The sequence below is a fragment of the Fonsecaea monophora genome (assembly GCF_001642475.1).
Source record: "Fonsecaea monophora strain CBS 269.37 chromosome Unknown Scaff49, whole genome shotgun sequence".
NCBI lineage: Eukaryota > Fungi > Ascomycota > Eurotiomycetes > Chaetothyriales > Herpotrichiellaceae > Fonsecaea > Fonsecaea monophora.
In genome coordinates, this window is record NW_019173980.1 from 1 (window position 1) to 243919 (window position 243919).

At 51.3% G+C, this 243919-nt stretch overlaps 72 protein-coding genes across 72 annotated transcripts; 31 read left to right on the forward strand and 41 right to left on the reverse strand.

Annotated features, from left to right (window-relative positions):
* Nucleotides 1-3258: 3258 nt before the first annotated feature.
* On the reverse strand, nt 3259-4357 carry AYO21_06793 (hypothetical protein; the record flags this gene model as incomplete). Its single annotated transcript, XM_022656752.1, has 4 exons — nt 3259-3844; nt 3902-4137; nt 4203-4277; nt 4328-4357. 4 exons carry the CDS (start codon nt 4355-4357, stop codon nt 3259-3261), a joined length of 927 nt encoding a protein of 308 aa, XP_022510867.1.
* A 732-nt stretch (nt 4358-5089) lies between these two features.
* On the reverse strand, nt 5090-5593 carry AYO21_06794 (hypothetical protein; the record flags this gene model as incomplete). Its single annotated transcript, XM_022656753.1, has 1 exon — nt 5090-5593. One exon carries the CDS (start codon nt 5591-5593, stop codon nt 5090-5092), a length of 504 nt encoding a protein of 167 aa, XP_022510868.1.
* A 461-nt stretch (nt 5594-6054) lies between these two features.
* Nucleotides 6055-7674, forward strand: AYO21_06795 (hypothetical protein; the record flags this gene model as incomplete). The annotated part of the gene is made up of 1 exon (XM_022656754.1): nt 6055-7674. The coding sequence occupies one exon, from the start codon at nt 6055-6057 to the stop codon at nt 7672-7674; it is 1620 nt and encodes a 539-aa protein (XP_022510869.1).
* A 489-nt stretch (nt 7675-8163) lies between these two features.
* Nucleotides 8164-13308, reverse strand: AYO21_06796 (hypothetical protein; the record flags this gene model as incomplete). The annotated part of the gene is made up of 1 exon (XM_022656755.1): nt 8164-13308. The coding sequence occupies one exon, from the start codon at nt 13306-13308 to the stop codon at nt 8164-8166; it is 5145 nt and encodes a 1714-aa protein (XP_022510870.1).
* Nucleotides 13309-13766: 458 nt separating this feature from the next.
* On the reverse strand, nt 13767-14678 carry AYO21_06797 (hypothetical protein; the record flags this gene model as incomplete). Its single annotated transcript, XM_022656756.1, has 1 exon — nt 13767-14678. The coding sequence occupies one exon, from the start codon at nt 14676-14678 to the stop codon at nt 13767-13769; it is 912 nt and encodes a 303-aa protein (XP_022510871.1).
* Nucleotides 14679-15646: 968 nt separating this feature from the next.
* Nucleotides 15647-17621, reverse strand: AYO21_06798 (hypothetical protein; the record flags this gene model as incomplete). The annotated part of the gene is made up of 4 exons (XM_022656757.1): nt 15647-16140; nt 16198-16936; nt 17000-17298; nt 17507-17621. 4 exons carry the CDS (start codon nt 17619-17621, stop codon nt 15647-15649), a joined length of 1647 nt encoding a protein of 548 aa, XP_022510872.1.
* A 656-nt stretch (nt 17622-18277) lies between these two features.
* On the reverse strand, nt 18278-21397 carry AYO21_06799 (hypothetical protein; the record flags this gene model as incomplete). The annotated part of the gene is made up of 1 exon (XM_022656758.1): nt 18278-21397. The coding sequence occupies one exon, from the start codon at nt 21395-21397 to the stop codon at nt 18278-18280; it is 3120 nt and encodes a 1039-aa protein (XP_022510873.1).
* Nucleotides 21398-22600: 1203 nt separating this feature from the next.
* On the reverse strand, nt 22601-23360 carry AYO21_06800 (hypothetical protein; the record flags this gene model as incomplete). The annotated part of the gene is made up of 2 exons (XM_022656759.1): nt 22601-23264; nt 23341-23360. The coding sequence occupies 2 exons, from the start codon at nt 23358-23360 to the stop codon at nt 22601-22603; spliced, it is 684 nt and encodes a 227-aa protein (XP_022510874.1).
* An 844-nt stretch (nt 23361-24204) lies between these two features.
* On the forward strand, nt 24205-24848 carry AYO21_06801 (hypothetical protein; the record flags this gene model as incomplete). Its single annotated transcript, XM_022656760.1, has 3 exons — nt 24205-24390; nt 24497-24700; nt 24756-24848. The coding sequence occupies 3 exons, from the start codon at nt 24205-24207 to the stop codon at nt 24846-24848; spliced, it is 483 nt and encodes a 160-aa protein (XP_022510875.1).
* A 158-nt stretch (nt 24849-25006) lies between these two features.
* On the reverse strand, nt 25007-25321 carry AYO21_06802 (hypothetical protein; the record flags this gene model as incomplete). Its single annotated transcript, XM_022656761.1, has 1 exon — nt 25007-25321. The coding sequence occupies one exon, from the start codon at nt 25319-25321 to the stop codon at nt 25007-25009; it is 315 nt and encodes a 104-aa protein (XP_022510876.1).
* A 1518-nt stretch (nt 25322-26839) lies between these two features.
* AYO21_06803 (hypothetical protein) lies at nt 26840-28903 on the forward strand (the record flags this gene model as incomplete). Its single annotated transcript, XM_022656762.1, has 4 exons — nt 26840-27076; nt 27126-28154; nt 28242-28765; nt 28837-28903. 4 exons carry the CDS (start codon nt 26840-26842, stop codon nt 28901-28903), a joined length of 1857 nt encoding a protein of 618 aa, XP_022510877.1.
* A 1913-nt stretch (nt 28904-30816) lies between these two features.
* Nucleotides 30817-33328, reverse strand: AYO21_06804 (elongation factor G, mitochondrial; the record flags this gene model as incomplete). Its single annotated transcript, XM_022656763.1, has 3 exons — nt 30817-32898; nt 32950-33061; nt 33111-33328. The coding sequence occupies 3 exons, from the start codon at nt 33326-33328 to the stop codon at nt 30817-30819; spliced, it is 2412 nt and encodes an 803-aa protein (XP_022510878.1).
* Nucleotides 33329-33612: 284 nt separating this feature from the next.
* AYO21_06805 (hypothetical protein) lies at nt 33613-35568 on the reverse strand (the record flags this gene model as incomplete). The annotated part of the gene is made up of 4 exons (XM_022656764.1): nt 33613-34256; nt 34307-34530; nt 34635-35467; nt 35545-35568. The coding sequence occupies 4 exons, from the start codon at nt 35566-35568 to the stop codon at nt 33613-33615; spliced, it is 1725 nt and encodes a 574-aa protein (XP_022510879.1).
* Nucleotides 35569-36669: 1101 nt separating this feature from the next.
* AYO21_06806 (hypothetical protein) lies at nt 36670-37380 on the forward strand (the record flags this gene model as incomplete). The annotated part of the gene is made up of 1 exon (XM_022656765.1): nt 36670-37380. The coding sequence occupies one exon, from the start codon at nt 36670-36672 to the stop codon at nt 37378-37380; it is 711 nt and encodes a 236-aa protein (XP_022510880.1).
* A 190-nt stretch (nt 37381-37570) lies between these two features.
* Nucleotides 37571-40151, reverse strand: AYO21_06807 (potassium uptake protein; the record flags this gene model as incomplete). The annotated part of the gene is made up of 2 exons (XM_022656766.1): nt 37571-39916; nt 39966-40151. 2 exons carry the CDS (start codon nt 40149-40151, stop codon nt 37571-37573), a joined length of 2532 nt encoding a protein of 843 aa, XP_022510881.1.
* Nucleotides 40152-41290: 1139 nt separating this feature from the next.
* On the reverse strand, nt 41291-43456 carry AYO21_06808 (hypothetical protein; the record flags this gene model as incomplete). Its single annotated transcript, XM_022656767.1, has 2 exons — nt 41291-42549; nt 42604-43456. The coding sequence occupies 2 exons, from the start codon at nt 43454-43456 to the stop codon at nt 41291-41293; spliced, it is 2112 nt and encodes a 703-aa protein (XP_022510882.1).
* Nucleotides 43457-43817: 361 nt separating this feature from the next.
* On the forward strand, nt 43818-44656 carry AYO21_06809 (GTP-binding protein ypt5; the record flags this gene model as incomplete). Its single annotated transcript, XM_022656768.1, has 4 exons — nt 43818-43890; nt 43942-43961; nt 44033-44251; nt 44309-44656. 4 exons carry the CDS (start codon nt 43818-43820, stop codon nt 44654-44656), a joined length of 660 nt encoding a protein of 219 aa, XP_022510883.1.
* Nucleotides 44657-45217: 561 nt separating this feature from the next.
* AYO21_06810 (hypothetical protein) lies at nt 45218-47234 on the reverse strand (the record flags this gene model as incomplete). The annotated part of the gene is made up of 2 exons (XM_022656769.1): nt 45218-47112; nt 47189-47234. The coding sequence occupies 2 exons, from the start codon at nt 47232-47234 to the stop codon at nt 45218-45220; spliced, it is 1941 nt and encodes a 646-aa protein (XP_022510884.1).
* Nucleotides 47235-47652: 418 nt separating this feature from the next.
* AYO21_06811 (hypothetical protein) lies at nt 47653-49301 on the forward strand (the record flags this gene model as incomplete). The annotated part of the gene is made up of 3 exons (XM_022656770.1): nt 47653-47670; nt 47725-47856; nt 47916-49301. 3 exons carry the CDS (start codon nt 47653-47655, stop codon nt 49299-49301), a joined length of 1536 nt encoding a protein of 511 aa, XP_022510885.1.
* Nucleotides 49302-49623: 322 nt separating this feature from the next.
* AYO21_06812 (hypothetical protein) lies at nt 49624-52288 on the reverse strand (the record flags this gene model as incomplete). Its single annotated transcript, XM_022656771.1, has 2 exons — nt 49624-51832; nt 51906-52288. 2 exons carry the CDS (start codon nt 52286-52288, stop codon nt 49624-49626), a joined length of 2592 nt encoding a protein of 863 aa, XP_022510886.1.
* A 1442-nt stretch (nt 52289-53730) lies between these two features.
* AYO21_06813 (hypothetical protein) lies at nt 53731-55930 on the forward strand (the record flags this gene model as incomplete). Its single annotated transcript, XM_022656772.1, has 3 exons — nt 53731-54009; nt 54064-54581; nt 54718-55930. 3 exons carry the CDS (start codon nt 53731-53733, stop codon nt 55928-55930), a joined length of 2010 nt encoding a protein of 669 aa, XP_022510887.1.
* A 637-nt stretch (nt 55931-56567) lies between these two features.
* On the reverse strand, nt 56568-57427 carry AYO21_06814 (hypothetical protein; the record flags this gene model as incomplete). The annotated part of the gene is made up of 2 exons (XM_022656773.1): nt 56568-57118; nt 57178-57427. The coding sequence occupies 2 exons, from the start codon at nt 57425-57427 to the stop codon at nt 56568-56570; spliced, it is 801 nt and encodes a 266-aa protein (XP_022510888.1).
* Nucleotides 57428-58709: 1282 nt separating this feature from the next.
* On the forward strand, nt 58710-59140 carry AYO21_06815 (hypothetical protein; the record flags this gene model as incomplete). Its single annotated transcript, XM_022656774.1, has 2 exons — nt 58710-58943; nt 59066-59140. The coding sequence occupies 2 exons, from the start codon at nt 58710-58712 to the stop codon at nt 59138-59140; spliced, it is 309 nt and encodes a 102-aa protein (XP_022510889.1).
* A 900-nt stretch (nt 59141-60040) lies between these two features.
* Nucleotides 60041-61772, reverse strand: AYO21_06816 (hypothetical protein; the record flags this gene model as incomplete). Its single annotated transcript, XM_022656775.1, has 2 exons — nt 60041-60238; nt 60324-61772. 2 exons carry the CDS (start codon nt 61770-61772, stop codon nt 60041-60043), a joined length of 1647 nt encoding a protein of 548 aa, XP_022510890.1.
* Nucleotides 61773-62539: 767 nt separating this feature from the next.
* Nucleotides 62540-63358, forward strand: AYO21_06817 (hypothetical protein; the record flags this gene model as incomplete). Its single annotated transcript, XM_022656776.1, has 1 exon — nt 62540-63358. The coding sequence occupies one exon, from the start codon at nt 62540-62542 to the stop codon at nt 63356-63358; it is 819 nt and encodes a 272-aa protein (XP_022510891.1).
* Nucleotides 63359-64386: 1028 nt separating this feature from the next.
* AYO21_06818 (hypothetical protein) lies at nt 64387-68457 on the reverse strand (the record flags this gene model as incomplete). Its single annotated transcript, XM_022656777.1, has 1 exon — nt 64387-68457. The coding sequence occupies one exon, from the start codon at nt 68455-68457 to the stop codon at nt 64387-64389; it is 4071 nt and encodes a 1356-aa protein (XP_022510892.1).
* A 527-nt stretch (nt 68458-68984) lies between these two features.
* On the reverse strand, nt 68985-71433 carry AYO21_06819 (hypothetical protein; the record flags this gene model as incomplete). Its single annotated transcript, XM_022656778.1, has 5 exons — nt 68985-69615; nt 69668-70760; nt 70815-71051; nt 71100-71140; nt 71330-71433. 5 exons carry the CDS (start codon nt 71431-71433, stop codon nt 68985-68987), a joined length of 2106 nt encoding a protein of 701 aa, XP_022510893.1.
* Nucleotides 71434-72639: 1206 nt separating this feature from the next.
* On the reverse strand, nt 72640-74398 carry AYO21_06820 (hypothetical protein; the record flags this gene model as incomplete). The annotated part of the gene is made up of 3 exons (XM_022656779.1): nt 72640-72669; nt 72726-72878; nt 72926-74398. The coding sequence occupies 3 exons, from the start codon at nt 74396-74398 to the stop codon at nt 72640-72642; spliced, it is 1656 nt and encodes a 551-aa protein (XP_022510894.1).
* Nucleotides 74399-75795: 1397 nt separating this feature from the next.
* Nucleotides 75796-76137, reverse strand: AYO21_06821 (hypothetical protein; the record flags this gene model as incomplete). Its single annotated transcript, XM_022656780.1, has 1 exon — nt 75796-76137. The coding sequence occupies one exon, from the start codon at nt 76135-76137 to the stop codon at nt 75796-75798; it is 342 nt and encodes a 113-aa protein (XP_022510895.1).
* A 590-nt stretch (nt 76138-76727) lies between these two features.
* Nucleotides 76728-78188, forward strand: AYO21_06822 (hypothetical protein; the record flags this gene model as incomplete). Its single annotated transcript, XM_022656781.1, has 4 exons — nt 76728-77531; nt 77583-77723; nt 77774-78021; nt 78089-78188. The coding sequence occupies 4 exons, from the start codon at nt 76728-76730 to the stop codon at nt 78186-78188; spliced, it is 1293 nt and encodes a 430-aa protein (XP_022510896.1).
* Nucleotides 78189-79386: 1198 nt separating this feature from the next.
* On the forward strand, nt 79387-83243 carry AYO21_06823 (hypothetical protein; the record flags this gene model as incomplete). The annotated part of the gene is made up of 2 exons (XM_022656782.1): nt 79387-83083; nt 83140-83243. 2 exons carry the CDS (start codon nt 79387-79389, stop codon nt 83241-83243), a joined length of 3801 nt encoding a protein of 1266 aa, XP_022510897.1.
* A 1159-nt stretch (nt 83244-84402) lies between these two features.
* Nucleotides 84403-84888, reverse strand: AYO21_06824 (hypothetical protein; the record flags this gene model as incomplete). The annotated part of the gene is made up of 1 exon (XM_022656783.1): nt 84403-84888. The coding sequence occupies one exon, from the start codon at nt 84886-84888 to the stop codon at nt 84403-84405; it is 486 nt and encodes a 161-aa protein (XP_022510898.1).
* A 2442-nt stretch (nt 84889-87330) lies between these two features.
* Nucleotides 87331-92721, forward strand: AYO21_06825 (hypothetical protein; the record flags this gene model as incomplete). The annotated part of the gene is made up of 5 exons (XM_022656784.1): nt 87331-88636; nt 88700-88903; nt 89277-89453; nt 92418-92625; nt 92685-92721. The coding sequence occupies 5 exons, from the start codon at nt 87331-87333 to the stop codon at nt 92719-92721; spliced, it is 1932 nt and encodes a 643-aa protein (XP_022510899.1).
* Nucleotides 92722-96050: 3329 nt separating this feature from the next.
* Nucleotides 96051-97121, forward strand: AYO21_06826 (hypothetical protein; the record flags this gene model as incomplete). The annotated part of the gene is made up of 4 exons (XM_022656785.1): nt 96051-96240; nt 96300-96510; nt 96564-96732; nt 96798-97121. The coding sequence occupies 4 exons, from the start codon at nt 96051-96053 to the stop codon at nt 97119-97121; spliced, it is 894 nt and encodes a 297-aa protein (XP_022510900.1).
* Nucleotides 97122-99584: 2463 nt separating this feature from the next.
* Nucleotides 99585-100718, reverse strand: AYO21_06827 (hypothetical protein; the record flags this gene model as incomplete). The annotated part of the gene is made up of 1 exon (XM_022656786.1): nt 99585-100718. The coding sequence occupies one exon, from the start codon at nt 100716-100718 to the stop codon at nt 99585-99587; it is 1134 nt and encodes a 377-aa protein (XP_022510901.1).
* A 566-nt stretch (nt 100719-101284) lies between these two features.
* On the forward strand, nt 101285-101896 carry AYO21_06828 (hypothetical protein; the record flags this gene model as incomplete). Its single annotated transcript, XM_022656787.1, has 1 exon — nt 101285-101896. The coding sequence occupies one exon, from the start codon at nt 101285-101287 to the stop codon at nt 101894-101896; it is 612 nt and encodes a 203-aa protein (XP_022510902.1).
* A 1334-nt stretch (nt 101897-103230) lies between these two features.
* Nucleotides 103231-104757, reverse strand: AYO21_06829 (hypothetical protein; the record flags this gene model as incomplete). Its single annotated transcript, XM_022656788.1, has 1 exon — nt 103231-104757. One exon carries the CDS (start codon nt 104755-104757, stop codon nt 103231-103233), a length of 1527 nt encoding a protein of 508 aa, XP_022510903.1.
* A 2176-nt stretch (nt 104758-106933) lies between these two features.
* Nucleotides 106934-107845, forward strand: AYO21_06830 (hypothetical protein; the record flags this gene model as incomplete). The annotated part of the gene is made up of 1 exon (XM_022656789.1): nt 106934-107845. The coding sequence occupies one exon, from the start codon at nt 106934-106936 to the stop codon at nt 107843-107845; it is 912 nt and encodes a 303-aa protein (XP_022510904.1).
* A 684-nt stretch (nt 107846-108529) lies between these two features.
* On the reverse strand, nt 108530-109054 carry AYO21_06831 (hypothetical protein; the record flags this gene model as incomplete). The annotated part of the gene is made up of 2 exons (XM_022656790.1): nt 108530-108698; nt 108813-109054. The coding sequence occupies 2 exons, from the start codon at nt 109052-109054 to the stop codon at nt 108530-108532; spliced, it is 411 nt and encodes a 136-aa protein (XP_022510905.1).
* Nucleotides 109055-110124: 1070 nt separating this feature from the next.
* AYO21_06832 (hypothetical protein) lies at nt 110125-110953 on the reverse strand (the record flags this gene model as incomplete). The annotated part of the gene is made up of 2 exons (XM_022656791.1): nt 110125-110295; nt 110354-110953. The coding sequence occupies 2 exons, from the start codon at nt 110951-110953 to the stop codon at nt 110125-110127; spliced, it is 771 nt and encodes a 256-aa protein (XP_022510906.1).
* An 855-nt stretch (nt 110954-111808) lies between these two features.
* On the reverse strand, nt 111809-112300 carry AYO21_06833 (hypothetical protein; the record flags this gene model as incomplete). The annotated part of the gene is made up of 1 exon (XM_022656792.1): nt 111809-112300. The coding sequence occupies one exon, from the start codon at nt 112298-112300 to the stop codon at nt 111809-111811; it is 492 nt and encodes a 163-aa protein (XP_022510907.1).
* Nucleotides 112301-113623: 1323 nt separating this feature from the next.
* On the forward strand, nt 113624-116632 carry AYO21_06834 (hypothetical protein; the record flags this gene model as incomplete). The annotated part of the gene is made up of 1 exon (XM_022656793.1): nt 113624-116632. The coding sequence occupies one exon, from the start codon at nt 113624-113626 to the stop codon at nt 116630-116632; it is 3009 nt and encodes a 1002-aa protein (XP_022510908.1).
* Nucleotides 116633-117341: 709 nt separating this feature from the next.
* Nucleotides 117342-120113, reverse strand: AYO21_06835 (hypothetical protein; the record flags this gene model as incomplete). Its single annotated transcript, XM_022656794.1, has 5 exons — nt 117342-117901; nt 118057-119439; nt 119551-119828; nt 119879-119907; nt 119958-120113. 5 exons carry the CDS (start codon nt 120111-120113, stop codon nt 117342-117344), a joined length of 2406 nt encoding a protein of 801 aa, XP_022510909.1.
* Nucleotides 120114-122756: 2643 nt separating this feature from the next.
* AYO21_06836 (hypothetical protein) lies at nt 122757-124391 on the forward strand (the record flags this gene model as incomplete). The annotated part of the gene is made up of 3 exons (XM_022656795.1): nt 122757-123406; nt 123462-123575; nt 123626-124391. 3 exons carry the CDS (start codon nt 122757-122759, stop codon nt 124389-124391), a joined length of 1530 nt encoding a protein of 509 aa, XP_022510910.1.
* A 2848-nt stretch (nt 124392-127239) lies between these two features.
* Nucleotides 127240-128273, reverse strand: AYO21_06837 (hypothetical protein; the record flags this gene model as incomplete). Its single annotated transcript, XM_022656796.1, has 4 exons — nt 127240-127691; nt 127769-127939; nt 127999-128169; nt 128228-128273. The coding sequence occupies 4 exons, from the start codon at nt 128271-128273 to the stop codon at nt 127240-127242; spliced, it is 840 nt and encodes a 279-aa protein (XP_022510911.1).
* Nucleotides 128274-129595: 1322 nt separating this feature from the next.
* Nucleotides 129596-131894, forward strand: AYO21_06838 (hypothetical protein; the record flags this gene model as incomplete). Its single annotated transcript, XM_022656797.1, has 2 exons — nt 129596-129829; nt 129891-131894. 2 exons carry the CDS (start codon nt 129596-129598, stop codon nt 131892-131894), a joined length of 2238 nt encoding a protein of 745 aa, XP_022510912.1.
* Nucleotides 131895-132946: 1052 nt separating this feature from the next.
* On the reverse strand, nt 132947-134238 carry AYO21_06839 (hypothetical protein; the record flags this gene model as incomplete). The annotated part of the gene is made up of 2 exons (XM_022656798.1): nt 132947-133963; nt 134017-134238. The coding sequence occupies 2 exons, from the start codon at nt 134236-134238 to the stop codon at nt 132947-132949; spliced, it is 1239 nt and encodes a 412-aa protein (XP_022510913.1).
* A 5441-nt stretch (nt 134239-139679) lies between these two features.
* AYO21_06840 (hypothetical protein) lies at nt 139680-141188 on the forward strand (the record flags this gene model as incomplete). The annotated part of the gene is made up of 1 exon (XM_022656799.1): nt 139680-141188. The coding sequence occupies one exon, from the start codon at nt 139680-139682 to the stop codon at nt 141186-141188; it is 1509 nt and encodes a 502-aa protein (XP_022510914.1).
* A 682-nt stretch (nt 141189-141870) lies between these two features.
* AYO21_06841 (hypothetical protein) lies at nt 141871-143982 on the reverse strand (the record flags this gene model as incomplete). The annotated part of the gene is made up of 6 exons (XM_022656800.1): nt 141871-142212; nt 142410-142547; nt 142664-143096; nt 143174-143621; nt 143687-143796; nt 143891-143982. The coding sequence occupies 6 exons, from the start codon at nt 143980-143982 to the stop codon at nt 141871-141873; spliced, it is 1563 nt and encodes a 520-aa protein (XP_022510915.1).
* Nucleotides 143983-144692: 710 nt separating this feature from the next.
* AYO21_06842 (hypothetical protein) lies at nt 144693-145685 on the forward strand (the record flags this gene model as incomplete). The annotated part of the gene is made up of 1 exon (XM_022656801.1): nt 144693-145685. The coding sequence occupies one exon, from the start codon at nt 144693-144695 to the stop codon at nt 145683-145685; it is 993 nt and encodes a 330-aa protein (XP_022510916.1).
* Nucleotides 145686-145834: 149 nt separating this feature from the next.
* AYO21_06843 (hypothetical protein) lies at nt 145835-148239 on the reverse strand (the record flags this gene model as incomplete). The annotated part of the gene is made up of 2 exons (XM_022656802.1): nt 145835-146112; nt 146172-148239. 2 exons carry the CDS (start codon nt 148237-148239, stop codon nt 145835-145837), a joined length of 2346 nt encoding a protein of 781 aa, XP_022510917.1.
* Nucleotides 148240-148580: 341 nt separating this feature from the next.
* On the forward strand, nt 148581-151072 carry AYO21_06844 (hypothetical protein; the record flags this gene model as incomplete). Its single annotated transcript, XM_022656803.1, has 3 exons — nt 148581-148586; nt 149155-149296; nt 149373-151072. The coding sequence occupies 3 exons, from the start codon at nt 148581-148583 to the stop codon at nt 151070-151072; spliced, it is 1848 nt and encodes a 615-aa protein (XP_022510918.1).
* Nucleotides 151073-151136: 64 nt separating this feature from the next.
* AYO21_06845 (hypothetical protein) lies at nt 151137-153538 on the reverse strand (the record flags this gene model as incomplete). Its single annotated transcript, XM_022656804.1, has 3 exons — nt 151137-152534; nt 152610-153328; nt 153496-153538. The coding sequence occupies 3 exons, from the start codon at nt 153536-153538 to the stop codon at nt 151137-151139; spliced, it is 2160 nt and encodes a 719-aa protein (XP_022510919.1).
* A 941-nt stretch (nt 153539-154479) lies between these two features.
* Nucleotides 154480-155424, reverse strand: AYO21_06846 (hypothetical protein; the record flags this gene model as incomplete). Its single annotated transcript, XM_022656805.1, has 1 exon — nt 154480-155424. The coding sequence occupies one exon, from the start codon at nt 155422-155424 to the stop codon at nt 154480-154482; it is 945 nt and encodes a 314-aa protein (XP_022510920.1).
* A 311-nt stretch (nt 155425-155735) lies between these two features.
* AYO21_06847 (hypothetical protein) lies at nt 155736-159959 on the reverse strand (the record flags this gene model as incomplete). The annotated part of the gene is made up of 3 exons (XM_022656806.1): nt 155736-157841; nt 159208-159873; nt 159927-159959. 3 exons carry the CDS (start codon nt 159957-159959, stop codon nt 155736-155738), a joined length of 2805 nt encoding a protein of 934 aa, XP_022510921.1.
* Nucleotides 159960-160720: 761 nt separating this feature from the next.
* Nucleotides 160721-164043, forward strand: AYO21_06848 (hypothetical protein; the record flags this gene model as incomplete). The annotated part of the gene is made up of 3 exons (XM_022656807.1): nt 160721-161852; nt 161903-163755; nt 163807-164043. The coding sequence occupies 3 exons, from the start codon at nt 160721-160723 to the stop codon at nt 164041-164043; spliced, it is 3222 nt and encodes a 1073-aa protein (XP_022510922.1).
* A 470-nt stretch (nt 164044-164513) lies between these two features.
* AYO21_06849 (hypothetical protein) lies at nt 164514-165638 on the forward strand (the record flags this gene model as incomplete). The annotated part of the gene is made up of 1 exon (XM_022656808.1): nt 164514-165638. One exon carries the CDS (start codon nt 164514-164516, stop codon nt 165636-165638), a length of 1125 nt encoding a protein of 374 aa, XP_022510923.1.
* A 946-nt stretch (nt 165639-166584) lies between these two features.
* On the forward strand, nt 166585-169116 carry AYO21_06850 (hypothetical protein; the record flags this gene model as incomplete). The annotated part of the gene is made up of 1 exon (XM_022656809.1): nt 166585-169116. One exon carries the CDS (start codon nt 166585-166587, stop codon nt 169114-169116), a length of 2532 nt encoding a protein of 843 aa, XP_022510924.1.
* A 703-nt stretch (nt 169117-169819) lies between these two features.
* Nucleotides 169820-171572, reverse strand: AYO21_06851 (hypothetical protein; the record flags this gene model as incomplete). Its single annotated transcript, XM_022656810.1, has 2 exons — nt 169820-171275; nt 171346-171572. The coding sequence occupies 2 exons, from the start codon at nt 171570-171572 to the stop codon at nt 169820-169822; spliced, it is 1683 nt and encodes a 560-aa protein (XP_022510925.1).
* A 1817-nt stretch (nt 171573-173389) lies between these two features.
* AYO21_06852 (hypothetical protein) lies at nt 173390-175039 on the forward strand (the record flags this gene model as incomplete). The annotated part of the gene is made up of 2 exons (XM_022656811.1): nt 173390-173402; nt 173463-175039. The coding sequence occupies 2 exons, from the start codon at nt 173390-173392 to the stop codon at nt 175037-175039; spliced, it is 1590 nt and encodes a 529-aa protein (XP_022510926.1).
* Nucleotides 175040-178176: 3137 nt separating this feature from the next.
* Nucleotides 178177-181718, forward strand: AYO21_06853 (hypothetical protein; the record flags this gene model as incomplete). Its single annotated transcript, XM_022656812.1, has 5 exons — nt 178177-178359; nt 178419-178641; nt 178698-178879; nt 178931-181440; nt 181511-181718. The coding sequence occupies 5 exons, from the start codon at nt 178177-178179 to the stop codon at nt 181716-181718; spliced, it is 3306 nt and encodes a 1101-aa protein (XP_022510927.1).
* Nucleotides 181719-183148: 1430 nt separating this feature from the next.
* Nucleotides 183149-186751, reverse strand: AYO21_06854 (hypothetical protein; the record flags this gene model as incomplete). The annotated part of the gene is made up of 1 exon (XM_022656813.1): nt 183149-186751. The coding sequence occupies one exon, from the start codon at nt 186749-186751 to the stop codon at nt 183149-183151; it is 3603 nt and encodes a 1200-aa protein (XP_022510928.1).
* A 698-nt stretch (nt 186752-187449) lies between these two features.
* Nucleotides 187450-188198, forward strand: AYO21_06855 (hypothetical protein; the record flags this gene model as incomplete). Its single annotated transcript, XM_022656814.1, has 2 exons — nt 187450-187474; nt 187531-188198. The coding sequence occupies 2 exons, from the start codon at nt 187450-187452 to the stop codon at nt 188196-188198; spliced, it is 693 nt and encodes a 230-aa protein (XP_022510929.1).
* Nucleotides 188199-190462: 2264 nt separating this feature from the next.
* Nucleotides 190463-192227, forward strand: AYO21_06856 (hypothetical protein; the record flags this gene model as incomplete). The annotated part of the gene is made up of 2 exons (XM_022656815.1): nt 190463-191869; nt 191949-192227. The coding sequence occupies 2 exons, from the start codon at nt 190463-190465 to the stop codon at nt 192225-192227; spliced, it is 1686 nt and encodes a 561-aa protein (XP_022510930.1).
* A 728-nt stretch (nt 192228-192955) lies between these two features.
* On the reverse strand, nt 192956-194733 carry AYO21_06857 (hypothetical protein; the record flags this gene model as incomplete). The annotated part of the gene is made up of 4 exons (XM_022656816.1): nt 192956-193394; nt 193449-193620; nt 193674-194492; nt 194556-194733. The coding sequence occupies 4 exons, from the start codon at nt 194731-194733 to the stop codon at nt 192956-192958; spliced, it is 1608 nt and encodes a 535-aa protein (XP_022510931.1).
* Nucleotides 194734-195250: 517 nt separating this feature from the next.
* On the reverse strand, nt 195251-196620 carry AYO21_06858 (hypothetical protein; the record flags this gene model as incomplete). The annotated part of the gene is made up of 2 exons (XM_022656817.1): nt 195251-196492; nt 196588-196620. 2 exons carry the CDS (start codon nt 196618-196620, stop codon nt 195251-195253), a joined length of 1275 nt encoding a protein of 424 aa, XP_022510932.1.
* Nucleotides 196621-197149: 529 nt separating this feature from the next.
* On the reverse strand, nt 197150-199070 carry AYO21_06859 (hypothetical protein; the record flags this gene model as incomplete). The annotated part of the gene is made up of 4 exons (XM_022656818.1): nt 197150-197585; nt 197651-198307; nt 198418-198505; nt 198596-199070. The coding sequence occupies 4 exons, from the start codon at nt 199068-199070 to the stop codon at nt 197150-197152; spliced, it is 1656 nt and encodes a 551-aa protein (XP_022510933.1).
* A 1437-nt stretch (nt 199071-200507) lies between these two features.
* AYO21_06860 (hypothetical protein) lies at nt 200508-201632 on the forward strand (the record flags this gene model as incomplete). The annotated part of the gene is made up of 1 exon (XM_022656819.1): nt 200508-201632. The coding sequence occupies one exon, from the start codon at nt 200508-200510 to the stop codon at nt 201630-201632; it is 1125 nt and encodes a 374-aa protein (XP_022510934.1).
* A 626-nt stretch (nt 201633-202258) lies between these two features.
* AYO21_06861 (hypothetical protein) lies at nt 202259-205909 on the reverse strand (the record flags this gene model as incomplete). Its single annotated transcript, XM_022656820.1, has 8 exons — nt 202259-202440; nt 202727-202754; nt 202806-203135; nt 203250-203653; nt 203985-204120; nt 205140-205547; nt 205603-205679; nt 205741-205909. 8 exons carry the CDS (start codon nt 205907-205909, stop codon nt 202259-202261), a joined length of 1734 nt encoding a protein of 577 aa, XP_022510935.1.
* A 1060-nt stretch (nt 205910-206969) lies between these two features.
* On the forward strand, nt 206970-207644 carry AYO21_06862 (hypothetical protein; the record flags this gene model as incomplete). The annotated part of the gene is made up of 1 exon (XM_022656821.1): nt 206970-207644. One exon carries the CDS (start codon nt 206970-206972, stop codon nt 207642-207644), a length of 675 nt encoding a protein of 224 aa, XP_022510936.1.
* Nucleotides 207645-208329: 685 nt separating this feature from the next.
* Nucleotides 208330-209008, reverse strand: AYO21_06863 (hypothetical protein; the record flags this gene model as incomplete). The annotated part of the gene is made up of 2 exons (XM_022656822.1): nt 208330-208760; nt 208888-209008. The coding sequence occupies 2 exons, from the start codon at nt 209006-209008 to the stop codon at nt 208330-208332; spliced, it is 552 nt and encodes a 183-aa protein (XP_022510937.1).
* A 704-nt stretch (nt 209009-209712) lies between these two features.
* AYO21_06864 (hypothetical protein) lies at nt 209713-211560 on the forward strand (the record flags this gene model as incomplete). Its single annotated transcript, XM_022656823.1, has 2 exons — nt 209713-210839; nt 210924-211560. 2 exons carry the CDS (start codon nt 209713-209715, stop codon nt 211558-211560), a joined length of 1764 nt encoding a protein of 587 aa, XP_022510938.1.
* Between the last annotated feature and the right edge of the window lie 32359 nt (nt 211561-243919).

A 243919-nucleotide genomic window follows, 5' to 3' on the forward strand; every position in this document is an offset into this window, starting at 1 on the left:
CACCACCCACCCACCACGAGAGGCAGGGGTAGGCGACATGCTAACGAGGACTCTGTACCGAGTAGACTCGGAGCGGTCTGGTCGTAGGGGAGCACATGATTGTGACTACCTCCCAATGGTGTCACTTTCTAGCCTTGTGGCTGTCCTAATACGACAACTCGGTTGACATTGACGTAGTGGGATACATATTGGTCTTGTGGTTTGACGAGCCCCGGGGATGAACTCTGCCACAGCCGCATTTCGCATTTGTGGTCGGTTATGCACAGCTGCTGTGGCTGCTGCAGCTGCACCTTCTGGCGTCATGCAGCACCAGACCAGACCAGACCAGGACTAAATCACCATCCAAAACGGCACCACCACCTTTCATGCATGCAGGTAAAGTGTGTGAAGGCACTACCAGCAACCCACCTTCTTCATGACTAACGAGTACTAGCCCAGATCAAGGTCATAAAAAGATCCCATTGGCAAGAGAGGAAGCCTCTACGAGCACTTTGGCCTCCTCGTGACTTTCCTTATCGTAGTATCTTGCATCTTGGGCGTGGGATGACGAGGCACGTTTTTGGGGGACATGATGTCGCCTTCCTGAAAGGAGCAAAAGAAAAGAAAACAATAATGAGGGCAAGTGCTGATCTTGGAGACCTGCAACGCCGTTGAGTTGACTTGTATTTGGAAAGCCAAGGAATTCGCCATCTGTCTTGGATACCCTCGTGTTTCTGCGTGAGTTGACAGGCCAAGTGCTATCTCTCCTTACCTCGATCAGCAATCCAACTTCCAGAGGCGGTATTTGCTTTTTTCTCACATACTTTTTGTTCTTTGTCACGTTCTACGGGTGGAATCTCCGAAAACCCTCGAGATGGTCTCTTAGTTGTCTTGGTGCCGCGACGCCAAAGATGGAGCTTGTGGTGGAAATAGCATTCCACCTCTTCCAAAGTAACAGGCAGGTCCCACAAAGCAGAGCTTATTTGTTGTTTGAGCTTTTGGTCCATTGGGATCACTAAGAAGTGGTCACTTGATACGATGCAAAAGCAGCAAAGCAGCCAAAGCCATCGGTGCTACCTGACCGCCTTTACTTGTACAAACTCCAGCGTGAAGCTTCTTTTTCTTCTGCGAGAGCGAGTGAGGTGTGGTGTGTGAGGGGTAGTTTAGCCCAAGCAAAGCCCCAAGTTGTCGTCCAAAAGAGGGTCCGTTCCAGCATGGCATGGGCCACGTGGGAAAAATGCCATCCCGCGCGCGCCCGGTGAGGCTAAACACCAAGGGACCCTGGCCATTGCCTAGTCTGGACTGGAGGCGTCAAGGGGGCGTTCAAAACACCCCCTGCAGCCGCCCACGCCGCTCTGCCTGGGCGTTGGGCTAGCTTGTCGATGGTCCGTTATTCCTGATGACGCCTGCCGAGCAAAAAAAGCCACCACCGGTACCGCTTATACCGCTCGACACTGGTTTCGTCACAGCCTTCGTCTCCTTGTTGCTCTTCTTTGGGAGTTGTGACCCCCGCTGTGGAATGGGAAGAGGCTGACTGGGAAGCAGGCAACAGGTTCATCAGGGGTCGACCCCTTCTCTTTCTGTACTACTTGTACCACCATTCCCCCCCCTTCCCCAGACGAGCAGAAACCTTCATAGAGTTTCCCAGTCCAAAAAAGGGGAAATTGGAGGATCCGTTTCACAGGGTCCAAGCTCGCCAGCCACGGCCTACACTTACCGGCGAGTCACCAAGTGCTTCAAAGCATGTCCCCTCACACCGTCACCATCACGTCTATTCCCGGGGCTGGGAAACTAAGCGAGAGTGTACGAGTAAGACAAGTTTCAATGCAGACCTTTGTTCGGATTTAATCTCTCTCTCCTGAGAAACCCAAGACCCAGACAACTGGCGAAAAGAGAAAGGCCCAACTCAACTACCTACATACGAGTCCTTGCTGCACGCAGCTTGATCCGGACCTTTGCAGAGGACAGACGGCAGAGGGTGCGCGCATCCTTGCCCTTTGGAACGGTACACTCGTAAAAAATCCAAGCTTGGCCCCTCCATCCCCCGAACGCCGTTGTGCGGCATATGACGAGCCGATGTCGACTTCTAAGCCTTTTTTGGCCGTTAGAGTCGCAAGCTAATCACGTCAATCCATCCACGGCGAACGGGGTGAGGTTCCAGTGCCGTGGGACGGGGATGGTGGTGGATGCAATTTGCGCAGGGAGGGGGGACTTTGTAACCACGGGTGCACGGTGAACAAAGCAGATGAGCCATGCCTGCGGATTACACAGCGTACTTGCACAGCGTAGTAGTGCTACGTACAAGCACAAAACGGCGGGAGGCAAGTAGATTGGCACAATCAAACCTTGATTTTCTAGCAAAGGGGGATTTTGTGTGTGTCTTGTAACGAGCACTCGGTACTGCTTGTACTTACCCGTCCCTACGAGTACTTGTACTTTGTACCAAGTACAAGCACAAGCAGCAGGTACCTAGCTAGCTACGAGTGCCGAGTAGCTACGTATGAATGTAGATAATGTAGCCCTCATTCAACTTTTTAGTAATACCCTCTAATACCCTCCTCGGGTTCCCCCCTTCCTAGGATCCTCTTGGATCCAAAAAACAACCTCGTCTAAGTGTTCGGTAAATAGCTATCTACCTATTTATGATCACCGACCGACCTTGTCCGAGACCCAGCCAGCGAGACTAGGCAGGGCAAGGCAGGGCGAGGCAAGGGTGGCTAGGCAGCCTTGTCGCAAGACCCCGGTCAGGTCAGCCCTGTCATCTACCTTGAAGAGATGAAAGGATCCTTGTCGGGATTTTATGATTTTATGAGACAATGACAGTCGGGGAAAAAGGTATCGAGTACCAGAGTACAGGGGTGAGAGCGGGCGAACAAACACCAAGGGATACAAAGGAGGCCAGGGAGACTAATTGTACAAGGTACTACTTGGTACTTTGGGGATGATTGACGTCGCTTTCCCCTTAGGTACCTTACCTTGCCTAGGCGGGTAGGTGCAGCCCTGTCTTCTCGAGAGTCTGGGAAACTACGAGGAACACAGTGCGAAGCGAGGAGGTATGTAATTAATTGCCCCAACCCCGTCATCTCTTTTTGCTCAACTGCTGGTTCTCATTGCCTTAACTCAACAGGGCAACTCTTCCCGTTTTTTGCTCCTAATGCGAGGTAATACCTAGACGAAATGGCCAGCCGAATCAAACCTTTAATCTCGCGTCTCGGTTCACTGTTGTTTTCTAGAAGACACAAACCCTTGCACACGAACAAAAAAACCAGGACTGGGGTCTTAGTCCAAGCGAGCCCTGTATTTGGGCATGCCCTCGACGCCGACGTCAACCCTGAACAAATTTCCGGCGAATTTGGCCGAATCCGGGTATTTGTCAGGCTGGGACTCGCGGGCGCTGGTGATGAACAGCGCCGTGCCCGCAAAGGTTGGGCAGGTGATGTTCCGGGTCGGGAGGTGGACGATTCCGGTGACGACGCCTTGGGGCGAGATCCGGATCACCTTGGAGCCGCCGTAGCAGGCGTGCCAGATGTTGCCCTCGACGTCCATGGCGTGGCCGTCCGGGTGCACGCCCTCTTCATCCAGGTGGAAGAAGATGCGTTTGTTGGATATGGCCCCTGTCCGCGCGTCGTAGTCGAACGCATACACGTTCTGCGGTGGCGAGTCCGTCAGGAACATGGTGCTGTCGCCGGCGTTCCAGGTGATGCCGTTGGGGATTTTCATCCCCTCGTGCATCGTCTGCAGCGTGCCGTCGTGGTCGAGCCGGAAAAGGCAACCTTCGTCCGTCACTTGCGATATCTCCGGGTCGACGAATGCTTCGACCCAGAACCGTCCCTGGGTGTCGACTGCGCCATCATTCGACCGCATTCTGAGTGCTGGTGTGAGTGACATATTCGTCAATTGACCCTGTTCTAGGAGCTCTTACCTCCTCGCCTTGTCCTCCGCGTCTGCTCCCTTCCAGTACTTGGCGACGTACTCATGCTCCCCAGTTTTCAGGTTAAACTTGGTGACACCGTCCTTTGCGCCGGCCAGGATGACTTCTGAGGAGTCAACACCCTCGATATTCGCCGTGACTCCAATCGGCTGCGACGTGTCGATGATCTTGACCGACTCGGGTCCTTTGGCGAGGTCGATGATGAAGAGCTTTTTATTATTGATGTCCTGGGTTAGACTCGTGGTCAGCTGGGGCAACAACGATGCAAGTGGTCAAGTCATTATCCACAAACCATGTATCGAAGCTCATTTCGCTCTTTGGTATAATACGGACCTTCACCCAAGCTGCATTTTGAGGGATAGTATGCCTGGCTCGAACCTCAGTAGAGTCCTCGAGGGGTTTTTGGGACCTACAAACCTCTGTGACGGTCCACTCTTGTATACCCATTGTGTTGCAGAGCGACTGATCTTGGGTGTTCTGAGAATGTACGAATGAAGTGTTCTCTGCTTGCAGGCAGTTCTCAATGGCGAGGGAGTCCGTCTGTCTTGATTAGATGCAAGATGTACGACTTTTACATCATCATGATATAGGATTGAGTGGTTTCGGGCTGCCAAGACCTTCAATTCAATCAACCGTAACAGTCGATTTAACAGCCTGCAAGATCTGAGCTACGGCTACATGCCATTGGCTTTGGATAAATTCAAGTGGTCCCAACAACAGAAGAACGGAGTATTTGCCGTCGACCGTCGAATGCTATCTCATCAATCAGCGCCGCTGTGCCGAAGATGACCCGAATCTCTGCCGGAGCATAGCCTGTAGTGCCTGTCTGCCCGTCTACAAAATGGCGGCTACTGAGAGGCGGCTTGTTCGAATCCTCCATCAGCTTTTGTTCGAGTCTCTATCATCCCTCCAAGTTGATCCTGGCTCTCGAAAACGATCACTATGCCCGCGTCGTACCATGCGTTGTTCCCCATAATTCTTGAGTAGTCGTACGGCATGCTGCGATAGGATCAGTGCACGGATTTACTTATCCTTTGCAGTTTACTACTCCTGACAGCCGGACTCGGGTGCATCTTCCCCCACGACTTTGGGTGTATCTGGACGGAGGACTTGAGTCGATCACGGTGCTGAGTCCAGGACCCTCCGTCCCAACAAGCCTGTAGCAACTCCAAAGAGTGCTCAAGCTCGAGCAGCAGGGATGATGAAGGCTTTGATCGCCAACGTAGCATTTCCGTCGTGCGAGCGTAACAGCTCGGTAGCCTTGGTCTTGGAAAGATCCAGTTCTTCGACCTGTGCCCACGTATCAGCGATTTTTTTGGACAGCCCGAAAAAGAATCCACGGCAATTGCGCACCAAAAGATTGACATCCTCGGCCGCGATTTTGACCTTCTTTTTCACCTCGACCTCCTTCTTCGCCTGCGTCTTGGTCGTGTCCTCCTTTTTCTTTCCCACGCCGCTGGCAATCTCCAGTCTCGACATGGCCTTTCCCAGCGCTTCTTGGTCGGCCGCGGAGGGCTGTCTCGTGCCACTCTCCCCGTTCTCGGTGGACATCTCGTTGGCATTGAGAGAATTGAGCGCCGCCGCGGCCTTGCGGTCCTCGGCGTTGTTGGGCAGGTTTTGGGACGTTTCGTCGTCTGCGGCGTCCGCGGCGGCGGTAGATGCCGATGGAATTGGTTCCGCCATCTTGACCGAGTTGACTGGCTGGTTTTGAGGGGGAGGCCACGAAGAAAATGGGTAATTGTGTCGTGCGATGCAAGAGGCAGTGTTTGAATCTCCCCAAGTCCCGCACTTCTGCAGGTCAACAGCCCACCGTTACAAGACGCTAGCCTGAAAAGGGATAGCGTCATATCAGGGCCTTTCAAGACACGAGGGAAGTCGAACTTCTGTTTTTCACCCACTTCCGGCGACAGGAAGCAGTCTAGTCTTTAATCTTTAGGGGAAATTTCATCCATTGAGTTGTGCTGAGAATCTAGAGAGTCTACATGTACCCTGGCTTACAGCCACGTCCCCACTCTTTCTACTAGCGGTGACTCATCCCTTGTATACCTCTCGCATATTGATTCTTTGGAAAACCACCTTCTAAACGTGCTTGCGAATCTGAGCGGTTGTTTCCGTTAGAGTCGACCTAGGGCGGTACGTACATCATGGAGACAAACGGCTCGGCCAGGCACGCCGCGACGGGTCTCTGGACGCCGTCGAGCTGGAAAGCCAAACCCATCGTGCAGTCCGTCCAGTACAGCGACGTCAAGTCCTTCGACGCCTCGGTCCAAAAACTAAACACCCTGCCACCGCTGGTCACGCCGCGGGAGATTGTCAAATTGAAGAACGAGCTCCGTGAGGTCGCGACGGGGAACGCCTTCCTCCTCCAGGGAGGCGACTGCGCCGAACTGTTCGACTACTGCACCCAAGACATGATCGAGGCCAAGGTCAAGCTCCTCCTCCAGATGTCGCTGGTGTTGATCTACGGCGCCAAGAAGAAGGTCGTCCGCGTGGCGCGCATGGCCGGCCAGTATGCGAAGCCGCGCTCCTCCCCGACCGAGGTCGTCAACGGCGTCCCCATGCCCAGTTTCCGCGGCGACATCCTGAACAGTTACGAGGCGGACCCGGCCTTGCGAGAACCGGACCCCAAGAGAATGGTCGACGCGTACTTTCACTCGGCCGCGACACAGAACTATCTCCGCGCGGCGCTGGCGAGCGGACTGGCCGATCTGCATGCGCCGCTGGACTGGAGTCTGGGCCACGTGCGCGATCCGACCGTGCGAGACAAATACCAGGTCATCGTGGAGCGGATCACGGACACGCTGGACATGATGCGCACCATCGGGCTGGACACGGGCGGCGGGCTGGAGACGGTCGACCTGTTCACGTCGCACGAAGGCCTCCTGCTCGAATACGAACAATCCCTCACCCGAAAATTCAAACATCCTCCCAACCACCACCAAGACCAAGCCGCCGCCGCCGCCGCCACCGCCCACCACCGCCCTTCCTCCCCGGCCACCACTCACAAAAACCTGTCCAAGACGCGCAAGACGTCCTTGCCGACACAGCTGCCCCCGCCCTTGCCCCCGACAAAGGGCTACTACGACACGTCGGCGCACATGCTCTGGATCGGCGACCGCACGCGGCAGCTCACGCACTCGCACGTCGAGTTCTTCCGGGGCATCGCCAACCCGATCGGCGTCAAGGTCGGTCCCAGCATGCCACCTGCGGATCTCGTCCCGCTCCTCGACATCCTCAACCCGGAGCACGAGGTGGGCAAGATCGTCCTCATCACCCGCTACGGCTGTGACAAGATCGCCGCGCACCTCCCGGCCCACATCCGCGCGGTGCAGCAGTCGCGACACCACGGCACCGTGGTGTGGCAGTGCGACCCGATGCACGGCAACGGGCGCAATGCCACCGTCAGTGTTCCTACCCCCAACTCATCATCATCGCCATCGTCCGCAGACGCAGCAGGAACACCCGGCGGCGCCACCACGACCATCAAGACGCGCCGCTTCTCCGACATCCTCAGCGAACTGCACCAGGCTCTCCAGATCCACCGCGCCCACGCCTCGTACCTGGGCGGCGTCCACCTCGAATTGACGGGCGAGGCCGTGACCGAGTGCATCGGCGGCGCCGAGGGCCTGACCGAGGAACACCTCAGTCTCAACTACGCCACCTTTTGCGACCCGCGCCTCAACGAGAAGCAGGCCCTCGAGCTGGCCTTTTTAGTCGCGGGGTTTTATCGCGATGCTTCTTCCTCCTCCGCTGCGGCGGCGTGATGTGCTGTGCTGTGCTGTGTTCTGGTGTAGGATGCAAAATTCATCAAGGAAGGACGAGAGGGGAGTACATACTTCTGATGGCGGCAAAACACTTGGCGCAGGAGATGGGATACCATCATATGAGAAAATGGACGGGACGAATCTAGGTTGACAACACGGAAACAACAACATCAATAGGTGTTTATGTTCGTGTTCGTGTTCATGGTCATTCTCAAGCTCAGGCTCAGTCTCAGTCTCAGTTTCAATCAATCTCAATCCTATCCACTCCACACTCCACGCGCCACTCCACTCCACTCAATTGACCTGATCAGCCTCTCCCAACCATTACTATCATCCCCTGTCCAAACCCTCAAGGCCTTTCGTGACCCAAAAACGCCAAACCCACAGTCCAAATTTCAGCTTCTGCCTCGCATGCATGTATATACAAAACGTCCAACTCCAGACTCCCAGTCAGTTTCTGTTTCATTCCTTGACCTCGTCGGTGCCACATCACTCCTTTCTCAAGGGACTTCCGAAACGAGGCTGAAATCCCATCCCGGCGACACCCACCCCCAGAGTCTTCCTCCTCGCGTCCAGCAACCCCTTAGCCGATTTGCCCTGCATCTTGACCTGAAACTTCTTGCCACCATTTGCTTGCCCTTTCTCTGGCGCAGCGCTGTCATCGTCTTCGTCACGATCAAAGAGGCTCTTGTTGATTTGTTTCGGAGGCGCACTCATTTGCCCCAACTCTCGTCCCTTGGCCACAAGGTAGGGAGTCAACGGCGTGGCTGCGGTGCGAGGATCGTAGTCCACCTCCAGGGAAACAGACTTTGGAGTCGACACGTTTGTGGTGAACTTTTTGGAAACGACTGATCCAGGCGTCTCCTTGTCCTGCTGGGCCATCAGAGCACCCACGTTGGCAGTATCACCACCTCCCCACATCGTCGCCGCAGTCGGAGAGTTGTATGTCGAACTAATCTCCGATTCATCTTCGACCTCGACGCCGTTTCCACGGTTCTCATCTCCTCTCACGGGAGTTTTGATCAAGTCCGTCTTCATCTCCCCAGTGAACCCCATGTACTCGGCAGAGACGCTCCGTCTTTGGTCCCTGCTAGTTGATAAAAGCCCATTGGCGTTGACGAGCATTCTGGGCTCCATGGACTTGCGTCTCCGGGATCCGCCCCGAGGCATGATACTTGCATCGACAGCGAATGCGGACTCGTCAAGCCACTTGCCTTCGCGCATGCAGTCGAGCACCCAACCGACTCCGACGCAGAGCACTTGGCCTTTGGCAGAGCGGACCTTTTCCAAGGTGCGTTTCCCACCGTCCTTGTAGACGACGTGCGTTATGCCAACGTTACCGATCGAGTCACCCGAATCGGTAGAGTCCTGGTTGGTGGGAGGGATGCTGGCTCTGGGATTCCACCTCCACTCTTTGACCACTCGCGCTCCCATAGATGTAAGCAGATCAATGTAGAAGGCCGAAGCGTCCATCCCTTCACTGGTGTGGATGTCGGTGTGGACAATTGCACCATGAAGAACACCATTTCCGACTGGTTTCAGAGGGTTCCGGCCGGTCTGTGGAGTCTTCGCGACAGACTTTGGCTTCACTGAGGTGCTCGGAGTTTTGGCTCGGGCGACAGTAGCAGGCGTCTTAGGCCCGGAAGCTCCTTTTAAGGGCGTGAATTTAGGGGTGGCATTGAGTCTGTTGGAGCTCGACTTTGTGCTCATTGCGTAGCGAGGTGTTGTAGCTGTTTTTGACTGCCCGGTAGAAGGGACAATGCTGCTTCTCTTCGACGCAGCGGCTGGCGTTCTGAACAAGGCAGAGCCAATGCTTAGGACACTCTCATCCTGTTCAGCGATTTCCGTCTCCTCAACATCATCAGACATCAATTCTTCCCCCGGCAAATCGATCCCATCAAGCGTACTGTCGCCAAAGTCGTCGGCGGTAAAGCTCATTTGACCAGGTGTCGTCAAGCCTGAGGCGAGTGAATTTGCTGGACTGGGTGCAGCACTGCGAATTCGTCTCTGAGGTGACATGGTCACATTCGCCCTCGGGGTTGCAAGAGGGTCCATGTTAAATGAGGGAGCCTTCAAGATGGGGCCTAAGCTACGTCGCTTGACCGCTTGTACATGCGAAGAAGATAGCGACCGCGGTCTTTTCCTCTGAACTTTGAGTGGCGATGAAGCAAGAGGAATCTCTCCTTCAGGGCGAAGCGGGACTTTGGACACCACAGTTTGAACATATCTCGGGAGGCCTGGATCCGGACGGACAGGAGTTACGTTGAAATCCATTTCCTGGATCACACTCTCGACATATGCAGGGGCGTGGTCGTTCTTGGGTGGGGAGGTCTCTATGCTGGCAGCAGTGACTTCATCCAGCTCGTCCTCTGTGTCAGATGTGGCGTTTATAGCATCCTCGTCTTGTTCTGCACCTTCAGGGACACTTTGATCGATATCGCTGTCCTCTTCTCGGGCTTCGTCAATCACTTTGGCGTGGCATTCCGCGCTCTCCTCGGTAGGTAACTCTTCCATTTCATCCGTCTCGGACTCATCTGCCAACGACTCAATGGGAGCTGTGTTTTCATCGCCATAGGATCCAGAAGAAGTGGAAACAGAAAGCATAGATTGCTCTTCATTTACCGTCTCGAGCAAAACAGTGGGAACTGTCACGTTAGCCTCCTGTTCGTTGAGAGCAGCTTCCGTATCGTGTCCATCTTGAGCCGCAAGATCTTCAGCTTCATTTGCCAGAGCCTTGAAATCGACCATGGCGGTATCGGATGCGTTGGTAAAGTTGATCAAGTCCGTCGTCAACTCTGCCGTTGTCTTGGCCGCCTCGTCTCCAGATGAGGCTTCAACCTCTCCGTCGAGTTCGTCAGGCGTATTTTGCTGTGAAACATCTTGTGCCATCAGGTTGTGAAGATCTTCGTCTTCCACAGCAGCAGCATCGTCTTCTACCTGATCTTGAAAGTCTCGCGCAGCCATCCCATCAGCGAAGAAGTTAGGCCCGGCGGGGCTTTCGGCAGTGGAAGCAGCCAGAGAAAGCCTGCTGGCTATTGACTTTCGTTTCGACGATTCCCGCCCTGGAGTATTAGGCCTACTCAGCTCCACAGCCCCAGTAACGTGCATCTGAGCAACAGGCGAAAACAGTCCCCGTGACCTGGAAAGAGCAGAGGCCCTCTTTTCAGGACTGGCAGCACGCCAACCTTGGACTTGGGCGGCCAGAGGAGTGAAACCCAGATTTTTAGATGCACTCTCTGGGGCAACTCCTGTCGAGAGACGAGACCCAATATCCACAGCGCCGATGCTGGGTCGAAAGCTTGGTCTGAGAGCTCGATTGTCTGGTGTCTGTTCTACAGCAAGTTCATCTTCAGAGTCGTCGTCGATGTGTCGAAGGCGGCTGAAGAGGGCGTCCGACATTCTGGGTTTCTTGACAGGACTTTCCACATCTTGGTGGGCATCTTCAGTAGCGTGAGCACCGACGTCTTCGACAATGTCCGAGATCTCCTCCTCGTCAGATGGCTCGTCAGCTTCAAACTCAGGATCCACGATAGTTTCGTCTGCATCGACTGCGGGATCTGGAGCTGTGTTGTCGGTGGCATCAACTTCCATGTATTCCTCATGATCGTTTTCCTCCGCAGCTGACTGAACATCATCCTCAACGGCCGGGTCCTCCAGAACCATTTCCTCGGCCAAAGTCTCCTCGACGGGCTTCGACTTGTCCACCTTGAGAGGACTTCTGATGTTCAGCACCGACTGGTCGAAATCGACGTCACCGTCCCGTTCCTCGGCCAGCTCATCCTCACTCAGCCTATACACCCTTGCCAAACGCTGTGGAGAGACTGACGATCTGAAATGCGAGGACACTACAACTTCTTCACTCTCTTCATTCTGTAGCACTGCCTCGTCGACTGACGAATCCGGTGATTCTTGCTCGGAAATCTTCCCAAACGATGGCGACACCTGAGCAGGCGTCCGCTGCTTTGAAGCCGAGAAGAGGCGTCGGGCAGGCGAAGACAACAAGGAGGTTTTGAGTGGAGTGGTTCGTAACTTTACAGCGGATGGCGGGAACACTAGTCTATCCGATAAGCCTCTCTTTGGGGATTGGTGAAGCATGGACTGGGTGTTGCAAGGGTCCAGGACCAGGGCTGCGGTGTTATGGATGTCTGGAACATTTGCCCGGAAGATCGTAACGCCCTCAGGCGCTCGTCGAGGGGATTCTTTCAACGAGTCCTTGGCTGGAGAAGCCTGCCGCCGCGGCGGGCTCAACATAGCCATAGCCTCAGATATATGGTTTTTCTGAGGTGATCCTAGGTGGAATGCGGGTGAAAAGTCAAGCTTCTTGATGGGCGACAACGGTCGTGTCGCCGAAGCCGCGAGTCCACGTTTGGGTGAGAGGCTCAGATCGCGAACCGGTGTTTTCGCGCCAGCAAGCTCATCTTCCTCCTCCTCGTCACTATCCATGGGCATTCCCTTTGCGACTTGTGTAATCTTTTTCGGGGTTAGTGCTCGAGCCTGGATCTTTTCTGTGACCTCGGTCTCTTTCTGAGGCTTGCATGCCACAGCTTTCGAGGGACCTGTTGCTCGAGTGGCTTTTGCCGTTCTAGTGGTGGCAGGCTTCCGAATCGGTTTCGCACGCATGCCGGTGGCTGTCGTCTCGGCCTTCTTTGAGGCAGCTGATGCCTTTGTGCTCTTGGACTTGGCCATGGTTCTGGGTCGTTTATTCTCTTTCTCGTCGTCATCCTCAGGGAGAGCTTCGAAGGTGACTTTCTTCTTCACGGGGACCACAACACTGACAGCAGGCTCTGCAGCGACAGATGAGTTCACGGACCCGGCCCTGGCTCGTGTCTGCCGAGTTGTGACAGGCGCAGGCTTAGGCTCTTCCACGGGCGGTAGAGGAATCTTCTCCTTCTTCGGCTTTCCACGAGACTTGGCTGCTGTCGACGTAGAGACCTGCGGAGGCTCTTCTTCCGGCCCCGGGTCGTTCTGCACAGTTCGACCCCGTCCTCGCTTTTTGGGTTCTGGGTTGGTGCCCGCGACATTTGCGTCCTTGTTTTGTTTCACAGCCGCAGATTCTTTCTTACTTCGTGATGTAGCTGGCTTCTTCTCTTCTGCCGAGGTGCTTTCCTTCTTTGCCTTTGCAGACGCCTTCTTCGCTACGGTGACTTTTTCTGAAGGCGCTGTAACGACTGGTTCAGGTTGAGAGTCATTCTGAGTCAATGGCGTGACCTTTACTCGACGTCGAGGCGCTGCCGCCAGACCAGCAGTCGCGGTAGGGGCGGAGGTGTTTGCAGTGGTTCGCGTCGAGGTCCTCGATGGCTTGACAGGCGGCTTGGTAACCGTGGCTTCCATCACTTCTTCATCGTCGTCTTGATCACTGGCATCCTCCTCTAGGACAGGCAGCACCTTGGCCGACCTCGTGTTTGCTCGTCCACCCTTTGTCCCTTTACTCGTCGTCGTCTTCTTAGTAACTCGGGATTTTGCCTCCAGGGCTTTCGCACCGCTTGTCGTGGGTATGGGCGCCGCTTTGGTGGTTCGTCGCTTGGAAGTTTCTTCGATTGGTGTCGTCGCGGTGGTGGTGGTGCCGGCATCAGCTGCTCGGGCGCGGGTGATGCGGCGAGGCTTCGCTGGGCTTACAGCTTTCCTCGGCGCCATTTCAGTGGTTCCAAAGTCCCAACACCGGATTGAAGGAAAATTGCAATGCTAGACGCTTTGGTATAGCACAATCGTCCAAGAAAACCTGTTGTTAGTAGTATTGAGAAAGAGGATGGGCGGATGCGGGGGAGAGAAAAGACTGAGACTCGATGCACAAGCCATTGTTTACAATCTGAGATGTTGACATAGCCCAATCCGGGTTAGCGCCCAGACTCACCTAACAAGCCCGTTGATTGGTTGTCTCGCTCGAGACGAGGCTGATCTGAAAACCCCTTCACTTCACTGGGCCAGATGTAAGTCAATGCAGCTTTTTCTCGTCATTGTTGACTATGTATATATCTTCATTATTGATCATTTTTCTATAGTTATTCGTACCCAATCACCCCAACTTTTCGCCCACTTTGATGTACCCTAATCTATTACGTATATTGACAACCGTTAATACCCAAACGTTATGCTTAGCAGCTCAGAGAGTACAGTGGCGTGGTTGGAGGAGGTGAGCCAGCGCCCACAAGTCCAAAACTTGGACTGGCACCAGTGTCCTGAAGAATGTACCACCAGGTGTTGACGCCTTCACCGAAGGCTGTGCATCCGACCTCGTCATAGTAAGTCTGCGCATTCTGGACCGAAGCAACAGCTTGTCCACTGGTGGGACCCGACACAGGCCAACCTGTTTCAGTGATCCAGACAGGCTTACCCTGAGCGGCAGCAACCGTCACGTCATAATCATCCCAAAAGGTAGCGTTGGCGTTGTCGATGCTGTTCGCTTTGGTCGTCTCATAATAAGGATACGCGTCCACACCAAGGAAGTCACAAGCTCCAATCAAGTCGTTTTGGCTGGAATTGGTCCAGACATTGTAAGTGTCGACGTGGCCAACGGGCTTTCCTGCGGCCGAGGTACCGGCGATGGCCGATCGAACCTGGTTGATATAGTTGATGATTGTGGCTGGACCGACACCGACACCAGAATTGTTCTCAATACCGATTGGGGTGATGCGGTAGATGTCTTCACTGCCCACACTGATGCCAGCAATCAAGTCGGTGAAAGCTGAGCCATATTGTGCGATGGCGGCATTCAGTGCGGCAACCTCGTTGGCGAATATGGCATCCCCTGCGGATGCCCACAAGCCGAGCAGGAGGGATGTGCCGGTGCTGATGGCTGCTGGGATGGCAGAGATGGGAGTGTTGGTGGTTCCGTCTTGAATCATGGTATACAGACGAGCAGAATCAAAGCCCAAAGCCTTGGCCGAATTGAATTGACCTTCAAAGGCAGACTGGTCGTTGCCCGCGGAACCATAATTGAAGCCCTTGTATGCAGCGAGAGTGGAAGGCAGGGCAGCCACAATGGCAAGAATCTGTGAGGCCCGCATATTGTAGATATTATAGATATGAGATGTATGCTAGATCCGGTAACGAGCGTAACGAATCGATAGATTTAAGAAAGGAACAAGTTATATGGTTACAAGGAAGATCGGGAATCTATTATAAGTAGCACACGGCAGGGCACGAATAAATGGAAAATGGCAAAGGGACGAATATGGTTGGGGCAAAGCTTGAACAAGTCGGGGAAGGTTCTACCTCGAATACTGACTTCAAGGTGGCGGCAAGATCGAGGCGCAGGAGAAACAGATGATGGTGGTGGTGGTGGTGGGTATTGCTGAGAGAAAAGTAGCCATTCGACAGGATGATCAGGGCAAAAAGAGGGTCGACATACTTGGTTTGTCGCTTACGACTCTGAGGCGACGCACAGACTAACACGCAGAAGCAGGCACTGGCAGCACCAGCAGGGCATTTGGCAGGGGAAGAAAAAGCCGTTGCCGAACGATGGGTACGAATAGAGAAAAATTCTGATGGGTCTTTGTGGGTGACAGCATCCAGTGGATTGGCGTAGCAAGGATGGTGGGGGTTGAGCAGGGGTTCATGATGATGGTGACGTATCTTCTCAAGGATGGTTTCGGAGGATTCCACTGGCAACTACAGGCACCAAGTACCGACACTCAGCTGCAACTGCAATTGCAACTGCACAATTGACAGTCGTACCTGCATCATACGAGTCCTTACGACCTACCCAAGTACCAACCAAAAAGTGGGCCAGTCAAAAACTTGCTCCGCGTGCTTCCATTGACTCTTCCGCCTGAAACTCATCCATTCAGAGTCTCCCTTGATGCCCTCACCTACTTGTAGTAGTTGTCAGCCCTGCTCCTTCACGGGTTGGTGTCGTGACTAGCAAGCCAAGCTCGCATCACCGGCCCAGGCAAAAGAATACACCCCAAGAAATGCAGTATTGTGTACTTGTATAACCACCTACTCCGTACAACCGCTGTGCATGCAAACAAAATCACAGCTTCATGCCCAGCGCCTTGTGCACCTTCAAGCTCTGTCGAATACTCAGATCCAGCATGATTTCCTCGCTGCCTCCTGGGATCTTGTATGCCAGAGTGTCACGGTACAACCGCTCAATCTTCCCACCCTGTCCACCGCGCGAATAAGCCAGGCCACCAAATACCTGAGCCGCCTCCTTGGCGCAGAACTCGAACGTCGTCGTAGCCTGAGCCTTGAGCCCTGCAATGGCACCGCCCAGCCGCAGCATGGCCTCCGTATCGCCCATTCGCTGGCACTGGTAGATGATGTTCTCCAGCCAGTTGTAGCTGGCCTCAATTTGGCGCGCCATGTGTGCGAGCTTCATGCGGATCACAGGGTGGTTGATGAGCTTCTGCCCAAACGTCTTTCTCTTGGACGCATACTTGACACATTCTTCGAAGCAGACGCGGGAGAAGCGCAGGCATTGAATGACGATGCCGATTCTTTCGTGGTTGAAGTTGGTCATGATCACTGTTGCGCAGTCCAATCAGCAGCTGGTACCTTCGACAGTGGTAGGCGTCTTCTTACCTTGGAAACCTTTGTTGACTTTGCCCAGAACATTTTCCACAGGCACCTTGACGTCCTCAAATGTAATGTAGGTAGTCCCGCTGCTCCAGACACCCTGACAGTCCATACGTCGAGTGCTCACCCCTTCGGTGCGCTCGATCAACAAGAGGCTGATGCCGCCCATTCCTGGACCACCGGTTCTCACGGCAGTCGTGAAATAGTCGCTCCAGATGCCGTTGGTAATCCACTTCTTCTCTCCGTTGACGATAAAATGCTTGCCGTCCTCCGACAGCTTGGCCTCGCATGTCAGATTGGCAACGTCGGAGCCGGCGTCAGGTTCGGTGATGGCCAGGCATATTCTCTTGTCTCCAGAGAGGATACCTGGGAGAATACGATTGAGGAGCTCCTTCTTGCCATATTTGACCAGCGGCGGACACCCGATCCCAAAGCCTCCGATCAGATTCCAAACCAGTCCACCAGAACCGGTTCGTGACAGCTCATCCGTCAGGAGCAACTCGTGAAACAAATCCCATTTCTCGGGCGGGACGGACTTGACGGGGTTCTTGACCAGATGCGCCGGGTACTTGACACCCAAAAGACCAGCCAAATAGCCCCGTTCGCCCATCTGCTTGTAAATCTCCTCAGGTACTCTCTTGGCCTCGTCCCACTCGGTCACGTAGGGCTCGAGCTCGGTGTCGACCCATTCCCGAACTTCGGCACGGAGGGCTGCGTGGGTCTCGTTGTAGTATGGCGAATGGTACTTTTGTATTCATTTGTCAGTCAGCGTCCCAATTGCGGTTGAAGGAAAGCAAGTCCAACTTACACCTTGATACCAGCTCGGATCACCAAAGGGAATCAGAGACCCAAAGGGATCCAAAGCCTCGACTTCTTCCGACGCAGCCGGACCCGGTGCAGGAGCAACGGTCCCAGGCTCTGCTTGCGGACGGACCTTTTCCGCCGGGGGCGGCGTCGCCGGAGGTGTGGGCGGTGCTGCTGCTGCTTCTACCTTTTTCGTGTCCAATGACCCGACCTGCAACTTTGCCTTGAATTTCTTGAGGATCCCCTCGTTGTGGTATTTCCAGAACTGCTTCGAGGCGTCTTTCCCGGCCACGCGTTGCAGGACTGTCCACAATCGAGCCGCGTTAGTCTTTTAAGAGGAGGGGGGCAGGCATTCGGGGGATTGGGGCTTTTTGGCTCGGGCAAGGGAGGGACGGGGGAGACTCACTCTTCTTCCCACCTATATAAATGCAGGACAACACGCCGGGTCAGTAAAAATGGCTTTCTTTTCACAAAATGCTGAGGGATGGAGGGACTGGAGCGGAAAACTAACCTGGATGCTCGTCTTGGAATTTGGTCAGGTCATAGACGTCCTCGTCGACGATGATGTAGAGGTTGTCGGCCTTGTTGTGCGACGCCACGTCGGCGGTCGAGAATCGTTTCGACATTGTGGCACGGACAAGTTTAGAATGGGATGATTGGCGGGTTTGCGAGTCACTGAAGGTGAGTAAGTACGTGGCAGGCGGTAGCACAAGCACTCAGAGGGTGTGTCTCTCTCCCAGGAATCAAAAAAACAAGATTCACTGGAAAGGTGGTCAAGGAGCGTAGAGAAGATCCAAGGAGAAAGGAGAAACAGAAGAAAAGGAAGAAAAGGAAGGGATGCAGTCCCTGTTTGTAAAGGTTGACATTGTGTGTTATTTTCACATGCCCCGGCATTCTGACACAAGGCAAGGGCATGGTCAGTAACCGCAAAGCCGCACGCCGTGCGCCGCATGTCGCACACATCATCCATCATCATCATCATCGCGGGTCACGCTCCTCCACAAAAAAGGGGATCGAGGTTAACTGGAAACCGGAGACTCCGATGATGATTTGGGTCCATTTACCCGGCGTCTGATTCGTTGTTGGGGTCGGTCAGATGATGTTTTGGCGGATCGCAGACACTTCCCTCCTTGTACACACCCCAAGGTGCCAAGTGCCGAGGCATTTGTACAGCCAATTTGACTACACCAACATCATCACATGTCATTGCTCCAGGGTAATGGACATCAGCACGTGCTTTTTTGTTGCCATCTTTCATCTACACAATTTCCCCCACAAGAGCCTATTCTCCGCCTGTACCTCCAGTATTTGCCCGTTCTCTCAATCGCCGCCCTTCCATTAGTCCTCGCAGACCCCGTTTCTGAAGCCCAATCACTGAGCTGAGATCGCCCGTCCATATTTCTTGCGATTCCCTCTCCCCATGTCCATTGTGCTCGGCGTTGTCGTCTTGCCCCGACGTCTCGGTGTCCGTTCGGGACATGTCAGTCGACGTTGACGCCGAAGTGGCCGTCGATGCTGAATCCATTGAACTAGACTTTCCATGCCCTCTTTTCTTGCTGGGCTCTTCGTAGTTTGTCGCCAGCTTGAGTCCCGCAGTCTTGTTCGTGAGACCCACAGTGGCTTCTGCAATGGTCGTGGCTTCGCTCTCTCGTCGACTCATGCCTACCAGGTTGCTGCCGGCAACACCCCGGAGGCCTCGGCCACCTCCTGCAGCCATCGCAGCCGCATTGAAGACTGCGGCAGAGTTTCGCCCGTCCAACACCTCATGCAGACGTTCGACTGTGGCTTCCAGCAGACCGTCGACCTGGTAGGGTCTGGCCATCTGCAACAGAGAGCACAGCGTGTGCGGTGTGCACAATGGTGATCCCACCGGCGGCAGCGAAGATGTGTAGAGGAAATGTAGCAACAGGTGGATCGTGGGAGCCATGTGAGGCAGGTACAAGGATCTCGGTCGACTTGAAGGTGGGATGTTGATGGTGTTCGGCAGCTCGACCAGTGTTCTGGTCGTGGATCGACTCAGTGATCTCTGGGGATCCAGGATGCCGTCACTTCCTGCCGTAGCCACTGCCAGGCCATTCGCTGCGGCTGGCGTGATCGTCAGCGTAGAGTTGCGGCTGGCCTGCGACCTCATACTTGGCTTCAACGTCGCCCCGTCCGATATGCTGACATTCTCGTGCGTTGACACAGACTCGGCCAGGAGCTGATTAAAGAACGGGCCCCAGCGTCGAGACAGGATGTATGAGTTGCACGGAATCTTTTCTCCGCCCAATGCCACAATCTCCATGTCAGAGAGCTCTGGCAGGCTCAAAGCTGCCTGACCGAGTTGTTCGGCGGTGCTGTTGTATGGTCTTCCGCCAGCGGCTTGACCTAGCAGACTCGATTGCATCGATGGAGGAATGTTCGGAGCAGATACCGAAACATAGCCCGAGGTCGGAGCCACCTTTCTAGGGTTGTCATAAAGGCCAAATGCTTCCAGCTCAACCATGCAAACGTGACTGAAATTGATCCGTCGATGGTTGTAATCGTCCACCAGGCTTCGCTTCCGGTTCCCAAGAATAACAAACGTATTTCTTCGGTTCCACAGCACACCCCGGTTCCAGCTCCCTTGGGAGAAGATCAAGCCATTCGTGTCAATGCGTGCCCACGTTAAAGTTTTGAGATCCAGCGCCCACAGTGCGTACTCGTGTTTCGACGAAGTCAGGTATGTCCCGCTGACTACAAAGTGGCCATCAATGATGCCACCATTGGGAAAGCGCAGCCCAGGCGGGGACACGGAGCCAGTTACAGGCTTCTCCATCAATGAACCGTCTGGTAACCGAACCTGCAGCTCCAGCTTGACGTCCAGGAAGTTGTAATTGGAGTATATCAGCATCGATGTCCCGGGACGCGAACTGGCTCTTTGGGCTTGTGGATCATTCAACGGAACTCCTCGACCAATCAGCTCCGCCGATAGTCCTGTCATGGGAGCAACCATGCTTTTATATGCTCCGCATTTGCGGTCCCAAGCTGTCGTGCCTGTCCACCTCAGACTGCGCAGGTTGAAGACGCTAAACTGTTCAATGTAACTGTTCGTGCTGTCTTGGCCTCCGGCGACAACCATTTCTGCGCCACCAGTTCCGTCCAGTTGTACTCCTAGCGTACCGGAATGAGGATCGGCAGACGGCGGGTTATGCTGGATGGCGGAGAAGGGAGCATTGGCGGATGTGAACACAGCAGACGATGCCAATATCGCCGCACAGTGGGCGTAACGGCCTTGGGGATTTTCAGGGGCCTGGATTAGAGTCCATTTTCGCGTAGGTACATCAAAGATGTGGATATCGGACATGACCACGACCTCTGGTTGGCCTTCTGGCTTGCCCGGTTGACCAGTTTGCGCAGGCCTGCTGCTGTGCGGTGCAGGTGACATGCCACCGTAGCAGACCAGCTTCGAGTCCCCGAGGGCACATACACTGTGGAAGTAGCGAGGTGGAGGTATATCTCCAAGTGCATCGACCTTGATCCAGTGCCGGCGGATGAGATCAAGCTCGTAGAGGTCCGAGGACAACTGTGGTTTCGTTCGAGAGTGTACCCTGCCCCCAAAAACATACAGCTTGTCCCCCAGTATTGTCGTCGTTGCGCCAACCAACCCCGGGGGCTCTTCACCTGTCGTCCTGTGCACATTGCAGACCAAACCCGACAAATTTGTCGGAGCTGAGGTATGCTGAGTAACCGAAGATGAGATGCCGATATTTCCTCCCGTACCATCCACGGGTTGGTTCGAGCCATTTGCGCCCTCATTGCTTGCCTCCGAAGCAACGAGGCTCACCTGGCTATTGTTCATTTCCGCAGGATTGATCGTGGAAACCGGGTCCCTTTCCTCCTCGCAGTTTCGTAGTTCCGCCGTGACAAACGGATCAGCTTCATCCAAATATCTCGCGGAGCGTGGATGGCTGTTTAATGTCGGGGTTGTTGGCGAGGAATTAGTGGTAGTCCGAAGATCTGGTTGCGACGTGGTAGAGTAAAGTTCTCTAGTAAATGATGGCTGTGCAAACTCGGGAATTATTATGGGTACATATCGTGGCAATCGTGTGGTACTGGAAGACTTCGTAGCCGGGTTTGGCACATAATCATGAACAGGTAATCTCGTCAATCGATATCTGGAAACCTCGCTCGGTGTCTGTGGCGAGGTTGCAGAGATATCAGGGCTCTCGTTTGTCACCGATGGCAAGGACGGACTCTGCCAGAGAGCGAAAACGCTAGACACCACCGATTTGGAGCGGTTGTCTGTGGTTAACGGCGGTATGGGCGGCCAGTGGTGTTCCTCCGGTGATGGTGGGTCAAGATGGGAGGTGAGGAACCGCGATTCCCTCAGCCGTGGGATAGAACCCTGTTTCCCAGGACTTTTACGTCGGAACCTAGCCATGACTGTCAGCTCTAGACCCAAGAGGCCAGAGGCGGAGGGCAAGCGAATAACGAGGAACACGGCAATGTGACAAATGAGCAGACAAGATAAACAAGTAGAAAGAACAACATTGACGATAGGACATGATGGACAAGTTCCCCTTTCTCGGATCTTTGTAGGCCATGGCGATAAAGGGTACAAGCACGCGTTCGTTTGTCCCGGCGGGCAACGCTGAGGCAAAGGCAGGCGGGATCGAAATCGGGTAGCAGAGGTGGCGCAAAGATCTCAACGACGTAGAGGGAGAAAAGATAGACCACTGACCGAGAGGACAAAGAACCTGTCTCGGGATGTCGCTTTTTTCGTGAAGGGTCGTTTTCTCTCCCGTGTCACTTTGGCTGATGTCAGAAGAAAAGGGGGGGAAGTTGGTGGTGAGAATGTCGGAAGAAGGAGAACCCGAACGCGATCAGAATTGAAGATGGGAGTGCTCGCAAACAGCAAAACATTCATGCAAGATTGAATCCAAGACGAAGTCGATGTCCAGATTTGTACAACTGGGTCTCTCTGTGGAGGACTCTAGGAGAATTATTAGGACGCTGGGGGTGAAATTTTGTGTAGCGGAAAAGTTGTTTCCATGTCAAGTCTAGATGGACCTACGTGCCTGCGCCTGTGCAGGGAGTCGCAGGGAGTTGGAGCTACTACTGGCACTGGCACTTGTCACTGGTGCGTTCAGGGCATGGGGGGCCGCAAAGACATGGGCGCTCTAGGCGATTGTAGGCGATTCAGGCGGTGCCGGCGGTACCAGTAGCAGTTAGTTAGGAGGGAGTTGCCGCTATGCCAAGCCGGTTATCAGCAGCCCTAACAGCTTGTGACAGCCAATTGTTCACGGGTGTCAAGTTCAGGGCAGGTTGATTACCTCAGTGACCAGGTTCAGGGGCTAAAAGGGCAATGGAACAAAGTACGGGGTACATACTGGGTGCATACTGCTGCTGTGGTTGATTGACGTGTATTCAGTGGTACCTGCATTGAGAGCAACAGACAAGACGCGTCGCAAACAATTTGAAATAACTTCTCTGCAATTTGTTGGGGTATGCACGTCGCAAAATGACCTTGAATTGGTATGGCACCAAGTCAAATCTGGTTTGTTCCACAGTATCTCTCGAGCTGCTACATTTTCGGTGGTATCAGAATTTACTTTCCCTTGCTTACTTTGCTTCCACCACTCCTCTAAGCAGCACTAGTCTTCTCCTTGGGAAGAGGTGTGGTTCGCAGGTAAGGCTTGATGATTTTCATCTCGGGGAAGATCTCCTTCGCCTGCTCGGTCTTGACGCTGGGATGGACAATCACGTCGTCACCTGGCACCCAGTTGATTGGGGTGGTGACCTTGTGCTTGTCACCGGTCTGCAGGGAGTCGACAATCCGCAGAACTTCGGCAGTATTGCGGCCGGTCGAGGCAGGGTAGGACAGGATGGTGCGGATGACCTTCTTGGGGTCAATGACGAAGACGGATCTGATGGTGAAGGCAATGCCCTTTTCATCCACATTGGTGGCATCCTGATGATCAATCATGTCATAGAGAAGCGCGATCTGTCTGTTCTTGTCTCCAATAATGGGGAAGCTCAAATTGCTGCCGCTGATCTCATTGATGTCCTTGATCCATTCTCCGTGACTGTCAATGGTGTTGGCCGAAAGCCCAATCAATTTGACGCCTCTTCTGTTGAACTCGGGTTCCAGCTTTGCAAAGGCACCCAACTCGGTCGTGCAGACGGGAGTGAAATCTTCCGGATGCGAGAAGAGAACGACCCAGTTGTCGCCGATGAACTCGTGGAAGTCAATGGGTCCTTTGGTGGTTTGGGCTTGGAAATTGGGGGCAATTGAGCCCAAGCGGAGACTGGAGGGCGCTGATCGTTAGTTATGCTCTTTCTGAAAGTCCACACAGCTTTGGAGAGGGGAAGGATGCCACGTACGGTTCAGGGCGGTCGGCCATTTTCTCTGACGGTGTGTATGGAGTGTTGCAAATGGATGTGTTCAGCAGGGAGCAGGCGTGAGGACAAAGGCTGCGATTGCGCAAGAATGCGATGGGAGGGGTAGGCGAGGAGTTTTATACTAGTCAACCAGAATGGCAGATTGGGGAAGAAAACTTGAGAACTCTTAGGCTCAAGCGGCGACGACAAATCTTTTTTTCCTGCTCTTCTCGAACAAGCCTCTGACCTCGAGGGACAAATCCCTGGCTCCAGCTAGTGGCATGATTGCTGATTGCTTGCCCCTCGTGCTCCCATGATGCGGGCGGGATCCATAATGGCATCAGCACTTAGCAGCAAGGCAAGTAGACAACCCAACCAAGGGCGGGAGCATGTCAGAGGTGGTAGAATGGTGTCCACTGCGTCGAAGCCAGACAATCAGCAACAGACCTGATCACGCAATCGGCATGGCGCTTGGCCTGTTTGACACTCGTGGCTCGGCATCCGCAGCCTTGCGTGTGCCCCTCCATTCACGTGCGAGGCTGGATCTTGGTGCTCCTCATTAACTTTTTGTCTGGACAAAGAGACGGGCAGGTCCGCATCTTCTTCCTAGGGCTCCCTGATGATTTTGTAGCCCGGGCTAACAAGGGAGCATGCCCCTGGCTAAACGTTGTCAACCTCCTCTTTGAGGTCTGTAGAATGTTGGAAACCAAACTAACTCGTCGACGTCATTCCGACGAATTGCCGATTACAACTCAATGTACTAGACCTCACAATGACAAAAGTCCAGAGTAGGCATATATATCAGCCATACTTCTCTCGAGGGTTGGTCTCCCCTGCTGTCAGAAATATATACAGACTCCTCAGACAATGGAGCCCGTCTCGCAGCCAGCACCGAGTGCCGATACCCAATCAGCCGAGCAGCTCCCGCCAGAAGCCGTGGCTCTAGCAGGAAGGTTCTTCGACGCCGCCCGGGCAGGTCAGACGGATCTATTCGAGCAAGCCTTGCCAAGGGGTCTACCTGCGAATCTGACCAACGACAAGGGCGACACATTGGTAAGTGCTTAGAAAGGATGGGGGAGCCAGTTTCAGGGGCCCTCTCAGTTATCGACTGCCCTGGGTTGCCCAGAGCGACTTCCGCCAGAATGACTAACTCCCTCAGCTGATGCTTGCCTCTTACCACGGTCATGCACCGCTGGCCTTGATGCTTGTGCAGCACGGCGCAGACCCCAATCGCCTGAACGATCGAGGGCAATCCATCCTAGCAGGAGCGGTCTTCAAGAACGAGACCGAAGTGATTGACATCCTCTTAGAAGCCGGGGCTGATCCTGAGGTCGGGCAGCCGAGCGCTCTGGAGGCAACAAGAGTATGAATGTCACGGTCTTGTCACGATCGCTATGTCTACGCTAACAATGAAAAAGGTCTTCAGACAAGAAGCATATGAACTAAAGTTCAAAGAGCAGGTGGAGAAACTGAACGCCGCCAAAGACAGAGCCATGGCCGGCAGTTCATGATGTACATTCATTGTCTCTACAACTTTCATTTCAATGCCATGTTATAGCAGAGAGAGGTCATGATTCATGATTCAATACTTCAAAACAAGATTTTTGTTTGTCCAAAACGCCCCAACACCATGCTAATATGCAGACAAGGATATTCGTTGGATGACGTTCTACTGGTATGCATGACCAGGCTCATTGCTCATTCTTGACTGTTGCAGTGCTTTCTGTGACGGGATTCTGATAGCGCTTGGAGCGGGCGGAGGCTTGGGATAGCAGCTTGCACACCAATCGTATTTTCGCTGTTGGATCAAGTGCATTTGATGGCACCATTCGGCCACTGGGGCGGTTGGCTGCAACGACGTGGCCGAGGAGGTTCGAGATGAAGTGGTCGAAGAAGGTGGGGATGTTTTGGGTCGTTCAGCAGCTTTCTCGAGCGCCCGTTCATAGTCAGAATAGTGTCGACTGGATGCTCTGGCGTGAGACATTGTGAACAAAGGGACGATGGGCCGACGGGAGTTTAACAGGAGGAACTCGGTCGACAGCTCTCGAGGGAAGGATGGGTCCTAATATGTTCGCTGGAGAGAAGTAGGTCCGGTATAGCAGGAACAAATGACGTGTAGTCTGAGGTGGGATGCGCTGAATAAGTGATCTTTGGGGAACAATGCATAAATCCGGAGCGCCGATGACCACCAAAATGAGGGTGTTGAGATGCCGAAGGACGTATCAAGGCGGAAAAGGTGGGATGATGACCGATAATCAAGACGGAACGCGTAGGAATGAGTGGATGAAGAAGGACAGCACAATTAGACAGGATGTAGGGAAAATGATCAGCAACTGGGGGAAAGGGACGGAAAGGTCTGAGATATACGTAGGACATGGACGTGGAACGACGTGGTGTTATCTAGTGTCGATTGTGCCATCTTGTTGTCTGTGGATAACAGTGCGTCTTGGAGCATGCGTGGCATGCAGGGTGAAACGAACAGCCCCGAAGTAAATCTGTCCACAGGCAATGGATCCCAACATTCTGAGCACATGTGTTGTGTGAGGACGAGACAAGCGAGAGGAGGGAGCCACTCGGTGGTGGTCGTAGAGGTTTCTCAGCAGAGAAAAGAGGTGAAAGGTAACAGCCGCTGACCATCCACCCACGACAAAAGGGCACCGAAAGACCAGAAATGGGTTCGGGAGCTCGGGTAGAAGAAGTTAAGTGTCGAAAAGGGAAATAGGGGGCAGTTGTTGACGGATAAACAGAGGAGAAAAAGCAAGAAAGAAAAAATTATGCATGTTTTGCATGTGAGAGTGAGGAGTGAGAAGTGAGACAGAGCCACGGAGGCCAATGTCACGCACGGTTCCCGCATCCCAATCCGTATCGGGTCCGCAGAAGCGACTGGCAAACTGCGGACTGTAACTGTGGCTGCGGCTGCGGCCACTTTGCCATCAATAATATCCATGACTTGGTTCTAGCCAGACGCCTCCCCTATTTTTGGCCCTGCCTGCAGAGCACCCACACTTGGTATAATGTGTTTACCCATCCGGCAGTCTTCATTCTCATCATCATGATCGTCTTCTGAGCTTGGTGGTGTCGTCCACGAGAGCATACTATGGTCCACGTCGTACCCCGGCTGCCGCGGCGGTTAGCCATATCCTCTAACCGGATCTTCGCCGTTGCCACAACCAACCCTTGGCTGAGTGATGTGCCATCCATGATTCCGAGATGATCATCCCGAACACAGATCTCGAATCTGATCCCTTCTCCTCTTTTCTTCGTCACCAAGTCCTCTCCAGAGTTCCAGCGATTGGCTGCACCCCGCAAAAGATGTTCCTCGGGCACCTCAGGTCCGCATGCGGGGGAAGCAGAAGGACGTGGCATTCCTGACCAGGTAGACGCATAGATAGGTGATGAGGTGTCTATGAAAAGCCCGTTTCGCTGTTCTGGCCATCGTAGCCATTGCATCTCCCGTTTCGCTCACTGAATCTACTGTACACGACTCTCTTCTCGAGCCACAATGTCCGCCACAAACGGCGTCAACGGCCATGTCAACGGCTCCTCGAGTGCCCTCTGCTCTGTTGATGAATTGGTGTCTCGCAAATATGACTTTGTTGTGGTTGGAGGAGGTACTGCTGGTCTAGTGGTTGCTGCTCGCCTCACCGAGGATCCAAATATTTCAGTCGCGGTCCTGGAAGCTGGAGAGAATCGAATGGACGATAAGGCCGTTTCCACGCCTTCACTCTATCCCACCATGGTGAGTAGGACGTTACATCTCCACGCGAGGCGCCTGACCCCCTCTGTAGATTGGCAGGAAAGAGTACGACTGGTGCATGACGAGCACACCACAACCCAATGCAGGCAACAAGGTCTACTCGATGCCTCGCGGAAAGGTGCTCGGCGGCAGCTCTGCTATCAACTATCTCATGTACGTGAGAGGGTCAAAGAATGATTACGAGGGGTGGAAATCAATGGGCAACCCTGGCTGGGGTTGGGAGGACATGCTTCCTTACTTCAAGAAACACCAAACATTAGACGACTCTGCCCGGCACAGTGATCCACAATTCATGCCTATCGCGGGAGGGGACAAGTACCACGGATCCAGTGGGCCTGTCCATACCAGCTTCAACGACTGGTATATGCCATTGGAGGTGGAATTTGCCGAAGCTGCCTATGCAGTTACCGGGACAAAGAAGACCATTAATGACGCGTGGAGCGGCGACCATCTGGGCTTCTATTCGAGTCTTGGGGCCGTGAACAGATCCGATGATCCTGGAAAGCGATCCTACGCTGCAACCGGATATCTTCGTCCGAATCTGAGACGACCAAACTTGAAAGTCCTGACGGAAGCGCAGGCCACCAAGATTATCTTGGATGGAGACACGGCCAAGGGCGTTGAATTCGTCCACAAGGGTCAGAAATACAGCGTCGACGCAACGCGCGAAGTCATTCTGTCTGCCGGCGTGATTCAAAGTCCTCAATTGCTCGAGCTCTCGGGAATCGGCGATCCCGAAGTTCTCAGGGCGGCTGGTGTCGAGTGCGTCGTTGAGAACAAGGGAGTGGGCGCCAATTTCCAGGACCATGTTCTCGGAGGACTCCTATTCGACCTCAAACCCGGCATTGATTCCATGGATGCTCTACACGGCGAAGAGTTCATGAAAGCACAGCAGGACGTCTATCAGAACAGTCAGAAAGGCCTGTATGCTAGCCCAGGCATGATGATGGGATTCGTGTCGTACGCGTCCCTGGTCACTCCTGACGAGCTCGACGCAACGATTAAAGAAATCAAAGAGAAGTCGCTTGCAAAGACGGACTTTGAGAAAGCTCAAGAAAAGGTAAGTGACTAACCGTCGTCGACAATAGACCACGTCCATAGTACTTCTTCCATTGACTGAACTGACACAACCCCATGCTGATGCTAGGTAATTGTCGATCAACTCCGCGACCCAACCTTTGCCAATCTCCAAACCTTCTGCATCCCATGCCGTCTTGATGTGGCCAAGGGCTCCGATCAGACGCAGTTCTTTGGCAAATCGCCCAACGGCAAACAGCAGCTCTCGTTGCTTATGTGCCTAGAACACCCTCTGTCAAGAGGCACAGTACACATCAAATCGTCGGACCCGCTGGCGCCACCCGAGATCGATCCGGGGTACTTCCGGAATGAGGTTGATGCCAAAATCCTCGCGGCCGGTATGAAGTGGATGGACAAAGTCGCCAGGCATCCCTTGCTGGCGAAATCACTCGCTGAGAGAGAACTGCCGCCCGAGAAGGAGAGTCTCGACAGCGAGGAGAAGAGGATCGAGTATGTCAAGAACCACATCAGCACACAGTACCACTTGATCGGGACGTGCGCGCTCGGCGAGGTTGTGGACACAGACTTGAAGGTCAAAGGGGTCAAGAACCTCAGGGTGGTGGATGCTTCAATCTTCCCTGGCCATGTATCTGGGTAAGTCCTGAATTCTGTCTTTTGGCTGACAGAGAGTGTCCATGGATCAATGCTGATTTTTGACGACACAGGAATATTATGGCCACCACTTATGCCGTGGCTGAGAAGGGCGCGGATCTGATCAAGAAGGATATTTAGCTGCATATGACTTTAGCAAAAATGGGACACTATTGAGAAAGGGAGTTGACAAAATAATGGTTTTCCTTTTTTTCCCTCCCCGGTCTGACTTGAGTTGTTTCGTATGTTTTTGTATGTCTGTCTAGATATACATGTAGAGGTACGCTGAAACTGGCCGGGTAAAAGTCCAGCAATGGCCCAACGTCAACATCGCTCAGAGTGTAGAGTAAAGTAGAGTGTTAAGTACATAAATAGGTAGTTTCAAGCGCAAAAACTTGCCCCTCGTCGTCGCCTTATGTTTAATCGCTCGTTCTCTTTGCTCACCCTTGCTCACCTTCTGCTTGCTGAGTGCTTCCGATTCTTGAGCGCTCCCTGGAGGGAAAAAGAAAAAAAAAAAGTGATCGACGCCTACAAGATTCGAACTTGTGCCTCCGAAGAGAACACCTCAACAACTTAAGAGTAGCAGGGTGTCTATGTATGGATTAGTAAGACTGCAGGTAAATGTATGGATGTAGTTGCACTCACCGCCTTAACCGCTCGGCCAAAGCGTCGCCAATTACTGGGATGAATTGGAAATGTATGTGTTAACTCCAATATATATACTGAGTAGACTAGAAAAACCGAGGTTCTGCCGTCTCGGCCACACTTGCCGGCTAATAGGCCGAATGCATCAAGAGAACCTTATGTTCTAGCCTGACAGCCTCGTCTCCTGACTGCCCTGTGTACCACACCTGATTGACCTGCCCTGCCTCACCCTCTCGTTTCGTGAGGGCAAGGTAGGGCATTTGGAAGAAGCTGTTCGTGACACTAGAGCCATTATCGAAGTCTCTAAAAGGTATGGAAGCATTCGAGGGCTCATTACGAACAGTAACCACAATACCACTTCATTGTTCTAGTCAGAGGATCATGGGAGTCGGTGAATCTCTCCGTCGGAATAGATGATACTGCTGGCGGCCAAATCTATCTCTTGATCAAGGAAAAAGAGGAGTCACGCGTCTCGTGGGATTTGGGCGTCGTTTCGAGAGGGATAGAATGGCCCCATGATGATCAGCTGGGTATGTACTGGGGGGCCGGCGGATTTGGGGAGAGGGCAAATCAGTCGGACTCATTGCTTTGGTTCGAAAGCAAAACGCAGCCTGTTACCTGAACTCTTCTGATAACATTTGTCCCTAACCCAACTAAATGAAGCATGCAAGATAACCCAATCCTTAACAGTCCTACAACATCTAACCCTCTAGGATCAAAATGTGTATGGCAATTGTGTTTTTCGTTCTCGAGTAATCTAGTTACACAAGTAAGTAAGTAGGGAGGTTGGTAATTGGTATGTAATAACACATGTATGCCCCGTGGCTCTCGAAAAATACCTAGTACCCGGTACCCGGTACCTGGTAACTAGTGTAGGTATCATGATGATAATGACATTATACATCGCCCGAATATTTTTTCCCCCCCAACTCCTACTTTTTGATGGTAACAGCAAACATGTCTGGCCAAACCCCTGGACAATAATCGTTGCAGATGCTGGGATTTCATACACCGACCAGGACTTGGTATTCGTGTCGAGATGAGGCGGGTGATGCGTGACTTGTGCACCCGCGGCCAGGTATCCATCAAGATGATCCGCGCGGTGACCTGTGTACTGCGACATTTTGGCTTTGGCAGGGTCGACGCACAATTGTCACTCGTTGCACTCCCAGTGGTTGGCAGGATGCTCTGGGCTTGGGAACTCCAAACGCCGTGCTCTGGTCGCTGGGCGGTGATGGTCTTCTCTCGCCCGGGATATTCGTTTGCACGGGCCGGCAAAAGCTGAACTCGGCCTGATTCCATACGGTCCACGTGGAGAGAAAGGTCAAGGTCGAGGGTCTGCGAACCTGCTTCGAGCGGTAATGCTGGCTGCAACGCCTGAACGAACCTCGTGCGCTGTTGGTCGTTGTTCATTTCTTGTTCCTCTCCGCCTGGGCCTTGAGGAACTCGGACTGGAGCTCCTTTTGCAGCTGCATCGGCGCACGCTCGTAGTGGCTGAACTCCATGCTGAACTCGCCCTTGCCCTGCGTCGCCGCGCGGAGGTTGCCGCTGAACCCAAACATGCCGTTAAGACTGGTGTCGGCCCAGACGGTGAATTCGTCCACGCCGACCTCGGTGTCGTTGATCACCGCATTCCGCTTCTGCAACAGCCCGACCACGTTGCCCTGAAACTCGGTCGGGGCCGTCACGACCGTCTTCATCATAGGCTCCAGCACCACTGGGTCGGCGTCCATGAATGCCTTGCGGAAGGCCTGCTGCGTTGCGTTTTTAAAGGCCATTTCGCTCGAATCGGTCATGTGGGTCGCACCGTCGTTGATGACCATGGTCGCGCCGAGCACTTTGTGGCCGACCAGAGGACCCTTTTCGCAAGACAGGTGGAAACCCTTTTCACAAGCGAACAAGAATTTCTCCGAGATGGCGCCACCAATAATGTGTTCTTCAAAGTGGTTGCCCTCGAGGTTACCCTTGGGCTCCATATAACCTGCAACACGTGCGTAATCACCTGCTCCGCCAGTCTGTTTCTTGAGCAAATGGTTGAAGTCGACGCGTTTGGTGATGGTCTCTCGGTAAGCAACCCGCGGGGGGCCGGTCTCGCACTCGACCTTGTATTCTCGGCGCATGCGCTCGACGTAGACCTCTAAGTGAAGTTCGCCCATGCCCGAGATGATCGTCTGCTCGCTTTCGGTGTCAAAGTGAACTCTAAAGGTCGGATCCTCGCGCTGGAACCGCGCGATGGCTTTGGAGAAGTTGGGCAAGTCTTTGTTGTTCTTTGGCTTGATGCTGAGGGAAATGACGGGTTCGGGCACGAACATGCTGGTCATGGTGTACCCCAATTGTCCGTCCGTGAACGTGTCACCCGATGCACATTCGATTCCAAACACCGCACAGATCTCTCCGGCGCCGATCTCGTTGACTTCTTCCATCTCGTTGGAGTGCATGCGGACGATACGGGGAATCTTGACCCGCTTGTCGGTCCGAGCATTGAACACGTTGAGGCCTTTTCGCAATTTGCCCTGATACACGCGGATATACGTGAGCTGCCCAAAGTTTGATTCTTCCAACTTGAATGCAAGACCGACAAAAGGCAACGAGTTATAAGGGACAAGCTTGACGGGGGCCTCCTTCTGTCTTCGGTCGAGAGCGGTGTTGGACACCTCGGAGGGGTTGGGAAGATAATCGCAGACACCGTCGAGCATCGGTTGGATAAATTTGTCGGCGAGGGCAGATCCCATAAAGACGGGAGTGAATTTGAGCGAGATGGTGGCCCTCCGGATGGCGGCCTTTAGCTGCTCGGTCGTAGGCTCCTGTTCATCCAGAAACAAGTTGGCAATCTCGTCATCGACGTCGGCAAGTGTTTCGATCAGCTGTGCCCTCTTCTCTTTGGCGAGCTGTTGGACCTCGGCCGGGATTTCATCCTTGGTGACAATGATCTCGCCACGTTCACCCTCAGCATAGTTTGTCTTCATGGTGATCAAGTCAACGACGCCGCGGAACTCGTCTTCGGCACCAATGGGCACCTGAACAGCCGCAGCGGCGATTTTGAGCTTCTTGTTGATCTGGTCGACGGCTTTCCACGGGTTTGCGCCCATTCTGTCCATTTTGTTGATGAAGCTGATTCGGGGCACGTTGTACCTCCGCATCTGCCGATCCACTGTGATGGTCTGACTTTGGACGCCGGACACCGCACACAGAATCATGACGGCACCATCCAGCACCCGCAGTGCACGCTCCACCTCGATGGTAAAGTCAATGTGTCCGGGCGTGTCAATCAAGTTGATGTGGTATTTTTCTTCCTTGCCGTTCTCCTTTTTGACCCAGTCACAGAAAGTGGCTGCGGATTGAATGGTGATGCCCTTTTCTCTCTCGAGTTCCATCGAGTCCATTTTCGCGCCAACGGCGTCTTTGCCGCGAACTTCGTGGATGGACTTGATCCGGCCCGTGTAGAATAGGACACGTTCCGTCGCCGTCGTTTTGCCAGAGTCAATATGTGCCTGTCGACGTCAACCAACTTGTACCTAAGCAAACCGAGGCCCGTGACTGACCGCAATACCAATGTTCCGCACTCTTGATAACCGGTGCGCTTCCTCGGGCGATAGGTTGTGAATAATGGTTTCTTGAGAGAGGGCGTCGGGGTCATCCTGGGCTTCTTCCAGCCTGTCACGTATTAGACGAGGGACAGGGGAAAGCAGTGAGAAGTGCTTACATTGCAGCTGCGGCGCCGGCGGCACCTCGCCGTTGCTGCCACCGTCGATCCAGCGGCCATTGTTTCGACTGCGACCGCAGGCTCGCGGACAAGGTCGGGAGAACTGCAGTGGAAGCACAGCGTCGGCCAAGCCAGTGTCGTGCGAGACTTGAGTTGTGCGAGCGTGTCAAATTGCCGAGAAGCCTCGAGGACCCTCCGATAGCACGCGAGGCACTCATCTTGACAGTTCGTTGATGCTGAGGCCACGAATGCTGGAACGCAGATCCTCGAACATTCAATGCTCGGATCGGTTGACGGGGAACTTTTTTTCTTGAAGCTCAACCCTGCGTCGCCAAGACAGACCCCGGTCGTCCACATCAGCCAATCATGTTGGTCTTTATTGAGCGAGTATCCCAAGGTTGAGAACCATGTTCGTTTCGACGCCCACGAGATAGGAAGAACATAACAATTGCTGTTGCGGTAAAGTTACGCTAGATTTCCTCTCATAACATGTTCCAACTGTTCATTCTTCAACCTGGCCTTCTGGGAAATACACAACATCACCAAACTGTCCGGGGTAGGAAAAATGGATTTGCGAAGAATCATGTCCAAAATCTTGGGGGTCACCAACCGCAGCATGAAACAAATCACCTGCAAGCAACGGTTCAAACAATGCATCGATACTCTGTTGATCAAGGCGACTTTCTTGAACCTGTGAAGTGCGCGGAGCGTATCCAACATCGACGTGCGAACCTGGAAGATTTCGGGGCAAGGTATGTAGAGCCGCGTCCACGCCAGCAGCAATATCGCTCGGAGATGCTTGATGTACGCTTCTCTCGATTGTCTCTAGAGAGGTACTGGCCAGCAGAGATGGTGCTTCGACGACATTCATCGATGGATCTAGATTTTGGGCACTGCTGCGGGTCCGTAATACCTCGGAGATGGGAGCTGGACGGCATAAGCGAGGCATGCATCTGTTAGCAATGTGTTGGAGATATCTCTGGCCTGCCTCCTGTTGAACTTCTCGAAGTAGTCGCTCTTGGCCGCCAGGGGTCAAATGTGTCAGAAGACCTGTTCGCTCCTGGACAGCTGGTATCAGTTGTCCTAAAGCTCTCTCTGAGAACAGAAGAAATTGGCGGAGATGCTCTGCCGCAGGTCCTTCGTAATCTGTTGAGATAATAAGCGACGGTCGTAAAGCTGCTTTCATTGTCACTTACATGGACTGACCGGACGATCCTTAGCAGCACCGGGGAAGAAAGTGTCATAAATCTTGTGCCAGTATGCAATCCTGTCCGTGCGCGGGGAGTTTTTGCGATCGAGCCCGAGCTCCTCGGCCAAGTCCTTACTGATCTTCTCCACAAAGAGCGGTGGTTCAAGGACGGGGCACATCGGGGTTTCGCGCAAATGGGCTGCGACCATGGCCTGCGAAGAGAAATCGCGCCTACAGCATCGACAGCAGTAATATCGAGGGGCATAATGATTTCGTTGAAGGTGTTGCCTAGCAGGAGTTAGCCGACTTCACGGATGCGACTTTAGAGACCTTACTTTAGACGTGCAATATTCATAAAGCTGGAAGTAGCACAGCAATGATATGCTTCGTCTGCCGATTCTGGCCCAAACAACACGTTGTCATACTTGTTGAAGGGGCACGCAAGTGGTCGGATATCATGCTCGTCTGCACATGTGGCATCTACTCGCTTGCGTTTTGCGCCTCTCTCCCCGTCTTCGTCGTCCAATTCGTCTTCGGAAGTATCTTGCCTTTTCTTTCCACTCGCTCGACTATTCCGAGATGATGACTTGTGTCCAAGGACATCTTTTGTGTGGTTTGGCCCGTCCCTGGGCTGCTGAGCAGACTCGGAAGGTGCTGTCACCAACTTCAGGAATGTCCAAAGCAAGGTATAGCACGACAGAGAAACGACCAGGTTCACGTCTCGCTCTCGGCCATCCTCGGTCCAGCCAGAGCTTGATGTTTCTGAGGTAGAAGAGTTGAGCGTCCTGCTAAGGCTTGGGGAGGCGAGACCCGCGACCTGTAACTCAGACTGTGACTGGGGCGATGGGTGCCTCGCACGACCGATGACTGGGAAATGCAAGGCTCTCGGTGCCATCGTAGTGATGTTGACATGTCGCGAGTCGGTCGTGGCAGACACAAGTGCATTGCTGAACTCAGGTGTGAAAGGATCTGATTCCTCCGCAAGTCCGACTGAGATTACTTGAACAGGGGTTTGTCTCTCCTGAACCTGGGATGCATTGCCGGGATTGTCGGTTGATTTATCTTCAGGCGGGGCTTGATCATGGGCTCCAGATCGTGTGTTGTTGACTTTACGGCCGGCCAAATAGACGGAGGGTCTAGCGAGACTTCCTGCCGTATCGGCAGCGGCCTTTCTGCAATTTCCAAGTGCCCCCTCTTCCTTTCGATGGCGTGAATAGGCTTCGGGTCCCGCAAATAACTGCTTACATCCACGGCAACGAACATATTCATGCTTCTCCAAAAGATGGATTCTGAGCAAAGAAATGTGTTTGAAAAGTCTACCGCAGTGTTCACAAGGATAGTCGTTGCTGGGTTGAGGCTCTTCATTTTCCCGTAAGTCAACCAGAGGCCAGCTTACGTCTTGGTCATCGCTTTCTTGCCCTGGCCCTTTTGATACTGGTCGCAGAAATCCCCCTACCAGCATGTCATGCTCAGATCTTCTTCTAGGGAAGCGGTCAAGAGCAAGTATAGTTCGAGTGTCAGCCATGGCATTTGTTCTGGGCGGAAGTTCCTAATCTGCAGGGGGGTTGCAGAACAGGTGTGAAGGTGTTAATCCCGTATACTACTTCTCTGACACGGTGGACCACTGAGGTTCTTCAAAAAAAAAAAAGCGTCTGGGTGTTGACGTCGATACAAGAATCAGGGCGCCATCTTGGAGAGGAGTGTGTCACTCAGGATGTCTCCGCAAGTGTCGTCTGGGAGAACTCAGATCGACAGACGCGGGAACAAGAAGAGTGAGGTGAGGTTTGGTGTCGACGTTGAGTCCCGCACTAGCGCCAGGGGAGGGTGTGCCTCTCATAAAAAAGGTGGTGGAGAGTGTGTGTTGTGCTCGAGTTCACAGCTGTGAATTGACTGATACATGTAATTGCTCGGCGTCGGTACAAGCAGGCATGTCGAGGCCCAACCACGGAGAAACTTTGATCCGAGACTACAGACTTTGCTTATTCGTCTGGCAGAGACTCGGTTCAATCTGGAATGGCTTGCCACGACCAACTCTTCTCCTCTCCGTGTCCATGCACATGTTCCGCGTCTCTCGCTCAGGTGTGTGAACGTTGCCTCTCCCATCGGCAACCAATCAACTAACATAAACCACTAACATACGCATGGTGTTGGTTCATTGGCCAATACTGCAGGCAGCCTGACAGCCTAATGCCTCCATATGGCCGACTCCTCGGCGAACTCGGCTCTATCGCTGATAGTCGCCATTACAACGGGCGATACAAATGGCTATATAAATGAACTGACTGTCGTCGTCTTCGAGAATGAAGAGCGAGATTAGAGTCTAACAAAGATTTGTTTTCGACTTAATCCACGAACCAGGATCTCTTCATCATGTCCCTCTACCAACGCGCTCAGAACATCGACGCTGTCGCAGAATCCTCCCTTCTCCCACAACCCAATACGGCTCTCTCCCAAGCTCTTTCTTATGCTCTTGAGAACTCCGCCGCCAACAGTCTTCCACCCATAACCATCTCCCCTTTACAAGGCCAATACCTGGCGATCCAAGCACAGCTGATCAACGCGAAGAACATCCTAGAAGTCGGCACGCTGGGAGGTTATTCGACACTCTGGTTCTTGAGTGCCGGCGCCCACGTCACTTCTCTCGAGATAAACCCTCATCACCGTGATGTGGCGATCCAAAACCTCAGACATGCGGGCTACGAAGAGGAGAAGGATTTTGAAATCATCCTCGGACCCGCGTTGGACAGCCTCCCCAAACTTCTTGTACAACAACAGAACGGCAAAAGGGCCAAGTTCGACTTGATCTTCATTGACGCCGACTGGGCCGAGCAATACGATTATTTCCAACACGCCGTGCGGCTTGCGCGCCCAAATGCCTGCATTTACATCGACAACGTCGTTCGTGAGATACTCGAGGGAACCGATAGTGAAGATCTGGAAGCTGGGCGGAAGGAGAGTCTGCCGGTCAAGGTAGGGAAAGACGACAGAGTAAAGGCCACACTAGTTAGTGTGGTCAGTAGCCACAAGGGACGCGAAAGCGAGACGTTTGATGGGTTTCTCTTGGCCATTGTCAAGGGTTAGGGAATCAGAAGCACTGGGATTGTTAGAGGTGCCTTTCTGCTGAAGACAAGAATTGAGCGAGTTGGTGACGCACCTGACCAAGTCGACATGCTTCAAAGATCAACGGCATTGTCCAATTCAAACTCTGGCCCATTTATCTTGACATCTTTGGCACCAAATTTCTCGGAAGTACTCTCACTCTACCACATGGTCATACCTCCTTCACGAAGCCCACCTCGACAACCTTCTCCACCGGCACGTTCAAGGCCTGGACTTTTGTTCGCGTATTCTCACGAAGCCACAAAAATATTTCCAATATGCCTCTGCGCATGATATACTTTGGAGAAAGTTTCCCCTCCTTCTTCACGCGCATTTGTTCTTTGCCCACGATGTAGACCACCTGGCTTTCGTACGCTCGTTGCAGTTCGGAGAGTCTATGAGTGAGCTCGAGATTTTCCAAGGAAGGGCGTCCGGACCCTGGTGTGGATGAAGCGATTTCGGCATAAGAGATGACAGGATCTCTTTCTTTTGCACCTTCAATGATCAAATCTGCGTCTCCTGCTGAGATGATGTCCACATATTCGCGGATGAGATAATTTCGGATCTGCTCGTACAGCATGCCTCCCAAATCATTTGACACGATTTCGTCGTTGTATCCATGCCGAATGATGACGCGATATGTATCAGGCATGATTCGCTTGCTGTCTCCATCTTCGTCCCCGATATAGCACCGCGACACCGCGTATCTCTCGTCGGGCGGCACAGTGGGAATCTGCAAGGGTCGCAAGTGGAACAAGACAATGACATCGTTCGCAGCATGGAATTTCTGCAAAAAGTGGATGAACACTGTCGGTGTACTGGAGGGTAGACCTGACTTGTCAAAGAAAATCCCCATGCCTTCAATACGCCTGACCTCTTGACCGCCAAACGCCGGCGAAAGCTTCAGCCTTCGAGTATAGATATTGCTGCTATCCGTGACAGGAGTCGCGATGGCCTGGATTAGATGACTTGGTGGGAAGCGATCTGATGCTTCAGCGCGCCATTGCTGTTCCTTGCCGTAGCGCCAGAGGAGGAAGGTGGACGAAAGAGCAACTGCCAGGACCAGAGTGAACCATGCGCCTTCCGGTACCTTTGTCACGGCCGAGGAGAGGAAGGTGCCATCAAAGAGAGCGAAGATGAGCCAAACGGGTAGCACAATAACAGCTGGGACACGCCAGACAATCAAGGCTACTACGGCGACCATACAGGTTGTCAGCATGGTCACCAAGATCTGTGGAGCGAGGATGATCAGTTCAACCGCTCTTGGAAGATGATGAATGACAATGCAGAGTCGACCACGTACCACGCAGACACCATAGGCATGACCCAATTTCGTAGTATTGGTATAGACTCCGGTCACGACGACGGCACCAATCATCAGAAGCCAGTTCGCAATGGGAATGTAGACTTGGCCGTAGAAGATCTTCGATGTATGCACGACCTTTATTTGTGGAAAGTAGCTTAGTTTCATGATTTGGGTGAGTAGCTGAAAGACTGCTGTGATGATTGCTTGACTCGCAACGACAGCTGCCAAAATCGCGACGATCAGCGACGGCCAGAAACATCCCGGTGGAACTGTATTGTAGAACGGATTCGACCATGCAGACGGGTCGTCAGAAATATATGCTGCTTGGCCGATGTAACCGAGCAATAGACAAGGGAAGGCGAACGTGAGCCAGGAGAGCTGGATGGCGCGTTGAGTAAATGCCCCCAGGTCGGCGAAGAGGGCTTCACAACCAGTAAATGCTAGAAGAATACCTCCCAGGCTTTTCCAACCATCCGCCTTATTCCGGACCAAGTAGGCTCCAGCGAAGTAAGGTGAAAACGCTTTGACCACCGACGAGTCATGTCGAGCTAGATTGTATATGCCGAATGTAGCGTTGAGGAGGAGCCAGACAATAACAATCGGGGCAAACGTGTTGGCCAATTTCGTCACACCAAAAGGTTGAACCAAGAAAAGGACGATAAGAATAGCGCATGACGATCCGATGACTATACTCTGTGATATAGTAGGGTGGACCACCTCTATACCTTGGATAGCACCGAGCACCGATTGTGCAGGTGTAAGGACGCCGTCAGACATGACGAGAGCGACGCCAAACACTCCAAAGACTTTTAGTAGCCATTGTGTCGTCTGTGACCGTTCCATAAGACCTCGAGCCTTTTGCGCTGGTCTTCCTAGATCACTAGCAGTATAGCGTTCTATTTTGACCAACTGCTCTTCGCGAGGATCACGTCTGACAATATTTGCGTACCTCGACAGGAGGGAGAAGAGGGCGAATGTTCCTCCCTCGCCTTCGTCGTCCGCAGAAAGAACAATCAGGCAGTATTTGATGCTCACCATGATAGTGAGTGACCAGATGATCAAAGACAAAGCTCCAAGAAGGTCATCATAAGAAGGGTCGTGCGTAAAAGTCGACGAGTAGACATAGAGAGGACTTGTGCCGATATCGCCGTAGATGACCCCGGTGGACTGGTATGCCAGCCATAGCAGCTTGATGCCTGTGAAGGTCTGCCTCTGATCAGTGTCGTTGTGCAGCGGCGGAGACAGACAGCCTGCCATTTACCTGTTTCCTCTTGAGGTCCCGGTCCTGGATTTTGAAGGACTCTGTATCGTCCTCACTTCTCATATGTCTTCTCGAGTTCTGAGCACGAATGCTTCCAACCCCCGCCACTTCTCTGCTTCTTAAAGTGTAGAAGTGTGATGCTACAGGTTGGATAGCATCACCAGATTGAGCGCTAGGGCGGGCCATTCGGTCAAGGCTTTGTCAAGTCGCACAGCCTCAGTGGGAAATCTCGAGACTTGTCAATTTCGCCGAGACCTCAGTCACATCAACAGACTCTCAAAGGACGCTGGAAGAAGGACAGGAGCCGAGGGAAGAAGACGCCCAGCTTGTGGGATGCCGGCATGAAATACATCTTGTGGGCGGGAGCAACATAGGCGCGTGATAAGCCCGTTTCTGCTGGAGCGTCGAGACGTGCGTGGACAGCGCACGACTCTTGGGAGGCAGAAGTGACCGGGAGACATGTGGGATCGTATGCTGCATGGATCTGCATCGCCACAATGCCATGAGCCCGCATACCCCACCGCCCAGACGAAACCAAGCGCATTATTGCAGAGGCAGACAGAGGGTGAGAGAGTCTGATTCTGCGCCTGATCTGGTAACGGGAGGGAATACAAATGACAAAGGAAATTTGTCAGAAGCTTTAGAGCGCAGGGAAGGAACTCCTGGAAATACATAGACAACCACTGCTCGCTCGGTACAGCATCTCAGGTGCTTTTCTTCCACGAATCAATGGAGAGACGATGGATGAGATAACGAGCAGTTGCAACTAGCTGCATTCCATCTTCGAGGCATGAACAACGACAACCGAGCGAGAAGCGTACATAGGATGCATGGTGCACCCAAAAATGCCTCATGTAAGAAAAAAGACGATGCGATGAGGTTCGAGGTACGCAGTTTACGAGGCGGGCAGGCCATGAAGTGGAGGCAACAAGGTAGAGAAGCCGCACGCTTGAGGCCCTCTAGTGTCGGCACATGGTGCACGGACCAGTAGAAGATGGTCTCACCCGTTCAGCTGCTGTTCCGTCCATCCGGCATGTGAAGTTGTGGCATGGGGTTTCCTGTCGGTCCTGTTGGACCAGTTCAAGTTGTCACTTCCACAAACATACCCATCAGTAAGTAGCCAGGGTGGGTAGACAGACATAGGGCTCGTAGAAGGAGCATGTCTTGCGCTTTTCGGGTACTTCTCCTGGGGACTTGTCGAGATTGACGTGATATATGGCATATTCGAACCAGGCCTCTCCAGTATTCCCTTTGTAACCACTCGGGCCACCAAAGAGGTCGATTGAAACGCAAAAACAAATTGCCGCAGCCGTGGGTTCCCTCTATTACTCTATTCTCTTCTTGCCCTCTTCCATATATCCCATATTTGCCGCGCTCGCGTTCCTCAGTCTTCTATCCTTGCCGCCTGCCGAGGCGATGATCGGTCCAACGATCTTGTCCTTGTGGGCTCGTGATAAAGCCTCTGAATACCCTTCACTCGCGAATGATGGTGTGTTGAGCTTCGGCCAATTCACATAGAGCAGTCCATGTGCATAGATGAACTGGAACGCCCACCCTGCCACAACCAGACACAAAATAACAAAGATACGCAGCGGCCAGATTGCTGCATCTGGAGGTCGGCGAGTAAGAAGAGACACGAAAACGATAAACAATGACGCTGCCAACACATAGGGCACAGCTTGAATGATGAGTGGTCTTCGGTCGGCAAACATCAAAGAAGATCCAACACCATAGGTGGACGGCAGATAGGTTCCCAAGAAGAGGTCGAAGCTGTCCTGTCGAGGGCCATCAAGAAAGTTGTTGCGGATATAGCGCGTGGCTGAGTTGTTGAAATCCTGCACAGCCCCAGCTCTCGTGCGTTTTCCGGTGCGAGTAAAGTCCGTCTTCAGTGCACCGGTTCCCGAATATGAATTCGACACCACGTCGGCGTTGTCAGCCCATACATTGCGGAATAGGAACTCGAAGGCTCTGTCGTCTTGTGCCCTCTCGCCGGGTTGCAGGATGCCGGCATCTTGGAACTGCTGAGTCAAGGCCCATCTGCCCAACATGCTTTGAACCACATTTGTCCGATCTAGGCAGTCCATACAATTGGTGCGCACCACTGCGGTCTGCCGACATCGAACTTCGAGTGCTCCAGATGGATCTCCGGGCATTTCGACGCCCCGGAAATACTGTCCTTTCCTCAAACCATCCAGTAACTCGTCCAGCAAGAGTTCAGCACGGTGCCATTTGTACCCTTTGGTCTCGCTGTGGAAATCAAAGTAGATGTAGTGCAGTTTGTCCATCCTCTGACGGCTGGTCTGCGGCTCAATATCTCGGAACTTTTCATCCGTTCGCGGATCGGCTTCGACGGACTCATCTGGAGAGCTGACGAGGATGCGGACCATCTGTTCATAAGCCTTCTTCACCCGTTCCTCCCTGCCGCGCTGATTGACCAGGTTGACCAGGTAGTTCTCGCCATATATTCTGATCTGCTCGTCAAAGTGCTTCCGCGCAGCATCGACTGCAGACTCGACCCCTCGAATTTGCAGCTTCGGTGTGTAGCGGAGATCATTGATTTCAGCCCAGAAGACAGGGACACTGCCTATTCATGACAATGTTAATATTGGAAACGACTAAAAAGAATGGCTCTGCTTACCGCGCGTCTGGACGTATGACATGACTTGGGTTTCCGCGGTCTGCCCTCCGGCAATTCCGTTCTGCATACGTTGTCCACCGGAGTAGCCCACGGGGCCCGACGCATCGTTGAGCAAAGCAATCTGCTCCGTCTCGTTGAAGTTTGCTACATGCCCGTCCTCATCAACGCCCCGAGAGAAGTATCTTGTCCCACCGCGAAATCTAGATCTTCTAGTGATAAGGGCGAAAGTGAATGGAGTGTTCTTGATCTTGGCCGGTGTGATACGCAACATGCCATGCATGACCGGGAGAATATATGGATCGGCCCCAGGTTGTTGTTGTCCTCGCAACCCTCCCAGTCTGAAGTCGATGAGGTCTGTCTGAACGAATCTGTTCCAAAAGAAGCGATCATCTGCTCTCTTCCACATCGGCTGCGAGAGATCCGACTCGGACTGGCGCTGGAAGCTGGACGTGATATCAATCGAGTAGGAAAAGTACATGGGACTCGAGCTAAGCAACGCCTTAAGGTAGGAGAGGTAGGTATCTTCATCGGGGTCTCGGACGGGTCGTTCCCGCAAAGGGAGAAATTCTGTAGCGACCACCTTATAGACCATATGGCCACGCAGTCTGCCCATGGGTTGTGCTTTGGTGATGATAATGATATATTTGTCCAGCTTCAGTTTGATGATGCCCAAAATCCCAGCGACACTCGTCACTCGTTTTGCCCCCAGGAGAGATCCATCGTTCAGTCGAATGTCCCCCGACGGCCTCTCCACCACCAGGGTGGGCGCAGAGGAGTTGGAAGGGGAGGTGAATGCATAGTGGCTGGTGGAAGCGTGGACATTGATGTCTCGAAAGGGCAGCAAGTTAGCCATTGCGAAAAGGCTCGAGGGAGGTCGCGAAAAGGCCTTGTGGGATCCTTGTTATCGTATCATGATTCGACAGTAGGATAAGAGTTGAGAGATCGAGAAATCGTGAAAGAGGGAGAGGCTGCGTAACCGTTGCCCGCGCTGTTTGTGGCGGTGATTTGGCTGCCTTCCGTCATCTTCTTGGCCCAGAATCTCTCAGGATCTCCCCAACTGTCCCGAACTTTCGAACTGCAAGGTAACGACACCACCAGCCAGACAATCATCAAACGTACCAAATTCTTCTTCAATCCTTACCCTAGTCCGAGGCCGACCTTTTGAGGCCTGTTGTACACGCGACCGCTAGGCAAATATCAACCACAGCCCGATCATGGCCGCTCGAGCTCCCGCAGGCCGACCAGGCGCAGGCGGCAGATTCGCCCAATTCAAGCTCGTCCTTCTCGGTATGTTGAGGACAGCCCTGCACTCGCGAGCGACTAATTAATGCCATACAGGTGAATCGGCAGTAGGAAAGGTACTTTGCCAACCAACTCCGGCGTTTCCCTTGCGAACCATTTCCATCCTAACAGATCCTCCTTTCCGCAGAGCTCGTTAGTCCTCCGGTTCGTCAAAGACCAGTTCGACGACTACCGCGAATCCACCATCGGCGCCGCATTCCTCACGCAGACGATATCTTTAGACGAGAACACGACGGTCAAATTCGAGATATGGGATACCGCCGGCCAAGAGCGATACAAATCCCTGGCGCCGATGTACTACAGGAATGCAAACTGCGCCGTGGTCGTTTACGATATTACCCAGGCTGTACATGCTCCCTGCTGTCCTCGAAACGATTGAACGCCTACTAATCGTGCTTGACAGTCATCTCTAGATAAGGCCAAGTCATGGGTCAAGGAACTCCAGAGACAGGCCAACGAAAACATCATCATCGCCCTTGCTGGGAACAAACTCGACATCGTTGACGAGTACCCTGATAAGCGGGCCATTCAGACCGCCGACGCCGAAGCATATGCCAAAGAAGCCGGCCTGCTCTTTTTTGAAACATCCGCAAAGACGTCCACAAACGTCAAGGAGTTATTCACCGCCATCGCAAAGAAACTGCCCCTTGACCAGGCGGGGCCCAGGAATCTGAGGGCGACTCCCCGACCAGGTGTGGATTTGAGGCCGGAATCGACTGGGACGCAGGGCGCTGGGAATTGCCAGTGTTGATTGCCCAAGCAGCCGCCAAGTGGCCGTTCTCTTGAGATTATTTTGTGTCCGTCTTCCAAAGGTTTTAATCTAGCAGGCGCAAGACAGGAAAGTATCGCGTGGGGGCCCAATTTAGGGCGCGGATGCTGGATGGAGAGGAATCTGGATTTTGCAAATGCTAGCCTAGTCGAGACCAACCATCTCACAGCACATTCGACACTGGGGGTTTTTGCTACCGACAGGTCAGATTCCAACAGGACTAATTCGATGAGGCTGTGTGGACAAAGGCGTCCCGTGAGAAACCCTTTCCCCCGACTCGAAGACCATCCGCCGACTTCCATCATCGCGATATACTTTGCCAGGCAGTGCCCACAGGCGTTTCTGGGAACACAGGTTGTCGGTGATCAAGGGGTGTGTGTGGCGTTTTGCTTTTATCAAGCACAGTGCTCTAATGGCCTAGAGATACAGTTTTGTTTCGAGACCCTTTGTCCAGCCCGCGCAACTCCATCCTTTTCCATTACTTTTTCGCGTGTGTGTCCCCTGTCGTGCCCATGGATACAGCCATTCTCATCCTTCATCCTTTTACACAGATCCGCCGCTCCTGTTCCCAGCCTTGTCCCCGACCAGGCCGGCCATCTCCAACAGGGCCCTCGCGCCGTCCTTGTCCCCTCCAAAGTTGACCCCCCTGCGGCGCGCGGCTTCGGCCTCCTCCCACGCGAGCCGTTTCCTCTGCTTGGCCACCTCGTCGTCTTCCCCCGCGTTGTCCGAGAGCGAGCCCGTGCGGGCCAGCGGGAAGGAGATCCCCCACACCTCGAGCGTGTCGAGGTCAAACTCGGCCCTTTTGGGCTGCGTGGTTTCGGGATGGTGTTTCTGCGCCGTCTCCAGGCCCGGGTCCGTCATGAACGCCCCGGCCCCGCCGTCCCCGTCGTGCTGGAACGTGCACGTCGACATGTCGCTGTCGATCAGGACGCTGACCGGTCCCAAGATCGGCGGCAGGGGCGGGCCCGTCCGAGACTGCTGTGGCGGGATGACGCAGCCTAGCGCGATGCCCGTTTTCGCGTTGAAATATGAAAAGGGGATGCTGCGGTTGTACTGGTTCGCGAGGAAGACGCAGTGCCGCGGCAGGAGCTGGAAGAGGCAGGACGCCCTGGACGGGCTGTCACTAGAGGTGGAGGAGGATGACGGGGGTGCTGGCTTCTCGCGCCACGGTTCGGGGAGGTATGCCCCGATGATGATGGGGTTGTTTGTGTCGGGGAGCGTGCCGGATATCAGGACCAGCGTCGAAGACTGCCACGAGTGGACTTGGCGGGAGAAGGAGGACAGGGACGTGCCGTGGGACGAGGTCGCATAGAGCTGGTTGAAGCGGGCGTTGGAGGCGAAGATGTTCTTGAGGGAGGAGCTCGACGAGACAGACGTGGATACTTGGAGGGACATGGACAACTGGGCGAGGAGGGTGTCGGTGAAGATGGTGCTGAAGGTGGTGTCTTCGGGAGATTTGTAGATGGGTGATGACGGTATGGCCTCGACCGTGTCAACGGCTGCTGGCGCAGGGTCACGGTGTTTGTTGAGGTTGAAGTTCTTGCTGAACAGAAAATGCTCGAACAGGGCATTGAGAGGCTCGAATAGATCGGGCAACGTCGTGGTGACGGTCTTGACGAAGTTGGAGTACCGGATTCCTCTGCTCTGAGGCTCGGGGTCGAAGGCCGCCACGATGGCATCCGCTGACGTGTTTAAGGCCTGCAGACGCTCTGCGTCCAGGCGTTCGCCGTAGGTGGCCAGTGTGGTCAAGGGTGTGACGCCGGCAACGAGCAGCAAGAAAGTGATGAGTTTCTTGAGGTTCTCCACAGGAATCATCGCGTGGTTGATCTTGCGGTTGGTCTTCTGGTCATGCTTGAACACTTCGATGGCGTCGAGCGAGTCGAGCGCAGCCAGCGCAAGGTCGTCATCGTCTTCCTCCTCATCGTCATTCACGGGCTCGTCAATGGCGAACCCGCCGACGTGGGAGCTCACACCCCTCTCGACTTCGCGCTCCCTCAACATGTCCTCGGGAAGCTGCTCTATCACAATCTCGTCCATATCCGGCCTCTCCTTCGGCGAGGTCACGCTGTGGCGCCGGTCGAAAACGGCCAGGCTGCGAAACAACAGTTTGATCTTGTCCTGGTCGCCTCGTCTCAGGACCTTCTTGTACCTACCCGTCATGATGGTGATGACCTTCAGCATGGCCTCTCTGGTCAATATGCACGGCGCTAGACTGGGGAATGGAAATGCCCCAAGATATGTACACATGTGATACAACACGGGCCCAGCCTTGAGAGGCTCCGGCAGGGCGAGGAAGCCGCATAACGTGTCTTCCTTCCAGTACTCGACGTCTTCCTGGTGATCTGCCAAGGTCTTGAAGTTGTCCTTGTAGTGCGCTATCTCCAGATGGGTGTAGCATTTGGAGGCAAAGCGGAGGGCCAACTCATGGCTCAATTGCTCTGGACGAAGTGAGTCTACAACTGACAGAACCCGGAGAAAAGGGTCGTTGTCGCTGGTTAGATTGGTTTCACTCACCGACTGGGATCTCTCTCGGCGGTGGCGAGGAATGTGATTGACCCATTATTGTGACTTGCTATTGTCTCGATCTATATCGTCATTGGGAGAAGCGATATAGAAACCCTCGATAAAAGTCATCACTGAGCGTCTTGAGATAACGGGTGTGTCAGGCCGTATCTGCCCAGGCACCACCAGGACCGCCGCCAGGTTGCATGGCCTATTATTACATACGTTGCTTGACAAACAAAGTCTCTTCATTAGGGAACCATAATGCTCCGCCATACACCAGCTTACGGGGCTCCAGGACGGACATTGACGCAAAATGCTTGTTTCGGCTCCCGCCAGAGAATATTTCCACTTCGGGTCGGTCGCAGGAACCGCTGACGCTCGTTCACGCCTGTTCTAGGATGAGGAGATGGATCCTCAAGTCTTCCACGCCTCTCCGTCTCATTGTTCGCAGCTCTGCGACCAAGTCTTCCGTCATGGCACGGACATACGCTGTGAGTTGTCACGAGCAGCAATGCATTTCACGCACACAACTGACCACTCGACAGGATGCCGTGACCTCGCTGAACACCCTTCAGTCGAATTTTGCGATTGTCGACGCCGTCCGCAAGTCCGGAGGCAGGCTGAATGAGCTGTCGATCCCGGAAATGGTGGAATGGTGCCGCAAGATTGGATACGAAGTACGCGACGACCAGAGCTTGCCAGAACTGCCCAACTAACTAACCCTCGCTTGCCTTAGCCCTCAGACTTCAATGCGTTAAAGGTCATACACATCGCCGGAACCAAGGGCAAAGGGTCGACGGCCGCCTTCACCTCGTCCATCCTCACTCAATTCGTCGGAGGGAAAGAACCCAAGTCGTTGTCAAAAGTAGGCTTGTACACATCTCCGCATCTTCGGTTTGTTCGGGAACGCATACAGATCAATGGGGAGCCGCTGTCAGAGCGCCAATTCGCGCAATATTTCTTCGAGGTCTGGGACAGGCTGGAGAATGTCGCAAAAGAAGCAGGACAGGACCCTCACTCTCCGGAATCGAAACCCGTCTATTTCAGATACCTCACCTTGATGGCCTTCCATGCCTATATGCGGGAAAAGGTTGATGTTGCGGTGATCGAATGTGGCATTGGTGGCACTTATGACAGCACAAACGTCTTCGAAGCTCCAGCCGTCACTTGCGTCACGAGCCTCGGGATAGATCATGTCGGCATGCTTGGTTCTACAATCGGCGAGATTGCCTGGCATAAAGCTGGAATCATGAAGAGCGGCGTCAAGTGTTTCACCCCGAGCACCCAGCCTGCGGAAGCGAAAGCGGTCATGGAGCACGTCGCAAGCGAGAAAGGGAGTATGCTTCAGTACGTGGACGTTGATCCGGCTATCGCCAGCGGCGACATCAAGCTCGGTCTCCAAGCAGACTTTCAAAAGATGAACGCTAGTCTTGCTGTGGCTCTAGCAGAAACGTGGCTGGGCCAGCAAGGGCTCGCGCATGACCCCGACTACAAGCAAAAAATCACACAGGGATTGGAAAACGTTCGGTGGCCCGGCAGATGTGAGACACGGTTCGAGACCGGAATCAAATGGTGCATTGACGGTGGCCACACCCTGGAAAGCATTGAGCTGGCAGGCAAGTGGTTCGCTTCTCAGCTTATGCCCGACCAAGGCGCTTCAGCTCCTCTTCCCCCTCAGCCTCGTTTCTTGATTTTCAATCAACAGACACGCGACGCCGCTTCCCTTGCGATGGCACTATTCAACACACTGTCCAAGGCGCTCAATGAACCACATCCGTTCACCCACGCTATTTTTTGCACCAACACGACATTCAAGGACAGCGGTTTCAAGCCCGACCTCATTTCGGTCAATGTCAATGCGTCAGACGTCGATTCACTGAAGGTTCAGAACAATCTCGCCGAGACTTGGAAAGGTGTCGATTCCTCAGCTCGGGTTGAAGTCGTGAGGACAATCGAAGAGGCCGTCGGTATCGTCCGCAACTTTGCCAATGCCTACCGACAGAATGCAACCGAAACAGATGGCGAGAAACAGGTGGCAGCGCTGGTCACAGGCAGTCTGCACCTCGTTGGGGGATTCTTGGAGGTTCTGGAGAGTACGAGCAGCTCGGAGCAAGGGATATGAACCAAGACTCATCAACTGATGCTAGGATTTGACGAAGAAAATGCCATGATGGCCTCATCGCCAGCTGATTTACAACATAGAAATGATACCCATGTAGACATGTATATATGTATGAATATATAACACATTGTGACTCTCAGTCAATCACGCGAAACAAACCCAGCAGAACGTCGCTCATTCCTCGTCGAATTCCCAAATATTAAGCCGGAGCGCAGGTGACCCCTTTTTTTCTGTACATTGCTCTAGAGGGGCCGCTCTTTCCGGGGTCGTGAACTGATCGTCGTTTTCTCATCGTTACTTTTTTGGGGCTGTCGTTGCCGTTTTAGTGCTTCCAGTTTCTCCCCACCGTCGGACTCACGGGGCTGATCGTCCCAAACAGACTCCTCCTGCGGTCCTCGTCCTGCGGCAGGGACCCTCCTCCTCCTTCGCCTGCTGCGCGCGTGGGACTCGGCAGCGTCCCGATCCCGCTGCTCGCGCTCTCGTTGCCGTGCCGGTACTGGTTCCAGTGCGCATCGTCCTTGTCGTTGTCCACGGGCAGTTCGTGGGCGACGCTCTCGCGGCGCGAGCCTGGCTCTTCCTGCTCGTCCTCCTCGATGATGGGCTGCACGGAACTGCTCTCGCTGCTGCGCTCGCGGTCGAAGGGGAACCGCGTCGCGTTCGTGTTGCGCGGCGTCCGGCCGGTACCGCCTCCCCGCCAGTTGTTCTGGGTCGCGGGGAACGGCCAGGCCAGCGTCTCGGCCGTGCCCGTCGACGAGTAGTTCGACGAGCTCGAGTTCTCTTGGCTGGGGCTGGAGATCTCGGATGTGCCGCCTGGTGGGGGGAAGCGCACGCTGCGGAGGGGTGATGCGGTGGCCCCGGCTGTGGCGGTGTTGCCGTTGCCGTGGTTGTTGCTGCTGGGTGCGGGAGTGGTGCCGTTGAGGCTGTTGCTTAGTGGAGACGGGCGGTAGACTTCGTCGGACGATGTCGACTGTGAGTTCGAGTTCGAGTTGGAGTGCGTGTGGCCGAAATTAGCATTGTATGCGTAGTCGACGATCCCCGAGTGACGCGGGTGGCCGAGATTGTTGTACGGCGTGGCCAGCTCGTAAGGGGGCTTGGGCCGTTCGGTGTTGTTGGCCATTTCATGCCGCACGGGTTGTAGTGGCGGAGTCGGCTCTTCAGACAACGAGGAATACCCGACTTGCTGAACCTCTGGCGGTGTGGTTTGGGAGGATTGACGGATCTGGTGGGGTGGGCGTTTCGGACTCACACCGGCGCATGAAGCCCCGTTCAACCATCGCGTGATCCGGCTGTTGCTCGAGTGCGACGACTTTTCGGAGGAGCCGCTGTTGATGATCCGACGGCGCCGGACAAGGAGGAAGATGAGGATGAGGAGGAGGACGAAGAGGACGGCGGCGGCGACGCTGACGCCGATGATGGTGCCTTTGCTCACCCCTGAGTGCTCGCTGTCTGACGAACCGGTCGACGAGCCATTGACAGGGTATGGGTAGTAGTGTGTGATCTGTCTCGAGTACGATTTGGCAAAGATACCGGCCAGAGCACCGTCTGACCAAGCCGCGGTTTTTGTCGAGCCTCCTTGGGCGTCGCCTCCTATGGCTTTGGTGACGACCGCGGGCACCTCGTAGTCCGACCAGGTCTCGGGGTCGTAGGCGTCCTGGAACTCGAGTTTGTTGAGGTTGAAGATCTGGATGATGCCCCCCTCGACGCAGTTGGCCTGATTTTGATGGACCCCGCCGACGACAAACATCTGATCGGGGTACGGACTGACGCACTGGTGTCCGGAGCGGCCGTGACCCTTGTTCCCGCTGTACGCCTTGATCCACTGAAATGACGGGATCGACAGGATCCAGACGTCGTCTGAGGGTTCGTCGGCGGCGTTGAGCCCGTCGTAGCCGCCGTAGATGTAGACGTTGAACGACGACGAGTCCTTGGCCGTGGCGACGACGGCGCAAAACTGGGTGAGCTGGCCCGGGGCTTGGCCGGTGGTGTTTTGCAGGTACCAGGTGCTGGAGGCGATGTCGTAGACGGGCAGCGTGGTCATGAACCCGGGACTCTGCGCCTCGCTCTCGGAAGTCTGTGAGTCGTTCAGTCCCGACGCCCAGATCTCCTCGGGCGCGGACACGCCGCCGATGGCGACCAGCACGCCCTTGTCCGAGACGGGCAGCCACACCAGTTCGGCGTTTGCACGCGGCTGGATCTCGGCCGGCAGCGTCGTGTTTGTCCACTTCTCGCTCCTCATGACCGACATGTCTACCTCGATCAACGTGTCCGCCGTCACGTTGGCCGACGAGTCTTCGTAGTAGATCGGGCCCCATGTCGGCGACCGCATGCCGCTGAAGTAGTAGCCCAGGTTCTCACCGGGCACGGACACGCCCGCGCCGTTGGTGATGTACCTCGTCACGCCGTCCGGCAGGTTTCCCTGGTAGAAGCCGGGACTCCAGCTTGCTCGGTCCGGACCGTATTGGTAGGCTTCGTATCCCAGGACGGTTTCGGCGCTCTGTGGCGAAGCGGAGTCGGTGAGACGGGGGAGGCCACTGTCATCGAGAGAACACCATGTCAGCTATCATGATACACAAGGCGATAAAATAAGGAGAAGGGGAGGCGTACCCGTAGAGATACAGTTCGCCGTCATTGGTGAACATGGTCCCGTCGACATAGTTCGGGGCGATGTTGTTTCCTGCGCCGCCGGCTTTCGCCATGCGGTCAAACAAGCCTGACACGTTCGTTTTCGTGGTATCAAACGGCGTCGAGAAGTTCAGAACGAACATGTCCCCCTCGACGTTACCGTCACTGCTCACGACCGGCGCGGTGCCATCTGCAAACGCCGTTTGCCACCAGAGCAAACCACCGTCCAGGTACAACGCATCACGAATGACTCCAGCTCTCAGACGAGCCCAGTTGCATATCGTGTAGTTCTCCTGGACCGATATGCCGTGCGCAACTCCAAGCAATAACGCCCCGAGCACCGCAGACTTGGGAAAGTGTTTCATAACGAGTTATGTTGCGGGATTGCCGGTGTCATCTCTGTTCATCAGTTCATAGACACTGAATGCGAGCCTCCCAAACAAAGCATTAAACAGATTTACCTTGGGTGTGGGATTTCTAAAGCGTCGATATTCGGTCGAGGAAAAATCCATGTGCACGCTCCGAGTGAGACATACCTCGTATTGATACTTTGCGATCATCGCCAGAAGCAAAATTTGCCACCAAGGGGACAATCACTACATCAGTCGTTGAAGCAGCTTTTCGCACCTGTACCGGTATTCGCGATGCTCGATCCCTACTGCATTTCAGGGTCTTTATCGCCATCACGGACTGGTTGCGGAGTGGTCGTCTGTCACTTTGTCTGCTAGGGTCGATGCGTCATAGTCACCTAGGCGAATGGTCTCAATGTTTGGCTGGGTCTCGGCTGGACTGCGCCCTCTGATATCAGACCCTAGCGGCGGGCAGGAGAGACAAGTGGGCGAGGATCAGGGACAATCGTGCCTGGAACCGGGCATGGCTAACCGCTACCGTTGGGATTCCCTGGAAAAGGATGAGAAAGCACGCGCTGTGAGTTGTCAATGGCACCCTTGTGGTGCTTGGGTAGAGACAAACGTTCGAGGCTAGATCAACCCGTGCCGTGCGCTTATGCTGTCTGGCAAACGACAAACCGGTTTTGAAGACACATCAGAGCCGAAGTGGGAATAGTGGGAAGTGGTGGGGCTGGTGGGACCAGCGGGAAACCTGGGCAAAGGCTTGGGACGAGGCTCCACCGCCGGCGGGAACTTTCTCCAGCTTTTTCAACGTCCTCTTTCTCACTCTGTCACTTCTCAATTCTCCCATTCTTCCTTGGATCGCCCATCCCCATTGACCCTGCCTGCCTGCCCACTTTTCAAGAGACTAGACAACACGGGGCAAAGTCCCCGAACGCGAGCTTCCTTTGAAAAAAAGGGCTGATTCGACCATTGATTGGCACGTCACTGTCCGCTTCTGGCAGGGCAATTGCAGATGTAAATCCAGGAACGTCACCAAACGTGCATTACCCGGCCAATCCTCCAGCTCCCCAGCCCCCAATGGCAGAGTTGTCAAGGAAAAGCCCGATGCCATGTGGCGTGTTCAAGTCCACCATCCCAGGGTAGTTGTTTATCAATGTCCCCCAAGGACTTGCTCCAATGATGACGGCAAGTCTTTTCTCGAAGCGATTCGCATTCTTGCCCCCCGTGCATGTTACCTTTGACCGCTGAGTTGTGGCAGCTCTTGGAAACTTTCATTATTCTTTTTACCTGTCGTTCGCTTCGAACCCGCGCTCTCATTTCCAAAATCCATTCGCTTTTTCAGCTCCGCGCTGTGTGGTTGGCTGCGTCATGAATGTGCTGTGAAGAGGAGGAAATAGTTGTCGTTCTCGTTGTCGTCGTCTTCTAAAAGCTTTGAAAGAGAAACACCGTCAAAGATGCATCCATCGCTCGGCCGCCTGGCCAGTCTGTCATTCGCAATCAGCGCTGTTTTCGCTCAGTTGACGAGCGCCTCCGTCGACACTCCGCCGGCTTCCACTCTTACGCCGTTAGAGCCTTGGGAATACACATGCCCGCCGCCGTCGACGGTTTTCGTTAGTGTGACTCAAACTGAATATGTGCCGCTCACTACCACCACCACGGCGTCCTACCACGACACAACCACCCTCCCCATCACCATATTCCAGACCATCATCTCAACCACGATATTGACCACGGTAGGGGGTGCCCTTTTGTCAAGTGGAGTGGCTGGACACGCTGACTGTTTGCAGACCGAGGTCGTGACAGAAACCACCGTCTCGATTACCCCGACCACGGCGACATTGATTGAAACTTCGACAACGCTCTCGATCAGTCCGACCACTGACACGCTGACAGAAACGTCTATCACGGTGTCGGTCAGCCCGACCACAGACACACTGACGGAAACATCGACCACGGTCGCCATCAGCCCTACGACTGCCACTGAGACACTGACCGAGACGTCCATCACGGTGTCGATTAGCCCTACGACTGCCACTGACACCCTCACGGAAACATCCGTTACTGTCTCGATCAGTCCTACCACCGCCACCGAAACGTCCGTCACCGTCTCCATCAGCCCTACCACCGCCACGGCCACGCTGACGGAAACATCGACCACGGTCTCGACAACTCCCACCACCGAGACAGCCACTGAAATCATCTCGCTGTACGAGGTCACCTCCCAGGCGACGAGCATCACAGTGTGTCCGACTCGAGTCGCCAACCCAACCTATACCGCTCTCGGACCGTACCCCACCGACTGGACGTAAGTTTGCCCCCCTAGTGGTCACTAACCAGGTCCATCGTCGCCAGTCTCAGCGCTGGAGCTTGCCGGTCTTTCCTAGTCCTGTGTTGTCTTTCTGTCCTTGGTGGACTCGTTGCTAATGTTACCCCGAATTTAGATGGGGATGTCCTCCCGGCTGGCTCTGCAAACCTCTGCAACAGAACTGCAACTTCGAGGCCGGAATTCCCGACCGAAATTTCTACTGCAGCCCGAACGAGTGCGTCCCGGCCAACGCGTTGCCGTCGCCGCTGCCGACATGGGACCTGGACATCTACGGGAACGTCACCCCGGCCACGGACCCGGCACTCCACATCAACGCCATCCAGGACTACTTCAACATGAACCCGACCGACTTTGGGCTGACGTACGAGATCTTTGTCGTCAACGAGGTCCTGACCCTCACCACGACGATCCTTCTGCCGCCGAGCCCCACCGTCGCGGCGCGGCAGGCACAGACGAGCGTCCCGGGCGCTTGCTACCCCTGGTGCAACAACTGTCTGCTCGAGGCCCAGGCGAACGGGAAGACGTCGGCGCTCTGCGTCCCCGGCTCCGCGTTCGACGTGTCCCTCGTGCAGTGCGAGCAGTGCATCGACTACCACAAGTCGGACGATAGCGCCAGTTTCGTGCAGATCGCGCCCCAGTTCCAGCAGTTCCTCGACTACTGCGACCAGTTCTCGACCGTGGTCGTCTCGACCTCGGTCGTGGCCACCACGACCAACGCCGCCGGGTCGAGCTTCAGCACCCTGACCGGGACGCTCTCGACGACCGTGGTGCCCACGAGTTCGCCGCCGCCGCCGTCGTCGCAGACCACACAGCCCACCTCGGTCGTGACGGTCGTGCCCTCCACCGCGACCTCGACTCCACCAACCTCGACGGCCGCTCCCACCACGTCAGCTCCTGCGACATCGGCATCCCAGTCCTACACCACGACAGCCACAGTCCTGACCACGTCTTATTCGCACGTGACGGTGTCCGGCCCCGCGTGGTCGCAGGTGACCATCATCTTGCCCGTGAGCGACAACAGCACCACGACGCTTTTCGGGACCGACCTGACGAGCGGTGGGGCCACTCTCGTCCTGCCCACCTCGCCAACGACGTCCACGTACACCACGACGCTGACGGTCGCGCCCGGCGAGTCGGTCTCGGCTGGCTCCGTGGTTGCCGCCTCAACCTCCTCGGGCGCGTCGGGCGCGTCGGGGACGACGACCGGATCCCCCTCGGCCTTCTCCGGCGCCGCGGCCGCATCGAGACTCTCGCCGCCGGATCTGCAGCTCCGGTCGCCAGGGCTGGGACTGGTCGTCTGCCTGGCATTCACGTTCGTCCTGCTGTGAGACAGACGCCCTGGATTTGGGACCTTGGGCTCGATCGTTCGTTGCTCGAAACCTCCAGTGCCACAAAGAAGCGAAAGTGGAACAGCTACTCTTTCGAGGTGTTCCTGTTCCTTTCTTCTGTCCCGATTCCAAAAAAAAAAAGAAATGGCATCCATGCTCAACAGAACACGGATCAACTCTCCCCACCTTACTATAGAACTCCCGCCCCTGCACTTTTTCTCTCTCACAATGTGTCCCGAGCAATACTTGCACGGCAAAAAGAGGAAAGGGGGAGTGAGGGGTGTCGCACGGGAATCTTTTTGTACATGAAAACGCTTTTAACGAATGGAATGGAATGAAATGGCCCTCGTTTTTAGTAATAACCCGTTAATAATGATGATGATCACGTTGAATCATGAGGGTGAGGAAGAGGAACAGTTGGGTTGGAAAATAGGGAGATACCTAGCTAGGTATGTAGGTAGTAAATAGATACCAAGTATTAACTCAAGTACCAAGCACCAAGTACCCAAGTACCAAGTTGCGAAGGAGGGTGATAGAAGTCTTCTATATATGTAGTACGTACCGAACACGTATGTCGATTCGAGTTGGGTTCATGGAAAGGTTCCTAAATTAGACATTAATGACCGGTTCCATCCCTCTATGCGAATGTGCTCTTGATGATCTCAATCGCCCTCTCAGTGGCTTCGAGCATGTGCCAATGTCCCACACTCTCGAGGACCGTCTGCTTCGCATTCGACCCGAGATTCTTGGTGGTCGTCTCACCAGCCGCGACGGTCGAGACCTTGTCTTCCTTGCCCGACACCACCGCAACTGGCATCTTGATGCGATCCCAAGGAGCAGGCGTGCTCTTGGCCAATGCCTCACAAGCGAGAGCGTACCCTTCAGGATCTTGTCTCGTCAACATCTCGCGAGCCAGGGCCACTTCGCCCTTCTTGGACTTGTACGACTCGGGAGCAAAAGCGTTGCCGACGACGGTATCAGCGATGCCCACGATACCATTCTCCCTAACAGCTTTGGCACGGCCTCCCAGTGCTTGCTGGCCTGCTTCGGGAGGTGGATTGACGGGGCCGAACAAGACCAGGCTTTTGACCTGCTCAGGGACTTTGGCAGCAAGGTGTAGAGCAATCAAGCCGCCTAACGAATGACCGACGACATTGACGTCCTTTAATTTCAACTCTTCCATCGCAGCTGAGATGGAAGAGTCAGTCACCATTTTCTCGCCGTACAAAACGAAGTTTCCGACGTACCAAGACAATCTCCCACGTAAGAGTCGATGCTAGTAGTGGTTGGGGTAGAACTGCGGCCATGGCCAGACCAGTCAAAGCGTACAATGTTATAGTCTTGAAGCTCGGGGACAAGAGGCTGGAAAGCATTCGTTGTACCACCTAAGCCGTGAATGAACAAGATCGAGGGACCGCTGGGGTTTCCCTCGGTCTCATAGAACAACTTGCTTTCGTTTGACGAGACATAACCGTGGGCGGACAGTTTGGATGCCATTGTGGTGGTGGCTCTTGGTCGATGAGAGTGAAGCAAGAAGTTTGTGATTGCATATGTCGACTGGCTTCATGAATCAAACGACTTTTGAATGCTTGGATGAGCGCCATGGTCAACGGATGGATACTGTCCACATGCGGATAGATGCCGCACTTGGCCGCATTAAGTCATACACACTCGCTCCACTGTGATGATCCATCCCTCGCTTCTCCGCGATTCTCCGCCGAGTTAGAACAGGTGTAGACCTCGATGACGAGAACCACGGAGAAGGACTGAAGAACGAATCCTTTCGGCTTCCTCTCCGTCAACAGGTCGTCTCAACCATTTTTGGAGACCACTGACAAATTCCGACAACAATTCAAATATCGGAAACTGGTCGTTCAATAGGAAACATTGCTTTTGCCAGGTGGACATCCATTATCCTCCCACATGTGTGGGTTGTCCGTATTGCCTTGCTGGCATGCTAAAAAGGGATGCCTAGCTGCTCGACTGTATGTTCGAGTAAACAGGTACATGGGAGGGAATCAATCAACCCCGCATGTCCCCGCTTGCTTTCGACGTTGTAACGAGGCTGAAGCCCCTAAACTCTCAACAGCGGGCCATGACTAGATCAGTCACATCAGCCTAACCTTTGGGAGCAGCTCGGAGCTATTTCGACTCAGTAGCAGGAACCAGAATCGGGGATTGTGAGGCTACATCTCCCAATTCCCTCGTTTGATGATAAAGTCCATATCACCACCGGATCTGTAGCTAGCACACCGCTGTCTTCGTTCCGAGCATGGGAAGGACCCATGCAAGACTAGCAAGCCAACGGCTCGAGAAAGAAGCAGCGTGCGCGAGAAACACGGAGATACGGACGCGCCCGCTTTAATTGTAGAAGGAAGAAGAAATAGTTAAATGGAGCCACGCTGGCGTGCGATATAAGTGCGCCCGATCTCGAGAGACGTGGATACATCGCCACTCAAGACCCATATGGACGCACAGAGTGAATCTGCGTGACTACTCCCCTCAACGAGCATGTGATATGGCAACAGGCGAGGAGTGCCGGTGTTGTGATAGTCCAAGAAGAGACACAAGAAGATGGTCGAGGCACGCCGCCAATCGTAGCGTCAGGAATTCGCTAAAGGCGCAAGCGCAGCACCCAACAACTACGGCGGACCAGACAAAGCAAAAAGCAGTTTCCGCAACTGCATCTTCAATCAAATCTTCCATCTTCATTTGCATGAACACCCGAGCTCATTGCCTCACACCGACAGCATCCATTGTTACAGTACAACCCATCAAGATGCTCGCCCAACTATCTGCCCGTCTCCGTCTGCTCCAGCCTATCCTTGCCGGTCTTCCTCTTTTCAGATCTTCCGCGTCCAACGTCACATCGAGAACATACTTCACTGCCCTCTCCCGAAGCTCGGAATCTCCTTTGCGAGTCTCACAATTCCAGCTACCTCTAAGCACACAAATCCAGGTGCGGGGCATGAAGACGCGCTCGTCGGTGAAGAGGTTATGTGATGGCTGCAAGGTACGCTGTCCCCTGTTGAGCTCGAGACCGGTCGTGCACATTCGCACCCATTGGACCTCTTGTCTCCGGCACCCCGAGGTGGCTCTGTGAGCTCCGCTGACATTTCCTGCTACGTTTGACAGGCCGTCCGCCGCAAGAACCGCGTCTTCATCATCTGCGACAAGAACCCTAAGCACAAACAACGACAGGGCAAATGAACATGGTCAAATACGCGTATAGTTCCTGTTGAGGAGTCGTCTAAGCGACACCATCGGGGACGTGAGTCCCGGCAGACCAGCGAGCCTTTTTTTGTCCTTCTCGAGGTCGATCGGACCGAGCAGGCTCCCTTCGCATAAGACGGGCTGTGGCTGCTGCAGTGGGAAGAAAAAGAGGAGCTAAAGGTCCATGGACATCGAAATCTACTACAATCCCCCCTCAAACGCAAGCCATACTGGAATTACTCTGTCCAAGCGCACCTTGACGCCAACAAGAGCAGGTTCTGTTCAGGCCGAGGAAATACGTGACCTGGAATACCCTGTCCTCGTGTGGCTTCAGTGCACTGCCATGTCTACAAGAGAAGCATGAATCTCAAGAGGGCCAGCACTCGGAAGAACGTGTTCGAGCGTCAAAATAACAATTCTATGATGGTGCAAGGGCACCAATTCAATAGGCGGAAGTCGCCTTATATTTGTAAGAGCGCCGAAATTGACGGTGATATGGAAAAGGAATGAGCCTGTAATATATGCGGTCCGAGTATAGGTGAACAAAACCTCGCTACCTAGGTAGGCAGAACTAGATCATCGGGTTATTCGAGTATTGTCGAAGCAAACTGTTGCAGTTTTTCGACTGTCAAATCATGTTTATCCTACTTGTCGTTTGGAGCCGCCAGCCTATTGTACCTAAGGTACGGTATATAGGAGAAACGTCCGTAACATCGTATATCATTGCCGCACGTCGCACGTCGCACGTCGCACTTCGCACTACAGCACCGATGAACGCTTGTTCTCGAAAACAGCATCTCTTCTAGCCTTTCTGCCCTCTTGCCTCGTGTATCTGCACCTCACCCTCGCCCTCGCCCTCGCCCTCGCCCTCGCGCTGTCTGTCGTGCACCAGCCAGTCTACAGAAGCACAATGCCGATGCCGCCCCTCTTGCTCTCGTCGGGAATATTATTCGCGTCGATGCCGCCGTTGATGGGCTTGGTGCGCCAGTTGTACAGGTAGTGGTGCAGCTGGCCGTCGCCGGCGCCGAACTTCAACTGTTCCAGGAACAGGGGGTTGTCGTGCAGCGTGAGGGCGTTGAAGACGTCGAATTTCGCCTGACCACGCAGTTAGTATTAACTATACTGGGGGAAAAAGGGTGGGTCTGTGAAAGCAGAGAGTGTGAGGGAGCGACAAACGTACCTTCTTCCCCTCAATCAGCAGGTCTTGGCCCAGCTGCAACAGTCTCTCCTTCAACCCTTCCTCCTTGGGATTGAACGCCTGGTCGGTCGCGTAGTAGTAGAGATAGGCCGCTCGGATTTTGTCGTGCTTCTTGCTCATCTCGCCAATAACGCTGCTTTCCAGGCAGTAGAAGCTCCCAAAGTCGGTGATCTTGCCGTCCTTGCCTTCCACCACAAACGACCACACGACCTGATTCTCCGGCTTCTCTCGATTGAGGAACCAATGGACTATCTCGGCCCTCGAGAATACCTGGGCGAGCTCGAACCGTTCGAGGTACCGTGACAGCAAGTCGTGGACGGCGTCGACGTCTTTCTCCTCCATCTTCCGCCACCCTGGCGTGCTGGTGGTGGTGGGTAATTGGTTTCGGGCAATCATCTTCGCTTGTGTCATCTTGGGCGGCAGAGGCGAGAAACCGACTTCGTACAGCTTCAACCAGTCGAGGCTTCTGTGGAAGTACCTGCAGCTCCCTACTGGTGTAGGCAAGACGACGCCGCCGGTGTAGATTGCCTGGTAAACGCCCTCCAAGTGACAGCGGCGCGTGACTTCTTTGATGAGCACGGGCGCCAGTCTTCTCGATCTCAGCTTCTTGTGGACACACATGAAGTTGATTTCCACCACGTCGAGGACATTTTGCCGTATGCGCAACTTGATCGGGATGCCAAAGATGGTCGCGACCAGAAGTCGGCTTGGACCCTTTGCTCGGACGCCCACGTGCCAACTCTTCTTCCAGTCAGGCGACTTCAGAGCCCAATCTAGAAAGACGGCGGAATAGTTGAAGCGAAACATGGCATGGTCGTCCTCGACGTAGTGTAACGAAAGAAGCTTGTAGACCTCTTTGATTTCCTCGTCGTTGGTCAAGTCGAGTTCCACCCACTCGTACCCTTCGGGCAGAGGTGCGGCTGTCTTGGGCACCAGTTCCGGGATAACCTCTTTGATCGGGCCGTCTGGTTTATCCTCCTCTGCCTTTTCGTCGAAGCGCGGTACCGGTTGAGTCGCCCAGAATTTGTAAGACGCCATGTCCTTTTGATTTTTCCCCGTCAACGCAAGTCCACTCAGTAGTTGTGAGACGTCCATCTTCTTGAGCAGTTCGTTTGCTTTCTCTGGAGAAAGCCCCGCGAGCTCGCCTTTGAGGGCAGGGTTCATGTCAAGCAGATTCTGTAGCGAGTCGCCGGCCAGACTGGAGGCAGGTTTGGAGGGGTCTGTAGGTTCTTCGGGGGACTTTTTGCCGGTGATGGCAGAGACGAGTTTGCTTTTCTTGGACCTCTTCTTTTTCTTCTTCGCCTTTCCAGAGGACTTTTCCGTTGCATCGTGAGTGCCTTCTGTGGCTCCGTCCTGGTGCTGTTCTTCCGCGTCGGACTCTGACTCCAGTTGCTCCTCGAGCGGAGCACCCACCGGGTGAGATTCGGCCATCGAAGCGGTGGTCAAGAGAGAATCGTTGGGAGACGGGATCGAAGTATAGCACAGGTTATGGGGGTTGGCTGACAGGAGATAAAACAGCGACAATCTCAAAACTCTGAGATGTCACGACAAGTCACCAGAACTGCAGAAGTGCAAGGCACACGAACATCCTTTCGAACCCAACTCCGCAGGTCGCGCCAACTTTTGAGTTGCCCGATGCAGCTTGGCACTCAGCCTTGTAAGGTCGGCCGCAGCACCAGGTAATAACACAATGGGGGGGCAGCACATTACGCGAGGCCAGCTGGCACCTACAAGAGCAAGAGGGGTTCTTTAAGATGGGACTTGGTAGCACCCTAACCAGCAATGGACAGACTCGTACTCGTAGACTCTTGTTTCAGTTTTGGGCATTGGTGTCGTGTTCGAGAGCCAGTAATGGTCCGCATGCATCGGGCATCAAACATTAGGTACATACCTACTCGTATGTAGGCGTCAGGTACCGGGAACTTGCTAACGAGCGTCCAGGCTGTTGATAGGCGAGCCATGCTGTTCTCCTCTCCAAGTGCTTTGGTTCACCGCCCAGCCGCCCGCCTGCCCCGCCCGACAGCCTGGGTGCCTAGCCGTTTCCCCAAGGCCTCTTCCCCAGATTCTTTCTTGGCCTTATCAAACGTTCTCATCTCGCCGCCTCTGGCCCGTTTCTCGAGTTTGCAAAGGGCTTACAAGATCAAACATCAAAGTAGAGTCGTTCACTTCGAAATTTTCCGCGCCCTCAGTCCTTGTCCATGTCCATGGATTCAGAAATAGCAGATGCCGCACCACAATATGCCCAGCCTACGCCATGCATTTCCGGCTCCGAGCACATCCTCGAGCCGCCCCCTTCCTTGACGACACCTCACCGTTCGATCTTTGGGTCGGGGTTCCGGACACGACGTCAGATTCTGACGGACCAGAAAGCCGCGGCCGACAGAGAATTCGACGACTGGTGTCGGCAGGAGGAAGCCGCGGGGCCCCGACCGTCCCAACCGGACCCTTACGATCCGTTCTTCATCCCAGACTCGATCCTGCTGTACGGGCCCGTCTCTCCGCAGAGGAAGAGCAGACTCCTCCAGCTCCCGCACGAGCTCCTCACCGACATCTTCAAGAGGGTCAAGATCCCTCACTTCCAGGTCTCGCTCGCCCTGACGTGCAAGACCATGGCGCGCGTGGCCGCCGAGCCGGGCATCTTCTCCCCCTGGCGCGGCTACCGCGACAAAGACGGCCTCTTCCGTCTCCTCGAGCGGAGGAACAACTTCATCCCCCCGCACCTGAAGCTGTGTCGCGCCTGTTTCCGCTTCTTGCCGTGGAGTGGCGGCGAGTACTGGGACAGGCAGATGTCGTCGGGCATCTTTGACCGGTCCAACCTCAACTGGTACGACATCCTCATGTGGTTTTATAATCGCGTCGCCTTTCAGTATCGATGTCCATGGTGTTGCGTGTTCCAGTACACGAGCTACGCCAGTCAGGGCCTCTATGAACGGCGCAGGGTGAATGGGCCACTCGGCCTCCTCGACACCCGCGAACGCGTTTGTCCCGACTTGAACAGGCGGATGGATAAACCGTGACGTTCGAACTCACCTCCCACATTTAACCCACATTGTACGTGCGAAAAGCCGACATACAGTGCCACACACAACGCTAGAGCAAAAAAGGAAAATGGATACACGCCCTTTTCTCCCCGAAAAGCACGAGCCCAGTCATTTGCTCGAACTCGACACTTGTGTATAGAGTTTGAATACAAGGTCGACCGCGGACCCACTGAACGCACCAAGACAACAAGACTCGAACGACGGCAGCGGAAACAGCAATAACCAGAAATACTCTCACCAACCTTCGCCCCGTTTGTTGCCGGAATGGTTTGAGTCCTTCTCCCGCACCGACCACACAACGACGTCAAAAGAACACCCCGCAACACCACTTCCCAGCTTCTAAAATCTAGCGAGACTCTGGGGCCAAACGAAGCGTTACACAGGACGAGAGAATGTGCTTCCCAAAGACTGATCATGTCAGAGACACATCGCTGTGTTGTCATGGAAACCCCATCAATTGAACTCTGAGAAGCAATGGTAGTGGGAAGACACTGTCACTGTCCCCCTGCGTGCCCTGTCACCTCGTCACGGCTAAGAAAGAAAAAAAGGCGAGGGCAAGGCCACTCAGGCACATCTGGCGAACATACCTCCAAGCATGTTAATCTTTTCAAAAATGATACATACCTACCTCATCGGGCTAGCTAGGAAAGGGCCCGGTGCGAGTGGATTTTACGAACCTGATGGAGAGGCATACAAGTACATACAAGACATCGTCGCACTCGACTGGAGGTTACACTTACACACGCAGTGATGAGAAATGACCTTGACGAGTATTCAACAGGAAGAAGAATTTTAAAACCTTGTAGCTCGTTCTCATTCTGGGACGCTCCTCAGCGTTCGGAATGTTTCATTCATATTTTCATCTAGATCGTGGATCGCGTAAAACATACTGTGCAAAGCCAATTATCCTTCTACGCACCCATCGACAGACACGAGATGGATGGATGTATGTGTTCAGCTCAAATGAGGCGGATGCAGGACGCAAGCGGGCATATAAAAGCTCCTTATTCCCCATCTTCCCCTACTCTCTTCCTCGAGCCCTTCTTACTCGCCTTTGATCGTGGCCTTGTGACATCTTGTGATGTTCCCTTGGTCTTTGATTTGGATCTCGACTTCGAGGCCGCAGGGCGCTTCGTCGAGGCTTCATCACCCGCAAACTCTCCGTCATCGTCGATATCTCCACCCATAACCAGGTTGGGCGAGGAGTCAGCAGTATTGTCGTTCGTGCTAGGCTGGTGTTCGACTTCCTCGATACCTTGGATCTCGCCGAGTCCGTCAAGAACCTCAATCTCATCCTCATTTTCGCTCGGTTCTTCGTCCTCATCCCCTTCGTCAGCCCGTCGTTTCCGCCGTTTCTCTGCCTCTCCCCTGAGCCTTTTATACGCATTTCTCATCCGGCCGGATTCCTTGCCCGTACGATTTCTGGGCGCCATCGCTTCCGCTTGCGCTCGAGCCTGCCCAACACCCTCGCCACCGACAGCAAGTGCCTTGCCATGTGTTCCTGGGTTTCCATTGATGCCCCGTCCGCCGACACCAACCGTTCCCGAGAAAAATCGGGTGATGTTGCTCTGCGTGCCCTCCACTTCTCGCCGATTCATATCCCGAATGACCGGGACTAGAACCTCATCGGTCCTCTCCTGCGACCACCCGATCGTCGCCATCAGGAAGCTTCGTAATTTGTCCAAATCCGGCACTCCCCATTGAAATGGTTCCGGGTTTGAGTCGACCTCCGGATTGAGGTATGCGTCATCCACCCTTAAGTCGGGGAATCCCGTTGGCAGAAACAGACGTTTCTGTACCGTCTTGCGGAATTTCCGTCGAAAAGGGGTAGTGAGTTGGTTTTCCAGATCCTGGGGTCTGCCAAGTTGGATCTTCTCACACCACGCCTTGAATTCTTCTAGATTCTCGAAATCGGTGAGAATCTCTAGCGCAGTCACAGGTCCAACTCCAGGGACTCCCTCGGTGTAATCACTGCCCAATAGATGCGCGAACCTGATCAATCTCCGTCTGTCCAGCAAGAATTCCTTTTCAAGATCTGAGGAGAGATAGCACTCGACGTATTTCGCCGCGTTGAACATGTTCTTGTATATCCTGGTTCCTCCAAAGAGAAAGATATCTGAGTCGTCTGTGACAATTCCATCCACCAGGCCCAAGCGGACAAGTTCGGCACACTGCGCTTCAGCCTCCATTGGGGCGGTGATGTACGGCAGGCCAAACAATCTCAGCAGTGCTTGACATTCTTGGATCATAGTCTGCGTGACTTCGTCGGCATCTCGACGGTCGCGTTTCTGTTGGGACCGCAAGGCTTTGAGTTCGGCATCGAAATCGCGCATGGCTTGTTCGGTCGAGGGTCCTTTGGAATGATTGAGGGCGGATGTGAACCGGGTGTGTTCTTCAGCCTCTTCGGCCAGTTGGCGCATCAACTCTTCCTCCGAGGCAGAGAGATAATCGAATTCTTCTTCTTCGATTTGCGCCACGTCTGGAATTTCCGTGATGCCCGGTTCTGCAACGGGTTGTTCGCTCAGTCCTGAAAGCCGCACTGGGAAATCATTTGTCGACATTTGCCCTCGATTTGATGCAACTGCAGGCTCCATTTCGACATCCTCAAATTCCTCACCTTCGTCTTCATCTTGGGCAGCAGTTGCGGTGTCGTGTTGGCGCGGGGAAGGCTCCTCTTCGACAGTACCGAGCGATCCTGGACTCGCTGGTTGTACAGGCTGCTCATTGTCCGACTCACTCCATTCGACTTCCTCAAAATCACTTTCATTGGCCGCGACATGTTCAGTACCAGCCGGCTCAGGCAAATACTGAGGAACAGCAGACGGTTGAGGCGGTGATGCTTGTATCTCTTCAGCGATCTCGCCCATCGTCGGTGGTGGCTCTTCCTCGGGTTGGTTTTCGGCTGCAATTTGTCGTCCAAGCTCGTATCGCTTCTCGCGCTCTTCGTCTCTTTTCCGTCTTTCGAGATCTTCAACCTCTTGAATCATAGCAATTTCAGGTTCGCTGGGAGGGACAAGCTCGTCGACAGGTTCCTCAGATGGCTGGGTCAACAGTGGAGCTTCCTCCTGAACCGTTTCCTCTTCAAGATCAATTGGCTGTTGACTTCTGCCTTTGTCATCTTCAGCCTCTAGGTCTATCACTTCACTGGTGTCGTGGCGTCGTATGGTGTCCCATAGATCCGCATTTTCCTCTCTGTGCACATCATATGAATCTTCTGTAGCTGCAGTCTTCGATTTCATATCCTTGATGTTTGGAGTGGCATTGAACCATTCCGGCAATGGCTGAGCAGGCCTCTCCTTACGAAATGCATCTTCTCCGAGATCTCGATCGAATCCACCTGATAGATCTTCCTCGATTTTCTTGGATTTCTTCTTCCCCAGCAGTGATTGTCCGAGGTTGAGAGACTCGAAGGGCAACGGGCCATCAAATTTTGGCGCGGCAGTGCTCGTGATCTTTGACGACGTCGGACTCCGGTCTCTGACACTCGTTTTGGGCTTGAGCTTAGTTCGCCTTGACTCTGCAAGGGCAGCTTGTAGGTCGAATCCATCCTCCTCTGCAGACTCCTCGGCGGGTACTTCTGGTGCTCCTTCAGCCATCCATCCTCCGCCTCCTCGGTCGTCATCAGTTGGCTCCTCCAAGGACATGGCTATGGCGCGTTGTAGATCCTCGTCATGCTCCTCCGGCTCAGGATATAGGGGCAAAACATCCTCAAACATATCGTCCTCGTCCTCGGGCCCTGTTTTGTCCTCTGGGACAAATAACGACTCCTCGGCCGTTTCCATGGGGATGTCCCGAACGGCAGGATGGGAAGGCCGTGTAGTCTTCGGAGCAGCTTGGGTAGCGCTTGAAGCGGCCTTCCTTGCTTCATATACTGCTTTCCTCTTTCTCGCGATCTCTTCTGCCACCTCCTCATACGACATGTCATAATCAACGCCAGCTTTCCTCTTCCGAGCCCATGTCTTTGGGAGCCGGTTCAGGCCTTCAATCGCGACATCTTCGAACTCATCCTGATCTGAGTCTGCAGAGAAAGCGACTTCAGACTTTCCCTCGTCTTCCAGATCGATTGCATTCTCCTTTTCGGTACCCTGTCTGTTCGACACTACGCCCAGCGCCCATCCGCCCTCCACCCCTTCATTCTTCACCAGAATATATTCTTTCCCCTTCTCACCAGCAATCCTGCCACCGCCCTCTCTCAGAAAGTCTCCTTCCACCATACCGTTCAAGTGCATGAGCCGTTGCGTCAACTCGTTTCTCTCCTTGACTCTCTCGATCTGAAACTTCGAGAAAGCCATGCGGTCGGGAAACATGCCGTCGAGCTGCTCTTTGGAGTAGCCCATCCTCAGCCTCGATCTCAACCTCGCGGCATTTAGGATGTTGTACCTGTCTCCTGCTGGGAGGGAGAGGAAGAAAGGGCTCTCAAAATCAATCTTACTGAAGTCGTAGAGGTTGATATCCTCGCCCGAATGAAATTGTCGCGCGTACTCTTCCAACTCGGCCTGAGACATGATCCGTGGGTCGTTCGGCGCACCCATCTCTTCAAGGCTCACATCCAAGTCGGGCAAATGGTACTGGTCTTTCTTCCTGAATTTTTCGCCTCGACCAGCCGAGCGTTCTTGCTTCGTCATGCCCAGCTCTTCAACGTACACTAAGTCTTGGTCCGCCGGTAACTCCTCTTCGGGTGTTTTCTCTCTGTCCGCTCTCCGCCTCTTTTCTTCTTCCTCGGCCGCCCGAGCAACCTGCACGGCGAGCAACTTTCCCGCCGTCCTCGCCGCATCCTCTCGTCTACCCTCCCGTCTTCTCTTTCTCTTCCGGATGGTCTCTCGCTTCAGGACCGGTGCCCCGCCATCGAACACAAACACGGGCTTGATGCCAAAGTAGAGCAGTTTGCATATGCGGCGGAAGAAGCCGACGACGTGGCTGTTGCGTAGGGCATTGCCCTCTTTGTCCCGCACCGCTTTGAGGAATTGGTAGATCCAGATGGAGGCATCGACGGCCAGGCGTTTGCGATTCAGCGAGGCGAGTTGGGTTGGACGGGCGCTGGGGGCAACCACGGTCCACAGCCCAGTAACACCCATGATTTAACGGTCGAGGTCAATGAGGAAAGGGTGATAAAACCGTGCGCCTGCGACGCCGCTCTTGACGCTCTGCCGTCCGGAGTCTGGAGAAGGACTCTATTGCCACCATTGCTGCAGCGTCGCGGCAGCACATATGATGGAAAGCGGGAAATGCTGCTGAAAAACGATGATGTATTCTGCGGTGCGGTGCCTGAGTCACGCGCTAATGACGCGAACTCACATGCCCAGCCCCTCACCGAGTTCTACAGGTCAAGGCAAAATGAACTAGCACTGGATTACAAGATAGCCCTGATAATGAGAGGATTGTGTAGTGACTCCTTGATCACAATCATGTTGTACTAAATTCTGCCGCCCGTCAAGGCCCATTCTACCGAATTCCCACCCTTTGCAACGAAAGGGGCGCCTCCCAGCGGCATGTACTTGACGCCGTGCTAGACCATAAAGGGGCATCACAATCAGCCCCATGGAATAATGATCATGTAAAATCCCCAACACAAAAGAAAATAGAGTAATCGAGACAAGGCGACTTAGTTGCCTTCTTCCTTGGCATTCTCAGTCGAGCCTGACGGACCAACAAGAGTGGGAGCAATCCTTCTCCTCTTCGACTTGGTTTCCTCCTTTTCGCTTTCGCTTGTTGCGCCGTCCCTCTTGCCCAAAACAGAACCACTAATAGAGCTTGTTGCAGAATGTTGACCACCATGAACACTTGCAGGAGTCTGAGGCGGCGTTGTCATCGGTGGAATAGCTATCGGAGGACCGGAATTGGAGGCGGTCACCAGGGGCACATGTCCCAAGGTAGGGGTGGCATTATTTGGGAGACCCGAAGTTTGGACCGACGTCATTGTAGCTATTGATGACTGCGAATTGGATCTCGTCGGACTTCCAGGACGGAGTACAAATGGGGCTGGTGAAGGATGTGATGGTGGTACAGGAACAGGAGATGCTTTTGTCAGCGAAGGTGAAGCTGCAGCGGTAGGTGTTGGAACAGGTGTTGAATTTGAAGAAGATGTTGGTAAAGGTATCGAGGTTGTAACAACCGGATGGCTATATGTTGGATGGGGCCCGGTGTAGACCTGGCCCAATTCACCCGGTGCGAACGCCAAAGTAGAGCAAAAGCCATCCGTAGAGGACATCAGTAGTGTAAGACCGTCATTTGACCTGCGTCACCTTGTCAGTAATATTCTTGCCTCGAGAGCATTTCAAGACGTACCAGGTCAAATCTGAGAAAGTGGCGTAGTGAAGATTGCTCACGACACAGATAGGGGTGGTTTGCTGCGTGTCGTAAACAAACACTGCATCTTGCGTTGCCACGGCGTAGATCATTCGATACGGCAGGGAGAAGGCCGGAGTGGGTGCAGGGCTGGCAGGCTCACCATCGATCGATGGTTTCGGTGAAGGGGCAGACATCGAATCAGGACCAGGAGTAGAAGCCGACAAAGGTGGAGGCTCCATGATCGTTGATGAGCTCTGCGGAACTATAGGATCTGGCAGGAGAGGTATCTCTTCGCTCGCCGACGAGGTATCGATTGTGATGTGATTTGTGGGTTTCGGGGTGGAGCGCAAGGTATACAGGATAGGAGAGCATTTGACCGCCACGGACGGCTTCTTGTGCCCAGGAAGGTGGGCTACTGGAGGCTTGTTGAAGCCAGCTCTTGTATAGATGTAGACGGTATTTGTCACATCATCCGTGGTCTTCATTGGATCAGACGCCATTGGAAAGCTGGTCTTATAGTGTCCAGCAGGTGTAAACAAGAGGCTGCCGTCTGGTGAGAACGTAAGACGACGGAAGAAAGAGGTCATGGTTTCGTTGTGGTAGATATTCGTGTTCTTTACTGCTAGACCCATGGCTGCACTGAGACTCGGAGACGAAATCTCTGGTCTAACGGCTGGGAGCGGTAGCGAAGGTGCCGGTGAAGCAGATCGCCGGAACGAAGGCGACGAGCCGAAAGATGACCGCCGGCTTGATGTTAGGAGAGGAGGATCCATAGGTAGAGGAGTTGTCAGAGGCGTTCCAGGGTTGGAGGGCGCGGGAGACGCAATGGCAAGGTTGTTGGCACTGGAGTTCGAGGCACGGTGCGTCAACTCTGCTGGTGCCGGGCTGTTGGACGATATCCGTCGACCGGGGAGATCCATCTTGTTGAACTTGCCGTGGGTGGACAGTGTTGGCGTGCCATCTTTGAGCTTGAGAGCATAGATGTGGACCGATCGGTCTGATGATTGAGTCGCAACGAACTCGTTGAGGGGATCCCAAGCCACGCCTTGCACGAAATGACTGTGTTCTGCGATTTGGCGGATCATGGTTCCTTGGGCAAAGTCAGTAGCGTCATGCTGTGAGAGACATCAACTTCCACACATACCGGTATGCGCATTGAAAATCCTCGCCGTGTTGTCGACCCCACCGGTAATGAAATATTGGCCGTCTGGCGACCATGCCAGATCATAAATTTCCGCTCCGGTGGAAGTCCTGCACATGTGTTTGATCCTCCATGTTTCCTTGTCATCGGCATGTTCATCGGTCAAGGTGGCCATGGAAGATTCGGAGGGCACCCAAAGAAGGACGTTGCCGTCATCGCCGGCTGAAGCCAGCATTTCACCTGCCTTCCGTCAGCAAACAGCGTTCAAGCCAGTATCAGAGTACATACCCTTGGGACAGAACCGGACGACATTGACGGGTTGAGTGTGCCTGGTGAGAGTTGATAGGTATGTTACTTTTCTCTCCTCGCCTTGAGCTTCAATGCTCCATAACTATTTTCTTCCGTATCAGCAGATTTTACCGAAGAGAGGAGCGAAGAGAGAGGATTTTGTACCCGGACATTGTTATCACTATTCTAGTCAGCAAAACTGTAGGATACGTCGTAACGGGAGAACTCACTTTCCAGCCGTAGCTAGCCTCCCTTTACCATGAGGATCGAAATGGACCGAATAGATCGGCTGGCTCTCATGGTGCCACTGAATGAGAAGCGGTCCGGCTTTCATGACGGCATTGGAGAGCGGCCTCGAAGGCCACTTGACGGAAGTTCAAAATGGCAGGTTGAAGTTGTGGTGGACTGAGCCGTGGAATATGTAGCCGGTCCTTGTTGGCGCTCGTGTACAGGTAAGATGCGGTGGGTAAACGGCAGGCGGCAGAGGAGCTTTCGTTTGCGTTCTTTGAGGCGGAGATCAACAACCGGATCCCAGCAGAGAGTGCTTGCTGAGTCAAATCGTGTAATGAAGTGGACGAGAGAATACTTTTCTCACTCTGTGAGTATCGGGATAGAGGTTGAAACAAGGGCTATTGGTCGTCTGAGTAGCAACGGGCGCAGTTCAACTACTACTACTAGTCGAGAGACAAAGAGATGGGCCGCATGCCTCGTCGTGGAGGGTTGCCAATGTGCTCCGCAGCCAGATTGGAATTGGGCGGCTTCAAAGGTGGAGAAGAGGTCCAGCCCTGATCTTCCAACACTACGTGTACCTCGAATTGTTGCTTCACAGCTGCTATAGGCTCGCATTCAGCTACCTCTTGTTATCTTGCTGCGGCCTACTCCCTCCCACACGAAAAAAATCCTGGACCTTGAAAGTTTGACGCGCCCGTGTCTCCCTCGTCACCCACGTCTGGATGCCTGGCGCGTCTGACCACATCAACCTGGCCAGTCACTCATTCAACCCTGGGGCCAAACATTTCAATTCTGGTGGGATTGGTGAAATTCTATTGCATCCCCCCAATAGCATTAGGTCATCACTCGACATAGACTTCTTTGCTCCTAGAGCTCCAAATACCAGCTGCCTGACCTTCTCGGGGGCCATGCCCTCCGGATTGCAGTAGTACATTCCCAGCAAGACCACCAAATCTCTGCTCCTTTCCTTCGACTCGACTGATATCGACCGAATTCCAAATTGTTTGTACGAAAACCGATGCGCTTTTCCGAAGACGTAGCTTCCTGAAGCTGCCTGTGTCTCTTTGTGTTGGAATAACCCTGTTGCGCCAACCGACGCCGATTGAACTAGAATCAGTCGAGACGGCACGAGGCCATGACGGCAAGGCATCCCAGACCTTGCGGCCAACCAAGATCCGGGTCATAGACTTGGTACATTGCCCACTGTCTGTACAAGAACGAGTGACAAGACCGACGTTGCCGGAAATACAGGTCATGAGAAACGCAGGAATGACTGAAGATGTTTTCTTTATTTCGATATCGTGATCCCTTAAAAACTCTGAGCCGACACTTGTGCTGGCTGAAACAGTTATTAGCTTCCGCTATCAGAGGTGAATAAAAGCCGGAAACACGCACCGGACTGTTGAGCATATTCTGGCGGGCATTTCTGCCCTTCTTGATATGACTCTTAAGCGCACTCGAATCCAGCGGCTTCAGCAATTCGAAGCTGCAAAGCAAATTGCTGGACACCGACATCACAGCACCCCAGTTGTCGAACTCACCGCAGTACTGGGAAAGAGTTAGCGATAGTTTCTGCATAGGAACGCTGCACTTACATTCGGCGCAGAGAAGACTGTGACGAGCAAGCGGTCATTGAAAAATTCATAACCATCCTCGACAACCATGTGAGCTCGGCAGACCAGGTCGAAGTCGTGGCGTGCCAGGAAGTCGACGATGACCTTTTTGCCAAAGCAATAACTGACGCCCCGTTCGTTTGACTCCCAATCCTGATCCATGTCCGCAGGGTCACTCCACAACAGATCATTCAGCAGCCCATAATCAGGAACGTCTGTCGGTCGTGCAATCTGCCGGATATCATCCATATGAGACAGAGACGGGGACAGGCCGCCATGGACACAGAAGATCTTGTCGGCCACAATCGCAGCAATGGGCAGACAGTTGAAGGTGTCAATGAATGTTTTCCAGATCTTGATGTTGCACCTTCGTTTGCATTCGTCGTAAAAACCATAAACTCGAGTGACGTTAGCACACTCGTGGTTACCTCGAAGGATGAAAAAGTTCTCTGGATATTTCAACTTGTAGCAAAACAAGAGTAGAATTGTCTCAAGAGACTGTTTTCCCCGGTCGACATAGTCGCCCAGGAAAAGATAGTTTGCGTTTGGGGGGAATCCGCACATTTCGAAAAGTCGGATCAGGTCATTGTACTGGCCGTGAATATCCCCCACAATTTTGACCGGTGCCGTGAGCTCCAGCAGTGCTGGCTGAGAGAGGAGCACCTCCCGTACGGCGGTGCAGATTGCCGTAATCTCGGCGTTCTTAAGGCAGACAGCTTTCGTTACCTTGGTGGTGTAACCAGCGTCCAGGAGACGAGAGATCATGTCGTCCAAATCCATGTCATTCACTTCGCTCATGCCCATACCACCTCCTGGAGAAGCACCTGGCAACTCTGCCAGCTTGGCCCGCAGTGAGGCCTTGGTCTCTGGGGCTCGCGGGTTGATCTGGTTCTCCCGCTTGACCAAGATCGAATCCCCCGCCTTTTGCGTAGATGAGTGGACATGAGCCTGATGAGGAGCTTCCTCAGAGACTGCGCCTACCTCTCCGGTCCTCTGAGCACGATCCACCGATTTGTGACCTTTGCCTACAGACTTGGACTGGGTTGGTGACGGTGGTCTTGCAGGAGTGTTGGCACCTGGTGATGGAGCATCATCGTCGTCGTTGGGCGACGTAGGAGACTCTACCAGAGGGTTTGTCGTGATCTTCTCTCTCGGGGCTCGAGAAGAGCCCGAACGGCCACTGGCAATAGAACTGGCGTCAGCCTTGTCGTTGTTTGGGACTTCCGACCCCGCAAGGGTGGAGCCCGACGCCCTGGGGCTGTCGTTGGTCTTGTCATCTCCCGAGCTCTTTATTTTGCTTCGAATGGACGATCGGATGGATCGCGAGGAACTCTCCCTCGTGTCGGATTTGGATATGGAGGGATACTGCTGTAATGTATCCGGCAGATTAGAGGACGAGCCGCTCTTCAGTGGAGTTCTAGTTCCATCGCTGCTCTTTGACTGTTGTTGGCCCATTGAATTCTCGGCCTGGCAAAGATATGGCTGATCGCGGGAGAAGAGGTCGGGGTTTGAGAAACGAGCGGGTCAAGGAGGTTTGAGGAGTGAGATAAGCAGCCGCTTTGAGGAATGCGTTTTGGCGACTTTACTCAAGGGCACTGTGAAAGGAGCACACTGGAAGTATGCTCAAACAAAATCCACCTTCAAGTTCTGGGGCGCGATGTCGCTCAGTCGGCCGGCTTCCTGCGATGGAACTAGAGGGATAAGTGACAAACAGCGACTGTTCATGGAGGTGTGCTTTGTGGACTGGGTTTCCTTGGTCTCGCCTGCATGAAAGAGGTCGTAACAGGTCAGCAAAGTCATCCAGCAACGAGTCAGAGGTCGAGCAAGCTAAACAAGAGGGTTTTCTTTTGTAAGGATGGAAATGTCGCATGAGGCGTGGATGGTGAAACACGTTGCGTCACCGTGCGGAAGGGCTGGGATGGGAACTGACCTGCTGAAGAGATGGCGATTGAGACGACCGAAGACAACACAATCAAAGCACGTAGCACGTAGATCGTAGAGCCTAAGAGATGGTGGAGGTGGGAAGCTGAGGACAACGATCTGAGGGTTGATAAATAAATTGGGTGTTAGAATTCGTGGAGGGAGCAACATGAAGGCCCGAAAGTGCAGGCAGGGCACCGCAGGCCATTCGTACACGGTCTAGTTTCGCGGCGCCAGGCAGTTGCCTGCTCTGGTTGGCCACCTGTTCGGCCATATCGGCTTCGGGGCCCAGAACATTCGAACTCTTTAAGCCCACCAGCCTTAGTGATCACTACCTAAACCCCTAACTCCTAGTCACCACGCCCCAATTTGGCTCGTAGGGGAGCCCAGATGAGGTCACTTTGCGTACTATTATTTTGGGGTCTTTATATCAGTGATTACTGTGTTGCTTCAGGCCCGAGGGCTCCTAACAAAGTTACATACGTATACAACACCTGGTCAGCTCAATGCTGGTAATGCCGAGAGCAGCTTGGCGCAGATCAACACGAGAGTTTGATCCCGTTTGTCCATAGACTGATGCGTTCTCTGCAGTTGATTCGCTTTGATTACAGCTTCCAGTGCATTGAGTTCCTTGTTCCGCCCTCCCTTGAAGTGCTGTGGGAGAGGCGGTCAGTTCTGCGGTCCGTCACAAGAGGGCGAAGCGTAACTTGGCTTCTTCACATGCCTCCCCCATTTTGTGCCTTGACGACAGGTAGAGGGTACCTAGTCGCCAATTTCTGGAAACACAGCAAAGCATTCCCCAATAGCTCGATTCGAGAAGCTTGCCAATACTCGTAGGCAGCCAGTAGAGCTTTCGCAGGGGTTCACCATGTCTCCAAGGACAGGGTACTCTGATCAAAGTCTTGCTTGGCTGGCGTGACTCTTCCACCGCTTCATGGTCGCGTCCGAATTGACAAGGACTGGCTGCCAGGCCACTCTCTCTTCTCTTCTACTTCCATCTTTGCAATCTGCTTGCCCGGAATGACAATGAGGCCCACGAATCGCGATGTCATGTCCACTCTGCTGGGCTGTCCCGTAGTCTTCAGCTTGTCAATCGCGGCCTTTTCAGCCGCTCTAGATGGCATTCTGTATTCGAATGAATTGGAAAGGATGATGTTGCTGTCACTGTCGGTGCATCGAAATGTTCCCGAAAATAGACGCCCATCAAGAACAGTGACATTGAAGGTCTTTCCAAGCAAGGATTCGAGGAACTGTGTAGCCTCGGCTTCTTCCATTTGGAGGCAGAGAAGATGTTGATAGGAAGAGGGCCGAAAGCTTCTCTTTCGTAGCGTGTTGTTGGATGTATCTTCCTTACGGCTGAATTGAGGAGAGAGGCGGAGGTTGGGGAATGGAAAAGTTCCGTGCCAATGTTATCAGAGGCTCAGCCTTGCCGTTGGTCTTGGCAACGAGGCTGAGAGGCTAAGCCCAAATGTCAATGTTCCTCACTAACTCAAGGCAAGTTTCAAGGAAGCCAACGAACACTTCATTAACGACTCATGTCAGGAGACTGCATTATGTAGCAGAGTACACGCCAGTACACTCTCTAAACACAAGGTGAGGCGGGAGAAGATCACGAATCGGCCGTTTCAGGCCTCGTTTCGTTTCAATGCGACATGCTCGTTATTCTGTTCGTCTTACTTCACTTCCAACTTACACTACCTTTACTACGTATTCGGCCCTCTCTGATATCTATCGGCTCGATCTTTGCTGTCTAGTACTTATCCCACGTCTTTCCTTCTTCTTTTAGGCTCGGATTGTGACCAATGAACCCCCAAAGATATCCGTCCGCGAATTCGTCACAGGCTTGTCCATTACTGCCGTGAGCATGTCAAAACGAGTCAAACGTGCACCACTAAGACGGGTCAATCGGAGACCTGAAGTTCGAGTTACCAACCGCGCTCCCTCAACGCGGGGCAAAAGAAGAAACACCTTTCATCCAGCTCCACGGTCAACCATAACCACAAAGTCGAACACTCGATCACGTTCCGAATCAAGCGCGTCTACAAGCGAGTCAATAACCACGCTATCAACGGATTCATCAAGCGATGAATCTTGCTCTCGGGGATCCTGGGACACTGCGAACAACTCAGACGGAAAAGAAGATGACCGACGTGTGAATGATGACGATTTCCCTAGTTCAGCACGGAAACGAATCAACCCTATCCTAAAACTGAAGTTTGATAATCGGGGAAAGGAGAGCCAACAAAGACCAAGACTTCTGTTTCGGGCCTTCGACACCGAACATGGACTACATGCTCGCTTCTTTCAAGGCTGGCCCTCTTCAAGACCTCTACCGCCACCTCCAACATATGGTAGCGACAAATTCGGAAAGCTAGCTTACCGACATCTTATCCAAGATAGAGCATTTCCATCGCCCTTCTTGTCACTTACTGAAAACCCTAGACGGGCATTGGAGCTTCACCTCGCTAATACTTCAGGACATCGGTCTTTGGCGATTTTGGACTATAATGTACTCGAAGAAGAGTTAAAGAAGCTATACGGTTCAGATGCTGGACCTTGGCTCGTCCCTGAAGTTACAAAAAGATACAATTTCACGGACCTGGCGAAGGTTGATGATGATCGGTCTCGTACGCTCATCGAGGGAGATGGGTATACAGGTAGAGGCGAAGTTTGTGATCCAATCCTGAATCTCAAGGTGACTCAAACTAATGCACTCTAGTTCCTCATCTGGGCCTCTGTACCCTGTGATGCTATTGCTGTACTGTCTTATGACGAAGCCCTCCGGGTCTATCATGTCCTCGATGCACTGGAACAGTCCAAATCAGCTATGGATGAGTCCTCTGGCTTACTGATTGGCAAAGTACGAATCACTTTCAACATTACTTACTGTTTTCAGACTGACCATTACAGTGTGTAAGGGGCATCCCAACCGTGTACAGAGCTGTGGTGGGACGTAAACTTGCTCGTGCGTTTAAGATTCCTGGTTATAAAAAGGGTCGTCATTCAATCGATCTTGAGAGATTTATTGAGGGTGTTGAGGCAGGCTCATCAGATAGCGCCTCAACCCAGGGAGAAGACAAGACCAGATTCGACACTGAGAGTGTTCAACCTCAAGAACAAACCGCTCAAGTGCATGATTTCATTAGGGAGCTTGAGATGTATGCGACGATCCCAACACCAACTCCACCTCGTATTTTGAGTGAGGACAACAACCCACAAACACAGAGCCGGCGCCTACAAGTCTACCTCGACAGAGTCCAACGGCATATCAGCGCTCAGCAAATGTGATCGACTTGACTTCGGAGGCCTCCCACAGCTGTCATGAATCAAAAACCACACATTCTGAGTCTGCGAAGACGAAGAAACTCCAGACCAGCAGCATAATGACGGAAACAAGAACAATGACAACCACGACAGTCGACAGACGACAATCCGACTTTCATCGCAACAGCATCACCGAAGACGACGATGAAATCCAGATTATTGCAGAAAATGGTAGCCGACGCCAGTGGGTTCGCACCAGAACTGTAACTACAGTTATCACAATTCGCAGTCGGAGCGTGAGTGAGGCATCATTTTCAATTCTTAGGCATCTCTTGCGTTGGAGCTATGCTATGTCGTGCTGGACGAGAGTATTCATGTTGCTGCTAATCAGAACCATCAACGCGACCCTACTGCAACAAAGAGCCCCATATCAACATTGTGCCACATTGTGCTCTTTGAACCAGCTCTTTCATCAACCTAACAGAAAACCTCTCACTTCTTTAGGCAGTGCAGCGGATGGACGCGAAACGCAAGGACAAGTCTTTAGGGCAAAGGAGGATGGAAATCCTGGAACGGGTTTCTCGGATTGATTGTGTATAGCGCCCGTGCACAAGTCTAGCGGCATGCTCGGGATGAGAATCAAAGACTTGTTCAGGCAAACCATGTGTGTAACCGACATGTAAGCTAGAGTCAATTAGCCATTGTTGTTGACATCAAATGAATTAGCTGTGTTGGAATGTTTGCTGGGGATGAGAATATTCAGCTCTTGCCTGCGCCTGTGCCTGCGCCCGCGCCCTGACTTTCAGCTGTTCGCTTGAGCGCGGTTGATCGCATGCCGAGCCCTGAGCCTCCTAACCATTCTCGGCTTGGCTCCTTTGGCAACAGGAAACTTAGCAAAGACGATGCTTTGCAAGTTCAAAGTGCAGGTACTGCAATAGACCAAGTCAACCTCAAATCTCCTCGTACACGACTTCTACCTCTCGCCTTGTTCGCCAGCAAGCAAGCATCAACCTCAACCCTCCCCTTACACAGTGTTTACGGGGCTACACCGACGTCAAACGCCCAAAATCCCAAACTGCGCCCTCTGGGAAACCGGCCCCCTTCCGACCGCTCGCCCACTGACGCGTAGAAAACCTGCAATCCACATCACGGCCGACATATCCCTGCGCTTCATGGTGAAAACACTCTCATAATCCTCACCATCAATCGAGGAGGGCGGATGTGAAGATGATTGCGCGACTGGCATTTTAATCAAGGAGATGTCGCGCCCACAGGGCACTCACTCTCACTCCAAGTTCGCTGATTTCTTCCCAACCGCTCCCAGCGTGCAGCAACGGAAAACTTCCAAGCTGCTTGATCTCGACCGATCCCGACTGCGCCGTCCTGACGATCGCGCAGAAGATGCCAACGCGAAAGAGAATTCTGCTCGACTCTCGCTGAACTCATCATCTACCACGTTTCACCCGCGTCTGCCCGCTAAACAGGACAACTTGGCAAAGACTGCGGCCGTCACGGTGATTCCAGAAGAGGGTGACCAGTACGCAGGCGACCTTCTCAATGGTGTCGGCTCAGCCAGTTCGTCTAGTACCGCTTCATCGGTCTTCAGTGCTCCTGTCGCAAGCGTCGCCATGGCTGGCGCAAGCCATGTCAACTTCACCACCCTTACCCCTCTTACGAACTCCGACTCTCCTCCAAATGGTAAACTCATGAGTCCGACTACTGATTCCGGCTCTCAGCCCATGATAGGCCACAGCAATAATGTGTCCACCCTTCATCAAGGCTCGATGACACCCCTCCACACGCCGCCGACCCATCGAAGATGCGCGCGCGATGCTAATGCCGAAGTCAAGGGGACCAAATGCACCTACGATCCGGAGCTTGACAAGAATCTGAGCTCCAAAGATAAACGCAAGCTGAAAGCGCAGTTCGAGGAATTTGGAGCGAAACCTCAAGATAACTTCCAACCTCCCGATCCGCGGTTAGCCATTCCTAACTACACAAAAGCCGTTGTGGGAAAAGGCAAAGCAAAATTTCGTCCCGCACCTTACAATCTGAAGTCATGGGTGCCTGACGTTGCGACTGCGGTTGCGCCTCCGCCGCCAACCACCGTCGTCGTAACTGGCTTCGACCCTATGACACCGTTATCACAAATCAGCGCATTGTTTTCCAGTTTCGGCGAGATCGAAGACTTGGACAACAAGACTGACCCGGTCACTGGGCGGTTCCTCGGCATCTGCAGCATCGCCTACCAAGACTGCGCTTCTTTCCAAGGCGGGGGGCCGATTTCTGCAGTCCTCGCCGCCAAAACAGCATACCTTGAGGGCAAGCGCGGACAAAGGATAGGCCTGAAGACCGTACAGGTGGCTATCGACCGAGATGGGTCGGTCACGGAAAAGTTGGTGGAAAGGGCTATCGCGCTGCATCGGAAAGAGAGTGGATTCACAAACAAGTCCCGCATACAACCCTCTCCGTCTCCCTCAACACCTACTGCAGTGCAGTCGCCTGGGTTTGCAAAGTCCACCGGGCCGCCGCCAACGGCTCCAAAGGGACCTTCAGGAAAACCGCCCTCACGACCGCAGTCAACATTCCAAGCTCCTTTCGGACTCCCCGTGAAGCCCGAGAGACCAGTAAAACCCGTGCCGGCCACTACCTCCCTTGTTGAGACCACGCCGATCGCCGAAACGTTGAAAGGACCGTATATCTTCATTGCGCACTGTTATGTACCAGTTATGAGCACTACGATCCCGCATCTGAAGAAGAGGTTGAGAATGTATGATTGGCGAGAAGTCCGCTGCGACGAGACCGGCTATTTTATCACATTTGAGCATTCGCGCAATGGGCAGGTGGAGGCAAAGAAGGTATTTCACGGTTGTCATATGCAGCCGTTGTTTACGTATGTGATGAACCTGGAATTACATCTCAACGGACATCACAAGGCGGCCACTGCAGTAGACGCTATACCTACGACAACAGGACCGGTTGATTTTGTTTATTCCAGACAAGCCTATCGGCTAAGGAAGGAGCACGATCTCGACATGGAGGAGGAAAAGAGACAGCGTGCGCGAGACCTGGATCCGTCTAGGGCTGTTGTACAGTTGGTCATACAGGAGCTTCGGGATAAGTTGCTGGAAGATGTCAAATCACGCATCGCTGCTCCTGTCCTCTACGAGTATCTTGATCCGAGTCGACACGCAGAACGACGACGGATTCTAGGCGTGAGTGACCCCGAAGGAATCAGGAGGCAGGGTTATGCCGACGAAGGTTCCCAAACCCCAGATTCGCGCCTGGGTACTGGGCGACGCCCACTTGGGAGTAAGAATCTCAATATTCTCTCTCTGCCGAAGATAGGCAAGAGGCCTGGTGCAGACAGAGGTATGGTTGGTTTCCGCGACGAGAGGAGGAAGGCCCCGACAACGAGACATAATGTCAGACCATTGTTCCACCAACTGGCTCAATTTCATGACGATGACGATTCCGACGACGAACAACGAACTTCGGTTACTCGTGACACGGAAGATCCAGAGAGCCGTCCACCCAGCCGAATGAGTATGACCTCCATGTCCGACGACGACGACGAGCTTCTGCGCAAGGTTGCGAAACGCCGTCTCCACGCCCGTGAAGAATCCGAGATGGGAGATAGCGTGGTCAAAGATGAGTTCGACGCCAGCAAGCAGACTGCAGAAGATCTCATCATCGCCAAACTTGAAAGAAACATCTATGAAATGTCCCCCTCGTCGAGGAAACGGAAGAGGCTGGTGAAAGAGCTGGAGGCCCGTAAACGCCAGAAGGCAGACGACGAACTGTTTGGCGTCGGTCAAAATGAGTTGGATCGCGAAGGCTCTGAGGATTTCAAAGTGGAAACCCCGATCGAAGCAACACCTGAGGTCGATTCGGACGCTGCCAAGGTCAAAAAGCCGAAGCCAAAGAAGAAAACCAAGAAACAGATACTGGAAGAGCAAGAAGCGCTCCGACGAGCGCAAGCAGAGGCCGAAGCAGCTGAGGTGGTGGATAATGTTTTGGAATATGCCGAGGAAGAAGAGGCTCTTGCGGAGGCTGCTGAATGGAGGCCAGAAGTGGAATGGGGTGTTTCAGCCGTGGAGCCTTTGCCTACGGTCGATGACGACGACGATATCATTCCTGATCTCCGCGGATGGCAAGCAAGTGTATTTGACGAAGAAGATCTTGAATACTTGTCATCCGCCATGAAGTTGAAGAAGGCCATGGACATTGGCGATCCAATGGCTTGGGCCTGGAAACAAGAGCGCATTCGCAATCTCAAGCCTGGAACTCAGCCTGGTGCCCTTAGGACGGAGCCACCGATTGACGGATACTACGTACCCAACCCATCCGGCTCAGCGAGGACGGAACCGGTACGAAGAATCCTCGAGTCTGAGAAGTCCAAATATCTGCCTCACCGCATAAAGGTGCAGAAGGCCCGGGAGAAGAGAGAGGCCGAGGCTAAGAAGGATACTGGCAAGCAAGTTGTGGAACTGCCCAAAGCTTCTTCTCGCGGCAAGCGTGCCGATGATCGACGCACTGTCAAGGACTTGGACAGACAGCGGGAGATGTTACAGGGCATAGCCGAGGACGCCGATGTCCTGCGGTTCAACCAACTTCAGAAACGCAAGAAGCCTGTCAAATTTGCCAGATCCGCCATCCACAACTGGGGATTGTATTCGCTGGAACGGATACAGGCGAGCGAGATGATCATCGAGTATGTGGGCGAGAAGATCCGGCAAGAGATCGCCGACTTGAGAGAGATCAAGTACACGGAGAGTGGCATTGGCAGCAGTTACCTCTTCCGAATCGACGAAGGGACTGTCGTAGATGCCACCAAGAAGGGTGGTATTGCGAGATTTATCAACCACAGCTGTTCACCCAACTGTACTGCCAAGATCATCAGGGTTGGCGGCACCAAACGGATCGTCATTTATGCTCTAAGGGATATTGAGAAAGGTAAATAAATACTGTCTGTGGCATAGACGGGGCGAAGGCTGACATTGTGCGTACAGACGAAGAACTAACGTACGACTATAAATTCGAGCGTGAGATCGGCAGCGACGACCGCATCCCATGTCTCTGTGGCTCGGCAGTCTGCAAAGGTTTCCTTAACTAATACTCCGGCATATCCGATAACAAAGGGGTCTTGAAATGCGTGATGGAATCTGGCGGACACATCCTTCTTTCGATGTTATAAGAGCATTTGAAAATGTGGAAGAGCATTTTGGGCCGGCGTTCTCTTCCATACGGCATAATGAAAGGATGGATATCTGACTAAAAGTCACGGCACGGCACAGCATGGGGCAACGGCAAGGCTGGGCTGGGGGGTTTTTTTTTGCATTAACACAACCAGCAAGGTTGGTGTGATATTGTGGAACAGGGTGTGAAGGGGTTCTCGAGGATCATGGTAATCCTATTTCAACAAAGGCAGGGGAGTGACGAGTGGCAGAGAAGTGGCCGACAACGAATGAGCTCCGTTTACTCAACTCAAAGTGATGGGGCGTTGCAGAGGGACGACACTGCAAAAATGAATCGAGTTTGAGAGATTTTCTCTACCTCTTTTTGTGTATTCTGTATCATCTCGACCGAGTGCTCGACAGGCGCAGCGATTGCACGCCGGGGACAGCGCAGAGGGTCTGGTCACCCCTGATATGCGGCGACGGCGGAGGACGTGTGTCTAGGTACTCCGTACATAAAGATGGTGGCCAATGTGCTCTGTTTACATTGCCGGCGTTTTCAGAGCGCCTCCTTGAATAGTTTCGACAAAACATTGGTGGGTGCTTCATTGGACCTCTTCTCACCCGGTCGAAATATGGCGGGTCGGTAAAGATAATGTGTTATCCTTTTTGGGGGACTGTCCCGGCATGAGATTCGCAGATGGTCGCTTCGTGCTCACGCATATTCTGTGGGATGACTCGATAAGTCGGCTTTCAACTCTCGCCCAGGGGGCCATGCGATGTTGTGTGAAGCGGTCTGATAGCTGATGGCTGGTGTGGCTTCCGGACTAGACGTAGTCATCCCATGCTCTCGTCCCGCGTCATTTCCTGCATCTGTTTTGCGGCCTTGGCTTGAGCCTGAGCCTGCAGAGGGTGGATCGGTACATCCTTGTGTGTCGATTTGCTATTGCCGGAATCGATCCACGCAATGTGTCGTTGTAATACCGGACGGGAGAGGATCCCGAAGCAGGTGGTGTCTCGGAGATCGCGGCCTCCCATCTTTTGTTCAAAACGCACTTCGTCTCTCTCTCTCTCTTTCTCGCGTATGTCCCCCCGCTTTCACACCAAATGCGCGGGCAAGAGAAAATTGCCCACGCCTTCCTTGATGGGATATTCAAAGCCGCAGTTTCCACAGACCAGTTTTCCCTCGGACACTGCCGTCTCGAGGAGGAGGGTGTGTAGCTTCTTCAGCACGTCCTCGTCAATCTCTACCTCCTTTTGGGCGGTGTCGGTTTCCTTGTCTTGCTCGACATCCATCTCATGATCATCATCTTCTCGCTTTGTTACTGCGATTTCGTCGTCATTGTTGTCACCAAGGTCCGTAGGATTTTTCTCGGGCACCATCGCTTGCAGGCCCAGCTCGGTCGCCGTGACGGTCAACGCGTCCCAGTTCACGCGAGGCAGGATATTCTTGATGAAGAGCGGGTTGAAGTCGATCTCTGTGCGTTCCAGCACGGCGTCCTTGAAGTGCAGCGGGAACGAGGCGGACGAGGACTTGCACGCCTTGACGGCACAGGTCAGGAAGTTTGTGGTGAGGAGCTTCATTTTTTGCCGGCTTGACGAACGCGCAACGTGAGGCGTGCAGAGGGGAGAGACTGTGTAGAAGGTTGGTCGAGCGGGAAAGTTCTCTCTACGCCAAGCCAGAGGATCGTTGGGATATACAATAGAATTGCAGAAATTTCGGCCTCAGTCGAGGAGCTTACAACCAATGTCTTATTCCAATATTACAAGATAATCGTCAATTGGTCTTTTCATCTAAAAACTATCTGGCTCCCTGATAGAGAATAGAAAGAAAAAAAAAAAAAAAGGAAATGTCCGGCACGCAGGTGACTTCACATCCACTACGGGAATCCGAAAACTCCCATTTTCGAACGCAAAGCCTTAAAAGTGCCTCTTTGAAAAAATTCGGTCTAGTACGCCAATATGACCTACCACTCCATTGATGAATGAAGGAATTGGCGGTTGATTATGCGTTCTCATGAAGTGTGAGGAAAGAAAAAGAGGAGGTGAGGGCACGTAGTAGCGATGTACTTGTAGTTTTTGATATCGGGATGCGGAGAATCTTTATTGCCGGAGCTTGACCATTTCAGGGCTGGCGTGGTATTCGGCCTTGGCATCGACACGGTTCGGTTTTTTCGTCTTCTCTATCAGAGCTTCTGAGCAACCTTTTCTCTCTTCAACAAATGCCGTTCCCATCTCAAGGGGCTTCCTGAATCATGTTCACGGTACTTTACAGCCATTCAACCTCTCTATTACATGTTGAAGATTCCCCTTTCCTTATTCCTGTCCCGAGCCTTCGTGAACATCTGGTCAAAAGGGGCGTGTTGGTGTTCGCCCCTGCCACATAACAAGACACAAGACAATTTATCCGCTTTCTCTTCATGTCATGCACATGCGTTGCTCGCCCTGACCCCCCTATCTATCTGGCAGACGCACAAACCGCTATCCCAAAAAAAAAGGATAGAGCACCGGCCTTTCTCGGGCTGGCAATGCAAAAAACCACACTCGGAAGCATCTTGACCTCATTCTCCCCCATGATCAAGACGTGGATCCTGGGGAGACACTCCAAACTCCCCAATTCAATCGCAAAAGTGGAAGACCAAAATCTGGGCTTTTAGCAGGGCCCTGTCTACTCCACCCTGTTTCTTCCAGCACTCGTGAGGAAGCAGGACTATTTTCATGACAGACATTTTCCGCACCACAGTTTCTTGTGTTTGTTTTTGATTGGTTGATTCGATCTATTTCTTATAGGTGTTTTTAAGAAGCGAAGAGCGCGGGTTTTTCTCGTCTGGGACGCGATACGAATGACCCTGGCATCTGCGAGATTCTCATGGTTCAGTTCAAACAGTGCAAGGCAATAATGTCGTTCGACGTTTTACAAATCAATGCTCTCGAGCCTGTTGAAGGATATCTCTGTTTTTCACATGCCCTCTATACCAATCCTGACGGGAGTAACGCACACGCACTTGGTGCAATCACTTGCACTTTCTCTCCCTACAGATATTGGCGTCTTTTCACCGCCTCTCCAATACACATGTCAATCCAATTCGTTTCAATCAATCCATGTGTCTTCTATTTTGACAGCTCCTCATTTCATCCTTACTTGTCTCTCTCATGTGCCTACTATACACAACTCTCAGGCCTCTTGTTCTGGCCATCCTCCCAGAGTCTTGTCATTTGACTGTGATCCAATCATTCTATCCTTCATTCTATTCTCACATCTACCTACCCCAGGTATCTACCTCTTACTATTCTCCTACCATGTCCCTCAACTCACCTCACCTCACCTCGCTCGAGCTCACTCAACTCAACTCACTTTACCTCACCTCACCTTACACACACTCCCTCTTATTCCCCCTCATCCTTGTCCTTTATAACCCTCTCGCCTCTCCCCCAAAAGCCAGCCAATGCTTGGCCCATTTGCGCTCTGTTGCCCTCTTTCATTACTTTCCACGTCCGTATCCACATCTACATCCGAGTTCTGAATCCTAGCCCTGGTCATATTGGTTGTGAATGTGGTACTGGGAGTGGTTCAGGTTCATTGTCTCGTTCCCTGTCCCGCACTGGCCTGCCGTGGTCCGCCTGACCATCTACATACCTACTACCTATCCCTCCCTGCCTGCCTTTGCTGTGCTTGCAGCTGCAGCTACTACAGCTACGACTGCAACATCTCTTCAAGACCCCGGGTTGTCTTCTATTCTGTATTATCCGCCTTCGGAAAGTTCAATTCTCTTGCCATCCCATGGTCCTCGCTGCGCTGCTCTGCTCTGCTCTCCTCGTCTGCAGTACTCATCTATTTCGTTCTATTTAATTGCTCGGTTCTCGATTCTTTGGTACCTTACCGTCCCCCTCCACCATACCTACCAATTTACCTACCGGTCTGCCTGCCTGGCAGCCTGGTTACGTGCCTCACTGCCGTTCAGTCATGGTCTACTATAGTACTATATCGCTATATGACTATAGTAAATCCTGACCCCGACCCTGACGATGCCGACACTACAAGATTGGTCCTGGTATAACCAATACCTCCGAGAACATCATCTCTATCAGGACGAGAATGGCGAGGATCTGTATTGCTGCATCAACGAGCCGCTGCCTGGTCCATCTGGTCCGTCTGGCCTATCGAACCCATCCAATCCCTCTACCCTACGGAATGCATCTGAAGGGCCGCCAACGCCCTTGGAAAGCCCTCTGCAGACATACAAAACCATGACGATCTCAAAACCTCGACACCCCTTTAGAATGGTAATCTACAAGGCCGTCGCGGTCGGGGACGCCTGGCTGTGGAAACTCTCTTGTCGGCGCGTGAACATGGGCGCCGTGTCGGCGTGCACGCAGGCGATCGTGCCACGGTACCTTTTTCGATTCTGGCACGATGAAAGCGGCGGAGGAAATGTCACAGGCCAGTTCAAGAGCGAGCGCGAAAAACAGGACATGTGCGCGGACCTCGAGGTCATGACTGAGAGAGACATCCGCGACAGCCTCGCTGACCACATGCGCAACAGAAAAGCGTCGCCGTTCCAGAGTCCCTGGGTGTCCCTGTCGATGTCGCCCGTCTGGGTGTTCGCCCAGGCCCTCGCGCTCAAGAGGAGAGGGCGAAAGAACCTCAAGCTCGCCATAGTGGACACATGGAGTCTGGCGCATGGCACGTACCTCTTCCACGCTGAGGCGTTGCTCAAAGCCTATAATGTCGCCCCGAATCTCCCTTTCCGCAATATGGGCGAGTCGATGGTGTTGGCGTGGAGAGCGATCCGTGCGCCGATGACGGTCATGCGCCTCGATGAAATCTTGCACAGCGTGTTCGAGGGCGAGTACCTCAAACCGGGGTACCTAAAGCTGCAGCCGTTCCATTATAACACATCGAAATCCGACATAGCCAAGAATCACAACATCACGAAGGAGCGGGCAGTCGATAACAACAACAATAAGATCGCCAAAAAGAAGCAGGGACAAAAGCTCAACCTCCGCAAGCCAAACGAGATTCGAAGGAGGATCCATCCGACCCGGTCCACATACGAAGCGTTCCACGAGATCATGCTGGAACCGCAAGCTCCCTGGAAATTCCCGCGGGGTCGCCGCGCCGGCCGCATGTCCCAAGGCAAACAGCCCGGCCGCGAAACTGGGTATTCCAGGGTGCCAATGGCGGCACATCAGCTCAACGACTACGTGGACTTTGTAAAGAGGGAAGTTAAGGCGGTAGAGTTCCAATTTCCCTTGTTGATCGCTCTGCTCTCGAATCGCATGGCGGAGCTGGAACGCGACTCTATCCTCGACGCAATCCGTGACTGGGGTGGTAAGTTGGGCATTGTTCTGTCTTGAAAGTCAAAAGTATGGTCTCCCACTAACAGTAAACCAGGCGACGATCCAATGATTAATGCCCACAAACGGTGCATTGTTCGGGACAGTTCTTCGCCCTCTCTTCCTGAGCTGGACGCCTTCGAAAAACTGGCTCGAGACGCCAGTGACACGCTGGGGATCCGGGTGGTCGAGAACCCAGGCCTGCGGAGGTTCTGGGTTTTGCAGTCTCCACACACAGAGGTTCCTCAACCTCACGAAAACAGTGAGTGGATTAGGGACGTAGTCGAAGGGAGGGAAAGGATGCAGATGAGGCTGAAAAGGGAACATGACCAAGCCCAGGCAAAAGCCATGACAGCACCGATACTAGGTTGTGCAGAGAACCAGAGTCGCAAATAAGACGCAAGACCCCGGTGTCTAGGTCGACTGTTGCGGATTTCAGGGAGCACATCAGTGGCTTCCACGCAGACTCGCGCTACAGCTGAAATTGCCACCGGGTACCAGCCCTTATCTTGCTAACCTGAAAGGCCAACCTGTCCAATGCGATGCACCTACGTTGGGCTGGCAGCGCTTCTCTCGCAATCTCGTTGATCATTCTTGCAGGGGATCACCATGGTGGTGCTGCCGAAATGCCACAGCTGTCAAGGACAATGTCGGCCAGGGGTGTATTGACTTCATCACGGGGCTGGAGTGCATGTACCAGCAAGACATGGCACTAGGAAGAGCAAAGGCCTGGGAGTGCATGATCCCTGTCGTGAAATCTCGAAAAACCCATGTCTCCGGAGTTGACATCTGGGGACTTTCTTCAAGTCCAGGTATGCGCAGAGCCTTCTTGACATGTTTGTGGAGGGAAGCGAGGAACTGCGCGTTGTCAGGAGTGCTGGTCATGATTGGACGCATTGATGCCCTTTGCTGCATGTGTTGTAAAATGTGATATATGACACAGCTAGGCTTTGCTGTGGACCAATCGGTGGTGGTGGTGGTGCTGTTCAATTTTGGTGGGAGTGACATGCCTTCGGGGCACTTTTGAGGCTTCGGTAGCTGAGAGAAGCTAGGGAGACGGGATATCTAGGCTTGACCTATCATATCGGTTCTTCAGTGCTGAGGAACCACTGAATCTCTTTCTCTGCGTCCGTCTTCGGCGTCCAGCATGGGTGTCCTCCATCTCGCCCTCACTCGTACCCACCTTAGCCTTAACCACACCCTCGTCAGACGCTAGATGATCTTACTTATGCTGCTCGTATGGTTGGTACCTAGTTGTCGTAGTCGTATGTGTCAAGTATTGTGTATTGTGTCTTGCGTACCCTTGTCTCCTCTTCTCACCTCTCGTTACTTTTTCCCCTTTTTCTCTCTCTTCCCTCTCTCTATTTTTCTCTTCACGAAGTACTCACTCTGTGTCTCTGTCTCGAATCACTCTTGGGTCGTGACTCATGACCCGTGCCTCGTGCATCTTACCTCGTATCGCGACACTGTCGCTGTCCTCGTAAGAACCTGACCGACTGACCAACCGACCGACCAACTGATGTCCTGCGCAAGCGATGTACTCCGTAAGCGGTGTAAGCGACGCAAGGGTGGTCTGGCTGGCTTGCTGGCTAGCTGGCTTTCGTGGTACTTACCTATACAGGACCTTGAAGAGGATCAAATGGTACGGGCCGGGGTTTGGGATCAGGGGGGGTTGTAGGTCGATGATGCAAGGAACCTGCAGTGCCTGACACGAGGTAGGTAGATACCAGGTAGAGAAGACGTTTGCATGCAGTAGTGGCACCGTGGCGTTGAAGTGCAGGGGTACGGCAGGGTACGGGCGGAAGCGGGGCGCATCAGCCAACACCAAAATCCACAAGTCCAGAGGTCATGTAATGTGCAACAAGTGTGTAGCAGCATGCAAGGAGGAAGTAGAAGTATGTAAAGTACCTCGTATAGTGTTCCCAGTAGCCATTGGGCTGAACTAATCCATACGCTGGGACCTCTTTGTACGAGTTCGTAGTACGATTTGGCTTGGACCCGCGACTCGCGACTCCAGATTAGGAATCGATTGCCCACGGAGACTATGTAAACATTTCAACCACAGGTGTTACATACCATTTTCCACTCTACAGTACTCACTTACTACCTACGCACAGGTGTGTGTGTGACTGGACAAGTTTCTAGGAGATAGGCAACCACACCACACCAAACCTAACAACCCACCCACCACCCCCCCTATCTTTCTTGTGTCGGCACGGCACCACGGTCCTTTGCTCGCGTGCATGCAGGATTTTCACCGTATACATACATTAGCGGGGAGCAGAATATTACAAAGTAGTTTCTCGTGTAGAGTAGTCCCACTCTGGCCCTCTTTATTCGCTTTTCTGCTTGTCAGGTTGTCCAACCTACGCCCACACTCCCAGCCTAACGAGCCTCACGAGCCTATCATGGAAACGAAATACCGAGAAACCCCTTGGCTTTCTTCAGCCGAGACTTTCTGTGTACCGAGTACTTCAGATGAATGACCGTGGACAACTTGTCCCAACTCCTCAAATTCTGTCCACCTGCAATTATTGGAGGCACACGGCTTCAACCAAAAGATGCGGCAGCAAGAATCGTCAAAAAAAAAAAATTAGCCTTTTGATCAACGTCAAACGTCCCAACTCTCGCCCGTCACCTTTACAACAAGGTTTGACGGCTTCTGCACATCCCATGCGGCTCGCCCAAAACCCCCGTGGTTTCAATTTCGGAAAAGGTCCCAAAGACTCGGTAGCGAATGACAATCCCCGGCCCCCCGAAGACGGAAGACACCATCCCCGGCCATTTGCACTGCTAAGCGTTCGTAGGATTCTCTTTCGCGCATGGCGTAATGCAGTGCCACACTCCCTGTTTACCTGTCCTTCCGAGATCAGAAGAAACCCCAAGCAAGTTTAACCCCAAAGCCGGAACGAGATTGCTGTTTGGTGACACCACAGCCGCAATTTTCTACATCCCGGGGTTGATTATGCAAGGGATCGACACTTCGTGCAGACATCCCATGGCCAATTCCACCACTCCATCGCAAGCAAGAGACAGCGCCTTGTTTCTCGCCCAAGTTGCACCAACAGGAACTTGGCCGTTGCTTTCGGTCGACACTTTACCCTGGTCCAGGATCCCCCGAGCCGGTGGTATCTCACCTTGCACACTTGCAGCATGCGGCGCCTCCCACGGCTGCAACTAAGGCGGGAGAGCAAAACGAGGCGACTTAAACCTTTGTACTTGGAGTCGTCCTACCGTGGGACCTGCTTCACGTTGGACGTCATTGGCTCGTCGTCGAATCGCGGCCCTGAAATGCGAACTGTGTAGATACCAAGTGTCAGGATTTTTGTGATTGTCATTTCTGCCTTCGGGATTCTGTGTCATAGTATTGCAAGTACCAGGGGAGCCCAGGTTCGGACACTCTGCGTTGGGTAGCACAATGCCCACAGGACTTCAAAGGTGCATGGGCACCTTCTCTCTGTTAATCCTGATCAACCGATTCTGTCCTCTTGTAAGGAATAAATATCGTTCTCCCTCCGTAGCCTTGGGTTCTGTTTCTCCAAACTCAAACATTTTTTGACCTAACTTTTTCGGACTTCTGTTATTGCGCAGCACTTGTGAGCATTGCCATCTTCAACAATGGGATTGTCGTTCATCATGACAACCACGTCTGTACCAAGCAACAGTGAGTGTTCCTTTCTCAGAGTCTTGCCACCGTCACTGCCCTGGTTTATACTGGGAGCTTGGCCTTGTTCTTGTCCATTGACGCTGACTCTGATAACCATTCGCTTCAACAGACGAAGCCTCGGGCATCAGCTATCAGATGCAGCAATACCTCGCCCTAGGGTGCTGGGAACACCCATATCGACCAGGAGCGGGAACTCACCGTAAGCTCGGGCATCTTATCAGCAGTATCGACAGGCATCTCGCCCAGTTTGCCAGTGATCCTGCGGCTATCGCCACGAGCAGCAGAGACTTTGGGCCGTTGGTGGCCGGCTCTCATAAGTCAGTCCACCATGTGTCGTGAGCTCCGGCACACATTTGCCATTACTGACGTGGAAAAGTCGTCCGTACGGTCATGACTGGCTCCCAGAGATGTAATTGCAGCATTCGGTTCGCTGTTTGACCACCTCAATACACCTACCGGGAAAAGAAGAGTTTCGGACAGGCTTGTCGCGGATCCTCCGCGAAACATGTCGATTGTTTGTGGTAGAGGTGCTTGCATCGCAAGAATTCGGCTGCTTGGGGAAAAGTTCGGAATACCTGGCACCATGCGCCATTGGAAAGTTGCTCGGTATGGAGAAGGGTTGATGTCCTGGTGTTCCGTCTCTTGTGATAGGATAGATTGCCATGCCGTGGAGTGGGTGGCTTGTCGTAGCAATTCTCCCCATGTAAGCTGGCTGGCAATGTCCTAAAGCAGAGTGTTGAAGCATCCTCACTCAATCGTTACAACTGGCTTGGTACAAAGGCATTCCTGTGCGAGTTGAAGTCTCTTGTTAACACTTCTGCCGATTTTTTTCGTCCGTGCTAAGGTCACAAATGATCAGTTGTCTCGAAGCATCGCCAGACTGTTCACCTTGCTCATGGTCGGCCAGTCATTCCACAGTGTCAGAGTAAATCATTCCGAGAAACGTGCCTGACACTCCTGGACGCAACTTCGTCCGCACAGCTCTGACACGCGAAGTGTTGAGAAATCGACCAGAGGAGCGAGGGTGCCAGAGCAAAGGAACAGATACCTACATCCTTTTACAGATTTCCGCGCTATTGACTCAGTTTCCTGTCCTTCGCACTTGATTCCAGACTGCCCTACGCTTTGAGGTCATGATTGACTTGTCATCAAGCCCTTGTGCTTTGCATTTCTCTATCCAGTAAATTGACAGTAAGGAACGAGGGGAGACGCCAAGTCCCAACCAAGAAGCCCGACACTTTGACCAAAGTATAAGTACTTCCATAGCCGAGGCACGGGTCCCTCGAAGCGTGTTAAGCACGGAACGTGAGGCTCATCAATTCTGACGAAACCCCTGGGTGTGCATGCCAAAGATGGTAACATGGGTCGATTGAGATCTAGGCGACAAGTGGTGTGATTAGTTAGCGATGTCGGCAACTGAAACGGCACTCTAGGAAAACCGGGTCGCTCCAAGCGAAAATCAAAAACTCCACGTAGAAGAGACCCGGGGCAATGGAAGTGGCAAATCGTGGTGAGATTACTGTGCCAGAAATGGCGTTCGATACGGAAGGGTTAGTAGAATTAGTATAATCGTAGCCGACGGGATGGTAGTGAGATCAAGTCAGCCTGAGGTTCGAAGATGGATCGGGTAGTTGGGAGAAGGTTTAGGGGTAGAAAGGAAGTCGGCCAGCGAAGTCTTCTAGAACACGGCGACAGAAGTTGGGGACTTAGTAAGATGGGAGGAAGAATCCCGTGTGGGCGGAAGACGACGGAAAGCGTAGAAGCGTGGCGCTGAGAGATGGCACTGCCTGGCCCGGCGAAGAGCGATGGAAAGGTAGATATCTCGTGATATGTGACAAACAAGTCTGGTGTGACGGAAAGGAAATACGGTTTTGCGGGTGAGTTGGGCGTCAGGTCCGAGAGGGTTTGTTAAGCGGCGGACGAATCCAATTCGTGAGGATTTGTGGCTTGTCAATGGTAATAAGCTCTTTGGTGCTGGTCGAATCGAGGATGATGTCACATATTATGGTAAGCGAGGATCGTAGCGGATATTCAGGAGCAGACACGCAGAGCGGGTACCGAGTAGGAGTTGTGAGGTTGAAAGCGCAAGAGTCAAGAGATGTATCCAAATTATAGGGAAGAAAACCTGAGGACGAGTAGTTCATTATGAGAATGAAAAGAGCAAGATGAACTGGAGCTGGGTGGGTTGACCATTTCGGGGTGTTGACCTATTTTGGATGAAGCGATGGGGTAGTGGAAGTCAAGTGAAGTCAAGGATGAAATTGAAGTGGAAATGAAGTGAAGGCGAAGGTGAAGAACAGAACTGCTATCCTAGAGATAAGTACTGACCGCTGTTTCTAAATGGAAGCTGCGTGTCTACTGCATACCTTCCTCCTGTACCATGTCGTCGCTCTTCCTCTGTGACTGGTTTCACAGCTAAATTCTGTGACCAGGGAGTAGAAGAAGCAACCAACAACCAGCAATAAGCAGGCACCAAGATCAAACAAAGGAAGGAACCCATCTCTTCTGTAGCCCATCATCATCATCGTCTGCCTCTGGAGCTCCTGCTTTCATCACCACCACCATCGTCGTCATCGTCATCATTCCTCCGCGCGTATCCAGCCAGCCAGTAGCGGCATTTGTCACGTCCCCACTTCTTGTTCCGCTGGCAGATCTTCGCTCTTTTGCACATTTTCCCTCTTACACCCGTTGTTTAGCAGTCCTGCGTACTGTAATTAGCATTTCTCTCTAAGCTGTTTTCTTTCAGAACTGCATCTCCAAGTGTTACTCCTACAAAAGTCTAGAACTTACGAGTACAATGCCTACGATTCCGATGCCAAGCATCCTCTTTTCGCCCACCTTCTGCCTCCAGCTCTCTGTGGCGTGACTCTCTTGCGCACTCGTATCCTCTGCCTACCTCTTCGCCCTGACCCGTCGCCCGTTTGCCGTATCGAGCCAGAGTCGCATCTTGCCTCCCTCCGCTCGACCGCAAAACAGAAAATGTCTCCACCCTCCGGAGAAGATGGGCTTTGCGGTTTGCAGTCATTCGCCCGTCCCCAGTAACAGGCTAAACGGCAATAAATGCAACTCTTCGCTTCTCCGGGCCATTCAGATCGTTTCCAGAAATGGATGCATCAAGCCCCCCGTCATCGTCCTTAGTCCTAGCCCTCCCATCGCCCTGGTCGGCCTTGATGTGCGGTATTGGAAAGAGCTCTAACTCCTCCGTCCTCCGAAGACATACTCTGTTCGCAGAATGGACAAAGACGCAGGTGATCATTTCTCAACCTTGTCATCTGTCCACCCGCCCACCTGCCCACCCCCCTTCTCAACAGCTGTCTGTCCACTCGCGGCCGCCATCCACTGCTTTAGTCCTGTTTCAACCCGTTCCCAGTCTTCACAAAACGTCGGTCCACCAGAAATTGATGCAATGCCGTGAAAAAAACACAGACACGAGAAAAAACTTCCTCCCCGCCGATTCCGACACTGGCCATAGCGCTTGTAGTTCCCCTTCGCTCCATTCCCCAGAAGACCCTAGCTTTCCTTGCCCCAGGGTGTGTTCTTGGACGCGCGATCCCAGAGCAGTACATAAACACTGGTAGATCCCCTCCTCATGACAACACTTCTCTCCTGTTCCCCATCTCTCTTACCGGTTCTTTCAGTGTGCCTTTGGTAAACCAGTCCAGTTGTGAAGTGCATCCAACCGAGCAACTACACCACACTCTTACCTTGGATCTACTCCAGCCAGTCTACACCACTATTCACGATGGCCACCAACACCGAACACAACGCTGTCAACTCGGCAGTCAACGGCGACACCTCTACACATGCCCAGGACTTCGAGAAAGCCACTCGAGGCATGAGCCACGAAGAGAAGACCGCGGCTCAAAATGCGGCTCGCTTTGGATATGGCCCTCTGGCTCACATGCGAACAAACGCGGATGCTACCCTGCCTGGTGAGTTTATACGCCTCGCGACGCCCTTTTCAGAACACTGTGAGCTGATGGGTGTACAGCCTTTGGTGGTGAATTCCAACCCGGTCTCTACAGAGGCGTCGAGAAGCGAAAGTTTGCCAACCCGGCTCCTTTGGGCTTGTGCGCTTTCGCCTTGACCACCTTCGTCCTCAGCTTGATCAACTTGGGCACTCGAAACGTTAAAGTTCCTGCTATTATCATTTCTCTCGCTTTTGGCTATGGTGGCCTCGTTCAGCTCCTCGCTGGCATGTGGTAAGTTTTGCTGGTTGGCATTTTGATCGAACCTCGCTAACAGCAACCCCAAGGGAAATGGCCGTCGGCAACACCTTTGGTGCTACCGCTTTGTCCTCATACGGCGGGTTCTGGATCTCCTTTGCCATCATTCTCACCCCCGGCGGCTTTGAGATCGAATCTACAATCATTGAAAGCCAGAACGCCAAAGCCCTGACTGACTGTCTCGGCTTTTATCTGATGGTGAGTAAAGCGGTTCTCGATCGCATTTGCAGGTTCGGCGCAGTTTCTAACTGAGACAACTACAGGGCTGGTTTATCTTCACCTTCATCCTCCTCATCTGCACCCTCAAGTCCACCGTGGCCTTCTTCCTCTTGTTCTTCACCCTCGACCTGGCCTTCTTGATGCTGGGCTGCTCGTACCTGGTCCTCGAGAACGGCGAACCCCACGTTGGTCTGACCCGTGCCGGCGGTGCGTTTGGCATCCTTGCAGCATTCTTGGCCTGGTACAACGCCCTCGCCGGTATTGCCGATACCTCGAACAGCTTCTTCATCGTGCCCGTCCTCCACTTCCCCTGGTCCGAGAAGGGCCGAGCAGCTCGCCGCGAGGACAAGGCCGACAGCTCCGTGTAAGCGACCGATCTGCACAGGTGCTTCTTACCACAAATCGTTACTGCGATCGATATTCCGCGCACATGATACACACGTTTGGGGGCTGCGGAGACACGCGCGAAAGACTACTTGCAGAAATTTTCTATTGATGTCACAAGAGTACGAGAGCAAGCAAGCCGCCGGAGAGAGCAGGCATGATGATTGAATCAACGCTACTGGCTGGTGGTGGGCGCGGGGGTGGTGGTATTGGACTGTAACTGTACTGGACTGGGTAATCGGGCAAAGCAAAGTCGCTACGTCTCTTTGGATATACCCCAATCTGCGTTTGCTTGGTTCTTGGGACAGTTCTGGTGCTGGCGAGACAACAAAAATTGCTCTGTCGTTTTTGCGCTCAGATACAAAACAATTAATGCCATGTTTCCTTGTTGAGAGTCACCGTTTTCGTTTTACATGGTACCTGCATCGCCGAGAGTGACACGCCTACGAGTATGGAATTGTGGTGTGGTGTGGTGTGAATGTGGCTCGTCTCATTGCTCTCAGTTGCGGAGCTTTCCAGAAAACGCAAAACGATGGCTGCGAAAAGAAGGGACAAAACGTCATGATGGGCAACTGATGATCGTCTGATCTGATCTTCTGGTCCTCTATTCTTCTGGAGGCTTGGAGAGGTTTCGAATGTCATGGGAAAGTTTGGTATCATTTTCACATTGTCGTCATGCCCAAGCCTTTTGGCCGTTCGTTTCGAGAAGGCCCCAATGTGCTTGGTGCCAAGTGATTGGCGCCACCCGGCGCCTGGGACATCGAAGATCGCCGAGAATGGGTGATGTGATGTGATGCAGAAGATGCTGCGGCATTATGGGAGAGGACGGAGGCTCTTGGAAAGTCCCATCTCATTCCCAAGTCCAATCCAAGGGCTTGGGCTTTCTTTGGCGCTTAGGTCTTGGGGCTTGGACAATGGCCATTATCGACGACCACAACTTTGTGTGAAGGGGACTTGGTATATTCGGTGATTAGGTCCTTACTTCATCGACGGGCTCGGCAGATGTAAGAACCCCCTAACCTCGTCACTCAATGTACTTCGTCTAGCTACGCGACGTTGAGGTCTGACGTCTGAAACAGCTCTTATGGCAGTCACATTACCCTGCCTTATTTCTTACCGAGAAAACACCAAGAATCTACCAAGAGCGCACTTGTCCTTGTAGATAGGGGGTTTTTCTCTTTGCCATTTTCCATTTTCCATTTTCGATCTATCATTGCCATTGCCATGGCGCGGGGAATGTCTTGGGTATGCAGCGTGTAGTAAGTGGTATGTAGTATGGGCATTTAGCTCACCAGGCTGATCATTTTTTGGCGCACACTCTCTCATCGCCTCGTCCCTTTTCACCGGTATTTCGTTCCATGCTGTCTCTGCGGGTGTCTTTTCCATGTCTTTTTCAAGTATGTCATGTCATGTCATGATCATTGATCAACCACTTATCTCTTCACACCCTACCTCTTCCTATACTGCCTGTTTACCTACTTGCCTAGGTAGGGATGGCGGGTTTTTTTTTTTCCTTTTTAATTCCATCCTCTCTCCCATTCAGTCCCACCGATGCCATCATAGTTCCTGGTATTGGCTTGGCACCTAATTAAAGAACTGTCCGATCTATTTGATCCACGATCACTTTTGTCCTTGATTTCCCCATCTGGCAAAAAGGCGGGGGAAAAGTCTTGGGACCGGCAAGGGTCGCAGGCTGGCAGGCTGGCAGGGGATCTGGCTCGCTGGGGAGGTGTTTATTCACGTTCTACTCGCATCTGGTCCTGGACTCGGGACTCTTTCTTTGACCACCATGCCACCATTAACACGATATGTGAAAGATGAAGGACGAAGGCGAAGTTGCATCCCACCGAGGCATCAGGTATCTAGTAATGGCCAAGAATGGACCCCTGGTTCTCGGACTCGGACTCGGATTCGCATATCCGCTTGGGTACAAAATGCCATCTGCATGTTTACCCTCCACCGTTATCTATACCCATGTTGATGCTCTTCAGGCCTCCCATCGTAAGTATATCGTGCAGAACCGACAGGAGCTAGAAACGACTACATTCGCCTCGACGGTCCAGCGTGAGTCCTCTCCAGAAACCGGGTATAGCCTTACGCTGGATCCCTCACGTTTGCGTATCCCTTCTCCCTCCCCCTCTCTAACTTTCCCGGTCGTAATGCTAAGGAATTCGGCTCCCCGGAGGCAAAAGATAGCCCTGCGCCCGTTGCTGACCCTCTGACCCTCTGACCCGGCTAAATGCCCGAATCCTCCTTTCCATCTTTGGAGCGGGGTAGGCCATCTCCTCGAGTAGAGGCTGACACGAGCAACTATACACCCTGCGTGCGGAACGCGTGTCAGAACTCTGCAAGACTGATGCGGTACGTCTCCACCTCATCCGCTTTCAGAGCATCCTTGATTGTGTTGGCGGTGGTCGACTCGCGGCCGATACGATGGGGTACAAGCTTCATAGGACCGCAAAAGCGCTCACGTAGCTGACACTGCTATCCCTGACTGTCTCGGCGTCGCTGCTTCGTTCGTACCGCATGAACCTGAACCGTCTGCGGTCCCCCGGTTCACCACCCTTCTCCCGCTCCAGCCGCTCCACCTCCTCAAGGCCAGCCATGAATACACCGATGGGATGCCGCCCACAGACGGTGTTGCCGGTTTCCTTGAGCACACGGAGGAATTCTGAATGTTCTCCCGTGGCGACGGCGCACATGCAAGCTCGGTCAGCGTGTGCGATGCTCTCAAATATCCGTGGTCCGTCCTTGGGAACCGAATTCCTCGAGCCTAGATTATGACCAAGTCCCAGTGTGGGCATCTTGTGTACATCTTCATTGACCGATTTTTTTCCCGTGGTCGACTCTCCTCGCACGCCATTGGGAAGTGTGAGCGGCGACAAAGCCGGGCTGGGTGCGTCGGGGAGGTAGTACGTATAGCCAAACCGACTCCCCCAGTGACAGAAATCCGACGAGATGACAAAGGCATTGCTTTCATCTGCGATGTATGGAGCCAACATTTTTCCCAGCGCAGCCTCCGTTGCAGGGTTCGTCCCTCCGACCATGATGGGGACGAGAGGGGGGTATGAGGACTCGGGCTTGCCGGGGTATAGCTTTTGGAGGAGACGGTGGATGTACGGCAGCTGCATCTCGGCGCTGTGTTCGGCCTCATCCACGGCCTGAGACATGGTGGTGAATTTGACCGTGCGACCTTGGACGACCGTAGAGAGAGCGGACAGTTCTTGGATAGTCTGATGATCGAGAGGGAGAGGCGTGCTGGAGAGAGGGGTCTCGTAGGCGTCCACGACGGGCAACGCGGCCGTGCTCAAGTGGTGGTGATGGGACGGGTGGAGGATGAAGATGCGTTTGGCCTTGGACAGGTCGAGGCATTTGTACGCCCATGCCGCACAGGGACCAGAGTATGCGTACCCTGCGTGAGGAGATATCACCACTCGGGCTCCGGGCACTGGCAAGCTGTCGACGCCAGGAAGTACGCCTGTCTCGGGCACTTGTGAGAGCCACTGGTCGAGTTGGGCTGCCAGTTGTCGGCCATTGCCAGAGTACCACGACCCGGCATGAGAGGCTTCTCTCACGGCCATCTTGGCAGGAGGAAACTAGAGAACTATGAGGCGAGGAGTAAGATGTCAAAACACCTTCACAAGTTATTGGAGAGTTGTGGTTGGCGAGTGGTCGATGATCTCCCACCTGGGATGAAGCCCAAGTTGTCCCAAGCGGGGTCACCAAGGCCATCCTCACCTCGTGGCTCAGACGTGTGCGGGGATCCTTTAGCGCCTCTGTTCTGTGGTCATGGTTCCATTCTGTACCCTCGTCATCAAACGCCCTTCGCGCTCTGAATTGTTCAATTGCCTCATCATAATATTCTGCCAGTGTCCATTTCCTAGACAGTGTATCAATTCTGTTGTATCTCTACTCTGTACCTCGTGCAGAGAGCTATTCCATCCGCGCAAACCAGTCCTTGTCTCGATTGGACGCCTGAAGCTCTTACCAGCCACCCCCATTTCTTCGCGCGCTTCCGACGCGTATAGTGGCTATTCGCTCGTCCCACGCGTCACTCCTCACAAAACGCTCGTCTCTCTACCCCAAGTACCTCGTTCCTACAACCACAATCTACTAGTTGTGCACAGCGATAGAAACCCCAGCAAGCATGAGCAAACGAAAGGCCTCCACCTTTGAGGAGGACATGTACAATTTGCAACCATACACCATGATTCCCTCCACGCCCTCGACGACGTCGTCCCCTCTGTCCTCCACCAGCACGATCTCATCCAACAGCGACGCGAACCCTTACGACTTCCTCAGAGTCAAGGCCGTGCCTTATCTCAACAGCCGGACGCGCAAGAGGTATCGCGACGGTCGGCCAGACGAGGAGACCATCCACGAGAACACCCTGAAGAAACTGTACGAGGCCCAACGACTGCATCTCGACGAGGCGATGCCCATGTCGGACGTGATTCCGTTTGGTGAAGACGGCCTGCCCGTGGACGAAGCCGACGCCGAGATGACCGACGAGGTCCCTGAGGCGGAGATACCGCACGCCGCGCAATCGAACCAGACTACGATCGACGCCTTTTTCGGTGGTGGGCGAGGAGGCGTTGCACAATCTCGGGCAAGCACAGTAGAACTGCGGCCGAGCCCTTTCGCCTCGCTTTTGAGCGCTTCCAGCAGACCGCGACAGCAGATCCAGAGGACCTGCTCTGACTACTGGAACAATCTGACTCTGCAGTCTGTCAGTGACTCCGCCACTACCGCCCGATAACAATTCGACCTTGGTTTCATGACCAAAAAAAACCGAAGACCGCTTCGCTGCGTGAGCAGCACGCAGCTATGCCATGGAAAATGAGACACGGTAAAATCTACGGACAAAGATCTACGGAACATAAGGAGAGAGAGCTCTTCGTGGAATGTCTGTGCCGACCAGTAGTCTGAGGATGAAACCGCTGATGCGGTCCTGGAAAGATAAGGGGCAAAACGGAATCACCGCCAGGTTTGAAGCAAGCTCGGCATCCATGCCAACACCACCCGCCTTCCGCTTTGCATACAGATTCCAGCGTAGGAGTTGGTCTATTGTGGGCATCAAAAGTTTGGCCAAAAAAAAAGGCGTGAGCGTGGATGCATTTCGAAGGTCAATGTACCGCAGGACTGGGCTGCTTTGGTACATCAATAGATCGTCTACTGAAGCCAACAAGTCTCACTTGACTTCATCTGCTTGCCTCTGACCAACTACTATTGCGGGAGATAATGCCGCAATTGACAGACATTCGTTCCCGTGGACGACTGCCCATGTGACTACACAATCGATTCGTTCTTGATTGATTTGTTTCGATATGACTATCACCATGCACGAAGAGAAAGTGAGCGGCCACTGAAGCAGATAGATGGATAACTCATAGGTACATAAGATCCATGTCAAACGCTGTGATATGATATTGACTTTGGATGTCCACTTACAATGACGCCACCGAGCGTGCCTTTACCATAAAGAAAATCAATCCCATTGTCACGTCGTTTCCCTTCCCATTACCCATGCAACAGAGAATTCAAGCCTGATGTTGGGTGCGCAAAAGGGACGAGTACCCCTGATGCAATGCAGCAAGCCATGTATCATATGTCCTTTGTGCGCCCATGCCTGAGTCCGTGTTCTCCAATGTAAGCCCGAATTTTGTTGAGAATTTATGCATCGTATCATCATGAGTGCTGGTGGATGTTTGTGCTGCGGCCAAAATGTGTACGTCCACGTCCATGTTGTGGTTGTAAATCCTGCCCCGGTCGTCATTTTCGTGAATTGATGATGGGCCACCCCTGGTAAGATCAGCCCATCCATCGACTTTGTCGCCCCGCCTTCGTCGATGGCGGGTTTGCAGGTGCAAAGCTAGTGCTTTGTCCACTAAATCTCCTCCGTACCAATATGCTTGCTAACTTTATCTCCTTTCCTGTGTTCCGCTGTGTAATGCCTCAACAGTCGATAGACCAGTCTCCCGAGTCTCCCGAAATCTGCCCTTGCAGAGCGGACGGCCGAGCAGTCAATGTTCAAGATCCCGAGTTGACTCTAGACCTATTTCTTCGCCTGGATAACCTTGTCACTTTGGATCTTCAAGGAGATATCTCGTCAGATGGTTCTCCATTGACCACTCGAAAAGGTGCGCTTCGAGCCGGCTCATCCTCTGCGCGTCTGCTGGCGCGATACCGTTCCGTCCGTTCATCAAACATGCTGTTAAGCCGATGCTGATATGTCCGGTCCATTGTGTCCAGCGCCAGCTTGACCTTGTCATACGTTTCTCTTGCCTTCTCCCTTGCTAATTTGGTCTTCTCGCATCTCCTGATCAATGGGGTGAGATCCGCAAGTTCCCCGCGAAGTTGAGCCTCAAGCAGTGCAGAATTGGCGGCAATATCCTCGTGGTTCGCACGATTGCAGTCGGATGAAGCCACGCGACTTTGATTTCGCAATTCATCACTTTGGCGTATTCGCTCTTCTCGTAACTGGAGGACGGCACTCCTGGTCTCGGGACTCAGTGCCTCAGGGAGCGCCAAAAAGGATCGGGCTGATCGGTAGTTGGCATAATACATCGAGCCTCCAACTCGCCGCATTCTTGAACGCTCTGGCTTTGCACTAACATTGAGCTCAATCTTGGCGTCTCCTTTCAATGATTCTGGTGCTTTAAACTCGACACCCTCATCCCACGACTTGTCAGTGACTGGTGGAACAACATTGTTCAACATGCGTCTCGCATCGATGGTTCTACGACACTTCATACAAGCTTTGCTCTTGGAGTATGTCACTGAATTAACCCAGGCGGATAGACAGGTCGCATGAATGGGCGTATTACAACAGGTAATGACGGCCATGAAATGATCCTTCTCAAACTCGAGCTGGCAGGCTGGACATTCCTTCTTGTGGGATTCCAGCGCTTCGATATCCTCTGTAGTGGCGCGAGTGAGGATCAACATGATAGGCGGTTTCTGCGAGTCGGTGGCCGAGCTTGGTGGTCCCTGCCCGGACGATACAGACGTAGTTGCGACTGGCCGTGGGGGAAAGGCAGCAGACTGAGGCCAGTCCACTGGATAGCCGAAGCTGTTGGCCGTTAAACTCGTTGACGATTCCACCGAATGACCAGGTGGTTCTCGCAAGCGCTCGTCCGACTCTCTGTGGTGATGGAAAATAGACTCTTCCAGTGGTCGAACAAGAGCGAATTCTAAATCCGGCGAAAGAGCAGGTTGGTACACAAAACTTGACATGTTGACGGGTCGTTGATGCTGGCCTGTAGGGGCAAGGTTCTGATAGGCGAAAGGAGGGTCGACACCACGTAAGTCTTGAGCAAAGCCAGAGCCTGAAGCAAGGTACTCGAGCGCAGCATCTTCCTCCATAAAAACGCCGGGTTGCATCAAACGTGGGGTCTCTTGGAGGGAAGTTGCGAGCAGGTCCCTTGAGGACGGAACCGACGTAGGCACAGAATTGCGGGGTGGAATTGGTGAATATTCGGCCATGTGTCTGCGAGCGCTTCTCTGGAATTCGATCCTGCGACGCTTGTACTTATAGTCCTCAGGAGAGGGAACTTCTCTGTCAGAGCGTGCTTGAGGTCCGGATGGGTTGTAGCCGTCCCGATGGGGCGGAGACGACATCTGGGGGTGGAAGGACTCCATGCACGGTTGTCAAACGTTGGCTATCGTGGTTAGGTAGCTGTGTCTATGCAGGCAGGTGAGAATTTTTCGGACAAGCCTCAGCAAGTCGGAGAAGTGTAGAAACTAGTCTCTGTCGCTAAGATGGATTGCCGCTGCTTCAAGTTTGGTTGACCACGGATTACGCAGCGAGTATCGGTAGGGGCCGAAGGCTGCTATAGCGATCACCGCAGATCCGGTGAACAGACGGCGTGAAGTACGTCTTTAGGACTAGCTAAACGGCGGAACAGAAAACGTTGAAAGTGATGCTGGAAGGATATAATGGGTGAAAGAGGTGAAAGCAGTGAAAGTCGTAGGAGAAGTGTGGTGAAAGTAAGGTTGTAACGGAATCTGGATCGTCATGCGAGGGGGAGAGGACAGAATCCCCTCAAGTGTCCGGTCTTTGGACTGTAGCGAGGGACCCGAGACCCTTGACCTGCCGCACCTGGAAGTTGGACGTCGGGGATCGGGGAGGGCAGAATGAACCGAGTATTTGCTGAAATATCACCCGGAGACTTGTTGAGTGTGGAGAGAGAGAGAGTGGAGGAATCAGGTTGAAAGCCAGGTACGAGTAGGTTTCAGCTTTGGCCGAGGTGTCTTATCTTGGTCTCGTGGTCTGTGCTTTAGGAGCACCCAGTGACAAGCCGATATTCTAGGTAAGGAAATCGATGACGCTGGTCAATGTTGTAGGAGAAGGCGAGTGGCTCGGGGGTGATTGGTCGGTGTGTGTAGCATCGGGAGGCTGGATTTCGGAGGTGGAAGGGGTGAAGGATTGAGAGGAAGCTGATTATGGTGAAGTGGAGGAACAGGAGCAGGTCCTCAGGAGTCAATCCGTGGCGGCGGTGAGGGTGAGGGTGACAGTGACAGTGACAGTGACAGATACAGTGGGCAGTCCTTGCCGGAGTAGCAGTAGCAAGGGAGGCAGTAGCAGTAAAAGTAACAGCGGTGGCGCCGCAGCAGCAGCAGTTTCCTACTTCTCAATTCCTGCTTGTTTCGGACTGTCAGCTTCAATCCTGGCCACCACCACTGGGCACCTGACAGGTACGCCTCGAGTCTCAACCTTGTCACCCACCGTGTGTTGTTCTCAGCCGTCCTTCCGAGCAGGTCCAGCCCCTCAGGTGACGAGACGAGACGAGAGCCAGAGGGTCCTCTGAACGGAACTACGGCAACAACTTGACAAAGAAAAGGGAAATGATAGGAAATGGGTCAAGTAGAGAGCAAGAAGAAGCTGGCGGTTACGAGGAGAAGCCGAGTCGACTTCATTTATTCGCTTCTGTCCTTGTATTTCTGCAGCATGTAATTCGGCCCAACGTCAGGCGTATTCAAGGGCAAATCTGCGCTGGTTTGCCACGACAGCCTATTGCCTTGCGACCCTCATGCTTGTCGACGTGGGTGGCTCTGCGAACCACCAGGACAAATCTTTTGTGATTGAGCACCATCCCCTTAGACAAGATGTACCCAATGTTACCAGCCCAGCCTGCCTGATACCATTACTGGCCATAGTCTGAAGGTGAGCGGGAAACAAAAGTCGATCATTTTCGGACAAACAGACTTGTGAGACTGGAACTTGAGGTCGCCTCGCTGACAGCCGCATTTCTGCCTTGGTTAGAGAGGCGCCGCGCTGTGCAAGGACTCCGAAGGGTACAACCGTGGAGCATCATGTGAAACTCTATGGTGTAAAGTGGAGGAAGTGGAGGGGGTTGAGGATCGGCTATGGTGACACTTGGGTATCTTGACACGAGTCCAGGAAAGAAAGGAAAGTCATGATCAAATCGATAAAGGCAAACAGAGTCAACTGAGATACTGCATGTTATTACCGGTTAAGTCAACGTTGGCATGACTATGACTATGAGCATGACCACCTTCTCAGCCGTTGTTGCTGTGTCTGCCCAAAAATAGCCCGTCATTTGATTTGGAGGTGCGCATCTCCTCCCCTGCCCTCCTTGCCTCCCAATTGCTAGAGACATGGCGTATCAACAATCTTTCTGTTCTTCCCATTGTCTGTGCACCAGTCTCAACATTTTACTGCAACAACATGGTCACATTTCGCCTATCTTGACGGTGGCCTCGCTAACACCATGAGGTCGCTATCACATATCAACGCCTTCTCCGCAACGATTTCCTTGGGTCGATTCATAGAATGGGCTGGCTCGCCGCTGGGTGCTGGACTCTTATAGCAGGATACGCTCTCTACCGAATTCTTGTTAGACAAGAGGTTGTGAAATTACCTGCACAATCCCACCTTGCATCAGACTTGGTCCCTCTGGCCACAGAGATAGAAGAACCCCAGCCAGCATCGGATATTCTTGACGAAGAAAAGTCGAATCCTGCACGAACCCCTCGCATTTCGCCTCCTCACTTGGAAGTCTCTCAGCCAGGAGACAGCGAACCACCTGGGAAGATGGCGGACGAAATGATACCCAAGACCGAGAGGATGCCTCCTCCACCATCTCTACCCAAACCCGCTCGACCAACAAGCTCACCTCGTCTGAACCCTCCGAATGTCAACACGATACCTACGCCACCTCGACCTGGCAATGGTTTTATTCGACCTCCTCCCTCCGCGGCGGCCTCGTTGCGTGTCCCTCCACTCAAGCCTCTTCCGAATGCCTCACTCGCCCCAACTTCCTCCATCATGCCACCTGGCAAGCAGGTTTCACGCAAAGTGATCTTGGAACCGGGGCACTCTCCCTTGGACTGGGCGGCGCTAACAGCGAATCCCGACAGCCACCTGCGAGGAAAAGATGCGCCAGGTGAAAACCTGATGAGGGTCACGTCAGCACAACTAAAGCGGCAGAATGGAAGAAAAGGAAGAGATGCCTGGACGGTGTACCAAGGCAAAGTGTACAATATCACGCCATATATCCCGTTCCATCCTGGTGGCGCAGGGGAGATCATGAGGGGCGCGGGAAAGGATTCTGTCAAGCTGTTCATGGAGGTACATCCTTGGGTGAATTGGGACGCTATGCTAAGTGAGTGTCTTGTTGGAATACTTGTCAGCGAAGGCGAGGAAACGAGTGCCAATGCTGGAGGTCTGGATGACATGGATTGATGACATCTATCTCGACCAGCCGAGACATCAGGACCGAATCAGCCTGGTCTTGTAAGGACAGAGTGGAGGATTATAACAAGGGTTTTCATGGCACAGTCCACGACATAGACTGGTCCTGTGGAGGAGTCCCTGCTCACACAAGACCTCTAGATTACGACTACTCCGGCAGAGTCAACGGAGCCTCACCTGATAGATACAGCATGTTTTATGATACCCCCGACCGCGATGGAATTTATCGAGGCAATGAGTGATGTTGAGTTTTTTTTCTAAAATTTATCTATGTTCTTGATCCATCGACGTGGACTCATTTCCTTCTCTGAAACGGCTTTTTCGTCGCTGGTGCCAGTTTTCATGAATGTGGTTATAGGGAGAGGCCAAGTCCACGCACTCTGCTAGTGACCACTCGAGCTTTCTAGAAGAGCGACGGGTATCTGTAAGGCCTTATTGAGGAGGCCTTCTGACAGTTCTCAGTTGAGCACGAGAACCCACGGACAATGGTGGGAAGGTTGTGTAGACAATCCCGCAACACCGGAGACTCATATCTTTGAGGCGATCAATGAGCCTCATTTCTGGGGAGTGCTCTTTTGGAAGTTGGAGAGACACGTGTCCGCCTCAAAGACAGAGGACAGTTGCATCTTTCGTACTCCGCCTTTCCTGTCCGCCCTGTTCTTTTCCCGGGTTGGATCACAACTCGTCCTTCTTGACGCCTTTGATACCCATCAGTTCGGTCTCAAAGACCAGCACGCTACCACCCGGAATGGGTCCGACACTCCTCTCGCCATATCCCATCTCGGGTGGGATGGTCAGCTTCCTCTTCTCCCCGATGCACATGTCGAGTAGGCCCTCGTCCCATCTACAAGATAAGTCCAGATACAGTCAGTCAGTCAGTCAGTCAATCACTCAGCCAGTTCACGAGCTTCACCACCCCCCTCTTTTGCCACAAATAAGAGAGCCTGGCACAACTCACCCCTTGATGACCCTCCCCGCGCCCAGCTCAAAGCTCAACGGCGACCCTCGCGAGTACGACGAGTCGAACTCCTTGCCCGTGCTCTGCAACGTGCCCCGGTAGTGCACGTCGATCTTGTCCCCCTTGTGCGTCTTTCTCGTGCATTCAATGTCCGGCGTCTGGTACTCGATCTCGAGACCGCTGGAGGAGACGAGGTGGGCCAGGGCAAACGCCGCAGCGAGGAGGGAGGAGAGGAGTCTCATTTTTGGTTTGTGTCGAGGCTGTTGGGATGTGGGAAAAGTGGTAGTAGAGGGAGGGGTCTTGTGTGTTTTCTTTGTTTGGTTGAGTGTGGTGCGTTTGATGGTCCTGCAAGGTACAAAGCAAGACAAGGTGTTCAGTCGATTGGGAGTTGGAATGGACCGGTTCTACTTAGAGGTTGGTCTGTGGCGGGGCTGCAGGGCTGCAGGGCTGCGGAGAACACAACAGTTTCAACATCTCCCATTCCTTACAGCCTCCTATCCTTCTTCGTTGTCCAAGGTTATGCCACGACTGTGGAACATACCAATCAGCAGGAACAGGTCTGTTACATTGATCCAATCTCACTCGGCTAGCGACGAACAACAATGCACTCAAACATTCATTGTCGTCCTGGCTTTCCTGGCTTTGTCAAGATGGACATCTCTCTTGCTGTGGTCCTTGTGGAGAAATCTCCGCCCGTCGTTTAGCACGCTCAAGTTCCCTACCAAGTCTGGCTGAAATACATCTCTGAAAGAACACGACTTGAAGGCTCGTGACTCGACAAGGGATCTAACACTCAGGAGTCAACCCGTAGCAAAGCCTTCTCGAGGAAGAAGAAGACGCCGGGTCGCATCGCAGAGTTGAATGACTACGAGTACACCGTGTACACCTGCACCTCTCTACCTTTGCCATTCTTTTCTTTCCATCGTGTTTTCTATAGCGTGGCCCATAAAGTCACTGTGTCTTGCAGGACTCTGCAAGATCTCAGAAAGACGATGACTTGTTGCGCATGAATGGTGCCAGTGGCATCGTTTACCTAATGTGTAATTATCGCTTCACTCCTGATGGGGTGCCTGATACACCCATCGTGGGAGTGATGGGCCTGAGGCCTTGAGCTGGCCCTTGTCTTTGTGTTTCGAGACACCCGTCTGCCTGCACTGACTTGTGAGTGAGTCTCCTTTGCTCGTTTCTCTGCGTTTCTCGTCAGGACAGGTCCAGGTTATATACATCGTACACTCAATCATCAAGCTTGACTTACTCACTGCCCTTCTCTTTTCTATTGTCTCCCTCATCCAACTTTGGGTGGATCATAGCCTCAAAGATCTTGTTGGAGGGACATGATTACTACCAGCCTGGCATCTACTTGTTCATGGTTCATGCCACGGCGGGTGTTTAACTTCGCCAACGCGGCTTCGAAGTGAACTATCGCACAGTGTCGTTCCTTGACATGAAGTTTCCTGGCACCTTCTGTGTCATCAAAGCTCACCTGAGCGTACCAGGCACTATTGTGTGCATTGGAAGCCGCCGTGTTCATCTCCACTCACAGTCGGTCCGTTTCCATTGCCAATGTTGCTGTTGTTGACGCCCGTCGGTGCCGCAATGCTGCTTGATCGAGAAGCAGGGATTTTGCGACTGACTCCTCCCTTCTGCACAACAGCAACAGCGACAGCGACAGCGCCAGTGGCATGCTGTCTTTTCCATGCCCGAGACGCGGTCGCTGCTCGAACTGCAATGCTTTGAGCCCGTCTTTCAGCCAGGAGCGTCTGCACTCGAACGTAACGTTTTACCTCCTCTGCCTTCTTGCGAGCAATCTTCTCCGCCTCGGCCTGCGCGATTCTCTCTACTCGGGCCTTTTCCGAAGCCGTCTTCAGGCGCGCCTCTTTGACTCTCTCGTTCTCAGCCCGTCGGTCTTTGTCCACACTCGAAGGCGCCTCTGGGTGACTCTGAGCATCTACCTCGTCGAGCGGCCCGAAGAACTTCACACCACTCATGTCAATGGACGGCGTGAAACCCTGCGTGAGAACTTTGCTGTGTTTTCCTACCGTTGCCTTGGCTCTGGCAAATGCCTCGGCCTTTGCATGCGTGAAGGGTTTGGCGGAGTGAGGGAAGAGACTCTGGGTCTGGTTTGCAAAGTCCTTGTTCATCTTGACAATGGCTGGGAGGGTGACTTACTTACTTGGCAGGACTCGGGAACAAAGAAGGAAGAAACAAGGGAAAGACGAAGAAGTGAGTTGTGGTGAGGCTGGGGAATGATGGAATCTTTGGAGGGACGAGAAGATGAGGAAATAGATTTAAGGATGAGGATGAGACGAGGAGAGCTGCTTACACTCACGAATAACCACAGGCAGTGTAATTCACAGATATCATCGTCACTGTAATAATTTTCGGGGCGACAGGATTACGGTGTGACGCGGCAAGGCAGGGTAGGCAAGGCAAGGCAAGGCAGTGGTGAAGACAATGTATCTCCATTTTGACAGTTTCTAACTACTACCTGTTCATTCACTTCACTTCACTTCCTTCTCATAGAACAGGCGATCACATTTCCTTCACCTAACAGCGTTCCTAATGACCATCCATCTACTGTAAATTACCCACACGATCCTTCCCATCGCTAACATCCTCCTCCATATCCATCCTCTTGTTCACTGACGACAGTGAATGTCTTGTTGGTTGGGCTATAGCTTGTTTTTGATTTGTTCCATGGGCTGGCGTGTCTCTCTGCTGGCTGTTGTTCAAGATGTGGGTTGTTGTTGGGGAACGGGTGTTTGGTTGTTGAGGTTGAGGTTTGCTTGAGGGCGGTGAGACTCGGAAGAGTGGAAGAGATGTCTTGGTGATTGTGGTGTGTGTCGGCTGTGTTGAGTTTCTGGGTTGCTTCCATGGTGGTGTCATGGAGTCTCTCTGGAGGGTGGCGGGAGACACCATTGGTGATGACTGTTGCTGTTGCTGTTGCTGTTGCTGTTGCGGCTGGTTCTTGTCACTTCCTTCAATGCTCACTGTTCCTAGTTGAACAGCGCGTCGACCTCTTCTTGTCTCTGCTTCTCTGCTCTGCCTCTCTCAATCAGCTCCAGCAGCTTCTTTGAGGCGGAGTTGTTGATTGCCCTTGGAGCAATCAGAGTCCTGGGCACCGCCATGATTTTGGTGACGGTTCTTGGCTTGTGGCCACGAGCAGACGGGACGGTATAGATGTCCTTGTGGGGACGCATGCCTGGAGAAGGCTTGACAAGGTCGTAGAGTATCTCGTTGTTGCCGAGAGCGTTGAGTTTGGCGGCCCCGATGGCGACAAGTGGGCTTCTTTTCTGAGGCTTGTGAAAAAGGGACGCTTTTTCACGTCGACGCAGCGGCGTGGGCTTGACGACTTTGGTTGGCTTTGGGGATGCCACTTGCTTTGAGGTGGCGGCTTGGTTGGACTTGTGTTGGGGGGTGTCCAGCTCCAACTTCTGGTTCTTGTTGGACGATTGAGAGGTGCTGGGAGTCGAAGTTGTGGCGGCCATGGTGACTATTGGTGATGCAGGTGTTGTATCTCGGAGGTGCTCTTGGTATATGTGAGGTTGACTGCTCGGGACAGAGCAGTAGACGTCGAAGCTGTTGTGTTGCTTTTGTTGTAGCTGGTGTTGAGTCTGGATGTTGATCGAGCTGTCGAGTCCAGTGTGCAGAGTGTATGCAGATAGTACAGAAGGGACACAGGCCGAGGGAGAAAGGACGGGGTATTTGTAATTTTCCCATAGAACAACCAGAGAGAAATCACTCAAGGTGTCTCACCGTCAAGTTCGGTTCTGCAGAGAACAATATCTGGTTCCAATTCATCACAATAGGTCTGGCCAATACCATTGTTCAGTCCTGTTCGGAGGCTGAATGAGCCCTGCCATTAGCCCCAAGGGGCAGCAGAATGGAAACTCTATTCAAGCATTCAGCCGGTTCACTGTCACCTCACCTATTCACTCTTCACTATTCAAATTAAATGCAGTGGCTGGGAACAATACAATGAGAAAGCAACCTCACTTGAATCGGTCCAGTGACCTAGTGATGGGCTAGGCGACGTTGGTCGTCTGGCTCCGAAGGAATTGAGTTCAAAGGTTGTCAATTAGCCAATGGCCATACCAGGATTGAATGGACCAACGAAGACTCCCGAGTCTGATGTGTTCTCACAGGGTCCTTTGCAACACGTGCTCGAGAAGTGGATCGAAAAGCAGTGCTTCGTCGCAGTTCTCGGGAAAGAAGCTAAATTTTATTCAGGCGCCTGAACCAAATGCTCTTTTTGTGGTTGAACCAAACTCCAGGACACAGGCAACAATATTCAGGGTGGGTACACTCATGCTATTCTCTGATTCGCCAGGAACGTCGATGTGAGCCTCGTAGCTCCCAATGCATCCATGGTTGATGAGAAACATTTTCCCATCAGTCGTCCACAGAACGAAAAATGTGCCGCTTATGGAGAGCAGAGCTGCATGTGGTCACGCCTCGTGTGAATCGACTGCAGTTGTTCTGGTGGGGCTGCTCTACTGCGCACGGACACAACTACCCAACTTCAGGAGGTTGATCCGGTTTCGAAGAGCATCTTAAGGGGCGATTTCAGCAGGACGTACGGCCCAACAGTTTTCGTAGCTCTTTCTGGTAGGATTTGACGGCACTGAAGGTTGAGGACTTGAGAACCTGAGGACTAAGGAACTGACATGAAGTTCCAACAAGGTCTCACTGCAATGACGATCACATGATCTCGCGATTGCCAAGATTTTCGCGCTTCTGGTTTCGACGCGTCTTCTTCTGTCTTCACAATTCAGCGCAGAATCGATGTCAATCGGCGACCTGCATGCGAGATGCAGCTTCTCGTAGGGCTCAATGCCTCTCAGAGAGCTGCAGTGACCTCGCCAGCGTCAGTCCTCCAAGTCCTGGCTCCCCCCGGGTCCGGCAAAACAAAGACGTTGACGTGTCGTGTCGCGTATCTCATTGCCCACTACGGCCATAACCCTCAAAATGTCATCTGTTGCACGTTCACCATCAAAGCCGCACGAGAAATGCGGGAACGGCTGAGAGATCTTGTCGGGTGCGAACTCGAGTCGAAGCTGGTTCTCGGGACTATCCACTCCATCTGTCGACGTTACCTAGTCGCATACGGCCATCTGATTGGAATACCCAAGGGCTTTGGGATTGCCGACAGTTCGGACAGCAATAGCATAATCAAGCGCATCGTCAAACGTCTCAAGCTGTCCATAGAAACCAAAAATGCAAGAGGCAGAATTTCTAGTCATAAGGCCAAAGGGAAAACATTGCAAGACCTGCCCAAGAAACCACCCAAGGAACTCAAGGAACAAGAGTTCATAACCATCTTCCACGAGTATGAAGCAGCATTAGCAACATCCAAAATGCTGGACTATGACGACCTGCTCTTACGATGTGTTGATCTTCTGCGAGCATATCCGGCCTGCGTGTCCAACATCGAAGCGTTGTTGATTGACGAGTTTCAAGACACCAACATTGTACAGTTCGAATTGATGAAATTGCTGGCGTCGGCAAACAGAAAGATAACCATTGTTGGTGACCCGGACCAGAGCATTTATGGATTTCGGTCTGCAGAGATTGAGAACCTACGACGAATGAAAGTCTTTTACCCGGAGACAGTGGTCATCAATCTTGAAGAAAATTATCGTTCTGCTTCGGCCGTCCTGAAACTTGCCCAGGATGTCATTGAACAAGACAGCGACCGTCCGCAGAAGAAAATGAAAGCGACTCACTGTCATGGAAGTCAGCCAGTGCTTCGGCGTCTACCCAATCCAAACGAGGAGGCCTTGTGGATCGCTAGCGAGATCAAGAGGACCATGACCATGACTGGTGGTCTGCTTTTGCACTCTGACATTGCCATCCTCCTCCGATCAGCGTATCTCTCGTTGCTTATCGAACGAGCGCTGGCAAACACTGGCATTCCCTACCGCATGGTTGGTGGCCAACGCTTCTTTGATCGCGTGGAAATTCGAATCATTATCGACTACCTCCGCACAATCAGCCATCCTGAAAACAATCAGGCTTTCACTGCCATTATAAACACGCCGGCACGCAAGATTGGAGATACCTCAGTTGCTGAGATGATCAAGCTCGGGGAAGAACATAAGCTCTCACTCTGGGCTGTAGTGCAGAAGGTTCTCACAGGAGATTTAACGCCCGAGAAGAGGCTTTCGAAGCCTGCAGAGCAGGAGCTGGGCCGCCTGGTGAACCTCATTAGAACCGGCCGACAAAAGCTGAATACCGTCCATCCTGCCGCTACCGTTCCCTCGAAGCTGATTGATTTTGTCGTTGAATCTTTGGATTTTGAGAACTATTTGAAGAAGAAATACAAGGACGACCACGAGGACCGACTTGAGAACGTCAAAGAACTCATCACGCATGCCTCTGAAGTTCTGCTACAGAGTGCCACTGAAGAACCTCTAGCGACTGTTGAAGGGGTGGAACAGCAGGTCTCTAATGGGGGCCAGGAAGTTCTTGCTCAATTTCTGGCAAATATTGTGCTCTCAACCGATGTTGAGAATACCGAGGAGGGAAAGGACAAGCCTCGTGTCACCATTTCAACTATTCACTCAGCAAAAGGCCTGGAGTGGCCCGTCGTATTCATCCCAGCTGTCTACGACGGTTCCATTCCTCATTCTCGAGCCGAGAACACCGATGAGGAACGACGACTGCTGTATGTCGCCATGACACGAGCTCAGGCTCTTCTCACCATGACTTTTCCGGTGATGCAATCCCGGGATCAAGGCGAATCTGTTCTCTCCCAATTTCTCCCTCTCAAAGTCCAACGTCATCTCTCTCAAGTCGGTCCACTGTTCCATGATCGAGTGATTGAGGACATTGCAAGCATTCTTCGACGGCCTATGCCATCTCAGGAAGACTTAGCAAAGAATTTGGAGGGCATAAAGGGCGAAGAAAGTCCAGCCGATGACATTTGGCCTTCCGATGGGAGCCGCCGACCCACGCCGATGCTTCCTGGCGCCACGGATGGCACTACAGAGTTTGGGAGGCCATTGGCAGAGGTCCTTGCTGCCCAAAAGCAACAATCTCGGGGTTACGCGAGTCATGCCCGACCAAACGCTATCTCTGGTTCGGCTGGCTCAGGATTGGTAACCACTATGACCAATGTCGATGCGCTCTCTACATCAAACATGTCTCTTGGCTTCACCACTGCTAGCTATCAGCTGAAAACTAGCGTCTCGAGCCTCAGGAGGACTTCGTCTGATGTTGTCCCACCTGCGAAGAAGCCAAAACTTTCCAAGTCCCTTTCAGGGCAGGGCACTATCGGAAGCTTCTTCTCGAAGCCTGCTTCCCAAGCATCTCAGCAGCCGGGATTTTCGACGGTGGGCTCGCACGTTGGGCCCGTACATCAAAGTAGGTCCATGGAAGGTGGAGGCACGTCTTCTCATCAAGGCTGTGAGGGCCGCGATCTTACCAAGCGCGGCATCCCTGAGGAGTTGTCTTCGCACAGACTAAATTTCCGTAACGGCATGGTTCAAGGACGTCCTACACCTCTGAAGGAAGCACGCGCAGAATCCAAGAATCGGTATGCCGGCCTTTACAGCTCATCACCTCCTCAGTCCCCCGTACAAAAGCGGGAATCGCGTGTTCCAGATGATGCTGCTCGTGAGAATCAAAATTGGAAGGATGCAGTGGCCCCAAAGACATTAACGAATTACTCCCTCGCCAAGCCGGCCAGTACTTTGCACAAGACCACCATGTCTTCGATCGGCGGTGGAGGTTCAGCAAGCTTTTCTTCAGGAGCCGTTAGGAAGACACTTGGGGTTAGACGTACCATGAACGGGTGGGAGAATAGGAAGAATCGGTGATTGAACCTGCGGTCGACGGCTGAATAGGTGCCGCCCTCTTGTTTGTCTGTTATTGGTTCTCACATGACCTTGAATGATACCACGATGTTATGATGGAGTGGACCAATTGGTTTGAGAAGTCGTGGGCCCCATGTCGGTCTACGGTGTCCAGAGATGCGCATAGAGGATAGACAGCAAGGGCAAGATTCGAGTTGAACTGTAATATTAGACAACGATAGTTGTTGTATATGTAATGGATATGGGAAGACACTACATCAAAGGACTGATTGAACGCTTATGGTTCTTTGTTGCTTTCTACAAGTATTTTCGTTCCCCTGTCAGACATGTTGATATCCTGTGGGTAGCCAAAAAGGAGAACGCGAATGCATGGCCTGACTAATAGGAGACAGTGATTCATTCGGGTAGATACAGTATGTAGATATGTAGATATGTAGGAAGAGGCATAGATAGATATATGTTGACTGTGAGAAAAGAGGTAGGAGAGAGCAGAAAAAGGCCTGTTTCCGAGATACACAGGGGAAATAGATGAATACTATGCAATCTTCTCCCCTCACTTCATCTTTTCAACGTTGTCCACGCATCGGTCGGTCTATCCATCTCGAATCATTGACAAAGTCCCATCTTTGAACAGCTCACTGTCTGTCTCTTTACCCACTCACTCCACTGCCTTGTCCCAAATCTCGCCGATCGCAAAACACCGTCCGCTCTTTTACAGAGCAAACACGCCGATCAGTGCGACCGCGATGGCCGAGAGCATGGCAAGGCCGTTCAGTGTCGTGCGGCCCGCTGCACCGGTGTACTGCGCCACCCAGGGGCTGGTGCTCGCGGGGGCGACTGGCGTGACCGGCGTGGCAGAGTTGCTGGCCGCGGCGACCCACGCTGATGGGGACGCGGACACGGGCGCAGACGAAGACTGCACGGGCGCGACGGTCAAGGTGGTCGCGAGGGTCACGCTCGGGCTCACCCACGCGCTGCCTGTGTCCGTCGAGACAGGCGACACGGGTTTGCCGCTGCCGCTGTCGCTGCCGCTGCCACTACCCCAGCCCCAGGATCCGCTCGGTCCTGGAGCTGGAGCGGTCGAGGTCGGCACGACGGCCGGCGAGGTGTTTCCAGCTGGAGCTGCGCACGGCACGGTCGCGACGATCGGCTTGCTGAATGGCCAGCCGGCAGACGGCGTGAAGGTCACGGTCGTCATGCACGCCGTGGGCACGGGGGTCTCGGTGCAGCCGCAGTGCGTGGTCGTGATGGTGGTGGTCTTGGTGGTATAGCCTGTAGAGCACGGTTCCGTCCATGTTTCTGCGACAAGGCACGAAAGAGAGTCAGTTTTCTATCGAAGTCTGTGGGATCTTGGGCGACATCAAAGAAATAAGGGAGCGGTGCTTTTAGAGAGAGAGAGAGAGAGAGACTAGAGACTAGAGACTTACTGGTAATTGTCACGGTCACGATCGAGTCCGAGTCACTCCAGTCGCCCCAGGTCGTTGCTGACGTTGTCGTCGCCGGATCGAAAGGCTTGCTGCTCGATGTGGTCCAGTCTTGCCACTGGAATGTGGACGAGCTCGATGAAGCGGGCGTGCTGAAGCTCACGGGGCTGGAGCTCGGGCCGGACCAGTCTGCCCAGGTCGTAGTAGTGGCGGTGGAAGGCTCGGACGTCGTCGCTGGCCCTCCGCCGTAATGGGTGCTACTACTGCTACTACTGCTGGTGGTGCTGCTGCTGGGGAAGAAAGGTCCTCCCGTAACGGATTGCGACGTGGTGCTTGTCTCTGGAAGGCTGGTGGAGCTGCTGGGGGTTGTGGTGGGCACATACGGCGAGGTGGTCGTTACGGTTGAGCTGGTCGTGTCGATGACAGGCCCACCGGTTGTGGGTGCCGATGTGCTGCTGGACTGGGTGGTCGTCAACGTCGAGCTGGTGGTGTCAATGACAGGGCCACCGGTTGACGGTGCCGATGTGCTGCTTGACTGGGTGGTCGTCAACGTCGAGCTGGTGGTGTCAATGACAGGGCCACCGGTTGACGGTGCCGATGTGCTGCTTGACTGGGTGGACACGGGGCTCGTTGAAGTGACCGGCGTGGTTGTGGTTGTGGTGGTGGTAGTCGAGGTCGTGGTCGATGATGATGACGGTGTCGATGACGGTGCCGATGTCGTGGTGACCAGTGTAGTTGTGGTTGTCGTCGTAGTTGAAGTTGTCGAGGTCGAAGTCGAGGTTGTGGTCGAAGTTGAAGTTGTCGTGGTGACGGGTCGGGATTGATAAATCTTGACAGAGTTGACATCCCAATATGCCTCCCTGAACTGCGCAGGGTTGCTGCCAACAAAGACGGAGCACTGACTCACGCCCGTTCTGGCTGCACAACCACCGCTGGACCAGGTCGCGTCGGCCCAGTCGCCGCAGAAGGTGGTGTCAAAGATGATCCTGTGATCCTCAAAGTTGGCATCGATATCGCAGCCTGGGCCGTTGAAGATGGAGGCCGGCAATCCCCAACCAGAAGGGTCAGGACTTCCAGACGCGATGTCCGAAGGGATGGAGTTTCGGGGGAAGAACCAGATCTTGATGGCGTCCGATTTCCACTCCATCGCATAGACACCACCTCGGTTGGAGTTGAAGCCCGGTCCGTAGCTGTTGGAGTGGGTGTCGAAAGCACCACAACCTTGGGCATTGGCGCCCGTGTTGACGTCGTACTGACAGTTGACACCGTTCGAAGTACCGGTCATTTCCAAGGGACTTTGAGAAATAACGCAGGTGCCAGCAACGTGGGCCGCGGTGAGCACGGTGTTTTGGTTGTTGGCGCCTTCGATAATGTCGACTTCTCCGTCTGAGGTAGAACCACGTTAGTATCCCCATCCTTGAAAAACGACGAGGCCGTTCGTCCATCCTGGAACTCCCACGGGACGAGCGCCCAGACGAAGCAATGGACAAGACTCACTATAGGGCCATGTGCCAGAACCGAGAGTCCAGAATGCTGGCCAGACACCGCAGCCCGAGCCATCTGTCGTGGTAGGCATGTGTTTGATGTCGGCGATAAAGAGACCATGTGTCCACGACTTGACGCTTTCAATCCTGACACTCGGCCGTCCGACACCGTTGATACCCGAGTACGCCACGTTGCCATTGTATGGGTTCTGGCTGTCAACTTTCATTTGTACCGACCCGCCATTCGAAGAGATCAAGTTGTTTGCCCGGGCAGTACCCTCATCAACATAACTGTCCAGAGTCAATCTTCGACATCGCAACATGATCCTCGGGGAACGTACGTGACGAAGCCATGGGTCGGATCGGCGTCCTGAGCACTCGTCAGCAATAAGACTCTATAGCGGATGGCATCCCGCGAACCGCAAAAAAGTTGAACCCATCGAAGAAATTTGAGCCCGAATATTCCGTGTCCAGTGCATAGTAGGTTGAAGTATCAGCAAAAGCAGACGAAGAAAGCAACAACAAAGCAGAAACGAGTGTGGTGCTCGACCTCAGAAGGAGTGATGAGGACGGCATAGTGGTAAACGAGTGACACGCGAACGTGAGATAAGGAATGGACTGGCGACACAAAGCACACGCAACAAAGGAGAAGGGAGACAAGGACAAGTAGGCACAATAGGTTTTCTATAGATGCTCCGAACCAGGCGACGCCATGGCTAGCATCTAGATTTGGGGGCCATCCAAGGTTCCACCCACAACGCTTGTAATGCGCAATTGCCACAAGGCGCTTCGGATGTGGCACGTTGGCTGTAAATTGACTCACCGAATTGGTTAGCGAGATCAAGGTCTCAAGGAGATGTAACGCCTCTCAGGCAAGCCACTCGATCCGGCATATTGAACATGCAAGGATCCTTACAAGGAGGATTCAGGCTCCCGCGAACAGGTCGGACGACGGCACATTCAGTCTGTCTGGTGCTTAGGAAGCGTCTGCTTCATCTGAAATCAAAGGCTGTGGAGGCCTCAAAAGCCGTTGATCGATTTTGGATGGGTATTGTGGGAACAGCTCCGCATCCAATTTAGAAACCGATCTCGAGTCCAGTCGTCAGTGTGGGAGCAAGCGAGGCTTTCTACCGACGTGATGGAATTTGTGTGGGAATGGGTCGGAGAAAAGGTAAAAAGGAATAGTCCAAGCAAGCGTCGAAAAGGAGGCAAAGGAGGCACAGATAGCCTCGTGATGGTGGAGCTTAGTTATTGCTTGGCGCCAGCTAGGCCAATCAAGATGACATATCAACTCCACTTGGACGTCCATAACGTCCCGAAACGGAAGCAAACAACTCAAAAGTTCCCCTGAACCATGCAATTTCTTCGTCACTATCCCTTGTCTGAGGTGTCTATTATTATTTGTTGTCGTTGCTTCTTCTCTATTCGTGAACTGTGGCTGAGCTGTGTCGAAATCGTTCGGGCCACGATCGCCAGCCAGCCACGTGTCGCTACTGAAGTCGGGGCGGATCGGGCTGCTGGTAGGGTGATCACCCGCACCGAATCTGTTTTCCACCACCGCATTTTGCATGTTTTTGGCGAGTCAACAGGCGACAGCGCGTGTAAACATTGGGCGTTTGAACTTTCGAATGAGTGATTGCCCACATTTAAACGGGAAATGAAATTGCCATGCCCAATTTGATCCTGACAAAGTCGACCTTAACGCCAAAAACATAACAGGGCACTTGGTGAACGCGTCCTTGAGCAACACATTGAGTCCCACGAGCTATATAAATGTCTGCATGTCGACGTCCGCGGTGAGCGCCCACGATTAAACCAACCTGCCGATCACACATCTGTTGAAGGCATGCCTAAGTGAGTCAGCAAATTACTTCCCATATGCAGCCTTCGAGTTATATTCTTTGCTGTGTGTTGGCATGCATGCATAAATTTGCGATCCGCGGTTGAAGCGCGATGGTTTACGCCAAATCAGGACTTCTACTAAATATGATGAGTAGCATGTGTCCAGCGCTGCCATAACCTATCAAATTTCAGTGTACCTTCAAAGTCTGGCTCCAGGCGTAAGCTTGGGGGTTGACTTACCAGCTTCTCGTCTTTCCTTGTGTAGGGGACTGGGACTGTTGCTTCGTAAACCATTCAACCGCCTTGAAGACAATTTGTATCTGCTTCTTTCGAACATCGAGTTCATCTTTCCTGAAATCGCAGCGCAGTTGCCAGAGACAAAATCTAGCTGACACAGCATAAATATAGCCAGCGTGCAACGCGTCTTGTTGCTGTGAGCGAGTTAAAGGAAATGCTCCGAGGCTTCTCTTTCATTTCCCCGAATATGGAGCGTGTCTTTGTTGGATCGACCACTGTGCGAATTGGCAATGTATAAGATGTACATCTGCCATGCCAGTTTCGTGTCTCGATTGGGGACCTGTCAAGATGGCACCTGAAGTTGAATTTAAGCTCTTTGGTACTAGAGTCCTTTATTGGCGCTCGAGTTGAGCATGCTGGAGGTTTGCGAAACCGAATTGAGAACCTCTTCAGTAGTAACTGCGAATGCAGTATTTACCGATCAAGTGTCCATTGATGGTATGGGAGTCACTAAGGGAACCGTACGAGGGTGTACTTCTCTTCCCAGGATGAACTCGAGGTGATGAGTGAACAATGGCGCCGCAGATAAAGTGTTGGAAAAGCCGACAAGTCATGTATGTAAGCGAATATTCTCGGAGGAATTGTCATATACTTTCTCCCCGTCCAAGAGCCTCTTCACTTCCTGAACTTTGCCCGTCGACGTATCAGTACCTGGCCGGCTAGTCATCTGCAAAGATGTGGTAATGCTTCCTTGATGATAAAGGACGGAGAAACTGCGCAAAACTCTTCCCCAGCTCCCTTTGGTCCCTCAGGGCGTCGTCTTACGCAAGCAGGCTCGAATGATCCGGCATTGGTAGTCCACCCATGCTCTCGTTCCCACGTCCATCCGCAACCAGTCGGCAGATGTTATTTCTGTGGGGGAGACCACCTCAAAACTAGTCGCAGTATTTGGAGGAGTTACGACGTGGTGACCCCAACTCATCATGCATCTCCATGGATGTCCCTCACGACGATGATAGCGCATTTCACCGGTCGACACAGGATGCGACGGTCGCAGACCCTCTACCTGTTCCCTGATACCCGCAGGCCCCGGTCAGGAAGTGGTATTGTCAACATCACGGCCGTTCTCAGACAACCAAGATGCCACTGATTCGAGTGGGAATTGTTGGCGCCGGCATCGGTGGCCTGGCCGCTGCCATTGCCATTGCCCGCAGTGGATGTAACGTCACGATCCTCGAGCAGGGTGTCGACATAGGCGAGATTGGCGCTGGCATTCAGCTGCATCCCAACGTATCCCGTCAACTGATCCGCTGGGGTGTCGACAAGATCATTGAGAATGACCTGGTCGAGCCGGAAGAACTCAACACTTGGGACTGTGGGAGCGAACTGCGCTTGATCGGACGCACTGATCCGAAACAGGTCGCGAGGCAAGCCGGCTTTCCCTGGTGGGTGGTCCGTCGCGACCATCTCTACACGGGACTCGCCCAGTCGGCCTCGGAACATGGCGTCAAGTTGATCATTCAAGCGAGAGTGGAACACATCGACGATAGCTCGTCCCCTGTGATGGTCGTCACATCCTCTGGACAGACGTACGAGTTTGACCTCTTGGTCGGCGCGGATGGCCTCAGATCTACCGTCAGACAATATCTCTATCCTGGCGTCATGCCATATCCGCCTAACAAGCTATGTGCCTATCGAGGCGTGCTACCATTCTCTTTGATCTACAGAGAAATTCCCGAGGCAAAACTATTCGTCGGTAACAGATTGGACACTTGGGTCGGACCAAAAGGGTGTGAAACATGACTGCTTGGAGCTGCAGAGTTGAAAAGCTTACAGAAAGGACAGATATGTGCTGACCTATCCTACTTGCGGAGGAAAAGAGCTGAATGTCGTGACCGCAGCCGAGTCCAAAGACTATGTGACCAAAATGGAAGACATCAACATCGAAGACTTCTACGGGTAGAGAGGTATAGCCCCCATCTCAACATGGCTGACCATGTCCGTGACAGGTTCTATACCAACTTCCATCCATTCGTCCAGAAGCTCCTGCGTCTGGTCAAATATACCAAACGCTGGCCTTTGCTGCAAACACCTCGAATGCCGTCCTGGTCCAACAAAGCCAAGAACATTGTCATGATAGGCGATGCAGTTCATGCAATGCAGAACCATATGGCCCAAGGTGCGGGAACAGCTATTGAAGACGGAGCATTCCTGGGCCAGGTCATTAGCGAGGTAGCCCGCGGCGCCATCGACGTGTCGGAAGCCGTGACTCTGTTTGAACAGAGACGGATGCCGAAAGCATGGATCAAGCAACAACTCAGCCTCCAATCCGGGTCAATGTATACCTTGGCGCGACCGGAGGATCGTGAAAAGCGCAACCGAGCGGGCAGGTTTGAAGTCGCCCGGTGGGAGGACAACCCAGCCCGACAGGAGCACAGCCATATCGAATACCGCAATTGGCCGGTGGCCCGTTGCCTCGAGACGGCCAAATCAATTTGGTATTACGATGCCGAAGGAGACGCCGACAATGCAGTGCTGGAATATTTGATGAACAAGGGCACCGTGGACGGTTTCACTCAGATGAGTGAGAATCTAAGCCACAAATGGAGTTCGATCGTGTTTGGAAACGGAGTCGACGGCAGCTGGGTCGAGCCCCAGGTCGACTACCAGCACATGAAGAGCTCTCTCTACAGAAGCAACGAAGCCGTGAGGGATGGGATACAGGAGTACGGTCTGCATGAACAGGATTATGATCGTTTCGGAAAGGGGTTGTAACTGCGCCAGAGCACAGCAGGTAATGTTAGCAGGCGCCAGTGCCGCAAATAATTAGCTTGTAACCTAAAGACCTACCACCCGGTTAGTGTCTTACTAACTACATCTTTTAACGTCATCGATGTGTCGAATAAGGAAATAAAGAGCACAAGCAAAGGCGGGGTTGCGGTCTGCAGCCACAATGATCAGCTGCGCCCCAGGCTGCCCAGTTAATATGAGCTGAGATGCCCCCGCTTCTGCCTGCGCCCAACGCTCTCACCACTCTGTACCACTCGCTTTCTGTGCCTTCATCCTCCGACATGTGAAGCTTACAATGGAGCTTCCAAGCTCTCCCTCTCGGTGATTGGCACAGCTCAAAACTGATCAGCCTGACCGCATCTCTCAACCCAGAATGCCCAGTCAGAAGCTTAGCGGGCTTGCGGGGTCTTGTTCGAGGCTGTGAGGGATGGATGTGTTTCCACGCCCAAGTCTGTTACCCTCGTTTTTTTTTTTTCAATCGACCAAAGTCTCCAGTCCACCGGCTCATCAAGCTGTATTTTCCCTGCATGCACCCAGAATCCACGGACTTTTAGTCGTTAGTTGCATCCACCTTCATCTTGCGCCCCGTCCCAAAACCGTTGTCCGCCCTGTTCCGCACATCCCATTGGGAAGAAACACGCGCCTACAGCCGGCGAGCCAATCTAGAGAGGGGATGTCATCTGCCACGTTTTCAATGCCAGGCATACGAGCTCCATCCCGATAGGTGCGGCTTTGCTTTTCTTCTTGCTTGTTGCTCCCTCACTGCATCATGGTGTTGAACCGACCACGGTCCAGGCAGATGCGCCCATGCTTGGTTCTGCTCAGCCTTATCTACCAAGTCCTGTAAAAAGAAAAGGACAGAAGCCATCGACCACGACTCACAAGGCTTCACTCTTCAGCCTCTTTCATCACATCTCAATTTCCTCTTTGCACTTGCAGGCGACATTTTCTGCCATCACAGATTCCTGCCAGAGAGAGGTTGATCAGAGATATAATGCTTCGGTCATACAAAGCTCAGCAGGCAGCTAAACTCTGGAACAGTTGTCCTGCAGCAGACCGTCTCGTCTTCTTCAGCGTTCCTCCAAAGGTATCTTCTGATAGACCTTTTCTGTTGCGGAAGAGCACATACTAATCTGAATGCGTCGTGGAGCTCGACTTGACATCTGGCCTAGCCGATAGCGAGCGGAAAGAAACCATCGAAGACAGAAAACACGCCAATATCACGGTAACGAGTGTCTCCTCTGCACACTCCTCTCGGAGAAAGACAAACATTACCAGTCTCCCACACGAGATCATCCTCGACATTGCTACGTATCTTCATCCTGTTGACCGCGTCTGTCTCGGACTGTCCTGCAAAGCCCTGCTGTACTCAGCCCTCCCTACCCTAAATGTCACGCGCTCAGACTGGCTGCGCTTCCACGATCAGCGATACAGCTTTATCCTTCCTCATTTGCCTACCCTCTATGTACGACTCGCGCACGGCTGGGTGCCCAAGGACAAATTCCGCTACTGTTACCGATGTTCCAAGATCCTCCCGCGGTCGTATGAATACTTTTGGGTGAGACTGCGCAGGGCAAAAAGCCCCAGGTTCCGCAATGGGCTTGGAATATCTGAGGATGACTGGAATGCCCTCGGCAAAAGGGGGAAATATGCACATTTGGTTCGACACTGGTGCTATTCGCCCGAGGAAGACAGCAGCGGCTTCTTCTGTTGTCACTGCTACTATCGGGAAAAGGACCGCATCCACTGTCCTGTATATTGTCCCTTGTGTCTAGAGAAGGACCTGACATGGTGTCCTCCCAGGAGGCCGTGGGTGAGGAAAACCTTGTACCGGGGATTTCGGGCATTAGGAACGCCGTTTGAAGTGGTTGCTTATTGGATGCTCGTCTGTGTGGTCTTGACGATCAGGTTCTTCTACGATCAGGCAGTGCGATGCTGGGGAGCGCTGCGTCAACATCGCTCCCTCTTGGTGCACACTTAGTGAGCTCTACGCCATTGGGATGTGGTCGATCCGTCCTTCCCAAGGCAGGGTTCCGGACATGCCCACGTGGCGGCATTGGAGACCCTTTCGATGTGTAGGACCATGTACAAGTATGAAGGGCACGGATGGTGTTTGAAGAGCATGACGGTCGGCTCAGTATGATTTCGCGGACTGGCGCACGATGGCGGGATCACGGCCAACAGGGCGTGGATGAGTTTCCCAGCGCGAACAGGGGCCATACATTCAGACTGACAGGACTGAATGTCTCGAAGAATCACAGGTAGAAGATTTTCCGCCCACAATCTATAGAGGACACTTGTGAGAGAAGAACAATGACAAGGGGGTTGATTTCACATGTGTCTGTCTGGGTGAGATGTCTCGTATTTGAAGATATGATTCGGATGCGGATTCGGATTCGACTCACTTCCTCACTATGAACTACGAAGTGTAAATTACGAAATTATGACCGAGACTTTGTTTCTACATCATGCCAGAAGAAAATCCTGTGATGATGTGCAATGAAGCAGTAGCAGAAGCAAAGGCAGTGGCAGTGGCAGTAGTAGACAAAAGGAAAATGTTCTTTATGAAGATTTAGACGACTAAGGAAAAGAACAAACGTACATGACAGGGCAGGACAGGACAGGACACATTGGCAGTAATTACAACTCACAGCCCAATCGCTGGCATCGCAGATTATCTCGTCCCAAAGGGTATCATCTTTGCCATCACCATCACCATCACCATCCCCATCCCGACCCCATCGACCTTCGCTGGTGGTAACGACTTGCTTCGCCTCAATCAGAAGACAGTGTTGTCAGTTTTCCAACTCTTTTTGGAACCCATCCAATCCATTCATCGCAATTCGTGCGGCGCAACGCTATCTGGATCAACAGGGTGATTGTGTCCCGCCGTCACGGCGTCGTAGGTCCGCGCGTGGCTCCCTTCCGCAGGGTCGATCGAGTCCCTGCTCAGTGTATCCGAGGTATGTCCACTGCCCGCCTCGATGTTGCTGGTTGCAGGTGGCCCCTCAGGCCGGCTCTCGATCGGCGCTAGCTTCTCGCCGTGATAGCCGCTGTGAGAAGCGGCGGCTGCGGCGTCTGGCGCGACGGCTGAGCTACGGCGCCTCGTTGCGGCGGCAGAGGCACCTGTGGTCGCTCCTGAGATGGACTGGCGGTTGCGGTTGGCCATAATATCAAACGGGTCGGAGGAGAGCTGGAAGAGGGATTGCTTTCGCTCGCGGACCTCGTATTGTTCGGCGGGAGTCATGTGGGCGTCAAGAGGGGCGACATTGGCGATCTCGGCGGCTGGTGTTTAGAGAATGGTTAGGGGAATTGATCAAACGGGTGCCGATTGTAGAAGCATTATAGAGAAAGGCTCATACCTGAGACACGTCGGCGACCGTAGTATGGGTCATCTTGGGGTGACAATCCGCCCTTTTTGCTGCTGCTGAACTTTCTGACGTCGACACCTGTGGCGCTATACTTGCGTTCGCGGTTCCAGTATTCCTCTTCGGGGCTCAAGCCAGTGAAGCCTACATTGGCGATCTCGGCTTCTGTTTCCACTTGTTAGCTTACACCGCCCGCGAGGTTGGGGACGTGTGGAGTGACAGACTGCTGACCGGCTTTCGACCATAGTAAGGATCGCTAAGAGGCTCAATACCCCCCTTGAGACTGTTGCTGAAACGTCGTACATCTGCTCCATGTGCAGTGAACTTCTTTTCACGGTTCCAGTACTCTTCTTCTGGTGTCAGCCCAGTCAGGCCGACATCCTTGACCAGTTCATCTGCACAAGCGCCCGCAGTTAGCATCGAACAAGAGGCATCATTCCAACACAGCCTTACCAGGAACAGGCTTGCGGTTGTAGTAGGGATCTGCTGCTCGAGTCATGGTCAGTCAGGAGAAGACCGCAGTCAGCTTGTCCAAAGGATTGATTTTGACAAGAAAGTGTTGTGGAAAGACGAGGATAGGTTAGACCAGGGGACCGCACAAGGCCATTCTATACATTTTGACCAGGACCGTCGGAACCCAAAGGAAGAGCTGGGGATTACGAGGTGGGGGGTGGCAGGCATCAGGCCATGACAGACACAAGAAACTCCGTAAGAGAGCGCTGGTGCTTGACCTCAGGCCCAAAATGACCTGGGTTTCGTATATCAGCGCATCATCGTTGGTTGACGGTTGGCGAGAGTTTGGTGGTGACCTCGATCTTCTGTTGTCCATGCACGCTGATGTTGTCCCCACCACTCTGGAGCGACCCCGCCTGAAGCAAGGGTGGATGCGAGGAGAACATGGGGAAGTCCCTAGCGACGAGCCTGTGAGATGCGAGATAGGCTGGATACTCGGCATGCGAGGACCACAGCAGAGAGGCCATCATCCACCATCCCGCGACGGGGCTTGTCCATGCATATTGTTGACGTAGCTGGGGAAATACTCCGTGAGAACATGACTCTTTGTGCCCCATCGTGCTTTACCTGGTCGGGCACTAGTTGGTGAGATCCCCCAACTTCATCGCTCAGTCTGCTTGTGCTGTGGTGGTGTTGTCCCTTCTCGTGCCTTGTCTGCAATCGAGACATTGGCGGTAGATCTCGCTCTTGCATCCGCATAAATATTCGGCTATTTTCCTGCTTGTGTCTCGATATTACCGCCGCGGCTAGGGTATGGTTGAGGCAGGGAGAAACGATAAAAGGGCGTGGTGAAAAAGGGCCGATTGTGAGAGGTGCCCTAGACTAAGATTGTTGAGCAAAGCCACCCACGTCAGCTGCTTTTCGCTTCTTCTTTCTTGAAGACAAGCGACTTGGTGACAGTAGGACGAACGTAAGAATCATACAAAGGCAGGACATTCTTGTCATCTCGTCTTCTACAGCTTGAGTTCCGATGGATATCGGATGCACGCCCCTGTTAACAAAAGTCATGGCATTGTATTGATGCGTGACAACTTCATAGTGCCAAAATGGCACAAGGCACATCAGCAACAGGGAGGCCGTCTGTGACAAGAGAGTGTTGTCTCGATAATGGTGATGATGGTCTACAATCATCCATCCTGCGACTGAGTCTGACGCCCACTTGGTTGCAAACCCTCGAAATCGATACAGTTGCCTGAATGGTCTGAGAGGTTAATCAATAGTGATTCTGCTTTTAGCGGTAAGTGAAGACTCGTCTTTCATTCCTCGCGTCCTTGTCACCTTCTTGTCTCTCTCTCTAACGGTTGTGTCATGACGCCCTGCAGGTTCTTTGCCAGGGGCAATTGTGCCCGCGGCACAGATTGCCGCTTCGACCACACGCAACCTCTCCCTCATCGTCGCGCCTCCGCGGGCGCCGACACTCCAACGCCGCCCAAGCCTCTTTGCAGGTTTTACGCCCGGGGAGCGTGTCGAAACGGCTCTGACTGCCGTTACCCCCACCCTGCGAACTCGGACAACAGTCTGAGCCAGGTGGCTGCTGGGACTGTAAGTCATTTGACTCGACAGTTCGATACTCAGGATCCGGTGAGCTAATCTGGTTATATAGCACACGCACGATTTGTCTTTAGCCAACGGCATCTCTCAAATAGAGAGGTTTTTCAAGGGAGCCCGCGTCCGCATCGGCGAAGGGACTCAGATCCTCGATGTGAAGTTCCCATCAGACGACACTGGTGTACGTGGACATCCACCGACCACGAAAGTACAAGTCTCGACCGTTCTCTGTTCATGGTACAACCCTTCAAGAATCGTGTGGCTCCACTACCGAAGCAGTCGTTGGGCAACAAACGCCAGTAAGAGATTTGAAAGAAAGCTTCAAGGCCGTCAGGTTACAAGCAAGATACAACCTCCATCCAAGCGGAATGGGCGGCCAAAGTCGATCTGGTCGGTGCAATTAAACAATGTCTCCGTCGAAACCACGAAGAAGGATCTACAGGAGCATCTCAGAGGCGTTGAGCCAGACGATATCGTGTTTGGGAAGCCGACTTCACAAAAAACCCAACAGGAAGCTGTGGACTGGGTCGAAGGGCACCTGATGCAGACTGGCCGCAAGCTACGGTCGTTCAACGTCGAGGCGACTGCGTCTGGCTCTCGCATGAAGGCATTTGCGTGTTTTGAATCCCCGTCTGACGCCCGAGATGTGGTCGCCCTCGCACAAACCAATGTCCCAGACCTAGGGTCGAGATTATTTGTCGAAACAGTTGCCGCTGTGGCAGTCCCAGTCCTCCGCGACCTTCACTCCGTCCTCAAGGATAAATTGGAGGAACTCCAATCCAACAACAAGGGCCAGGTCAGCATTTCTGCACATGTCCACCGCGAGGTCAAGCTTGTCATGTTGAGAATCTATGGGCCAAAACCACAAGATGTGGCGCGTGTCAAATCGAAACTCGGAGAGATGTTGACTGGCACAGTTGTGCTTGACGATCGCGGCTCGGCTTTGTGGCATGACTTCTTTGCCAAAGACGAAGCCTTGTCATGCTTTAAATCTATCTCTCAAGACGGCAAGATCTTTATTTATCGGGACTTGCGAAAGCAACAACTTCAGCTGTACGGTTTGGAGTCTCTATTCGAAGAAGCCCGCCGCACAATCATCCTACTTCTCAACTGTCACTCATCAATTCATCTGATAACTCTAGAAGGGAATCTCTTCAAAGCGGCATTGTCTGGAGGTTTCCGCCGCTTGGTCAGGAAATTTGGCAGGAACAATGCAATAATGGACATACAGCGAAAACCGCCAGCCATAATATTTCAAGGTAGTCCTCGTGAGACAGAACTGGTCAGGTCTCTCCTTTTCGACCGTACTTTCAAGGACGCAGAAGTCCACCAAGCCGATGATAATGAGGAATGTCCCTGCTGTTTCTCGACTGTTGAGGATCCTGTCAAAATCCACTGTGGCCATACCTACTGTCGCGGTTGCTTTGAAGGTCTATGCGAAGAGGTGAAACATCACAAGGTCCCAATCGTGTGTTTCGGGAACAGCAGTCACTGTGGTCAAGTTGTTTCTTTGAAAGAGCTCAAGGAAATTCTCCGCCACGACAAGTTCGAAGCAGTCTTGGAGGCATCCATTGGCGCGCACATAAGATCCCAACCCGATAAGATGCAGTACTGCCCGACGCCTGACTGCCCGACCATCTACAAAGTCTCGGACGAAGCCAGTGTGTTTACATGCGTCAACTGCTTGACATCGATCTGCGCCAAATGCCGAAAACTGAGTCACGACGGACTCACTTGTCAACAGGCCCGCGACGAGAGCACGGCATCTCGCGAGACGGAGCGGTTCAAAAAACAAAACAACATCAAAGACTGCCCAGCCTGTGGGACAGCAATGTACAAGGAAGGAGGCTGTAACCACATGGTCTGCCAGGGTTGTGGCACGCACCTTTGCTGGTTATGCCTGGAGAGGTTCACAGTTGAACTCGAGTGCTATCGCCATTTACACGATGTGCACGGCACGATCGGCAACCTGGATCCCGCCGAGTTGCAGAGAGCCGAATTGGAACGCGCAGACTTGGATCCGGGCCTGGTGCAGCAGATCCTGGGACAATGGTTGTAGGTAGGCGCAAGCACACAAACACACAAATGCCGACTACGGACAGCTGCATCGCCTGTGTCTGTTCACTGGCGTATGGACATCCACCAAACACGCCACGGATGCCGAGAACTCTTGACACATCGGGCGAAAAGACGCTCAGTTGGCCATGTCATCTGTGCTGGATACTCCAAAGTGAGGTAGAAGCTGTTGGTGACTATGATATGGGACAGATGAACAAGGGAAAACAAGTGTTTTGAGGATCACCCACCAAAAAGGAGGTACATAATACTGGCTATCATGAAATCGGTTCGACACGGGGCTGTTCGGGGGGAAGAGCTTATCAATCAGGTATCACGATATTCGTCACCGTCACGGCTCCCATTCTTGCCCTTGTGGACAGTGACAGAGCCAAAGAGGAAAGGTAAAGAGATGGTCAGTGGTCAAATAGCACGGTGCAGTCACAAATACTCGGTATGCCAAAAGGAAATTCTAAATCCTTTCCGACTCTTTGCATTCCGCACTTAAAAATTCAAGGATGTCAAGTCAATCATTTCCTCCATGAGGTTTACAATAAAAGTCCACAGCCAAACCAAGGCAGTTTCCTTTTTTTTATTTGACTCGAGTTCCCTTTGGGCCCAGTTTCCATAACCATTCAATGCTCCATGAGCTCCAGCACTAAGCATGTTGATAATCCAATCTCACAATAACTGATCGTTTTGGTTTCCGGCGCCCATCCCATTGACAGACCCGAAACTTCCTACCTCTCAAGACCTCTGCTCAAGAAGGGAATCACCATTTGACATCGATCTCTTTCTCTCTCCCTAGGTCGGTCCCCGGTATTAAAGAGTGATTTCGCTGTTATTTCTTTCCCCCCCAATTTTGATAGAGGATATCGATGCTCGGAAACATGACAAGAACGCTTGCAATGCACAAAAACTAATCTCACAATTCTGACGGTAGTAGAAACACTTCTGTGTGTGCTAACAGAACAGTATGACGCGGTCGAAGCGAAAAGCTGAGAGGATCATTCTATCTTCTTGAGCGTAGTGAGCCTCGCTCAAATCAATGGACATTCAGTATGCTTCGCGGCTCCATTGCTGAGTCGAAGTCGGATAATGTGAGGTAAATTGTTGGTCCACAGTGGTGGGAGTTGGTGTAGGAGGTGCACATTGATTAGGGGCGTTGAAGGTCTTCTGTGTCACGCCGAACATGTCACCCTCAGGAGTGATAGGAGGTGTGTACAGACCATGCTGGACCAATGACGGGAACTGAGGCTTTTGAGGTGTGGCATAAGTTTGAAAGTATTCAGAGCCTGCGGGTTTGGTGATAGCGGAGGGAGGGCTGAGATCGTAAGTCGGAGTCAACGGAGCTCGGGAGGCCGACATGGCAGCCTTTTGAGCCAGGAAGTTGGTCAAGACTCGAGAAACACCAGAGTAGCGCACCGAGGCATACTTGCGTGCCAAAATGCCCGAAGGCTCTTGAACTTTTTGTAGCAACTCCATCACGGTGGTGCTGCAGAAGTGAGCACCAAACTCATTGGGGCGAGCTTGAGGTCGACCGAGGATGTGGCGAGCTAGCACTAGAGCCGAAAGGGCAAGGGTGTGTGACTGCTTGGACACAAAGTCTCGGTGGTAGAGGGCAATCTCTAGGATGTAGAGGGTCAAACTTTCTGTCTCGGGGTCGTAGACGTTGTCCTTGACGGCCAACCGCATAAAGGCGTCGACAGTAGGATGTCCAATGGCCCAACCAAGGGTAGACAAAACATGCCACTCCATTTGCAAGAACATGTCGTCGTCATACAGCGAACAGCACATGGACTTTAGCTCTTTGATTGTCGGAACCTTCTCTTTCTTATCTCCATACTTTGCCGCGATGAGCAGTGCAGCACAGCCAACAAGCTGATAGTGACGCTTGTAGACGACACGTTTCGAACAGTAGCGATCGAGGAGGTTGATTGTAAGAAAGAGAGTCTCGGGTAGGAGCTGGAAAGCTGTATGGGCCTCGACTAAGAAATCGAGGAGGTAGGGGCGCATGTACCATTGGATTTCGGTTTGGATATCGATTGCGTCGACGTCGGGCATGGTCTCAGCCTTGAATTAAAGTGTCAGTCTAAACTCACGTGTCAATGACCAACGTTACTCACGTCCACTTTAAGCATATGCTCAAGCATGTCTTGCTGGTATTCATCTGCATCTCTTCTCGACATCTCCGACGCCATCAGGTGCTGACGATGTCTGGCAATTTCTTTGTCATGGTTTGGGTTCTTAATGACTGGGCGGCGGGGTTCGTCAAAGACCTCGACGATGCCACTCTCGTAGCCACTGTCGTTAGAGCCGAAGGATGAGATTCTGTTGTTGAAAGCCATGATTACAAGATTGGTGAAATGGCGGATGAATTATCAATTGGAAGTGAGGCAGAGCAGAGGTGAGATATCGAGATTGCTCGAGGGGTGAAGATTAACGACGGATAAAAAGTGAGTGACAGTCGTGTAGTTGGGAAAAGCTTTGAAAGGAGTGAAATGATCGGACGCAATCAAATGTTGCTCGCGAGGCTGGAGGTGGCCAGGAACCAAGGGAGTTTAAAAGTGTCTTTTCTAGACTTGGGAAGCTGGAGCGTGCGTGGTGTGGTTAGCAGGCCGGTGATAGGTAAGTGAGGTGCTAGGACATACCGAAAGGGAGAAAGGGCACGGCGATTTCGAAATCCTTGTTACTAGGGATCAACACGAATGCTCTTCATCTGGCCAAGGATTGGTATGCCAAGTAGATTGACTGCTCGTGCGTAGGTTCAGCAAAGGTCGAATGAACGACTCCGCCGGGGTGTGATTGGGGCCTTGGACTGGAATGCGGGTTGAGGAGGCCGCCAGAGGAGACGGGATTTTTGCACTGGGAAATCTAAAATGAAGTCAGTCCGCTGATTGAAGGAATGGAGAAAAGAGCACCGACCTCGGTATCTGAAAAGCACGTTGGCTATTCTAGACTGTGGTGACCTCGTTCTGCTAAGGGAGACGCAAATCTGCTTGAGAATATCTGGTCAGCGAACACTTCCCAGGCTGCGTTGAAAATGTGGGGGCGTGGCAGAAAAAGGGTCAACAAGGTCATGGGTCCAGCCAGTCGAAGCAGTGATTGCATGTGTCGCTCAGGGAGTCCACCGAAGTCCAAGGTATAGATGATCAAGGGCAACACCAGGTCGAATTCCTCTTCCCTGGAGCGTCGTTTGGGCCATCTGTCTCTCCTTTCATGGCAAGAGGACTGTCGAGCTATAGGGGCTCAATCTCCTTTCTGAGCATCTGGTCAAGGAGGCTCGACGAGGTACTGCATCCCTTCTGACAAGATCGTCCAGCACACTTTGAGATTGTTTAGGTCCTCCTCTTGATTTCACCTGCACAGGGCACCGCCAACTCATGTTGAGATCTTCTCCTTTATATCAAGGTGGGTGAGGGGAGGCGCCGAGAGAGCATACGAGGGACAGGAGGAGACCCGTGAGGAGCCAGGGGAAACGGTGAGTGTATGCTGGAACTGTTGATATGTCCAATGGCCTGAGTGGAGAGGAGAGAGGCTGTCCCGCCACGGGACCTGGTGTCGTTGGGGTTGTTTTATTTCTAGACCTCTGGAACGGCTGCATCTCACTCTTGCCCCATTGTCTGAGCCAGCCACTGCAAAGAAAGGTCCTTACCTCTTGGATGAGATGAAGGGTCTTTTGTGTGCCCAGAAGACCCAATGCAGAACGCTATCCAGAACGTTCTGCGTAAACGAGTGCAGGTTTCAAGAGCAGTGCAGGGTGTGGGTGGTGCAGCTCGAGCAAGGCTCAGGAGGAACAGTGGTCAGAGCTGGTTGCGTGGGAGGAGAGTCGAGGACATGAGAGATACACAGGCGAGTCGTGATGTATCCGAAGGTCCAACGACGAGAGGAGGAGGGGAAGGAGAGGATAAAAAGAGGACGAGGTCAAGGCCTCATGGGATTGAGGATTTTGAGAGAAAGGACGGTGGTGGACGAGGAGAAAAAGGAACAGGAGGCCCGTCGAAGTCTTGAGATGAGGAAGTCAGAGTGGAGTCAATGGAGTGTACGAGATGGTTGGCCCTGACAGCAGCGATTGGGCGTGGGCGCGGCCCCAGACACGACTTGCAGGGGTCGACAGCAGAACAACCAGGGAATCAGGGACGGCAGCGAGGTGGGCAAAAGTTGAGGGTTGCAGCTTGTGCGGGTTGGCGGATTGCGCGACAGCCAGCCAGGGAAGCAAAAGCTCCAATTATGCGGGTTCTGGCTCTCCAGAAACGGCGACCAGCCCAGCCGCAAGCCATGGCGTACGGTTCATTACTTCCTACGACGATTCCGTAACTATTCATTGAGGGAAAACAGGCTTGACAGGGCACGCAGGGCACCGGGCCAGCCTGTGACCGCTATTGTGGCAGCTGTTTATTTGTTCAGCCCTCTATCCACGGCCAGTGGTCCCCGAAACTTTGTCCTGGTCTCTGGCAAACATGTTTCCAGGCTAGTATCGCCACTAGCGAGAGGGCCCGGGGAGGGATAGGCATTACCATGGCTTAACTATGTCACTATACCGAGTACTCTCAATGCCTGGGGTAGCACCCCCGTTAACGCCTCCCTAACCCAAGATATCTAGGCATGCCCAGGTTGACTCGTAGGTGCCTTTGAACAGGTACTCGGTACTCACGCAATACTCGGTAGACACAACACCACCACTACGACCACCTCCTCCTTTCATCTGAGGCTCGCGAGACTCCTGTCACTTCACTTCACTTCACTTCAATCCAATACACCTCCTATCATTGACACCAACAAATTTCCTTTTACTTCCTGTTAGAGCTCCTGATGGGCAGTACAGCTCAGACAAATTGCTACTCGTATGTATCATCAGATCGACAACCGACATTTTGTTGTATTGAGCCGATCACCCGTCAACCCATTGTTGTTTTGGTCGTTACCCGTGACAAGTACGAAGTACAGGCCCATTACCGAGTACTTACAACCCGAGCTCTTTACGGTGTTTGCCATCCTTTTGCCTTTTTTTGGTCTCCTATGTATGTAAAACCATACAGCACATCCACTCTGGTCGCGCGGCTGGCGGTTTGAGGAGGGCGCGTCAAGGCGCGTCCATTGGTCCATGTCGCCGTCAGGTTCTTGTTTTCGAACCTGGCTAATGCAAGCCTGACGGAGCCCACAAAAGTCTTGACCAGCTACTCGGGGTCCAAGCCTGACCGGCAAGCTGCGAGCGAATTGTCACTACTGCAGTACGAGGGGACTACTCCCAGACAATTTTTTGCTCTGCGAGCCAACACGCGGGAATTGCTGTTGCGCGATCTTCGTGATTGACGTGAGATGATTCTGCATGGCCCTGGATATCCGGAGTTTCTCGTCTTTCGCTAGGAGAAGACTTCCATGATGGTGGCTAGCTCTCGCCGCAAGGACCAGCCCAGCTCAAACGACCTGAAGCAGATGGTGAGCACAGCTTTGATGCTGCACCACTCTGTGGTTGTTCGTCCTCTGTTGCCTTGCATCACCGATTCCAAAGTGACCCCAGGATTGTGCTACTTGTGGACGACAGGGATACGAGAAATGGGTAGATGGGTCAATTAGCTTTGAGTTGTCCCCCTGTCGTGCCTAGAGATCCAGAGATCTACAAGGGTACGAGGGTACTCCGTGCTCCGTTCCCTATCTCGACAAGTTGCTGGACATCAAGCACTGTGAGTGGTCGACATGTATCGGAAGCTCTTCCAGCCACTCCAAATGGTTCCAAACCTTCCATGTGCAAACCATCCTACCTACAACAGGGATAATCTTAGAGGCGGCACCATCGGGTTGTTCGTTTCTGGCAAACCCTCATCTCCGTCAAGCGAGTCGATCTGAGGGAAAGCTGCTGCACCCTTTTTGACTCGCACAAGGACCCCTGTCTCGACATTATACCTCTGGTCCAGATCTGCAAAACAGTGAGTTTCCCTCGCTTTGTTACAGAGTTCTGATGCAGTCTTATTCCAGCGGTTACAGATCCGTGTAACTCAAGACGCATGAGCCCTCCACCCCCCTCCTTGACCGTTTCCTCTTGGTGATACTTTACCCACTTATTGACATCAGCAGGAGACTAGAAGGAAGGGCCCGTGGGTTTTTAGACCGAAGCATCTCCTCAGCGGTGTCTACGAGGACGAGGACCACCTAAGTACCACCTGACAACGGTTATGGCTGAGCTCCTGACTCCACGACACGACACGGGGACCCATGTACCAAGTATGCACGCGATGTAAGAGATGGAGAAGGGAGAAAAAAAGAAGCAAAAAAGGATCCCAAGCAACAAGGCACAAGGGCACGCGTTTGCCGGAGATGACGCTGAGACAGCCGAGCCAGTGTTGCAAAGTCCAGATCCATCAGCGGTATTTGCTGGTGGTCAACACTCGGTAGGTTGGTATATGGAGTTCAATATAATTTCAGATCTGATGAAACTCAGCTCGTCTCTTTCCATCTCCTCGTTTCTCCTGTGACTATCAATATGCTCCCCCGTTCCATCTACTCGGAATAACAACATACAGCATTTGTTTTCGATCCCTCGTACAACCAAGATGCCAATTTGGCCCCCTTCCCAAGCAAATCCTCTCTTTGTCGTTCCCCCACAATAATAAGGCAGACTAATGTACGAACGAGTTAACTCGTAGACGCGCGCGCAGAGTCGTGACACGCGACTATTATTACTTGTTATATTTTTTTTTTCTGAGATTGCCACTATGGATTTCCGTCGATATTGTTTGCATATCATGACGCGCTATGGAGCGCCGAGGAGCTTTTAGCCTCCGACGCATCCCATGATTCCTCATCCTCATCAGTCAGATCAGCTCCGAGATTTTCTTCGGCTCAAGTTGCTGGAGATTCTCGTAGTGTGGTTGGCGACATGGTTGAGATCCTGACTCGTGGCTGTAGCGAGTAGTGGGTGGCCTCGAATATTGTGAGGGACTGACTGTGACAATGACAGCGACGTCGACATCGACGACAACGACAACAAATATGCAGTGTCATTTCACATTTGTGTCCCTTGTTCCGCCTTTCCGCTTCTGCTTGTCTTGTCCAGTTCAGCCCAAACTGTTCATTCTACTGACCACTAATAACCAGCCACCAGAAACGCCCTGACCTGTCAAAGATCGTTGCCCAACCAAACGCTCATCTGCCGAGAAACATTTCTTCGTCATGGCATTGGTGCGCATCTCAACGCCTGGCCTATGACCCCCGAGACGACCTCAATGCCCCTCGTATATCGATCGCCTAGAACCGCCGTCGGCCGTTGCAGGCAAATGCAGGCAGGCAAGGCAGGCCATGGAGCGATTGGGCCTTGGACTGGGTCGTCTGCAGCGTCAATGCAGCACCACCAGCTCGCAGCGAGGAGAGAGAAACTCCTCCAAAACTGGTGACGGGACCGGCCACTGGCTTTCTCATCCGAGCCTTTGATTTGATTTCCAATTGCAATATTGACAAAGCTCGAAAAAGACCACTACAAGAGGCCTGAATGAGACTCGACCAGTCACAAGTCCCCAATCGTCGCTCGTCGCCGGTCCTATCGCTTGTTCCTCTTGATTTCGTTGGCTGCTTTAACGAGTCTCTCAGCAGGGCTTGGGACAGTCTCCCGCGGACCGTGCGGTGTTGAACAAGAAAGGGGAAAAGGTCCAAGAATCACACCAGGGGAACTAGACAGAGGCTGGCGCAAGGCTTCACGAGCTTCACGAGCTTTTACGACGCAATCTGAGGCTGGCGAGACCCAATGGAATCCCAATCCCAATAACAAACACCCACTCCGTCCTCGAGCTGAGATATGTCGGCATGTCACTTTGTCCCGCTGGCACAATACGATGTGGGTTTTTATCCGTCCTTGTCTACCACTTCCCAGGCGACGTCTTTCCGGGTGAAGCATCTACTGACCCTGAGTGCTGACCAGTGGAGTCTACACCCGGCCCTCGAGCCGGTGGCCATCCCATGGAACCCAACCGTATACTGTCTGGTGGCCGGGTTCTGTGCCGTGTCGATCTGGATGACGGTCGAGTTGACGTTGCAGGTGTTTTTCACCTTCCGGCGGCACAAGGGTCTCTATTTCTGGTCCCTCCTGGTCTGCACATGGGGCGTGGCGCTGCACGTCCTGGGCGTCATCCTCAAGCTCTTCAACGAGAGCAACTGGATCATCTCGAGCATCATCTTCAAGATCGGCTGGGTCGGCAACGTCACCGGCTTCTCCCTCGTGCTGTATTCGCGGCTCAATCTCGTGGTGCACGACCGGCGCATTCGCCGCGCCGTCCTCGCCATGATCGTCACCGACGCCATCATCCTGCACACGCCCATCATCATTTTTGACTTTGGCATCTCCTCCCCGCACCCCGGTGTCTGGTACATGCCCATGAAGGTCATGGAGCGGATCCAGGTGGTGTGGTTCAGCGTCCAGGAGACCATCATCTCGCTCATGTACATCTGGTGCACGCGCGACTTTCTCAAGGACATCTACTCGCGCCAGACCCACCGCGTCATGCAGCTGCTCATCACCGCCCAGGCCGTAGCCATCGTCTTCGACATTGTCCTCATCACGGTCGACTGCAACGACATGTTCACCCTCAAGGTGGTCATCCACCCGTTCTGCTACGCCGTCAAGTTGAAGCTCGAGTTCATCGTGCTGAACCAGCTGCTCGCCCTGATCAAGCACGGCATCGCGCCCAGCAGCTTTCCCGCCCCGGATGAAGAGTCCCCCGACGCCAGTGGGCCGACGCCGCCGAGATCTGGGGCCGTCAAGCATGGTTCCTTTGTGAGCACCGAGATCACGGCCACCGACGCGCGGGATAATGCAGGGGTGGATGCCTCGCGCAAAGAGTCTGTCCTTCTGCCCTCTGGCGGGCTGGGGAGAGACATGGAATACTACAGGAGGAGGGACGACGGCAACAACAACAACAAGAGCCAAAATATCGATTCTGGCGTCCCAGGAGGAGATGCCCGTAACAACAAGAACGAGTCGTCGACAAACGTAAAAGGTCAGACCCCGCCTAGTCCAGACCCTGACCCGGACGCGATCGAGCCACTTCCGCTCCCAGGTCCAGCTTCAGTGTCAGCTTCTTCTCATCCGCTACCACCACCACCCGCTCCTCCCCCTTCACAACCTCCTCTCACGGCTCCTGTACCAAGAATACCCGAGACACGGCCCTTTGAACCACAACCGCCCGCCCGGTCCTTGTCGGACCCGACACCTCTAAGCCCCACGCAGCAGCAGCAGCAGCGTGAACAAGACTCGGAGGCGATCGTGGCGCAGATTGAGAGGCATTACCTGGGGAACTGGAATGGATGACCTTCTCTAACAAGGATCCAGGGTTTTGGGATTTAGCCAAGGAAAGATAATTTGCGGCTCGTATGTACTTTGTAAAGTACGAAGGCCCGCCACAACGGCACCAGGGCTAAAAGAAAGGGCTTGGGTGTGGTTTTCTTTGGATATATATACATATACATACCTAAGCTAAAGTCCTTTTTCCACCCACCGCATATTACTGACTTTATTTACTTGCTACAAGAAGGGTATTGGGTCGGTTGACTAGGTACTAGGTATTAAGTACTAGGTGATTTAATATGATACAACATAACATAAACACACGATGCATGGTATCTATCACCAATCGAATGAGCTGGCCCGCTGCTTCTTCCATCTTCTCTACCAATGCTACCTACATAGCTACATAGCTACCCATGCAGCCAGCTGTCTGTGCGGATATTGTAGCCGAAAGGGAAGGGTACGAGGGAGAGAGGGAGGGAGGAAGGAAACTCGGCTGAGCACGGATTCATGTCAAGAGTATTATAGCAATACAGCTCACAGGAGAGGGTAAATGTCCAACAAAGTTTGTCGGTGTCCTGGATTCACTGAATGTCACGTACGTACAAACTCACTCCCAAGGCAAGGATCGAGGAGCTCAATAAGGGACCCCTTCATCCGCAAACGCGAGTCAGCCCCTGTGAAGACTAGGTTCTCACATCCTTTCTCACTTCTTCCCCCCCACCGCCTCCGCGACCTCGACCGTCTCTGCGTACCCTACCCTCCCCTTCTCCATCTCCTTGTCACCCACACCCAGATCCCGCTCGTCCAACACATTCATCCGCCCGAAATGCGAGTCAATCTCCTCGAGCGACTTCTTGGCCGTCTCGGGACACGCGAGCACCACCAGCGCCAGGCACACGAGGTTGAAGGCCATGAAGATGAAGTACGTTCGGGCGCCGATGTTTTGCACCGCGACGGGCCAGACTTGGCCGACGATGATGGCGCCGATGGATTGGCCGGACGCGGCGATTCCGAGGCCCGAGGCGCGGACGTTGGCGGGGAAGATCTGAGGGGAGATTTTGTATTAGTTCTGAGGGAGGGCAGGCGCTGGGAGAAAGAGGGAGCTGTAGATAGGGGGTTGAGGGGACAGGGTAGGATAGGCTAGGATAGGCTAGGATAGGCTAGGATATCATATCATATCCACCCTCTTTGGTTGGTTGTGTAGTCAGATAAATGACAGGGAAAGAGAGAGCATGGGCATACCTCGGACGAATAGATCCAGGTTACGGGACCCGAGCCGATCGAGTAGCCCAGAGTGAAGAAGAAGATGAAAAAGATGTTGCAGTAGTTGGCCGCACTGTTGATCTGGTTCGGATACGCCGTCTGCAATGCGCCGTTGATCTATGCATTCATCACCGCGCTGTCAGCATAGGCATTCTGGACGACATCCGACAAAAACAGCAAATCAAGATCCCAGAAAAGGAGATATGATCGAGGAATGCCCGGCCAAAACTCACCATCAAACTGAACGCCATAATCGCCGCGCTGGATGACAGCGCCCACCGCCTCCCGATACGATCGATCAGCAACAGCCCGACGATTGTACATGCGACCTGAACCGTGCCGTCGATGCCGCTTGCCAGAAGACTCAGCTCCTTGGACGTCCCGGCCGCACTGAAATTTGACGGCAAGTAGTAGCGGATCCCCGAGGCGCCGCTCATCTGCTGCAGGAAATTCAACGTCCATGCGCGCCAGAGCCGTGCGAACAGCGGCCGGTCGGTGAAGAGCACCCGCGCGGATTTGACAGAGTGCGTCTTGTGCCAGAGGATGTTGGCGTGGATTTCATCGAGCTCGGATTGGATCGACACCACGTTCGACGAGTGCCCGCGCAGGGCAGCGAGGGCTTTGGCAGCGTCGTCGACTCGATCTTGCTCCATGAGCCATCGAGGGCTGTTGGAAGATGTTAGTCAAAGTACTTCGCAGTCCTAGGGGACGGTCGAGTTTCGCGGTGTCATAGGACTCCTTACCTCTCAGGAAAAAAGGGTATCAGAGCGAGATAGAGCACCGCAGGGACAAACTGCATGATGACACTCAACCGCCACTGAAGATCGACTCCTCTGCCCGTGGTCCAGTGGCTGAAGCCGTAGCCTATCCAGAACGCGACGCTGATTCCGGCGACGATGCCGATCTGGTTGCACGCGACAAAGGCTCCTCGCGTCCTCGCGGGACTGATCTCGCTGAGATACAACGGCACAGCGCAGGCGACCAGACTGGTGCCGAGGCCCGCAATGATGCGTCCGATAATCATCATGGAAAGGTGCACGGCGCCGGCTTGGAGGGCTGCTCCTACGCAGAGGATTGAGACACCCCAGAAGCCGGTCCAGCGACGGCCGCATTTCTCGTTAACAGGGCCCGCGATGAAGGCGTAGCCAGTCCAAGAGCCTAGGGCCATCAGGCATATTAGCGGCTTTTCTCCTGGAAGACACACATTGCAAAGGATGGACGACAAGATCATTCGGGAAACAGTACAAGTCACATACCAGCATAGTAAATCGCCGTAATCAGTCCTGTCTCGCTCGACGACGGGTGGTGCAGTGACGAGATGAAACCGGGGGCGACGTATATGGTTGAAATGATGCCAATGTCATAGCTTGAGCCATCTACCAGTCAGCCTAGCACGTCCGGCATCTTGACAAGCAAAGCATTGCAAACCAGAAAGGCAAGGCTCAGAAATAGACGCTCACCCCCAAAATATGGCTCCGAGGGACATCCACGCCGCGGCCAAGTAGAGTCGCCAGTTCGCCGTGGGCGACGGAGGTGTCGTCGTTGCCTCCATGATTCTCGAGAACCTGGCTGGGAACCGAGGAGATGTTGGTGAGGGAGAATACCCTTTGTAACAATGCTCAGCGACCAGAATGAATGAGGCGTCGGCACACTGTATGTTCAGCGGCTGGTGAAGCAACCCTCGACAATCACTGAACCCGGTCTGCTCTCAATGCAAAGAAGACAGACGGTGGGGGTTTTATGTAGCGATCAGCAAACATGTCCCCTTTCCTCCCAGCCTTTCTCGCTTCCTCTCCTCTTCGGCACTTCCTGCTCGTTTACTGGACGACGAGAGGAGAGCAGAAGACGACGCTCGCATCGGAATGGACCACGAATGGTGTCTCCCACACGTTAGCAGGCGCCATCCCCGTGTCGAGTCGAGCGGATTGTGGGGAAGCGAGCCCAAGCGCTGTTTTTGTGGAGGAGAATGGCTCACGCTTCCAAGACGGAGGTGCCTAGCGCTCGAGCTAGAAGGATTGGCGACGAGTCGGAGGCTCCGTCTCTCTCACCTGGACTTGTAGTTGCTCTGCCATAACCGTCTGAGATGGTGGAGTGACAGACGCCAGAGGTTGATGAGGCAGCTGATGAATCCAGAGGCATCCATCAGAACAGCAGAAGGCCAAGAGCGAGAATGTCGATACAGCCGAGAATGCTCATTTGTTGTTTGACAGATAAGAGTAAGTCAGAGATGAGCGAGAGCAGACGACATTCTCGCCATTCTCAATGGGTTCCTTTAGTAACGCCGTCCTGACTCACCACTCGACGCGACCTCTGACTCCGACAATATCGCAACACACTTTCCACCACCTCCCACAGGACCAAGGCCAGTTCTCATGGCGTCCGTCGCAGTATCTCGAACTCCAGCTCCCCGCAGGCCTGGATTTGATCGGTGGCGAGAGGGCTCTGGACGATGAACGGCGGAGGATCCGAGTGACGCCATGTAATCCTCCGTGTCGGAAAACGAGATCTGGACGGGACGACGAGCATGAGTATGGAGATGAGCAGGAGGCTGGCGATGAGGCGGTTGTCTTCATCACCCGTAACGGCAGTGTGACGGGGTTGCTTGGTGTTCCGCGATTTCGCAGTCTGACTATCCAAGTCGTCGGTGTCGGTGGGGGTTTCACCCCTGGACATCTCAGTACTTGTACCTTGTCTCCTCCTCCTCCTCCCCCCTCCGGTCTAGTCTGCGTCGCCGGTGGGATAGGAATATGCGCTTTCCTCCCATCCCCCTTGAGCCCTTGTGACCGCGACGACACGAGAACCAGAATGAGACGGGCCCTCCTGTGGTCTCTGCACGCCGATGACATCGACCTCGTGTCCCATCTCCTGCAACAGGGTCTACTCGATCCTTGCCAGTGGACGACAATGCGCATCTTCCTCACAAGCGGGGCCGAAGCGTTCGAACAGAAGTCGGTGGTGTCTCTTGGGCCAAAGTGCGACGACATCGCGGCACGGGTTCGCAGATCAGGACCATCGGCGGCGACACTGTCCTTCACTTTTGGACGAATGACGATAGACGATCTATCTTCGGCGGCGGTGGCAGAGGATGGAGGACATGAAAAGGGAGAAACTACGAAAGATGCTCTCTTAGCCAACACGGCGGGTGCTCCAACGATTCTTTTCTGCGGGAGCAAGTCGTTGGAATGGCAGGTCAAGATGTGGGCGTTGAAGATGACGCCGCCGTGTCGGGTTCATACGACTCAGCTGCAGAAATAGACAGGAATACAAAAGATGGAGAAGCGACTTCACAGAAAGAACTGGCACTGTTGTATTTCCGTATCTCTAGCGACAATACATCCACTCCTATCTCCCCATCACCTTGTGTACAACATGGACCAGCCGTATGATCTCCTTCAAGCGCATATTCAATTCTCATACGCACGGACCTCAAATATGCCACCATGAACGTTCTCACCTCCATTCAGAGCAAGGATTTCGACCCCAATGGCGCTCGTCAGAGGCCCAGCGTTGGCCCCGTCTTCCACAAAAGCAATCTCGCGGCGTGTGACATGGTTGTCGTCTTCTCGATAGAGGGTAGATGGTTGACCATCGGCGTCGAGGTGGGCGAGGTCGACCACCCGCCAGGATCGTACACAGAAAGGGATACGGCTTTCCGGATGTCCTCGCAGAACAGATTCCATAGCTAAGACAGGATTCAGCAAGGCCATCGCACGACAACAATCACTAACAAAATGTACTAACCATGGTCGAAATCCGTGTCAAAGCTTACCACCAGTCGACCAATTTTGACCGGCGTCTCCCAATATATCCTCAACATCTGCGCTTCACCCTCGCCCTGTCCACCTGCAGGAACCCAAGAGTTCGCTCTCTTGGTTGGGCGAGAAACCCCGTTTCGTACATTTTCAGCTGCCCATGCTTCGACAGGAGGTGTCACTGTCAGCGCGATATTGTGGCCCATCGGTCGACGGACTGGAGTCCATCGTTCGAAAGCGTCAATCCCAATTCCCGCTGGTGGACTCTGTGTGCATTCATGTTCGACAGTCATTATTCCAGATACCCTGTCCAGTGTAGTCGACACGGCGACAGACTCGTTTTCCATCAAGCAGAGAAAGACATACTGATCGTGCGGATTCTCAACCTTGAAGTCAACTTGAACGTCATTCTTGCCACTTGTAAGGCGGATTGTCTCTTCGCCGAGGATGACCTCGGGTGTGTAATTGTATGGTTTCTTGGATCCACGCAGCTGCACGGTGAGCTTCGTGTCTTCGATAGCTTCTACTGTAAATTGGAAAGACGGAACTGGCCCCTTTGGGAGAGGCAACATTTGAGCCAGACTCCTCGTCAGGACCTTTGGCGAACCATTTGCTGGAAGCTTGTGCAGCTTGAACTCCGTAGATGCGGTAACCTGACAAGCTCCTTTGACAAAGTCGACCGGGTCATTCAGCTTGTAGCCAGGAATATACTGCCCCGATCGCATCAACTCGAGCTGCAGTAACTGGATCTTGTCCTTCTGTAAGAGTGCAACGGGATCGACGCCGAGTTTCTGGCAAACAGCAGCTGCCATCCCCAAAGCGTTCCCGTTGTTCCCCGAAGTTGCCATGACTCGAGTCGATCCAAATGCGACATGGGTTGCTGAAATGATCCTGCCACCATACAACAAGTTCGGAATCTGCGAACAAATCATACTCGACAGGGGGATTTGGTAGACGCCCTTTGAATGCCACTGAGTGCAGCCGTCGATTTCAGAAAAGACTCCGTCCGCCGGGTGCAGGTCAATGGACCATCCTCCATAAGAAACTGCGTCCGGATGATAGCGTTGTTCAATGATGTCCTGTTGCTTGATGGTGTACGGGCCCATGAACCTTCGTGACTCTCTTTTGCCTGGGATCATTCCCACCCATTCCAGCGTCAGGTTCTCGGCTTGTGGAAATTTCCCAGAGTTCTTGAAGTAGTTCCAAACCCCATATACAACTCGCCACAGTTCCCACTTGATCTTTTCCGTGTCGTGGACCGTATCCAGCCGTCCTCCATACTCAATCCACCATAACTGGCAGCCCATCTCTTTGACAGTGAAGGTCTTGTACCTGGGGATTTCGCTCTCGATATCCACAAGAGCATATGAAGGAGCCACATACTTGACGGGTCGGCCAGTGTCCTTCGAGTAGAAATAAATTGAGTGACCAAGCAAATGACCATACTCGGAAGAAGGGGCAAACAACTCCCCAAATTCCTCCTTTAGTTCTGCGCCAATTCTGAAGGGGGCCCCAGCCAGGAACGAAAGAGCACCGTCTCCCGTACAATCTGCAAATAGAGCGGCCCTGACATTGAATTCCAGGGAGGTCTGGGAAGAGAAAGCCCGAGCACGCTCAATTCTGTCTCCATCCTTTTGACAGCCTATCAATGTGGTATTGAGCAACAGTTCGATGTTGGGCTCGGAGATAACCTTGTCCAGGAGCAGACTGTCGAGAATAACCGGGTTACCCTCCGGGTTCCGGTACATGTTCTCGGTAAGGATCTCGTCAACGAGGCCACCCTCTCGAGCATATCGATTGTTGTTGAACATATGTGATGTCGCCCCCAAGATCCATAGCCGTACTTCAGACGAGGCATTTCCTCCCAACACTGGTCTGTCTTGAAGTAGAACCACTCGAAGTCCTTGTCTGGCGGCCGTGACAGCGGTGCACACACCAGAAAGGCCGCCTCCGCAAACACACAAGTCAGCATTGAGCTCCTTTCGGCGGAAATCACGGCTTGATGTCGCTGGTTCCCGAATCAATTCCAGCTCAGGCAACAATCGTGATGGAGCCATATTGGGGTGCGTGCAAGCTCGAAGCAAGTTTACCTGTGGTAAAGCTTAGCAAGAAACGAGTAGACAATATTCCAAGTCGCGCAAGAGCCCGTTTCGTGCTTCTGGCTTGATGCTTGGGGCGAAGTGTATCGAGATATTCATATTGTCAACATGTCCTCCATCTTTCCGCTCTCAAGCTTGTCCGCATCACCGAGCGTTCCAGCGTCTACTAGAGCTCCACTATCATAAATCGGCACCTCCATTTGGTGTCTTACTGAGTCCATTCCCGCCACAAGCTTCACGAAGGGGTAGAGAGAAAGGGCTCGGCGGTTCCGCATCGGCGGTTCCGTCTCCCTAGAACCATGTCAGTTACATTCTCGGCAGGATACCACGGTACTCAAGTGTCACCACGCGAGTCTCCGAGAGCGGCCGAGGATGCAAGAAAAAGAAGCGATCGCTTGCAAAGTTTCAGGGTTGGGTAGAGATCATTGCTGAGGGTTGCAGGGTTGACGGCGAAAGTTTCAAGTCACATGATTGGGATTCATTGGAGCGCATCTCACAAACTCCAACGGGAACTCGATGAACTTCAGCTCGAGGGGAGACTCTCAGACTATCACAATGGATGGCACTTCTTCTCTCACCTAATCGGCTGTGCCCCTGACTCATGACATTGATCGACCTGCTGCATAGAGAATGCAAGCACACTCCCATACGAGCAGTCGCTCATCGCCACCCCCGTCACACAATCCACTTTCGCACGTTTCTCTCACTGTCAAACAGCTGCAGTCTGCCTGTGTGTTCTGCAAAGCTCGAAAGATCCGGTGTGATGGGCAGTTACCTGCGTGTAGTGGCTGCCGCAAGTATGGACGAGCCTCCAGCTGCTCGCTAAACGAGGATGGACAGGGGTTTGAGCGTGACTACGCTACCTACCTTCAGGCCCGCATTCGTCGGTTACAGGTTGCACTCCATAAAGACGGGAACCCGAGGCAACAAGAGAGTGCTCTGCGAAGAGGTCCGGTGCAGGATCAACATGGTCCGGCCGGATTGATGCCATCGTCGGTGGCCGCTTCTATTCAAGGTTCGTTGGTATATGCTGTGGCCCTGTAGACTTCCATGATAATCAGGTTCCCGGTGACTGACATGGACGTCGATAGGTTCTGAACCGGGCGGCAGGCCCAGCCTGGTCCAGAAGTCGCAAATTGACCGACTCATATCCGAGATCGGGGCTTTGCCCATTCTTGCCTCATCTTCAGATCCTTCTTGTCTTGACGGTCCGCACCTGGCGACCATCGTCCTGGCGGCAGCCTCCGAGTCAATCGTTGTGCCTTCAGTTATCGACCTGAACCAGCTGGACGAAATTCGCGCCCTCCTCCCAAGGGTTGAAACCGCCAGAAAGTTGGCAAACCAGTACTTCGCGCGTGTGTATCCACGCCTGCCCTTCTTCTCAGTCCAGGGCTTCTGGACACATTTCAGGCTCGCCTATGACGACTCCATGTCTGGCTCGTCAGTGCAGGACGACACGTCTCATGCCGAAAACCCACCTCGACTAGCTGGCCAGGAGGCAGAAGATGGCCTGAACAAAGTAACCAACATCGGGTATTCGTATTTTACTGTCCTGGTCGTTTGTGCTATCTCGACAGCATCGCTCTCACGCAACGTCGATTCTGTGATCTCGCGTAGTGCGATTGAGACCTTCCTGGCAGCCCTGCGCTTTCGTGAGCACGCAGTCCTTCCGAACACAATAGCTGGGTTACAGGCAATCCTGTTCCTCATTCAATATGCTACTCTGAATCCGTCACAATTGAATGCCTGGTACTTGGTTGGGGTAGGTATGCGCATCTGCGTCGATCTCGGGTTGCACCAGGATCCCAGTGCTTCATCCCTTCAGATAAGCGCCAGTGTGCTGGAGACGAGACGTCGGTTGTTCTGGTCCATGTATTCATTTGACCGCTCAATCTCCCTCGGCACTGGTCGCCCTTGTGAAATCTCTGACAAGGTCATTCACGTGGATGTGCCCAATTTCAGCATCGGCTCTGAAGCTACCGAGGACGAAATCTTGGGATATAGGCAAAGATATCATGTCCTGAAACTCCAATCACTTGCATATGAAAAGTTGTACATGTCAGAGAGGCCGCAGAATCCTGCTGAGTTGGTGGTTGAATTGTTGGAGCAGTTCCAGGATTGGGCTCGGAATAACCCTATATCCATGTCGGAACATGCTCGTATTCTGCTAAAGAGCGAGTGGTTGCAGGGTATGATGCTCCTCTATCGGCCGTGTCGTGCGATCCAAAAAAGGACACCACAAGACCTCCGGGAACTGTGGGATGCGTCCCTCAGCTTCGCAAAGACATACCGTGGATTGGTGGAAGCAAATGAGATCTTTTATGTACAAATCGCCTCAGCAAAGGTCTACACTGTCGGCCTTGCAATCATCCATGCTTACTGGCAATTGCGGTATGTTCAGGATGTAGATGACGACCTGCCAGGAAGCAATCATGAACAAGCCAGCACCGTGGCTTCACTACAGTCACTTGATCTGTGGAGCGGAGTTGCAGATGTCAACTTCATGTTAAGATCGCTTTCAGATCGATGGGAGGAGGGTCGTCTTCTGGCTCAAAAATTCGAAAGGTTGAGCACGGCCGCTGTAGAGTTGCTTATAAGGCCGCAGATTAGACAAAGCCAGGATACGATTCAGGAGATGGAGTCGCGCATGCCCAACGAGGTTGTCCAGTTCTGGCGTCATTCGGCTCCGACAGGATTGCATCTTGTTGACATAGATCGAGATCGGGATGGTGCTCGCAATGAGCTGCAAGAACTGATCTCGGAGATCACTAATGTGAAGTCTGCTAGATAGCGTACCACGCAGACGGGACTGCTTTCTGATATCTCGAGGGTTGCAACATGGGAAGGTGTTGTCATTATGCCATCTCGAAATCGCCTTCAAAGTTCAAGGCACTCTCCATGTGGAAAGGCTCCATGGGGTCGAAGTCACCGAAGGTGGCCATATCGTCGTATGACAGTCGTCCAATGTTTCCAAAGTACTCGAAAGTCTCAAACCCTTGGAAAGAGTCCTGGATTTCCAATGAGTTGTTCCAGTCCCATGGATACTCTTCGGGTTGCATGTGACCAGACTCAAGAAGATTGTTGGCGTTAAATAGGGTATTCGATGTCGACAGCCCTGAGAACGAGCTTCTAGTGCCAAATGCTCTGCCAGTCTCATCATTCGTAGCAGAAGTTTGTTGACGCATGGTCTCCCCTGAGCTCTCTTCTGGAAGAGTTGGGAGGCATTGCATACCATTCGAGTCTGCTCTAGGAGCACGCCATTCGCTTTCCGACCTATGCTGGGCAGCCGCGTATTTGCTAGTGTTCAATGTCAACCATGTATCAATAGCTGCCGACGGTAAATTTTGAGAGGGTTGTGAGCCTGCCCTGCGGGAACGAGACTGTGGAATACCTCGCATCTCCCTCTCTATCACTTCTGATGTCTGTTGCGCTAAAGTGACAAGAATATCCCTTGCGCGGCTGACCTTTGGCCACGTCTTGATCATTTCATTGAGCACACTCTCCCATTGCACTAAGCAGCTCTTTATTGTGGTCCAGTCTCGCTTCGCCTCAACACGAACGTCCGAACAAGTCCGAAGGGCAAACAGAAGAGTGATTCCTGCTGAGAGTTGATATTGGAGATCCAGCCAAGTGAAGCCAGTCAATTTTGTATTATGTCGAATGAACGCGAGCTGGATAGTATTTTTGCACGCTGCAAGGCAAGTGACGAGTTGGCTAGGGTCGAACTCATATCGGCTTGGAGATGGTCGATTCAAGAACAAGAGCGTATTGTAGTACCAGTAAGTCCACCAGTCTGAATCCTGAAGGCCGCCGTTCTCCAGCCGTCGACTTGTCTGCAGCCAGTCTTCCAAGCTGGCGGATATTTCGCCGGCCCAGGTATGGAGGTCGCCCTCGTTACCTTGGTGCTGTGTTTTTGTCGGTCCGTACAGTTTCAGCACCATCTGGCTCTGAATTCTCTGCAAACGCAGCCAGTGCACCACCTGCTCACGTTTATCGATTGATATGGTCGAGCATGGGTACTCTACATCGATTGTCTTTTCGGGGAGAGTAAATGGGCGTCCGAGAATAGTGCTCAAGGTCCTGTCGAAGGAATAAGTGACCCAGAACAAACGTCTCTTTGTATCGATCACTCGATCTTTTGTATCAGTCTGAAAGTCCGGATCCTGGGACAGGATTGAATCTTCGTTATGCAGCCCAAGGTCCACACACATCCTCGTGCAGAGTCCAGAAATATACCAGGTCGGTGTTTTGGTCTGGGTGAGCAAAGAGTAGAGAAGCAAAAGTAGAGTACACTGCAACACTTGTGTGTCCTTCCTTTGCAGAATTACCGGGAGGTCCAACAGTGCATTATTAGCATAACTCTCTGCGAGAGCAGCTGTGTGGGAATTACTCCTAGAGAGACAGGAAAGAGAAATGGCAATCACCATTGTGAGCATGAATTGGGGTTTCACGCGTGAAGCACCAGGGTCACCGGTCTGTCGGCTGGTGGAAAGACTCAAAACTTCTTGTAAGAATTCCTCCTCGACCAAGATCGGATACTGAACTTGGAAATGAGAGAAAAATATACGTGTGAGCTCTTGGGTGGTTTCGTAGCCTGGCAAAGTCGCCGGCCCATTAAATGTAGGACATGAAGTGTCGTTGGCAAGTGGTGGACTCTCATGGACAGAGAATGCATCCAAGTTTGGGTCGTTTTGCCGAGCAGTCTCCAGTACAGCTCGTGCAATGTGTAACCCGCTTGAGTCTCCGAGATAGTGTGCTTCCCCTCGATCACCTCCCAGATCGATCAAATCGGCTTGGATGCTTCCGATTCTACGTTCACGAGGCGCATGTTGGCTAGAGGTTCCCAAGGTGGGATAAACGGCACGATTGCGCTGTGCCGCTTCAGCAGGCGAACCTTCACCATCATGGGAGGTCTTCGAATGGAGGCTTTCTGCATCTCTGACATGAACTGAATCGTCCGCAAGCAGTCTGTCATGTTCAAGTTGAAGTTTCTCCAACTGAGATTCTAGGTCGCAGATAAACTGTCGAGGAACATTGATTTTCGCACCTGGGTCGAAGTAGAAGCAGGGAGACTCTGAGCGGACGCATGGGGCGCAGCGTGGACGACCCGTGTCACAGCGTGTTTTCCGCGTCCGACAGCGATTGCAGGCCGGAATAGACTAGGCACAAGCCATCAGCAGGAAGAAAGATTCTCATGTATTGGACGCAGCCTACGCGATGCACTGATGCGGCCGTTTGCATCGTCACTGGTGCACATGGTGCGAACACCTATCGGCAACAAAATGCTCGGTCGAGAGACTCTTTGACAAGGGTATGGACTGTTGGCTTCAAGATTGCTCGACTGACCAGGGACGTAGAAAGCCTGTAGGCCTCAGTTTCGGATTTCAGACACGTCGAGTAGAGAGGGAGGTCGGTGGCAGGTGTCAATCACCACATACCCATAACCGCAGCCGGTCCCTGGGACAAACCCCACAAACATGCCCAGCCCATGCATATTTCTCCGCACTCGGCACTCCTGTCAGGCTTTCCACGTGACTGCGACACCCACGCGGGCACGTTACTTCGCGAGTGCGTAATTAATATAATTGCGAGTTGCGCCGTATTCGAGACTGGAACCTCGAGTAAAGCCTTCCAATAGGAAAACATGGACCACGATGTTATGCGCGATGCCAACAATGCATCTCTGCCAAACGTGGACAGCTCTCTCCCTCTCCGCGAATTGGTCGCTCTGATTGGTGGAAGTGTCTATATGCCAGGGCTGTAATCCAAGCTAGGGATAGGTATCTTGTTACTGCACATCTTCGCTTCGAAGTCAAGGCGATAATATCTTCTAGTGCTCCAGTACAAGTACCTTTGATTCACCCGGCGATCAGCGAAGACCGCATCTTCAGCAGGAATAGTTCACGGAGTACAAGGATCGTCAGGCTCAGGTGGCCCGAACGGCACTGATGCTGGGCAGCCAACATAGGTCCTGAAAAGGCGGAAGGGTGCTTCTGGCCAGCGCAATAAAATTTTGTCGGCTGATTCTAGAAAGAATGACGCTGTAGACGCAAAAACTCTGTTTCTCAACAACATGTCCAGGATCAAAGATGATAGACATCACTGACTGTGTGGAAAACTGGCGCGGGAAGACGCTTTCAACTCAATTGCGTCCAGGCTACTGGGAGAGCCTGATGACACCTTAGCATATGAAGCTACTCATCCTCTTCTTCTTCCGCTGCTGCTGCTCGGTCTTGCAGTGCCCTGGGCTTTGCCAGGACTCAGTCTAGCCGCCTCTTGAGTGGCCGTTGCGGCACTCCCTTTTTGTCCAACACCCTTGAGTCCCCCCTGTCCGTTCTTGGCTAACTCCTTTGCGTGCCCTGCGGTCGTCGGACTATTCCAATAGTAGACCACCTGGGCTGCTAGAACCGCGTTCAACGCAAACCCGGCAATAAATCCGTACAAGATCAACTTGTCATCCACTTCTTGAATTGTAGTGTAGATTCGACTGAGACTGCCAAACAGGTAGTTGAAGACGGCAAACGCAGACAACTGGCCTGTTCCACCCTGGCTATAGATTGTGAGGATCTGTGGCAGCTTGCTAGCGATGCTCAGGGCACCAGCACCCGCCTGCAGACTGGTCATTTGTGCATTCGAAACAAGTGTGTCGGAGACCATGAGCGCGTACACGGCACTACCGAAAGCCGCTAGGAAGGCGCCCGCCTGCGCGCTCTTCTTCGAATAGACCAGAATCAACACGCTAATCACCACATCTTGAATGGCGATAAGTGCGGTCTCGCCGTATGTGCTGAATGGAAAGCCATTGCGCATGTTATAAGCCAGGGATATGACGAAGCTGGTTGTTTCCAACAAATAACTTGTGAACGATAGTCCCTCTGAGGATTGGGACTTGACGAGTTTGATGATTTGGGGGACTTTCACGACAGATGCCGCGGTGATGATGACAATGCCCAAGGCTTTCGATATGGCCAGGGAAACGCATTCGGGATGGGAGGCGAAATCGAGGTCAAGGAGGAGGGCGCTGTGGCAGCTTTCGCCAAGGAGGTTGATGGCAAGGTCATTGATCGGAGCGGGTAGGTTGTGAGTGATTGGGATAAGGTAGGGTTTTAAAGGGTTGAGGACAAGCTCCTGGACTTGCTCCATCGTGAATATTCGATGCGACTTGACTTGACAAATTGGAGTAATCAGAACTGGAAAGACACGGGTGGTGGTTGTAGTACACTCGAGGGAGAGAAGTCTGTTTTGTTTATGATGCCAGGGTGGCCCGACGTTCTCGTGTCGAGGAAAATAATGGGGTCACGTGACAGCTTAGGGGCTTCAGCCTTGGTTTTTGCATTGACTGATGGCGAGTGAAGACTGTGTTGCTCTATTTATATGACAAAAGACTTGCTAACTGTTTCAGATGGTCAAACTATTGATACATAGACATTGTACAAATGTTCAAGGAATCTGCTTTACGCCTTGCGCGACAATTTTGGAGTTGTTACATGGGCAACCTTGTCATCGGCGGCAGCAAGATGATAGGTCGCAAGCTGATCTTGGGTTATCGGTGAGGGTGCCCCAGCGAACTTGTCTTCACCGTCTGCGTACTTTGGAAACGCGATCACATCTCGTACAGTCGCACTGTTCGTCAACATGGCCATTAGCCGGTCAAATCCCAGGGCAAACCCTGCGTGCGGCGGACAGCCAGAGCGCAACGCCCTTAGTAGATGGCCAAAATCCTGCACACGTTCAGATTCCATCTTCAGGACCTCCCTGAGAACGAATTCTTGCATAAATTCACGGTGTATACGACAGGAGCCGCCACCAACCTCAACCCCATTAATCACGAGGTCGTAATGATCTCCGATAATGGATAAGGGATCCTTCTTGAATGTGGACACCGATAGATCCTGATTTTGCTTAGGCGCCGTGAATGGATGATGCGTCGAGCAGATACCAGCAGACCCACCCTGTCCAGGCTCGGAGTCTTCTGTAGGCGAAAACAAGGGAAAATCCGTTACCCACAGTGCAGAATATCCTGAAGGTGACGGGATTAGACCTTCGGATATGGCGTGCTGATAGATGTCCCGACGCAGGTCTCCTAGAGCAGTAGATCCACCAGTAAACGGCTTCCCATCGCGGCTATAAAGAATCAGGACGTCGCCCGGTTCGGGATCGAATTCTTCTTCCACTTTGGCTGCGCCTTCATGGCCAAAGCTCGCCAATCCATGCAGCGGTTTCAAGGGATCAAAGACCGCCACTCCGGGAATTCGTGCGCTGTCATTCGTGTAGCTCGCTTTCGGCGACGTTTCCAAAAACGTTGTTACAAATTTCTGGCTGTCTGCTGGTTCACATCCCTGCATGCAAATTTTCACCATTTCCACGACGGGATCGTCATGCGAAGTTACCATGGTCTTCACATTGGGCGAGAGCCAATGATCCACTCGATGAATTTCGGACCCAAGCCGGGTGTCAGGCTTGTCCGAACCAAACCGAGTCATCGCAGCGGTATATGTGAGCTGTGGAAAAGCCAGGTTGCGATATTCCGGATCGACCGATTCGAACTCGAACTCCGTCGACAACGGCATTTGCAAAGGAGCGATTCCAGGCACGTTGGGCCAGACTGCATGGATGAGTAGATCTTCCACCGCAGCCATCACGTCGGCACTACTGGCGAAGGCCATCTCGAGATCAAGCTGGGTGAATTCGGGCTGTCTGTCGGCCCGCAGATCCTCATCCCGGAAACATTTGGCAAATTGAAAGTACCTCCAGATTCCCGATGCCATGAGGACCTGTTTATATTGCTGCGGACTTTGTGGTAACGCGTATGCCAAGCCCTTCTTTCTCGTGGGGACAATGAATTCCCGAGCGCCTTCTGGGGTGGACTTGAACAAAAGAGGTGTCTCTATTTCATCGAAATCATTGCTTAGCATATGTTCTCGTATCTTTCCTGCGAGGCGCGAGCGTAATCGAATGCGGCGACGGAGGTCCGAGTCCGTTCTGAATTGAAGGTGTCGCGACTCTGGCGGAAACACTGTATCGCATTTTGCGGTGAGGTCAGATGGAACTCCATTGAGAAATTTGTAAGAATCTGCTCTGATTTCCACGTGAGATATGAGGTCGATGTCTCCAACATAGGGGTCTAGCGTTCGGACAGTAGTATCTGGCTTTTTCTTTTGTGGCGTTGCAGACTCTCCCGAGGGAACCCGCTTGTGTACCTTTTTGGGTCGTTTCAATCGTGGCACAACGGTCCCCGAGATCCGAATGGGTGTATGAGGACGAGCGGCTCTGAAAATGCTCAACTGTCCTTCGGAGACTTCTCCATCACTTGATTCTCTTTCTTCACTAGACTCCTCGGCGTCTATGTGACTTTCCACCGAGGGACTTTCTCCGACCTTCGCAGTGGAAACAGAATGGGGGAAGATGACTTGCACGGCAAGCTCTAAGCGTGGATCAACCAGTTGGATGAAATCGAAGCCCTTGCTAGGCCTGTGAGAAGTAATATAGCCATATAGTTGCACTTGGTTCTGACTGTCATCATCAGGAGCAGGCGTACTCGGTAATGAATCGACGTCGGTCTGGCATAGTTTTTTCCAGGCTTGACTGGCTTCTTTGGAAGAAGAGATCCCTGTTACAGTTAGACGCTGGCCAAATCGCTGGTGAGGCACTGTCTTACTGGAGAAGTTGTATCGCCTGATATCGCCGTTACTGGTCTGCAGTCTTGGATCTTGTTGCCGGTCACGTCGGGCGGAAGACGTAGAATATGCAAGTCTCTGAGAAAGACATGGGCTGGTGATGGCGCGTTGGCTGGACGGGAAGCCTGCGCACCACAAACGAGTACGAATATATCTCGATATCTCAATGTAGCTCCGTCGGAGGTGAGCTGAACGTGTAAGTGATCTCTGGACCTCCATCGGCTGCTGCTGCACTTTCAAAGACCCATTGATGTGGACAATCCAAAAGAAGGATTTGAGTTGGAGAACCTGCGCTGATGGTCCGTGTGCGCCAACCTCCAACCGCTGCCTGCGCACAAAAGTCTCCGAGTCGCACTCTGTTTTCTTTTCCTTCTTCATCCTTCCAAGTTTTGAACAAGTGAGTTCCTTTGATCCGCGCTTTGACAAGTATATATCCTAACAACGCCTCAGATGATGAAAGCCTAGCGTGTATTATACGATTTGTTTCTGCTGCAGGCGGCAGCAAGCCCTCTCTTCGGAGCTCAAGTGGCATGCTGTTCGAAGTGGTCAGAAAACAATGAGATCGGCGTTCGGCACACCCATCTTGTTACATTTTACGGACGCGATGAAGGCATCTCTGACTCTCAATCTTGGAATGGATCTACTCGATTTCCCGCTGATACTTGTGCATGGTGCGCTTTTATCGGACTTTATTTTGCCTCGAGCCGCTCTTGGATTAGCTGTTTGACCGAGTCGACAGTGTCGGTACCGAGTCGAAGCTTTCTTCCATGAATGACCTCCACGCCGCAAGTGCAGCTTTCACCTCCTGCGTCGAGCCTCCGAAAGCGACCCTCACATACCCGCGAAGAGCTCTACTGTCTCCGAAACATTTGCTTGCGGGACAGAGAAGGATCCCAGACTCTTCGAGTAACTTTGAACAAAACTGCTCACTGTCGATGGGCTTTCCCATCTTGTGGAACTTGAGCATTACTGTTGTTCCAGCTCGTGGCTCGACCCATGAACATGACCAGTTGTGCTCTTCGACAAATCCTTGCAGCAGGCCCAGGTTTGTTTGGCATAACCTGATGTTTCTTGCTAACAACGCGTGAATGCACCTCTCATTCAGGGCCTCTGCAGCAACCACCTCATCTAAAGTTGATGCAATTGTGGACTCAAGACGCCTAGTTCCCCTACAGGCTTCGAGAATGGCTCTGTCTTTCGTGGCAATCCACCCGGCTTTTATTCCTGCTAAACCGTATGCTTTACTTACCCCTCCTGTCACGACGACTTTCTTATAGCCCAGGTTGATCGTTGAGGGTGGAAAATCATCGTCGGATGGCAATATCGAGTGGAAAAGAGGCCTGTAGGTCTCATCCGCCAGAATAGTTATTCCCTTTTCCTCTGCCAATTCAACGAGGGCCTCGAGAGTGGGTTTGGACACTATAGCACCTGTAGGGTCACAAGGACTTTGGATCGCAATCAATTTTGTATTGTCCCTGATCAATGTCTTTAACTCGTCAATATCAACCGCCCACTTTTTCGCTGGGTCTGCGTTCCACCAAGTGACGCCCACGCCCAGAGATGCAGGTATCTTATAGAGCAGTTCATCAACAGGGTGTTGGCAAATGACATGATCCCCAGAGGTCAGCAACGCGGAGAATACTGTATAGTCTGCAGCAGTGCCTCCGTTGGTAATTATAATATCGTGTTCGGTCACCCCCGCAGAGCGCACAGAGTAGAGGGCTGCCAGGTTTTTCCGTAGATGAATGCTGCCCAAGCCAGTATCGTTTCCTTGGAGCTTTACTTCATGCAGTTTCAGGGCCTTTTCGGAACCCGGTCTGTCCTCTGAGATGTCAAGTAGTTCAGACAAGGAGATGTTTGAGGCGGCCGATGATGAAAGGTCGTGTTTGGCTGATGACAGATACTTTTCGTTCCACTGTTCACGTTGTCAGTGAGAGCATTGTTCGACGAACTGCTGGTAAGTCCTACCTCGATGGCTTCAAGCCGCTGAAACCCGGCCATGCTTCCTGTTGGAACGACACAAACCGTGTGCGTACTCGATTGAGAATGATTAGATGACGGTGCCGTAAGAACAAATGTCTGAAAAGACTGCTCTGCACGACTGAAGTCTTTTCATTTCCAACTGCGGTGTCGCGGAAATACCGATCCGCCGAGTACATAGTCAACTGCTCCCCCACCTTGACCAAGTGCATATGTGACATCTCCAACACTATGCCCCGACCTCGTATCTCGTACCTTAATTGACTAGCTGACTACTCGGTACCTAATGGTACCTTAGTCTTAGCCCCCGGACTGGATGATGCCACGAGTGCCAATAACTGCCGGTAGCTCACGATTACAACGATTGGGTGCAAGCTTACAGCCGTCCTTAACTGGATAAAGCTCGGCCCATTGGTCCTGTGCTCAAAGGCCAATCCCCGGTATCAGGTCTCCCGTCCCCGCCCGTACCGTACAGGAACGTGCCAGCAGTTGTGCATCGTGCTGTTGCAACTTGTGTTGTGCTGCGACGTTTGGACCTTTCCAGTTCAGATCCCTCCCCTTCCCGCGGCGAACTGCAATGGTGTGATATCCTTCGACTCCCATCCTACATCCTCTGTCGCATGTCCCTCCTATCATTCTTGTACCGACTGTCGCCCTACCTAACTTTCTACCCTCGAGGTTTCTGCCGCCTTGACTGGACAAGCTTCCGTTGACAGGCACCAGCCACACGGTCTATCACCTCCACACCTGCACAGCGGACGATATCGCCCAGTCCATCCTCAATGAACCTCCATGGCATTGCCGCCGCCCTATTACTCGTCGCACCGGCATTGCTGGCGACGGCCTATCCCAATGATACTTCGCGGGCATTGATGCAAGATCCCTTCCTCGATCTCGTCGATGGTTGCCCTCCATGTCCTCGATGCTTCGACTGCCACTACGACGAATTCAAATGCCTACAATTTGCGAGCTGCAGCAGTGCCAACGGAAAATGCGTGTGTCCTCCTGGCTTCGGGGGAGATGACTGCGCGGAGCCGCTGTGCGGTTCCCTGGTCGATGGCAAGAATAGATCACCAAGAAGAGGCGATAAGTGCGACTGCAGAGATGGTTGGGAGGGAATCAACTGCAACGTGTGCACTTCCAATGAGGCATGTAACGCAATGATGCCACTGGGCCAGGGTGGGGTTTGTTATAAAAAAGGTGCTTTGGTCCACGAAAACTACCAGGTGTGCAATGTTACCAACAATGCCATTCTGGACCAGATCGATCCGCGCATACCAGAGGTTACCTTCTCCTGCAACGCTGAAGACGCTACCTGCAACTTCCAGTTCTGGGTTGATCAAAAGGAATCGTTCTACTGTGCTCTCGACAATTGCACTTCCACATATCAAGACACAAATGTTCGCAATACGACAAAATATCAATGTCAAAACATAAAGTGCTCTTGCATACCAGATCGGTTCTTGTGTGGCGAAGATGGCTCCGTCAACATCGACGAGTTCTTGGAGCAAGAGATCAAGGGCCCAGCTTCCTTCTACTCGCAGCATACCTATGGCGGTAGCTCTAAGGACGGCAGTCGTTTCGAAGAGCCGGCCATGAACAACTTGATATCTATGATATTCGGCGATGAGTATATCTCACTTCAGTGTCGGGCAGGCGAATGCCTGTATGAGACGGAGGTGCCTGGATATACAAGACCTATCAAAGAGATCAACACCCCTTTGATTGCAGGAATCATCGCCGGTTGCGCCCTCTTTGTCGTTGCCGTCACACTCATATCGTGGTACCTCTCGAGAAGAGCAGCGCTCAAGCGATGGGGAGCCATTCGACTAGGTGAAAATGGTGAAAATGATGCCTCGCTATCGATGATTAACCACACCCCGATGTCTTTACAATTTGAGAACGTCTCTTATGGTCTGAAAGGAAAGGAAATCCTCTCTGGCATCTCTGGCATTGCCACCCAGGTCAACTCACAGCCATCATGGGTGCGTCCGGCGCAGGCAAGTCTACGTTTCTCGATATTCTGGCTCGCAAAAACAAACGTGGGACTGTCTTGGGCCATATGTATGTCAATGGCGAGAAGATTCTCGACGGGGAATACCGAAACGTGGTGGGCTATGTCGACCAGGAGGACACCCTTTTGCCAACTCTGACCGTTCATGAGACCATTTCCACCAGTGCTCTCCTACGACTACCAGCTGACATGGGCATTTCTGTCAAGGAGCAGCGAGTTATCGAAGTTATGCAGCAACTCGGCATTTATCACATCAAAGACCAAGTGATTGGCTCGGAGGAAGGAAATGGTCGAGGTATTTCCGGTGGCGAAAAGCGACGGGTTGGTATTGCTTGCGAGCTTGTGACAAGCCCAAGTATTCTCTTCCTCGATGAGCCAACCAGCGGACTCGACGCCTTCAACGCTTTTAACGTAGTTGAATGTCTGGTCACGTTGGCCAAAACATACAACCGGACCGTCATTTTCACCATTCATCAACCTCGCTCCAACATCGTGGCTCTTTTCGACCAGCTCATTCTTCTTGCCAAAGGTCAAACCGTCTACTCTGGTCCCTTTTCAAGCTGTCAATCATATTTTGATCATATTGGTTACTCCTGTCCGCCGGGTTTCAATATCGCGGACTATCTGGTGGACCTGACAATGCACGCCAGTATTCCACGTTCTCCCATATTCGAGGACGTTCCGAAGGATTTGCTCGACCGAGACATCCCGGGGACGGAATCAAGCAGCACGCGGGCTGTGAAGTCCATTGCAAGTGTTTCAAACGTGAGCATGGAAAGCCCACGCGAACCCTCGACTCGAATAAAACCAAAGAGGAGGATATCCCTGAAACAAAAGCAGGACCGGCAATTGTTTACTCGAAAGAAGGCTTCTGGGAGCGAAACTCCGCCAACACCAAAGACTGATGATGAAGACACTATAATGGGAAGGGCAACTGGCAGCATGCGGAGCTGGCTACCCCTGTCGAAGAGAGATGGGTCGAACCCGCCACCCCTTTTGGAGGATCCTGACGACATACCACCAGACGCCAACACCGACCTCGACATTCTGGTGACCAGTTTCAAGAACTCAGATGTCGCTCAGACGATCCACGACGAAATCACAGCTTCAATCCAAGCTGCATCGGCGGCAAATGGCCACGGTGGAGAAGACGCTGTGACCGAGCCCGTGACAGGCTCGATTAAAGGCTTCCGGCGAGTCAGCCTTCCACGACAATTTTTGATCCTATCCAGGCGGACTTGGCGGAACCTGTATCGCAACCCTATCCTGATGCTGACGCACTATGCTGTTGCTATTCTGCTGGCGGTATTGTCAGGATGGCTCTTTTACGGCGTCACAGATGACATTGGCGGGTTCCAAAATCGACTAGGTCTCTTCTTCTTCCTGCTGGCATTGTTCGGTTTCAGCGGCCTGACAAGCTTGAACGTCTTCAGCGCAGAGCGGTTGATCTTCGTTCGAGAACGTGCCAATGGATACTACTCCCCGATCACTTACTATGCTGCGAAGCTGCTCTTCGACATTGTACCGCTCCGACTCATCCCACCTATCATCATGGGCATCATCATCTATCCAATGTCTGGACTTCTCCCGAAGTGGGGCGTTTTCTTCACCTTTATACTAATATTGGTGCTCTTTAACTTGGCTGCGGCGGCAATCTGCTTGACGATTGGTATCGTGTTCAAAGATCCCGCTGTCGCCAACTTGATTGGTAGCTTGGTGATGCTGTTCAGTTTGTTGTTTGCTGGCTTGCTCCTCAATCTCAACCATGATAGCATCCAAAAAGCAGCACAGTGGCTGCAGATGGTAAGTATCGGTCATGATCCTTGGTGGTGGTTGTGCTAACCGTCGACACAGTTATCCATCTTCCACTACGGCTACGAGGCTCTAATCGTAAACGAGGTCGCAAAGCTGCGTCTCAAAGACCACCGGTATGGCCTGGACATCGAGGTACCCGGAGCTAGCATTCTCAGCGCCTTTGGGTTCGACAATCTGGCACTGTGGAACGATGTCATTGGCCTGGGCGTCTTTGCAGGAGCATTCATCATCATCGCATACATAGCCATGCATTTCCTGCTTGTTGAGAAGAGGTGAAGAAAGTAATGAGGGGATTGTCTGACGATATTTCATTGTTGTTATTGGAGAATCTTGCATTTGCTGGCGTCCGAGGTACATAAATAGATGAGTTTGGTGGAAAACGGATCAGGGAGGCTGTAAATAACGCATATACATATACGACTAATATGATCTGGACTCCAATATCTTGCACGAGCCTTTGCAGGTTGTAGGATTTCTCCGATATTATGAGGGCCGGCCAATCTCGGAACCGTGCGTCTCGAAACGCAGGGTATGAGACCGACTGCCGCTGCCCGATCTCGGAGATGGTCATTATGCGGGGAGCCGGACCCGAAATCTTCATCTGTCGTTCTTCGGCAACTCAACTCCTGAAGTCCTGACCAAACTTGAAGAAAACAAACTTATTGTCACAACACGGGTGTGGATCACTAATTGGCAATTGAAGCTCGAGCATTCTTGCGCAGTATTTCTCAAGAAGGACGGATACAATGACTGTCCCTTTTCGCTCGTGTTCTCGCTGCTGCTTCGCATCGGTAGCGACGGGCAGCGGTGCCCGCCTCGGAACAACCACCTCGCGAAGCTTCTCTTCGTCTCGGACGAGACTGAGCACACCGCCAGCGGACCCAAAGGCCATAACTGAAGCTTTTCTGTCCAAGTTCTCCAAGGGACAGACGTTCGTGCGCCGTCAGCTGCTGGATGCGAATCAGATCCGCCTCTTCTCTCTCACTCTGAACCGACCTCATCTGTGGCCGACTAGCTCTACCAAAACGCTCGAGGAGGCGGAGCCTGTCGAGGGCACTCCGATCCCCCCAGCTTATCACATATGCTACTTTACGCCAGCTCAACTACCGGGAATATTGGGGCTCGATGGCACGGACGCGAGTTTCAACCCCGACGCTCCCTTCACGAGACGCATGTGGGCTGGCGGATCATGTCACTGGCCCGGTGCTGATCGCAGCTCAAAGAACCAGGCGCTCTTGGTGGTGGGTGATACCGTCACCGAGGTCACCAAGGTCTTGAGCTGCGAGCCCAAGGTCATTGGCAAGACGGGGGAGAGCATGTTGCTCGTGGGCGTGGAGAAGGAATTCCGCAATGGGAAAGATGAACTGTGCGTCCTGGACCGGAGAAATTGGGTTTTCCGGGTCGCCCTCGACCCTTCCAAACCTGCTCCACTGGTTCCCAAGCCCAAGGAATTGTCACAGGGGGAGCTCGACAAGAGCGTCGAGGGGAAACTCTGGCGGGAATATAGTCGCGATGAAGCAACGCTATTCCGATTCTCGGCGTTGACGTTCAACGCGCATAGAATTCACTACGACAAGCCTTGGGCAACAGATGTGGAGGGTCACAGGAACGTGGTCGTCCACGGTCCGATGAATCTACTCGCCATGTTGGATCTTTGGCGAGACGAGGCCAGTGTTGTCCGAGGGCGGGGTGTACATTATCCCCAGATGATCGAGTATCGCGCTACGAGCCCTGTATACGGCAGGGAGCCTTACCGGGTGATGATGAACCAGGAGGCGGTGGGAAAGAGGGAGGCAGAGACGAGGGTGGTGAGTAACGATGGGACGGTGTGCATGAAGGGGACTGTGAGGGATTGGCCTTCGAGCAACTAAGGGCGCAGCCCCCACCGACAGAAAAACAAATTGAGTAATCGGTGTGAAGAGATCCTCGACGGCCTCTTACGAAGGTGGCTGTTTGGCTTGTGTCGCTCACCAACCCGAAATGGGAGCGGAGATTCGACGTCTCTTCGGGATGAGCCATCTAGGCACAAGGATTCTGTTGGGGCAAGTGGCTGAAAGTCGTCGATAGCGAGGGCATGGCAGAGATTTATTGTGGATACGGCGGCTTTGACCTGCCTGTTTGGTTTGTTCTTCATCGAGGAGCTGGTTCTGAGGAGGGTGCATGAGGGTGTTGGTGATGGAGGTGAAGAACAGAGAGGCGCAGGTGCGCAGGTGGAGATGGAAATGCTCAATCCAAGTCCGAGTAGTTTGTTGGGTACTAGCCAGACACTCAGAGCATGACGGGCGTAGAGGAAAGAGCCTAAAAAGCCCAAAGACCCTGAATCCAACTATGCAAACACCCCCTCCGGGTGCCCCTAAGGGATATGGGGGCGCTATTGGGGGGCAAACATCTGTCTTAGTAACCCTGGGGGAATCTTTAGGCTCTTTCTGGGCGCCAATGATTGCCGGACACAGGCGGTGCTACCCTGACGGAAGTCGCCATCCGCTTACCTAGCACGCCTCGGAACCTGGTTCTGCTGTAACGAACAGGCCGAGCTAGCGGAGATCTGCTTAAGCGCCTCTGCCCCTCCGCACTTTCTTCGCTCATCGCATCCCATTTCCATCTCATCCCATCTTCGATCATCGCGTTACTCCTCCGCTTGCAGCTTCATTTACGTACAGCCCTCGGCCACCACCACCCTGTCCATAAGGAAAGCAAACATCAAGCTCATCAGGTTTCCTCGCCGTTCTTTTAATCTCACACCTCCCTCTCTACTCGTCCTCTGCGACATCTTCTAGTACCTCTCGCGATGACAGTCACCTGATCTCCGGCATCGGCATGATTCCACAGACTCCTTCGCTGACTGTCCCTCCAGATAGTTCTGCGCAGCAGCTGTTGCAGCTCGGGAAGCCCTTCGTCGAGTTTCCCCGTTTCAGCATCCTCTCTCTACAGGCAGAGAAAGACCAGAACGGCAACCCTCTTCCCTTCTCTGAGTGGCTTACCAGACGCCTCCAACTAGGACAGCCTTTTGTCATTGCCGAATTTGACAAACTCGACACTTGGCCAGGCTCGGATCCTCAGAATGGCGACCAGCCGAGTTTCAGCATCGAAAGGCTGATCGAACTGAGCACCAAGAAAAACATTCCCATCCGAAATTGCAGTACTGGTCGGGACCTGTCGTTCACGCTCAAGAAGTTTGCCGACAGCGCCAGGCAGTCATTTCCCGAATTCCAGAACCTCTACGCCAGAGACTTACAATGTCCGCATGAATGGCTCGAACAATGTCGTCGGATCTTGCCCACAGAGGTTCAATGGGGCGGGCGGTTGGACCTCTTCCAGTGGCTGCCACAGTGTGCGAGGAGTGAAGTCATGATGGCCTACGTTGGAAGCGAAGGGAGCAGCTCAGGGTTCCATCGATGCTTCTCGAGCACGGTCGCCTTGAACTTACTTGTCGAGTCGGACGACCGTCCTGTGGTGTGCATTGGCACTGACTTTGACTCGCAGAAGAAATATGACGCCTTCATATCTTCTCGTGGCGCGTCGCCCCATTTAGACTGGCTAAACCTGGGGTCGGAGGAGCTCTTGAAAGCCGACTTCCCCCTGTATGCCTACGATCAACGAGTCGGCGACCTTGTCGTCTTCCCTCCTGCCACGGCCCACCAGATCTGGAATCCTGCCACGCTTTCGGCCAAGCTTGTCTGGAACATCCTACATCCGCTATCACTTGAGGTGGGATTTGAATACGTCCAAGCACCTTTCAACCGCCTCTGCCATCCTGATGTGGCTCGAACCAGCCTCTCCCTGGCATGTGCTATGCTATCTCTGGTCCAGGACAACCAGACAGTGAGGAGCTCTCCACTTCCGCTTCCGCCAGATCTACCTCTCCTCTCTCGCTTGTTTCGTCAAATGGTCCATGACGAATCCATAATCGACTCTGATCCTGTCACACCAGTGACTTTGGTGCCCATTCAGCAAGGGACAATTGCGACTTGTAACTTTTGCAGCACGGCTATCTGGAATCGGCACGTGCGATGTACTCAATGTGTCGATTTCGATCTCTGTCTCCTTTGTTATCTCAATGGCCGATCTTGCGATCATTCCCAATCCTACGCATGGGCAGAGCTGGTGTCAGCGGAACAATGCACGAGGGTTCTCAATCGGGCTCGGGAGATTCTAGGATTCCAGCCAGAAGAGCCGCGCACACTCGACAAGCGCAAGACCTTGGGGACGGCGGTCAATGATCTGATGCGCGCCAAAACCTCAACCACCAGTAGACTGTGCCATCTCTGCCGGATCGATCACCAAGAATGGAAAGGGCGGCGTTGCGACAAGTGTACTGCCTTTTTCTGTTATCGAGGCTTGTTCCGACATTTTGATGAGTATCCCTCGGAAGTTTTGCGGCACAAGGAGCTGTGGACTTGTCCCAAGTGCACAGAAACTTGCAACTGTCGATGTTGCCATTTTGTGACAGCGTACGTCAAAAGCGAAAAGCCTGCGAGTAAGCGAAGAGTGAAAGCTGCCGACCCTCGTGGGAAGGTCATGGGCTTCGCAGACAATGTATTTGATCAAAAGCGTGGAGGGCGGCGAGAATCCAGCCACAGTGGCTTTGGGGCCGGAAATTTGCCCAGCGTCGCCCAGATCACAGGCAAGAAGCGGGCAATATCTACTTCGGCAGATCCTGGACCAGCGACCCCGCTGAGAAAGATGGAGTTACCAACACCCGAACCTGACTTCTCCGGTAGCAGGCTGGCGTTTTCGAGAGAAGGCTCCGAGTTTTTGACGGATGGGCCTTTCGGAGGCGTCAACGGGACGCGGCCCGCACTACTACCGAGTATGAAGACATTCCCCGACATGGTCAGTCCCACCGATGAGAGGCATTCCCGAGTGAGTAGCTCGCCTGGCATTGCATCTCTTGCCTCGGCAGCGATCGGCTCGAGTCGTATAACATCTAACATGCAGAACAATACTCTTCCACCGATGCTTGGACATCCTCCTGCTACCAACGGCATGTACCTCCCACAGCACACTTCCAACGGCAGTTTTGGCACTCCGTCGTCTTCCGCCCCAACTGCATCTCCTACGAAGACTGTTACATGCTCGGACGAGACTGAAGCTCAAGCTGCTGCGCTGGACGCGTCCATAGCAGAATTGGAAGCGCAGCTGGTCAAACTCAAAAAGTATGAAGGAGAGTTCATCGCTTTGAATCTTGACGATAGTCGGAAGATGCTAGCAAGCCAAATGGCGGAGATAGAGGGCCAGATCAAGGGAAAGAAGTGGGAGAAGGGCCTCCTTCTTAGTGAGAGGTTGAAGAAGGAAGGATTTGGTGGGCTGGCGGCTGTGGTGCGCAGAGAAGTTGGGATCGGGTCTTGATGCTCGGGGTTCTCCAGCACGATGGTCATGGTGGCAGCTGTATCGAAGATATGTTGATGACTGCTTCACATCTCAGCGCGCTGATCTTCGCTGATCATGCCACTAAGATGAGTCGGGTTTGGCAGGTCTCGCAGGGCGAAGTTGGTGCTTTCAAGCGTGGGGTCTGGGTATTCGGGATGATGAGCTCTGTTATATACCCAAGGAATGGATACTGTTGATAGGATAACGTACATGGCAAAAATTTTCATGCACAGCTTGAAAAATCCAGTTTAAGGCCGAGGCTTTCCAAAACGGAAGAATCGCGATGAGCCCATATACAGTGAGTGGTAAACCCACGGTTAGCACGAATGTAGCTTCTCCCGATCTGGTGAGAAACAAAAATACTCAAGTTATATTAGTCGAGGTATTTGCGAGATCCTTGCGAGGCACGTACGTATGGTGTGGTAGGATCACGGGTGTTCTCTTTTGCTGTTGTTAGGATTGCGAATTATATATTGTGTATATATACTCTACGATGTAGAAAGTGATCTGGATGATCTGCACTGTGAAAGGGGTGGGCGATCTTGGGGGAAAAGAGAAGGAGTGAACATGTCTCAAGGGAATGTGAATGTGGCACAAGGGTCGTTCAAGTATACACTATACACACAAAGTTCTCAATCTATCCACGTGCTCGCTTTAAAATTCCACGACACGGCGCTGCGTTCTATTCGATAATCATGCAGATCCTGGCGAGTCCTTTCCTCTTCTTCAGTGGCTTCTCGGCGTCGATGACCTCCTGCAAGCCCGTGTGCATGTCCACCTCCATCGGGTCCCACGCCCACTTGTCGCCCCAGAACACAATCCGATGCCCGATGTACATGACGAAGAAGATGGGGATTCCGATGTAAGCAGTCAAGAATGAAGACGCCGACCACTTGCTGGGGAAGAAAACGGTAAAGCCGTTGATAAGGCAGAGGATTGTGAATGCCACCATGGCGATATAGGCTCCCCAAGGTTGAAGCCAGTTGCGATATATGGGCTCGATCCCTTGCGCCTTGCAGGCCTTTCGAAAGCGGAGAAAGACAATCATACAACATACCCAGCTCGTCATACCCCACGTGTTTGTGAGATTGACAAACCAGTTGAAGACCGTAGAGCCATTGGAGGCGACGTTGAGGTATGCAAGAGCGCAGAATAGTGACGAACAGCCGACCGCCATGTAAGGGACACCCCATCGATTGCAGGCTTTGAAGACTCGCGGAGCGGAGCCTTGGACCGCAAGCGAATAAAGCGCGCGTGAGGAGATATAGAGGAAGGAGTTGCCGGACGACCAGGCCGAGATAAGAATCACAGCGTTGACGATGGACGGGAGGGTGCCTATCCCGGCATTGGCGACGGCGACGACGAATGGCGAAGATTTGGCACCAGCCCCGCCGTCAGTCAAGCGGGTGTCATCGCTGGGGCAGGTCAGACCAATGGCCAAGACACTGAGGACGTAAAAGATCACCAGGCGGTAAAAATACCGCTTGGAGGCAAGGGGTAGGTTGCGTCGTGGTGATTCCATTTCCCCGCCCGTCACGACCAAGAGTTCGGGAGCAAAGGTGAAGGGGAAGACAGACAGGACCAAGGTTTCCCAGAAGGAGACAAAGCGGCCTGTGTCGCCTCCCACGATGTAGGGATGTGCTGCGCCAGGATCGTGCCAGTATCTAAAACCTAGACGATCGTGGCTAGGTCCGCCACCCCAGAAGAGGATGAAACTGAGGATGAGGAGCCCAACCATCAAGATGACTTTGGTCCCGGCGAACCAGAACTCCGTCTCGCCATAGAATCTGACAGGGAGGAAGTTGAGAGCGATGATGACGACCAGCATGATTGTCATCCAGACAGCAATATTGACATTGTTGGGCCAGTAGTCGATGACCAGACCGGCAGCGGTAATTTCGTACGGGACGAGGATACCCAGGGCGTACCAGTAGAGGTAACCCAGCGCAAAGCCCATGGAGCGAGAAACGTATCGGTAGCCGTAATAAGACATGGTTCCACCGTGGACGGGGAGGTAGGCGGCCACTTCGGTGATGGCGGTAACGACGCAATATACCAGAAAGGTCATGATGACATAGGCCGCCAATATGAAGGCAGGACCACCGAGAGCCAGCGTTGCACCGGAACCGACAAAGAGACTGTTGGAGGTGGTATCAGTCAGCCCACGACCTCTGCAGTAGAGAGAGAATTGCCAGAAGTCCAACATACCCAGTACCAATAGTTCCACCTAGAGCAATCATTTGAGCATGTCTGCTCTTGAGGCCACGGTGAGTGGTGGCATATCGTTCATCGAGCAAGTCGGCTGCAATAATTGACTCAACGACAGACGACTTTCGTCCGGTCAAGGAGGCATTGCGGCCTTTTTCATCGACGATACCTCGGCCTTTGACTGGTTCAATGCCCTTTTCAGGGTCGTACTCGACGTTGTCCGCCATACCCACGTCAAGGTTCTTGCCTACCCGGCACTGAGGCTTCCGGTTGATAAAGGTTCAAAGAGGCCCTTGTCACGAAGCGATGGCCTCTTGTTGTAGTGAGAAGCCAGAAGAGATGGAGGGGAAGAAGGGGGGAGAGGGCGGTGCATGGCCGGGGAGGAGGGTCTGGTCGACCTCTTTATAACTCGACAGGATCATCTGAGGTAGTGATAGCAGCAGAGGCATTTTGGTAGCAGTGCCAGGGATAAGGCTTCGAGCTGACTGCCCTGGAATGGATTAGGATCAAGACCCAACGCTCGTCTGTCAGTGGTTGTTGATAACGGAGAGTGGGAAGGGGAAGTCGAAGGCGAGATGTAAGACTGCGCTCTGGCGTCTTGGCTGCAAATCCCCCCCTCAGTTGGTTTTTGCCTTGGCCACCCGCCGTCGACGCCCGTTGCCGCTACCATGCTCGTCGAGTCGTGTCTCCTGCGCAGAATGTGGCAGAGCCCATTCTCTCCAACCTTCTCCCTTAATCGGGCCACCCGTGTCTCTTGTGCAGATGGGATGCAATATCGTGCTTCAGGCGTTGAAGTGCGTTGGGGCTCTGACGATAAGCACGGCTGAAAGGCATTCTCGTCCACCCAACCTCTCCAGAAATCTGATCGACAACTGGCTTCCACCAGTCCTTCTTGTGCAGTCTTGCCTCCTCCCGCTAAAAGAGCTTGTGTACGGATGTCTTGGCCTAATTGGAAACCTTCTAGTAGAAGCCACCACGTCGCACCGGAATACCCTCGTGTTTGCCATCGAGGCCACCGGCCTGAGTATTGGTTGGGGTAAGGACCCCGAGAATCCACCGTCGATGAGGTTGCATATTCCAGAAAACGTTCCTCTCGAAGCGAGATCCGAGTCGACCACGAGACTGCTGATGCTGCATTGACACTGGGTTCCTTCTACCTCCCCTGCAGTTTCAGGGTCGCCACGTGCCCAAGACCACACTGTTGGTAGCAGGTTCCGCTGTGATGGACAGACCGAGATAATTTTGGCACGCTCGCTATTGTGACCAGGAGCAAGCCGGTTCGTCCTTGGAGAAGCGTCGGCAGATGTGTGTGAGCAACCTAGAGAGACTGGTCTGAGACTGGTCTGATAGGCGAAGGACGTGATCCTGGAGTCACTATCTCAGGGACAGTGCCCGTGGCCATAGAGAAGTTGGCTCGATATCTCTATCACCCCACGGTTTCCGAACTCAAATACATTCCATGCTCAGAGAAGAAATTGTCAGCATGTGCTGAGACAGCATTATCACCTCCTCCTTCCGTGTTGAGATCAGCAGCCTTGCAGATCGTGCCACGCTGCAATCTTCGGGGGCGGATATGGACATGTGCGTCACTGTTCTCGACCGTTTCAAAGAGTCCCAGCATTCGAGATAACAGATTGTGGCTTGCATCGAGCGCACAAATCCATCCTTCCAGACCCATCGCACCTTTTTCTTGGCCTTTCCCCGCGAGGACTGCGCGGTCAATTATCTGGGCACGAGTACGAGAGGTCGGATACGTGACAGGTCTCACCCATGGAAAGGATCACGGTCGGATAGCTGCGATAGAAAAGAAGATCGGCCGCTTCAAGCTCCATGCCTAGGGCTATTTGGGCCAATGAAAACCATTAATGCTGCGGCCCTCGCCCGTCGACAAGAAGCTTTTGGCCCCGGACAAGCCCGCTAGCTTTGGACCTTGTTGGCTCGTCAGGCTGTTCAACTGTTTCTTAATAGATGGAAGTGGTTTCATTGATTTCGGCTGCAAGGGCAACATCGTTTCGTACCGAAGGGGGTAGCGAGAGCACCAACCATGTTGACGGAAGGTGAGTGAACCGAAGTTCCTGGCTCCCAGCCCCAGAGTCAATATTGAGGCTGAAGTGCAGGATTGACAACACTTGGAGCCCCCATTGGAATCTGGGTTGTGCTTGGTTTAATGCTATGCATCGCCTCCGGTTCCTTCTTACATTCTGCGAAGCTGAGAAGAGTCCCCGGTCCATGGCTGTATGCAGCAACAAGATTCAGGCTGGCTTTCGATGCCCGGCAAGCACGCTCTATACATACCGTGAACGAGCTACACCAAAAGTACGGACCTGTTGTGCGAATTGGACCGAATGAGGTCTCCTTCAATAGTCTGTCTGCGCTGCGGACGATATATGGTGCCGGCAGTGGCTTTGAGCGGACTTCCTTCTATCAAATGTTTGATGTTTATGGCCGCCCAAACCTCTTCACGTTTGCTTCAGGAAAGCAGCATCGTGAACGAAAAAAACTGATTAGCCACATCTACGCAAACCAGAGCGTGCTTGGCTTTGATGCCGCACAGCTGGTCAAGAGGAAAGTGACAGGGTTTCTGTCACTTTTGGAACGAGAGCCCGGCCTCGGGAAGGAGATCTTTACGAGTTTACATTACTTCTCCTTTGATGCCATATCCGAATTCGTGTATGGTCCGGATCATGGAGGAACGACTGCTTTATCGGGATCCAAACAGTCCCGAGAGCTGATTCAAGACATCCTCAACCCGGCTCGTAGGAGATTGGCATGGTTCACCGTTTACTTTCCTTCTTACACAAAGTGGATAACGACCCGCACAGGTCTGCTGGAAAGATTGCTGACTTCGACGGGTCTGATGCCTATGCGGAAACCTTTCACATATTCGGGAATCCGTCAGCATGCATTAAAGGCATTCTACAGTTTCAAAAATGCACCGGCTGCCGTGCAAGCAAAGGCTGCCGAAAGCACAGTTATTGGCCGCCTCTTCAAGGTGCGAGAAGCTGCCGATCTGTCTGACTTGGACATTGCATCCGAATGCGCCGACCACCTCCTAGCCGGAATTGATACGACTTCAGACTCCCTCATGTTCATGATCTGGGCACTCTCGCTGCCTCAACACGAGAAATACCAAATCAAGCTGAGGGAGGAGCTATCGCACATCTCCGTGGATAGCCAGGGGATTCCAGAGCCCAAGGACTTGACCCATTTACCCTACCTGAACGCGGTCGTACGAGAGTCTTTGCGGCTGTATGCTCCTTTGCCTACCTTTGAGCCGCGGTCTTCGCCAGTCGATATGGTGATCGATGGCTATGAGATTCCTGCAGGCACCATCGTGGGTATGTCACCATATTGTCTACACAGGGACGAGACCGTCTATCCTTGTCCACTGGCCTTCAAGCCAGAAAGATGGCTCACATCTTCCGGCACACTGATCCCAGAATCAGACCTCAGAAATCGATATTTCTGGGCCTTTTCTAGTGGTGCACGAATGTGTATCGGGATGCATCTAGCTAACGCAGAAATGCTCACCTTGCTGGCTGCGTTGTATCGGAAGTACAAGACATCTGCAGAACATCCCGACACGTCGCCTGGTATCACGAGCCGCTTTGAAATTTTCTCCGACGAGACGATGCCCAAAATGGTGGAACATCAGTGTCTGATTGATTTTGCGAGGCTAGAGCCAGATGATTGATTGGAAACAGAACATAAGAGGTTCGAAGTCTCATCGAACGTGAACACGGAGCATATTTCTACGCAGGAGCAAATGTAAGCGTTCTTACACTCGCAAAAGGCTCTAGGACCAAAGCCAAAGGGCTAAGACGCGGACCAGGCGAAACTCCAATACTCATGCGTGAAGCCGTGGTTATGCAAACCTATTAGACCCCCGGTCCTGCTAACTCAAGATTGTCCCTGAAGCCACGTCGCACAAGCGCGAAAAATCTGCCGGGAGCACGACAATTGGCATATTCAACTCGTACGTGGCAGATTGGAGGGTCTGGCAGACATGCTTCACAAGATTCTACCGCAACCCCCTCTTGTGATCACGGAAAGGTGACCCTATCTTAAATATCCTCTCGGAGAACGATTCACTTCTTGCATGAACACCTGTTTGCACATCTGCGAATGGCCTTTGCTGACAGCCTAGTGATTGTGCTGTGTGTACCTGATCGCGAAGATGTGCGTGACTGAAATTTGGAGTTATCGCGAATGCGGATGTTTCTACAATCACGAGGTTCTGTGCCAGCCTTACCGAAGTGCTCAGACGCCGTGCCCTGCACCAATATCACAATGCCCTCCAGAAAAATGGCTCGAAGAGACTGCGGTGGTTCCAGGAACCTCTCGACTACTCTCAAGGCCACGAGGGATGCCCTTTGAACCTGGAGACTGCCCATTTCACCGAGTTGTTGAGAGGTCATTCCTCAATCAAATCTGTGAAGACTGCCTGCTGGCAGAACTCGGAAGCCTGCCAGCCCGTCTCACTAGTATTAATGCTGGAGATGCCCAACCCGACAGGCCAAGCAATAGAGAAGGACTGATTTGGGATAGCGAGGTGAAGATCGAGATCGAGGATCCAGGTTCTGGGTTCTCAGCAAGCCCACATGTCCCGGACGCGTCAGTACAGGACCAAGAAGTATCGGATGATGACTGGAGGATTCTCGAAAGCCACGTTGAGATCACTATCGAAGACGAGCATCAAGATATCATCACCGGAAGAACCACTTCTCCAGAGATAGCAGTACAACAACGAAACGATCAACAAAAATCATCGTCAATACAAATCTCTCGCCCTTGCAGTCCCCAGGTTGAGGAGTGCCCTCCAAATACTGTAGCCTTCGAAAGCAAGAGATATGGACGTGTCATCCAGAAAAACAAGACTGTCGGCTTTGATGGCGTGGATAGCGATAGTGGCATCGACCTAGGGCGTTCACGTCGCGATCCTCCACCACTATTTTGGGGGAGGTCTTTGATGTGTTCGAATTCCCGCAACGCTCGAATATGCGAGCCCGATGCAGACAGCAGTACAATACCAACAAGAACAAGACTTGGTTTTAGAGACCTGCCGAAATTGCAAAGCCTAAAAGGCCTCTCGACGTCTTTGCGCATGGCACCGAGGTCATTTGCAGTGGCCCCAGGCAACTGTGGAAATTCACGAACGGGTTCAGCATCTTCATCAAGCTCAACAGGGACAACCTCTAAGAAACATTTCCAAAACAATCACAACCGGAAAGATACACCTCGTGCAGAAGAAATGAGTGAGACCATATTGGCGGGGATTGAGCAACTTTCCTATGATGTCCAGGACATTCGAATCCGTGGAACGCAGGATACACTGGCCATTCCGCCTCGGAAGTCGAGTTTGAAGAATTTTGCCCTCTTTGTCATGGATGATTTCAGACGGACAAAGGCGATGGTGCATCCGCGATCGGGCTGCCAATCAAGAAGCCTTACCCCTAGTCCAACTACCTCATGGTTGCACCAACAAGCTGAATCCAGCGAAGAGACAACTTTAACCGCTCCAAGTTCAGTCTCGCATTCTGGAACCACTTTTGACTCTGCTCCCAGGACTAGCGGCGTGCATACGGATAGCGCAGAAGGTATGAGAGTCGAGAAAGGCTTCCTGATACCGAGCATCCCCAAATCCTCGACCATGAATACTATGCGAGCAATTATCGATGGATGCATCGACCTAGATGTCGCGATTAACAATCAGAGAGAGGCCGTACGCCATCCGCCCCTTTTAGGCAAGGTGGAAGCTGGATATCAAGGTGGGTGGATAGGTGATCCTGGCAGATGTGAGATCCATATCCTTGAGGATTCTCCACAACAAAAGCAGTTGTCTCACAGGGAGCGTACTGAAGAGGGACCTTGGAGCACAGAGTCCGTCCAACATTTCCCACCACACTAGAACTGTTGTTTTGAGCCTTTTATACTGCTCGACCCATCCTCTGGAGTTCTATCTCCGGATACCGACTGACTGGTGCTTCGATCAGTAGTCGGAAGAGACGAGCCATTGAAGGGATTAAATTCACGATGCGCTCAGTGACAAGAGATGTCTTGGATCAAGGGACAAAAAGGGCGAAGGGAAGGCGAAGGCTAGTGTAGCAATTTGTCTCGAAATGTTTGATTACACGTGTTCTAGACAGTCCTGGGGTTTCTGAGTCTGCTCCTACTCTTAACTATGATAGCAAACGACTGCACGTATGTATTGAGCGATCGATATTCGGCCATCTACGGAGGCTTGTCAGGGGTAAAGATCTTGATCGCATCGGTAGGTGTGGTTAGACTGACGTGAGTCACAGACAGCGCTGGCATGGCTGGCACGAGCAGCGAGTCTTCGTGGACCATGCAAAGTGACAAAGATGATAAGAGATGAAACAAGCGTGCGCAAGGGGTCAGAATGTACGTGGTCAAATGAAAACGCCGCGAGAAGAGAACAGGCCCAAAAGGGCCCGTCACGTGAGACCATCCCACTGTGTACGAACGAGAAACATTTGGAGTTCGGTTGGTGGAGAGCGAGAATCGCAGGCCAAAATTATTGTTTCCTTGTTCAATTCACCACACAACTGACACTTAACATCCTTTTGGTCGACATCATAAAGCGATCGAGTGCTGTCTGACTGCTCAGAAGCTCTTGTTTTCAGAGTTTCTGTTTGATAAGGAGCCCACCGTCGACATCCCGCCGTTTCTCAATTTCCCGCTCGAAGTCAATCCCTCTTGAAGATCGTCCCACGCGCGCGCAGGCGGACATTCCAATCCTCGATCAACACATATCATTGTCTCTTGCGAACAACTTCCCTCTCTTGCATGTCCTAGACCAGATCCTCCAAAATGTCTGTTCTCCCTGCCGAGGTGCAGGGAGCCTTGACCCAGCTCCTGCACGCCCTTTCATCGCCCGACAACACTCTCCGCAGTCAAGCGGAAGAGCAGCTCAACAATGACTGGACTCCCAACCGTCCCGAGGTGTTGTTGATGGGCCTGGCCGAACAACTCCAAGCCGCGCCAGACTCGTCGGTATGTCAAGATCTCAGAGGAGGTCTCAAGGGTAGAGAGTTGCTAAATTGTCCCGCTAGACACGTTCCTTCGCTGCGGTGTTGTTTCGCAAACAAGCCTCAAAACAACGCAAAATTCCCCCCAGCTCCGACTCTAGGGAATTATTTTGGTCCCTCAGCGCCGAGGCTAAAACGGCCATTCGGTCAAAATTGCTGGAGGGTCTAGCAAGGGAACAAGTCAACCAGGTCAGGAATAAAATCGGAGATGCAATCGCAGAGATTGCACGACAATATGTGGATGCCGGTAGGGATCGATTGACTCTTGCTCCCTCTTTCTGCCCTGGCTGACATACTATGGAGGCACGAACGAAAACTGGGTGGAACTACTGCATGCGCTGTTCCAAGCGAGCCAGTCAAGTGACGCCGGCATGCGTGAGTGTTCATTCAGAATATTCTCCACGACGCCTGGCATAATTGAGAGAGAGCACGAAGGCGCCGTTCAGGAGGTCTTTCTCAAAGGCTTCAAGGACAGCAGTGTCGAGGTGAGACAACGGTACAATGGAGTTTGGACGACGAATATTGACTCGATCCAGGTCCGCCTCTCAGCAATCGAAGCATTCGCCTCGTTCTTTCATTCCGTCACCAAAAAGACCCAACCAAAGTACTATCCTTTGATACCAGAAATCCTCAACATTCTACCACCTCTCAAAGAAGCTGGAGACACCGACAATCTATCAAAGGCATTTGTCTCGCTTATTGAACTCGCCGAAATATGCCCCAAAATGTTCAAGGGTCTTTTCAACAATCTAGTCAAGTTTAGCATCTCAGTCATCCAAGAAAAAGAACTAGGCGATCAAACGCGGCAGAACGCTTTGGAGTTGATGGCTACTTTCGCCGAATGGGCGCCAGCCATGTGCAAGAAAGATCCCTCATATGTGAACGATATGGTTACGCAATGTCTTAGCTTGATGACTGACATCGGAATCGATGATGACGATGCCACGGAGTGGAACGCGACCGAGGATCTTGATAGTGAAGAAAATGACCTGAACCACGTCGCAGGCGAGCAGTGCATGGACCGTTTGGCTAATAAGCTAGGAGGCCAAGTGATGCTTCCTGCAACATTCACATGGCTCCCGAGAATGATGCATTCTTCGTCGTGGAGAGATCGACACGCCGCTCTGATGGCCATTTCGGCAATTTCTGAGGGCTGTCGAGATCTTATGATCGGCGAATTGGACAAGGTCCTCGAACTGGTTGTGCCATCCTTGAGAGATCCTCATCCACGAGTGAGATTTGCTGGATGCAATGCCCTTGGCCAGATGAGCACCGACTTTGCTGGGCCCATGCAGGAAAAGTATCACCAGGTGGTGCTGACAAACATCATTCCCGTCCTCGAAGCGCCCGAACCGCGAGTACAAGCACATGCAGCTGCGGCGCTGGTCAACTTCTGTGAAGAGGCGGAGAAGGCAATCTTGGAACCGTACCTAGATCAACTACTCGGACATCTCCTGCAGCTCTTACAATCTCCAAAGCGGTACGTTCAGGAGCAAGCACTATCAACTATCGCCACGATCGCCGACTCGGCCGAGAGTGCCTTCGTTCGCTACTACGATACCTTGATGCCTCTTCTCTTCAACGTCCTGCAAGCCGAACAGTCGAAAGAGTATCGATTGCTCCGCGCCAAAGCCATGGAGTGCGCCACACTCATCGCCCTGGCTGTGGGCAAGGAGAAGATGGGACAAGATGGCATTACGCTCGTCCAGATCCTCGGCAACATTCAGCAAAACATCACGGATGATGACGACCCACAGTCACAGTATCTTTTACATTGCTGGGGACGTATGTGCAGGGTTCTAGCCTCTGATTTTGTCCCTTATCTTCCTGGAGTTATGCCGCCCTTGTTGGAGCTTGCGGCCGCCAAAGCAGATATCCAGTTGATAGACAGCGAAGATGAAGTGCTCGAAGAGGAGGGGTGGGAGTTGGTGCCTTTGAAGGGAAAAGTTATTGGCATCAAGACGTCCACACTCGAGGATAAACACACGGCGATTGAACTCATCACGATCTACGCACAGATTCTGGAAGCAGATTTCGAGCCGTATGTGGCCGATATCACGGAACGAATCGCCCTGCCTGGATTGTCGTTCTTCTTCCACGATCCTGTCCGGGTGGCTTCTGCCAAACTAATCCCGCAGCTACTCAACTCGATCAAAAAGCGATACGGCGAGCAGTCGCCACAATTGAACGAGATCTGGGCCAAGTGTTCCGAGAAGGAGATTGAAATCCTCAGTGCTGAACCTTCGATCGACACCTTAGCAGAAATGTTCCAATGTTTCTACGAGAGTGTCGAAGTGGTAGGCAAGGGCTGCTTGACGCAACACCACATGGAGCAATTCGTGCAATCGGTCAAGTCGACGCTAGAAGAGTTCCAGAAGCGCGTCCAAGAGCGCGCTGAAGAAAAGGCCGAGTCTGCTGCTGTCAATCAGGGCCCGGACGCCGATGAGGAAGATTCCTTGTCGGTACAGTACGCCATTGAGGACGACCAGACCCTCCTCTCGGACATGAACAAAGCCTTCCACACCATCTTCAAGAATATGGGCGTTGCATTCCTCCCAGCGTGGCAGCAGCTCATGCCCTTTTATGACGCGTTTGTCTCCAACCCGGATCCTATGCAGCGACAGTGGGCTATCTGCATCTTTGACGATGTATTGGAGTTCTGCGGGTCACAGTCGTACCAGTTTTCTGACCACATCATGCAACCGCTGATTAACGGTATGAGGGACGAAAATGCCAATAATCGACAAGCAGCCGCCTACGGGGTGGGCATCGCCGGACAAAAGGGTGGAGAGCAATGGAGTGACTTTGTGGCCGCGAGTATCGACACTCTGTTGCAGATCACGCGGGTCCCCAACGCAAGGAGCGACGACGATGTTTTTGCAACAGAGAATGCTTGTGCTGCAATTGCAAAGATTCTGCACTTTAACGCAGGCAAGGTGGTCAATCCGCAGTCGGTCGTGGAGCAGTGGCTCGACACGCTGCCTGTGGTCAATGACGAAGAAGCGGCCCCATATGCGTACAGTTTTGTTGCGCAGTTGATTGATCAGTAAGTTGCATGATCCTGCGAGTGAATTGGCCGAAATGTCTTGTTCGTGTCACTGACCTTTTCTCTGCAGACAAAACCCAGCAGTTTTTGCGAAGGCGGCCCAAGTTTTCCACCACATCGCGCTTGCTCTTGAAGCGGAGATGATCCAAGGTGCCACAGCGAAGAAGATCGTCGAGAGTGCCAAGGTGCTCGTTGGCAAGACGGGGATCAACGCCGAGCAGGTTCTGCAAGGCCTCAGCGAAGACGGGCAGCGGACCGTGAGGAGTTATTTTGCATAATGCGACAAGTCTGGACTGGGAGAAGCGAATGAGATTGGAAAGACATGTGGAGGTTGTCGTCTGCTCTGCCGGCTTTCGCTCTGAGCGGGTAGAGGAGCGACGCACGGGCCGACACAGAGTATCAGAGGGCAACATGGATGAGATGATCAGGAGGGGAGGAGGACAGGAGAGGGAATAGCACGACACGAGGAGGAGGGCAAGAGGAAGAAGAACAACAGAATAAAGAGGGAACGAAACAATGAATGAAACGCCAATCTCTCTCATGTTGCTGTTGCTGCTGTTGATGGCTGATTGCTGATTGCTGGTTCATATTAGAAGTGGATGTGATATCAAAGTCGTTTAGGCCTCTTGGTTTTTGCCTCTCTCTTTCTCTCTCCCGCTCTCCCTCTGTGTGTGTGTGTGTGTGTGTCCCCGTCATGATCACAGATGGATGACACTGACACCCTACCCTACCTACCTAGTATACCCTTATATCCTTGTAAGTATAGTCCCATACTCAGCTACCCACCCAAGTGCCACCTGGGTGCTCAGCTCACTTACCCATCTTCTCCTGTATCCCGGTATTCGCCCCTCCCCTCTCTCTCTCGTTCTAATACCATAATGCCCATACCGTCACTGGTCAAGTGCAAGCAAAAACTATAATAAACCAAACAGGTAACTAAGTTATATGAGATTGAGATCCAAGCCAAATAAGTAGCACTTCACTAATGTATGTGACATTCCTGCACTCGCTCCACTCATTTCCATCCATATTACTCATGTTCACTCATATTATGAGTGTGATGTGTATGTGTATGATGCGTATGATGCGTATGATGTGTATACTCGGTATGTAGAAGCCACACGTCCTAGTAAACAACGGACAAAATGTGCCTCGAACTTGTGGACTTGTACATACTCACCCAGGGCCCTCTGGAGCCTTTGAGCCTTTGAGCCTTTGAGCCTCAGAGCCTCAACTTCAGATAAGCAAGAATATGGATGCACAGGTGAGACAAGGTGTAAAAAAAAAATAAGTGTATATACAAGAAAACGCCATTCACCTCTTTCGGTTTCTTGACAATCATCGCCCTGGCGGCACGAGACTGGCTTTTCCCCCATGCTTCGATCGATTTTGGTATTCCCCCGCCCACCCAGTCCTTCGGATTTGAATGAAGCATTGCTCAGATGAAAGCCTCCCTTCTGGTCGTTGTGAAATAAAAGCATGCCTCCCCTCCTCTCCTCCTCATCCTGGTCCACTTCCAAAGTCCTGGGTATAATAAAAAGGCGTCTCGTACCGTCAAAATCAAAGGAGTATTGTCATCCGTCGCACCCCAACAAATCATTCTATACCCAATATCACGCAATGTACCATGGCCATCGTGCACGGCAACCAACATCCCCTCCTGTGATTAATCCCATGACCAGTTCGATCCCAAACCCGGTCATGCATATCATAAGCTTTCAGGGCTCATCATGCTTGCATCGCCGTCTCCAATCACACCATGCACTTTTTCGACACCATTAACCTGAGGCATCTCGCCGTTGACACCATCCATCATATCCAAAGCATCCACAGCCGGAGGTAGTGTGTTTCCGTCTTGATTCTTGTCATTACCCGGACCTTTGGGAACCTCAGTCGTCGAAGTTTTCGCTTTCAGCACAGGCTTCTGTTTCTTCTCAGGGCTCCCATCCCCACCAGGACCTGGTGATGACGGAGTGGCGTTTCCAATGCCATTGACCATTGGACTATCGTCAACCACCCCGTTGGCGACGACCGACTTTCTCTTGCCTTTGTCACCCGGTGTGGCGCTTCCCACCGCACCTGTAGCAGCCTTTGCAGCGTTCGCGGCATTCTTGTTAGCTGCCGCCTTTTTCTGGGGGCTGTTGTTGTTCTTGAGCGTGCCCTCTCCAATCTTCCCGGATGCTGGAATTCGCGCCCTCCCATGGCCGGGCCTTTGCTTTGGTGGCAGTTCTAGATCCTCCACTAGAGGGCGCTCGCCGTTATCGTGGAGGCGTTTCTTGAGCCACTCTCTAATGATACCAATCTGCTCCTCCACATTCTCGACGGTGATCTTGGGCCAACGGGGCGGTTCCACGAACATCTTCTCCGCCGACTCTGCCGAGTTATCTTGCTGATTGCTGAGCCCGAGACGGTTCTGAAGAATGTGGAATGGTACTGTAAGACTGGCCATTCCGAACTCCTTATCGAGTCCCAGTTCGCGGAAGCCGAAGAAGTCTTCGTCAAGATCACCTGCAAAGTCTCCGCCGACGTACTGCTCTCCACCATCTGCAAATGATCCTTGTCCATGAGCAGTTTCGTCGGTCAACGCTGGTCGAAGGAGGTCGGCGAGATGTCCTTTCATTCGCTCATGCATCATGGTGAGTTTACTGGCCGTCCTATCGATATCTTCTCGTGCATACACGTCCAGGTCATTAAGAGATATACCGCCTGTGTGCAGAGAGTGGAGGATTGCCTCCTCCGTGGTATATGGAGGCTTGTACACCACCTTGCTGTCCTCACCCTGGGCCACGGGAACGGTAGTCGGCACGGAAATCTTATAGTCTTCTCTGTAGTTCACCAGGGTCGAGCATAGTCGCTGGAAAAAGTCTGCTGCCAGGTCCGTCATCGCATCGATCGCCGACGGCTGAAACTCTTCAAACCCTGCGTGGAAGAAAATTTCCCCTATTGATCGTTGGAATGCCGCCTTACAGACCCACGGAGCCATGACAGGCCCATCATCGGACATGACATGGTTTGGAATATCTGCCTCGACGAATGGTTCTGGTTGGTACTTCTGGAACTGGTTTTGATAGGTCTGCGACTGGAGTTGCATCTGCTTGACAACGCTGATCTTCGAAACCACCTTCCGCGTGTCTTGCATTTGTCGCATGTTGTTCTCGATCGTTTTAGCTAGCTTGCCGCGCGGGGCCACGAATTGCCCAGGAGGATACAATCGGAGAAACTCCTCGGCGTGTTCGATGACATATCCTTCAGAGTCTTGGTCCCATCTCAGTCGGGGGTTGATGTCAGGTATGGCCGAGAGCGAATCGTAATAGTCAGGGAGCATATTCTCCTCCTCGACTTCCATTCCCTCGGCGAGGGTTTGGCCATGAATTTCAACCCTGTTGTCCCGTTCAGATGCCTCAGCCCCAAGATCGGCAGCATCTTGGCCCGCAGCTTCTCGTTGCATACGCTGCCACCTGCGCATGCCAGCCTTACTTCGCAATAATGCTGTCTCCTCGGCATTCAACTTGTCTCCACGGAAAAGCTTGTGTCGCGCGGCCGCGAGCATCGCGCGATCCTTCTTCGTCTTCTGTTTCCAGAGCTTATATTCCTCATCTTCATACTCAGGTATCGGTGCTGATGAAGGCAGTGCGGGTAAATCCAAATCCATTGCTTCACTACCGCCTCCTGCAACACTACCAGGCCCGGGCGCGCCGATAGGGGTCAAAAGTCCTGGTGGAGGCGTCGACTGGCCTTGACTCCCGTCGACCTCAGATTCCGCTCGGATGCCATTTTGAACGGAGCTCAGTGACTGTAACACGGGCTTCGTCTCTGGGATGGGGGTCGTTTCAGGCGGAGCTTTTCGGGCGGCTGCACCCCCTTTCTTTGCACTTTTCTTGGGTGCTTTACGTCCTCGCGATGACATGATGGGTTCATCGTCACTTTCCTCGGCGCCATCGTCGAGATCACCTTGTTGCCGCCTTTCTTCAGCCTCGACCTCTGCTCGGTCTCTGATGACGATATCCGGAATCAGAGGTACAAGCTTGTCAGTCTCTTTTTGCATGAAGAGAGCGTGCTTTCGGAATAGATGGTCAGGATTGCTATTGAACTTGAGGCAGTTCTTCCAAATCTGATTGAGGTCATCCACGAATTCCTTCTTGGACTTGTAAGCAAATTGCTTAAGTTTCTTGGTCATGGTACCAAGATCCATGGGATGCTTGATGACGAGGTGATAGTCAGGAGCATCCTTCTTTTTGACGGGGTTAAGGAATGGCGTCGAGTGCTCTGTATGAGCCTTCAACTCGGTCAAGACTTTCTCCGCAGCCTCGTAGAGTTCTTCCTGCCCGATTTTGTCTTCACTTGCCCATTTGCTTCGGTTCTTGCGCACCTCGCTCATCAGAGCGCGCAGCTCCGACTCAGTGGCATGGACTAAGTTGCGATGTTCATCTAGACGCGCAATGAGGTTCTTAAGCGTCAGGCTTGATGCGCCGAGATTGGCCTTGCTCAGACTACCTTGCTGCATAGCAGCATTCTGTCGGTTAGCATGACCTTCTGCTTCTGCTTCGGCTCTGCGCTCTGCCTCGTCCAGACGTTGCTGATCCAACATCGCATCTCTGTCATTTTCAAGCGTGAAGAACATTGTGCGCGACAGGGTTTTGACAGTCTCGATTTCCTTGCGCTTCGCCTCTTCCAGCTTCTTGCGAGCATCCTCGGCATCTTCCTTCTGTTTGTTCTGTCCCGTTTTAAGAGCGGTCTTTGCCGAGTCGGAGGGAATGCTTGGGGGCGGAGCGGGCCTTGGGGTCGGCGACGAGGTGGCGTCGGCGATGATATGCATCTTATTCGGGTTGTTTTTGACCGAGGACGCGTTGGCCGCATCGGCGTCCAATTGCTCGTCGTCGTCGTCATCGTCATAATCATCGTAGTCGTCGTCATCCAATTTGCGCTTTTTTGATATAGGAGCAGGGGGCGGAGCGGATGATGCAGCGGCATCGGGCGCAGATTGTAGGAGAGAAGCGGCAGCAAGAGTGCGCCTTTGAGGAACTACAACTTGTCCGACATCATTGAACAGTGTCGCGAGTTTGCTCTCGGCATCTTGGAAGAGTGCGCGAAACCGGACAATCTGGGGATCTTCGTCGATGCTGGGCTCTGGCTCCGCAGCTTGGCCGGACTGGGAACCGCTCCCCAGACTGCGCAATTTGAACGAACTCGGCGTGTGTGGTCTGGAAGGCGCGCGGAGCAGACCATTTAGAGTATCTCTGTGTAGAGAGTGTAGAAGAGGTTCATCGTCTGGTGGTTTCTGACTGTTTGGGGGCGGCCATGATAGGGACATGGCCGTGCCAACCCCGACTGCGGCGAGGCGAGGGGCGTAACTCCTCCAGTTTGAAAAGGAAGCCTCAGCGCCGACGAGGCAATCGTGGGAATCGGCCAAAAATCGACGAGGCGGTACAGAGGGGTGCGTAGGCGCTCCTGCACATTAATTGAGAAGTATTTGCGCTGAATGGGTGGTGCTGGTGATAAAAATTGATGTCGACTGTTGATGCGATTACGCAGAGGCGAGGCTTGAGGTTGAAAGAAACGTTACAAACTGCGGTTGGGATTGAGTGAGGCAGCGGAGGCCCTAGGTGCCTTAGTGACTCCCGCCTGCCGAGCCACCGAGCCAAAGTTACTGGTACCTTGGGACCTTAGGTGGTCACTGGTAGGTGCACCTGCTTCTCCAACTCCTAGGCGACCTGGGCTCCTATATTTCCGGTCACCTTCCAGGCCTCACTCGATTCCAGCTCAACAACGACTTCAACCAAAGTGCTCAATTTGATTTCTTTTGACGCATCACAACTTGCCTCTGTACTTTTGCGCTGTTTCCCGCTGTCTAGCCATGTCCGAGTCTGCCTGAAGCTGGCATTCCGCCAGCCGAGTCCGACCAATCGCAGTCCCCGACATCGCATCTCTCGAGGTCCACCAGTTCGTTACCTGGCTGTCTTTCCACTGTCGACTGAATAGCGACCTCGACATAGACACCGAACCAACATAATGCGAATCCGATTTCCCTTCGCAAGTATGCAGGCCTGACTGCCTCTCACATTTATCTTGATGCTAACGAGTCAACTATAGTAACCTTCGTCATCCTCCTGGTCTTCTCCTCCAGTCTCGGCCTGCTCCCACACTCATCCCTTCCATCCACGCCAGCCGCCGCGCAACCATACATCCCTTCGCAGTCCGACAAGGCCCTCCACTTTATATGCTTCTTCCTCCTCACTGGGACCTTTTACTTCATCCTTGACACCTCTCGGCGCCGCGTGATTCATCTGACGTTGATTGTATGCACATTACTCTTGGGGGTGGGGAGTGAAATCGCACAGGGACTTTTACCCAATGATCGTGAATTTGACGCTTGGGATGTCCTGGCAAATGTCGTGGGAAGTCTCGCAGCATTGTCATTAGCGAGCGCTTACCATCGACGAGCAGCTGAACGGAGGAGGAGAGCGAAATACTCTGCACTGACGGGTGACGGCCTGGAAGGTGAAGATCTAGAGCTTGGGGAGGGCGCCAATGGTACTCTACGCTCGCACGACGTAGACGGCGACGGAGGTCAAGAGACAGGTGTCACACCAGCACGGACGGTGGAGGAAGAGCTGGACAACTGGGACGAAAACGCACCAGATGATGCCTGGGATGAAGACGACGATACGACCGCAACGAGCGGGCAGCACACGAAAGTCACCCCTTCAACGAGCTCTGTGGCGAGCGAGGAACCACCCACGAAAGTTGCAGTAGACTGACCAGGCAGGACGAAGGTGTCTAGTATATGTTAGGAACGGGATGAGACGACACGGGCTACATGAAATATTCAGCTGACTGAATCGAAACACAAATATATCCACGGAATGTACGACTATTGTCCTGCAACGCGCGTCTGGGCAGATGGCGATGATTTAGACCTTTGTCAGAAATAGTAATGAAGAGAACCGACCGGAAATCATCGAATCACTCTTTCATGATGCAGAGAAGTATATACTACACTGTTTCTTGGGATTGACTGGTTGCTATTCGTAGCAAAGCAGGCTACTCTCTGGCAATGCTTCGTTGACCTTGCTGATCCTGCCTTTCGTAATCTCGATATTCGAGTCTTTGGGATACCTAACTACCCTTATACATTGCTGTGTTCGTTTCGCTTCATAAACATGATGGCCCAATTCCACAAGGACGTTGGCTAGTATTTGTTCTCGTCCCCCTTGAATGCTCCATCTCGCCATTGAAAGCCCACGTTGTTCCCCCACCGGGTGGCAGATCTAAGCCTGACAATCATTCCTTGTCCCTGTCCATCGTGTCTCATGTTCTGCATGTCTTTTCAGGCAATTCGGTATGGCCTAGCGAAAGCAGCTAAACCTCCCACAGCTGATCCGGAAGGGATTCCTCCTGACGCCGTGACGGCTAACAGTGACTCCACCGCCAGCGTGGCGACCGCCCCAGTTCCTGATCTCGTCGTTAGCTCTTGTTTGCATCGCAATGAGAGAGTGTCGGCCAGGATGACACTGTTTTCCCATAGAAAATTTTTTTGAGAGAGGGTCGACTTACTTGGTGTAAAGGAAAGGCATGATCGTTGGTCTTTTGTTCGTAGTGTTTTTTGGCTGGGGAGGGAGGTAGGCTAACGACGCGGCGAGGAGTGTTGGTTCGCGGTGTTCCTGATTGCAGAATGGTTTGGTAGTGCGAGTAACTCACGAAGAGAATGAGTGCTATTGGTACGGTCCAGACGCACGATGAGGGCCAAGTGACAATAGAAGTGGATTGTGAAACGAGAGGTTACAGTGTAAGGGCCAGAAGATATCTTTCACTGGGGAAGTCGCAGCTGTTATATGCTAGCAAGTCAGTAAGTACAACCTGCGGAGGCTGGAAGAGTTCTTGGTATGACGCTCTGCAACATTCAAGTGACTCGGCATAAGGGGGCGTTTTGCCAAGGACATCGAGGTGCCAGTTTAGAGTGAAAGCAGGCTTTTTGGCTTTGCAACATGTCGAGATTGATTCGAGATGGGCAGTCGAACAAGAACCTGCCACCCTCCAAGCCACGCGCCGTGTTGGAACTTGAAGATCAAATGACGTAAAGCGGCATTCAGCCTCGTCGTTCACGTGCCAGTCACGTTGATCATAAACAATGCTGCTTTGAACATGACCAGCAACAACCTCATCCCAAGTTGATTTGCTGTCACCACCATGTCTCCATCTTCAAAACAAGGGAAATCACCCTGATACTTGTAAGTCCTGCTAAGATGAATCCATTACTCCAAGCGCTACCCTACTTTAAAGCGATCAGGCCAAGAGATGGTCAGCCTTAGAATATCCGACTTTCAGGCTTGGGACCCAACTACATGAAACGCGCTTCCCCTGGGTTGCGCGAGGCTCTGCTACAAGATATCACACCACCTCAGCCTCCTGTCTGGCGACTCTAGTCGAATGGTTGCTGTATCTGCCTCCGCATGCTCTACTCCAGGACGGTCTCTATCGCTGCTCTCACCACCAATGTGGCTCCTCAGTCCACTGCCCCCCGCTTCTTCAACCCCCCGTCTCAGGTGCTGGCTCAATGTGTATCAGATCGTCATCGCTTGGCCAGAGACGAGAACTTCATATGTCGCCATTCCCTCCTTATCACACCACTGTTGGTCGTCGCCTATGGAAATAGTTAGGGCAAATATCCTTATAGATCTTCTGGGCTATCTGCCAAACATGGAATATGAACATGCCGCAGGCTCGGTTTTTCTCTGTCTTCTCTTTTTGCATTGTCAACTTTTTGCTTCATTAAGCTAACACGACTTCGAAGACGCCGCTGGTCGGTCCATAGCATTTCTTTTCTTGCATTTGACTGTCCGACTCATCACACAATATCCCAAAAACCACTTGGACGTCGGCTGGCCCCGTTCAACAGCAGACATAATCCCGCGATCAACTTGCCACGACGTCACACAGAGACCTCCAAGCCTTCAAACATCTCACCGGGGGCCCGTTAACATATTCAACAACCCACACGCCTGACTTGTCGACGTTGCCAATCATGGCGGAAAGATCAAGGTCAACACCATTAATGCGAATGCTCCTCTCAGGAGAGGTCAGTGGAGAAGAGCCTAGAGATTTGTCTCCCAAAGAGAAGTTCAATAGATGGATGGTCAATGAAGGATCTCGCCGTCTGTTCGTCGGTATCTTTATACTCGCGCACTGCATGTTGTACGGCTTCGGCTTTATGAACTATCAGCTCAAGGACAACCTAACCAAAGCCCGCGCCACCTTCGGCTACGGCTATCCCATTGCTCGATCTGCAGCCCTGGTACTACACTTCGATGTCGCCTGCATTCTTCTACCGGTCTGTCGAACTCTCATATCGCTCGTTCGACAAACACCGCTCAACGGAATCATTCCCTTTGACAAGAACATTACGTTTCACAAACTCGTGGGCTTTTCCATTGTGTTCTTCACGTGGGTCCACACTATCGCTCATTTACACAACGTGGCACAACTCTCTGCAAAGAACAACGGAGGCTTCATCGGTTTCGTCAAACTCAACTTTCTCACAGGCCCCGGCTGGACCGGCTACATTCTCACAATCACCATCATGCTCATGTTTTTCACCGCCCTCGAAAAGCCTCGACGGGCCAATTACGAGCGCTTCTGGAATACCCATCATCTCTTTGTCATCTTCTTCATCTTCTGGTCTATCCACGGCGCGTTCTGCATGATCCCGGCTGACAACAAACCGTTCTGTTTCGGCAACGGCTCCTTCTATCTGTACTGGATGGTAGGGGGGTTTACCTATCTCGTGGAGCGTGTCCTACGCGAAATCCGTGGCTATCAGAAGACTTATATAACCAAGGTGATCGAGCACCCCTCGAACGTGGTCGAGATCCGGATCAAGAAAGAGCACACCAAAACCCGGGCAGGCCAGTACATCTTCCTATGTTGTCCGGAGATATCACTCTGGCAGTACCATCCATTTACGCTCACGTCTGCGCCCGAAGAGGACTATCTCTCTGTCCATATCCGCATGGTTGGCAATTTCACCAAAGCCCTAGGGAAAGTACTCGGATGTCAAGGTCTCAAAGCGATCGACGACAAGAAAGGCCCGTACTCTGAAGACGTGTCTACAATTGACCAGAACGGTGAGAAGTTCACCAAACTTCTCCCGCGGCTGTACATCGACGGGCCCTTTGGATCCGCCTCGGAAGACGTCTTCAAGTTCGAGACCGCGCTCTTGATCGGCGCGGGTATTGGGGTGACGCCATTCGCCTCGATCCTCAAGTCCATTTGGTACCGCATGAGAGACGCGGGATCCTCTGCTCCAAGGACGCGACTACGCAAGGTGTACTTTTTCTGGGTGTGCCGAGATTTTGGATCGCTCGAGTGGTTCAAGTCTCTACTCACGGCGATTGAGAACGAGGACAAGAGCCACGCCATTGAAATTCATGCGGTACGACTCACGTTCTTCACCCCCCCCCCCTCCCCCCTTATTGTCCCTTTTTGAAACTCCCACTAACACGTCCTTTCAGTACTTGACCGCCAAAATCACCGCCGCCCAAGCATCCAACATCGTCTTGAATTCCGGAGACACTGACGCCATCACGGGCCTCCGCACCGCGACCAACTACGGCCGCCCGAACTGGGACATGGTGTTTCGCGGCATCCGCAAGATCCACTGGCCGGGCGAGTGCGGCGTCTTCTTTTGCGGTCCAAAGGGCCTGGGGGCGGACCTGCACGTCAAATGTAACATGTACACCGAGGCGGGGGACAAAGGGTTCAGTTTTGTTTGGGGCAAGGAGAATTTCTAGACGGCGACAAAACAAGTCCGATGTATCGGGGTATAGGAGTATGAGTATGTATTATTATGTGCCTGCCTGACTGCTTGCTGCCTTTCTCTTTTCTCTTTCTGTTTCTGTTTCTTGTCTCTGTCGTGACTCCGAATGGCGTCTTGTCCTTCGTCCTCGTCCTTGTTGATCAATATAACGCGACATCCCTCGCTCAAGAGCTCTCCTCTTTGAGATATACTCGGCACAGTAGACCTCGACATTCGATGTGAAGTGAGGTGAGATGATGTATCAACGGCACACACGAGAGCACGGCAATGGAGAATTTCTACTCAAGGATTCATTCCTCATTTCTTCCCTGCTTCGTTGTATTCTCCTCTTCCAGAGGACGTCGTCCATCAGCCTCGTGTGTACCGAGTACTCAGAACCAACAACGGTGACTACATGGCCACGATGACTCGACAAGACTATCCGGTATCCTTTATTCCACCGCTTACCACTGCTGCAGCAGCAGTTACAGAGGTTAAACCGCGCCTTGGGTATTCCCACAAGTTCCTTCGCAGAAAAAGCAATGCCGGTCAGATTACTGTAAATAGTGTAACTCGTCAAGCATTATTTCATTCATACACATATACCCAGTGCTAGGAGGGCCAGCGGGTCAGAGAAAATCAACATGGTCCTCGCCAGCACTAGCAATGGCATCACCACTATCACCAGCAATATCTTCCACCACGAGACCTTGTATACAGTCATCATCTGTCCGCTCGGCTCAAACTTCTAAGCACTCCCCCAAGATCTCTTGGGGGGCTGGTCCCCGATCGTACTCCCAGCGCTTTCTTCGTCCCTTCTTTTTCTCGCTGTGTCAATTTCTCGGCGCATATGGCTAAAGCTCTTCCTGCCACGCCGTCTGCTGCGGTTCGATACTGCGCTATCCTGTGGATCCCGTCTGCGAATTTGTCGACTGTCGGGCCTATCGATTCCAAAATGTCACCTAGGCGCCGTGATATTTGATCCGTGGTTGGCGAGGCCTGGGGAGCTATTGAGTCCAGGGCAGTTGCATCCGCCTCGTCCAGGAGTGTTCTGTCTAATTGATTTGCTTGCGATGGGCTGGTTGGCACGTCAAGTTCCTGCAAGCTGAGTATCTTGGGAGGTCGTAGTAAGTTCTCCAGTGCCTCTTTTTCGGATCGCAAGCTGCCATCACCATTAGCATCGTGTCCACAACGTCTGCCGGCTCGCATGTCTCACCGTTTAATCTGCTCCTCCAATTCGGCAATCTTTTCAATGTTCTGCGTGTTCTTGGGATTCGGCCGTTCTGGAAGTGGTTCCGATGGCACGGATACTTCTTCGCGGCCAAACCAGTCCGACAGATTGGATCTGTTCGCCAGCTCTTTCAGCAACTCTTCTTCGATCACTCGAGCTGTCAAAAAGTTAGCATGGCAGATGAATTCGAGCGATTTCAGGGCCGCAAACCTGCTTGTATTGCGCTGGCCTCCCCAAATCCCGCACCTAATGGCTTTTCGTCAAGAGCACGCTCGGCGCACCAGATGAGAAGTTGTTTCATCCGTCTAGGCTCCGGGAGACCCTCACTTTCGATGTGCTTGTAATAGTCCGATACATCCAGTTCGGGATGAGGCAAGGCTTCATGGAGAGTTAGTAAATGCTGACTACTGAGCTGGAAATGCTCACCACTGGAGTTCCCTGAGTCGATGAGGGAACTCGCCCTTCGCCCGCGCATGCCCAAGCTACTCCTTCTTTCGCCCTTGCCGGCTTTGCCCTCTCGCATGGCTTTATTTCGTTTGATGACAGGCGTGTCCGCAAAAGGTAGCGCAATCTTGGTCGAAGCATGTACCTGTTGTTCTGTAGAAGCAGCGTCCTCTTTTGGATGTTCTTGTCGCTTTGAAGGAGGTGGTTCGTCCACCTTCTTCTCTGGCGACAGTTTGGGGGGATCTTTAACATTATATTTGCGCTTCTTCGTTTCCTCCCTGCGCTCGCTTTCTCCGACAGGGTTTCTATCTTGTTGTTCGTTATCTTTGGATAAGCGCTTTGAGCGACGCCGGGGGGGATCTTCCTTGGGAACGGGTGTTGGGAACGAGGTTCCATCCTTTCGTTGTGAGGGCTTTCGCTTCGTCTCTCCATGCTTTGCACTTTCGGTCCTGTCACCCGCCGGTTGAGGTATAGGCGCATCGCCCTCGGGTGATGAGCCATCTCTCCCTTTCTCTGTTTGTTTCCGTGGAGGCGGCTTCTTTTTGACGCGTTTAAACTGAAACCCATCATCCTCCTCGTCATAATCTAAGAGTCAATGTAAGTCCTTCTGCTCGCATTTCGCCTGGGTCCCTCCCGTTGTTTACATACCCATTTTCCTTTTCTTCTCATTACGGGCTGTGGCTGCTTGCGCAGCTACCGTATCGGAGGCGCCAACAGTGGTCTTCGCATTTCGGTTCCCTTGTTCCTGAGTTGAATAGACTGTCGCGTCATCTTTCTGGTGATTTCGCGCGCTTAACCTTCGAGTCGGCCTTTGGATCGATGACATTGGCAGAGTATGTAGCGGATGACGCGCAATTAGCATTGTGATTTGAGGGTTGGAGGTGGGCGAGGGAGTCGGATCCCGCGTTTGTTGGTGGATTGAGTCGCATGCGCAGGCGCGGAGTCGAGTCGGTGGTTAAAATCTAGGGGATTTCATTATAACAATATCTCTGCTAAAGAGTGATCGGACCGCAGCGCATTCGAGGAGGGGTGGGCGTGGTAATTGGCGTGAAGACAGGATTGAAGGTGGTGTTCAGCACTGAAGCGGCTTGCATCGCGGGCTTGTTGGATTGTTTACAGTCTGGGGCCGAGCCCGCCAATCACAGTTTTAGACGCCGCTTTTACACATCGATTGTACCAGTACCGCAGTCTCCTGCGCTCCCTCTTCAACCATTCACTTGCGCTGCAGGCTCCTTTCACGATCAACAGCGACTCAGGATCTGTGCGCGGCGCTCTCTTCTCGTGTTCCATCTACCTAGCTTCCATTTGCTACATACTCGGAGTCACAGTCTCAACGATGATCTTCAATTCACCTCGGATGAACACAGCCTCCATCGCTCGTTCAGAAACCTCTGCACCGTCACAGACTTTGCGACGTACAACTTGACCTTCTCGTTTGGATTGAGAGTCTCGGAAAGACATATTTGACCAAGATCCTGACCGGCAGAGACCACTGTGGAAGAGACCAGTTGCACCTCCCGACTCCAGCCATCGGGCGATAACCTGCCCTGCACATGGAGGCGCAGAAGCTGTGCGTGCAGACAAGCTTGGGTAACGGCTGAGGCTGGGTGAGGCCTCTGACCGGCAGCGGCATCCCCGACCAGCATGACCTTTCCACCTCTAAAGGTATTCTCGAGCGCTAGAGAATCTGTGATCACTTGAACAAACGGGTTTCTGGTCTTGGCCACCGCTTCCGCAAATTGTGGCGAGAGTTCATTCTGCGCGTCCGCCCTCATCTCGTCAGCTAACCGCGTACACATGCCACCAGGTGGCAGTGTGAAACAGTGCCTGACGCTGTTCACGTCTGTCATTAATTCTGCCAGTTCTTCATCCGTCTTCCTCATGTACCAACCCCAGTTGACCAAGTTGTGGGAGTCTGGAGGGCCGACTTTGCTGGCTGGAACGGTGTAGGAGAGCGTTTGGGAGTTTTGGTTGAAGCAAAACGTGGCAGACAAGTCCATGACCTGCCTCGCGTCAACTGAGATATCCTCAACCGGTACGAGTCCCCGGAACAGCACATATCCAGCATAGGTGCGCCTCGTGTCCGGGAGCATAATGTCCCGCACCCTGGATGAAGCCCCGTCTGCGCCGACAACGAGATCCGCGAGCAAGGTCTCCTCCTTGCCAGCGTCGTTTACGAGATGGATCTGTGCTCTGTCGTCGCACTCGATCACATCCCGTACGTTGCAGGAATAGCGATACGTGGTCGAAGCTGTCTCCTCACCACTCCTCTCTGTAAATGCGAGCATTAACACGCGGAATAGTTGAGTCCAGGTGGTCGCACAATTGTTGACGATGTCTCTGTGAATGATTATTCTACCTTCCGCGTCGAGAATATTCAACGAGTTGATCGGAATGCCGTAGCAACTCATGGGTGCATTTGCATATCTCTGGAGAAATTCTCCGACTTCATCCCCAATGCGAATTCCAGCTCCCTGGTCTTGTAATTGGCTTGACTGTTGACGTTCTAAGACAGTGATCGAACCAATTTCAGGGAGGGTCTTCAGCGCAACACCGATGCAGAGGCCTGCAATGGATCCCCCTACCTGCGATTATGAAAGTGATTAGACGTCATTCATGACTTCTAGGAACAAGGATTCTGGAGCCTGGCCCTCAGGTTTGAGCACAGGGTTTGACATACGATCACCACATTCAGACGACGCGACACACTCATGATCATGAATCGGCCAGCCGTGTCACAACTTCACAAAGGTATACCTGATTTCAGGTTTATCACAAGTGAACAGACACTTCTCGGGGCGAGCTGGGGACTATCTCGCCTTTAAGCCTTCGAAGTATAGATGTGGTGAGGCCCTGGCCGATACCCTGGTTACTGAAATTCAGCCAACTGGTGCCAAACCAATGTGGCATAACACGTCGAAATAGAATGTCTCAACTGTCGTATTCAGATACGAGGCAGAATCTAGGCCTCCAATTGAACAGCAATGTGAGCAAAGAATCAGGCTATCAATCCTCTCTGACACACCAGTTGAGCTGACCCATGCATGGATTATACGATAGATGCGCTCTTCATCCCACCATAGCCCGATTTCTTTCAGCCTCGCCCTTCGTATGCGCCCAGAGCTGATCGTATATCCATCCCACAAAATACGGTTATCCTTCAGCCCCTTTCCCATGTCACAGATGCTTTTATTTATAGTTGTTTAAAGGGAAGTTTAGACTAATGATCGTCGCACAGGATTTCATGGCTTCGGCGGCTGATAGACTGTATCGAGATCCTTTTTATCTGCCGACTCCTTCCCCGCTGGGTCATCCACAGAAGAGTCTGCTGCTTCCTTTGAGGGTTCAGCCGTGCTGGCCATGGGGGCCGAGAGGTCTGGCGAGTCATGTTTCGCTGGTTCCTCGGCTGTCTTGGGCTCAGAAGGTCTTGTGGTTGAGTCGGCAGTCCTCTCGAGGTTCATGTTCGTGGCTGGCGGAGGAGATGTGGATTGGCCTTTGTCGGAAGGACTCAGGAGAATGTCATCAAAGGTTGGTGACCTGGTGATTTTTGCGCTGCCTTGCTCGAGTATCTGAGGAGGAACAGCTGCACCGACTCTGGGCTGATTGCGCTTGAGGCCGGGGTCTGAATCTCCAGATTCCTCATCCGCCCCGAAAAGAAGACTTGTCTTTTTGATCGTTCTGGAGAAATTCGCGTTAGCTCCAACCAAAGCACGATACAGCATCGAGGAAGGGTCGAGACTCACTCTTGAATGGAACCCATTGCTGTCGTCGGCGAAGGAAGAGATTCCCACACCGACGAATACCAAGGTTTTTGGCTGGACCTTCTTTGTCCTTGTCCCCTCTCTGAGGGATCTAGGGGTTGCTGGGCCTCTCTCGCCAAAGCAGGGCCTCGTCCTGCCCCATCGCCTTGGTATGCCGGTGCCCGGCTGTAATACTGCGGTTCGTCATAATCCTCGATGTTTAGACTCTCGAGGGCTCCCGCGGCGACGCTCGAGTACATGTCCGGCTCGGGGTTTGAAGGGACAGCGTATTCAGGCCGGGGGTGAGCCGTGCTGCGCACGATGGACCGGACGACCCACGGATTCGGTCTTCCCGGCTGGTACCGCGAGGGACCGAACACTTTTTCCAGTTCGATGCGGACGCGGACACGCGAAGGGTGCTGGGTTGCGGAGCTGGTGTGTTCGAACCGCAGCAATGCGTTGCCAATGTGTCTCAGGCAGCTTTGGATGGTTGAGTCACCGGGCCGTGCGTTATCGCGGGATCCGGTCGCGTTGAGGGTGGGTTGATGATTTTTCCGAGCTTCCTCGTTTGCGCGGAGCATGTTCCCTAGCAGCGTCCTTGAGGAGGCGTTGTCGTCGTCGTCGTCGTCGTCGCTGGGGTTCTTGGACGAGCTCTCCTTCCTACACACATGTGACACAAACAGTTAGTTAGATAATTGAGTCTCTTCCCTCACAGGGTCTCTTGTTTTGTCAGAGATACACACGGGGGGGGGGCGAGTAAGAAAACATACTCGTCCGTCGAATCCGCCGCGTTCAACAGGTCACTAAGCATCATTAGGAGCGTGCTCTTGATCCGGTCCAGGTTTCCGCCCAGGTGGTCTATTTATCATTTGTTAGAAAAGAAAAGTCATTGGAGCTTGTGGCCCAGACAGATATGGAGTCAGTTGGAGCGGGATTGGCTAAACTTACCCATTTCCATGATCACGGCTCCCTTTGACGATGACGACGAGCTCTCCACGGCTCTCGCGACCAGGGCGTCCATATCCCTAAACACGGTTCCGCACTCGACCACGATCTCCTTGGCTATCTTCAACGTCGCGTCCGAGTCCGAGTCGGCGTCGGCGTCGGCGTTGGAGTCCAGCTTGGCCTTGCCATTATCATGACTTGCGTGATTATCGTCATGATCATGATCCTGGGGTTTCAGGTTCGCGCGTAGTTCCGCCAACACCGAGCATGTCAGCGACACGTCCCGAGCAAGGTCTCTGGCCTTGTAGGAGGCGGAGGATGGGATTGTAGAAGAAGATGAGGAGGAGGATGAGGCCGAGGACGCCGATGGAGTGGTAGTGATAGCGACGGTCTCGGAAAAGGTGTACAGCGCGATGGACAGCCTGGTGCCGACGCCGGCGACTCGGGCGATGGTGGCAACGAGGTCGACTTGAGCCATCTTGTTTCACTCTCTTTCTCTCTATCCCTATATCTTGCCGATTCTCGATTCTCGCAACAGAGACGTAATAGAGATGCTCAGACGTTGAGAGGATGACAGCGGTGATGAAGATGATGATCCTCCGAAAGAAAAATAAGATTGCCTCTCCGGCTGACGGCCGGACGCTCTGTTCTTCTCAGCCCCTTTCGACCGTCCACTATCCCCTGTAAATGATACCTCGTCCTGGACGTCGAATAAAGAAATGGCAACGGTTCACACAGACAGACATACGCCCCTCGTAAAAAAAAACCTACGAGTATGTATGTGATATATCCCGGGATAGGTGTCTACCTGGCGAGCTGGGTACCAGGGCTATTTATACTGTAAGCTGAAATCCTGTACTACTGCACTACTTGTACTAACTGCTAGTGTACTAACCCTAAACACTGTGATCTGTTCCAAAACGAAGCTGACTAAAGAAGAAAAAAACGGCCCCCGCAAACTATTTTCGGTCTCCGGGAGACGGTTACGAGCTAGCGAGTAGTACCTCTTACAAGTCTACCGAATAACCTTGTACCTTCCCGATCATCGCACAGAACGAGGTAATATGGATAAGGGAGTTCTTCGTGAGTGCTCATTAATGGGAGGAAACCCCCTTCCGAGGGTTCGCAATTATTGAACATTGAGATTTCCTTGGTCACCTGGCGATCCAGAATATTTTCCTTTGGCGTTCTGCGTTCTGCGTGCTGGATGTGGAGACATGGAATAACAGGACAAGAAGGAAGATGAAAGACAGAGATACTCGGTACTCTGCAAAGAGACTTTTGATGCACCGTCATGATCGTCGAGGATAATATCCTTTGCAATCTGGTCGAGGGATGGACATCCTGAATCCATGGAGCGAGCATGGCGGAGACAAGCTTTTCCGGTCCATGAGTCGAGAGAGCGGGAACATTACCTTTTCCGTTGCCGAAAATGTGGGGCTATGCTTACCTGTGGCTGCGGCGCCTCAGGCGCACACGGAGGCTGTGCTCGCAGCTTATTGATCGCTCATTGGATGAAACCCAGGAGAGATGATGTCACGGAAGACGCCCCGTGCCGAGCCCTGGCAAGCGGAAAGAGTCAAGATAGGACTGTGTGTATATGGGTGTATAGTGCAACGGCCAAATTTCCCTAACAAAAGAACCACAAAATTCTGACAACCCCTGGTGCTAGCTTGTCTTCTCACATACTGAGCACTGAGAGATCCAAGGAGCTCGTTTAGACCTTTCGCTTTCTCTTCAGCTTCATGCCAGATGACCAAGACAAGGCATACTCGCTGGTATCGTCACCTCGTCATGCTCTTAACAAGGTATATAAGTTTCTCTCGAGACGCGGGGGATTCCTGCCCTTTGATCCAGATCAAACTTTCCTACCTTGACATTCTTCACTTTACTTGATCTTCTGTTCAGAGAGATCATGGTTTCAGAACCAACATTGGGCGAGCGAAGACGACATTACTCGTCCCGGATCCAAGGACCTCCTCCATCAATCACCCAACAGCAGCCTCATCAATGGCCACTAGAACGCCCAAAGAACAAGACTCGGGTATTGACTACGCGTGCAGGGAAGCTCTCGTATGTCGACAGTGCTCAGGGCGTCATCAATCCCCGGAACGAGCCTTACAAGGCCATCTTCAAATCCGTCGCTGGATACGACAAACTCCCTCTGCCAAGGTCGCATCAAGTCATGTACACAAGCCTGAATTTGCGCAAGTACCTGGATCGAACCCACTGCTTGATGCTGCTTCACGCGCTGTCCAAGCAGAGAGTCAAGATATGGTTAAAAATTGGGAATAGACCCATGTCCAATGTCCACGTTGACCAGGCCACCGTCCTGATCCTTTCCATTGCCTTGCGCTCTAGGTCGGGGGAAAAGGCCGAGCTTGTCGGTGAGCTGATTGGTCTGGCCCACCCAAGAACACTGGAGTATCTTGCCAGATACATCCGGCCACCACTGTGTGACGCCTCAATCATCGCCAGCCTCGTCAATGCCACGGTGCGACAGTACACGCAACCCCGCCGCGCCAATAATGGGGAATTCGGCTCGTTTCAACTCTTCAGACTGGTTCCCCCGATAATCGCAGATCTCCTCATGAAACTCGATCAGAGAACCACCACCAACTTCCTGAAAGGAGTCTTGACAAGACTGATCACCAGTCACCCAAACGAGCACAAAGAGCGAGGCATGAAACTTGGGCTCCTCCTAGTCGGGATTCGAAAAGCGCTCCGTCGATTGCTGGAAAACGACAAGAAGAACCGCTCGCGCTTCGAGTTATTGGTCGACTGTGTCTTTGGGCTCTTGTCCAGTGCAGGCCCCTTGGGCGTGGGCGGCGCGCTGACAGTCGTCCAGCTTCTCGTCAAGCAGATTTGGAAAGCAAAGGGGGAAGTCAGGGAGAGGAAGCTCCGGGAACTCTGGGAGAGCATAGTCTCGCAGGCGGATATCCTGATTGAGAGGAATCTGGCGAGCGATAGATACAAGATTCGCAATTTCCACACCTGCAGATCGTGGATGAGGAAAGTGGACAGTGAATGGCCCATCTAAGTGGAGGGCGAAGGGAGTTTGCTGCTACTGCTACTTGTACTGGTGCGCGTGTGTTTCCTGGTCATTTCTCTAGACTAGATCATCTGCAAGTTCAGCGTTGATATATATGGTATGGGCATATTTTTTTGCGATAGATGATACCCCTGGCGGTGGCCCCTTGTACACGCATTCGAACAGTAACATTTTTCAATTTTTATTTCGATTATTTCAAAATAAAAAACTTCGTCATGCTCTTTGATTGAACCATCGTGTCACCGCACCAGGGGGTGATAGACTACGATGGCCACGCAAAGATTTGGAAATCGGCACACGCAGATTCTGCGAGCAGGTAGACAGGTGTCTAGATATCTAGGTACCTGCGAGGTATGGGAGTGTCTGTCTATCACTTCGAGGAGATGGGATGCGTGTGGTGGTGGTGGTGGTGTTACTCACTGCTCGTACTTGTGCATGGTACATAGTGATGCAGCTACGTGGCTAGGTATTGGGCATGGGCATGCATACATGCAAACATACACATCCCTCCCCACACGCCTCCGATCATATATTCCCCAGTTCCAGCAGCCCCAGACCCAGCCCCAACCCCGTTCTCTCCATCTTTTACCTCACTCTCTCTCTCTCCATCTCTCTCACGCTCTACAATCAACCAGGATCTTGACGTGCTTGTCCTTGTCCTCGATCAGCGGCCGGAACCCGTCCTCGGCCACGCGATCGATTTTGATCTTGCTCGTAATCATTTTTTGTGGTTGCAAAGAGTTGTCGGCGAGAGCGTTGATGACCCCTGCAAAGTCGGATTGGAGGTAGCCCAGGACTAGCGTGTAGCAGATCAGTCACGGAATGGTGTGCGCAGATGTACATCACGACACAGTGAATGGATGGATGGATGAATGCTCGGGCTTCAGACCAGCTACTAAGTCTGCGAATAGCCTCCTCCTCGAACGAAAAAAAGGAGAATGAATTCAAAAAGGTATGAAGTGGGAATGATATGACTTACTCGCAAAGTATTTCTTCTCTCCGAATACAAGGGTGTTGGGTTGGAACGGTACCTGTCACTCCGTAATAAAAAATCAGCCTCGTCAAAATTCCCCTTTACTCACCTTCTTGCCGTCTCGCAAACCTCCACCGCTGTCGTGGCGGTTCCTGCACTTGAAGGCGACAACGCAGGGAGATACATACCTCTTTTTCCCAGATCGCCAGGTTCACAATCGTGCCGCGCGCCCTCACCGCCAACGCCGCGTCCCTCAAACTGGCCGGCACGCCCGCCGCGTCCAACGCGACGTGCGGTCCCTGACCGTTTGTGATTTCTTTGCTCCTCTTGACCACGTCCTCGGTCCTCGGATCGATCACATGCGTCGCGCCAAAGGCCCGGGCAAAGTTCTGCCGCTCCTTTGCTATCTCGACCACGATGATGGTGCCCGCGCCGCGGGCCTTGAGGCATTGGATGACCCCGAGACCGATGGGGCCGGCACCCATGACGAGCGCGGCATCGCCTTTTTTCAAAGGGTACTATGCACATAGATTTCGCATCAGCATCACACATGACTCCTTGAATAAAAGACCACGTAAATCTCATTCGTCTTCTCCTCGAAAAAAAGTGTCTGTGAAGAACCTTATTCTCACCTGGTCAACCGCATGCCACGCCACGGCCAACGGCTCTACCAGCGCACCCACGTCCAAACCGACATGGTCCGGCAACTTGAACACAAACTGCGCGTCGACACAGACATAGTCGCTCATTCCACCTCCGCCACCGCTCAGCCCCACAAACCCGGCCGAGTCGCAGCAGTTGATGTAGCCATCGTGGCAAGGGCCGCAGTGGAAACAGGCCAGGGTGGGCTGCACGGCGACCTTATCCCCGACCTCGAGGGTCTGGCCCTGGAAGTTTGGGTGGGACGCCGCCGAACTGCCAATTTCGACAATCTCCCCGGAGAATTCGTGGCCGATGGCGACGGGCATCACCTCTTTTGTCAGGGGGTGGGGAGAGTTGGGTTGTGGGATGAATGTCGGCGACGAGTATTCGTGTACTAAAAACGATAGTAAGTTTGAAATGGTTCATGCAGACTGACTGTCCTTCCTAGACCACATGTGTTGCCCCATTTAGAGTGATGATAATAGCTAGCCGGCTAGCTCGACTCGTTCCAATCCAATCTCGGGCCAGAGGACAAGGACGTAAAGGACGAGGGAACAACTCACAATCCGTTCCACAGATCCCACAAAAAGCAGCTGCCAAAACGCGCAATCACAATCCATCAGCTTTTCATCATCCAGAGACTGCGAAATACAAGACAACAAGACGATTGACTCTCTGCTAGATGGTCCATGACCTGACCCGTCCGGGATGGTGCGTAGACTCACGCTTGACCTTGATCTGGTTCTCGCCGCATTTCGGTTCGGGAATGTCGTTGTCGACGCGGAGGTCTTTGACGCCGTGGTATCGGAGGGCGCGCATAGTGATCGTGTCGCAGGGGTCTTTGTATCGAAGGACGATGTGCTATGCGCGATGTAGTGGAGGGTTCACGAAATATAATGAGTTATGAGAGGTGCCGACAAGGGTATGTTTGTATATCCTTGGTTAGATAGACCAGTCCAGGCCAGGTCAGTCTACTGACTACCGAGTACAGCGTACAACAAAAGAGGTACAGTATGTACTTGTTCTTTATACTTGTTTTCGTAGGTGCAATATGAACCCCAGCTTTATTCAAGTGCCTGTGAGAGGTAAACACGGTCAAACGGAGGGCCAGCATCCACAGCCTCGCAAACATGGAGAGAGGAGCTCCAGCCAAACTCGGTGTTGGTCCAATAATCAATGACTGTCTGGTGCTGCCCTCTCTCTTCAAGAGAAATGCGTGAGGGGAAAGCAAACCTTGGGCGCAGTTCGGAGCATCTGAGCGTTCAGCCACAGCCAAGCCTTAGTGTTAGCCACAGTCACTGGCCACATGTTTACATCTCCTCATTCAAAGTACTTGTGCAGCGAGTGGCTGTGACGACCTTCTCCGCCTGCGCCAATACGCCGTGGCATCTTAGAAAAGTGGAAACATTCAACAAAGACTCTTCCTCGTCCACGTTGATGATCCTTCAATGCAGATCCGGGGAAGAAAACCCTAACCATGTCTCACTCAACCCCTGTCATGGACATTAATTAAGCACTCTATCAGCTTTTGATCTCTGTGCAATAGTACTATCCCCCCCTTAGCCTCCAAAAACTGAAGCCCTCACAGACGCGCTCGCTAAAGGATTGAAAGTGCTGTTGGCCACAAGCCGACACGCTCAAAAAACATAAATCGTCAAGCCCACTTCCGCATATCGTCATTCCACTCCGTTGACCATCCTGACATGATTTAAAACCAAGTCATCCTTCCATCATCCATGACCATGAAACTGTCACCAATGTTCTTCTTCTCGTAACCATGATACTTTTCTGCTTTTCCAGTCCCCCCGAGACGCAAAACTCTGTCCAATTATTACAATATTGGGACGAATCGGCAACCAAGTCTTGGACTAGACCAGCACCTTGAAAATCGCCAAGAGGACAGCCGCAAAGACACCAGTGGTCATCTGTTGAGAGACACCCATGGCAGCACCACCGGTGGCAGAGGAGTCGGATCCAGAAGCCGATGCAGTAGCGGACTCAGAGGCAGTGTCGGTCGCAGAAGCGGTCTCCGATGAGGCAGGAGCAGAAGAGGTGGAAGTGACCGAAGCAGAGGCAGCAGACGTTTGCGCAATGGCTTCGGCGGTTGCATTGCGAGTACCACATTGCTCATTCGTTTTGCATGCAGATTGTGCCTGGGCGTCGTTGGGGTTGTTGTTGACGCACTGGATGTAGGTCTCTTGACAGATGTAGAATGGAAGAGTCTCAGCAAAGGCGGTGCAGTCAGGCACAGTTCCGTTGGCGCAAACGCAGGTGTAGGTGAATGTGGTCTAGAGACAAATGTCAGCTGTGGATCGCTTGAGGATGTTGCTGCGTTCATCATACCTGATCACACTGGTTTTGAGAAGCAGACCCACCACAGATCTGGGGGCAAGTGTTCAGCTGAGCATGGCACCAGTTGACTAGGTTCAAAAATCAGTATGTTCCCCATCGAGACAAAAATTGTGGGGACCTCTCTCTTACATGCAGTCGTGGAATCGATTCCAGCAGGGTTGAAGGCAGCAGTAGCCACCGCAGGCATCGCTTGCGACACAGTGGTAGAGGCTGCGACCGAAGATGCACTCGATGTGACAATGGTCTGCGCGTGGGCGACAGCAGCCAGAGAAGCTGCAAGGAGGATCTGGTACTGCATGGTGGAGGTGGTGAAGGTAGTGCGGGCTGGACTCTTCTGTCTATGCAGAGTGTCAAATCGATGCTCAAAGTACTACGTTGGTAGAGTTGGACTGATGGATGTATGAAGTAGAGTATGTGGAGGAAAAAAGCAGACACTGAGAGAGAGAGACAGAGAGCAGTGAGAGAGGGATGAGAAGGTGTGGGTTGGTACTCGGTGAAGTGGGAGGTGGAGGGCAGAATTCACACACACTGACAGTTGGGTGGAAAGAAGGACCCGTTTGTTGGGATAAGAGCTCACCTTTATCAGTCTTTGAGGGCGATGACGGCGAGATGGAGTCTCTCCAAGATGCTTTTCGGTTGCTATGGAATTTTCAAGGGCGACCAAGATAGAGGCTGGGAGAGGATGGTGGTGGCTTTTTTATTCCATTGCGCGTTCACTGACTCTGGCTGCACCTTTCCACCATTCACTTTTGTTAGCTCCCAGGAGCGCCGGTATCAAGTCCATGGCGATGCCGCTATCTGGTCACCCACTTTGCTGGATTAGGGACTAGCTGGTACCTGGAATCCCCTAGAGGCACCGACAGAGACCTATTAACCCAAAACGACAGGGTGCCAGACTGGGGAGCTCGCCCGCTTGGACCACCCATTCGTCACTCTGCTGCAATTCTAAAACACATTAAGGGCCGCGCCAATCACCAGGGCAGCGCATCGCCGGCGCCCCTCACCCTCCAACTCCACTGCGACAATCTTTGAGCACCCCTAGTTGGTGCCCAGACCCAAACAGTTCTAGGCATCGGACACCCCAAGCAAGAAACATCCGCCGCCGAAAACCCGCCACTCACAAAGCAAGATGCAGTTAGCCGTATCTTGTCCGCGATGCAACGCCTCCTACTGGTCACACCTACCGAGCAGACCGAGGCACAAGCTCGGACCCCCATGGCCCGTGGCCGTGGTCTTGGAGAGATACAAACCGAAAAAAAGTTATACAATTACAACTGCGGTCTGCATCCAGCCGCTCTGCTCATTCTGCTATAGCGACTTGGGTACTTAATGTGTGACAGGTAACACGACTGGCCACCATGTCAGAACAAGATGGAAAGACGGACTTTATGGCCGACTTCATCGGCAGCCACTCCATCTCAGAAGACGACCGGCGGTACTTTGCATCTATTGAATGGACGAATAAATACCTGGCCGATCCTCTCTACAAGGCCATCCCTACGTTTTCGCGCACTCTAAAGGACACGGGTGAAGATTACTTCTTTGCTCGTACCATCAACTCGCCTGACACTATTCCTCACCTCCTCTCTCTGCAGTTGAAGGACTATCCCAACCCTCCAGAAAGCCCCAAGGGACAATTAAAATTGAGAACAAACCACAGCGAGCCCACCGAAGTACCTCAGCACCCCGAATGCGTCGTTCTGTTGTCGATCGGTCGCCCGGGGCTCGATGGCCATCCCGAAGTCATACACGGCGGCATGGCCTGCGCCATTCTTGACGAGATGATGGGACTTTGTGCGATGCTACACCAACAACACCTTCCAGGACCACGAGGTGCGCTTTTCACCGTCGGTCTGAATATAACCTACCGTGCGCCTGTACCCACGCCGGGAGACGTGCTCGTGAGGAGCTGGCTCGTAGGAAAAGAAGGTCGCAAGTGGCTATCGAGGGGTCAAATAGTAGACAAAAATGGCAAGGTTCTGACCGAGGCCGAGGGCATGTGGGTGCTCACAAAGAGACAAGAGAAGTTATAATCTGTCACTGGTCGCCGCCGAGCAGGTCCTTTACCCGTCGATTCGAGCTGGTGGCGGCCTTGATCTTGAGCAGGGCAATTGAGTACCTTAAGCACATATCCCCTCGGCAATCTGGACAAGCTGTGACCGATTACGGTCAGTGGCCTGAGGCTACGCACTCCACCATCGTCAATTGTTATCGCTGGCGAGATTGGATAGTCAGCTCGGGAAATTATGGAGAAGCAGTGGAGATGGACGCCACCAGATAGAGGCGCACAAGCTTTGGCGAGGCTTGCCACATGCAGAAGTCGCCGGGGTCTTGATGATACTGGGGGATCTGTTCGAACAAGCACCGGACGGCATGGAGAGGAAAGATTTATTCATGGACTGTCGCAAAGCCAAATAAATGTAGAACTCGGCGATAGATGTTTCTAGACAAATAGAAAGATTTCAGCAATCGGCCACAGGGAGGTGGGCTTCTATCTCTTCCGTGCGTTCTTTGCTGGTCGAGGATTCGTGGCTGAAGCGGTTCGTACAAATTACAGCTTCATTGCGGCCTCGCATTTTGACGTGTGTAAAAAGTGCTGACCAAGTGCCCAGGAGACAAACCAAGCACGAGCACGCCTTGCCTTGTCCTTCTCAAATAATAATAATACTCCTAATCCCCCTATATCACCGACAGCAACCAAGCCGCAACGCCCAGAATTTAATTGCTCAAGAAATACGTCGCCGCGACGGGCGTGCCCAGCTTCGCCCGCTTTTCAAACCGCGACAGATCCCACCTCATGCGGTCCCTGATCCCAAAGCCACCCGCTTTCGTGAACGTGCGTGCGTCAAAGTCGGGTGGTTGGGCGTAGAGCAGGAAGATGTAGCGGTGCGGACTGCTGATTGGGGGAGGGCCGGGCCCTGCCCAGAATGCGATGGCGGGGTCCGGCGAGGTTAGCTGGCCAGCAGCAGCGGGAGCGACGCCATCGGCACTGCTTGATCCTCCGATGACGAGACCAGTCTGGAGCCAGTGCAGGATGGGACTCAGCGGCGCGAACGAGGGAAAAGGTGCGTCGAGGTCGAGGCTGAGGACGACGAATTTCTGGTCTGGGCCCGCTGTGTCCCACCCAAGTGTTGGGAGTCCTTGAGCTTCTATTCAAGGGGTTTAAGTCAGCGAAAATAGACAAGAAAAGAGAAAGACCACCAAGATTGACGGCAGATTGTTTGGACGCTCCATGACCTGAGAAACAGGGACACTGATGTGAAAAAGTCAACTCACCTCCCTTGGGGATCTTGTCGCCCGGTTTCACGACGCGCGAGCCAAAGGCCAATTGAAGGGGTTTCGATCCGTCCTTTTCAACCAGTGCCACCACAGTCTTGAAGATCTGATGGTCTGGCATGGCTGGCTAGGGATCACGTTGGCCGAGTGACGCCGGTGGACGAGTAGATTGAATGTCGACGGTCCAGGTTCTCTTTTTCTTCCTCAAGAGGGTGGAAGGAAAAACACCAACCCGAATCCCTTGGATCCCGCGATGAGGCAGTGAACAGGCAGCAATTTGAGACATTTCTCCGGTTGACAAGGGACTGCGTGAATTATAGCGAGAGAGACAGGACCTGATTGCTCCGTCGTCCCTGGATTGATCGCGTGGGGTTATGGTCGTCCTGTACCGGCCCGGTTTTTGGTGGCCGGTTCCCGACACCGGGCCACGTCGAGTTTATTTTCCATTCTTTGAACCGCCTGCAACGGGCGAAAAGAGCAAAACTAGGCCGACGACCCTTACAAAATAGGTGGCATATTTCCAGGTGAGGAAAATGATTTAGGTCTCGCTGATGCCGATATCTATTCAAGCAAATATTATCGCTTATATGCGTCAATCTCCAATGCACACGATAGATACTCGTCACAGCTCGATCCATAGACTGTCAGCATCGGTACCCGAATTGAACGAAAGAGTTGGACGGCTCTCAGTGTTCAACTAGCGGCATACTTCATTCATCCAGGTTGACCTCCATATAGAGCAGCGTGCGGGATATCAATACTCGGTCAACACGGGTTTTGGGTTTGGAAACAAATTAGGTCCCTCCTTGACTGGCCCTTTCCATCATGACGACAAAAGAAATGGACACTACTGTTAGTGACACGAACGGGGAAGCGAAAGCGAATTGTCCTTGTAACAGCGAAGATGTCACCGACACCACAAACTCCCCCGGTCAAGGAGCGTCTGAACCACCACCACCACCACCGCTGGAGCTGAAGGAGAGCGACGTCGAAGCACAACCCCCAGCTCTAACTCCCGCCAAAACCAACGAGCGAAAAGCGTATAGCGCCTTCTCCGACCGCGCCAAATGGTTCATCGTGACCATGACGGCCATGGCGTCCTTCTTCTCCCCGCTGTCCAGCCAGATCTACTACCCGGTCCTCCCGATTTTGACGAAGACATACAATCTCTCCCAAAGCCTGATCAACGTCTCCATCACCACGTACATGATCTTCCAGGGCCTGGCGCCCAGCTTCATGGGCACCTTCTCCGACGCGAGCGGGCGACGGCTGGGGTATATCATCGCCTTCACCATCTACACGGCCGCGAACATTGGGTTGGCGCTGCAGGACAGCTATGCCGCGTTACTCGTCCTGCGGTGCCTGCAGAGCGCGGGCAGCAGTGGCACGGTCGCTTTTGGATACGGCGTCATTGCCGACATCGCCACCACGGCCGAACGGGGAAAGTACATCGGTCCCATGGCGGCTGGTGTCTTGACGGCACCGGCATTGGGCCCCACCATCGGCGGCCTCCTGACACAGTTCCTAGGATGGAGAGCCGTCTTCTGGTTCCTCACTATTATCAGTGGCGGGTATTTGGTCCTGTATATCGTCTTCATGCCCGAAACGCACCGCAAGATCGTGGACGACGGGAGCATCGTGCCGTATCAGTGGTGGCGCCAGTCGGTCGTCCAGTACGTGGCCGGCCGGCGGCGGCTGAAGAGGATGAGCGCCGAAGAGAGACGCGACTATGAGCGGACGCAATACGACCTGGCAGAGCGACAGCGAGACGCGAAGATCCGGTTCCCCAACCCGCTGGGGTCCTTTGTCATTCTCACCAACCCGGACGCGTTCTGTATCATCATGTATACGGGCATCATGATGTTCAGTAATCTGGTTCTGATGACGAGTACACCGACCGTGTTTCCCAGGTTATACGGGCTCAACGAGCTTGAGGTCGGATTATGTTTCTTGTGAGTGGTCATCTCCCCCCTTTTTCCCTCCTTGTTCTTTCTTCCATCTTTTTGTTCGAAGCTCAAAACTGATCAAGCGTGTAGACCGCTCGGCGTCGCCGCCGCCGTCGGCTCGTTCTGCAACGGCCGCCTCCTCGACTGGAACTACCGGCGCACGGCGCTCAGGCTGGGCGTCACGGTGGACCGCAAGCGCGGCGACGACCTGCGCAACTTCCCCATCGAGCGCGCCCGCCTTCAGGCCGTCTTCTTCACACAGATCCTGCAAATCGCGGTGCTGCTGCCCTACGGCTGGGCGCTGGAGCACCACGCCTCCCTCGCCGTCCCGCTCGTCCTGCAGTTCATCCTGGGCTTCTGCCTCGTCGTCGCCTCCAACTCGCTCAGCACCCTCCTCTCCGACATCTATCCGGGCAGCGTCTCCACCGCGTCCGCCGCCTCCAACCTCGTCCGCTGCGGCCTCGGCGCCGTAGGTGCAGCCGTCGTCAACGACATGCTCACCGGGCTGGGTCTCGGCTGGTGTTTCTTCCTCGTCGCCATGCTCATGGTCGCGGCGACGGTGTTTCTCTGGGTCGAGGCCAGATGGGGCATGGAGTGGCGGCAGCAGCGGTGGAGGAGGGTGGAAGAGAAGAAGAAACAGGAGCAAGATAAAGAGAATGAGAAGAAGAACCTAGCCAAGAACCAAACCGAGAGGCAAACCGAGAAAGAAGACACGCCTCGAGTGTGAGCGAGTTGATCCTCTTCCCTTAGTCGAATAGGATCGGTGGCCGGTCATACATTTATTTCGGTACGATGGCCAAAGACAAAAAAGACTGCTAGTGGAAAAGGGGTTTATATACATCCATATACATATATATATATATATATATAATCCCCGAACACTCGTCGCCGTAGGTCATTTCGCTGACTCATCCCTCGCCGCTTTGCTCTCCCGCTAACGACTATTTAGTCGAATCGCTCCCTCGTCTACTCTCTTCCACTCCCTTCCTCTCTTTCGGTCTCCTCCTCCACTCCCTTCTGCTCCCTCACGGCTCTGGCCCGCTCCTGCCGTACTCTTTCGCCTACTAGGGAGGCTCCCGTTCGGGCTCCAGTCCTATAGGCGCTAACGTTGCGTACATTCAGCCTCGTGGTAACTTTACCCGATTACATCGATGAGGGCCCGTTTCGGCCCTAATGAAAGGTAGGATCCCTAAGGGATGCCCTGCTACGTCGCTGGACGGGGTCAACTGAATCCCCCAGTTCTATAGGACAATGCTTCTCTTCCTCTTTTCCTTTCACCGTCCTCTCTTCCTTTCCCTCCCCCTCTCCCGGCCTTACATTTTCCCCTACCCTCCCTCTACTTATCGTATGAACCACTCCTTCTCTCTGGTCTTCTAACTACCTAAACGCAACTTATTAGCGTTTCGTCGTACTTTAACCCTCCCTTCCCAGTCGTCTTCCCTTCCTTTCCTCTCGGCGCTCGTCTTTCCTTAATCTTCTACCATTCTCCGGCGCTCACTACCCTACTCACTATTTCCCCATGCCGAAGAGAAAGAAAACCGCGGCGGAAGTATTTGATGAAGCGGAGGAGAACGGCTAGTAGTCGATTATAAACGCCGACGTAAATGGCGATCGGGTTAGTAAACCTATCGAACCTAGGACTAAGTTAAACTATAACCGAATGACTGACTTTTAGGATGAGTAAGTCCTTCGCCCGCCTAAGTACGGGTCGTACTCGTCTCTACTAACGAGGTGGACTCTAGCGCGTAGGTATGTAAGGCGAAATCCTAGCGTAAGCCCCTACGATTTACGGTCCGCGAAGCATTTTATAGACGGTATTATAAAGGATAGTTAGAGTCTAAGCTACGTAAAGTAAAAGTAGACCGACTTTAGCGCGGCTTAGCAGCGACGACCTGATAACCGAAAGATCCCCCACGAGGTGTCGGAGTCGGTATACTATGTTCGTCTCCTATCTCCTTCATCCTACTTCGCTTCCGTCGGCGAAGCTAAGAGTTCGTATTAGTACATCGAAACGGAGTTAAAGAAAAAGTATAACCTCTTAACCGAACGACGGTAACTACATTTTATGACGGTGCCCCATTTTATCGTTCTAAATAAACATAAGTAGTAAAAGGATTAGCACTAGTATACCCATCCGAGAAGCCTAGTCTAGAACTACGCGGCCTATACCCTCTTCGTTTATACGCCGTCGAGGGTAGGAGAAATCTTCGAATCTAATATACGCCGCGGCTCCGGGCGAGGGTTATTATATAAGGTAAGACCGTACCATCTGACCTAGGATGGGCCCGTACCGATAACTCGGACGTAGGATGTCGTCTTCGTCGTCTTTAAGAATGAGAAGGGAGAGGCGGAACTCGCCGTACGGGCTACGCGCGACGCGAAAGGCTTCACTAATAAGCTATATAAAAGGTCGGTCGACCGAAACTTCCCCTTCTCCGCTTGAAACGGGTGTCCTTCTGACATTAAGCTTCTACTAGGTCATAGTATAGAATGTACGAGGATATATAGCCGCTGTACGCGAACCCGGTCCTACCTCTACTGGCCATCGCCCTCGCCGATGGCGCCTTCTAAGATTACCTTACCTTTAAGGAGATCGAGGCGATCCCGCCCCCGGGCGATAGGTCCTTACACTACCTTCGAATTCGGAAAGAGCTGTACTGGATGCCCTTTTTCCGGACTATGTCCCCCGAGGGCCTAACGGGAAAGATTCTACCTATAGGGTCCTTTAGTAGTAGCCTAGTCGGCTTAGGCCACCGGACTGGGTATAAAGAAAATATCCGGGTTTACGATTTTAGGAGGGAGGTCCTAGTTAAGGCCGACGGTAGGTCCTACTAAACGAGGCCGCTAGTAGGGAACGTACTAACCTCGGCGTAGATAACGGCTACTTAATCGCTGAGAGGATGAAGTTTATAGGCTACGAAAATCCCAACACCTTCTTCGGCTCGTATATGCCTTAAATCAGCACCGTCGACGGATAATCTAGCTACTAGGGAAAGGCGCGCCGTACCGTCTACCTCGAGGGCTTCCGCGGCCTCTCGCTACAGCACCATCCGTAGATGCTACAATCGCTGCCGGCTAAGGTAGAGGCGAATCTAAAAGAGCGCGCCGACTTTATCGTACTTAACGAGGAGATTAAATCCCTCGGAGAAAGAATCCGACGCCTTCTAGTCGGATACGATAGTTAGCGAGAACGGACCCGCCGGGAGGAACTATATTAGTAGAAACGGTAGATGATGTCGGAAGAACTCAGTAGGTGGCGGGAGATCTAACCCCGTAGGGTCAACTAGAATACCGAAATCGAGGCTTCGCCTATCGCATCGCTACCTAGCTTTTTCAGCCGTATCCGGCGGCTAGATCCGCCTCGTAACCGTCTAGCGTCCTCGCTTTTTCTCGACGTTCCTCTCCGGAGCACCGAGGGACGGGCGGCTCTCTAGGATATGATTACCCTATGTTAAGAGAACCCTAAGGTAGCCTACCGCCCGAGTCTACGTCTAGAGAACGGCCGTTACCCCGTATTAGCGTATACGGTAGAGATAGGAAGGTAAGTAGCCCCTTTAAATCTCCCGCTGGGATTTCTTTGATTTCTATTCTACGGACGGCGCCTAGCTGACTATATTAACTTCGATAGCCTCCGTCTCGCGGCCCGATGGGATTACATTTACCGATGCTATAAAGCCAGTCTCGCGGCTAAATACGGTACGGCCTAGCTATACTTCTAATGTAACGAGTGGATCACCGGTAAGTAGGGCTAGCGCGAGCATTACCGGCGCTACCTAAACGATCTCGAGTCACTCCCAGTCTAGTGGAATCCCTTGATCTTCCGCCAGACCTTAGCCGCGGCTAGTTACTACCTATTCTACCTATTTAACCCGCTTCTTACACCTGAGGAGCGGTTCCGTTAGTTTACGAAAAAGCTGCCCTAGTAGCAGCACCTAGACGGGCATTTTAACGGGTACGAGGGGAAAGAAGCGCTCGAGAAGAAGGACGGGCGCGCTCTCGCGCTAGACGAGTCGGACGAGATAAAGGCGACGCCGTATCCAGACCCGCGATGCGGCCTCTCCTTTAACGCCATCGTAGATCTCTAATATCACGCCTAGGACACCCATTACTATAAGCGGACTAAGGCCAGCGTAAGTAAGCGACGTTACCGTACTAATCGACCGCGTTCGAAAGCCGAAGATAGCTTCATCGCCTTCGCCGAGTCCGCTTACTCTTCTAACCTCCCGGGGGGTAATTACTAATCCTACATTATTAAGGAAGCCGTAGCGATGTCTAATTCCGAGACTACCGATCCTTCTATCTTACCGAGAGACTACTTCGACCCTCTACTTTCCTTAACCCACCCGTAGCTAAGTAAGGTAACTACTTCCGTCGACTCCTACAGCAGCCTATACCTAGACCTACTAATCGACCTAAGTCTTTCCGATCTAGAGTAGACGAATCTCGCGTCGCCGATGGGCCTTAGGACCTCCTACCCCTCCTCCGAACGCAAGTATAGTTCGCCCGGTAATGGCTTATTAGAGTCGGAGCCCCGTACGCTAGATGCGATGGAGGCGCTATAGCCCATTAAGCTACCGATCCTACCGAGCTAGGCGGTTACGGATACGACGGCCTTAACCTCCTCGTCGGCGGGACCCTAGTAAAGGATCCGTATTACGGTTAGTAAGACGGCGGATATTACTATAATGTAAACACTCCTAGAGCCTCGGTCCGCAATAGGCTAGTAGCTGGATCGTAGGGCGAGAAATCTTCCGCCCATCGGAGTAAATAGAGAAGACGATCGGATAGTAGAGGATACTCTAGCGTTTACCGGCGATAGCGATAAATCTTCCGACCTCGGCTATAATTCATTCCCATCCTATTGTATAATCCCTAGTAACGCGATCGGTTCTCTTAAGCTAGGAGATGTCGATGTCGACGCCATGTTTGATCAGTATTTACGTTCGCCTTCACCCTTACCCTAACCTAACCCTTCACCGGACGACACGACTAGCGAATTAAGCGGAGTAACGTTATTTGATGCCGGACGCGATCCTGTTACGAGGTGCTTCACACGTGAGGTGTCCTTAGCAAACCCGAGGTGGTTTACTTGGTAATATAGTAGTGGGCGATGTAGCAGAGACGAAACCAAGAGTATAGTGTACGGCACTATACGTAAAGCACTTTAACCGAGAGGAACTCAATTATTTATGAACGAGGTTGACTACGCTTCTTGAAGAAGCGGACCTAGCTAGCTATATACCCCAGGTAGGTTTCCTATCTAGGTAAGTCTGGGCATTGCAGTGTTGCAGCTGTTGCATCTCCTTAGCGTGTAACAGTGTTTTACCTACAACAATATATTTCCCTTTTTGGTCATCACGTATCTTAGGTCAGCCTTACTAACGAGGCTGCCCTGTATCTCGCTTAACCTTCCCTCCCCCGCGTTCCCAGGTAGTCGTGTGAAGGTCGGTTCGTAACACTTCCCCCTCCTTAGCCTGTTCGTTGTCCGCAACGTACTTAAGGTAAGCCATCGCCCGCCCTGAGGCTATCTCCCTCTTTCTTCTCTTTCGTCATGGCTAACCATACAGGCCTTCAGAGTCCGTAAGCCGAATCCGAAACCCCCAAGATCTTCCAAACCTCCTGTTCCGTAGTAACAGCGTCAAAACGAAATTGCTGATTATATCGAATCAATCAAAGAAAATAAAGTAATGGTCGCTTATTCCGAGTATATCGCCCATAGCGATGTATACTTCTACTCTCGAGAGCAGAGCGTAAAGTATACGGCGTGCCTTCGGCACCGAAGAGAATGTGACGGAACATTTTCCGTTAAGTAACTTCGAAAGATTGGGGAGCAGAAGAAGTAACTATCCTCCAAGTCCCGACTCAAGCGTCGCGAGATCGCTCGGCTCCGAAAAACCCTAGTGGAGGCCCGGCGGTCCCTAGCCGAACTAGAGGCCGATCTCGTTAGTGTTGAAGAGGAGGATTCCGAGCTGCAGGAATCGATTGCGAAGTTGGATGAGCTTTCTAGCAACATGTTGAAAAGAGAAATGTAAGCGCTGGGCGCTTTCGATAAAGTTTCTTCCGGCGAGGAGGTAGCTCTAGCTAAGCCTAAGTTTGTTTAGCAAGACGTCCCAGAATCGGACTCAATAGACTGGAGTGCAGTGTTAAACCTTAGTGACACTGGTTTTACTAATGCCCGGGAGGGTTTATAATCCGATAGTGGTGACGTTCTTTTTCCGGGTTCTCTAGTAGTATTTTTTCTTTAATTTAAGAGGTAAGTCTCCGCTATCTTCCTAGGTGTTCTCTTTACTTCCGTATCCTAACCATTTAACTAGATACATATCTTATCCTCCGGTGGTTTAATCGGCGGGATAGAAGTCTACGAGTTCTTCTATCTTATACAGCGGTTCACCGGTTTCTTAGTCGATATCTACGGGTCCTGGTTTAGCGTTTAGATTATTATATAGTTCTAATAGAGATTTATAGAAAGTAGGGTGTATCCCTAGCGTTTTCGGTAGATCTAGTTTAAAAGTCACTGGTCCTAGTTTTCGTTTAATGCGATATAGTCCGATCTTGGTGTGATCTAGTTTATCGCTTAGTCTTTTTATTTTGATGTTTTTTCGTCGTATATAGACCATCCCCCCTTCTTTAAGGTCTGGTCCCTTAGATCTTTTCTTATTTTCTCTTAATGTTATTTTTTCTGCGATTTTCTATAACTCCTTTTACATCATCTCGTGTAATTATTTTATCTATTCCAGTTGTATTCTTACTTTTTCTAATATCTTTTTCTTTTCTTCTGGTTTTCTGAATATGTCTAGATAGTATCCGTAATTTACGAAATATGGTGAGATCCCTATGACGGCTTTACTGTTGTTAAAAGCTATTTATACTGTTAGTAATAGCTGTACCTAATTATTCTGTTCGTAGTTGACGTAGTACCGTAAGTACTGTTCCAGTGTTTAGTTTATTCTTTCTGTTTGTCCATCCGTCTATAGGTAGTATACCGTTGAAAGTTTTAGCTTTATCCCTAGCTGGTCGTTCAGCGATTACTAGAATTATGATGTAAACAGCTTATCTCTATCTGAAATGACTTCTCCTAGTATTCCGTATTCGGTAAAAATCGTTCGTATAAATATATATGCGAGGTCTTTCGCCGTAGCTTTCTCTATGAATGGTATCATATAGGCGTATTTCGTTAGCCTATCGACCACCATTATAATGCTATCGTATTCCTTACCTGTAAGAGGCTCTCGGGATATCGGTAGCTTTATGATAAAGTCGACTGAAATTGAACTCTATGGTTTCTCTAGTATCTATGGGGTCATTAGGAGTCCGTACGGCTTATGCCTATCTTTCTTCGCTTTCTTACAGGTATCGCATTAGCTAATGTATTCTTCGACATCTCTTCAAAGGCCCTTCTAATTGAAATCCCTTATGATTAGTTCAATTATTTTCGCGATTCCAGGGTGTCCTACAATTTAGCTATTATGTCTTTCTTCCAGTATTTCTTATTTCTATTTTTCTATAAGCTCGATGTCCATGACTGCGAGCGTTACGTATCCTCCGTACTGTAGTGAGTCTCCGTTACTCCTAAGTAGGGTATCCGGTTTCGGTTACACTATTCCTATATAGTCGGGTCGTCGGCTTAGAGCGTTAGCTCGACCGTTTTCTATTCCTTTAACATGGTATATCCTGAAATCGTATCGCGTAAGCGTCTCTACCCAGCGAACTTATCGTCTATTAAGTTCCTTAGTTATAGTCCAGTATATGAGGTTCTTATGATCCGTGTATATTTAAACTGGATATTTACCTCCTTCTAAGTAAACTCTCTACTGTCGTAACGCTTCGACGATTACTAATAACTCCTTATTATGAATATCGTAGTTCGACTCTAGTTAGGTTATGCGTCTCGAGTAGTAAGCTATAGGTCGTGATCGGCCTTAGTCGTCCTTCTGCGTAAGGTAGGCCCCTATGGCTTCATCGGATGCGTCTGTCTCCAGTATCGCTTCCTTTTCCGGGTTAAAGAGTGTAAGTATAGGGGTAGAGGTCATCCGTCCCTTTAGCTCGTTAAAGGCTGTTTTACACTTCTCGTCCCATTAGAATTCTCGTTCTCTCCTTATTAGGTTAGTCAGGGGTATCGTGATTTTTGAAAATCCTTCGATAAACCTCCTATAGTAATTAATAAGTCCTAGGAACATCTACACTTCCTTAACGTTCTTCGGCGTAGGCCATTCTTAGATGGCTTTTACCTTATCTAGGTTTAGCGCAAGTCCTTCTATCGACACAATATAGCCCAGGAATGCTATCGTATAGACGTGGAATTGGCATTTACTCAGCTTAATGGGCAAGTCCTTTTCCTTTAGTACTTATAGTACTTTCCGTACGTACTGTACGTGTTCTTCTTTTATTTTAGAAAAAATGAGGATGTCGTCGAGGTACGCAACGACAAACTCGTCTAGGTATTCTCTTAACGTATCATTAATGAGTGCTTAGAATGTAGTAGGGGCGTTAGTTAGTCTAAAGGGCATTACCTAATACTCAAATAACCCCCATCTAGTTCTGAACGCTGTTTTCCACTCTTCCCCTCCCTTCATTCGTATACGGTAGTAGGCGTCTCTAACATTAATTACCGTAAACTACTTTACTCCTAGTAGTCGATCCTATAGTTCGTCGATCCTAGGTATTAGGTAGCGGTTCTTTTTAGTGATTGCGTTAAGTTTCCTATAATCTATATAAGGTCGTAATCCTCCGTCCTTTTTATTCGCGAAGATGACTCCGTATGATATCGGCGATTCCGACGGTCGTATAAACTTCTTTACTAGATGTTTCTCGATATAGTCTTTAAGAAAGTCTTCTTCCTTTTTAGACATTAGGATCAGTCCTCTATAGTGTGTTAGTGTTTTTCCTTCCTCGAATGGGATTTCATAGTCCTATAGTTAATGTTTCGGTAAAGCTACCTCGCCTTGTCTTTCTTTCGTGAGGATCTCGAAGTCTTTATATTCCGCTGGGAGCTCTTCTACAATAGTACCAGCTAGTGTTCTCTCCATCGGTCGCACTAGAACGGTTCTTTCTAGAGCCTTTAAGGATGATCGGTCCCCCCTTTTTACGGTACTACTTTCCGCGAATGTAATCGTCTTCGTCCTCCAGTTGATTATTAGGTTATTCTTTTAAAGCCAGTCCATTCCTAAAATTACGTTATACCTTAGAATCGATGTAATGTCTAAAGTGATTCTCTCTTAGTGTTGTTCAATCGTTAATGGGATTTCTTTCAATTCTATTATGATCCATTATGATAGCCGTCCATCTACCATTCTTAATGAGTATAGAAGCAGTTTCCTTACTTTATAGTTTCTCACTCTTTCTACTATACCCGTGCTCGCGTAGCTTTAATTAGCTCCTAAATCGATCATGATCTATACCTAGATTCCCGTAAGAGTTACCGTAAGGGCTACGTAGTTATTTCCTAGTGTAGTTATCTCTCTCAATTCTAGAGGCTTTCCAATCTTTTAATTATTATTATAACTTCCTCGCCTCTTTAGGTCGTCACTTACAAGTTTTTTAGCTAATGTATATGTCTCTCGTAAATCCATTTACATGTTTCTTATTAGCATTCTTCTATAGCATCGAAAACATCTACCTCCACTATCGGGATAATATTAAAGTCCGGGTCTACGTTATAGACGTACTAGTGTTCTTCTTTCGTTAAACAGTTATCCGGGTCTAGGCATGTAAATTCTTTTACGATGAAGTCTTCGTTAATTCTATTATCCATAATGTCTTTAACGATATATTACTAATTTAGGTAACCTTCCCCTTCGTCGCTGTTAATAAACATTATGTAGATCTCTTTCTATTAGTAATGTAAGTATATCTCGTTTCTCTAAGGGCATTCTTACTCTTCGTAGATTACTTTCCCTTCGTATAGCAGTGTAGCGTACACTTCCCTTAGTATTAGTATACCTAGGTATCTCGGGTCTACATTATAGTAGTGTAGGTGCAGGTTCTCTTTTTCTTCACACTCCTCATCGTAGTAGTAGAGTCTTCTACAATAGTAGTCTAGGTCTTCCCTTTCGTTAATGACCCTGATTCTACGTAGAGGTCCGGCTTTCGTCGGGACTGGTTCCTCGATTACTCCCCTTTCTCTCTATAATGCTTCTTATTATACCCGAGCTTTAGCGATTTTCTTCATCCTCCCTTCCGTAAGTCGGATCCTAATAGTGTCCGGTTAAGTTAGTTAATGCACGTAAGTATTTTCTTTTTCTGGACATTCTCGATCCTAATACTACGTCAGGTTGATTTTTCTGATCGTCGTTTAAGGTAATCCGAAGGGGCTGTATATAACGTAGTTATGTTCCCCGTTATATATACATCCTCCTTCGCATTCTCCTATTATCCAGTAGTTTATAGTAATGATAACTTCTACGTCGTCGGCATCCATCGTAATATATTGTTGGTAATAGACGTCGTCGTATATAGTTAGTCTCTCCTCGGGTTCTTTAATATTAAACCTCCCGTCTCGGTAGTCATTACATAAACTGTAATTCGATCGGCACCCTATCGTAGAATCTTCGGCCTCGGCCTGATTCCCTATCCTTATACTCGCGGCTCTAATATGCGCGATCATCTTACATTCCTTACAATCTTAATGAACATGTACTAAGGAGGCGTATCTTTCCCTCGGCTTCTCCTTAATCTCCGATGTTATCATATTAAGGCTTTATTATGATAGTAGTACAATCGGTACCGTAAATACTTTATCCCCCTCTCCCACATGTAAGTACATCCCTAGAACGGTACATCCTATAGTTTAACAGATCACATAATGAACTGATATTAGTTCTACTGCCCTCTACGTCATGTCTAGGACTGGGTATTTATAATTTACCTCGAGTCCGTAATGATCTTTATACCAGCAGTTAAGTAGTCTCCAATATAGGGTGACAAATACCATTTCCTCTTCGTCATGTTTAATCACGATAAACATGGTTTACTCGTTTAGTCCTAGTGTACGCATCATCCAGAACTCGTTATTATTCATCCCGGTCTCTTCCTTAATGGTGAAAGCTTCCTAGCGCTTTAACTCCATCCTTCTACCCTATTACCCCCTTCGTAGCTTCTTTAGGAACCATCCACTACCTTCCTTATCGGAGTAGTGGGTAGGATAGTCGTCCTTATAGTAGACCGTCCAGGACAGTACCGAGTATTATTCTTTCTTTTCCCATTCTTCCAAGGCGGCTTCTTCCTTAGGTTTAGTTCCTGATCCACCTATCTTCCCGGGAGATACTATACCTAGGTGGTCCTTCTATGCTCCTTTACCCTAGTTATAGGCTACCATCTAGGTCCTCTGTGAAGTGTCGGCCTTTATTTCTTCACAACCGGCTATACCGTCGTCCATCATATGTAGCGTTAGACCGTTTTTGCAGTTTCTCGTACGGTATCCGGATTTCCCGCATTTATAGTATAGGTCGTTCTTCTTGCGTTTCTCTCGTTCCGACTTAGATAGCCCTTAGTTTCCCTTTTTTCTAGTGTTAGCCTTCTATAAAGTTGAACTTCCTCGTTAGGCTATGTCTAGATTCATTAGGTCTCCATGTTATTAGCGGCTTCTGTAAGTCATTCCCCCTCTATAAGCACCTCTTCTTTCTATCTACCTCTTATAGAGCTAGTTGTCGATCTCGATGAAAGCCTCAACGAGTAGTTTATACTCGTTAGGACGATCGACTCCCATCCTGTCTTTAACCGAGTCCTTCAGTCCCTAATAGTAGACTAAGGCGAAAGCTTTATCTTCCTAATCCAGCTTTAAAGCGTATCGTTAGAATATGGCGAAGTATTTAGTAGCTGATCCCGTTTGTTTAAGTTAATGGATCCGTTAGGCTACTGACTGTTCTTCTCCTAGTGTTCCGAAGATCTACTTAATACGTTCCTCATATACAGTAAAATTTCCGAAAATCAAGTTAGTTTCCTCATTACGCTGTCCTGGGGCCGTGCCTAAGTAGTCGTTCATTAGAGGTTTAAACCATTCGAAAGCGGATCCACGAAGTTGAAGTCCTGCGAACAGTACTTTTTCCGCGGCGGTGCTATACTTAGTGCGCTGTAAGGTGAATACAGCCTTAAGTTAGATCAAGTACATGCCTAGTTTATTTCGTTCCCTATAGAAGTGTTCGACTTTAAGGTCGTCTTTTATCTTTACTGCTTCTATGGTGCTGACTGATGCTGTATTAATACTAGTAGTTAACGGGTTAGGCTGTTAGGTAAGCCTTAGTTCAGGTGACTTAGGGTTAGAACTACTAGATATCGTTGTCGATACTACTAACTATCTAAGAAGGTAGTCAAAATGTTACGAGGTGCTTTACACGTGAGGTATCCTTAGTAAACCCGAGGTAGTTTACTTAGTAATATAGTAGTAGGCGATGTAGTAGAGACGAAACTAAGAGTATAGTGTGCGGCACTATACGTAAAGTACTTTAACCGAGAGGAACTCGATTATTTGTGAACGAGGTTGACTACGCTTCTTGAAGAAGCGGACCTAGCTAGCTATATACCCTAGGTAGGTTTCCTATCTAGGTAAGTCTAGGCATTGCAGTGTTATAGCTATTACATCTCCTTAGCGTACAACAGTGTTTTGCCTGTAACAATATATTTCCCTTTTTGGTCATTACGTGTCTTAGGTTAGCCTTGCCAACGAGGCTGCCCTGTGTCTCGCTTGACCTTCCCTCCCCCGCGTTCCCAGGTGGTCGTGTGAAGGTCGGTTCGTAACAGATCCGTCCTATAGTTACCCGTTTAGCGAATAGGACTTACATCCATCTATAAGTTAGCCAGCCTAAAATCACCCTCCGCCTTAAACTCTAGGATAGAGGCTAATCTAGAAAGGAAAAAAGGGGAGGGACGAATAGGGGAAAGGGGGGAATGGGGGGAAGGAGAGAAAGAGTAGGGAGGTAAACGAGATAGATCTATTAAAGGTAGTAGTCTAATTCTAGACTTAAATAGGTAACTTCTTCAGCGTTCTCCCCATTACTTATACTGTACGGAGTACATTAGAATGGTAGCTTCATAACTACTTAAGGGCTAGGAACCCTAAGGATTATAGTAAAGAGAAGGATGCGGTAAGGCTACTAGAGTAGGTAGTGGAGACTTATAAACGGATGCCGGTAGAGGATCATCCGGATTGACTAGCGTCACAGTGTAATCTAGCTACTATAATCTAGGATCTAGAACAGTAAGTTACTATACTTTAACTAATGCAGCGCGTTATTAAGGTCTAGAGGAAAGCGCGTGAAGAGCATCATCCCGACCGCGAGAGTTCTTAGCGGGTTAACTAAGTTCGAAGGGGCCCCTTTAGGACTTAAAGTATTAGCTTAAGCTAGGGGAGTGAAATGGGTAGATAATTAAAAAGGGGAACCCGAAAAGATCCCATCTTTATCCTAAAGTAGTGTTAATATTTTACGGTTCGTAGAGTTAGCTTCGAATTTTCGATCATCCTATAGACCGTCCTAAATCTATACATAAGGAAAGAAATCTCTTTAACGGGTAGGGAGACATAAACAGGGATTTTATTCTACGAATGATAAATCGTCCGTCTAAGAACTAAAAGCGAACCTAGTAGAATCGGAAATGTCGAGAAAAGTTAGCGGTAAACATTTATAAGATCTACTGACGTCTAGTCGATGCCTCTAATAACGCTTCTCTAGACAGTAGGCTTGGAATTACGATCGAGCCATCCCATGTACGGATCAAAATAAACGACGACGACTTATATATATGGGAAAAAACCGAAGCGATAGGTCACCTCTTTATAAAGAACCTGAGTAAATTCTCCATTAAGTCGCTATAATAACTATGTGAATGTATCGACGATAACTACGTTACCGTAACTTAGAAGCCTTCCGGTAAAGCGTCTTAGATGACCCCCCTAGGAGATATATAGGTAGACATATTAATATTTATTATGGACGATTTCACCTAGGCTACGAGGCTAATTAAATATGTGAAAGTAGAGCTATGTCGTGAAATTAGAAGTGAGTTTCACGGTAAGGATTAACGAGCTTAAGAAGACTAAGGAGCTTTTAGCCTGCGAGCTGAACGAGTAGAAGGTATAAGCCAGCCTAGAATTAGAAGTGAGATAGAAGGTAGAAGAGGAGGCGGCTCGAATGAAGATCGCCGTTAATGAGGCCCGAGAGGATAGTCGAAAGCTCGAGGGGTATATTCAGAAATGGAAAATAGAAGTAAAGAAATCCAGTGAAATAGCTACTAAGTCTAGGGAAGTTATAGAGACGATCTTTACATTACTTAAGGACTTCGGTTCGAGTATTTAGAAGGAACCCCTCCGCCTTAAACCGAGTCCTCCGACATAGAAATTCAATAGTATTAGATATTTTACACTCTTTCGAACCTGAATGCCTACTTAGTATCGTCATTAGAGCGCACGAATCTAGTCGTAGTGATCCCCCTCTACGAGCTCAGCGACTTAAAAAAGGGACCATTTCGGGCTCCCGACTAGATTTAGCTCCCTTAATCTTCCGTATACTCCCATTACTAGGAGGCCGTTTCTAAACGCCGTCACCCTCGATAATCTCGCTAGATTATCAAACGCTGGTGTCTTATTAGACATTCTAGTTCTTTTACTTTATAAAGAAGTCGTATAGCACTACATCTCTATCGAATAGAATCGACCTTTCCTAGTAGGTTCTTAGGAAGATCACAGCCTTTAACATGGCTAGCTTAGGACGACTCGTCCTTACTATAACGTTATTCTACACCTCTTCCGTTACTTATCTCGGGACCGCTATTATCGAGAATCAGTGTGATGTTAAGGTCTATGTCTGGAGTATTATAAACGTCCCTAACGACACCATTAATTATCTAGAATCAAATATTAGTACCTATAATAAGCCCTATCGAGTGAACCCGGACCCCCTAGGAGGCATCTCATTAAAAATTACGACGGTTCCTAACGATAGCTTCATTACCTAGTTCGAGTATACCTATCACCCCGATAATCCGAGAGTTTATTATGACATCTCGAATCTTAATAGGTACCCGTTCGAAATATAGGGCCTCTATCTCTCATCATCTTCTGGAGACTACTCTACGATCACCTACGACGCTAGTGTAGCTATCTACCTAGAAGCTTTTAATTAGCTAAATGATGTCTTTACCATACAAAACTATAAGGTATCGGCCGACTTAACTCTCACTTTATGTCCTCCTTAAACTACATCATTAGAGACGGCTATAGTTACTATAATAACGACCGACTCCGTAGGTAATGCCATCCTAACTACTCTAGCGACGACTATTACGTCTATTAGACCCGTAATAACATCTTAAGGCGCACTACCCGAGACTGTAACTATAGATATAGAAAGCTCTTCCACGACCGCGATAACGATAAATCCAGAGCCTATTATCGTAACTTTAATAATAACAGACACCGCCGGCGATCCTACCTTAACTACTCTAACGACGACCATTATGTCGGTTAGGCCGGTGGTCACCTCTTAAGATATAGCATCAGAAATTATTACTACGGACCCGGCCACTACGAGCATGATCACTATTAGTTCAGAAACTATACTTAGAGCCTTAGAGACGACGGACGCCGCTGGTCAACTTTCGCTGACTACACTTACTACAGTAATTACAGTTACGACCCTAAACGAATGAGAATCTAAGTATATTATTTAAAGGTTATCATCTATCATTAGCGGAATATACCTCGCGAAACTAGGAACATTCATAAATTAAAGGTAACCGGGTTAATGGGGTGGGCGGCGCTGCTCTAGGGGACATAGCTGCTAAACTGGTACGAACCTCTTACGTTCTATATACATAGAGTCTTTACTGATAGCTATGCAGTAAATATTAGCTAGTTTACACTACCTTTTCAACCATTCTTAGCGCCTCTATTTATGATGGTAAAAGACGAGGTAAATCGACACCGAGCGTACTTCGTCACTTACCCGACCTTCGCCGCTTTTAAACACCACTCACCTCCCACTCACCTCGGAGAATAAGCCTCGTTCGTAAGGCTAAAAGGTCATATAAAAGTAAAGGTAGGCTTTTAACCTTTAGCGCGTAAGACTTTCTATAAACCGGATAAAACAGCTAAGACGTGGTAATCCAGCCGCCAAGCGCAATCTCAGCGCGACCTTAGTGACCGCTGAAGGCGATTTCAGGCTTAATTCATCATCGCACTAGAATTTCCGAGAACATTTCTTTTAACGTGTCTTTAGCTACTAGAGTATAGCGGTGCTCTCCCATCTTATTAAGTGCCTTAAATCTTATAGCGCTTTAGCCGTCCCTTACTTCAGTATTCGCCTATATACGTTACGCCTTAACCTAGCCTTAACATCGAGTTACCCCTATCTTAGGATGGCTCTTCTACGTGTACTTAATCTCGACTCTCCTTCTCCTACCCCCCCTATAGATAGTAAAGTATAGGATTAGAAAGTAATTAAAGAGGAAGATGATAATATACTCGTTAAATTATAATAAGAACCACTAAGGTAAGCCTTCTCTAATAACCTCCAATCTTAAATACCTAAAATCTACGGCATCGTTTCTCATCACCTATCTTTAAGCCGGTTTCAGTAATGTAAAGTCTTAGATAGGTCGAAGTAGTTATATAGTAGTTTTAATACTTACATTCCGATCAGCATTACTCACTAGCGAAAGTAGCGGCTTCTACTGAGGTGCCTACTTCCTTATATACTAGGCGGATTAGAGGGTTTAGACGAGAAGATCCGATATAAAGCCGTAACATTTACCTAGATATTAGAAAACTGCCCCCGGGTTCCGATCCCTCACCTCTAGGGGTTCGGACTTCTAAATAGCTTAAGTGTAAGCCTTATAACGATATATTAGGATATCGGCTTACCTAGTTCTAGTTTACACCCGTTATACATTTACCCTAGTATAGACGAATTATCGAAAGCTTAAAGCGCAGCTAGGCCTAGCTCTAGCGACAGTTATATAGTGCTCCCTTTATTCCTCGTCAACCTCCATTTTCATTAAAGTTAGGCTATCTCCTTATAGATTTCATCGAAGAGGAGTAGGGTACTATACTTTCTAAAATATAGCCGCCTAAGATAGATGAATAAAAAAGGAATTTCTATCGAAGTCTATTAAGAATGATACTTAATTTAGCGCGCTACCCTCTCCTAAAAATCGGTTCATTTACGATCTACAACTCCGGTAAGATGAGCCTTAGTAACCGTCCATTAACGATGTAGCTTCCTTTACTCGAGAGCAGCGGGGTTCCTATAAGTATTCCCCGTAGTCGGACTTATATCACTACCGATTTATATATCCGCGACCTATTAAGCTATCACGACTTAAAGCTAAGACATCAGCCTAATGCTGTTCGTGATAACTACGACGCCGAGGGCTAGATGGCGGTCCTGACTATAATACGAGCCTTACCCTCTTATTTTACTATAGAACATCTTCGGCATAGACCTTTCTATCATATTTAGACCGATTATCATGTAAGTAATGTATTTATTAATCGACAATACGATATTACTTACATTCCTAATCTTAAGTAGATACCCATTTTACTAGTTAAGGCCCTCTCTCCGCCATTTTAGCTGAGTAGGTATGCAGTCGACGAACTTAAGGAGGAGAATAAGAAACACTATGAAGAGATATACGTAGAATTTCTAGATATATTCGGGCGAGAGGACTACGACTAGCTCTCTACGTCTAAACCCAGGGTTTACACGATAATTATAAAAGACGCTCTCGAGAAAGCTATATAATAGTTTTAGGCCGCTCTAAACCATCCCCGGGTGATATATAACCTATTCCTTAACCACCTATAGCCTCGACTCGCGCCGACATAATTAAGAGGAGATAAATGTATCTAGTTTTAGCGAATTTTAGCTCCATATTAGGCTCCGGATGCACCCGGTTTCATTAACTAAAAGCTTACTAACCGTCAAAACTATCTTAAGTAGTTAAGAGTATAACACCTATATCGATATTATTAACTCGAACCTAAGCTATCTAATTCTACCTCACTTTTACTTTACCTCTTCTTATCGTCGTACTTTAGCCTGGGCTTTATTTTAGCGTCTCTTCTATTAAGCTGCCTCTATAGATTTAGTCATCCTCTCTCCTTCGATTTTTCGGATAGTCGTTTTAGTGGCGGTAGTAATCGAAGTGCTATTACTAGAGTATGTCGAAGATGTAATAGATTCGTACTTAGGATCTAGCATTATTAAGGTTAGGGAAAGGTAAAGGTGTTCTGGAAAAAGTTAGCTGGTAAAGGTCGCGTAGGAGGATGTTAGTACACCTACCTACAGTAGAGGATTTATGTCGGAGTATCCGATATCGAGCTAATTACGCTGATAACTTAGTAAAGATGGATGCTATGAACTAGTTAACAGACGAATAGTTAATAAGGGTCGCGTAGAAGGTAAAAGGTTAAGCGTACATCTACGATTTTTATAAGTCCTTATGTAAGAGGCATCATAGTGTTAACCCTCATAGAAATTACGGTATAGTTCCACGCATCTGATGTATGATATTACCGTATAAGCGTGTCGGAGTCTAGGCTTACTAGGTATGACGGACCTTCTTCGGGGCTTAGCTATAGCCCGTAGCTAATGAGATCTTAACATAAATCCTAGCGATAAAATGGAGTTACTACCGAGAAAGTTTTTACGAACCGTAACCTCGACGAACCGCGCGTTTCCAGTCATATAGAAACGATAACCGTAGCATTCTAGAAGCACCTTACAGAAGAATGGGCGCGGAGGCATACCCCACCTCATTTTATCTCCTAGTACTAAAATGTTTTTAAGCTGCGAGCCGATCATATAGAATAAATCTTCCTAAGAATTAAGCTTAAGACTTAGCGTAGGATCCAGCCGTAGGCTAACGGCTACGTTAATGTACTATACTCCACTACATCTTACGTTACTAGACTCACTAACCGCCTTTAGGTACATTTCAGCTAATGATATACGATCGCGTCGTCAGGTTTAAACTAAATTTCGGCAGATAGGCCGTATTACTAGATAATACCGAATGTAGGTGAAAGATGCTTTATTCTTCTCTATTATTAATAGTATTGAAAAATATAACTGTAGACTTGAAAGATCTCGTTGTCATTACTAGGACTATATAGGCTATAGGAGATAGATTACGAGCTTCCGGTAGACGCTTTATAATCAGTTAAATAAAAGCCTACTAACGTTAAGCGATCGAACTTATCTAAGCTACCTACAACCTATTCTAAATAATCCTAAGCTACTAACCTACGGAGAATGATAAAAGACTCTATAAGTAGGCTCGGTATTCCCTTAAGAATAATTAAGTAACCCTAAAGACACTGTAAAAACGTCTTATTTTGATTTTTAAAGGCCTAAAGACGTCCAGTTTCGACTCCGACAAACTCAAAGCGAGGAAGCTCCGTATTACGGAACGTTATAATACGGTCCGTAATATACCACCTAAGGTTATCTTATAGTAGGCGAAAGCATATACTTCTTCTGTATAGGAAGTAAGCCTGATGTCTAATGCCACATTCGAGTACCTCGTAGATAAAATGAGTTCTTAGAGAGTTTAAGCCTTAGATTTAGACTACGATGAGCTATATACTTTAGCGTCTGAAGAACTACTTACTTTATGTCTAGAATACCGTAATTTCATCTAAGGTAAGAAAGATTCATTCGATGCTCCGGGTGTTACTAAGTAGTAGTCTAGCTTTTCACGCTGCGATATATAAACTCGCTTAATCTATTAGAGGTAAGAAGATCTACGATATACTCAAGCAGTAATTCATGAGTAAATAGGATTAGGACCCCTACTACCCTTAGACAGCTATAACATAGGAACACGGCCGGTATAGATTAGTTCAGGTAGGAAAAAGCCGCTAGAGCAGCGAAGCATCGTCCTAATGTTTCGTAGAACTACTTTATAGTAGAGTTTACAATCTCTCGATCGCAGACCTCCAGCTTGTAGGTAATTTCGACAGCGTCCGTAGGGGGCCATAGTTGATAGATCCATACGACGTGAACAATTTTCCTTTTATTACTGTTTAAATTTCGAAAGAACTCGGCAGCGTTTATGCAACTCAGAGACCTTAACAAATGTAAATGTAATACTGTCACAGCTAATTTCCGCTATCATGTTTATCTTTCGCCCTTTATATATCTAATCCGAACAGATCTAATGTAGTAATACCACTAATTACTATTCTATCTCATTATGACAATGTACGCCTTGTCCTTTTTACTAATCCCTCCAACATATTTATCGCGGGGCGTTTCGTATATATTAAATGCCCCTGTTTATTTTATGTCGACTACTACCATCACGGTTATTTCGGGCGACTAGGTCCGTATATTAGGGTACTCCTTAGACCATTCGATAGATACCTACTAATAAATTAGTTTCCATCGAGAGTGTAAAAGATCAGAGGTAAGATATACGCCATTAGAGCTTACTTTTAGGAGATCTACATCTGTCGAATTCTTTAATAGAAGAATCGGGTCTTCCATCACTCTATATCTAAACCTACTGACCCTTCACACTTTATAGATATTAATGCGTATGATGCGGAGGTCGTAATGTAGGGGACGAGATGCTAGATTAAAGTATCGATGAATGAGATGGAAGGATAAGTAATTCTTTAATTATTCTATTAAGTAATGGAAGGCTGTAGGAAGAGGGGCGCTCGAACAATGAGATTGTTCGGCGGGGCAGATAGGCTAGTCAGGTGTTTCTCTAATGATGCCCGACGACCCTAGGCCACTTTTAGCCGCCTCAAATGTCACTTTATATGCGTAGTATGTTACCCCCGGTTACCTTAGATCAGCGTAAAAGGTACGGAATGGCTTATGTCTAAAATCGATCGTTATTCCTACATGTTAAACTAGGGTCGAAATTCGGCTAACGTACACCTAGTAGGGGAAAGGCCTAATTTCGATATTTCTTTAGCATTCTCATTAGATACCGAAGTCAGGCCCAGCGGCTAGTCGCCAGCTCGTGAACTATTAGTATACATCATGTACGGACTGTAAGGTTAAGAGGCGTAATAAAAGTCTAGTCGACTAAGCCGTTCGATTCCTCTTAGGTAGGATAACGACCATAAGGGTATATAATGTACTTATCGGAACTAGGATAACGGAAAGGTATCTAGGCCCATTACTAAGTGAAGTTACCCTATTTTAATCCCTTAAGGAGGCCGGTATAGGAGGAATAACGCACTCTATCGCGACGCGGATATAGGGAATCATCGGGTATAAGAACTACTCGTATCACCTTCTCTAGAAAGTACAGCGCTCCGTCAAGTCTCTCCAGCGTCATCAATCTATATCTACTTAACTTACGCTTAACATCTCGAGTATCTCGTTTCTAGAAGCTCCTACCGTCTTCCAGCTCTTTTAGGACTTTATATATTATATTAGGAAATCCTATAGGACCCCCTAAGGAAACCCCTAAACCCCCTCCTACGGTAAGCCCTCCTTAGGGGGGGGATAATGGAAAGCTAAAGCTAAAGAAGCCCCCTACTTAGAATGGGGTTAGGCCTCACCCTAGGGATTAGGATAAGCTTCGGGATATAGAGCTCGGTATAGAGAATGTTAGGGAGTCTAATGAAGGTGTGATACTTCCTACACTCTTTCCGCACCACTAATAGCGTTATAAGTTCTACATATCCTTCGTATTTATATATTTTCAGTTCTGATAGAACTAAGATGTATAAAAGGGTAATTCTCAAAAGAAAGTAGTTAGCGAGACTCGCTAACTTAGACGTTATCTTATCATTACGGCTCTAGAGTAGTTGATTGATGGGATAGCCAGTTTCTCTCTAGTAGTCTTTATCCCTCGAGGCGGCATTCTCTGGAGAGAGTCTCTACCTAAAAAAAGCACTCGGTGTACTAAGATAAATACTCTCCGTTCTCCCTAGCTTTCCCTAAGTTCTAATGTAGGATCATGATTAAGGTTCGGTTCTATATTACCTTAGTATCCCCTCGGGATTGATAAAATAATAGTAATAGAGTTAGAATTAGGATGAAATATTAATGGACTATAACCGGGTCTATAGTCTACCTATATAAATCTTAACACCTAGTATCTAGGATCATTTACATAGGAACGGGTCTCCTTTTAATGGAGTTAAAGAATAATATTATTCGATAGGAAGTCGTAGTGTTCGCTCTCCGGATTAAGCTATTCCCCGCGTCTACTAGGTCACGTAGTAGTGTAACCCTTACACCCCGCGCGACACCGAGTTAACTTTTCCTACTTCATTATTTCCTACTTATTACTATACTATAATACGTCGACCCTTTACGTCTAATGAATGAGCTAGGGTTTAATTAATGAAAAAGACTATTTTATACTCTATCTGAACATCTTACGCCTACATCTTAAATATTTAAAGTAGGAGTTTATCCTAACCGTTTCTATTCTACCGGGTCTATAACTTTAATCTTTAATTTGATTCATAACATGCATCTTATACGCGCCGCTAATGACCCGGAATTCCGTAAGATAGTTAAGGCCATCCGTCTCCGTACTAAAGATATGATTCCCTAGGGAGTACAACTAGATTCCTAGTGCTTACCGCTTAAGTAACTTAAAGCTATGCCTATAATGACGCGATTATTCAATCAATTCGAGAAGATAAAGGTATACTAGAAAAGACTTATCTTTCGGGTTAGACTATCTTTATTAACTATATTAGCTTAACTAAATCATTCAACGCCGAAGTGTAGACTAACTAGGAAAGCGCATCACTCGCCGTCATAGTCCGGACATTATGTACTTTTTGAACGAGACTGCTCCCGTACGAGAGAATTAATTTATTATCGGGATAGCGCTCTAAAAACCCTCTCTATAAACAGAAATTACCTCTCCTACGCTTAAGGGCCGAAACGAGGATGATGAAATCGAGAATGTAACTTCTTATGAAAATGTTCCTCGGCTTAATCTGAAGATCGGTTATAATAGTAGTATAGAACTTACCGCTATAAATGTAAAATAGAAGGAGGCTGATACGACTACCGAAGACGTCGCTCTCGTAAGTACCGAGTCACCATCAGAATCATTACTACAGTAGCGATTCTTCGTCGAGAAGCTAAGATAAGAAGTAGAGATCGTAGTCTCGACGTTAACTAATTAGGGTAACGAACTTATAAAATGAGAAGAAGGCGACATTATTAAGCTCGATACGTCTAAGTACCTCGATCCGAAGGCTAGTGTTATCGAGGTAATGTAGATTTCGTATAACTAGGTATGATATCTTCGGAGAGGATTAAGATGTAGACGGTAAAGGTGGATCGTTGATGACAGGTTACGGTAGAGCTATTACTAATTAGTCTATGTCGCCGGTAGGAGTAAATAGGAATGGGTTCGAGTCGATAACGGTCGGGTCTCTTAGGGCCTCCTAGGTATCGGCGGTTAAATCCCTTAGGGCCTCCTAGGTATCGGCGGTTAAATCCCTTAGGGCTTCCTAGGTATCGACATCTTCTCCGTTCTACTGTAATGATCTCACGGTCGGTAGGACGCTCGCCGTTACGGCTATCGGGTCCTCGTAGTTCAGCGTCGGCTTGACGGCGTATAAATTAATTTAGTGATTCAAACGAGAATGCTTATGCGGCGGCTCCATCCCGTCTGAATAAGGATCTAGTACGTACCGGCGCCGTAGATTATTTTCGTATTGACCCTAGGCTAATGCTAGGGCCCGGGGATCCACGAAGAGTCGAAGCCTCCGGAGCCGGGTAACTCTCCATAACCAGACCCAGTAATGACTTAATTTCCTTGCGAAGCATTTTCTAGAGTAGACCATTAGTGATCCCCCGTAGTGGAATGTCTGGCGGAGCTATTCTACGAAGTATCTAGAATGGTCGTCGGATGCTGCATCTATTGTAAAGTAGCTGCCGCCAGTATCTCGTCTATCTCGTCTATCTCGTCTCCCCTTCGCATGTAAGGATCGGGGGTCATCGTCGTACCCTACAGTCTCGCATTATTATTTGTCCTGGCTTCGGTAGGATCGGGCGGAGCGGTAAGTGGAGAAAGTCCTTCATTCTCCGATTCTTCCGAGCCATTCCCGATGCGCTCAGATGATTCTGATGGGTTTCCCATTAAGATGTTTATCTCTAGGCCGTTTAGTAACTGTAGCTGACTTTAATGTGAAAGTGGTAGCTGATTCCACCACTCCTCCACTACCATCGAGAATCTCTCTGTCTCTATCGCCTTTGTCCATAGGTCCGAATGGCGCATTTGAATTATCCGGCTTAACTGTTCTTGCATCGACGTAAAGGGCTTCCATTTGTCGGATAGAAAGGAATATTACCTGGAAAACTTCAGACCATCTTCGGGTCTCTTAATAAACTATAATAGGGCGAGATTAGGGTAACCGAGCTCATTATATACCTCTCTATAGCTTGATTCGCCATTAGTACGCCAGCCTTAGCGATTGTTAAGATGTGGGACTGTACCTAAGTTTAGCGGCCGCGCTAAGCTAACCTACTACTATGGGTATGAGGTAGTTTTAAGGAGGAGGGATCAGCTATCCCCGAAGGTCAGTCGCTACCGCCGTACTAATCTCTAGTAGCCTCTCGGGAGATAAATTACTAGCGCGGGATACGTAATTACCTTTCTCTACGCTCCGTCAGCTTCCTAGGCCGTAATTAAGATTTTCGGACCTACCTACTAAGGCCGCTATCACGGCTAGTACTATTATCCCTTCCGTCGCCAGAAGATCATTCACGATTACGTGAATTAAATATGCCCCCTTTAATTTACGATCTCTCTTCGCCTGTCGCCGTTTGACAAGAATCATCTGTAAGCACGAAGAGAAGTACTAAAACCACTACCGCCATATCTTCCATATCTGCGCCTTTCGTTCGTTTTTCCCTCCTTTATCTTATCCATCCTCGAAGAGCTTAACGAGATCCTCCACATCTCCGGTAATCTTACGCTTACCTTATAAGGTTTGATCCCGGGTTTGCTCGATTTTCGCGAAAATCTTATTAAGGAGCGCGCGAATCTCCTCGCACTATCCTAGAAAGTATGACCTATTAACGATTAAAGGGTCAAACGCTTCCTTCCTCTATATCATCTTCTTCATTCCGGCTCGAATTTACTTAGTTAACGGCCCGACGATGTCATTATCGCTATTCTTCGGGGGCTTAGACTTAGCTCCCTCATCGGAAGAAAGCTCGGTAATACGAGAGTACTTACTCGGCGTGGATTCTCGTTATCGGTCGTCGTCGCTATAATCTATCTCGCTTCTCCGAGGGGTCCCTATCGAAGATGGTAGGGGCTCCCCTCGGTCAGTAGGCCGGTGGTCTCGATTTCGTGTCTGATCGCGGAGTAGCTTAATCGGCGCGAGGGACGGTCCTCCATCAGGTTACGAATCGGTTATTAGAGAAAGTCTCCTAAGGCTATCTCCGTTAGATTTAGCGAAGCTACATTAGCGACGGAAGGATACCGCACTAAGAATCATTTAATGTCTCTCCGTCGGCTCGAATATAAGTATCGTATACTATCGCGATATTCAACCGAATGCTCTCGTCAACGACTTCGTCATAATAAGGCCGATAAGTGCTAACGACGTCGCTCGAGGGGTATATTGATTCTCGGCGGACCTTAATCTCAGCTATTACTATATGTTCGTTAGAGTAGACGCGGAGGGGGATATTAAAGGAGGCCGTCCCCCGCTTCAGGATGTTTAGGAGTCGCTAGTAGCCGTGGTTTACTAAACTAGGGGCGTAATGAACGTTAGTGAGCGATAGATAGTAGACGACGTCGTCCGGAGGGGCCTTAAGAGGAAGTTCTGACGATCTACCTAGTTCTATATGTATAGTACTACAGTATCCTTTTGATTAGAGTAGGAAAATGAGATAAAAAGCTCCCTCGCGGTGTAGTCGTGCAAGGCCTAAGGAAACTAGAGCGCCAGCTAGCTAGGCCCGCTTTTTAAGCGAAAGTTGTGATTTTCGCTCAAAAAGCGGGTCTTTAGTGAAGCCCCAAGGAAACCAGAGCGCCAGCTAGCTAGGCCCGCTTTTTGAGCGAAAGTTGTGATTTTCGCTCAAAAAGCGGGCCTCAGGTGAAGCCTCAGCCCACTTCGCATTAGCCCTGTATGAGGACTTGTAGTACGGCACGGCCAGATGGCTTATTTAGCATATAATTATGCATCATTTCACGCCCTATTTATATGAACTCTCTCACCGGTTTTATGGCCTTTTACTCTCTAATTCGATCTTTAATGTACTATTACGGCCCTTAGATCCCCTTCGTAAACTAGGGGACAGCGTCTCCCCTCCCTCAGCCTAACTACTACCGCTACCCCTTCGAGGCGTATACATTCCATCATGTAGACTACCTTCCGGCTACGGGATAACTACTGCCCTTATCTTCACCTCGTGATGGGGATTTTAGGCGCTAAATGAGGAGCGAACCCACCCCCGGTTGCGACGCCGAAAACGAGACCCCTGTCGTCCTAGCTATCACTATCACAGTGGAATATGCCGTACGTTCCTTCCCGGACTCAAGGCGCGAGGCGATCACCGGTGATGGGCTATACCCTTCCGGCAGACTTAGTCCCCGAACGCCACTATAGTTCTCGTATGGCCTCGATTCTGCATCTTATGTCTTACTCGATCTAACTTTTGCAGCCCAGTTGTGGCCCGGACGATCTACGATCAGTACACCGTCGTACGCTTTCATGCTGGACATGGCCTAGTGACGCTACGGGAGCTTGAATAATAGTCAAGAGCCTCTCCTCTATAGCTTCCATTATGCAGCTTAACTATAGACACTAGGAAATCCTCGTGTAGGGAGGGTGCATTACTAAACTAGAGGGTAAACTTTACCGACAGTACCCCGGCTCCTTTTTAGAAGTCGGCTAAAGCCCCTAGAAGCCTGATCCCGAGGATGTCACGTATTTTAGACTTACGTTAGCTAGAAAGTTATATCATGATTAGTTTCGGGGACGCGTGTTACGAACAGGCCATAATAGAGGCCATCCTAAGATAACGAGGAGGAAGGTGTACTGAAGCGGTGACGTAAGAGCGGGGGAGCCACGTACGCTAATACGTAACCTACTCTATTGTACTCCTAAGGCTAAATAGAGCTATAGGGAGCTACCTACTCTATTATACTCCTAAGGCTAAATAGAGCTATAGAGAGCACTAACGGATTTCCTTTCTATATAAGTTAGAATAGTTTCATAGTTTCTCCTCGTAGTCAACCTCGTTTATAAATAATCGAGTTCCTCTCGGTTAAGTACTTTACGTATAGTACCGTACACTATACTCTTAGTTTCGTCTCTACTATACCGTTCTACTACTATATTATTAAGTAAACCACCTCGGGTTTACTAAGGATACCTCACGTATAAAGTATCTCGTAACATTTTAACTACCCTCTTAGATAGTTAGTAGTATCGATAACGATATCTAGTAGTTCTAACCTTAAGTTACCTAAACTAAGGCTTACCTAATAGCCTAACTCGTTAACTACTAGCATTAATATAGTATTAGTCAGCACTATAGAAGTAGTAAAGATAAAAGACGACCTTAAAGTCGAATACTTCTATAGAGAACGAAATAAGCTTAGTATATATCTAATTTAACTTAAAGTTATATTTACCTTATAGCGCACTAAGTATAGTATTACCGTAGAAAAAGTACTGTTCGTAGGACTCTAACTTCGTAAGTCCGCTTTCGAATGGTTTAAATCGCTAATAAATAACTACTTAAGCGTAGCCTTAGGGTAGCGTAACGAGGAAACTAACTTAATTTTCGGAAATTTCGCTGTATATAAGGAACGTATTAAATAGATCTTCGGAACGCTAAGGGAAGAATAGTTAGTAGCCTAACGGATCTACTAACTTAAATAAACTAGATCAGCTATTAAATACTTCGCTATATTCTAACGATATACTTTAAAGCTAGATTAGGAAGATAAAGCTTTCGCCTTAGTCTACTACTAGGAACTAAAGGACTCGGTTAAAGATAGGATAGGAGTCAATCGTTCTAACGAGTATAAACTACTTATTAAGGCTTCTATCGAGATCGATAACTAACTCTACGAGAGATAGATAGAAAGGAGAGGTACTTATAGAGGGAGAATGACTTATAGAAGCCGCTAATAATATAGGGACCTAATGGACCTAAATATAGTCTAACGAGGAAGTTTAACTTTATAGAAGACTAACACTAGGAAGAAGGGAAGTTAAGGGCTATCTAAGTCGAAACGAGAGAAACGTAAGAAGAACGACCTATACTACGAATACGGAAAATCTGGATACCGTACGAGAAACTATAAAAACGGTCTAACGCTATATATGATAGACGACGGTATAGCTAGTTATAAAGAAATAAAGGCCGATACTTTATAGAAGACCTAGATAGTAGCCTATAACTAGAGTAAAGGAGTATAGAAGGATTACCTAAGTACGGTATCTCCCGGGGAGATAGGTAGATTAGGAACTAATAAACCTAAGGAAGGAGCTACCTTAGAAGAATAAGAAAAGAAGAATTAACATTCGGTACTATTCTAGATAGTCTATTATAAGGACGACTATCCTACCTACTACTCCGATAAGGAAGGTAGTAGATGATTCCTAAGGAAGCTACGAAGGGGGTAATAGAGTAGAAGGATGGAATTAAAGCGCTAGGAAGCTTTTATTATTAAGAAAGAGACCGAAATAGATAATAATAAGTTCTAGATGATACGTATACTAGGACTAAATAAGTAAACTATATTTATCGTGATTAAATATAACGAAAAATAGATAGTACTTATTACTCTATACTAAAAACTACTTAATTATTAGTACGAAAATAACTATAGAACGGAAATCGTATATAAATACTTAATTATAAACCTTAAATAACCGGTAAGAGGATTAACGACGGTTAAGTATAAAATTTACTAAACCGCGAGATATATAGTTCTAGAGATATATACGTACGCGGGAAAGGAAGACGAAGTATTTACGGTACTAATCGTACTACTATCGTAATAAAGCCTTAATATGATGATATCGGAGATTAAGGAGAAGCCGAGGGAAAGATACGCTTCCTTAATATATATTTATTAAGGATATAAGGAATGTAAGATAATTACGTATATTAGAGCTACGAGTATAGAAATAGGGAATTAAGACGGAATAAGAGATTCTACGATAGGGTACTAACTAAACTACGGTTTATATAACGACTACCGAGACGGACGGTTTACTATTAACGAACTTAAGGAGAGGTTAATAATATACGACGATAATTACTATAGATAATACGTTACGATAGACGCCGACGATTTCGAAGTTACTATCGTTATAAACTATTAGATAATAGGAGAATACGAGGGAGGATATATATATAACGGGGAATATAACTACGTTATATATAGCCCCTTCGGATTACCTTAAACGACGATTAGAAAAATTAACTTAACGTAGTATTAGGATAGAGAATATCTAGAAAGAGAAGATACTTATATATATTAACTAATATAACTAGATATTATTAGAATCTAACTTACGGAAGGGAGAATAAAGAGAATCGCTAAAGCTCGGGTATAATAAGAAGTACTATAGAGAGAAAGAGAAGTAATCGAGGAACTAGTCCCGACGAAAGCCGGACCTCTACGTAGAATTAGGGTTATTAACGAGAGAGAAGACCTAGATTACTACTATAGAAGACTTTACTACTACGACGAGGAGTGTAAAGAAAAAGAAAATATATACCTATACTACTATAATATAGACTCGAGATATCTAGATATATTAATATTAAGGAAAGTATACGCTATACTACTATACGAAGGAAAGGTAATCTACGAAGAGTAAGAATACCCTTAAAGAAACGAAATATACTTATATTATTAATAAAAAGAGATCTATATAATGTTTATTAGTAGCGACGAAGAAGATAGCTACTTAAACTAATAATATATCGTCGAAAATATTACGGATAGTCGGATTAACGAGGACTTTATCGTAAAAGAATTTATATACTTAAATCTAGATAGTTATTTAATAGAAGAAGAATATTAGTACGTCTATAACGTAGACCTAGACTTTAATATTATCCTAATAATAAAGGTAGATGTTTTTAATATTATAGAAGAATACCGATAAGAGATATATTAATAGATTTACGAAAGGTATATATATTAGCTAAAAAACTTATAAGTAACGACCTAAAGAGGCGAGAGAGTTATAATAATAATTAAAGGATTAGAAAGCCTCTAGAGTTAAGAGAGATAACTATATTAGGAAATAATTACGTAGCTCTTACGGTAAATCTTATAAGAATCTAGGTATAGATTATAATTAACTTAAGAACTAATTAAAGCTACGTAAGTACGAGTATAGTAGAAAGAGTAAGAAGCTATAAAGTAAGGAAATTACTTCTATATCTATTAAGAATAGTAGACGGACGAGTATTATAATAAATTATAATAGAATTAAAAGAAATCTTATTAACGATTAAGTAATATTAAGAAAAGATTACTTTAGATATAATATTAATTCTAAGATACGACGTAATTTTAGAGATAGACTAGCTTTAAAAGAATAACCTTATAATTAATTAGAGGATAAAGACGATTACATTCGCGAAAAGTAGTACCGCTAAAAAGGAGGATCGATCATCCTTAAAGGCCCTAGAAAGAACCGTTCTAGTACGACCGATAAAGAGAATACTAGTTAATACTATTATAGAAGAACTTCTAGCGGAATATAAAGACTTCGAGATCCTTATAAAAGAAAGATAAGGCGAGGTAGCCTTACTAAAACATTAACTATAGGACTACGAAATCCTATTTAAAGAAGGAAAAATATTAATATACTATAGAGGATTAATCTTAATGTCTAAAAAAGAAGAAGACTTTCTTAAGGACTATATCGAAAAATATCTAGCGAAGAAGTTTATACGATCGTTAGAATCGCTAATATTATACGAGGTTATCTTCGCGAATAAAAAGGACGGAGGGTTACGACCTTATATAGATTATAGGAAACTTAACGTAATTACTAAAAAGAACCGCTACTTAATACCTAAGATCGATAAGCTATAGGATCGACTACTTAAAGTAAAGTAGTTTATAATAATCGATGTTAGAGACGCCTACTATCGTATACGAATAAAGGAAGGAGAAGAATAGAAAATAGCGTTTAGAACTAGATAGGGGTTATTTAAGTATTAAGTAATACTCTTTAAACTAACTAACGCCCCTACTATATTCTAAGTACTTATTAATAATACGTTAAGAGAATACCTAGACGAGTTTATCGTTACATACCTCGACGATATCCTTATTTTTTCTAAAACGAAAGAAGAGTACGTACAGTACGTACGAAAAGTACTATAAGCCCTAAAGGAAAAGGATTTACTTATTAAGTTAAGTAAATACTAATTCTATATTTATACGATAGCATTCCTAGACTATATTATATTAATAGAAGGACTTACATTAAACCTAGATAAGGTGAAAGTTATCTAAGAATAGCTAATACTAAGAAACGTTAAGGAAGTATAGATATTCTTAGGACTTATTAACTACTATAGGAGGTTTATCGAAGGATTTTTAAAAATTACGATATTCCTAACTAACTTAATAAGGAAAGAATAAGAATTCTAATAAGATAAAAAGTATAAAGTAGCCTTTAACGAGCTAAAAGGACGGATAACCTCTACTTCTATACTTACACTCTTTAACCTAGAAAAGGAAGCGATACTAGAAATAGACGTATTTAATGAAGCTATAGGAGTCTACCTTACGTAGAAGGACGACTAAGGCCGATTACGATCTATAGCTTACTACTCGAGATGTATAACCTAACCGGAGTTAAACTATAATATCTATAATAAGGAATTACTAGTAATCGTTAAAGTACTACGTTAATAGAGAGTTTACTTAAAAGGAGGTAAATATCCGGTCTAAATATATATAGACTATAAGAACCTTATATATTAAACTATAACTAAGGAACTTAATAAACGATAAGTTCGCTAGGTAAAAACGCTTACGCGATACGACTTTAGAATATATTATATTAAAGGAGTAGAAAACGGTTAAGTTAACGCTCTAAGCCGAAGACCTAACTACGAAGGAATAGTATAACCGAAACTAGATACTCTACTTAGAAGTAACGGAAACTCGCTATAGTACGGAGGATACGTAACGCTCGTAGTTATAGATATCGAGCTTACGGAAAAATAGAAATAAGTAGTACTAAGAGAGAGATATAATAGTTAAGGTATAGGATACTCTAGAATCGTAAAAATAATTAAACTAATTACGCGAGACTTTAATTAGAAGGGCCTTTAAAAAGATGTTAAAGAATACATTAGCTAGTGTAATATCTATAAAAAGGTAAAAAAGGAAAGGTATAAGCCGTACGGACTCCTAATAACACTATAGATACTAGAGAAACTATAGAGTTCGATCGTAGTCGACTTTATCATAAAGCTATTAATATCCCGAGAGCTCCTTATAGGTAAGGAATACGATAGTATAATAGTAGTAGTCGATAAATTAACGAAATATACCTATATAATATCATTTATAGAGAAAGCTACGGTAAAAGAGTTTATATACTTATTTATACGGACGATCTTTATCGAATACGGAATACTAAAAGAGGTTATTTTAGATAGAGATAAGTTATTTATATTATAATTTTAGTAATTACTAAACGACCGGCTAAGGATAAAGCTAAAGTTATTAACGGTATATTACTTATAAATAGATAGATAGATAGAAAGAACGAATTAAATACTAAAATAGTACTTACGATACTATATTAACTACGAATAGAATAATTAGATATAACTACTATTAATAGTATAAATAGCTTTTAATAATAGTAAAGTCGTTATAAGGATCTTACTATATTTCGTAAATTACGGATACTATCTAGATATATTTAGGAAACTAGAAGAAAAGAAAAAGATATTAGAAGAAGTAAGAATATAACTAGAATAGATGAAATAATTATACGAGATAATGTAGAAAGAATTATAGAAAATCGTAGAAAAAATAACATTAAGAGAAAATAAGAAAAGATCTAAGGGACTAGACCTCGAAGAGGGGGGGATAGTTTATATACGATAAAAAAACATTAAAATAAAAAGATTAAG